General features: G+C 46.1%; 4 protein-coding genes and 1 long non-coding RNA gene across 11 annotated transcripts; 2 read left to right on the top strand and 3 right to left on the bottom strand.

Moving 5' to 3' along the window:
- Positions 1–13490: 13490 nt before the first annotated feature.
- Positions 13491–44623, bottom strand: LOC135237508 (uncharacterized). The gene is made up of 4 exons (XR_010324845.1): positions 44504–44623; positions 43054–43139; positions 37713–37792; positions 13491–18160 (listed from the first exon to the last, which is right to left on the bottom strand). It is a non-coding gene; the product is annotated as an uncharacterized LOC135237508 (long non-coding RNA).
- c13h1orf159 (chromosome 13 C1orf159 homolog) lies at positions 44541–54689 on the top strand. Of its 2 annotated transcripts, none has more exons than XM_064304684.1 (9): positions 44541–44675; positions 45606–45694; positions 47368–47455; positions 47597–47692; positions 48173–48223; positions 49259–49393; positions 50051–50076; positions 50246–50276; positions 52451–54689. In XM_064304684.1, exons 2-9 carry the CDS (start codon positions 45623–45625, stop codon positions 52552–52554), a joined length of 603 nt encoding a protein of 200 aa, XP_064160754.1. In that variant the 5' UTR covers positions 44541–44675; positions 45606–45622; the 3' UTR covers positions 52555–54689. The 2 variants fall into 2 exon arrangements, with proteins under 2 accessions (XP_064160754.1, XP_064160755.1); XM_064304685.1 differs by lacking the exon at positions 44541–44675 and adding an exon at positions 44783–44988.
- An 8785-nt stretch (positions 54690–63474) lies between these two features.
- LOC135237981 (RING finger protein 223-like) lies at positions 63475–71921 on the top strand. 2 transcript variants are annotated; one of them, XR_010324974.1, is made up of 3 exons: positions 63475–63939; positions 68185–70550; positions 70624–71921. XR_010324974.1 is itself a non-coding variant. In XM_064305584.1 (2 exons), the coding sequence occupies exon 2, from the start codon at positions 68269–68271 to the stop codon at positions 68917–68919; it is 651 nt and encodes a 216-aa protein (XP_064161654.1). In that variant the 5' UTR covers positions 63475–63939; positions 68185–68268; the 3' UTR covers positions 68920–70566. The 2 variants fall into 2 exon arrangements, 1 of the variants encoding a protein (XP_064161654.1); XM_064305584.1 differs by lacking the exon at positions 70624–71921 and having other exon boundaries at positions 68185–70566.
- Positions 71922–73062: 1141 nt separating this feature from the next.
- LOC135238376 (tyrosine-protein phosphatase non-receptor type 11-like) lies at positions 73063–118815 on the bottom strand. 5 transcript variants are annotated; one of them, XM_064306184.1, is made up of 16 exons: positions 118660–118815; positions 100185–100307; positions 85106–85300; positions 83683–83875; positions 82978–83097; positions 82586–82699; positions 81389–81485; positions 80547–80626; positions 80285–80440; positions 79950–80081; positions 79645–79799; positions 79385–79452; positions 78964–79115; positions 78637–78734; positions 78137–78253; positions 73063–77641 (listed from the first exon to the last, which is right to left on the bottom strand). In XM_064306184.1, the coding sequence occupies exons 1-15, from the start codon at positions 118671–118673 to the stop codon at positions 78169–78171; spliced, it is 1782 nt and encodes a 593-aa protein (XP_064162254.1). In that variant the 5' UTR covers positions 118674–118815; the 3' UTR covers positions 73063–77641; positions 78137–78168. The 5 variants fall into 5 exon arrangements, with proteins under 5 accessions (XP_064162254.1, XP_064162253.1, XP_064162255.1 ...); XM_064306183.1 differs by having other exon boundaries at positions 73063–77644; positions 78141–78253; XM_064306185.1 differs by having other exon boundaries at positions 78141–78253.
- Positions 118816–122411: 3596 nt separating this feature from the next.
- On the bottom strand, positions 122412–248028 carry LOC135237168 (agrin-like). Its single transcript, XM_064303988.1, has 36 exons — positions 247561–248028; positions 243955–243990; positions 211405–211620; positions 199331–199555; positions 196410–196634; positions 194322–194528; positions 185423–185644; positions 178517–178611; positions 169431–169536; positions 167049–167153; positions 166345–166509; positions 164138–164281; positions 162860–162984; positions 162071–162176; positions 157803–158156; positions 155028–155153; positions 152500–152627; positions 151170–151284; positions 149763–149882; positions 148813–149184; positions 147739–147931; positions 146554–146772; positions 144557–144786; positions 142403–142537; positions 140269–140365; positions 139813–139977; positions 139330–139441; positions 137356–137367; positions 135072–135188; positions 133945–134128; positions 133318–133405; positions 132580–132603; positions 130949–130981; positions 127941–128165; positions 127265–127368; positions 122412–125202 (listed from the first exon to the last, which is right to left on the bottom strand). Exons 1-36 carry the CDS (start codon positions 247721–247723, stop codon positions 125045–125047), a joined length of 5451 nt encoding a protein of 1816 aa, XP_064160058.1. The 5' UTR covers positions 247724–248028; the 3' UTR covers positions 122412–125044.
- Between the last annotated feature and the right edge of the window lie 11690 nt (positions 248029–259718).

The following is a 259718-nucleotide window of genomic DNA, read 5'->3' as shown; positions in this document are numbered from 1 at the left end:
ATGGGGGGGATGGGGGGATTTGGGACATTGTGGCCAGTGTTACTGTTGATAAAATAAAAGGTATATGAATGGTTAAAAAAAAAATGTCTGGAGATTTATAATGTGTTACAGCCATTGTTTTAATGTGGCACACAATGCTACAGTAACACTGACACATTTTGGCCAAAAGCCTCAATCAGACTGTGTCAATCAGACTGTGTGTCAAAAGGACATCAAACTGGGACATGATGGAAAGAAAGAAAGAAAAAAAGAAAGAGCGAGAGAAAGAAAAAAGAAAGAAAAAAGAAGATACTGGAAATGACAATGGCTGTTAAAATTCAAAGAATAGCATTCAAATAGTTAGTCTTGTTTTGCAATCTGTAGTAATGCATTTATGCTTTCAAGCGCACATGATGCTCATTCGCAAGTTAGGTGGTTTGTCTGTCAGACTTCTTGCCGCAACCTGACTGCCAGACACGTACTGAGCTATGTCGCCCCATATCGCCCCAATAACATGCTGCAGAACCAAGAGCAGTTCTCTGCCCCAGAAGAAAGATTATAAACCAGAATTATTAAACTGCTATAACTGAAAATGTCTAGAAAAACTTTTCTGACAAAAAACATATTTTATGGGAAAAACTGAAAATATATGCATCTTTAAATATATATCTAAAAAGTGAAAAAAGTTCATGTTTGGTCACTGCATTAAGAATTTATTCAACTACAGAGTGGAAATGAACAAATGAAAAAATATCTCACTGGGAAAAAGGCAGACACTATGATCTTACATGCAAGAAGTAAAAAAACTAAAAGGAAAGAAAGGAGTGAAAATGTTATAAAAATTATTTTATGATGAATAATGCCTTACTGGAAATACAAAAAAATATAAGTCTATAGTCTTGTGTCCAAACGGGGTAAAAATGCAATGATTTAAATTGTATAGTTTTTGTATTCAGATAGATTAGAAATTACATTTATTTAACTACCATGAAGAAATAAATAATGGAAAAACATTTTACATAATTTTCTGATGAAAAAAATATCTCACTGGAAAAACTGAAAACACATAAGACTATAGTCCTACGTCCAAAAAGTGAAAAAAGACATCTGTAAATCATAGTTTTTGCATGAAAATGGATTAGAAATTTGATTTATTCACATACCATGATGAAATAAATGACTTAAATTTTCAACTAAAAATATATTTCACAAGAAAATAAAAATAAAAAAGACATAAGACTATAGTCTTATGTCAAAAAAGTGAAAAAAGGAAGAAATATCAATTCATGTTTTTTTGCATTCAACTGAGTTAGAAATACGATTTATTGAACTACAGGATTTATTTTACTATGACAAGCAACTAAACAATTTAATTTGTCCACAACAACATTTCCAACTAAAAATATATCTCATTTGAGAGAAACACTTAAATCTTACTAAATAAAAAATAAATAAAACAATGACTGATTATAGTTTTTGCATTCAGATGGATTAGAAATAATTATTTAACTACCATAAGGAAATTAATGATTCAAATAGTCTACAATGCCTTTTCCAACTAAAAATATATTTCACTGGAAAAAAAATAAACAAACAAACAAACAAACAAAAGACTATAGTAAAAAAAAGTAACAATTTTTTTTTATGCGCTTGGATGGATTAGAAATCAGATTTATTTAGATTATTATAATATTATTATAAGAATGGCCAAAAACAGGCTGAGCATTTTAAAATAGGCTATAATACATCAGAAACTTACAGTAGGTCTACGAAATAAAACACATCTTATTTGAAAACTTGAACGAGGGGCAAGGAACTGCTCATGCACTGAGATTAGAGCTGTCCATGGAAATAAAAAGCGCAGTTGAGTCATTTTCTGAAATAAAATAGTGAGGGGATATATGTTGCCGTGAAAACTTTGTTTTGTGGCTAGAGATTGGATTAGGCAGGTGTCAGTCAACTTTCTTAACCCAAGCCCCACCTATTTCTTTTCAGGTAGCCTGATCACTTGCCTGACCGATTAGTGAGCTTCAAATTGGACTCATCCGCAACACAAACTAGCCTACTCACCTCTGGGAAGTGGGCAAGCTTTATTTCTCCTGGGTGTTTGGGGTCCATTTCATTTCTAACTGTTGAAACTGCCACAACATGCCTATGTATAGGCCTACTTCATACTTTAAAATGTTAACACCCTGCATTGTACACAACACAAGCTTTCAGGTGGTGTCTGGCTTTTATTTGATCTCAGTCAAACTTAATGTCAGTGAATCTGCAAATGAAATTAGAAGTTTGTCCTAGTGAGTCTAACTTGCATCCTGCTGGGAAGCAGTTTTCAAGAATGTTTGGAATGAGTTGTTGGTAATTGTGGTAGCTGTATTTAAAAGAAAAAAAAAGTGTTTTCTTTTTTTTACTGTCAAAGTGTGCTCCAGCATAATCTCACAAAACAGGTTTTCTCCGAAGTAATGGATAATGCATCCCAGTAAACGTGCTTGTTATTGAGATGTCCTTGTTTCTTTGGCAAACGGAACCAATGGCGATAGAGAAACAGAGATACCACAAGAGGGTGCTAACATTACAGTGACCCATTCCAAAATGTGAGAAAAGTGCGAAGGGGTCTGGTTTCAAATGTAGGTCTTATTTCAAAAGTTGGGGCTAGGGAGCAGGTTACTTGATGTTGATTTATGATTACAGGTCTGATATCTAAACAGCTTCATTGCTAAATTCAAAGTACAGGTGATGAATGGAGGTGCTCTTCCAAAAAGCTGAAATGGAACAGATTTCTCCTCTTCACCCTATACCTATTATACCTGTGGTGTGAAAGTATTGCTGTGGGGGCAGGCAATGAGGGGACATACTACACAAGGATGGGGAAAACGCATTAGGATCGTGACAATTCAATATTTGAAGTGTGTCACAAAACCCAGTGAAAATGCATTTCCCCAAACTTCACCTTGTATTCTGATATTTAGTTCATTATGCTGTAGCTTTGAAAGTCAAAAAGATGTGTTTTTTTTCATATAGGAAATGTGCAATTTAAACAGCATGTAAGAATGTTTTATGAACACAAGCACCACTCTGATTTCATACAAATTGACAGGTCTTTCGTTGGCAGTGGATGTGTTAATGTTTGACCAGGGTGTTTAGTTTGCATACTTCAATGGCATGAAAATTTCAGTTTTTTCCTTTAAATTTTTTTTTTTTTGTGGTTTTTATTGCATAAGGAACTCTAATCTTTTTGAACAAACAGCCTTAATTATCTCCAATTTTGGTGGAATCAGGAACCTACAGCACATTGCGCGTCCTGTGTTCCAGCACTTGCTGAAATAAAAGGAAACCATGGCTTTTTATTTGCTCAGCTGAAGGGAACATGGAGATGGACATTAACAGCTTCTTAAAGAGACAGGGTTGCTGATGTTGCTGTTTGACTTACATTCTCCCAACAATAACCAGCCAGACTGAGCATGTCTCATGTTGGTGCAGATTTTATCGCTGAGGCTAATGGGAGTTGAAGTCAGTGCACTGGTAAGTGACGTAGAGAGCCAAAGTGCTGACCGAAGTTGAAGTTCAATGTTACCATAATAAATAATCCACAGCATGTTTTTTTTAATCATTATTGTTGGTGTACACAAGAAATTAACAATAACAATTAGAGGGACATCAACAGAAAAAAGACATCAAGCAGAGCCCCAGTGATGCGGGTTCCAGGCTTGTGTGGAATACTGCTGAGCCTCCATAAACAGGATCATTATTTATGGATAATCTCTAAATCTATGCTAAGTCACCATGCAAAGCTATACCCACTGAAGGAATAAATAATGTGAGCTCACACAAGGTCATGTGTGTGCACTCCTGACTTGAACCTTCAGACTTTAATCTGCCTGTTAGACTATTTTGTTTTGAGCATTTTTCATTGCTAATAGAACCATAAAAAAAGTTATCTGATTGCCTAGTTCAATGAAGGCCATTGTTTTCACTGGCTCATGACAGCTCGTGCAGCTTAACTGGGAAGAACTGCAACTAGGACAGTGTAAACAACTGCTGGTTATCTGTTACCTGGCAAATTTACTCATTCATACAAGATTAATTCAATGAAATCATTGCATGGTGCGTCCCCATCAATTCCTCAACACATATCTAATTGTTCATTTTCACTTGTTAAAGAGTTGTAAATGTGAATTGCAACAAAAAACTATGGTTTGTGCAAAACAGTGTAATGACAAAGTGACTAATTAAGTACACAGTAGTTGTTTTATGAGGGCAGTATTGCATACAACAAAGCTATAAATATTTTCAGAGATGGGTGGATATATTCTTGTATTCATTTACTTATTAACAGAAAGGAGCTAGCATCTGTGCAGTGTACACATTTGTGTTTTACCAGGCTTAGCATATTCAGAAACTGATCATCATTACTGAACTTCATACATAAATGCTGCCAATACTGTTCTTTTTCCAGAAGATGACATAAAAATGTAATCTTATTCAACAGACAGAATCCAACTGAATAACAATGTTGTTTTGACACTAACATTGGGGAAACAACTGCTGCCATGTTTAGGATGTGCCAGGGATTCAAGGAGATCACATTTTTATTCAGCAAATAATTACACATTACATAGTTTCACTGTTCAAAACTAAACCCTGAAAAAAATGTATAAAATACACCACACGGCCAAAAGTATATGGTCACCAGACATCCAACATCTCATTCAAAATTATTGGTATTAATATGGAGTTGGCCCATCCTTTGCTGCTATAATAAGCTCCACTTTCCTGGGAAGGCTTTATACTAGATTTTGGAGCGTTGCTGTTGGGATTTGCTTCCATTCAGCCAGAAGAGCATTACTGAGGTCAGGCACTGATTGGACGATCAGGCCTGGCTCGCGGATTGCTTTCCAAAGGATCCCAAAGGTGTTGTATGGCATTGAGGTCAGGGCTCTGTGCAGGCCAGCCAAGTTCCCCCACACCATTCTAGACAAAACCAATTATTTTATTATTTTTTAAATATAGTAATGATAATAATAATAATAATAATAATAATAATAATAATAATAATAATAATAATAATAATAATAATAATAATAATATATAATAATAATAATAATAAATAATTGTTCATGCAGGAAAAACTAAAGAGTTTCACAGTGGAATCAAATGAAAACATTACAAATTAAGGCAAAATGCATACAAAAGCATATAAGAATATAAGTAATAAAAAAGGTAAAAATAAACAATTGCCTAAAAACCACATTAAATGAGTGCATACTTCGCTGAGACCAAAAGTAAGAAATCTTCCCTTATTTTTTATGGCAAACTATTCCATAATTTTGGTGCATAAACAGAAAAAGACATTCATAACTTTGTACATTATTCACCTTGGGGACACACAAGAGCTTTCCTTAAGCAGATAGTTCTTATTGGCTGATAATTAATTTTAAAAGGAGTCCATGTGCTGATCCATTTTGGGCTTCCAATACAAGCGAAATAACTCTAAAATCTATTCTTAAACTCAGTTACATCCCATGCAGTCACTTAAGTACTTGAGCTACTGCATTTTTACCAATTTTGGTACAGGTAAAAATTCAGTACCAGCTGTCAACAGCAATGTTTCATTGGACAGCTGCCAAAACACTGTAGCCCACACCAATTAATCTTAAGAAGAAGCTAATATAAGAGGAAATAAGTGTTTTAATTTTGCTAATAGACCTCACAGGATAAAAGGCATTAAAGGCTATTTCAAAAACTCATTCCTCTTTTAAAATAATGCCCAGTTATCCTATGATTTGTGGATATAAATTTCCCGGAAAGCCTTATTTGCCTATAATACAAAGCTCTCAGAAATTTTTTTATTTGAGGACAGTTTGCCTCAGCCAAAATGCTGTGTACTCAGAGAAACAGCCAAAATAAATAAGCTGCTATGTATCTGCACGCATGTAGGACAAAAAAAAGTGTTCAAAAAAAACTCTGTTGTGACATTAGTTTACGTTACTATGGTAACTGAAGTTCCATCTAATAAAATCAGTAATGTTGTTGCTCATGGACAAAAACTAGCAGTGTTGATCATCAGTCTTGACACGTGGCTCCAGCCCTGTCAAAAGGCAAGCAAGCCAAGCAAATTTCAGCTCTGCAATGTCTTCAACATGGCATTCCTTAAATCTCAGTCATTTTTGTGTTCAGGAGAGGGTGATATCTTGATGATTAGCAGGTGCAGTTACGCCACCTGTTTCTCCACTCCAGGGTTTCCCAAACTTGAAGAGATTAAAGTATATATTTGCATCAGTACAGTATAAGACAAATGCAATTTAATGTTGCTTTATTCAACCCTCTCGGGACAATTTACTTTCGTAGTTTGCTTTCTGAACTATTGTATTTCCCACAAAGAAGGTGTCTAGTTTTGGCACACAGGTGCTGACACTTTCAGCATTTTGGGTTCCAGTGTGTTTGCACTTCTCTGTCTTTGAAATCGGGTTGGATTTTCCCCAATAGATCTCCATTATATAAGAACATACAAAGTTGTTAATCAACCAATAAAGTGAGGTGTGACCAAAAAGATTTTTTTTTAAAAGCATAGCATATTCCTCTACACAAGAGTGTTTGCCGTATTACAACAATGGCAATAATCCCAATACTCCTTGTTGATTCCTTATTCATATCTACAAAATAGACACATAGATACTTTAGATTTAGACATCATCTCTCTCTCTCTCTTTCTCTCTCTCTCTGTCTCTCTCCCTCTGCTGAACAAACAAGTCTGTCTTGTCTCTCAGCCTTGGGCGTCTCTTGCTCCCATCGTGAAATCCAGTAATTACCCCCTCTCTCATTGATCAGAGTGGACCCACCCCAGTGCAGCTGATGATTATCTCTCTCACCTGCCCAGCCCCCTGGGCGAGCGGGAGGAGGATGTCTTATTTATCATCAAACACTTACCAACTGTAATTTTTTCCCCCTTGCAGGTTCAATATGAGTTTGTATTTCTGAGTTTTCCTTTGGAGCAAACCGAGCGAAGGATTTCGCGAGACGTTCCCCGTCGGACCGGCCGGCTGTGATGCGAGCCCGTAGCTCCGCCCTCCCAGACGACGCAAAGCTCGACAAGCACCACTTCTGAGGGAGAGAGACAGCAGAAACACCAATTACGCCATAATTACGAGCAAAAAATCTGCTGTTGTGTCTGGAACAGCTTCCCAGTGATATCAGACTGCAGCCGCCGTGCTGCGTGTCTTCCTGCTTTAAAATGGTAATCAACTGAACAGGAGCTGATACACACGCACACACACACACACACACACACACAAACACGCACGCACACACACACACACACACACACACACACACACACACATACACTCAAAGTCGACCATAATTTCTAAACATTTTTTCAAAATAAAACAGAGAACATTTATAATATTGTTTAAAATATTTACTGAAATTGCACTTTAATTGTTTTTTAAAAATTAGCTGAGTGGGGACCTGAACCATGTCTACCTAACAAAGTGGGGACCTTATCAGCACATTATACAATTTGTACACATATATTTAAATAGTAGTGCATCCATTAAGTACTGTGCAGTTATTAGGCCTACCATTTTACTGTGCATTTTAATGCGCTCAGTTTACTTTCAATCATTTGGCACGTATCACATGAACGGCAACCAGGCAATGCCTGACCTGGGAAGCTTAGAAAACACAGTATTTTCCCCCTCAGCACAATCCACCTGCATTCCTGCAGAAAGCCGACCTGCATTCTGTGTTGAGCCGATGCATGCAGTGTGAAAAACAAGCCGGTTTCCCTCTGTAAAATCTGACAAAGGGAAGAGAGCTTCTTTTACAGCCCCTGTAGCTTCGCCGGCGTCCCATCTGGCTCCGAGGTCATATCCGTGTCCAGGGGGATTGTGGGAAGGGTGTGGGTCCGCATGCGCCCTTTCGCAGGCTCTCCCGCGTATTTTTGACACCTCTTACCCGTTCCCATGGCAGCTCTGGGCGTCCCCAGGCCTGAGGGGGGGCTCCCACAAAGCCAACTGTAGTCACGGGGTACCCCTTCTCCAAGTGTCATGGCCTTTTTTTGGGAGTGTGGGGGTTAAGTTACCCGGGAATGAAAGGCAGTTTCAGTGGTCTCATTACAGCTCTCATTATGAACAGAGTCATGGGGGGGGGGGGGGGGGTAATTTCTGAATAACAATGTTCTCATGCACAGGTGAAAAAAGGAAGTGTCACATTCACGGCTGTCTTTTTTTCAAGGGGTGACACCTGAGAAGGGAATAGCCTGCAGCATCAATCCTGACACCTCCGACCCCCCCCCCCCCACAATCCTTAAACCTTAGAGATCCATTCATGAGATTTCGGAAACCGGAACACAAGAGCAAACCATAGCTGCAGGTCGAACCTTCCATTCTACATCCATCTCTTCATTCACTTTTTTTTTTTTTTTTTTTTAAATCTAAAGATGAATCATTGTACAGCAGCTGAATGAGGAATGGGAGGGATGAGAAGCCAAAGGAAAAAGGATCTGTGTGAGACCAACGTGCCCATTGTGTGAGAAATGTCTGCTGGAGTAAATAAATTGTACTGGTGTGTAAAGCAGAAAGGTGAGAAATTACTCTCCATAGTTCACAGAAGGGCAGTGTGTCTCATTCCGTGCGCTCTTTAGGCAAGGTGTTTGCGTACCACTTGTGTGAGCTGTGCGCAGTAATATGTGTGGTCAACTAGAATAATACACCCCTGAGTAAAGGGATAATGTGACCTTTGACCTGTATCTTTGATTGCATTAAGATGGTTATTAGAAAGCACAGGCGCTCAAATATGCACGAACACATCCACAGACAATTAGGAATCCTATCTTTGTCTGTATGAATTTAATCACACAATCAAGTTTGATCAAAAAACCCCCCCAAAAAACATATGATGTAAAAACAATACTATATTCTCCTGCTTCAGCAATATGGTAGCCTTGTTAAAACAAAAAAACAAAGAACACACATTTTGTGTGTGAAACAGTATAACTTTAATTCTAGTAAGGAGTACTACAAAATTATTATAAATCAAAATTCACTATTCACTAGGTATCTATTTTTCAAAGGGTCAGGACAGTTATCAAGAGTGAGTGCACCTATATTAAATTCAACATATTTTATTTTTTGAAAATATATTTCAATATTTTATAATATATTTATATTTATATTATATATTTTTTATATTATAAAATGAAGTTCAGATTGGATGGATCAGACAAACCCCATGTGCTACACGGTAGATGACCTTAGCAGAGCTGATACATGACATACATTACATACTTAAAATGCCCTGCTGATTTTAAACCTTTTTTTTTTATAGTGAAGAAGCCTATATTCTCTTTAAACAATCCAGTAAAAAATATTTATTTTGGCACCGGCAGGGATGTACCACACGCACACTCCAGCATTAGTCTTACTGCTTTAGGCTTCCTCGTGAAACCCCTCCCCCCGGTGTGTGACAGGTTTTTTACGTAACCCAACTGCCGACCGGTCACGGTGGCCCGCGAAGGGGTCCACGCCTCAGCTTTATCGCCCGCTTCCGCCCCCCGCGCCGAACCCGGTCTTACCTCACGGACGGGGCGGCGGGAATCCGGTCGGGCCGCCGCCGGGCGTGAGCAGGCACGCGCTCGCTCCCCTCGCTCTTCCCGCCGGACCCCTCCGGAATTCCTCTGTGATGTCACTGGCCTCCTGAAGACGTCAGGACCAGAGGCCTGCTTTTAGGTGCTGCGCCTCGCGCGTGGCACGCCATTTTGTCATTTTCCTATGTGACTCACAAACCGGTTCTGGCATTAAAAAGACCAACCTCTTCACACAGCATACAATATACTGGAGGATGTGGCTAGGTCCTCCTTATAATTATAATTATAATTATTATTATTATAATACCACCTTTCCCTGCTTTAATTATTTTTAATCAATTGTTTCATTTTATATGCATTTTACCATTTTTCTGTATTAATTGTCTTCATCAATAATAATAATAATATAGATCCACAGTTCACAAAAAGTACAGTCCTGAATATGGTATGTTTTAAAATCCTTGGTTGGGCTTGACAGTTGTGGCAGTTTCCATAATAAACATTATATTTATGTCTGCTAAATGCCTGTAATGTAATGCCCATTATGTTTACACAGTGCCTTGTGGCTGTGTCTGTATAGAAGCAGGGGTTTTAACTTTTATCATGAATTAACCACCAGCATTAGAGCTTAGTAAATAAGCTCAACATTACAAAAGCATTAGTACATTCTGCAAATAAATATTAATTAAATTTATCTAACATGAAGAGGATTACAAAAACTTTCATGTTCCTTTTTATTTTATTGTTTAACAATTATTGCACAAATTACCACTGTTTCTGATGTTCATGTACAACATATCTTCATGTTCTAGCATTAATGGAGCATCGCGTAGTTCTGGCAGGTCACGAGAGTCAAGCGCTCCGGCCGAATCAGCTGATGGCTCAGCTGAGTGATGTTCGCCTATCACAGTACATTCACTAACAGGGCGGTCTACTTAAACAGCCTCCCTCTACTCATTCGGCTGCTCCTCCTGCATGCAAGCGCTGCACGTTGCTTCGTAAATCCCCTCCACCACCCCAGCTCCATCCCCATACGTCAAGAATTTGCATTCTCCATTCCTATGTGTTAAGAAGTTGTATTGCTCCATCCTTATGTGTTAAGAAATTGCATTTGCTCCATTCATATGTGTTAAAAACTGCTTTGCTGCTGGATCTGTTCTGTGTGTACCCCTCTAGGGGGGGTTTGGCTGCTGGCCTCCCGGCCTTATCCACGCGGGCTGCGTGGTTGGCGGGAGAGCTCCAGAACAGAGCCATACCGCCAAACATAACTGTATTGCCTTTATTGTCAATAAAGTTCTACTTGATGACAGTGGTCCTGACAGAATAAGGTATATGTCACTGTTAATTTGTAATTTTCCCACTCTGGTAAAGCATCCCTGCTAAACTAGCTACTCATGCTAAAAATGAAAAAAACCATGATAGCTAACAAAATTGCAAAAGAGCCCTCCGGCCTCCTCAAATAGCGAAATAAGGGAGACGACAGACCCTGCCAAAAGAGAGGGGAACGGAACAGGGCCGACTTGGAGCCGCATTGTGGACGGACACAATGAGGTCTTGGCTGCAGAGGAGGACCTCGGGGGTAAATGGAGGTATTTAAAAAAAAAAAAAAGGGAGCACTGTTCCCGTGTAACCCGATCTCCGCCTGGAACAGCCCGGGCATTCTGGGCTACCCGCTGCCAGGGTCACATGACCACTGGAAACAGGTGAACGGCAGAGCGGGTTCAAGGGGAGGCAGCCATTGGCTCAGCACTACAGATGTTTTTTTTTTTTTGTTGTTTTTAATGGTGAGCAGGTTTACAGCCCATGACATACATACATTTTACTTGTTTCCTGTCAATCCTTAATCTTGGCATGGTTATAAAATCAGAGTTAAGACGGACCATGGGTTACCCACTTATCTGAGTCAAACGAGAAGGGGTTGAGCTATGCAAACAAGCTATGTGTTTGGCTCCAGTAAATCAATATGTTACAATCTGTCTTTACCCTATTTTAAGCACCCTGATTGTGGTAGGTTCCTACCAGCAACAGGAGGCTTTGTCTTCTTTAGATATGTTAGGTAGCCACAAATGTTGACTATAATTATGGCCTCCATGAATACGTATAATAGGCAAGGAAACTTGAACACTTTCAATATTGACTTTCAAATGTCTAGACGGTATCCAGTCAACGATTTTGGAACTTGCTGTGCACAATATTGCATTCAAAGACATTTTGAGAACAGGGGAAGCACTTCAGGGCAATCCCCTCCATTGCCTTTCTGATAAAGTTAACCCTTGAAGGTGTTAGGTGTAAGATCACAAATACGTGATTAGAATATTCTAAACTGAACATTCTAATGCTGATGTAACAATCACTGCTGGCAATTGAAGACAATGAAGTTCTAGAACACTGAAAAAAAATCTATTCCACAAAACCTACTCTTTACAAGCACAATTTACTTTCACACTTTTTATGTTTTATGTGTATTTTAAATCATCTATTTAAAAATGAAAATGGCCACCAAGAGAAAATCAGAGTGAATGGCAGCAATGATCTTTGGTGTATTTAACTTTTTTTATTTTAATGGCATATTGTATTGTGCTCGAACATTTTATTGTTCTCCGCAACATCATATTTCCATTTTCAGTTTAGCATGTTGTACATTTAAAATGTTTTACCACCCACTTAAAAGTAAACATTTATCATCAAATAGAAACCCAGTTGATTCTTTTTTTGGAAACAGGATTTATTTCATGTGGACATTTCCTCTTTTGAGTCACATATTATACGTCCAGGTTTCACCCCACCCTGAAGTACCTGTGCGGCTTGGGTACACATTAATCTCACTCCATTTAAGTCGTGATAATAGTGGCGGGCTTTGACTGGGGTCTTGGAGGCTGGCCAGCCTCTCCAAGCTCCTCCATTGTGGCTCCAGGAGTGCTGAGCAGTCTGGGCCAGCTTCCAGTGTGGAGCTCAGGAACCATGACACTGGCAAGGGGCTCGTTATCAGGCTTCTGTGTGTGCGTGTGTGTGTGTGTGTGTGTGTGCAGGCTTCTGTGTGTGTGTGTGTGTGTGTGTGTGTGCAGGCTTCTGTGTGTGTGTGTGTGTGTGTGTGTGTGTGCAGGCTTCTGTGTGTGTGTGTGTGTGTGTGTGTGTGTGTGTGCAGGCTTCTGTGTGTGTGCGTGTGTGCAGGCTTTTGTGTGTGTGTGTGTGTGTGTGTGCAGGCTTCTGTGTGTGTGTGTGTGTGTGTGTGTGTGCTTGCGTGCACATGTACATACGTACATTAAAAAGAAGGCTGAAAAATACATGATTTGAGAGCAATTCCAAGCAAATGTTTGTATTCTTCAAACAATGAATCTATTTATTTCCCAATTTATAATTAATTTATTTAATTTTTATTTTATCACACACAATTCAGAGAACTGGAATATCAAACGTGGCATTAAGATAATATTAATAATTAATACTGTCCAATAATTTTAATTGTAAGGAAAATAGCAAGGAAGCATCAGTGAGGAAGAAAAGACTTAAACCATTTCTTCCCACATATATACAGACATGTACACACTTAAATTAAGAGGCTTCCATGCACCTGCTGCTCAGTACTTCACTGTTATTTGAGTTTCTTTCTTCTTGGGACCGTTCATGCTTGTATGTTTGGCATGTTTGGCAGTTTATCACCATGGCAACGCTACTGGCTTAACATACAAATGTAGCCCATTCTCAATTCTTAGTGACTTTGACCATGTTTCCTATGGTTATGGGCTTTTTGTCAGAGGCTGCAGACATTTTAATGCAGGCCTGTAGCACGTGAGCATGTTTTCACAACTGAAAAAGTGTGAAAAGTCGGATCTAGTCAGAGTCACACTATTTATAAAGACACTTAAAGAGGTTGGTAAGTAATTGTTTTAAGATCACAGCACCAAGCAAGTCACATACACATGAATATTGGCCATGTTTGTTTTATTTGTCCATATCCACACAGTTCATGTCCACACAAAAAAACTAAATAAGCACAACTAAAAATACAAAATTGTGGTGGGAGGAGGGCACAGAAAAAAGGAAATGTACAGAGAGCTGACAGGATGGTGGACCATTAACACTGGTTAAAAAGAAACTAAAAACATATTTAAAGCACAATAAATGCAGAGAGAAAGAGAGAGAGAGAGAGAGAGAGAGAGAGAGAGAGAGAGAGAGAGAGAGAAAGAGAGACAGAGAGAGAGAGAGAGAGAAAGAGAGAGAGAGAGAGATCTAAAAATGTAACCTTGAGTGAAGTGGGGAAAAAGCCAACAAGCACAAAGAGGGAAACTTCAGTACCTCGTTAAAATGAAACATTCTGCATTGGCACCATAAGAACGTGGAGTTACTCTGCAGCCCAGTCCAATCCTCCTTGTGAGACAGGTGATCTTTTTGGAAGGCTTCGAATGCTGAATCTTTTGTAGTTTCAGGGGTTAACTCTGACAGTGCACATGGAAGAGCTTCATGAATTCGGTACATCTTCCAGTGCAAGGTTCACAGTTAATTTAAAGGCCATTGAAGGCCAGTCACAGTTCATGGCTGACTGACAATGTTGCTCAATGACTGGGATTTGTGCTTTGTGGCATCAAATGAAATCCGTGTGGATTTAATTTTTTTTATTTTTAACTCACACTCAAAAGGACTGCCGCTTGCCTGTATTTTAGACCACATCTCAATAAACGTTCATGAACATGATAAATCCTCGCTAAGTTCTACACAAGACAAGTTCGCCTGTCCACTGTTTACCTGTCGAACGCAAGGCGCAGGCTAAGCAACAGGAGCACAGAGAGACACAGAATCCGGAGGTCATGCCTTGAAATGGACGGCATTACCAGACAGTATTAGACAGGAATATCTAGATCTAACCTTGTCTGGTAAGACGCCAATCAAAAGGCTCGGTCACACTCAAGGGGCGTTGGGCATGGGGATGCTCTGTGACCTTTGACCTACACCTTACTGTGACGGTACAAGGCTGGGAGAAAGAAAGAGCAGAAGAAGGCAGGACATTCTGAAATACGGTTAAGCCATTGAACAACACACAGGTAAAACAGACCCTCAGCTGGGACATTCTTAAAAAAAAAAAGCAAAAGAAAAAGAAAAAGAAAAAAAACCCAGCACACAAATTATTGCAGTGGGTACCCCAGAGTTGGACAGTTAGAGAGAAAACAACAGCAATAAGAGCGATGGAGTATAAGACATGAGGGACGGCAGGAGAGCGCCCTCTGTGGCCAGGCAGGGCACGGGCTCTCCTTTACACAAAGTCCGATGACATCACCTTTAATTAGCAAACCTGTCCATGAAAGAGCAGGGCTGGCATGTGAGCTCAAAACCTCTGCGTCATATTTACCGACTCGCTGCAGCACTCGAGCAAATAAAGGTGCGATTCAATATTTGAGAGGGTAGTCTAATATTCAACAGATCCGTTTAAGGAACTCCTGCCTTTGACAAACACCAGACTGTACATCCTGCACACACTCGCAGTACTGGAGTCTCTGCTGTTAATTAGTTCAAGTTTCCTCAGGACAAACAGACAGGCACAAAATATGCATAAAATTATCAAGCCTAAATGCTGCGTTGCCAAGAAACACAAACACGCAAAGCATTAATCTCAGCACACTTGGCTAAGATTGAAAAATGATTAGATATAAAAAGTCACTTTTGGTCTGAAAAGCCAACATGGTTTTTAAGTATAGAATATAATCGGAAGCCCAAGTATGATCACAAAATGCAAATGGAAACAACTTACTGTACAGACCCCAATTTAAACTGAAAATAGAATTAAACTATTATGAATTCAGGAAAAAGACAACAGTTCTAGTTAAAATAAAGCTGAATCAGGCTAACCCTCATATAAATGAACATTTTATATAGTCAGAGCTGTTAAGCACTGTCGTCTATCGTGTTGCACTTAGCTGTGGGAAGCAGAGCTGGCTTCTCTCTGCACAAGAGAGGTAGGTGGAGCCAAGGATGACACTGTGTCTATTTTTATCACCGAGAGCTCAGGTGTCGGTTGCAGGAAGTGCCACGCAGGTGAGGCAGGCTAGACCAATCACGTGCATACAGGCTCAGGTGGGGGAGGGTAAGAGGAAGTTGCCTCTGTAACACCACCCCCCCTCCCCCCCACTCCCCACTCGCTTCCCGGACTGTCTGTCAGCAGTTCTGCTGTAACAGTTAACGGACGGGTATTCCTGGGGTGGGGTGGGGTGGAATGCCAACACAAAGGGCAGGGAGGAACATCTACCCTCGGAACAAAGGAGGGGCCCCCTCCCACGCACTCGTTCTCCCTCCTTCTTTCCCTCTCTTTCTCTTTTCACCTTCAGCCTCGCTTTTCCTTCCACGCAGATCGCTAACACAAAAACCGATCGGCAAATTAGTCTACTAATGAAAGTGAACTGTTTAAAGTGCTTTAAATAGGATGCGGATTTGTTTATTTTTATTTTCCAGCCTACTTTATTAATGCAAAAAATTTTAAAACGTTTTCTAGCACAAATGACATCTTTGGTACTAAATATGAAACCACAGAGCTTAAACTTTGGAATGATAAAACTGAATGATAAGGTTTATTAAGGGATTGAGGAAACAATAGCTCAACTGCCACAAAGAGCAAGTGGATGCAAGACGCCGACTCTAGTTTCTAACACACAAAAAAGCAGACGACAGGAGCCAAACTATGGTCTTTCAGGTTGTGACAATATAGTAAAGGTTATTTTGTAGTTGACGAAACAATTTGAAAGAAAAGCATTCAAGAATCTGCCACTATTACACAAAGCTGCTCTAACAGTGTGGGTGGAAAAATAAATTAAAATACAGTATAATGGTATCCTTGGCTGTGGACATATATGCTTTATATCATATTAAAATCATCTCCATCTAGGGCTGAGCATTTGCGAATGTTTCCCTGTTCAGATTATGGTCTGTTTCAAATCTTCACTTCCCAAGTGTTTATGACCTAAAAGGACTGAAAGTAACAAGTCCCATACTAGTAGCCTACCCCAGAAAAGAATATTTTTTAATCATAGTTATGAACCTTCCATAAAACCATAAATATTCAAGATATTGAAGTTGAATTGTCAGTAGTTCCGATAGATTTAACAAGGGATAGGGCAAATTAACTCCCCTGCAATGTCCGAAGTGGTTGTTTCCTCAGTAAAAGGGTTTGTGGCAGCATTACAGTTTGAGTTGGGGGGAGGCGGGGGGGATTGTTGGGGGTATTATTTGTTGTGAAGGTCTTTCAATTACCAGTTGACTGACATCTCTATAATTGTGTCATTTGACCCTTTTCACAAACAGGCAGGGCAATTACGCAATTAAGACCTGAGGAGAAATGAGTAACAAACACCCCAGAGGCCGAACCAACTGCTGACTGGTCAGTGCACTGCGCAGTCGGCTAGAACTGGAGAAGCACACTGCATACTGTCATCTCACCCTCTTCCTGTTTCCTAGGAGACCAGACTTGGCTGAGCCTCCCTGGCCGGTCGTGTTTGCAAAACAGACAGAATAACACACACCCTGCTATTTACATGAAAGCAGTCAGTAATAAGACAAAGTTAGTCAATTATAACAATAAAAAAAAAACTATTATTGATAAGCGAAATAAACATGTAAGCCTTGGTTATAGTGCAGGCCTAGAAAAAAAAAAGAGGAAAAAAGGTTTTAGCAAGTAGTTAAATAGTTGAGCAATAAAATCTGCAAATAACCTGACGTGAAAGCACGCTGCTTTATGGGTGAACTATAAATCCTTTGTCCTCAGAGTTTCAGAATGAAATATAAACCTCTCAGAGCAATTAAGAAGACCGTAGGCGGGTGGATGGTTATCAGGTGATGTCCTTGAGCAGATCATGTGACCGTGCCCCGCCCGTGGCGGGCAGGCGTCGTCTGTTGGCCGCGCGGTGAACATCGTTACCAGACAGTGTTAGAACACGCTGTGTACAGTCCAGCACTGTCGGGTAAGATGAGCACTGGGGGTCATTATGTGGTCAGAATGCTATTGCAGGGTAACTGTTGGCCTCATTCAGCTAACATGTCTAGGTTTAGCATTTTAGCGTTTAGCGTGTCTAAAAATGAAGATGGATGAGTATAACTGAGCTTTCCCGACTTCACTCCGAGGCGGCCTGTGAACGTGCTCACTGCTACAACGGCTGCATTAACTCCCATTGAGTTGCGCTGCGCGGATACGACTTTGTTCATCGACGCCAGTGGAAGGCCATCATCATCATTACCAGGCAGTATTAGAAAGAGTCATGACATCCAAAACTGCCTCGTAAGATGGAGATGGCCATCCAAAATTCAGGTTCACCAAAAAAAAATTACAATAAAATATTAAGCTTTAAGTGTTAAAAATATTTTTCCTGAAACACACATTATAGTGTGAACGCATACATAAACAGGTACAAACATTACACAAGCACAAGGTCGTAAAGCTGGGGAAATATTTTAGTGTCGGATGCTGCGTTAATATATTAATGATCAATTATTAAGCCAGTTTTCTAGTAAAAAAAAAATCCCTTCTTGACGCTTGCTGTCTTGTCCAGTAGTCCCTGATGAAAATGATTCAGTGCTGAAAAGTCCCTTTGCTGGGCTCGCACTGAGTGCAAACGGCTAAAAACAAGGAGGCATGCAGGCATGATTAAATTACAGGCTAAATGTCTGCAGGTGTGACCGCGTGTTTCGAGAGACTTTCAGAGTAGGCGTGGCTTCCATTTCCGTTTCACGTGTTTTCAACAAATCTAATGAGCGCCCACTGCTCAACTGCAGATAATGTGGCAGATTCATAAAAGAATATCATCTGTTGATTTAAAGACAAGCCCACTTTGAACCACAGTACTACACTGCCACTGGAGCACTGAAACACAGCTGCCATTTTGTTTCTCCGATGGCTCCTCCTTTCCCTTAACTCTCCCAAACTGCACGCTCCCTTGACAACGCGAGAAGGAGAACCCCTGCCATCTGAATGAAGAGCAAACAATTACACACAATACTGTTTTCATGTCTACAAAAGAAAAAAAACAAATAAACGTGAACCCCCCCCCCCCCCCCCAAAAAAAAAACCGAATGCCCTGGTTGGAGGGCCCCTCGGGGCGGGCCCGGTGCCCGCCGGTTCCCCTGCTCCGGCTTTGTGCTGTTTGTGAGGTGGGCTTTGCTTTGGCGTGGCTGTGCCGTCACCAGGGAGCGGGATACTCGCTCTGTTTGTTAATAATTGCCCAAACCTGTTCTGACTGGTCTGTTTTTTTTTTTTTTTATGACACAGGCCGCTAAGCCAGGGTGGTGGCTAGTCTTACAACAGACGGCAGTCGCGGCAAAAAAAGGAGGCAGGTTCTCAGACGACACGCTATTCGCCTCAGTCCTTCCCGGGCCGACGTCATCCCGTGTCTCAACAGCCCCACTGCGCGCTTCAGGGGGAGAGAAAGCCGCCGCGCTTTTGTGAATGACAAACACAGAAATTCACAGCCTTTTTTTCTTTCAATTTGCCATGCATTTTAACGTTTAATGAAATAAATTTAAATTAAATCTTGCGACAGGTCATTTTTAAAATGGTCACTGTAGGTAACAGAGTCACAGCTTTCTGTGTGCTTTCCGTTGATAAACGCTGGACTGGGCTGACCTGTGGCACACCGTTCTGTGGACAGAAGGTCGCATGGGCCCCCCCAGTTTACTGAATAACTGCTGTTCTTCACGGTTGTACAGTGCTAAACTTCACACACTGTTTTTCACGGTTCCTGGCACAGCTACAATACAATACACATTTAAAAAAATTCTAAACAAGAATCGTACAGTCTTTTTTTTGGTCTTTCAAATTATTTACATTGTACATTGTAGATTACTAATTAGTTTACTAATTACCAAAACTAAAAGGATGCATTTTAGAGTGCAATTACATTTAGGTTATTATTATCTTTAATTAGAGTTCCAGCCCCATGCTAGCTCTGGTTCCTGCTATTCCCAAAGGTAAAAGCTTGATGTGTTATAACTGTTTTAGCCAGCAATCAAGAATTAAAAATCAAGCCATTCAGCATAGTTAACTACCAGCCGAAACCTGTTTACACCAGGACTTAAAATATCAGACCAGGCCACAAAGCAATGTAGTAAAAAAGAAAAAAAAAAAAATAATAATTATTATTATTTTTTGCTCATTCATGTTAGAAAACAACCATGCCTGTAAGTGTGGGACAGGCATGTACAAAATTGGAAAGTAATTTTACAGCAAGAACTGGGAAAATACTGGGAAGAGTGAATGGGGAGGGGGGGGGGGTGGTGGTGTGCGTGAGAGAGAGACTGAGAGAGAGAGAGGCTATGAAAGAGGGAAGAAGAACAACAGCAACGAGGAAGAGAATGAGGCAGAGTGAGCACCTGTAACCTTACCATACTGAAAAGGACCCAAATGGAGAATGGTAAAAAAAAGAAGAAAAAAAAAAGTGGTGAGTGAGGAGGTGAAAGAGTAAAAAAATATATATTTTCCAGAAATTTTCAGAAGCTCCTGAACATGTTCACTTATTCCCAGCCAGTCAGGAATCACGAAAGGCTAAACCTAAGCAGACCAGCTCTCCCAGACCACAGCCTCTTTTTGGTTAATCATCAGCATTATAAACCAGTAGTGCAGGCCTTCCGCGGCAGACAGGGGAAGAGGGGGAGCGGGGGAGCGGGGGAGAGGGGGAGAGGGGGAAAGAGGGAAAGGAAGAGACCGAATGAATAAAAAAAAAGAAGACAGAACGAAAGGGAAGCCACAAAAGGGAAAGGAGGGGGAAAAAAAAACGAGGAACCGAACCCCAGGCCCCTCCCTTATAGTCGAGTGCAGTTTGGCTGCAGTTCTATTTCACCTCTCCAAAGACTCAGTCTTCCCTCCTGTCCTCCCTGCCTCACCTGGCTGTTGAAGCTAGGTCCCCCCCAAACTCATACCCACACCCAGGTGAAGGTTTAATCCCACCTGTCGCCAGTGTTCTCCCCCTGTGGTGTTAGCGGGGGGGGGGGGGGGCGATTCCGTAACCCTGCCCCCCCCTCCTCCCCCCCCCCCGGAAGGAATGCGACTCCTCCACAAAACGAGTGACCTGTTGGTTAAACTGGGCTGTGCCTTAATCAATAAGTGACTGTGTCACAGACAATACAGGGGAAACCCAAAACCTCACCTAAAGCGGGATCTTATCTCAGTGCCCCTAATCACCGCCACCAGGCGAAAGAACCACTTCTCTCTTTCTTCCCCTCCTTCAAATTACCGTTCGGCAGTTATTTTATATCTAATTGAACTACTGCATCTTTAAAAAAAATTTTTGTTTTTACTAACTTTTATTTCATTTGTATCTCACAGGCTGTCTCTCTTTTCATTGCTTCCTTTCCCTTTCTTGTTTGCATATATCCTCTAAACAAATGTCATTTGCATGGGAGAAATTTGTATATTTAAAAAAGTTTGACTCTCCCCATTTTGCTCTCAGCTGAAACATACTGTAAATCCATACTGCTCCAACACAGCTTCTCTCAGATGTCATTTATAAAACAAACTCACCTCATCACATTACATTGCAGTCCTTTTCAAAAATATTTCATTTAGTTTGGCTACATAACATCGAACATGTGCTTTCGATTTAAAATACTTGCTTCAAAGTATATACAAGTTTATTCATTTTTTAACTTTTTAATAATGATTTATGCATCTCATTTTATTAATCTAAGCTTTTTAGTTTTACCTGCTGGTGTCTGATATAATCACAAGATCTATTTTTACCGAAATGTGCAAATTTTAACATTGCTAAACATTAATGAATAATCTTTTAGAAAATATTTGTTAAGTATAAATAAAAATGCAACCTGGCCTATGATCAATGTGCCTAATTCCTTTGTTTGAAAGAACAAAAAACAAAAAAACAAAGAATTGAACAGGTTGCTTAGTCATACTGACAAAATGGCTGTCTCCAACGACACAAACCCAGTCCATGCACTTCCTTGACCTCTCACCTGCTAGCAAATTTGGTTCCCTGTCGTATACCTGTACAATTATGACAATCGAGAGCTTTTCAAAAGTCACACTTTACACTTCTGTACCCGTCGTAGAAATCGCCATGTCACATAAGAAAGACTATCGCCAGATGCCTTAGCAGGAAGTGCAAAAAACTGACCAATCTGAGTGGTAAACGGATAAAGAGGGAAACCTACCAAGTGTGATATTTTATTACAGTAGGTTATATAACGATGAGTAATGACCCAGCCATATGAAATGGGGGGGGGGGGTATTCATATTTTTCATTCCTGCCAATGAAGAAGCTCCACCTCACATTTCATATTGTACCTTTTGTATCGCATCGTTCAGTTATACCTCTGCCTAAAACAAACACTCAGCGAACAGCAAAGAAACAGCCCGTTCTAGACAAACCATCTTCCCCATCTTTAGTCATCCTGCTACAAATTCACAACCTAGAAAAGCAATCCGCAGAAACCCAACGGGTACAGAAGATGAACAGACGCCAACAAGCACACGGGGAGAGGAGACATTTTAGATCGGACATAAAAACAACTGCTTTACGCTGCCTTCTCTCTCTGTCTCTCTCTCTCTCACCTTCTGTAAAACACAGGAAAAGGAAGCTTATTTAGTCTAACTCCGTTCTAATCATACCAGAAGAAACAAGTAAGGACAGGCCTAGCACAAGCAGTATGTCAGACTATTTACAAAGTAGTGCAAAACATCGCTGAACTGCCAGGAGAGAAGACACGCTCACTCAACAGGTTACTGAAATACAGTGCAGTGCTTTAAAGTTTGAAAATGTTACCATGGGAAATAAAATAATAAACTCATATTTTTTAAATAACACCATGAGCTATGCTTTTTCCCAATACATTGCGGAAGAGGATCACTTCTGGCACAACTTCAAATGCAACCAAAGAGCCGGGTTTTCTGAAACGCTGGGAAACGTGGAAACCGAAGTCGATATCGAATACGTTTAAAGCGCAGAACTATTACAAAAAGACCCTTGAGATAAACGCCAACCACAGAGCTGAGAACTCAATCAAATTTCAGTTTCGGTTACCCATTAACCACCGGCGGCATGTCTCTCAATCAGCTGCATCTTAATGGTTAAAACTGTCGAAAAAAAAGGTTCCCCTTTTTAACCTCATTCACGAGCCTGACTTTCTGCCTCTACAGTACCTGCCCTAACTGGTCTATCCAGTCAAAGAATGAATGTTTGCGTCTATTGTCCACCTCGCTTTCTTCTTTTCTCCCCCCCCCCCCCCTTGTGTAAATGGATTGGAATCTGATATACCAATGAAGATAGGCTTTTCATAGAAACTCCAAACTTAGCTGAAACCCAACAGAAACATGACAAATCCAGGAAACGTTTTTTTCTTTTTTTTTTTGTGAGCGTCCGTTCACGACGCACATCGCCAGTCCAAACCTTATTTTATCGCTCGGAACGGCAGCGCTTGCGTACGGACACCGCGCATCGGCAACAAAATATCGAAAAACACACAGAGAGAAGGCGAAAGTTTTAAAGCTGGGAGCGCGGAGCGCTGCGGCAGGCAGTTACCCCCCTGTCCCGTCCCGTGGCGGCGGGTCGGCCTGGAGCCCCGGACAACGGACGGCATTGTCCGCAGATCATGCCGGCGTGGAGAAACTCCTCTTCCTCTTTCCTCCTCCTGACGAAGGACGGGCGACCTCTTGAATGCCCGAGTCGGTTTCAGAGGGCAACGGCCATCAAGTTTCTTCGCGAGGGGTGGGGGTGTGGGGGGGCGGGGGCTCGGAACCAAACCGGCGGGCGGGCGGACACCCCTCTCAAGAACGGACCGACCAGCTGGAGGCAGGAGAGCGGAGACGCTACCTGGTTAAGCTCTTAACGCAGAGAGACGGAATTTGTAATGGGCTTGGTTTACATGTAGCCTCCGAAGCCCTCCCCACACAGGTGTAATTTCCCTGCCCCAGCCAATCCCCTTCGCCTCGACTGCTGGCAGGTGTGTCCCACGAGCTGTGATTGGCCAGGACAGGCTGAAAGGTTTTTTTTTTCTTCCCCCCTCAGGTTGTGTGTCTGCGTGTGTATGTCTGAGTGAATAATGTCAGTCTTACCTTCCATGAGACCCCCCTCCCCCCTCCTCCCTCCCCCCCTTCCCCCTCCCCCCTGCAGACCCCACCTCAACTCCCCTACCTCTCTGAAGCACACCTGCCCTTTTTTAAAAACTTCGGAATTTAAGCTTTGACAAAAAAAAAAAAAAAAAAAATCTATCACGTTTATGGCGGGGAAAAAATGTGCGCAGTAAGCTTGGGGCCCTCTTTCTTGCGGGGCGGCGAGTGTAGTATTAGCCAGGAGCGCTCTCAATGACCCTTATCTCTGTCTCAGACACTTTGCCCCGTCTCCTCAGGTCTGCGCGCCTGCGCTCACGCACCCCCGCGTGTGCGGCCGGGCCTCCTTCAGACCCGGATTTTAGTGACGCGGTCAGGCACACCCAGCGCCCCGCTTCAAGGTCCCGCGCGTCTGTGCGTCCCGCCCGCGGGGCTCTCCGGCCCGAACGCAGCGGGGCGGCGACAGGAGTCGCGGTAAAAGTTACGCAGTGCGCGGCACAGCCAGTTCAAATCGAAACTAATTAACCTTTCAAGGACACGGTTAGATATGAGTCAGGCCTGTTCTGACAAACGGCATTATTTATTCACCCAGGCTGAGTCTCTCCCTCCTTTTATTATTCAAGGCTTTCCTTCTTTAGATCTCTTTCTTTTAGGGCTTCAGATCTCAGATGTAGGTGCACATAGAGATTAAGAGCGAAGCTCTGGTGGACATGCCTGAAAAGGCCAGGCCAGGGAGCAACATGGATCATCATGGACAATACCTGACCCAGATGCTGTTTTAGGGAGGGGCGTGGCCTTGGGGGTGGGAGTGGACGGCTAGCAGTAGGTGGATGATGTAGACTTGGAGGAGGGAGGGAGGTAGGGGAGGGAGAGAGGTTGGGGGAGGGGGGCAGGGGGCCAGGGTGCGGTCGTAGGCAGGGGGCTGGGGCACTGGGAAGCTTAGCGTAGCCGCCAGCTCGCAGGGCAGCCATTTTCTCTCGGGCAAGGTCACCCCCATCCCCAAGAAGAGCTCAGAAATGAAGGTGCCGTTCGGCTTCCTCTTTGTGCTCAGCCTCTGCCTCCACGGCTTCCTCACGCTGACACAGGGCGCAGCCGGAAACAGCGCCGGTGCCCTGGCACAGCCCAGGCACTGCCGGGGGGGGGGGGGCCTCGCAAACATCCAAATGGGCGCATTTCACTGGGACGCAAATCGCCGCTTTACCTATTCCTCAGAGGCAGAGCGCAAAGGCAAACAGCAAATGAGCCGAGACGATTCAGACACCGGGCTGCAGGGCGACAAACAAATGAGAAAATCTGTACTACTGAAAGTGCACCTACAGATAATTCAGGGGCAGTATAAACTACCCAAATGCACACTTTTGAGACGCTTAAGAATTGCACCTGTCCATTTAATTGAGTATTTAACCTGAATTTACAGCCCACACACATAAACGCAAAAAAAAAAAAAAAATGAACGAGACAATCTTAATTCTTTACTGGAAAATGGAAGTGTAATATACCGTATACGTAGTAGAAAGTCTGCACTAGCTTATTGTGTTTCCACATAAGCAAAAAAAACAAAAAAACGGAATCATTGTTTTATCGGTTCATGTTATGAATATCACATTCACATCACTCTGGTTTCATGCTGGATTGTAATGCGTACATTGTACTATGTGTTTGTCCCCCCCACAAGCCTGCATTGTGTCGTGCCTACTATGTGAAAAAGAGCCTTTGGTACATAATCCAGGGTGTGACACTAAATTTACCGTCACTCCCACGGTAGTGAATTAAGCTGGAACAAAATTTTAACTGTGCCCCACCTGCTTAACAAAAAAAAAATCTCTGCCACAATACAGTACTTCCATATGCTTTTTCAACCTCAGTTCAAAATAGGTTTTTGAAAACCAGACCTGATATTGTTATCTTGATCAGATAGTATATAATAATTATTTGCTTTCTGGTTTACTAAATGATCTCTACAAGGCTCAGGTACACCATTTACAAAATGTGTTGGTTCACACCAAAATGTAGTCTGTAAAACTTATCTAAAAAACAGTTGTTTTAGTAAGTTCCTATGTAATTAAAAGCACTTGATTGGCAACAGGTAGAAATAAAGGTTTTTCTTCCATCAAGCAGCGAGGGCCATGCCACCAAGAATATTTAAATAAGATAAAATCTGAGTCATGATTTCATTAGTAAGAAAACTGCTTGGTGATAAAACAGCCTCGGGGTCACCAAGTTTAAGACAACCTGCTCTAACACAATCTGCTCTAGCGCTAATCTTGCTATTAATGGACAATCCTTGTGTACAGAAAGAATGTCTCTGATTCGGAGAATAAGGTGAAGGTATAATTCATGGTGTTAAAAGCATACCCAAAAAAGACACGAAGCAACAAATGATTGTTGCCAGTGACAAGCAATGAGCTCCGTAGCGTGACTGTAGGCCAGTCCTTCGCTCCCCAGGCAAACAGACACCAGCCCCGTGCCAAATTATGACCCGATCCAGGACAGAGTGACACATCGGCGTGTGACCCGCAGGGGCTTTTTTTTTGGGGGGGGGGGGGGGAGGTGACGAGGTCCCCTCCAAAGGGACCCCCCAGTGCTGATGTAGCACCTGTGGGCTCGGAGGCCTGGCTCTCAGGCCCTGCAGGGAAACGCGACGCCCAGCTGAAAGACAGGCTTTGTGTTCTGAGCGGCCATTTGCATTACAAATGAGGGCCAGGTCTGAGCGGCAGGCCGGGGCACGAGATCATTTGGGTATCGATGAGCATCTCGCACGCCGGTCACGCTAAGAGTCAGCCAGGCCGGGGCGGGGGGTGGGGGGGAGATTAGGTCACCGTTTGGTTCTTTAGTTTACCCCCCCCGTGTTTTAGAAACACCAGATTGTGATGGGGCTGTGATGGAACCAAGGTACGAAGTCAGACATAGCCAGTTGTCAGAAGAGAAAGCTTGTTCAGACAAAAAGCATAAATTTAAACTTGTTGTGGGCATACTGTAGGTACTGTCAGCCATATTGTAGTACGGTCCCATTCCGGTTTTGGCACAGACTGAAGTTGTGATGCTGGGATCAGGCTCTCATGATAGGCGATAAGACACAGACAGCTTGTCACAGATTGATGTCATGATTATCATATTTTTACATGTCATTTACGGTCGGTTAAACGTAGTAGGACAAAGTCGTAAAAGACACACAAAAAATTATTTCCCCTTTTCTCTGTCCACTTTGATATCGCCAACTGCGCCTTTTCAGTCACAAATGAGCCATTAATGAACTTTAACGACAATCAAAAAGGAACTTTAACCTGCCGCTTAGGTCAGCCTTTCTGGTGAATAGGTGCTCCAAAATAACAACTATGTAAGAAAAAGTAGACAAAGACCTGCACTCTTAAATGACTGGAACAGACTGGAACAGTAATTCCAGTAATTAACTTAATCATGAGGCAGGAATTACTCCAAACTACAGGATGCACAGTATTGTAGATGAGATGACAATTGATGACAATTGGTAGCCTGTAGATACCTGGAGCTTTGCTGGAAGGGTTTAAAGGCAGTTGTCACCCGAGCAACCGTGGCGGAAAAAAAACCCAGCTTCCCTTGGTGGGACAAAGTCAAACTCTGGCTTGGTTAATGACAGAGCCCAGGTTGAAGATAACAAGGCTTTCAGGCTCAGCTTGCATTCGAATGCCTTTAATGGCTTCTGTAGGATCCTTCCACAGCTCTGACATTTTATATGAACTGAGACAGATTTACATGACAAGACCCCTGGAGGCTTCTGGGAGGAGCTTCTGCCCCTCCGTCACCCTCAGTTTATGGACCGCTCCAGCCCTGTCCCCCACCCTGAGTTTATGGACCGCTCCAGTCCTGTCCCCCACCCTGAGTTTATGGACCGCTCCAGTCCTGTCCTTAATCCTGAGTTTATGGACCACTCCAGCCCTGTCCCCCACCCTGAGTTTATGGACCGCTCCAGCGTCCCCCACCCTGAGTTTACAGACCACTCAAGCCCTGTCCCCCACCCTGAGTTTATGGACCGCTCCAGCCCTGTCCCCCACCCTGAGTTTATGGACCGCTCCAGCCCTGTCCCCCACCCTGAGTTTATGGACCGCTCCAGCCCTGTCCCCCACCCTGAGTTTATGGACCGCTCCAGCCCTGTCCCCCACCCTGAGTTTATGGACCACTCCAGCCCTGTCCCTCATCCTGAGTTTATGGACCGCTCAAGCACTGTCCCCCACCCTGAGTTTATGGACCGCTCCAGTCCTGTCCCCCACCCTGAGTTTATGGACCGCTCCAGCCCTGTCCCCCACCCTGAGTTTATGGACCACTCCAGCCCTGTCCTTCACCCTGAGTTTATGGACTGCTCCAGCCCAGTCCCCCACCCTGAGTTTATGGACCGCTCCAGCCCTGTCCCCCACCCTGAGTTTATGGACCGCTCCAGCCCTGTCCCCCACCCTGAGTTTATGGACTGCTCCAGCCCTGTCCCCCACCCTGAGTTTATGGACCGCTCCAGCCCTGTCCCCACCCTGAGTTTATGGACCGCTCCAGCCCTGTCCCCCACCCTGAGTTTATGGACCGCTCCAGCCCTGTCCCCCACCCTGAGTTTATGGACCGCTCCAGCCCTGTCCCCCACCCTGAGTTTATGGACCGCTCCAGCCCTTCCCCACCTGAGTTTATGGACCGCTCCAGCCCTGTCCCTCACCTGAGTTTATGGACCGCTCCAGCCCTGTCCCCCACCCTGAGTTTATGGACTGCTCCAGCGTCCCCCACCCTGAGTTTATGGACCACTCCAGCCCTGTCCCTCATCCTGAATTTACAGAGCACTCCAGCTAGTTTCATTCCTCGTGTTTTTCTCCCCTCAGGGGAGTTTTTACATGGCTTAAATTTTGGGGGTTCAGGCCTGATTTCTGTACAATTTTCCTTGTGTTCTCTGCAAAGTATCTTTGTTCTCTGAAAAAACGTGATATACAAAAATAAATTGATTAATTAATTTACAACAAAACTTATGAAAACATAACTTATGACCATGCACTACAGTAAATTCAAAGTTTATTGCTGTAAGATACAAATTACAGATTTATATTAGTACAGATTTTAATACATTAATAGTCCTGCAGTGATCTCTGGTACATTGGCAGAAACCCAGGCATTAGTGATGTCTGAAGACAAGCACATTTGCACATTATTTAAATATAAAATTTAAACAGCATAGACAGTGAAACCACGTCAAGGAGACAGGAAGACCCAGATGAAAGATATACATACAGTATTTGCAAAAGCTAATTGATCCAGTTGCCTCCTTTTACACACCATACATTGGTGACCTGGCTTTATATTTAAGAATGCTATATTAAGTATACTTCTATACATCTATAGAAAGATGTTTGGCCCTTGACTTTTACAACCACATGTTCTAACTGCTTGATGCCAATTTACTGGCATTCTTGCCATTTTATCATCATTGCTGCTATACTTCGCATTAAATTTTTTTTATGCCATACTAACTGTATAAGTCATTCTAGATAAGAACAGCAAAGTAAAAAAATAATAATTGCAATAATAATAGTTGTAATTATTATTATTACTATCATTATTATTATTATTATTATTATTATTATTATTATTATTAATAATAATCAGAAAAACAAGAATATTTTCAGTTATCCTGTTGTATCGCACAGGAAGGGTGAGAGACAGCAAGTTCTGTTTCCACTTGCAGGGTGTTCCCATAGGAACCCAAAGGAATCAGGGAGTTTGGGCATCCTAGCAACCAAGGCCCTGCTCCGACTTGCACCCAAAAGTAATTGGCCCCCAAGGTGCGTGAGGAGGTACAGGGTCCCAGGAGGGAAGGACATACTGACAGGTGGGGGCAGGTGCATCACCTTACCCACCACTGCACCCGTAGTGCTTACCCGCCTCACGCGATTAAAAAGAATTACTCCACACTACAGGGAGAATTTTATGCCTTCAATGAGAAATGACCTGACTTCAGTCATTTTCACAGTCATTTCCATAGATACTGAAAGAGACATATAGAGCATGGATAAAGAGTAAGGTTAGAGGTCTGGTTAGAATGAATAAGTAAAGCATGCATTTTCTGTGGTATCTGGCACATCAATGCACAAGATATGCCAAGACGCAGAGGGAAACAATTTTGCACAATTTTCAGACTTTCCAAGTTGCTGCTATGATAATAAATATCAATGAAGCAAAAAACAAATGACAAGAATTCATAAGTTCTATTTTTCCAATTCAATATTATGTAAATATTATTGTGAATGCTTAAAATAAAAGACAACACCACTGCCACTAAGTGATTAAACAGACTATTTCTATACAGCATGTAGGAAAAAAAGTAATTTTTTTGCGGCATACGACTTGCATGAATAAACTATATGGATACTAATATGCATTATTGTATGACTTTATACACAATCAAATACCAGTCACTTGGGCAAGTAACTAACCAGAACACTATTGTTTTGGCAGCATGAGTAACCTAACAGCCTACTGATGAGGCCATGACTGTCACAGATTGATCTTCAGAGAAATATAGTCATCAAAAATATAATTCTGGAAGCGATTAAAATTATGTACACGATTTAGCTGGACACTGGTGAAAACCACACAAAAATTTTATGGACCTCCTGTACATTTTCAAATGCTACTTCTGTTCCAGACTCCTGAATGAAAAATTGCCTGTTTGTGATTCACAGTGTTGGAATAGTTATGAGAGATGAGGTCTCGGTTTCTCAAGTTAATATGCATTTGAAATACTACTCACTGAACTCCACAACCCCGTTGCTTAACTGGAAGAACCCCCAACACAGCCTAACCACGCTTTTCAGATATATTCTCCGAGTGATATCACAGTAACAAGGTATCCTCCCAGAAAGGCTTCCTCCCTGGGACCTCCCAGCCAGAAAGAGGCCTCGAGGAGAGACTGGAAAACACCTTTTTTCCAACTTTAAAAAAAAATGAGGCCGGAAAATAAAATGTACATTTTTGTATAAAAACGGAAAATTCTACAAGACTTCAGAAATTCTTCCTTTATTGAATGAAATTTCTGTGATTGCTGACTGCACCTGTTTTTCCTCTCTAGTAATGTAAATTATTATTGCAAAATACAAAAAAGAAAAAGAAAGGACAATTACTAATGTCAAATAGGCTCTCAAATATGTATAATTAAATACAGTTCATGGGCCATATATTGCCACCTTAAGCGATATCAACAGTGGTGAACAGCAGTTTCAGGTGGCACATATGATTGTGTGTATATGTCTGACATAGGTCTCAACTGATCCAAAGTCCTACAGTTTAAATCTGTTAGAGAGCTATATTTTATCATGGACGCCCAATTTGTCAGATGCGCACGCAGGTTCTGTGCTGCGAGAGGGAGCCATCGGCCGTTTTTATTCCACAAAGGCCAGATTTGCATCCGCCAGACAGCGGGGGTCTTCAGTAGTCAGGTTCCTTTCCTGTAGTTTCGGGAACCTGCCGTTCCCCCACTCATTGTCCTGGCAGATGCAGCGCACGCTTCCCGTGACTGACGCGCCGCCCCGCCTTCGCCCGCCCCCACCGCCCCCACCCCCACCCCCACCCCCACCCCCAACGGGCAATCAAACACACCTGGGCCAGTATTGTGCGGATTTAAAGTAATGGTGGTGGGGGGGGAACAAAACCACCTGAGTTTGTTTGGGAGAGACGCGGATGAAAGTTGACCTCCAGGTCTCTTCCGTCATTGTTTCCTGCTAAATGCCGTGCCAGTGCCGAGGCCTGCTTTTTCAGTTGGGGATATGTAAAATGTTTGCCTCTGCGCTCGCATTGTTTATTTTCACGGCATGTGCGGTTTTTGTTTTCAGTTGACTACATTGTGCTCGTTGCTATGCTCCCATTGCAGCTGTCCTTTGCTGGTGCTGCTCACTTAAAAAGCATATATATATATATATATATACAGAAGGATGACCATCATAAAAAAGCTTATCCTCATACAATAATACTATCATTTCAAAAGGATGACTGCCCATGAAAGGATTTCCTGTTTTACATGCTATAAATGCTGGGCCTTCTTCAAACTAAATGACCCATCATCTCAGTTCACAGAGTTAAAGGTACAGTAAATTATACAAATAACAACAAGAAGAAGAAACAAGTTTAATTGAAAATAGACAAGGGGTCCATCTCACATTAGAAATATGTTAATAACTAATGTCTGCTCAGTTTCCAGTTTTCACTGAGCAGTTTAACATTTTAGGTCCAAATATCTTCCCTAATAAAAAAATAATGTAAGATAACAGGTTAAAAGACTGAACAGGTTATGGTATTTTGTAGGTGTTTGGAGAGAAAAATCTGGTTGCTTTGGATTTGCTTTGATATTCTCATTTGTATGTGAATTGATTGACAGTATACATCCCCGCCCATGCTGGATAGGTTCTAAGCTAAAACCCAGCCTTTTTTTTATAGAGGCACTGTACAGCCCTAATTTCATAGAATAATATGCCTATGCTAATAATTCCCTGCTCTTGACTATGTCTCACATCCCAATTTACGACAGTAAAGAGAATTTTAGAAAGGTAGACTGGATCATCTCTCACGCTGTAGACAAGGCTTGACATCAGAGAGGCTAAGAGCTAACAGCAGGTCTTCGTGATGATGCAAGCTGTGTGTGTTTGTGCGCGTGTGTGTTTGCGTGCGCTTGTGTGTGTGTGTGTTTGTGAGCGCGTATGTGTGTATGTGTGTGTGTGTGTGTGTGCGTGTGTAACTGCAGCTGCATCCGTGTGGAGAGAGTCAGGTAGGGCCTCTCTCTCTCCGGAATCAGGTTGCCAGGGAAGGGAAGGTCACGCAAACACCCCCCTCCTGCACGCCCCTAATGAGCTTTCAACACTTACACCATTCGGGTGAACAAAAACAGGCGGAAAGCTCACTTCAGTTACCGCGACGATCAATTTACAGAATCACTGTTTATGCGGTTAATACGACAAATTACGTAACAGGACAATCACATTAGCATTAAATATTAAGGCTGTACAAATGTACTTAAAATCAGCCGCATGGGGAAACAGGGAAAGGCAACTGCTGATTTAAAATGTGATGCTCTGCATTCTCAGTCCGTCACCTGCACTGTCCTGCTCTCTCCAATGTCTGACTCACAGAGAAAATCAATGCTAATGCTTACAGCTCTGACAACCTTTAGCAAGTTCTTCTGGGGAAAAAATACTCTCCTGTTAATGAGGAAACCTCACAGTGCTTCTGCTGACCTGGATAAAATATGCTCTGAAGCACAAAGTACCTACATTTATTTTGTGCAATTAGTAAACTGCTCATGCTGCCCCCTCCTCTGCTAGACAACTTTTCATTGTTTGTAGACTTTACTTTACAAGCTAAAAGATACAAGACAAGATGAGGGCCAGTGAAAAAAAGAAAAAAAAAATTAGAGCTATTGCAGAATGTTTGTGTATTCCAACAGTCAATCGTATAGAAAGTCCTTAAGAAGAAACTACTGGAGGACTCAGGAATCACCAGCAATCAGGTCGTCTGCAGAAGCATTTCAGAACAATGTGCGCAGAAGATAGAGAGGAAAATAACAGAGGCTAAACTTCCCGATGTGAACCTCTCATCAACACCAAGAACCTGGCAAGATTGGAATTTGCAACAAAAAAAATAAATAAATAAATAAAAAGACGAGCCTGATGAGTTTTGGAAACAACTCTAATGGACGCATTAGACAATGGTATCAGAGTAACGGAAAGGTGGAAGTGTGGAAAAGAGAAGGACTGCTCTGCACCCTCAGCATACTACTTCATCCGTCAAGCATGGTGGAGGCTTGGGCCTGTAAGGCTGCAACCGGAACTGGTGCAATCGTCTTCATTGATGACATAAACACTTGATGGCAGCCACAGAACGACAGCTGACGTGGACAGAAACACACAGTCCACCAATATTCTGAGAAGTGTCACCACTTCCTTCCTCATTGGCCAAGGGGCTTATCAGGAAGAAAACGTGAAATGTTTGATGTGGCCCAGTCAGTCACCAGATTTAAACTCCGCTGAACATGCTTTTCGCTAGCACAAGCACACACACAGTAACTGAAAGAGGCAGTGGTAAAAGCTTGGCAGAGCACCTAGTGAGTTACAGGAAAGGAACCTGTCTATTGAAGACCCTCACTGTCTGGCAGATGCAAATCTGGCCTTTGTGAAAAAAATGGCCAATGGCTGCCTCCCGCAGCACAGAACTATCAGTTATGAAATTAAGCAAATTTAACACTATTTTCCATTACATTTATATAGCAGACGCTTTTATCCAAAGCGACGTACAAAAGTTCATGTCATGATCATTGGACAACTACAAACACAGGTTCAATAAGGTACATTTTCCTAATCTTACACATCACACGCATGGCAGTCACAAAATTAAGGAACAATATAGTATACACATGATAACTTCAGTCCTTAGCCTGTGGCAAGGCCGTAGCAAGTTTGAAGTCAGAATGAATAGCCCATTAAATTTCAAAAACCCATTATATTTTGGCTTTTAAGGAATGAGAAGGTAATGGAGTTTTCCTTAGTTACAGTCAAGGTTCTGACACAATGACCTTGTTCTAAAATTATTAGTTATCAGTAAACTATTTAACTGAGCACTGCTTTCAATGCCAGCGAATGAGGTATGACACACGAAGCTGTGAGTTTTCAGGTGGTTTTTTTTGAAGCTGAGATGGAGCTGGGCAACTCCCAAAATTTCACAACTGAAATATGTTCTGGAAAGGGCTGATTGGCCGGCTGTCGGGTCCTCCCTACCCTCTCACATGACTCATGTTAAGCGCAGATATTTAGGTTCCAATTAAAAATGATTTACGGGGAAACTAACCCTCCCATTTAAGAGTGTGTAGATACCGTGTGGACGATAGTTCCGTAGTCACCTACAATACAGACAGTTCTGAGGAATTTTCTCCCAAAGTCCATGGAAATGTTCCTATCTGCTGCACTGTATCTTTTCACCCAACAAAAACACAGTGCGCATGGATGACTCAAATGATAGAATTTCTTACATTCTAGAAGCAAAACAATGGAATGGTCTCCCAGATTCCATGGAAATGTTCCTATGCGCTGTACTGCATTCTTTCAGCCAGCACAACCACACTACACATGGATGACTCAAATAATACAATCTCTTACATTCTAGAAGCACAATAATGGAATATGTATAAACCACAAATAAAACTGATCTGCCTTTTCTACACTCAGAACCCATTTTCTGCAGGGACACCCCACAAACCCACCCACTCGTGCGCCGTACATTTTAAAATCATTTCTCCCATGTCAGTGTCACTCGGATGTATTCCAAACATGCCCGGCAATCTACAGGGATTTTCTCTTTTTTTTTCTCCCAGAATATTTGGGGAATGACATCATCAAGGGCGCTGGTGTCTGAGCCTGGAGCAGCAGTGGAAGTGGAAGTTTTCTTCCACGTGTCACTGCAGCGAAAACTGGCTTTTCTGGTTTAACTGCCAGAGGAGGTTCAGAGGAGGGGGCACAGGGGGAAGGGACTCACCTCGTTTACCCTCTCCTCCTTGCAAACCAGTTGCAACAACGTGGTGCCGATGACAGTTCAGACTGGCTTAAAACTAGTTTCTCTGAAAAATGTTTGCTTTAGATTCAGTGGCCTTAACTTTCAAAGCTTTTTTAAAAAAAAATCATAACCCGTTAAGATTTGTATTTCCCTGAAGCCTTACGAACAAAAACTAAAGAGAACAACCAAAAAAAAAAAATCTGTGGCTGCACAAAAATGTTAAGCATTTTCCCCTTTGAATTTCTGCGTAAGTCAAAAGGTCAGGACAACGGTTGACCTAATTCAGGATGCGCAAACACACACCTACGTCTATAAATAGGAGGCGGCAGTGTCCCTCCCTCCGACGGCAGCTCGTGTGGAAGGGCGCATCACCGTGACGCACAAGGGTGCCAAGCGAAGGCCGAAGCCTTGGTGTAGGTTCAACACCAGAGCCCACGAAACGGCCCGTCCAAGGGGCCACACAAGCCCTCTACTCCCCCCCCCCCCCACCCGAGTCCTCCACACGTCCAACGGTAGCCTCCCCGCGTAATTCCGCCTCGCTTTATCACAGGAAAGCGGCTTCTGTGTGTGTGTGAGCTCTGTTGACATTTTTAAACTAACGGGCGAGATACACAAGGGAGCGGAAGGAGGAAGAGGGCAAGACCAGAGTGGTGTGAATGAGCGAGCGGAGGAGGAAGTGGGCGAGGGGTCAGAGGTCGGGATGAGGGAGCAGCCATATCTTCCCGCTGGGTAAACAATGAGAAGCCTCACTGGAGATGGAGAAGGGCTGAGTCTGTCAGCTCTCGAGTTTCTCCCTTAATAATGTGTTACGATATCGAGTTCAAAATGCCACTTCCACCCATCCGTTAAAAGAGCTGAATAAATTAAAATGGTGACCAGTGGTGTTAAAGAATAACGTTCATACACTGGATTTAATTATGTTTTTCTCTCTTGTATCTCGTGATACATTTCCTCCTAATGGTCTATATATAGCACACCACCCACAAGTCCAGCTCGATTATCACTTTGCTCAGATTATCCAGAGTAAATTTCAGCGAAAGATGACTCAGACTCCGGCCAGTTGACCATTACACCAACAGCTGCAGGAAATATGGGATTAGATCGGATTTCTCTGGGGGGGGGGGAATGCATGCAAGCTTCCTCTCTCCAGGTGACCCCCGTCGATCGCAAGGTGCCAGATGGCAATGAAATCCCTTAATTTGAATCAGTTTGTATAATCCCATGTGTCACCGGGGGACGCTGGTGCGCCGGGTGCAAACCGACAGGTCTGTGGCGGACCGTTTAAGGGTACGCCGTGAACCCGGGGGGGCCTTGCGCTGACGACCGCGACCAGAACGAGGTCACGCTCTGACATTCGCGGATGTGTGTGACGCGGGAGAGAATGCCCCGCTCGGCATTTTACTGCTTCGCACACACATCGCCGGGCGTCGCCGTGTCAACAAGGGCGTCTTTCCGTTCAGGCAGGGCAGGATTACGTGAACCCGTTCACCCCCACCCGCCACCCGCCACCCGCCTACCCCCCCACCCCCCCACCCCCCCCCACCCCTCACCCCCCTCGCCACATCTAGTCATAGCGCATCTGGCAGCTGAGCACAATAGACACCACCAAAAGGAGCTTCAGGGAAGACATCAGCTCAAAACGGCTACTGCGTCCAGTTCTGTTCTGCATGTACAGCAACAATCTTTTTTTATAAAACAAACACTCTTCCCTTGCGCTTCTAATCTGTGTATTTCCGTGATTAAATTTTAGCGCTGTGTTATGATCTCTGCCCGTTGTCTGCTGTAAGTTGAGGAACACATGCTTTTTAAATGCCTACTATCTGAAGGATATGCCAGGGTTCGAGGGTTAGAGCTTTACCCTATATCTGCCTTTGACCTGAAAAACCTGTATCAAGTCTGCAATCAGCTCGCCCAGTACGCCCACACAACAGACTGGCAAAAACACAAAAACCGCCTGACGCAGTGTGGCACCGGTAGTTACGCTGCCATAGCAACAACAAGACAAAAAAATGATTTCAATGCAGAAATAATTCTGGAGAATTTCACCAGTTCCCAGTGCCCATGTAATCATACCAATGCAGAGCCAGACCCAAAACCTCCCATAAGCCTTTTCCCGCCCAATTATCAACCATTAAGATCCATATGCGAAAGTACAAAAGGCAAGAGGAAGCAGTGGGGTAGTAAAAAAAAAAAAAAAAATACAAAAGGAAACGTCATAGCAGATGTTATCTGCCTTTGTGCAACAACCTGTTCTGCCTTATGACACGGTAGGCAGTTAGCAGGGTGATAGTGGCACAAGATGTCAGAAGTCAGGGTGTGTAAATCATCCCCACAACAGTTCTGAGAAATGATTAGTGGCATGGTGTATTATTACTGAAAATAATTCAGGGTACAACACAGCCCAAGGGCTAATAGTTACTAATATTTCATAATTGCTATGATCTCAAAATCATTCATCAAGCTTAGCACAATTATCACAGGGAAAACAAGTGTGAACACTGCAGTAACACGCAGAGAGCTTTGCATGTGGTTGCCTCACAGACAAAAGCCCTTTTCCTTTAACCTGACGTGACCTACCTTGTGTACACGCTCCTTCACAAGACCGCCCGGGGGAACGTGACCGGCGCCACGGGCACAGGAACTGACCGACACTCTTTCTACAGAAATAAAGAGATGAAAACAAAATACAAACAAAACACATTCTTGATGCTCTTCTAAAACCTCCTCGACTTCTGAACTTGTACGAAGCACTAAGCAAACAATGGGTCGGCGGTGCCTTTCTTTATAAAATAGCGGTTTCCTGTCAGAAGGTGATCTTAATCCAGAGTTGCAGAGGGAGTGAAGGCATGTCGGAGGGATGTCGGGAGGCTGTGATGCCTGGGCAGAGGAATGTGCTGCCGTTATCACTGGGAGTTACGCAAGAACGGCCTGGTGGAAACCTTCGCCTGGTACAGAGCGGGAATCCTGCCCCGAAGAATTCGCAACTGGAGGAAGTCGGACGCCCCGAACGTCCAATCGCACTTCATCCCTGAGAGCGTTTCACACACTTCCCTCCCTCCCTCCCCCAAAATACTATTTTTAGGTTCTAATTTACTGATTAGATTTTTTTTTTTTTTAAGGGGTCAATGATAATGAATTACAGGTGAGACAGGGAGGCCCTGCACTTAAAGACCTTAACATGAATTCACAGCAGTTGGGTAAAGCTTCTTGACTTCCTTTTTTAAAAGCAGCATCGTGTATTAGTGAGGGCAAGAGATCGGGCAGTAGTACTCTAATAAGAATATGTATATTCACCACATATACAATCGGTTACTTGAAAGTATTCTAGCATGTAGTGGACACTTGCATCTTCGTTTGAAATGGAGTACAGACAACAGCGCTGCCAAACATCCAGGCGTGCTCTGGTCAGCAACAGCTGAACAGTATTTCAGTTTTAATTCACTCGAGAACCTGCAGCTGGACAGTTCTCACAACATAACTCCATACATAACGGGCTTCTTCTTCCTCTTCGGGTCATATTCAGAATTCAAACAGCTGTCCTGTCTCTTACTTCAGCTGAATGATAAATTATTACACTGCATGATAAAATGCAGTATTTTTCCAGTGCTGTCCAGAATATTTCATCCTTAATCCATTTTGTTTTCAAAGCACTGGCTGGATTTTCAGCAATTCAAGCTCAGTCTTGTCTATTTTCTCCAATTTCTTCTTTCAATAACAGTGTCTCTGTAAACCGCACTATACAAATAAAATTTAATTTTAGGTAGTTTGTGCATATTTTTAATGCTCAGATTCATTTTCATTGCCCTTTTGCAGTAATTATTAGATTATGAGATCATGTGAAGAACAGAATTTAGCTCATTTTAAGGTGGCGGACACAAGCGCAGAATATTCCTTTCCGAGCGGGGGACACGGGTTTAATTTTAACAGCGGACCGTCCACAGACCTGTCTGATAGTGGCTGGGGTCTCGTAACGTGTGAGACGCGGGTATCGAATACACAGATGAAAGGAGGCCTATAAATTTGGGCCTTTGTCTGCCTGTTCAAAGGCTGCAGCTGCCGACTGTGTGAGGTTTTAGCTCCATTCATCTGGGGGGCCGGGCCTCGGGGGGGTCGGGGGGGTTCGGGGGGGGGGGGGGTGTCCCGGGGCAAAGACAGAGCGTGCGCCGAGGAGCGAACATCAAAGGCGAGAGAGGCGCTCCCCCCGGTGGGCCCGGCACCAGCCAGCCAGGTATCAGGAGCAGGGGCTCAACGCCGGGACCCGCTCTCTGTCATTAACATCACAGGGTCGCCGCGTTGCCACGATTTCGTTTAAATTTTTTTAAAAAAAACTCTGTCCAGAGACGTCTTATCAAACTCAACTCAAGGACTAAAAGTCCTTACAAGAAGACCACCGGCACAATACCTGGGCTTGAGAATGAGGACGGGGATAATAGGTAGCTATAGCGACTGTCTGTTTTGTATTTCGGTCTGCACCATTCGTAACATTTATAAAAGTTAATTTAACAGTTAACAGACAATCATTTTTTTCATCATTGCAAGTACATGGAAATAGAATACTTTGAAACAACACCCCCCCCACCCCTTTCTCCACAGTTTGAAATCACCAATCAAAAGGCTCAAGTAACCACAGTGTGCCACCCGTAAAGTGCGAGAAGCACAGAAGCCCTCGCACCCTTGCAATGCCCCGACTCAGAAAATACTTTATTCCTTTCCCCCACTGCACAAATTGCAAATACCCCCCCGCCCCTAACCCATATTTTGCTGTGCCCCACTTTCTACTGCCCTCTACAACAAATTCGGTTAACATTTGCATCCCATGTAAATCACAGTGAGGCACAGGATGAGAGAATGCCTGTGTGTGCACGCATTTGAGTTCCTTTGCATGTAAATGCGTGAAGTCTTAACAAGCACTGGACTGTGAGAGCACTGCAGGCTCTCTGTGTGCGTTCTGCTGTGAACGTCTGCCATGCGTGTGCGACAGGATTCATCTTTACACAGTCATACACACTGATGAGGTGTGTAAGCTGCTTGGCAACCAGCATGTGTCTCCAGTGTAACGGGAGTGGGGGGCGAAACGAAGGATTCGCGGGGCTCAGTGGTACCTGCAGAACCAGCCACACCTGGATAGGCAGACGGCATGTGCATCCTTACACCATTAACACACCTGGGAGATGGGAGACCCCACCTGTCCCACATCAAACAGCCACAACAGGACAATTACACCACCCTCCAGCTGACTTCCTGCTTTTTCTTATGAAGCCAGATAAATACACATAGCCGTATACACCCCAATGAAGGCGCTTTGAGACTCAAACCATAAGCAAGCTGGTTCAATGCGTTTCTTTTTTTTCCCCATAGGTCCGTCAAACCAGAAAAAGCTTTGTAATCTAATCGCTTGAATACAAAAAGAGTGCCTTTTCAGCCCCACAATATTTTCATTTTCATGTTTTTTCATACCCCCACCCCCCAAGATTTTAATTGCAAGCTGTGTGATGCATTAAAGCACAGAGGCAAGCATGGTCTGCTGTTATTCAGACTTGAATGTGGAGCATGGATGATACCACTAGCCTATAATCCAAGGAGTACTGGAAAAGAAAATTACTGCACTGTGGCTACATTTTTGCCCACATTTTACAGATAAAGTTGTTGCCTTTTAAAAAAACGTTCTGAATATTTCAGAGAGAAAAAAACACACACACACACACGCACGCACACACAGATGCACGCACACACACGCACACACACACACACACACACACACACGCACACACACACATAACATTTAGTTTTTCGCCGTGCTCTGGGTGAGAGCGCAGACGTTCTGCTCTCATGGTTTCAGCACTGAGGGCAGAGCTGCAGCCAGCATCACCCCTCGTAAAAAACACAACCCCCCGGATTATCCCTGCCCCTCAAAGGGTTAATTAACCAGGTGATTATTAGGGGGGACCCCGTTAATTAGGGCCATCTGTAGATGAACAGGTTAACAGATGGTTCGGGGAACAAAGGGGTCACGACTACATTTCAGCACTGCAGTGGAGGAGAGCCGGCGATGTAAAAATCTGTTCATCGGCTTTCAGGAGCCAAACCAAAATCCCTCCTTTTCTTTTAACATCATCTCTCAGCAGGCAGACCGGTGAAGCAGGGAGTGGCTATTCAAAATGGCCGTCTGTTGTGCGTTTACATTGCTCGGGTGATTTCGGCATCATTCTTAATGGGACGTGCAATGGCAGCTTACGTAATAAATGATGTTACGAATACCTTGGGGGACTTTCAGATTTGGTCCAACCAGTACTGTATTTTGCGCATTATTTCTGTCATTGCACATGTAGTTATCATTTGTATCAGAGGCATACACCATATTATCAAAAAGACCAAAAGACCAGAACTAAAATGCATTACCCAATGTAAGGACAAACCACAATGCAGTCAGACTAAATATGGGTCATAGTTGTTTGTATGCATCTCAAAACCTTCATTTGTATTCCAAATTATACTTCAAATAAAGCTCAAAGGATGAAAATGGGTGACAAAGAAATGTAAAGGCTTTTTGAATGCAGAGCTTCAACTTGCTTCTATAGTGTTGAAACAAAAGAACATTTACTCAAACATTTACTTGTTAAACAGATTTGGCCTGTTCATCTTTTGAGCTACGGTCCTTCAAGTCTTCTTACAAATGGCATTTATTTTTTGAACTTCAGAGACTGTTAATATCTTACAATGCATTCCAGGTATTAAAACCACTAGACTAGACAAAGTAGACTTTTAGGCCCTATGATTGGTTGTTTGGTAAAACAGACTGTACCACTGTCAGGAAAAACAGGTATGAAAAAGTGCCTATAAATGGTACAAACGCTTGTCACTGGGGTGGTGCCCTATAGGTATATAATACTGCACACCTAGCCAGCAATACATAATTCATTTGTACATTTTTTGCGAGTAAATGGTACTTACGAGTACCCAGATAGAACATTATTGAACTTTCAGAGTACATTTGGGTAAATTTGTTCCTTAAAGAACACAAACGTACCTCCACTGCACCTTTATTTCTGACAGCGATGGATGTGTAGGGTAATTAAACCTTTGATTAAACCTTTTTCACCTTGAAACTGAGGGGGCCGATGGCGGGAGAGCCTTGTGACCACGCCTCTCTGCGGGTATGAAACGGATTGGGCGCGGGAGGGGGGAGGGGGGGTGTTGGGGGTTGGGGGGTGACTGGAGCTGGGAAACATTGCATCAGAGAGGCCCCCGCCCTGGCAACGGAGCATCTCTACTAGGCTCGGGGGAGACGGGGGAGAAAAACAGGAGCTGTTCCTTCACGGGCCATTCCGAGCACCAGGGCCAATAAACCAACAATAACAACGTTCGCCCAACACCGCTTTCAGTACAAGGATGTTTTGCATCCTTGTTATTAATACAATATTTTTATGCATTCTGTACAGCTGCATTTTTGATGCATAGCCCATGTGCGTGCACGCACATTTCAATTCTTTATTTAGGTCCATGTTTATAAAATACATAGTAAGGGCCCAAATATATTTCAGTTGCTGTCTGATGTCCTTCACTTGAGTAGCAGAATGCATACCGGTAGGGATAGAGCAAACAAAATGCAGGTTAGACATTTGTTTTTTGTTAAAATTTGAACCACTTTCAGCATTTCATGGCCACCAGAAAGAAGCTGCTGCTCTAAGGACAACCCTAAGTGTGCAGATGAAGGTACAGCTATTTTCATCATTTTCAGTGATGCTATTGATTTTCTGAAACAGATTCTAATTATACAACCAGTTCAGACTCAGTCCAAAAACTAGACATATTGTTAGTAGGTGGGAAAGACAAAAAGTGCTTAATGAGCCTAAAATAGGCCCGGACAAACATAAATACACATGAAAATGAAAGGAGGAGAAGATTTTCAAGGTTGTACCTGTCTTCACAGTGCCTCTCTGCGGGTATGAAACAGTTCAAACAGCGACAGCTCCCCCTAGGGGCCAGACTTCAATCATTGCAATCCTGAGTTGCAAAGGAAACAGGAGCACAGAATATAAAACGCATTACTTGTTAACATTTTGCCATTTCACTATATTGTGAAGTCTTAAAATAAACCTAATGTCTTTATTTGATAGTGTTTTAGACAGTAGTCAACAATGGACTGGAATAGGCCAGCCGTTTTTAATGGGGGAAAAAAACCACAGTTGATTGCAAACGTGTGAACACCAAATGATTATCTAACAGAAGTACTGTTCTGTATCCCTATTAGAATCTTACACTAAAAAAAATAAAAGACGACATAAAATCGACATTATGCTATTCATGCCCTTCACACCTAATTATAACTGCTATACCATGTTACACATTTTGTCTTGTGCTTCTACATAAGCTGAAATAGAAAATAAATATGTTCAGATTGAATTGCAGGACCACAACCTTGGGAGGGCTAGTTTTATATTTTTGGGCCTGTGCTGGCCAAACAATATAAGTTGCTTATATAGTGGATGTCCTCTGGTCCCTCAAAAACCCAGGGTAGATCCTCTTAGACATGGGGTTTATGGTGGGTAGATGAAAAACATACTGATTTTTACCCATTTATATTTGGTCTTCAGAAATATTATGTCGTTAGAAAAATAAAAGCAAATTATTACATAATTATTGCTCTTCCCTACACTGCATTGACAATAATATTATAATTATAATATTATAACGCAGTATTATATTATTCACTTATTGGTGGTGGTGGTGATTACAGGCCATTGTCGCACAGTAAAGGTCTAACACCTGGAAGAACATTTGAAATTGAATTCAAAAGCGCTTTCTCTCAGTTTTGATTGGATTTCTGTGTTTACATGAAGGGCCTTTACTTTGTAATACACCCTGTGTGAAAAAATAAATCTAATGATGGTCCCCAAATCATCCTTAGATTAAAGTCTTAGGTTAAATAAAGTACAATTACATATTGAGTCATTAAGATCATACAAATACATACAGATCATACAAATACAGTCAGATATAATTTACTGGACCAAAGCAAAAGAAGTCTGCTCGTATTTTTGCAATAAATGGCACAACAACGCCAAATTAGGTCCAAGTAGGCAACAGTTCAACAAGTACTTTACTAATAACACTAAACCATTAGAGACACAGAAGAACAGTGTAGCAGTTTGCTTACTGACGATTCCAAGTACAAGGCCATCGCAAACTAGTTAGCACACCAAGCCCATCTAGTTTGTTTGCAAACAATTTTGATCAAAAAACACATTTAATCTGTCTATGTTGCGGTCAAAGTTTTGTTAAATGAATATTGTTATTACGTTCATTTTTCACGATGCGAGGTTAAACGTTGACAAATAAACCATGTAATTTTATATGAAAATACGTACTTTGGCCGTAAACACACGGGTAGGAATAGCTGTGCTTTGCTTCTTGAACACACCCCCTTTACAGTGGGGCTCAATGTATCCTAGCAACCGCGTAGGCCTGGCGTTTTTGTTGCAAATGTGCTGGCAGTCAACTGTTTGATGCCTGGAGTTCACTTCCTTATGGTGTTCTAAGGTAGGGCGGGTGTGTCTTTGATTTGCTAAACTTGATAACAATACACCAATCTATTGTTCCCTTCCGAAATGTCGTTATACAGTGGTATTGTTCAGAAATTAAAACCACCGTATTTAGTTTTCGACTTGCCTACGATTCGCACGTTGGTCAAAGCTGTTGTGGTAACGCTGGCTAGCTACCGCTAGATAGCCAGTGTACCGGCAGCTAGCTGAGCTAGGTTTTCACTCGTTTTTAGCTAGCTAGTCAGTTAGCTTTTGATAGATGTTTACATGGTTGCCGAGTTTTACTCGTAGTTATATATGGCGTTAATAAGGTATCGTGAGACATTTTATCAAACAAGCTAATTATTAAGTTTATGTCTACCTGCAAATATGCATACCCTAGGCATCGGATACGTTTTTCAAACAAAGCTCAGTTAAGCTTTGTTTTACTGTACTATCTACTAATGTTCGTTATCAAAGAACAAATCAATGCGGCTCGTTAGTTAGGCTATAGCTTGCTAGCCAGATATTTCGCAATTTGTACCCACACCGTAGCCAGTCTCTGCCTTTGGACTGATCTAACGTATATTGTCTGTACACTAACTTGATATATGTAACTTATGGAAGGGCATCAAGCAAACGTTTGTGAGCACATGCTGCCAAACACTGGGGTAACGTTGAGCGTTGTCTTCATTATGTGCGTATAAATGGGCTCACCACCTATTGTACAGGGAGGCCATATCTATTCTGCCTGAAATAATGTTTCCTTGCTACCCTTCTAGATGAAATATAGAATAGTCTATAAGGCAGGCTAACTTGCCAGTGTTACCCATGTTGGACACATTTCCTCAAGTTAAAAAACAAAACAAAAATGTCTACATACCGGATTGTAAAGTGTTCTAAGTAATGTATGATTCTGACGTTGTCACTAAATGTTCATTACTCGTAGGGCTGGTTGGGGTGGTTATGGCTCTGTCAGTCTTCATCCTCTTCGCAGCAACAGCGCTTCAAGTTTTTTGTGAAACTTCAGTAATCAAGGTAACTAGCTTATACTGTTACTTCCTCAACAATACAAATCTTTTCATATCACACACTGATTTTAAGTATTTCTTGTTGCGTGTTCATATTAATTAGCCAGTTTCTTGACGTTATTAATATTTTTTTATTTTAATTTTGGTTCTGGTTTCAGTTCAAAGGAATAAGAGTTTTTGTTATGACGGGACGGCGCCAGCAGAGGGTGCGCTCCTTCGGTTTTGCACTAGATTGTTATGATATTTTAGTAAGGCAAGGCGTTGGCTTTGTTTATAATGAAATGCCTTTATACATTGTAAATACAGTATAGCTGTCACATACCCAGGTTTTTGCCCTTTATTTATAATTTCCTTCAAAGTAGTGCACCCGACTGAAGTTTGGAGTATGGCTTTGTTGCTTTTAAATGGTTGCTGATTATTTAGAGACCATTCATTTGAAGGCCACCTCTGTTCTTTTGCTACAAGAACACTTTTTTTGCAGCACATTTGCTAAGGGTTGCAAATTCCAACTTCTGCCTTTGGAAAGGGGCACGATTCCAGGACTTGTTATTGGTGACCTTTTGCTGAAGTATCTCCTGTTATAAGGCGAAGGTCAGGGTAGTCTCCACACTGACGGTTCGCCACCTTAAATTGCATTAATGTTCTCTCATGTGACGGATATCCCAGGACTGATTTGAGCTCACGCCAAGCACTTTATGAGGCTCTCCGTCTTTCCTGAGACGCCTCCAGTTCAAAGCAGGGGAATTCCTGAAGAATGCGGCCCCGTGCGTTTTTTTTTTCACAGAAAAGAGTTGAGCAACAAAGGCCTTTATTTAGTGTCCCGCTGATGGAGCAGTCTTAAGGGAGGGTTTCAGTCATGAGCTCTGCGCAGTCAGACACTCGTGCGTTCCACATGAAGTCGACTGCGCAGCTGAGCTGCTGGAGGGCGGAGTCAAGAGAGTCAGTGGCTGGAATCATAGGCTTTGCATCCTTCAACTTGTAGTGATGAGAGAGGCCTGTGGATCCAGGAAATGTCTAGTTTGGATAAGAATGGTTTTTTTTTTTAAAAAAAAGAGGGCTGCTTTGTTCAAGCAGGAGTGACAACATTCCTGTTTTCACCTCTTTTTTTCCCTCTTGTGGTGGGGAATTGTGACACAGATGCAAAGAACAATAATTCCTGTTTCTGTAACGGCCGCAAAGGAGCCGGATAATCAGGTTTCGGCCTCCCCCCCGCCCCCCACTCCCCCCCAGCATTGGGTCTCCATGACAGTGCCATTCTTGTAGAAACTATGAAATTATATTCATACTTCATCTATTACCATTACACTCCGTCTATAAAATTTGTTGGCTCTTTTAATTCGAGGTGTGATCAGATGTAGTAGCAAATAGTGATTGCACTCTCAGACATGATGAGGTTAAGAAAGCGGTCTTGTCTGCAGATCGATGCATCTTGTCTGCAGTTAAATTATAAATACCAGAAAGTCCATTGTGTACTTCAGATAGTCATTTAATCTTATTGTCCATCTATGACTGTGTGTGTATGTGTATGCGTGTGTGGATGTGTGTGTGTATGTGCATGTGTTTGTGTGTGTGTGTGGATGTGTGCGTGTATGTGCATGTGTGTGTGTGTGTGTGTGTGTGTGTGTGTGTGTGCGTGTATGTGCATGTGTGTGTGTGTGTGTGTGTGTGTGTACGTGGCAGGCGCTGCTCCCAGGCCCCAGTGACTGCTGTGCAGAGAATGGCATGGTGGTGAATGGAACCTGCGCGAACAGCACCCAGTGTGAGCCAGGTACCCACAGTGATTTACCCTGTAAACGTGCACACCTGCTCCTGCCTCCGCCCTGTTGAACGTGCACACCTGCTCTGCTCACCCGCGAGCCCGCTCTCCCCCCGCCGCTGACTCCCCGCTCCGCTGCGCGTGTTTCCGCAGGCTGCTTCCTGCGCGTCCTGGGCAACGACACGGCTCTCTGCGTGCTCTGCGACACGCTCCCCCTGGAGTCGGACAACTTCTCCAGCTGCAGCTACGGTCGGTGTGTCCCGAGTGCAGCCCAGGCCCACTGCTTCAGTACAGCACATTACAGGCTACATGGCATTTACATCCATTTATACAGCTGGATATATACTGAAGCAATGCAGGTTAAGTACCTTGCTCAAGGGTACAACGAACCTGTGACCTTCAGGTTACAAGAACAGTTCCTTACCCATTATACTACACTACGCAATAGCATGATATAGGGACTGTAACATAGACATGGAATGGAAAGGACGTTGGCGAACTGTTCGTTTTTTAGATGTCCTAATTCTCTTACATTGCTCATATAGGAATGTATGGGTTTGTCATTGTTGTGCAAGGGCCATTGTCTGATGGAAAGGTAGAAGCAGGTCTGTATTGTTAGCAGGAAATGTACACAGCGTGTCTTCCTTTAGATGAACGGTTACATTGGTATGTGATTCTTCAGTTAGAGATGTTTATCTCTCATTTTCTTGTGTTCTTTGTTTCCTGCAGTTCCTGTGAGGACAAATGTAACCCTGTTCACTACTGTGATGCCCAAAATCGGTAAGAAATTGCAGCCACATCCTGTTGTTTTGGTATTGAAAGTTCATCTACAATGCCAGTAAGCATTCAGTTTCCACCAATGCAATGTCAGCCGGCTGAACAAGCTACCTGAGTATTGAGCAAGCTCTCCACTTTCGGGCGTAGTGATGTCTTGAGCGGGTGTTGAGTTGCTTTTATGTGTGAAAAGTGATGCTGACAATGCATTGTCAGTGTCGGGAATGTGTGGTAATAGTAAAAACTGATACAATCTGTTTGTCTTATGAATTACACAGTAGGTGGAGCATGTGTGTGGTCTGTGTACATGTGCGTGTTGCAGTAGGTCATGATCTGCTTTGGTGGTTTGTGAGTGTGAGTGTGAGTGTGTGCGTGTGGTGCGTGCGTGTGGTACGTGTGTGATGCTTGCATACGTGTGCGTGTGTGTGATGCCTGCATGCATACGTGTGTGTGTGTGTGTGTGTGTGTGTGTGTGTGTGTGTGTGTGTGTGTGTGTGTGGCGTGTACGTACGCGCACGTGTCACAGTAGGTCACGTTCTGCTTTGTGTGGTTTGTGAGTGTGTGTGTGGTGCGTGTGCTACGCGTGTGTGGTGCGCGTACGCATGTGTGTGTGTGTGTGTGTGTGTGTGGTGTGTGCTTACGCATCACAGTAGGTCACGCTCTGCTTTGTGTGGTTTGTGAGTGTGTGTGTGGTGCGCTTATGCATGTGTGTGAGTGGTGTGTGTGTGTGTGTGTGTGGTGTGTGCGTGTGTGTGTGTGGTGTGTGCGTACGCGTCAGAGTAGGTCACGTTCTGCTTTGTGTGGTTTGTGAGTGTGTGTGTGGTGCGCGTGCTACGTGTGTGCGTGTGTGCATACGCGTACGCTTCACAGTAGGTCACGTTCTGCTTTGTGTGGTTTGTGAGTGTGTGTGGTGCGCGTACGCATGTGTGTGCGTGGTGTGTGCGTGCGTGTGTGCATACGCGTACTCTTCACAGTAGGTCTGCTTTGTGTGGTTTGAGCGCGTGCGTGTCGCGGTAGCTCATTCTGGTGGCTCGTGAGCAGGTGGTCCGGGCGTGGTCGCCTCCCTCCTGCTGGGAACGCTGCTGGCGAGCCTCTTCCTCATCCTGTCCGTCGCCTCCTTCTTCTACCTCAAGCGCTCCAACCGCCTCCCCGGACTTTTCTACAGGCGCAACAAAGGTACGGCAGCTCCTTCAGTCAGCCAATCAGACCGTTAGTGTGATTTAACTGTGTCTGCCAGACGCCCTTATCCAGGGTATGCCTTTTCACAGGTCACTCAGTTCAGTATCGTATCAAGCAGGCTGTATTTAATGCAGTCCTTGACAAAGGCGTTGGCACGTAGCAACTCACAGGAGAATTAAAGTAAAGAAAAGCAACGTTATTCTGGTCATACTGTGAAAGAGCAGAACTGTGCAGTGAAGTTCACACAGACCTGATTTAAAAATCAGCTTTTGGTCTGTTTGGTTTAGTTTTTTAGGCTGGTAAGATGCAGGTATATATTTTGGTAATCCAGATTGAGGCAGAGTAGTTTAAAACGGGCTGTCCAATCCGGTGCAGGTGGAAAAGGTGTCCTTTTGACCTCGTCAAAGGTATTCCCACTGAGCAGGCCAGGGGTGGCAGTGATGAGGACAGTGCATGAGGTAGACTATCAGGCAGGGAGGGCCGGCTTCACTGGGCGTCCCCGCCCCTTCTCATTATGTACTCACATATGATTGGCTTGTTTAGTTGTGGATTTCTTTCATGAATTGCCTTTTTGACAAGATGGGGAGATTTGTCTGAAATGTATACACAGGTAAATAATTATAGTGTGTGTGTGTGTGTGTGTGTCTTTTACAGCCTTCATTTTCCAACCCAGTGAGACGGTAAGTTGGTTTAAGTGCTTAATTGCCTTCATTGTATTGTCCCAGTTCTAATAATAATGTAACAGTGTAAATATTGTAATGTCTTCAGTTCTGATAGATGTTGAATTTGCTGTCCATTCTGTCGTGCATGTAGGATTAATGCATTGTTTTTTATTCATGCTCTCTGAAGGCTGTGATGATACCTACACCTACGTCCTCAGGTAAAGCTGGGTACTCAACTTTATGGGGGGGGGGGGTGCACTTGATACTTTTAATGATAACTATGTATATTAATAATGACGGCTGAGGCTCCTTCCTCTGCATCTAAACGGGTTATTTGGGAAGAAAAGAGCCCAGCAGTTGAGCAGTTTTGACTCTGGCTCTCCGCGTTCTCAGATCAGGTGGACAAAATGGTGAATCATGACTGTAGCAGGTTTCAGCAGAGACTGGAGGGAGGCGGCTTTTGTGTCACCGTGGGGACAGGGCTAGCATTGTTTCCCCCAGCAGCGAGCAGCGAAATGCAATACGCCTGAGAATGAAGCAGGCGGGAGCTGCACCACTCACCACTCAGGGGGGGCGGAGTCTCTGATCCAGCACAGTACCACTTAGGGGGGCGGAGTCTCTGATCCAGCACAGTACCACTTAGGGGGGCGGAGTCTCTGATCCAGCACAGTACCACTTAGGGGGGCGGAGTCTCTGATCCAGCACAGTACCACTTAGGGGGGCGGAGTCTCTGATCCAGAACAGCACCGCTTAGGGGGGCGGAGTCTCTGATCCAGCACAGTACCACTTAGGGGGGCGGAGTCTCTGATCCAGAACAGCACCACTTAGGGGGGCGGAGTCTCTGATCCACACAGCCGCTTCTCCCTCACTGCAGATAGGGGCCACAACACTAGCCCTCCAATACTTGCGATTTCCATGAAGAGGCGTGAATTTAGAATTTTAGAATTACCAACAGTTATTGGACATCCTGTACCGAACCCATGCTGAACAAACCACCCCTTAACTCAGCTTTAAATGCTGCGATTCAGACGTTTCCAGGGATTCATTGCTTGATGGAACCACACCAAGTGCCCTTCGAGCAGTTTATTAACTACATTTTTTCTCCGTCTTAATTACCTGGGCCGGTGTCTTTTATATATAACAAATTGCATTTATAATGCCTTACTTGTTATTGTTATTAGTTTCACCTCTTATTTGACCTTAAGGCCGGTCAGTTTTAACATCGGGCAAATATGAGCTGCAGGCATGTTCTGTACACTAATGCACGTTGTTTAAATGGGTTGTGTTTGAGAACAGACTTGGCGGCCTCGTTAAGGTGGCTAGTGAAATAGTGGGGGTGAGTCAGGTCTGGCTCCAGGACATTTACTGCGAGCAGGTCCTTAGGAAGGCCAAGGCTATTTAACACTGCCCTGACCAGCCCCTGCAGAAGGAGTCTGAGCTATTGCCCTCAGGCCGCCATTTTAGGGTGCCTGTCAGGAGGACTAAGAGATCCAAGGTCTTCGTTGTCTCTATGGCAATCGGCAGGCTCAGTATGAAATAGCTCATGCACATCATGGCCACTCTCTCTGCCCTCTCTGCACTGATACTGCTCTTAGCACTGTGTATTAATGCACTGCTTTTACCTCATTTCTGACCATAGCTGATTTTGTTGATTTATTATTTAGTTATTGTTTGATTGTTTTTATTTAATTTAACATTTTATTATTGTCTTATTGTTTTATGGTTGCCCTGGTCAATTTTAAAGTAGTAGTTGGTAAATGTGTTGAACACTGGCTGCAAACCAAACCAAACCGAAATGGGACAATAAAGATTGACTGATTGATTTAATGCAAAATTGCTGCTTTACACGAACACAATTTAATCCAAATGCATCTTTTCTGGAGTGGATATGGGAAGGTTGCATGTGTGGCTACACATATTGGGTGAGATACACTAGAAGTGCTGGCAACAAACAGCAGTCTGTGGATACGTTAGTCGTTCATTTTTCCCTTCTTTAGCAATGACAGGGCCCCATCCATCACACAGGGACTGTTTACTTTGTGGGAGTCCGTGTCAACGTGCCGTAAGGTGTATGCTGAGGGAAGCACAGAAGCTGTTTCAAATGGGAACGGCAGACTGAGTGTGACTGCAGTGCATGAGGAGTTTCAGTGTGGCTGTCCTGTCTGCTCCCTGGTCCCCATCTAACCGGAGAGGGTGTGAATGTCAGAGCATTTAAGGGGTTAAATCCAACTGCTTTGGTCTCATCTGGCCTCCTGCTTTCTGTCTGTCTGTCCGTTCGTCTGTCCGTTTGTCTGTCTTTTGTCTGTTTGTCTGTCTGTCTGTCTGTCTGTCTGTCCGTTCGTCTGTCCGTTCGTCTGTCCGTTTGTCTTTCTGTCTGTCTGTCTGTCCATAGTGAGAAAGCCCCGGTACGTCAGAAGGGAGCGTCCCTCGGCAACGGCGGCGTCCAGCGCCGCCACCATCTCCACCGCCGCCGTCACCAAGGTCAGCAACGTGTGAGCGCGTGCAGACAGGCCTGCCCGGGACCCGCGCCATCCCGCTCACTGGGGGGGGTCCCTGGGGGGGCCGTCCTCCCGTTTCGGACACTGTTAGCGTAGCGTACGTATTTCTCCTGCAGGCTGCCCTGTAGCGTCTGCCTGGGAACAGGCTAGCGTTCCCCGTCCCACCCGAAACTTCAGCCTGGACCTGGACCGGGTCCCCTTTCTCTTTTGATATAAACACATACTCATGTACAGCTGATTATTTGATAATTGGGGGCAGAGGGCTTTTGGCTTTTGGGGGTGAAGTGTTGTTTTCTTAAAGCAATCTTGGGATGCCACTACTGAATTTGAATACCTTCTTATGAGATTAATTTATTTTCCCTGTATTTATGTTATTTCGTCTTGGTACTTTTGCGTTATTGTATGGAGTATTATGCCAAAAAAACTGAGCTGTCGGTAGATTGTAAACACACCAATTGGTCAACCTAAGACTGGGAAAAAAATGCCAAATGTCACGGTGGCCTTTTATGTATGCAGTGATTGCTTTAGACTGGGTACAAGCGTGCGGTCATGTTCCAGACTTTGACACTGCAAGAGAGCTGGTTGGCACCTATTATTAAATTAAAGAGCACAGAAGAGCATCGAGAGGAAAATAAATCACGAAGTTTTAATGAGAACATGTGCTAACAGTTAGAAACTTCATGCGCAGTCACAGCTTTTAAATGAGGCCACAGTTTGCAGTAGTCCTTCACTTGGTGAACTCTTGTGAGAAGTGGCATATTGCAACAGATGTTCGTACAGATGTTAACATTTGCTTTAACCCAGCATTTCTCAGATCAGTTAGCAGCAATCCTCAACTGACCTTGCAAGAGACCAACTTGGATATTGAGAAAAATGAAGAATACCCAATGACATTGCATTCTTTGTATGTAGTATGGAGTGTAATATGTTCTCAGGGAAACTAGTGAAGGATGCTATTCACAAACATGAGAAGAGTTACCAGGACACCTAAGAACTGGTGAAATTCAACCACTATGCCTGACAGTTCAGTCTTGTAGTTCCAGTTCCCCATAATGCATTTGGGAAAATTCCATTCCGTCAGAACATACGCATGTAGACATCCACCGGCTCATTTAGCTGTCGTGTGTTTAAATGTTCACACATGAATGTGTCAAAATATCCCAAAGTGAACTTGAAAGTGAGTGGGAATAGTCTTACTGTTAACAAGCAACAAAACCAGTGGGAAATCAGCTATCCTTGACTGTAGATATGTTAATGAAGTTTAGAAATTGTGACTCATGGTGAATGTAAACAATACTGTAGATTTCCTCTACTTTTTACATTGAGTTTTATGAAATGTGTAACAGTCTTTGAGAAGCACCTTTTTGATTTCAGCATTCACTCGTAGCTGTAAGTAGTCTTTAAAATCGGAAAGCTCAAGTGAAAGCTCAAAGCATCACACTTCATCTTTGTAGACAAGACTGGCAAGTGTCTACTGTAGTTGCCAAATGAACATTTGCCTGAGGTGAAAGTGCACATATATTGACTGCTTTTGTGGTGCCAAGTGTCCTGATGAATGGATCCTTCATACCTTTTTCCTGGAAATTGTATACTTGAGTTGTAGCTGCACAGGGAGGATGGGTTTTTTTCTCTCTCTCTGCCATTGTCCTTGGACATTTTGAAAATGTTCAGCAGTTATTTTGGTTTAATGCTGTATTGTTTTTGATGTAGGAGTGAAGTTAGTGGGTGTGGTAAGAATTGACAACTCGACAACCACTCTGAACTGTGTAGAATTGTGTGCCAATGGGCAAGAGCCAGAATATTTTTTGAACTGCATGATCCAGAAAGAGTTGAAAAGCAAGGCGTAGTTTCTGAGGCTGTGCACATCTTGTATGCCAGTTGCACCATGAAATGTTACTACTGGCTGGCAAAATGGTCTTGTGCCCACGTGCAGTATTTATTCAAAGCCCATGATATAATGGCTGTTGTACAGCAATTTAAACCTGTACATATTGTACATACTGTTTTATACAGACAGTGTATGTATTTTCTGTTTTGTACCGACTGTATTTTCTATGTAACGATTCCGAATTTAAGTTCGTATGGCTTAATGTGAATATGAGGAGAAAAGACAATAAAGCTTTGTGACTCCAACTGCCTGTTTCTTTTTGTGTGTCAGTGCTGCATGTAATCATACTGTAGAAGTGTCTTTCCCACTTTGTTTAATGCTAGCTAATTACGCATGAAGGCTCCCGTTCTCTCATACACGGGAGAGAAATAAATGTGACAATTCCTAACAAATGGCACCAACGCAAAGGATTGTGGGGGAATGAAAAAGCCCCCCCTACTTCACACAAAAAGCTGCTTGAGCAGGTTTCCCAGGTAAGAGCAGTCCACTCCATCAGCATTCCAGGGCAGTGATTTAATCTGGCTTCAACTGAACAACCGAATCCACGCAAGGTTCTCCGATACCACTGCTGATACCACCTTTTCTGAGAAACCAGTTGTGAAAGCCAGTTGTGATAAAATGGTGCAGTTGGGCAATGGCTAGTAAGAAGAGCTTGCCTTGGGACCTATGAGGCAATAGCAGGAGAATGTGGAGACTACAAGGGCTTCGTGGCAGTCCTTTGTTGTAGTGTAGAAACTGTTCTGGTTGATGCTGACAGAACAAAGGGGTCATCAGTATCCATGACGTTTTTTTTTTTTTTCAGTTATGACGTATGTCTAGATAAGGTGTGACAGACCGTTAAACTGACTACATCTAGATCCTGGTTTCCATACTTGTGGCTTTAGATTAAAACAGCCAGAAAGCAAGAACAAATATTTCTCTGAATCACTAAGCAAGATAATAAGGAAGGAAACATTCTTCCTTATTCCTTGGCTGTAACACATTTAGCATACCTTCTTGCTTAGCGCTAGTGATTTCATCATACTCAAATATAAGCTAAAACCAAAGACCTTTCATCTATCAGAATAGAGACATTAGTTGCTACCTTTCGAACTACAGGGAAAGTGAATGTTATACCAAGGGTCTCTAGTATGAGAATTTGGTTGGTATAATTAAATGAATTGTTTCTGTTGAAGCCAAACACCAAAAGGACAGAGTGCCAAGTGTTCCACCTTCATAAGCATTTAGTACTTCTGCACAGCGTAGTGACGCTTCATTCTTAGGTCATAAAAAAACAGGCGCAGTTGCAAGCCAGCTCAATCTGAGCTTGACCATCACGTTTCTGCTGTTTGGCAGAAAGGTTTGTGCAGCTCATTCAACAGTGCACCTCCTTAAACTAGAGCTGAGTCAGAACCCAGTACACACTTGAGGAGAAAACAGGTTTAAAATCTCCCTTAGTCATTGTGAAAATGTTTTTTTTAACTTCAGGTATTAGTGTTGAAATCCACCAATATAAAATATACAGCTTATAAATAAAGGCCTTGTTCAGTGAGGACATGAGAACATGCTAAAGCTGTGTAATGTGAGGAGTGATGGCAAATCCTATATTAATTTATGGATTTCTAAAATTGCAATTTTATTTTAACAGTAATTATTTAAAGACACTCCTCTATGCCATGCCTTTCCCCCCCACTAACTTCACAAGCTCACAGCAGTCATACAGAGAAATAAGTTAAATGGTAGTTACTCTTGAAAACCAATTCTTTATAAAAAAAATATAAAAAAAGATTGTGGAGAGTCATGACCACTTTGATGGCCCAAGTGTTTCCCAAACTTTTCCAAAATTAAAAAAAAATATTTCACACACATCTCAGGTGAAATTTCGATTAAAGGGTAGGTCACAGAAATTGCTTTAAATGTACTCCCTGGAATGAGTCATGGGCTTCGAATGGTCACTGCTGGCGCATAGTGTCCTTAGGAACTAAAGAGTTACTCCTCAGTCTTGCAGACTTACATCTAGACTGGTGAGCTGACATCCTGAGGGAACAAAAGAGCCTAGCATTGGGAACTGGAGTCAAATCTGGTTTAGGATGAACTGCCAGGCTAATGTCTGTCCTATTTGGGGAAAAAAAAAAAAAAAAAAAAAAAAGAACAATCATTGCTCACTGAACATGTATTTGAAGTTTAAATTCTCTTTTCTCTGTCTTTCTGCATGATGTTACCTTCCCTTGCTTAGTTGGGGTAGAGCAAAACAGCAATTTTTGCAGTTTGAGTTGCCCCATGGGGAACTAACCAAAAGGCTGGGGTGATTCTGACAGGAGTGATTCTATAAGACACTGAGGTACCCACTGATATAGGGATATCAGGAGGAAATGAAAACTAAAAATCAATAAAATAAAACTCAGCTTCCACAAAAAAAACCTGTACACCGCATCTCTAACTTTTAAACCTTCTGTTTAACTGAAATCTGTCAGGTGTGAAGTCTCTCATCTACTTGATTTTTTTAACAGCGCATCTTCCTCTATGTTGTAAGCTTGAACTTCAGGTTTTCCTCCTTACACTTAATCTCATTCTCTAAAACCTCTTACAACTTATCAAATTACCAGGCAGATAGTAACAGGAGCCACTGACAACACCCCCACAAGCAATGCCACTCTCTGCCAAGTGAGCAAATCAAAAGTCAGGCTTTTAAGGCCTGTGCCTGATCAACCACAGGTGAGCCAAATTAAACTAACTCCACCCAATCAGCTCCTCTAACAAGGAGGTGGCTCCTCCCACCAGCCTTGGACTTCCGGAAAATCACTGGCTTCAGGATAAACTGCCAACAATTTTGAGAGGTTTGAGAATATCCTTGTTGCAGTCTGGGTTTATCCACCAGTAGTCTGAAAAGGGTTGTTCACAGAAAGAATGTCATAGAGTACTGGACAATGAGTACCTCTTCTCTGTGTATGTATGACAGCACTGTCTTTTTAGGGATGCAGATATTTGTGTTGATCTATTCTGTATAAAGCCTACCTGGTCTGTACTGAGTTGTTATGACAGTAGGCCCTTATATATTCTTGCCATGACTGACGCATGTTGGTTGTGGTTGCAATGGACTTTAAGAACAAATTCTGTGTTATCTTTAAAATGAAAATTGTGATGTGCAAATTAGCACGTCATGTTCTGTGGGCCTAACGACTGAATCAGATACAGAATGGCAGGCAGACAGACTAGTTAAACCACCTCCTTCAAAGTGTCAACTGCCAAAAGCTGCTTTATTGAAATACAATCTGCCCCATTTATATGGCAATGAAGAAAATATATAACACGTTTAAAAATAAACACTTGTTTCCCAGAATCTCCGTCTCCTCCAAGTGAAAATAAAAATTAAAAAAGTAAAACTTCCAAATCAGTTGCACTATGGCATAGTGCTTCGAGAACCATACTGTCTAAAATGACTGTCTAAATATAGGACTACCCAACACAATACACAAGCACCTGTCAATTTCATTGAACAAGTGCACAGCCAGGTATAACATCTCTCACACCTGCACCTTTTCAGACTTCTTTCCAATGTGCCTCATGCTCATGTTTTAGCCAATCATCAACCAAGTCAGCACATCCTAGAACAGCTGGGAGTCACAGACAAGCCACCAGTTAGCCTTTCTGTGCACCTGTTGCTCCTATCAATCAAAATCAGTCAATCAATCAATCAACCAATCAATCAAAATGTATTTCTATAGCACACTTCATACACAGAGGTAACCCAGTGTGCTTTACATAAATAAAAGCAAAAGGAACAAAGAAAGTACAAAGTACATAAAATAAAATAATTTAAATATTTAAAAAATCGGGAATGACTAGAGGTCTACTTCCACAATTAAAGTGCAGTAAGCATGGAGTGCAAGTTTTAGAGTTCAATCATAGGCACATGAAAAAAATTTTTTTTACCTGGATTTAAAAATTGCTACATTTAGGGCACATCTAAGTTCTTCTGGCAATTTGTTCCAATTGCCTGCAGCATAACAGCTAAATGTTGCTTCACCATGTTTAGTTTGGACTCTGGGCTCTACTAGCTGACCTGAGTCCAAGGATCTAAGAGCTGTGCTTGGTTTATACTCTTTAAACATAGCAGATATGTATTCTGGGCCTAAACTATTCAGTGATTTAGACTAGTAGCAGGACTTTAAAATCTATTCTGTAACTAACTGGAAGCCATTGTAAAGATTTTAGAACTGGAGTAATGTGCTCTGTTCTTTTTGTCCTGGATAAAGCTCTAGCAGCCGCATTCTGAATGAGCTGTAGCTGTTCAATGGTCTTTTTGGGAAGTCCAGTGAAGCGACCATTACAGCAGTCCGCCCTACTGGAAATAAAAGCATGAATGAGCTTCTCTTGGTTTTTTTGGGACACCTAGTTCCTGGTGAAACTACAGCATATCACATTTCTAGTCTAGTAAAACACCATTATCCATTATATCTTTTGTGTGCGTTAATATGGACTGTAGCGGAATACTCACATAAATGTACATATTCACAGCATGCAGCTATGGGCTCACAATGGACAAACTGAAATCTGGTTCAAACCAATATTTTTGGTTATGCACTTATAGAACATGCAATACGAAGACATAGTTCAAAATAATGACACAGCATAGGATTTGACACAAAATGTAACAAAATGACTTTTTGCAAAAGGGATCACTTAATTCTAACCTGCCATTGCCCACAATTTACAAATGTTAATACAGTATGTATAAAAATAAAACTATTATACATTATATTAAACAATCCTCATTTTTAGTTTCTCCTGAATTAGTTTAATATATTTTGTTAATATGTGTGACTGACAACCTATAGTATAAAAAACATAGTTGTATAACTGAAAAAGCATAATTTTTCTCTTTCATTACTCATTACAAAGGTAATACCAAACTCTAAACTGTGAGGAATTAATAGTCCCCTCAATCACAGTATCTAGTAATATTATGCAATATTATAAATACTACTACTACTACTACTACTAATAATAATAATAATAATAATAATAATAATTCAAATATGACATGGCACACGTGAGAATATGTTCTGACTGATAAACAGGGCTGACTGACGTATAACTTCAACAAATCTTATCTTAGATAATATGTAATTCCACCAATATACATTTTAACTTCCTTGTTCCACTTTTACACTTACATATAGGTCTGTTTTTGACATTTGCATGCGGGGGATTGGACAAGGTAAATTGTTGACCTGTTGGACTGAAGCTGGTCAGCCAATCAGAGAACTTCTGGACAATCTCCTGAATGTTGTCAATATCAGATAAAGGTTTGATCAGGACAACATAAAAAAGAAAGGGGGGGGTACAGGGTTCAATGTCAATTATTGTGTCATTGCAGTCAGTAGTGAATATTCTGCACCGTTCTGCACTTACCAGCTTAGTTGTGACATCCATCACGTTGCCTTTGATTTCTAACCCAGTGGGGTTAAAATCCATCTGTAGCCTTGCCTTTGCAGACCAACTCATGAATCTTTCCCAAAATAAATCACATATGCAACTTGTATGCAAACATAAAGTGACAATATGTGACTTGATCTGAGAGAAGGCATTGAGATCTGAGTACTTACTGCTATTCAGGGAACACTGCTATACTTCACCTGGAAAGCGTGTGACCAACATACTTACTACCAACAGACTAGCAGATAACAGCAACAGCCAATGTGTACATTATCTTGACACTGTAATATGTGTTGCTGTTATTTATAATTGTATACATACATCTATTTATAACCATACTTCCCAAATGCAATTATCTGGGGCACTATACGATGCTAATAGTCTCCCTTACTATGTAACACAGGCCTACTTAAAAATGTACCCGTATTTATCTGGGCAAGGTTCACGTTTTGTTCAATTCACCTGGAACACCAAATACCATGAGTCTCTCTGGTCCTTCTGTATCAGACGAAAAGAGTGTTCTGTGACCGCACCCGGGAAAATGGCACAAACGAAAAGCAGGGGGCAGTTGCAAACGTGACTGCCCTTCGACTGATAACGTGCGAAAACTTAACTTTGACCCGTCTTACCACGGACAATAATAGCAGGCCCTCATAAAAGTCCCAGTATCTCCACCACCAGCCCTTTGTTTAACCCACACCGGAGGGTCTGTGACCCAGATATATTTTTCAATACCATGCCTCTACTGTTAGACATCCCAACTTCTCTGAATGTTTAATGCTCAATCAACTTCAGAGCCTTTCGTAACAAATTCATTTAACCCGTTAAGTTAGAATAGGACTGTATCATAGCACTGTGTCATTTTATCTCAGTGTTGAAAAATGAAATTTTCACTTTAGCAGGTAACTCGCTCATTTAGGTATCTGTGTTCCACCTATGTTCACTTTGTTGTTCATGCAACTACTGTAGAACTCAAGGAAATGGAGTATCAAACCAGGATTAGCAATTAATTATGCAATTAAGCCTGATTTGGCTCCTGTTATCGCTTATGCATTTCAATGCATTGTATTTCAATAGAGCTGATTTTGGCAGTTGACACTTTAAAGGAGGTGGTTTAACTAGTCTGTCTGCCTGCCATTCTGTATCTGATTCAGTCGTTAGGCCTACAGAACACGGAAAACCTTTTGATGTGCTAATTTGCACATCACAATTTTAATTTCAAAGATAACACAGAATTTGTTCTTAAAGTCCATTGCAACCACAAAAAACATGCGTCAGTCGTGGCAAGAATGGAAGGGCAGAAGGGCCTACTGTCATAACAACAGTACAGACCAGGCAGGCTTTATACAGAATAGATCAGCACAAATATCCGCATCCCTAATAGGCCAGTGTTAAATGGGAATGAGTCACGTTGTGGGAAAGTCCACAGTGTTTGATATAAATAGAATAAACAAACAGTTTGCAAAAGAAACCAAAATACATAAATACAGTTTGCTGAATAACCCTGGCCGGGCCTTTCTGAGTTTGCATGTTCTACTCGTGTCTGTGTGGGTTTCCTCCGGGTACTCCGATTTTCTCCCACAGTCCAAAGGTTAGGTTAACTGGAGTGTCTAAATTGCCCCTAGGTATAAGCGTGTCAGTGAATGGTCTGTGTGCCCTGCAATGGAGTGGCGAACTCTCCAGGGTGTATTCCTGCCTCTCACCCAATGCATGCTGGGATTGGCTCCAGCACGTCCAGCACTAACCATACGCAGGTATAAATCATGGATGGATGGATGGTTCACTCTAATGACATCATTATTGTTTTAAGCAATGCACTTATTCATTCGTTATGTCACTCCTATAAGGCTTTTGAACCTGTCAATGTTACCTGCACAAGTGACACAAGGAATCCCTGAGAGCCTCAACATGTATGATCCAAGTTCTGTCAGAATCCACTGTAATAACCATCTGAATTACATTACATGTACGCTTATGAACACTTATATAGCTCTGAGTCACAGATGTTTTTAACATGTTGGTGCTGCATAAAAGGGGGGGGCAGAGAAACTTCATTATTCTCATTACTGCAAGATATCTCAACTTGGCAACCTGAGGCTAGGCTAAGAGTCACACAGTACTCATTGGGGGACACTCAGAGTGGCGTTGGACAATTATTTTCATGTGTAACGATTCCTAATTTCAGATCTACCATTCTTCCACTACATTCAGTAGCACCTGGCATACTCTCCGTCAATGACAGGGGAGTCTTATTCCCAGTGAGCCACTTCATTTGTACTCTGCACTATGCAGTTCCAGGAACACTTCTGAACAAGTGAACTTTGGCTATACTGAAAGCTAATAAGGATGTCATTGATGTCACATTATATGAACTTTATATGTGCATCGCTACGCTTTCATCCTGTGCAGTCAAAGTACTGGATATATTGTGGAAAGTGTCTTTTTCCCTGTCACCTATTGCTTTATCACTTCCAGCTGTGGCAAGTGGGCAGGTAAATAAAGATTGCTGTTTTTTTGTCCTTAATTACACAGAGATATGGATGCATAGGTGTAGTCTTGGATCACGTGCTGGCTTTGCCATAGTCACCTCTTAGTTATCTACCACTTTACTCCTCCTCTCTTCAAAAAAAAAAAAAAATGTGAACCCATTTATGGCCGGAACCCAGGTATTCCTGTAACAACTCATCAAGGAAGTTTGGTTCTGTTCAAATCTTCCCCCTCAAACTCCTGATGAATATCTTTGTTGATATGGAAGTGCAACAGTGGTTATTCAGTAACTAGTAGCAGCCGCAATCAGTAGGTCAGAGCATGGCAAGTAATTGGTTCAAAACTCAACAGAAAGCCACTAACAACGGACCAGTTGGAGTCAGCTCCAACAGAAACTGGAGAATGTAAACAACTCATTATTGCACCTAAAGCAGATGGGATGCTCCAACCTTTCCGATCCTTCCTCACAATAAAAGGTGGTTCAGCTGAACAAATGTGTCACAGCAGGATGTGTTGGTCTAATAGAATGAAAGCCAGGAGAGTTATTGGACAAAGGGTGTGGAAATGATCAATATATTGACTATGCAGGTATTGCCTTCCAACACCACCCCCCCAAAGAGAAAAATTTTTACATTTGTGTTGATTGTTACAAGTCTGGGAAATACAAAAAGACACCTGAGCAGAAAAAAATAACACTTCCTGTTGAATTTTACTCCTTTCTTCGTTTTTTTGGTTTGTTGCTTTGTTTCGGTACCATTCGTTTGACAATGCAAAACAAAGCAACCGAACCAATCATACAAACCTTATGGACCTGCATGTGGTACGCAACTGAATAAATGTTCAGTTGCTAAGTTTTCAGCTTGCATCTACTAAACAATTTGTAGCTATAGCAACACAGTAATTTCACTTCTCATAATATGTATACCTAGATTATACCACCATATTAAAACACATCCACATAAACATGCATACACACAAAAGAATGTTTGGAAAGTGCTTACTGTAGGTGACTGCCTCACAGCCACTCCCACTCTCATTCGGGAAAAACCACTTTGTGTTTGATATCAGTATCACCATACGCCAAGTCAGTGCTGTCAAACACAATACGTTGCCGAGCCTAAACGTGAGTGGGCAGACACCTGTGTGCGTGTGTGTGTCCGTGTGTGTGTGTGTCTGTTTGTGTGTGCAGCAAGCCATGCGTTCTCCTTCTCCCTCTTCCTTCTCCTGTCCCCTCCCTCCCTTTCCCCCCTTTTTCCCTACACGCCAGCATTCCCTGCCTGCGAGGGGTCATTTGCATACAGAGGGCTGAAAAGCCTGCGCGTTGTCAACAGGCAGGTGAAAAGGCGACTTCGGGTTTTTGAGCGAGCGGGACGGTTGGCGGTGGCACCACACCCAGACCCCAAGTGCTCTCCAAACAAAACACAGCCTCGGGGGCTGAAACAAAGGAGAGGAGAAGCAGCAGCAGCAGCAGCACCTGTGTGGCGGACTTTTCCAGCGGCGCACAACACCGGGAGAGACGGCCACAGAGAGGTTTTCATCTCCGCGCGAGAGGGAGCGGGACCGAGGACTTACTGAAGAACTCCTCAAAAGGTAGGATTCTCAGCTGTCACAGTTCTGTTAGACCAGAGATTAGGATCCGCAGCTATCGGCTTGTCTACCTGAGTTCGGTCCAGTCTCGTTCAACTCCTGAACATATTTGCATAATGGAACACAGTAAGGCTGAATCAGAGTTGATTATGTATAGGCAAACAATTCACAGACAGACAGACAGATGCACGTATACAGTACACACATATTTGTGTGTGTGTGTGTGGTTGTATAAAATGTATGTATATACATAAATCAAAATGTTGAAGAAAGGTCATTCCATTTAATCAGCTTAATTATATCTCTTAGATTCCTAAATGTTAACAATTAAAACTTGTAAAATAAATTATTTTTTACATCTGCCAATAAAATTGGGACATTGCAAGAAGGAACAATACTTGTGCAAAAATGGGCTGAGGAAATGGCACTGCAAACCATAAAAAGGCGCCAATAAATAATATAGATAGCAGCAGGTCAAACTTCTGTGTGTTATTAGGAGTATTAGTTAGAAAAATAGGTCAATTCTGATAAAGAATGAGCTCCTGAAAAAGGGGACAGCCGGCTGCAGCCGCTCTTATTGGGACGGCCAGAAAACAATAAATGTGAAATGGGGCTAATAATCTACCTGTGCTCCTGGTGCTTTATATATCCCTCCACCGGACTCTGACCGAAGCTGAAAGAGTGTAATGAGACTGAGCCCGGGAATGCACAGGCAGGCAGGGGTGCTCTACAGTCGCAGCAACTACCTGCTGGCAGCCACCAGCTTCGCGAAATATCAAAATACGAGCGCCTGCTTTTACAACTACAACTTCATTGTCCTCAGTCACACTGCCACAAAACAAACATTTCAAATCCCCCACCACCCCCTCGCAACCCCCCCCCCCACCCCCACCCCCTCCACCCTCTCCAGAGTGACTGCCGCTGCCTTCAGAGACCGAGCAGGATCACGATTCGCTGAGCTGGAGTGAGGCAGCAGCGTTGGTGGTGTCACATGGCTCTTTGTTCTCCCGCTGACAACAGCTACTTCCTGTTTGCCTGGCCGGTCCCACTTGTTTTTAGCGCCGCTAGAGAAAATTACGCCGCTAGCGATCTCAGCCCCCTCCCCCTCCACCCGGCCCGCGGCTCCTGCCTCAGCTCAGCTTCAGGTGTGCGGTTGTATGTCCTAGCACTGTTCGCACACTGCCAGAGGTCCCAGAAACACAGAGGGGGGCTGCATTTGCATTTGCATTTGGATTTGCACGCTGCATTTGCTGGGCATGGGAGACCATGGCAAGCACCCATCTGATTCAGCAGAGGGTGGTCAGATCATCAGATCATCAGACCATCATCTGATGATGACGGCCATGGTACCAAGTGCCATTGCATTTTTGTCTACTTCGAGTGTTTTTATGACCTCACACTAAATTCCAGTACACGGTATTACAGCGGTAAACTCAAACTTCCTAGTATAGTTCAACAGCCCCAGGCTCTAGTACTTCTGACTGTTGTTCTGCAGCCTCATCGGCCACCAAAAACATCCCAATAGAGCACAAAGCTTCATTAACGTTAGCAACTTCTTTTTGCACTAGCGCTATATTAAAAGCCCTGAGGCCGTGGCATTGTAAAAAACACCCCCTTGGACCCACTACAGACATGACGCACTTGTGACTGTAGGAAATACAGCAGCACCCGTGCTTCAGGGCTCCCTGGCCTGGCTCCCCAGGGTAAATGGACTGGTAAATAGACTGCATTTATCCAAAGCGCTTTACAATTGATGCCTCTCATTCACCAGAGCAACTAGGGGTTAGGTTTCTTGCTCAGGGACACTTCGACACGCCCAGGGCGGGGGGGATCGAACCCGGCAACCCTCCGACTGCCAGACAACCGCTCTTACCTCCTGAGCTACGTCGCCCCCATGGCAGGGCCTCTGGTCTCCCGGGCATGGACACTGGCACTCCAGGAATGCCAAGCAAACAGCGCTAGAAGTGAGAACAACCAGCCACACTGTGCAGCAGAGCAGAGCAGAGCAGAGAGAGGCTCTGCATGCATTTAGAGAGATACTTCTCCCAAAATCTATGTAAATATTTTTCAGTACAGTGCACAACACAACCAAAGCAGATTTGGTTCATGGGTTGAGTCATCTAATGGTGAGCATTGTTAGCATGATTAGAAATTGGGGTGGGGGGTGGGGGGGTGATTGGCACGCTATTTCAGGCATTTGTGTGTAGGCTCCCATTGTTTCCGGACAAAGATGCTGACAATGCTAGACATCACATTTTCATTAAGACTCTTCTTTGGATGAGTATCACCTTATGTTGGAAGAAAATGACAAATTTGAATTCAATTATTAATTGCATCAATTTTTGGTGAACTGTCACTTTGAAACTTGTGCCACGTTAACAGACTGTTCTTACCAAGCGTCCATGTTGGTACCTCACACGCGTGCGTTCTTCACAGTATTGAACGAGCTGCATGTCTTCAGTAACCCTCGGCTTTTCCCTGTACTGGCGAGGGGCAGAAAATGGCTCCTGTATTCCAATCAGCCGTTGAAGGAAGCCCAAAAGACAAGCAAAAGCAATAGTCCTCTGATGCAAATCATCTGGGGCAGTGCAGTTAGTGCTCATGACCCAGCATGCAAAACCAACCTCACGCAGGAAGATAAGTGTGCAGGTACCAAAGGATGGCAGTTAATTTACAAACCTACCTGACTGGCCAGGCTCGCACAGAGATAGATGTTGGACAGATGCGATTCAGGCAAGAGCGTCATCGTCAGTTGAGTGCTTCACAAAGTTCAATGCAGAAAAGTGGTTCTAATAGCATGATTACAAGAAGTAATTGATACAAGTGAGCATATACTGATCATTATCTCTATATCACAACATAACTGATGTTATTATACTGACAGAAAACACTTTGTTCAGTAGCATAATAATTTGTTAATCTAAGTGCTTTTGCAATATTTGTTTATGAATGCACTAGCAAATGAACAGTAATGTGAGTATACTAAATTTGAACACAATGTGTTTCTTAGATTGAACTGGTCATGCAGTTTCTGCTGCTACGATACATGGTTGGCACCCCTATGCCATCCCTCATTTTTTAATAAAATATTAACAACAATTACAACAACTCCATTGCAAGACTGATTGTAAAAGATGCACAATTGTGTTATGACATGGTAATGAAGGTGTTATACGTTATATGTTCCCGGAGGAAGTGAAGAAATAGTCCGATCCTCTTATTATGCAATCTCATTTTTATTTACTCTGCAATTTACGCAGTGTTCTCTTTGGCATGGAAAAAAAAAAAAAAAACATTTCAAAAAAGGGTGTGCAATTCCCGTGGTTAGGCCTGATTTGGGAAGTATAAACTTCAGCTGAACTGCTACCAGCCTGGATATGTGTGGATAACAGCTACAACTTAGCGATACTATTGGCTCTTCTGATTTGAAGAGGAAAAGAACAGAAAGAGACTTGACAGCAAATATGATAAGACATCATATTCCTTTGCATAAACTTCAAGTGCAGCGACAGTCGCATCGGATATAACTGTGGTTGTATGGACTGCGACAATAGCTTAGCAACCTTAGCCCAAGCCTTGATTTCTCTCTGAAGGACACTGTGCAAGTAAAAGAGGACGAATGACAAAGCCGACTGTGTCTGGCAAGTGGGCCTGAAACGAGACACACAGCCTGCTCTGTCTGAAGTCCCCCCCCCCAAAAAAAACAAAAGCAGTCCTGCAGCTGGTCACTAGGAGGTTAAAGGAGGGCAGGAGAATGACGTGGGACTCAAACGCTGAGTCACGCGCATGTAATAACCCAAAAACTAGGATAGTGATGAAATAAGATAGTGATGATGATGCGTCACTGGACAGCGCATGCTGAATTGTGTTACATAAAGAGAGAGAGAGGGGAGGCTGCTTGACTGGATTTATCAGATCAGCTGTTTGGGATCTGTTAGCCAATGGCGGGACCCAAAAATTCATTATGATTAGAATTTTGGGGATTTAAGAGATGAGAGTAGGGATACGTGATAGACAGCACACAGCACACAAGGCTCAGACTCAGTTTTGCCTCACAGTTTGGAGAGAAAAATAAAGGTTTGCTTTCTTTCCATCTCTCAGAGAACATCACGAGTTTGCTGGTTGCTGAGAGGAACAATGTTCCATTGGCAGTGCATGAAGAGCCAAATTAGCTTAACTAAGAACAGAGCAGTTAGATTGACAACATTTGTATGCAGTGACTCAAGCATCTGTAAAATTGGGTTTCAGGCTACACATCAACAAAAAGGGAGGAAAGAGGAGGAAAGAAGAAAGGAGGAGAAAAAAGAAGAAGAGAAGGAGGTGGAGGAGACAATGCAGGCGACGCAGGTGTGGCACACGAAGGTGGTGCCGTCGGAGGACGACGCGGACAGGGGCCGGGACAGGCCGGAGTGCTCCATCTGCTACAACACCTACGACAACGTCTTCAAGACGCCCAAGATGCTGGAGTGCGCGCACACCTTCTGCCTGGAGTGCCTGTCCCGCGTGATGGCGCTCTCCGCGGAGGACGAGACGGGGGAGATCCCGTGCCCCCTGTGCCGGCACCCGACCTCGGTCCCGCAGAGCGGCACGCCGGCCCTGGCCACCAGCCGGGAGGTGCTGAGCCAGCTGCCGGCCCACCAGCGGCGCGAGGAGCGCGTGTGGCTGGAGGGCAAGAAGCTGTGCTACTCCAGCCCGCCGCACGCCGGCAGCTCCACCACCTGCATCTGCATCGACATCGGCGGCAGCGGCAAGCAGGAGCGGGCCGCCGCGCTGGCCCCGCCCCACCGCGCGGGGCCCCTGGGCCGCCTGGCGGACTGGAAGCGGCTGCTGCTGATGGCGGTGCTGGCGGCCATGCTGATCGGCATCGTGCTCTGGCCGCTGTACTGCATCACCGACGGCAACGCCACGTGCTGGGACGGCCGGCCCTCCCCGGGGCTGCACTCCACCACGGCCCCGCCCACGCCCATGAAGCTGCCGGTGTGAAAGCCGAGGGAAGGACGCGACGAAACCCTCACGAGCGCTCACAGCGCTCCCCCCCCCATCTCTCCCCACTGCCACAGCCAAACCTGGGCTCTCCACAAGAGGCGTGAGAACATGAGAAAGAGGAGGGGGGGGGGGAGAGAGACAGAGAAAGACAGAAACAAAGAAAGAGAGAGGTTTGGGAAAGCCTGACTACTGCAGAAAGGGAGAGTCAGGATTCCAGAAGACCAACGGACTCTGATATTGCTCTGGTCTCACGGTATTGGCCACAGACTTTCAAGCACATGGTAATCACACACCCCTGAAAACACTGTTTGTAAAGCAGTTGGTATCACTTGACTTGAAAGAAGGAGCTTTGCTGAGAGAAGTGGCGATGTAATCCTATCGAGACTCAACAGGTGCCATGAAAGCACTTCACCAGAACCAGACCTCACACAGTGAACAAATGCTACCACAGAATTACAAAGAAAACAAATCCATATATGATATGATATTGCATGAACTACAAGGGGAGGGCTAAATCATATTGTATATTGCATAATGTGCTGATGTAAAGTGAAATCTGGAATTGTAAGTTGTTAAATTTCAGGTCTTAAATTTCCAGAGCAACTATGCAAGAAACGAACAGTGCTTTACAATTCACTGCATGAATGTGGGTGAAATGCAATATGCAGAAGGAAAAAAAAAAAAATAGAAAGACCAGCAAAAAATAAGTACTTCAGCGTGTAAAGCCGAATCCAGCCGGCTCAAGCTTGGTCCTGTTAAATCGAAATGTCTGCAGAGTTTTTTTTCTTGTCCCAGTTAGGGGGATTTCAGTACCTGATTAGACTGTTCAGTCTTCACAAATCGGTTCTAGCTTTCCGCCACAGTGTTATGCCTGACGGTCGGTCTGCCGCTTAGCTGCATATCGCACCGCTACAAGGCCAGAGGGGAGGGAAAAAAACCACATTTATTACCAACAGCGCAACTGTGATGAACAAGAGAAGCGGTGCTAAGTTTCCATTCGTACTTCCTTATCAGTGTTACTCCGCTGGTATAGAGCCGTGTGCTAGAAAGAGACATTCCGTTTCTAATTTTATCTTCTCAACGTTGCCAGGAACAAACACCTGTGCCAGGGTGCACAACAAGGGCTGATCCGTTTCAGGATTTTGTGCCAACTTCTGCTCTTTATGATTTAATTGGCACAATATTTATCTTGATTTGTACAAGCACCAGCCACAGCCACGGCCACAGACTGCAAGTGTATACTAAAGAGTTTACTGGGCTCAGGCACTGGAGTGAACCAGCATAGTTTACAGAGCCGTCATATAACTAAACCAAGGTAACTGGTTGGAACAAGCACCAGCACACAGACCAGGGCCAGAGCTGTGCACCCACGCTCTATGGAGGCAAACACTCCTCAGATTGCCAGACAGACCTCCTCCAGCACCTTCTGAATCAGTGTGAGCTCACTGTTGATGCCAACTTCTTTGTATGGTGAGCACCACCGTACCTTTGGAGGGCCACTGGCACTCACACATGCTGAAAAAAACCTAAACCCTTGGACAAATACTATGCACATTTCACTGATATTGTATTCCAAGAAACATCTGCCATACAATATGGGAAAATAAATGTAAAAAAAATAAATATTTGTGTTTTTTTTCAATATTCAATTTCAGTGTATTATTTTACTTGGGGGGGGGGGGGGGTATGTGAAATCATCAGTGCATTGTTGCATTGGGCAAAGCCCAGTGAGCTTTTCTTCAGAGCCAGTGCTGTGACGGTCTTATAATAACACTCATGGCATTACAATACATTTACGAATACCGCAAATCCGTTATGATAATTATAATATAAACCACACTCAGAACATTTGCCACTGACTATCGGACAGAAAATAAGCTAAATAAACACACACTGTGTATAGGCACATTATTATCACCAGTAGTAATACGAATAGCATGTTGCACAAAACTCGGAGGCCAACTTACAGCTTACCTTACAAGTGTATTCCCCTACTCAGGTACAGGTACTAGGGACCTGGTCTCTACCGACCTTCCAAGAGCAGAAAGACTGCCGTGGAATAAAAGCAAGTTTGGGACCAAAAATGTTCTGTATCACCCCTTGTGTCAGCATATACATTGCATATGAACTGTGGCAGTGTAGTATAATGGGTAAGGCGTGGGTCTTTGATTCCCAGGTAGGACACTGCTGTTGTGTCCTTGAGCAAGATACTTAACATGCATTGCTTCAGTGTATATCCAACTGTATAAATGGATTGCAGTGTAAATGCAGTGCAAAATCTGTGCAAGTCGCTCGGCATAAGAGTGTCTGCTAAAATGCCGGTAATGTAATAATAAACTAGAGTTAAATTAGAAAATTTACCAGGGGGTAACCAGCGTAAGCCTGCTGGGGAAATGTTTACTTTGCGGCAGGACACACCTGGTGACATTTTATTCCCAGCCTGGGAAGGTTTTATAGCTGGAGATAAAGAGCTGATGTTGACAGTGCTCTGATGGCTGGCCTCCAGGCAGTGCTGCTGACAGGTGCACAAAGTCTACAGCACACGTTTCTCAGGTAAACGTGGACGGGGAAACAAAAAGAGAGCGAAAGTCTGACCTTAACCGCGTTCTAATTTTAGACCGCGCTGTTCAGATGTTGGCCTACTTTCTGGTCTTTAAACCAGAGTGCTGTTTATCGCAATTATTTTCTGTTCTTTCCCCGTGTCTTCCCGCAATCTGCGCTTTACGATAACGAAGAAGCTGTTAAATAATTAGCCCCTGAGGTGAAGTCCCAGAGGACAATATCACTTTTGGGAAATGGAAACTCTCACAGGAAGCTGGGTAGAAAGACAGACATTTTGCAACAGGTGAAATTTCATACCCTGATTCTGTGATGAAAGTTCTGGTCCACAACAAAGTTTTGAGCTGCCACCATTCCAGATAGAGACTATGCTGCGATTTTGAAACATATGGTATATTTCAATGAAACAAAAAAAATATACCATAATATTCCATGTTAAATCTTTCACTGTTTTTATTTCTGAGAGAAATATATTGTATCTCTACAATGGCTCCCAAGAATTGTCTTCATCAATGATGAGTTGATATTTTTTCCATCTTCTTTTAGAACCGATCATCTTGCAAGCTGCCATTTTGATCATAAATCAAAAAACTCTAATTGTAGAACGATTCTGAGGTGATCTTTAACAAGCTTTCTAGCTGTCGACACCCACTCAGTTTCAGGCACAGCTCTTTTTCTGGCTGGGAGGCGTCCTCCTACAGCACCCCAGAGAGCAACATAACGCTTCTGAACAGAATCAGAGGACACGATTACGATGAAATACGGGTGGGCATTCAATCAAAATTCGTCCTTCTAATTTTAAGTTGCATGTAAATTGGAGTTCTACATTTATTTTCTCCTTCACAAACACAGTACGTTGCATCCAGCAATCACCACAAGTGAAGATACTGATTGGGTTGGCACTGATGAAGTAACATCTATTCATTTGTAATTCAAATGCAGGATGGATCTTGTCTGAATCTAGGACCAGAAGGAGTTCACGCCAAGGAGATACCCATGTGCATTCAGTTTAGCCTTTTCTCATCCAATGACCCACCCATGTTTGCGTGTGCATTTACTGGTTGTGAATAAAAATGTAACTTTCCTCTTATGGCCCGCTATCAGAAATCCATTGAAAACAAGTTACCTGCACATTTGTCACACAAAGCGGATGTGTATTTTTACAAGTGCTTGCTCATCTTAATATGATGAGGCAGGCTAGTCTATTTAAATATTTAGTATTGATTTTTCATCACTGTTACTATTGAAAATATAAAAATCTTAACAATGATTTCTTAAAGTTTAGAGTCAAGGCAAATAACACAAACCAGAGTATTTGCACCTCCTCTGTAAACTTGGGTTTTAGCATTTAGCTGGACAGCTGCACCTGGTTTTAGCATTTTATGGATATTGATCTGCCAAACTAATTTGTGGCGGATTGAATTATATTTTATACCAGCAATACATAATGGGGAGACAGTCATACGATCATAAATAAAAATACTTGAAGTGTGTGTGAAGCGCTCCTTAAAATAAAACAAATAAATAAAAAGCATATCAAGTCAACTTCGTGTGGAATGAGACAAACATTTATGTTTACGATTATTTGTGTAATACGTTTTTGTTTTCATTTATTGATTCATTTAACATTTTTTCAACAAGTCATTGCATCAGCAGTATTGGCTGAGACAGAAGGCATTAGGCTTAGCCAGTGCAAGAAGGAAATCGTCTTCATCCAAGATGAAGACTCGGTCAGCACACCACAATGCAAATACAGGCATATTGCAACCCATAGAGGAGAACCATTAAAAAAAAACATCATCACATATTTCATATTCAAGTAAATTCAAGGAGACAACAGGAAACAGAAAAAAAATGAAAAAAGACAGTCTTCAAAACACTTGGTTTGGTTACTGTTTCTACACACACGTAATTAATTGACAAAAATATTTTTTTAAAAGGTGTGGCAAAAGCATTCATTCAGAATACAGAATTGATAATTTACTGAATAAATTTAAAATGCTGCGCAAACACCTAAAGAGGAAGAAACTACAAATTAAATGTACAACACTGACAGGCATATAGCTCGCAGACCAATCAAATGAATCTTTTACAGCAGATATGAACATTCTGGTAGCCATAGATAACCGCATTGCAGCTATGGTTCAACAGTTCCAACACAGACAAAATTTCAAGTATTGAAGTCATAATGTATTCCAACATTATAATAACCTGACCTTCCCATTCACACAAAGGTAAAATCTCAATAGAATAATAACATTCAAGCATTAAGTAGTAATTAGTACAGAAATGACATAGCACTGCGATTCTCTGACACAGGCCTGGAGGAAGATGGCTGCTCGGTCAGGTTTCCATTACTCAATGCTGTCACAGTGCTCATAATGGGCCATTTAAACTAAGATTCGCACAAACCATCCAGCCCCGAAACGTACTTTCCTTTAAAATATTTTATGGTTAGCATTTTAAGATTCTTATTTTGAATTTAAGATGTATCTTTAATAAAGAATGTTTAAGTTCATCTTTTAAAATCTCCCACTGCCATACACTTTCTGAAAAAAAAAACTGAAAAATATTTTGTTGGAGAGATTTTTTTTTTTTTGCTTAAAAAGCAGTGCTAATCACAGAAATCACATTTCATATAAAATTTCAATTAAAAAATTGGGAAGATACAAAATCAGCCCAGACCAACGTCAATTGCCTCATCCAGGCAAAAATGAACAGGCGATAGCCCTCAAAATCCCAAGTACCCATGAAATGGCTACACACACTCAGTGAGTCATGACACACATTCACAAATGCAATAAGCAATAACCACGGGCAGAACAATACCACAAGCAATACCACCTGACCTGCTCAGCTCAACCCAGACATGGGCCAGGGCAATAGCATTCCTGTGAGTCTTGTACCCCTCACCCCCACATACATGCACACGCACACAAGCGCACACACGCATGCACACACACACACACACACACACAAATGCACATACACACGCACACAAATTCACACACACACACACACACACGCACACACACACGCAGCCTTGGGTGGAGGGGGCATAAGGGCAGATTCCCTCCATCCTGTCTAGTTTACTGGTGCACTACTTCACCAGCTGAACCCTCCAGAGGACAGGCCTGGCCAGGCTTTAGCCATGGTTCGAGTTTTACGGTTCACATGAGCCCAAGGGAAGGCCAGCTTGCATCTAACACTGGAATGGCTTTGGATAGGCAAAGGGGACATTCAGTTTTACAGGCAAACACAAATCAAGTTACTTAGATATAATATATGAAATAGTCACCACTGTATATCATTCTTTTAAAAGTCATATGGCTGTAAGAAGGTTCCTTCCACATTCAATAGTGTCCACAGTACTGAACGCTGAAATTTCAAAGAACAAACAAACAAAAAAAAAACCTTAACCAGTCCTTTATCGTAAATATACCCTACCACCAGTACACCATACGAGTGCAGTGTACACAGCCACCTTATGAAACGGACGAACAATACATTTCAAAGACTGATTGCAATGAAGGACGTTTTTGTGGCCTGGATAAATATGTTCAGCTCTCAGGTACATTTCAGTTCCAAGCACCGCCTGTTTCAAATGAGAGGAAAATCTTCCTGCGAAGGAGCAGTATTCCTGCCAGGCAAGTTTTTTTTTTTTTTTTTTTCCCATAGCACAGATTAACACAGATACTCTGAAAAATCACATGACTGCAGTCATTTTATGGGAGTTCAGAGTCCTTTGACATTCATAAGTTACCTTCAAGTGGAAAAACAAATTCACACCTGAAACACCTTATGAAATGGCCTCCAACGCAAATAAGAATGTATATGTAAGAAACCTGATCAGTGTCCCGAGACAGAGTCACCTGGGGCTGCACACAACTCAGCTGACCCTGCGGCAGTGGGCCCTTCTCCCCCATTCCCCCTCTCAGCTGCTACATAATGTCTATAAGCATAATGTACGCAATGTGTCTCCTACGCTTTGTGACTTGTATGTAAAAAGCTGGGACGGCAGACTGTCAACACGTGTAGCCATGACAACCCATTCTAACGTGACAAGACACTCGACCGACTTGACCTGAGCCAACAGAGACGCAGGGATCTCTGAAACCTCACAGGACCTTGCACGGCCTCCTCCGTTTCTCTGACACCTTCAGCAGTGCTTGCTCGCCTATTTGCACACCAATCTTGGATTAAAGGCCTTCTTGTAACTGATCAATTAAAAAAAAAAGAATCTAAAAAAAAATCCTGCTCCTTGATTTTGGGCCGTCCAGGGCCATCTGTCCATATGAATGGGTTTAAAGGCTTCTCTTGGCTTCTCAGGAAACTGAGACCATGCAACAGATGTACCACCAAGGGCGTTTTACAGAGTCATCTTACATTATTCACACAGGGCATACCCGTGAAGGGATTACCTTTTCGGTTTACTTTTTCTTTAGATATCTGCCTTAGAGGGCACGTCTAGGTTTTCCTCCTTAGGGAGTACACAGATGAATATACACACAGTTATATAACCTTACATTGTATAAGTCCCCTGCAATAATCAGACTGACAATTAAGAGGAGAAAAGAAATGGATTTAAACAAGGGCAGTGAAGGTATAAAAATGACTGAACAAAAGTACTAAGGAGAGACTGTTTAGGGCTGAACTACCCAGCTTCTATCATCCGCGATGTCGGAGACCTGCAGTAAGGCAGATATTATCTTTCCGGGACCGTATGCTCTCTATGTAACACTGTAATAGCTGAAGCAGTGTACGGTCAGATTTGGAACAGAAAAGAAAATTTCCTCACCTCAATTCTACTATGTCAGGATACTACAGAGAAAATATAACTGGGTCTATTTGCTCCAAGACTCATACTTCACATACTTTGATTTGACCATCTCTACCCAGCCAAGTTCCATTTTGTTTGTGCTGCACTTTGGGCACTGAGCTGGCACATGCAGGTGGTACTGGGGACATATCGTGGGACAGTGAAAGCGAGAGGTGGGGGTGTTTGGGGCATCAAGCAACTCTAAAAAGAATTCCCTAGAAGCTGCAGCTAGGCACTGCCACAGTACTGCAAAACATACACACACAGACACACACACACAGTCACACAGACACACACGCATACGCACAAACAGACACAGACACACGCACACACACACAGACACACAGGCACACACACGCGCACACACAGACACACACAAATACACACACACACACACACACACACACACACACAGACACACAGAGTCATCCAGTCACAGACACACGCACACACACACACACATACACACAAACACTCAACTGGCACACAAGGATTATTGGGCATATTAATTACTACATGTTACAACTGTTACATTTTCTTTCTTTTTTTTTTCTTTGCAAAAAAAAGTGCAAATTGCTGTGCTTCTGCTCCAAACGTTTCTAAGCAGGATTTGGAGGTTATCAAGCCAGAGGTCTTTGGTTACAGTAGATGTGTCAGTTAGGCAGAGCCGACTCACACAGAAAGAGCCATGCTTCATCCTTTGCTTCCCAAGGATACACTATATCACTATAAACACACACACACACACATGCACACACGCACATACACAGACACTCACACAGGCGCACGCGCCCTCGCACGCACACATATCAAATATACATATATAATTCATATATTTATAATGTACTTATATAATCATATATATTTTTTGCTATTTTTTCCCCACTTACAGAGCATTCAATAGAAATACAACAAAAAAAAAAGAATAAACCAGTAGTTTGGCTATTTTTAAAGATCAGTAAAACACAGACAGCTTATTCTTTACACTGCTTAGCTTTTTGTTGTGTGTATGTTTTTTTGTTGTTGTGATTTTTGCTTTTGGGTCAAGAAGGGTCGGTTTGGGGCAGGGTTAACAAATTGTTCTGCAGTATAGGCACTTCATTTGCGAACGCAAGCCAGTGAGATGGAGACAGATGGACAGACAGGAGGGAGGTGCCCTGTGAAGGGAGGGGGCGGCGGTCACCATGCTGTGTTGCTGGGGCGACTCATTCCTTTCTGTGATTGGCTGCTGGGACCCTACTGTCCTCAGCTCTTGCTGCACTTTACTGGGGTCTGGCAGTCCATAAGTCCAGAAGATCCTCCAAACCAGCGAGATGCCATCTCCATACTGCGAAACTGCCTCTACTGCAATCAAACACAAACACACACACAAGCGCATACGCACACATAACCACACACACACACACACACACACACACACACGCACGCGCACACACGCGTGCACACACACACGTATGTACACACACAACCACACACGCGCACACACACACACATGCACAACCACACACACACACACATTCACACATTAAAGCACAATTGCATCAGTACTAAACAACCAGACACATGCACATGTGTGCGTGTGTGAGCTGGAAAGGGAAAGGAATAACTAAAGTAGTCATTACACCATAAATATGCATTATTGTACGTCGCTTTGGATAAAAGCATCTGCCAAATAAATGTAATGTAATGCAATTATACACTTTAAACTGGTCTCGAAATGGAAAGGACAATTCTCTCTGTCTTATTCTCTCTGCACATTCCCTCACAGCGCTCTACCAGACCACTACCAGAAACCGCCAGACCGCCACCAAAATGGCGCTGGTTCCGAAAGGACACTCACCGAGAGGCTGTGGCCCCGCCCACGTGACTCATCTCCTGGTGTTACTGCTCCCAGCAGGCTTTGGGTTTTTGATGTTCAGGTTCTCGTAGACGGCTGAGGAGTCGTCGTGCACCCTGCGTTTTATAAGGGGGGGTAAGGGGGAAACAGCCGCCACGGTCACAGAGGCATTCAAACTCAGCGGCTGAAGAGGAGTCCTCCATCACGGAAGATTCCGGATTACCCAGCGTCACGGCTTGATTATAGTGTTTACGGAGGCATTTTTGTCTGGAGTTATATGATGCCTAACCGCTTCACAAAGAAGTTCAGAAAACATTTTTGCACTATTGTAGAACTCATTTGAGAGTTTGCGTGCATGACATGCATGTGTGTGTGTGTGCGTGTGTGTGTGCGCTTGTGAGGATGTTTGTGTGTGCGTTTGTGTGTGTGTGCGCGTGTGTGGTTGTGTGTGTGTGTACGCATGTGTTTGTGTGTGTGTGTGTGTGTGTGTTGTACTCACGCAGAGCAGGATCGTGAGCTGGTCATGTTGGCCTTCATCTTGGCGTTAGTCTGTGGGTACTTGATGTTGGAGTACTCCCTCTCCTTCGTTTTATTTCTCTGAAACATAAATAATAATAATAATACATTTGATTTTGTACTTTGTTGAGATACACAGAGAATCATTAAGGGAAGAGACAATGCAAAAACAGTTAAAAGAAAAGAAAGATAAAAGATAATGTATACGTGTTTGCGTGTGTGTATGTTAGATCTCTTGCATGTACACTAGCCCAAATTAAAACAGGTAAATATGAAAGTTAGGAAAAAGTCCTGTGCACAGCTCCCGTACCTGCTCCTCCTCCAGCCTCTTCTGGGCCGTGTCGATGTACTGCTGCACCGCCATGTAGATGAACTTGTACTGGGCCTCCGTCTGCACCATCCCCGAGCGCTGCCGGCGCACCATCTGGATGGTCTTGGGGATGTCGATGTCACAGTCCAGCCCTGGGAGGAGAAAGGCCGAGGGGGGGTCAAAGACCGAAGGACGAAAATGCGAGAGAAGGAGACATCTGCTCTACAGTAGGCTAACAGCAAATTACTCTCACTGCGCTACATGTGAACGGCTTACAAGAACCAGTACAAATTGCTCTGGGAGTTATTTACAAGTCCACTATCTTGTTTGCAGTACACTATCTTTGCCTTCCATCCAAAGCGACAGGTGTCTTGGGAATGGGTAGACTGGAGCGAAGAGATGGGGGGGGGGGGGTCTTTACCTTGCCTGCTAATGATGTCAATGAGGATGTCAATGACAATGATGGTGCCAGTCCTCCCGATGCCTGCACTGGAAGAAACACAGAAAAAAGGGAAATGAAACTGAAATGGATTCTTCATTTTTGTTAGAGGACCATTCTGTTCACAGGAATAATGACAGTAAGTGTGCAGCACGCCTGGGGTGGTAGTCAGAGAACACTAAGCATGATAACTACTGTGCAGAAAGGTAAAAAAGTGGAGCAGAGAAGGTTTTGGGTATTACCTGCAGTGCACCACTATGGGGCCGGTGTCCGGGATGGAGTCCTGCGCTCGGTTCACCTGCTCCAGGAAGCTCAGGACCCCCCCGGGCTCGTTCGGGACCCCGTGGTCCGGCCAGCTCAGGTACTGGTAGTGCCAGATGGCCCGGGGCGGCTCATCCTGCGAGCAAAATCAGGTTAACATCCTCCGGCTCATGTCCACTGTGGAGAGGACAGGACCTCTGAGCTGTGTCTTGTGACCCAATACCGTTTTCTACCCTGGGTCAATGTGCACTGAACACAGAGAGAGAGAGAGAGAGAGCACCCTCACCCTGTCCAGGCACGTGATCTCCAGCTCTCTCTGAATGTAGTCCTGAGCCGGCCTCTCCGCCAAGTTCCTCACAGTCAGCACGCCAAACTCCTTCGTGCCGTCCACATCCGGCCAGTAGCGCACACACTTGTTCTGTGGGTGGGTGGAAGGGGGGCATTTACAGATAAACATCCCATAATAGTCCAACAGCAAGCAGTTCTGACAAGCAGAGGTAGTGAGGTGAAGCAGAACTTCAGTCGTGACGATAACAAATATATTTATCGTGACAGTCACATTGGCCAATTTACTCCTTTTGGACCAGGGTGGAGATAACAAGCCTAGGACCGCGACCCTACCCGCCCCCTCTCCATCTCCTTGGTCGTCATGACGATGACATGCGTGTTCTCCTGGTACACCATCTTCCAGAAGTCGTTGACGGTGTTCTGCAGGCAGCCCTGGGTGGCGATGAAGACCTTGCACTCGTCCGCGAGGTGGCCCTCCTCCTGCTTGCTCTGCGGAAGGGGAGGGGAAAGGGCGGCGGTCAGCTTCCTGCCGCTCACGCGCGAAGGCGCACGGTCAGACGCGCTGGCGAGGGCGGTCACGGTCACGGTCACGCACCCTGATGTAGTTGGCGTTGATGTAGTCGGAGCCGGGCACGTCCAGGTCCACCCCCCTGAGCTCCACGCGCGTGGTGTCGACTAGAACACGGAGAGAGAGGGGCGTTAGCACGCTGTGCTGCTCACTGTGAATGCCCTCTCCACGATTAGCGACACAACATTCACTTTATTTACGTACATATAAAGCGACGTGTAAATTATACAGTAAATTCCTCATTTGAACTCACTATTAAATCCTTTAATATTTAATAGTGTTATCAATAGCAGTATCCAATAGTATTAATTGGAAAAATGCAATCACTTGCAAACACGTTGTTCTCTTGATGTACTTAAAACTTTTTTCGACATTTTATTTGTCACTACGTTACTATTTCACGTCCAGTAGACTAAATGAACTGATAATCAGGACGGAGTGTGGCACAGTGGGTAAGGAACTGCGCTTGTAACCGAAAGGTCGCAGGTTCGATTCCCGGGTAAGGACACTGCCGTTGTACCCTTGAGCAAGGTACTTAACCTGCATTGCTTCAGTATATATCCAGCTGTATAAAGGGATACAATGTAAAGTGCTAAGTAAAAGTTGTGTAAGTCGCTCTGGATAAGAGCGTCTGCTAAATGCCTGTAATGTAATGTAATAATCACATATGTCACAATCATTCCACTAGTAACAGTGACATCGGTGGCCATGAGGACGGAGTCAACATCATCACAAAATGTTGACGACATCACCACCTACGGACATACATTTAACCGCATGCACGTCTGTGTGCTGTGCGGCTCTCAGCCTTCAGTGTAAGCCTACTGTACATCACAGCGGGGCCTGCGGGGGGCGCCCTCCTGACTCACACGGCAGGATGTTCTTGTATCTGTTCTTGCTCTTGTTTTCCGCCTTCTGGCCCTCCTTCCTGGGGTAGAGCAGCTTACACTCCTGCTGCTGAAGCATCTGGAGACAGGGAAAGACGGAGGGAGGAAGTGAATGAGAGGAGGACAAAACTGAATGAGAGAGGAGAAAGAAATCACTGGTTTTGACAGCATGCCATTTTCGATTTTACCAGCTAGTTTGATAATTCAATTGAAAACTGCTGATTCATTATGATTCTTTGCTCTGATAAATTCCCCATTATCTCCCTAATACCTTTTAGCCTGGGTAGGGGGCAACAGCAGTCTATGAGCAGGGGGCAACAGCAGTCTATGAAATGCCTTCTACAGAGGACGTACATCTACAGTCACTAATGCACGCCCAGTACTCAGAAATATACACACTTGGCTAATAAGTAAGCTTGGCTAATGTTTCATGTAACAAAAGCAGCCAAGGATTCATTCATTTGTGAAATCCACATTGCATCAAAGCATTAAGTCACCTTTAATTCCAATGTGGTTCACTCAATCTGTGTGGAAATGATGCTCTGGGACTAATCTCACTGATAGTTTCCATAGTACCATAATCATGATTCCTCTGGGTGAACAGTGGAATGGAATGGGGGGTCTCTTTTGCAAGGAAAATATCTGGAGACCACTATGCAGATGATTCATTTCACCCTTCATTAATTGTGTTGCTGAATGTTCACAAGAGAAAAATAATCAAGAGGGCTCCCATCCAGTGCAGCGCCCCCTGGAGGATATATGATGACTGTAAATTTTCCTATGTAATGCCCATTATGATGACTGTGAATAAGCACATAATATTCAGAGCACAAAGTAACAGACCCTACATTTACAGTAACAGAACATTGCAATTGCAGGTAACCTAAATTTTACTCGGCTTTAAAAAAAAATTCAAATTCACATTGAAATTGAAAACCTCAAAAACAGGTATGTCTCTGCCTCCTCAAACCTGTGTAGTTAAATGAAGTGGGAGGGGTCCCCGCTATACTTAATTTGCCCATGTGAAGTGACAGACACATCTTAATAAAATATAGACTGCACCGTGACCTGGTTTACCATTTAGCCTTATATGCTCTATCAAAGAACTAATTTACAGAGAACAGGGATAACCACGTAGAGTCTTTCCCGGGCATAGCATTGCCCCCATCGCACACACACCTCAAACTCCTCCCAGAATCCTTGCTTTGGTTTCTCCGAGTTGTCGGCCACCTTGTTCAGCTCCCGCACCCTGTTCTCGATGTTCGCCGCATTTATCCTGGTGGCATTGAAGGGCTTCCGTAAGGAAAGAACAAAAAGACATTAGACTGGCGCAAGTGTACTGGAGTTCCGTTTAGTTCGACAAACTAAAAATTTTGTAAAAGAATTGCAAATGTAACATTTTACTGTATGCAGTTAGGGTTCCATTTTAATTTTCATATAAGACCTTTTGTTAAGCAGCGCGTTACACAGAAAAGCTCTACACATTCAGTGCATTGTATGAATGTGTGGTAGTCATGGTGACGGGGAGCGAGAGGCAGCAACCAATCACAGCACTGAGCCTCAGACCGCACCTGTTTGAGGTGCACGACTATCCCGCTCTTCTCCACCATGGGGTTCTTCTTGTAGTGCTCCACCAGGTCTGCCAGGGTGTCGAACCTCTCCCCCCCGCCCACGTCGTATTTTCCGTCCTGCTTGAAACATCCTAAAATCAGGGCGTGAACAGTCCAGCAGCCCGGGGCCAAGCAAAGCGCCGCCCGCGTGCAAGCATGCCTCTCTCAGCCAGTAAAACCACGATAAAAATCACACTCACCGTTATCATTCTACTTCAAAGGAAACGTTAGCTGATTATAATACGCATAAAACATTTACAGACGGGAAATGATTTGGTATCAGGTATTGGTTGACCTGATACCAAATCATTTATCTTCCTGATAGAGGATCACTGGTCTACCTGACAGTGGATCATTGGTCTAACAGACAGTAGATCATTGGTCTAACCTGACAGTGGATCACTGGTCTACCTGACAGTCGATCATTGGTCTAACAGACAGTAGATCATTGGTCTAACCTGACAGTGGATCACTGGTCTACCTGACAGTCGATCATTGGTCTAACAGACAGTAGATCATTGGTCTAACCTGACAGTGGATCACTGGTCTACCTGACAGTGGATCACTGGTCTACCTGACAGCGGATCATTGGTCTACCTGACAGCGGATCATTGGTCTAACAGACAGTGGATCACTGGTCTACCTGACAGTGGATCACTGGTGTACCTGATAGCGGATCATGACGTGGGTGACCTTGGTCCTGCGCTCCACGTTCTCCTGCTTCTCCTCGTTGGTGAGGACAGACAGGACAAAGTCTCCCGGCTTGCTCTGGCTCTCCCGCACCAGGAAGCTGCCGGACTTCCCCTTGTCCATCAGCAGCTTCTCCGCGTCCCGCCCAGAAAGGTGACCGTGGTACCACCTGGGGGGGAGGGAGGGCACAACCCGTCACCACGGTGACAAGCATTCAAAGAATTATCAGTTCTAGAAACAGTTTTGCTATGAATGAGAAAGTTCTTGAGAATTTGAGAAAGTTTATTTATAATGTAATAAGTAAAATGCATGCACGTGTATAATACAACTAATGCATTGTGTTAATGTGATAATTGATTTATGTTCGGATAATAATATCATCCTTCCTCAGTCATAAATTCCTTTCAGGTCATTCTATTCTCCTGGTGGCAGAGGCAATCTGCCTGTAGGTGTTGCAGAGAAAACACCAGATGGTTGAAATTCCACATTGATTTCCACATTTAATCATAGTTTAACTTTTTCCCGCTTTCGCCAGGTGTGGAATTTCAATTCAATTTAGGACAGAGTGTGGCACAGTGGGTAAGGAACTGGGCTGGTAACCGAAAGGTCGCCGGTTCGATTCCCGGGTAAGGACACTGCTGTTGTACCCTTGAGCAAGGTACTTAACCTGCATTGCTTCAGTATACATCCAGCTGTATAAATGGATACAATGTAAAATGCTATGTAAAAAGTTGTGTAAGTCGCTCTGGATAAGAGCGTCTGCTAAATGCCTGTAATGTAATGTAATGTAATGGTGTTATGGGTGTGAAAAAACTGATGAAAGTAAAAAAAAAAAGTATCATAATATCTGAAACGTTCATTGCAAAAGTGCAGCATCAGAACTTTTTAACACTAATTCGTTATATGCAAAAATAGCAATAATTGGAGGATTTTTGCATATTGGATACATTCTGAAAATTCAGTATTGCGAAACATTTCTTGATTTCAGTCATTAAATAAGCCTCTGCCAAATATCGTCCTATAGGTTTTCACTCCAACCCAACCAAAGCACATCTCATTCATTCATATGCAGCTAGAGATCTCACTGAGCTGCTAATTAGTAGAATCAGGCGTGCCAAATCAGGGCTGAATGAAAACCTGCAGGACACTCCAGGCAACCACAGGTTCCGAGGGTGTAAAAGGATCTGGCCACCAGGTGGCAGCATTTCTCAGAAGAAAAAAAACCCTCAGAAGAGCCCCATCCACAGTGAAGTTCCGAGACAGAAGGAGTCTGGCCTCTGGAAGGTACCTCTCAGACGTGGGGTCCTTGCAGTTGAGGGGGGTTAGGGGGGGGCGACCGTACCCCTCGGAGGTGGGGTCCTTGCAGTTTAGGGGGGTTAGGGGGGGGGGTCGACAGTACCTCTCAGAGGTGGGGTCCTTGCAGTTGAGGGGGTACTTGAGCTCGATGATGTCGCCGTTCTTCTCCCGCAGGAGGTCGTGCTGCTCGGTGTAGTACTGCACCAGCTCCGCCAGCGTGGCGAACTTCTCCCCGCCGTACAGGTCGTAGTAGTCCCCCGTGTTCTGGATCTTGATGTGGGTGACCTCATCGTTCCTCCTGCACCAGGGGAACGAACGCGGGACACATTAACACCACAATGGACCAAAAAAAAAAAACAACTGGAAAGCATTGGAAATGTTTGTAAAAAGCAGTCAAAGTAAGAATAGTCCCATATCCCCAAAACACCCACAAGCACTTTCCTTATGACAAAGGAACTGTAAAAGCACCTGAAAGTAGCCACAGCACCGTCACTCCAAAAACAAAATTATCACGCGAGAGGAAGGCATAGAATCCTCACTTTCATTTGATAGTCACCCTATTAAAATGAGTAAAATGAATGCTCTTTAACACATGGAGTGCCAGTAATAATTGTTGCCCAAAACTGTATAGCCACAAGAACGTGCAACTCTGCACAATAAAGACAATCTAGACTGCTTTTTATTTAATTTATTTTTTATATAACTCACTTATCCTCTGCTGGACTAGGTCATTTTGCAAAAGCAGCTTTTAAAAGTGGGATGATTCAACTTCAGTATCACAAAAGCAGAGGAGCTGAATGAGACTACTGTAGCAGGTGAAAGGTTTGATACTTCTGGGTTTCGCACAGGAACAAGGACATAGCGTTGTGTGGGAATGCTCTTGGGGAACTGCAGCACACAGCGCCAGGGCCGCAGTCAGATGTGGCCTGCCATGGGACCGCACGTCCACAGAAATTGCTAGATCGAGCTTCCCCTCGGATTTAAAAGCCGTGTAATGGATATGTGAAACAGCACTAGCCTGTGCAGACTGCTGTGCTGTTTCCAGGCCCAGTGAATCAGCTCTACCTTTTCTTTAAAAAAAAAAGTAGAGCAGAGAGGCCGCCTTCCTTTCACATTTTCCCCTTTATTCAGCATTCACACAGGCAGACAGCAGAGAGAGAAACAGATAAAGGGCAGCAGGTCAGAAGGTGCCGTAGCGGGGTTCGAACCCGCGCCGGGGCGGGGGGATTCACAGGTGGCGTAAGAGTCGGCCTAGCAGACGCGTGCGACACGTCTCCCCCAGATCGCCTCCGCTAGCCGCCGCCGGGCGCGAGTCAAACGAACGCCCTCGCTGCTCGAAGGCCTACGCGGCACGGCTCGCGAGGCAGAAGGGGGGCGGGGCGGGGCAAAGGCACCGGGGGTGACGGTGGTGCAGGGAGAAGACGAGGCATGAGACTCCGCCCCCACACAGGACCCAAAAGGTCGCTTTTGATCTGATGCCAGTCAGCGCAGGCTCTTCTTCTTCTTCTTCTTCTTCTTCTAGAGAACGCGCTTTCCAGCCGCTTCATTGGAAAGGATGATTTTCACATCAGCGGCAGCAGAGCGTCAGAGCCTCGGTTGCACAAGGCGTGCGGGTGTTACATAACTAACGAAAAGGCCGTCTGAGTGAAAAATGTTGGCTTTTGAGTAACGTTTATTTTTAAGTACTGCCGCGCCAGGGCGTAGAAACCACACCGGCAGCGCAGAGAGATGTCAGGACGCCCACACAGACGGGCGGATTCGCGTACGCTGCAAACCGCGGCCCCGCGTCGCAGGCCCAGATCTTATCGAGCGCGCACGACACGAACGTCAGCGCCAAAATCCCGATCAAACACGTACTTCCAACAGCCTGACGAACAGCAAATACAGAAAACAATACAAAAAATCTCACTCCCCCCCTCCCCCCCGTTTCTCCGTCTCCAAATTCATTTTCTTCCCTAAATGTTTTATCGAAATGAATTACAGATCGAAAGCACAGAAAGTTCTCTCTCTACTGTAATTCTGCACTCATAACTCTCCCTCCCCCCTCTCTCTCTCTCTCTCTCCCTCCTCCCCTCTCTCTCTCTCTCTCTCTCCCCTCTCCCTTCTCCCCCCCCCTCTCTCTCTCCCTCCCTGTAATCCACTTCTCGCTGAGCAAACTGCATTATGGACGCGGCTTTGAGGAGTGAGGAGCGAGGCCTTCCGCCCTTTCTGTGGCGTAACGGCCGACGGCGGGCGAGAGGATGCGCGGGGTGACGCCGCGCGCGGGGCGCCGTGATGTGATTTGCGCGGGTTCGCGGGGGGAGAGGCGGGCTGACGAGTCTGGAGCTCTCCAGCGAAAGGGAGGGCTCCACCCGGCCCGGGCCGATTGGGCCGCGGGCTCGTAGCGGCGGCTTCCTCCTCCTCTTTCTGTTCTGCCTCGCGGGCGGTTGCTACGGCGACGGCAGTTGCAAAGCGGCCTCGGACAGGAGAGCCCCGGGCCGGGTGGAGCTCGGCCCTTTGCGACCGGCCTGCGGCTCGTAGAGTCCACAGGCGAGGGGCCGGGTCAGACCCGCCCGTCTCCCGGGCTCGTCCGGCGACACTCCGGAATCCGATCACATCCCTTTCGCCGGGGAGCTCCAGACTCGTTAGTGCTGAACATTTAAACACTGAACACTTAGAGATCCCAGACTCAACATCCTGCAACATGCACGTCACCAGAAAGAAATGAACACTAAGGCAATCGGTTGAATAACTGTACAGCTGTATCAATGGGAAAATTATTACACCGTTTAACATTCAAACATCATGAAGCTCTGCCCAGTATAACGAGGAGGACGAAGAGGCTTCATTTGTGTCCTCTGTAATGCTCGGGTGAGGCAGGCAAATTCAGAACATTATAAATTAATCACAGCCCCCAAAACCTGCCTCAGAGCACTCCTCCACCCTGCCCCAAATCCCCAGCCTCCCCTCTTCACTGGCGGTCTCTTCCTTTTCTGCTCATCTGACCCCTCGGTCAGTTACTGGGGCCGGGAGCCCACCAATGAAAACACTGTTTTCCCGCGGTTCGCATTTTTTCCCTGTTTCGTCACGCTGGCCTCGTGGCTTCCAGCCTCCGCGCTGAGCTTGGGGGAGGCCTGGAAGACGCAGCTGCGCTGTCGGCCGGAAGCCTTCTCAGCTCGGGGGGGGGGGGGGGAACGCCTCGCTCGCTTTCATCCTGGGAAGCAGCGCGAGAACACCCCCCCCCCCTCGCAGCGTTCCCGGTGAAGTGTCAAACGGACCGCACAATCGCGCCATTGAGCCCCCCCCCCCCGCCTACCCACACCCCTCAGAGTGCTTCCCACCCAGGGCTCAGTTACACTAAGGGGGAGGGGGCGGGGGCATCTGTGGGTCAATGTGCAAAAATATCCAGAATGAGGGAATGTGAAATGCGGCCTGTCAGTGAAAGACTGCATTTGAGGAAAGTTCATTCTCGTCTTCTCTGGTGCTGTCTAACTGATGTCACCCAACAGCTTTCCCACATTCATCACAGAAATCACTGGGAGAGTATCCGGACGCTTACACCACTCTATGAAGAACAAAGACAAAGTATAACTGCCACACCCATCTCACCTCCACCCTCGTGATTTATTTTCCTGCTGAAGGACAGCCATTGGCCCAACAGATAAACAGATAAAAGGCACATTGGAGGTTTCTGGAAATCTTTGTCCATCTTAACCAATTAGATTGGAACATATTTCTCGACCACTCCATAATTGGCGTTAAAATTCTAAGTAGGAGATTAATCAGTACCTGGTTTTTGGGTCCTGACTGACTTAACCAGCCAAACCTCAGTAAAAAAACAAATAAATAAAAGAAGCAAACATGTTTAAACGATTGGTAGGATTTAATGGTTTTGTGTGCAGATTTGACCAGCGAAACTTGGGGAAGAGGCAGAATCGGTTCAACATCCCACAATGAACAGAGCAGCAACATCTCATCAGCTGACCCTGGACTTGACTTGGATCCAGCTGGCACAGTACAAATCTGATACTGTTAAACTCAGTTTGAAACAGAACTTGCTGCTTGGCTTCTAATGGGAATTTAATAGTCATTTTGAAGAGCTGTGGAGGTAGCATATGTGCTGGTGTTATACGGTTGTCTGCAGTAAAGAATCCACAGTGGAGCCGTTATTCAAAAGCCAGTTCAGGCATCACACTTTGCGAAATGAAATATATCCGCACCGCGTACCAGGAAATGGATACCTGTTACCGGCTTACTTCCTGGGGAGCTGGACCATTCGGTAGAGATAAGTGCTATGACCCGGCAGGTTTGAGTAGAAAGGAGGAGGCAAAAAGAAGCACGAATTCGTCTCTTACTCCAGAGCGGAGAGGCGGCTTCGACAGCCACATCGTGCGCTTCCACGGCTGCTTTAAAGCATTAAAATCCAGACTGCGCTCGGTCTGATGCAGAACAAAACAGAACATTATCTGCCGCTTAGCGCTGATCCCCAAAACTGAGCCCTCTCCGCCGGGCTCTCCAGCGCTCCCCCGGGGGCCCGCGAAGCCCGTCACAGAAGCTCATTACACCTGGAAGTGTTCAGTGACTCAGCACATGCCTTCTGCCAAAGATAGAGAAGAGTGTGTGTGTGTGTGTGTGTGTGTGTGTGTGTATGCATGTGTATACCTGTGCGTGTGTGCATGTATAAATGAGTGTGTGTGTGTGTGCTTGCATGTACATGTGTATGCGTGGGCATGTAGTGGTGTAGTGTGTGTGTGCATGTATGTGTAGTGTGTGTGGTGTGTGTGTGTATGTGTGTGTGTGTGTTTGTGTGTGTGTGTGTGTGTGTGTGTGTGTGTGTGTGTGTACGTGCGTGTGTGTGTGTGTGTGTGTGTGTGTGTGTGTGTGTGTGCTCAAAGCTTAGGTCCCCTTGCTGCACAGGGTTCCCGACAGTAAGAAGAGACAGCTGAATGTTTCCTAAAGGCTGCTGCATACATGTGTCTCAGACATACATAAGAACATGTAACAAGGCGAAGCAGTGCTGCGCACTGCACTCCCTGAAGCCCCTGTGTGCGTGGGGGAGGTGAGCTCAGACCCAGCTGCAGGGCTGGCTGGTGCGCTGTGTGCTCAGGGCGTGGGAGTTCAGCATTCGCCCAGCAGCACTCAGAAACGGCAGGCTACCGCGGGTCAGAACGCCCAAACCCCATCGGCGAGCAATCGCAGCGGGCTCCGGCACTTCTGCCCCCAAACCCAAACCCGAAACGACTGTGAAGCAGAACTGAGGGCTCAGAGTGGGTCGCCTGTGATGACCCGGCCCTCTCCGCTACGGCCCGAAACTACACTTCAGCTACCGGATATGGCTCTAATCTCTGTGTTTTAGTACATATGTCCATGATAAAAATGGAAAATTTTATTAATTAAATTTAAATTTAGGGCATAAGTTCGCGAAAACACGCATAAATATAAATATGGGTAAAGTTATAAATATGGTGGTGTACAAGCAAATGTCACAGATGCTCTGACCTGATCCTTCTCCCTTTGACTCCCTGTGATATCGCATTGTGTCAGGGATCCCCAACTATTATGAACAACCTGAAAAGATGTAAAGATTTGAATGCATGAAACTGCCGATAGTGTTTCACCGATTTTTGAAACTATTTTATTAGTTGTTGTATTCTGAGGAATTTACAGAACATAGAAACCAGCCCATACAGCTCTCTCTCACCTGGCTGAAACGCTCAGAGAAAGCAGAAGGGCTGGGCTGTGCTGTGCTGTGCTGTGCTGGGCTGTGCTGAGCTGGGCTGGGCTGGGCTGTGCTGGGCTGTGCTGTGCTGTGCTGTGCTGTGCTGTGCTGTGCTGAGCTGAGCCGAGCTGGGCTGTGCTGCGCTGTGCTGGGCCGGCCGCCGCGCTCAGAGTGCTCCAGACACTGTCGGCGGCCCAGCTGCATGCCTGCGGTCGGTCGGAGCGCGTGGGCTGAGGTCTGGATCGAGTTACGTGCAGCGAAACCTCACCACAAAGCCGCAGGGTGACGAGCCCGGCCCCTCACCCCCCCCCCCCCCCAAACAGAAACACACGGAAGGAGGACAGATGCCCATTTGCTCCTGCTCCTGTTGCCCACTCAGACAGACAGCCTAAAACAGTCACCCAAAAAACTGATTATGATGTCAGGGTGAATACCTGAACACCACCAACCTGACCCTGGCCTGGCCAATTTCAATGCGAATAGCCTGACACACCATACTATGCTAAGCACAACTCACAGAGAGAGCAGCTTCCCCTCAAAATGGACTTCCCTTCCAAAATGTGCACCAGGGAAATTCCAGTTAGAATAAGAGGGGCTGATATGCCCTATATAAAATAATAATGCGGGATTTCTCGAATATCGATTCCTAACTCAAATAATGGCAGAGGGTTCTCCGCTCAGTAGACTTTATAGCACTCTTCAATGGTAAAAAGGGTATTTTTTATTTTTATCTGCAGACAATAATACAAGCCCCAAGAGCATGATACTTGCAGTGACCTTCTCTTTACAACAGTCCTCCTAAAAGTTTAATTAAATTACCCACCATGATGTAGGACAAAATAAATCTGCTCCCGTTTAATATGAAAAGTACAATACCCTCCAAAAGTATGTTAATGGTAGAGTGAAATATGCTATTCTGACATATACTCAGAGCATTTGGTTTTGAGATCAAAAGATTAATATGAGACAAAAGTACAGGTAATCAGATTTTATTTCATGGTATTTACATGCGTACATGTATTACCATTTTACAGAAACAGATTAATTTAAAAATGAATCAAAGTAAGGAAGTCTAACATTTGCTAGTAAAGTCCTTAAATGCAATAACTGCATCAAGTCTACAACCCACTGACATCACCAAACATTTGGTATCTTCTTTAAAATGCCTTTACAAGCCTTCACGGCTGCCACTTTCGGCTGAATTTTTGTTTCGGGCGGTTTCTGTCTTCTGTCTCTTCTTCAGCAAGTTAAATGCATGGATTTAAATCAGGTGACTGACTTGGCAAGTCAAATCTTTCCACTTTTTCCCCATGGATGAATGCTTTGGTTGCCTAGGCAGGGTGTTCGGCATCATTGTCTTACAGCAGGATGAAGCGCAGGCCAATGAGGTTGAAGGAACTTCTTTGTACATAGCCAGGAAAAAAAATCTGTCTGTACACCTCCAAATTCTCCTACTCTTTCCATCCTCTGTTACATCATCAATAAAGATGTGTGAGCCTGTTCCAGAAGCATCCATACATTCCCAAGCCGTGACACTATCTCCTCTGTATTTCACAGATGAGGTGGTCTGCTTTGGATCATGGGCCGTTCCTTCCTTTGCCCACATTTGTGGCTCTCCACGGCTTTGGTAAAGGTTTTCTTTGATCTCATTCAGCCGCAAAACTTTGTTGCAGAACTCTTCTGGCTCGACTCTGCATTGTTCAATGAATTCTGATCTGGACCTTTTCGATTCTTGCTGGTGATGAGAGGTTTGCAGAATATGGAAGTACGGTAGCCCGATTGCGCAAGTTGAAAATGAATCATTTTTACTTTTACTTTCCCCATTTGTTTTCCCCTCCAAATAAGAGGTTTAGAGGAACTGCACTTGTCTGAGGTAAACAGAATCTGTATCTCGAAGTGACTGACATGGAGAGAAAAAAAAACACAAAAAAAAATCTTGACAACGAAGCAGGTGCTTAAAATACTTCCAGAACAAATAGAAATGACGGAAAATAGGTGCAGGTTGAATTGTGCTTACACAGCAAAAATAGCACATTTCACTCTACCGTGAACACACTTTTGAAGAGCGCTGTATATTTACCTTGGCATTCACGCACTCGGTTACGATATCGTGATCATTTCAGGCCCTCAGCCCTGCATGTGTAGGTGCTTGTTCCTTGTCCGTCAGCAATTTTGAATGTCACTGCGTTTTTCCAGTCTTTGAACTTTATCTTAAAACTGAGAGCACATAGCCATTTGTTTCCCTTGCTTACCATGCTTCACTGTGGTCTTTGCCTCTTAAGGTCCGTGAGATTCGAAGCCAATATTTCCAATCGCAACAAGGGTGTCTTTAAGGGGTATATTTACTTGAATCAATTGAATCATTCTAAATTGTATTGGACTCCTACCACAATAGGTATAAGCAACAATGTGTATTCACCCACATTTGGCTAATTGTCTCTTTAAATGAATAATTCAAACCAAATGAATGTGTTTGAATTGACCTGTTGTATTTTCTAAGCAAAATTGAGCTGCATTCAATGCATCTTTTTAACGTAACCTCCATCACTTGGTTGGAAGTGAATAGCAGTTATTTGACTGAAGAGGCTCTGGCCAAGACAGTAGTTGCAGTAACCCGACTGCTAGCAAAGAGCGCAGTGCGTTCGTCATTACACCCCAGCAGCGCTCTCCGTTCGGCGAAGGAGGAAAAAGCGCCCCCTACTGGTTCGCCAGACCAGACTCACCAGCGCTTTATGTGGGTTAAACGGGGAGCCGCCGCGGCACGTGTTGGGCGCGAAGCCGCGCGGACGTGTTCCGCGGGCGTGTTCCGCAGCCTGGGGGGGGGGGGCGGGGGGGCGGCGGGCGTGAGGGCCCTGCCTCGGCATGCCGCTTCCCGGGACATTCTGTGCCGGGGAGGCGCTCGAGCTGGCCCCCGAGGGAACTGCGCACACGCCAAGGTCAGGTCGGCCTATCACACGCCAGGCATTCCCCAGCCGCACCCCCCCACCCTCCCACAGCAATGCCTCTGCTAATTACGGCCAGGCTTCAGTGTCAGGCCCACAGGGTGTGTAATCTGGACTCAAATACACCGATCGCATAAATCCACTCATATCATCCGGTAATCGTCCGACTGTTCCGTTCCTCTTTTTCGCGTTCCCAGTTCTGCACTGGGCAGTTTACATTCTGCTGAACACAGTAAGACTTTTTCTAATAAAAATCTAAGATTTATGAAGCACGTAGGACTTGGGCTGTGTAAATGTGATGTGTTCAGCTGGAAGACCACCGGTCACCTTCCAGAACGTTCTCTTGAAAAAGGGCGAGAGACGGTGGCGTCCGTCCCGGTATCGGCGGTGCACCTGGGGGGTGGGGGGGGGGCAGAAGGAGCAGAGACAGATGGGCTGGGAGAGGCGGTAAGCTTGCCAGGGCTCGCAGAAGTGTTGCGCTGGGGCTGTCAGTGTGATTTAATGTGGAGTCTGGGGGGGGGGGGGGGGTGGGGGGGGGGGCGGCGATGGCGGTGGCGGTGGGTGCTGGAGTAGCGGCCTTCAGGGCCGTGTTCTTGGAAGCACTCCTCCTGAAAAACTACACCATCTTTTAAAAATACAGATATCCCTTTGCTGTCATCGCTGCAGTATCTGGGGTGTAATTTCCTGGGTCTGGAGGCCCCTCTTCATGGAAAGCGCGGAGGCTTATCCCCGACTGCCCTGCCACGCGGCGGTTAAACTTAGAAAGAAAAAAAAAACGGGGGGGCAAGATATACCTGCTGAACCTATAAAAAGACTCACTTCCATCTCAAGAAAGATAAACTGACCAATTTAAACTCATGACAAAATTAAATTGGAAGATGAGAGAGAAGGTGACCTCTTAATGCACTCACCCTCACTGTTTCTGCCCACAGGGCATTGATTTAATCATAGTCTGCAGTCCTTGTGATCTCATTTGGCAAAAAAAAAATACCAATGAGAATTTATTTTTTATTTATTTTTCTTTTTACCAAAAACTGACAAACAGGCAGTGACTGGTAATTCTTGATTGTGTTAAGACTAGGGTAAAGATTAGGGAGCTGACATCAAAGGATCATTTCCTGATCTGCAGCCAGAACCCTCTCATTAGATCACTGGTATGTTCTATAAGGAAAGATTAAAAAGTTAGAGAAATCCAAATGACAGACTGCAAACGACTCTATCCAGCAACAGCAACCACGGCAGATACAGCAGGCAGCCGCTCGCAAGGCAAGTCTTCAAAAAGATCAAAATAAAAGTAATCTTTGCAACTACAGTCAATGTTCACCATAGAGGTGGCTCCTTTTGGTGAGTGGCTACTGAGAACTGAGAGTTTCTCGCTCTATGGTACAATGTGGAGCAGTGGCACAGCCATGTACAGTGTCCCAAAGCAGCCAGCAGCACCGCAGATGGCACTCGGGCAAAGTGGGACGTGTGTGCCCCTTGCAGACAGGGAGAACCTGGGGCGTTAGGGGTATTGGAAGGCACTGGGTGTGTGGTTTCAGTGTCGCCTAGCGACTGTATCTACCCTGACTGGCCCGTCGTGAAGGCAGAGTATGATAAGCTACTAAATCTGACTTTGCCATTCCAGTCATTCTCAGACACCCCATGCTCGACTCACATTAACTCCACGCCCCCCCGTTACCCTCTCACCACACCTCAGCCCACCCACACCGACCCCCCCCCCCCCCACCGCAACCCAACCACCCCTTGTATGGAACATGCTTTGCATTCCAACAATATGCACAGCACGTCTACACACTCAAGCCTTTTCCCCAATTTATTATACTCATCTATGTAATCTATCAATGTAATGTAATATTTTCCAAGATTAATGAGAGCAATAACTCAATAATCCTCAGCTCCTAAAGCCCATCTCCTCTTCACAAACTTTTTCCATTTTGATCTACGTTCACGTAATAATTTACATCCATGGTTCGCGTGTGTACTTGTGTATTAGTCTAATAATCCAAAGCACACATGTTGAGCTGCTGCTAAGCGTGTCAGGATTTCTTATTCATATTTTGACACATGGAAGTTGAAAAAGCTGGCAAACACTGGAAGGTGTCAAGGTTTTCTGTGAATCTGCCCCTGTTGAACTCTCAGTTATCATCCTGAAATAAATCATTATATGATATATACTGTATGTAACCGTTGGCCTCATGACCTTGTTGTTGACTTGCAATTTCTAATATAAGAAAGATGTTCACACATCAAGCCTCCTTCATTAGCTTTCTCATCTCTTGGATGTATTGACATTAGTTTTAAAAATACACCTGTTTACATTGGCTTTGTAGTTGTCTGCTAACAGAACGGCTCTTTAAAACTGTGGGAAATCGTCTGGTTAAAAGTTTCCAGTTGTAGTCCTAGCATGTTGACCCAATAAGGTGAAGGAAGGAGAAAGCATGACCCAATAAGGTGAAAGAAGGAGAAAGCACGACCCAATAAGATGAAAGAAGGAGAAAGCACAACCCAATAAGATGAAAGAAGGAGAAAGCACAACCCAACAAGATGAAGGGAGGAGAAAGCACGACCCAATAATATGAAGGGAGGAGAAAGCACGACCCAATACGATTACAGAAGGAGAAAGCATGACCCAATAAGATTGCAGAAGGAGAAAGAATGACCCAATAAGATTGCAGAAGGAGAAAGCATGACCCAGTAAGATTGCAGAAGGAGAAAGCATGACCCAATAATATTGCAGAAGGAGAAAGCATGACCCAATAAGATTAAAGAAGGAGAAAGCACGCACGGTGAAACGCAAGCCGGGATCAACGAGCCGCTCCACCGGTCAGCACGTCTGTTTCTGGCACCGACGAAACCTCTGACCTTCTCAGCGGACCCGCTCAAAGTCCCCAAAAGCCCTCCAAATGGAGTTTCATTTCTATTTCAGTAGAGAAACCAAGACAGACCAACACCGGCCGCTGTCTCTGTTTCATTGCCTTTTACACAGTATTATATGAAGAGATACATGTGGCGTACTGTAGATATCACAGCAAAAAAAAAAAAAGAAAGTAAGCATACGCCACTTGGGCATGGTAAATGGATAACCAGAGTAAATCATACTGGGGGTTCATTCGGTGTGCAGGGTATATTATTATTATTATTATTATTATTACTATTTCACTGAAGAGGTCTAGAACGGCATTAATGGAGCTTCTGCTTCTGATGACAGTAAAGCAGAAGAGCGTTCGAGCGGTGAGTCTGTTTCTCACTACTGTAACTGCGCATCCCTCCACTGAATGACGTGTGGAAAATCTGGTCCCAGGTCAGCTGAATTTCCCTTTTTTAAAAATGTGCAGGCAGGCGCTGTGGAAAAAAAAAAAAAAAAACCAAAAATAAAACCCAACCTTGGTTGTAGTAGTATAGAAACTTTTTCCATTGCTGCTCAGAAGGTTATTTTAGGTCTAACTTAATTTTCACTTCCTGTGTGTCTGTTTTCGAGTGGTTTGTGTCGAGTGAATATTTTGACTGACTTGAGCATAACTTTCAAATGAATGCTCAAAGACCAACTGTCAAACCAGATTCCTGGAGGGAATTTTTTTTTTTTTTACCTTGACCTATGGTCTTGATTGTTTAATGAGTCCCAATCATGTGTTCATCTTGATGAAAATGATAAATTACAACTGAAGACTACACGTTTCAGGTACCCTAGAAATAGCTTACTGTGATGCACATAAATAATATAAGAATCTGTCATCCTAAAGGAATTCAGCATTCTTCCGGTCTACAGTGGCCATGAAGCTACTGTATGTTTTAACAAAATCCATCCCCAACTTTATCCACTGTCCTGTCAGACAAACACACATCCAACTTGCACTCCACCTGACAGTGGAAGCAATATAAACCAGTCATTGGACAGCAACGAAGGTATGCCCAGTGCAGTAACTACACAGTTTGATCAGCATGGCGCACAGAAGCAGAGTTCACAGGACTTCTGAACTGACTGAGGACAGAGTTGACACCTAATTATACTTGATAAACCAGAATCTAAAAAATCAATCTGGGGATCGTTAGCCCCCCGACCCCACACAAAATCTACTGAATTGGTGGAGCATTACATAGATTTTGTGAGTTAACAATAATTCCTTACATTTGCATAAAGCTTTTCTCAAAATGCAAAAAGCGATGAGGGGGAAGCTCACTCACTACCAACGTGCAGCACCCACCTGGGTGATGCACGGCAGCCATTTTGCACCAGACATCAGCTAAGGTGAAGAGGGGAAGAGTTTTTTGTTTTTTTTAACGGGATGATTACGTGACAGGTTGTAAAAGTCAGGTTTGGAATTTGGCCAGGACACCAGGGAACCCCCTACTTTTTGTGACAAGCATCATGGGATCTTCGATGGCCACAGTGAGTCAGAATGTTGGTCTAATGACTAATCTGTAAGACAAATTCACAAATTCACAAAAACATGAAAGTCACAGAAACTTCTGACCGTCACGCACAAGTGTCTGACTCATATATGCACTTCAGTTATCCAACAGTAGCAACAACCTATACAATATTGATGCCATAGAGTGGTGATGATATAACATTGACAAAACATTCCAGTAACACTGTGAGAACATTTTGTGAATATGGATATCTTAGAAGGATTTATTCCTAAATTGGTTATCATCTATTTCAGACCTAATTTCGCTTCAATATGCCTCCATGAAGCATGCATTATGCACATAAAAACAGCAGTTATGATTTTCCATTAATTTATATAAAAGTATAACACTGAGGCAAAATTTTACTCTGCTTTCCTGGCTCAAAAACACTGAGACTACAGTCAAGTATGGTAAAAAAAAAAAAAAAAAACACTGTACACTGTGGCATTAAAGTTACATTTTTATCTTAAATTAGGAACCAAAAGGGCCATCTTATAGAATTTTCCTGGAGGGACTACAAATCGTTGAAGGACTTCTATTATAAAAAGATCATGCTTTCTTTCTGTATTGTTTTGTTCTTTTTCCAAAGGATGGAAACTTTTCAAACCAGAAAACGCCTACGTACACTTACAAAGGCTCACAGAAACGTACAACAGTAAAATACACAGGCATAAGCCCACACACACTCAAAACCACACACACACACATGCACACACAGACACACTAAAACCACACAAACACACACACACGCACACACAGGCGCAGATACAGACAGACACTCTTGATCTGATAAGATAAACCCAAGCTTCCATTTTGCTAAAGAAGCATTTGGTGTTTAGGTTAACCTAAAGAGGAGGTGGAAGATTCATCTTTGATCATAAACAAATCAACCACTAGCACTAAGCAAAATTATTTCCACAACTGCAGACGCTCAAGATGTTATCATTTTGTATGTTCCAGCATTTATTTTTCGTCTTACTAAATCAAGTGGAAAAAATGTTCACTCACTCACCACCTATGTGGATATTTAGAGTAGCTGACTAGAGTAGCTAGTCAACCAATGCAATTATTTCTACTTTACATTACCTTCAAACGCAGACTAAAGACTCATCTCTTCAGGCTGCACCTCTCCCCACCCCTCCCTAGCCTATAGTTTAGCTCAATGTACCTAGTTAGGCTAATATGATTACGTTAGTTTTTATTTGGCAGGATTGTTTTTGTTTTGTCTGATTCTGATTAGGCAAATGTGATTTCAGTGCTAGTTTGTACTTGGCAGGATTGTTGTTTGCTGAACAGGTTACTATACAGGGTTGGAGTCCTGAGGTCCTGTGGTCACTTCTGGCACTTCTGGCACTACGATCTTTACTTCACTCTAGTGTGTTTCTTTTGCACCTCTGCACCTTGAACTAATGCACTTATTGTACGTCGCTCTGGATAAGAGTGTCTGCTAAATGCCTGTAATGTAATGTAATATATATATATAATTATTTTTTCAAATTAGGCAATTTACTCTTTGATGATTGTTGCAGCTACATTGCAGTATCATTGCTGGAGAGATATCGGCAATGCCACGTGTGACCCCTTTATTTGTACATATACAGGAGTGTTATTATTCTTTGTCCATTGTTCTACATACAGCACTATATTTGTGCTGAAAATATAGTGCAATACACGCAATATTAAGGTCAAAACCACATAAGCATTTATTACAGTAGACATGTTCATCCATTACAAATGACGTGAGCGACGGCCCTGCAGAATAAGGCAATTCTGTAATGCTTTGATTGACGCATGGAGGATATTCATATGTCATTTTCCAGAAGCGAGGTGCTTGGATGTTAATTATTAATGTCGGTAATGTTAAAAAAAGTAAGCCATTTTGTTCATGATAAATTAACAGGACCTCAATATAAGTGTTACCAAAATTGGAAGATCTGGACCTTAGTTACACAACTTTCCCTTTCAACTGGGATGTAAATGAAGAGAAAATGAGCTCATATGGGTTGGCAGGTCGGTCGATTTTTGGGCTGTCGGCACGACTCTGGCACAAACAGCCCGGCCCATTCCAGCGCCAGACAGAGAGGTTGTCTGAAATTTCACCAGGGCGGCGCTAAAGAGAGCCACTGTACCTGACTGAGAGAGTGAAGTCCCCCGGGTTGCTCTTGCTCGGCCGGGCCAGAAAGTTTCCGTGGACGCCCCGCGTGAGGAGCAGCTGCTCCGCCTCGATCCCGGTGATGTTGGGGTGGAACCACCTGCGAGGGGCGGGGGGGGGGGAGGGGGGAAAGGAAAATCATCTCAGACATGGGGAGGTAGCGTTTTGAAAATTTTATTGTGGGATTCTCAAACCAATCAAGTCGAGCTGGGTAAGAAAAAAAGAAAAAGGAAACGACAAATTCCCTGGTATAGAACTTTCATCTGCATTCATTTAGCACGTTGCGCACCTCAGAATAAAAACAGGTGGAAGTAGAAAAAGAATAAATGAATAAATAAACACAAAGGCAAGCAGTATGCTTCCAACAGCACAGAGATGATCCATGCCAATATTGTACAAACAAAACTACTCTCATACATAACATCATTTTAATTTTGATACACAGCCACGACCCACAAACCAGACCGTTGTAAAATCTATGGGCTTTCACAGCTCCCTCCACATACAGCATAATACTCGGTTCAGATTTTGCCATCACAAGATTAACAAGGTGATTTTGTGAAGCAGAAATGAATAAGACGGTGTGTGAAGCGGACTGGACCCGCGGTTTTCAGCGTCCTGCGCACAACGCACGACCAGCAAATCCGGCTTAACCCAGTGACCCGGCCACGATCCCCCACAACGGGTATTCCCCCGAGATTAGCGTTTCATCACTGCGGCTGAGCCATAATCTACTGCCTAAATAACCTGGATATGGCTGCCAGGGGCAGCCTCTCGCGCTTGTATCAGGCCTAATGGGCCAAAGCAACCAATTGCGAGCTGATCCTCAAACTCAAAATAGACTGAGAGGAGAAAAGAAAAAACTAATAAAAACAGGAAAGATAGGAAACCTAAACTTAGGAGAACACAGAGGTATAAAGTGCTGTACTTGCTACGATTTGTCAGGCTGTAGCCCTGTGGATGTGCTTTTCTACAAACGGGACCAGTTGTGCTGCTTTTGTGGAAGTTCCACCCTGTCACCTTACACCTGTGAACGTTTCCACAGAGTCAGTCCCATGGCCTCATTTGGCAACAACACAATCCCGCCAGCTTGCACTGATAACTAGCTTCACACAGTGGCCTTTTGAAGCGCACAGCAGAACGTCAGCAGTTACGGACTGACCAATCAACCGAGCAGGATATGAATCTACGCGTCACATAACACAAATAGGTCCTCATCAAGCCCCTTATTTCAGAACACGGATCGTCTTTGTTATTATCACCCCTGCAAAAAAGGTGAGAATTAAACAGACGTTAATCAAAATTTCCACTGATAAAACCTGTCACAGTTTCCACTGACAAAATCCGGTCTTCTAAGGCACATCAAGAAAAACCCCAAGTTCAGCTCATCTTGGATTTGGCTCATTTTTTCTTGGTCAACTTTACCTGTCATTTCCTCAAATATAGACAAGCATACATTCTTTCTCTATGGCTTCTCAACGTATTTACAGTTTATGATATGTTCTTTTTCAGAGTTTAGGATAAATGGGATACATTTTTTCTTTTTTCTCACCAACAGTTGTCTCCTACAGACAGGTTATTCTTATGCTGCATGCATATGCTTATTACACTACACCCACACCTCCATATGGAACATCACAGTAAATGAGGAGTCAATTCCACAAGCAACTGATTCAAACCTGTGAGTTACTGGGGGCAAGTTATTGAGGGGTGGGGGTGTATGGTCAAAATTAGACAAGAGACAGCTTTTAGCAGTATGGCTAAAGCATAAACAGCGTTTTATATAAAGAAGGGACAGAGCAAAACCAAACAGCTGATAAGACAAGCAGTACCTTGAGCATTTTTATATGGACGTTACACCGATAAATATGGATAACTAATATGCTTCAAAAGAGTACCTAGCGTTTTAATCCTATCAAGAGCTTATAGGTGACAGAGATAAAACCACATAACTTGAGCTGGAAAGGACCAGCCTATCATGTACCCTTGGTTCATTATTCATAGACGGCTGGTAAGTCAACTCCAGCATGAGTTATATTGAACAAATGCAATGAGAGTGGGCACACGGGTGCCACTTGCAGCGGACATCTTACTGGTGGCTTGGTACCTGGTCTGCAATATCCTCAATACCCAAGGCATATCATGCTGCACTCTGCAATATGAAATGCCAGGTTCTTTCTCTATAAGGCTTGCTGAAGTAGGGGCACCATAAATTCCTACAGATTTATTTATTTTTCCAAACCCCTGGAGCAATCAGCTGTATATATATAAAAAAAAAAAATAGGCTAGCCAGGGAGTGAGCAGCACGGGTGGTGCACACGTTTCCCACAGAATTTACGGCCTTTACTGTAAAACGGCTCCAGAATCTCAAACAGACCAGAGGAACATTTGCTCCCTTTCTGAAATCGCAGCAGTGTTCTTTCCCAACAGGTTAAAGGTGTTTTTAGATAAGTAATACGGCGCAGTCCACCATCTTGAGCAGAATGAATGGTCAAATTCCATAATCTCCGATTAAGTGCGAATTTGAGTAAAAACTGGCTCAGTTTTGCTGGAAAAGCTATACGAAGCCTGTTAAGTGTAGGGCAAACAGGCCGTATGCTGGCTGTGGCAGAGCAAACAGCATGAGAAATCATTCAGAACTTTCAGAGTCAGACACAAATTCCATTAATCAATGAGTACTGCACTAGAGAGTGCATGGATATGTAAGTATTGCGGACATGATGGATCAAACTCAATCATGGTCTCTGTGAAATACTTTCCCTCAGCAAATACACATACAAATCAAATCAACCCCATAAGAGATATTTCTGGGTTTACCTCAAATAGGCCTTTATTGATCAGAATTTTCTATAAAGATTAAAAAATTAAAAATAAAAATAAAATAAAATAAAATAACTTGACTGTGCGTGAAAAGACCCACACAGGAAGTGGAAGTACAATCTCAATCTGATAAGCTAACTCAGAAACAAAACGTGTGGCTTTACAGTCTTCATGCTTCCTACACTCAACGCTGCAGTATCTCACCATCTTCTTCTCTACGACTTCCAGTGGTCCTCCACTGCCACAAGAATCTACAATACACATTTTCATTCTTCCATAATACAAACTCGAACCGCTTCTTGAAATGTTACGAGGTAACCTTACTGTGGATATCCGGCCATAAAAAAAAGGCTTAAACTGTTCCGTTATCCGCCAGAAAAAAAAGCAACGGGCTCATGTGTTTGTGTGACCTCGTAGGCTAGCCGTTCGTAACGAGTCTCGCGTGAGAACGTTGCCAGTGGACACTGTTCGCCGGCCTCTTCGAGGAACATCTGGACCTGGCCACGGCTCCTGGAACGGACGGCATCCGATCGCTGGTGCCCTTTCATCGCGAGCGGCAGACTTCTTCACCCCCCCCCCCCGCCCCCACCCCCCCCCACCCTTCTTCCCCTCGAGAGATTACGGGATATTGTTTCAAACGCAGTAAATCGAAGCCGATTACAACTGTCGGGATTAACCGGGGGAAGCATGCAAGCGGTGAAAGGATCAACGATCACAGAGCTGGTGTTAGGCTATATCACAGAGACAGGCCATGGATGAAAAACTGCACACTAGACAGCTACAATGTGTGGTTACACTTTGCACGCGGTCTATTTAACCCTCCTGTTGCCTTCATATTTACGCGTGTACCCAGTGTCCACCGGGTCAAATATGACCCACCTTTGCTAGACCCCCCTGTGATAAAGCCTCTTTAAACTTTAAACCCTAAATCAATATTTGTCATGTAGAAACAACTTGTCACTCATAAATGAATAGGTGAATAGCCATATTCCTACTGCACAGTCCAGAGAGACTGTAATATCTGAGAGTCTACACCACTAATTTCTACTAAAAAGCACATATAACAGATTTTTGCTGCAATGCACATGTGGTGCTTAACATTGATTATGACTGACTTATGGTTTGATAACTGCAGGGATAAAAAGACTCGTAAGACAACCTTTGTATCCTGATGGTGTACCGCTTTAAAAAAAAAATAACTCCAGAGCAGTCATCAAATTAAAATAAAATACAATTTTGGGTTTTCACTGCTGGTAAACTCAGAACAGGGTTATTTTTGCTCCTGAGAACAACAGGAGGGTTAAGCCATGGGTTTTATGGATAGGGCAGTTAGCGATAAATGCCATTTACACTAGTTGAAACCACTCTGCATGGCACCTTCTATTTCTGAGCAATAGTGTGGCAATTTAAATAATTTAGAAAACGCATTATAAAGCCTTTAAAATGATTAGCGAACCTAGTTCCCATTCTTTCAATACGAACATGGGAAATGTTTGGAACGGTAATGATCTCATGGGCTCAATAACAGGAAGATATCAAATATTTTGAAATACTTCAAGCTGTGAACATCAAACAAGTAAAAAAAAAAGAGTACATAAAGGAAACTTAAAGATTATTAAATATAAACAGAACTGAGAAAACCAGCCCCCCTGACAACTAGCTTTAAATTTAATTGTGTTCTGTAATGTTCGCAGTCATTTAAAAATGAAGTTTCATGAATAAATCTTTTAACTCATGCCAAATGTCTCCCTGCTGGCTGCATCTTTTGTTAGCAGACAGATGAAAGACTCATCCTAACCACCCATATCATTAAAAGACAAAATATCAAGGAGAATGAGCAACAAAAAGCCTTATCATTGTGTAATCATACCCATAGGATCTTAAATAATATATAGGTTCCTGTTTCGCTGCCATTTTTGAAGTCAACTTCAAAGTTTTTTTTTTCTGGAAACAGTTGCTTGGCAGTTGACGTTTCAATGGTCCTTATGAAGCCATGACCATAAAAAACAGGTTTTCAGCTCTAGGAACGACTGTCACAAAAGGCCCTCTGACAGCTCACCAACGGCCTTAAGAATAGCACTGTTGTTGTTAAGTCCGCTCTATAGTCAACTGAATTATTCCGGGCCTTCTGTACAATGCAGTGGCGCTGGTTTTTAAATCCACTGGCTTCTTCTGTATTCATAAATCAACTGATAATAAATGTAAAAAAAAAAAAAAAAAAGTTATAAAATCACACCATGTAAAACCAAAAACACAGATGTAAAAACAGCACAGAAACCAAACAATAATATTGCTCATGATGAAATTCACTGCTCAATTTGCTGGACTAATGGCTGCATCAGCCATGTCTTTAACTTCCTCAGTTCCTCAATGTGCTCCATTCAACTTATTTACAAGGCAAAACTTTGCGTAGGGAAATCACGCGCTTGTTAACAAAAACACAACACACTGATCCCTGAGAGTACCGTTCTCATATTAATAATAAATTACTCAAATATATCATCAGTTTTTTTCTTTTAGTTACAGCAAAAGCTGTGCACGCATACATGCGTGTGAACCACGGAGACAAACAACAAAATATGTGAGTGGGCCTAGAAATATTGCATACAAATACCTGCTGCGTTCATTTTTAATGGCTATTACCAGCAATATAACACAAGGCCATCAAATAAAGCTACGACACAGGGAACAGCTCTTGATTATTAGAATTTGCTATCAGCTATTGTCTATGCGAGTCATACTGCACATATGCGACGAACTTCACATCATTTCCAGCAATTCAGGAAAAGGGAGGAATAATACCGCGTCATTCTTGTGTGGTTTCCAAGATGTGTCAGAGCTTGAGTAACCTGCCACGAGCACGGGGGTAACACGCAAGGAAGCAGGAGACCTGAGGGGTGGGGTGGGCAGGAAGGGGGTGGGGAGGGCTGGGAGGGGCTGGGAGGGGGGGGGGCGTTGCCGGTGGGCAGTGGTTAATCTTGGATTCAGATGAGCGTGAGCCACACTGATAAGAGCGCCAGTGAGGGCAATCAGCCCCCTCGAGCGAGAGGGCGTCCATCTTAGAACGCGGCGCTACGTCACCCGCCAGTGTCTGTCACCCTTTCCCTTTCTGTCTTCTGTCCTCTTCCTTCACTTCAAAGGAGTAAAACAGCCGCTGGCCTGCATATTCACACACACACACACACACACCAACGCTAATATCCATTTTCTGGTACATACATTCCTCCGTTGGCGTGAAGACACGCAGTAAGTTTAAACAAAAGAGACAAAAACACCACACATCGTCGAGGAAGCACAGACCAACAAACATCAGAAGTGGCGAAGAAACGAGCGGCAGTCTCAGACGGCTCCGTAGGCAGATGAGAAGGACTGAATCACCGCTTCTAGGAAGGACTGTTGATATTTTCACAGGATGGAAATAATACGTCTACGCCTTGTCCCACCGTTTGATTCATCTGTTAGAGTAACTGCTATTAAACTATTTCCAGCACCAGAGTTTCATTTCCAGAGATGCAACAGATGCTCCATAGGGTGTTGCCTATTGAACACAGCAAATCAGACCATGGGGAGTGCATTTGAGGAATACAATGCATTGCCCATGGTCTGGTCTAGGGCAGAAGAGCTAGGGCAGTTCACTGCCTAAACTGTTCCTATTGCGCCTGTAGAAGACAACAAACTGATACAAAGACGACTCAGCTTGTACATTAGAACCTCAACAAGTGCACATTCGTGTCCACTGATGATGATGATGATGGTATACTTCATCCAGTTACCGCAGCATCTCCGTCACTGTGAAGATGCTAATAGAGAATAGCTTTGTTCACCTTTACGGACCCAGCTAGCGAGCTGCCTAATTAACATAAGGACATTCCGTTTGCTGGATGGCCATTCTGACCCCAGAGTCTATTTTTATGCATACAAGCAGTGTACATGCTTCCATAATTTAGCATGATATGGCCTAATGCATACTGATTCAGAGAAGGACTTGGGTGCTTTGGCTCATGTGGTTTAACCATAAAATGATGCATTTCAATGTTTACCCCTCAAGGTAAAAAGATAAAATGTATACATATATTTCATTATTTCCACTCTTGAGAAAGATAAGCAAAAAGAGTAAACAACACAGGTAATAATCTATATTGTATGTTCAAATAATAAAAGTGTATTATTTTATGCCAACAAAAATTGGTCAGAGAAAAAAAAAAGTAAATTACAGGCCATTATACTTCGCATAAACAATACATTATTGGCACCCCTGTTCTCAGTACTTGGGCATAATCCTGAATTATCTTCTATAGCACTTCATGAGAGAGGTGAATAAATCATTGGTGGGGGTTGAGGCTTTGACCATTCTTCCATACAGGAGCTTTCAGGATTCCTGTAGACCCTTCCAGTCTGCTCTGGACCACCTTCTTCAGTTCAAAGGTTGTTGGCCAAAACGTCCTGGTCCTTGTTGGAGATCATGATTCCATTGGCCTTATCATGAGCCCCAGGACCAATAGATGAAAACAGTCCGTAGCATCAAAGATCCACCACCATGTTTCATTGTAGGTGTCATTTTCAATGTAAGCATCCTTCATAACACAAACCCCCCCCCCCTCCCCCACTAGTGTGATTGTCCAAAAAAAGCTCCATTTTAGTCTCATCTGACCATTACACCCAGCTCCAATCAAATTTCTAATGTTGAGCATTTTGGAAGGCATCTGCACTCTACTAAAATGGCAGATTTCATTTTATCGCACTACTCTTATTGTATTCATTCGTACCGAGAAACTAAAGATGCAATCACACTGTATTATTCCCCCGCCAAAGCAGTTATACTTCAATTGCTTCGATAACATGCAAGCCGTAATAATGGATTATAGACTGCATCAGATATGAAATTGTGAGCACCAAAGTAAATAACGTGCGAAACGGGAAAGCACAATGAGACAAAGGTCTAGAGTGTACCTTTCATTTCATTTCCAGCGTTTATAATCCTCCATGTTCATCAACGCAACCCAACGCACCCAATGAAAGCACTGCAGAGAATCATTTGCTCTGTCTTTCCATTTTAAGATGATTCACTTTAGTTTCTTGACTGCATTCTTATTCTGTCATACTTTACCTATTCCGCCTTCCCTTCTCAATCATATTTTAAGGTGTAAATGTTTTGAAATGTACGGACATAAACGCACTACTACGGAGGAGAGAAATGCGAACCAAGAGCTATGTGTTTAAAAAGGACACGGACGACAAAAGAGATTTTCAGAGGAATAATGGACCGGACATAAAGGCATTTATATAGCACATTTTCCAGCAACTACTGCATAAAGTGCTTTACCATGAATGCCTCTCATTCACGCATGCACACACTCACACACACTCACACACACTCACACACACTCACACACACACACACACACACACACACACACACACACACACACACACACACACACACACACACACACACACACACACACACACACACACACACACACACACACACAGCCAAAGGCAGCCATGCAAGGCACGTAACAGCTCGGCGGGAGCAATCGGGGATAGGCGTCTTGCTCAAGGACACCTCGACACACCCAGAAGGCCGGGGTTCAAACCAACAACTCCCCGGTTGCCGGATGACTGCTCTACCTCCCCAATACCGATGCACAGAGAAATGTGAGTGCACTCTTTTCCCACAGCATGCTAATCCTGCTATGGTAAATAAGTGGGTGCTTCCAGGGCACAGAGAACAGGGGCACAGAGGATGGCCATGGCGTACCCTCTCCAGCCCTGAGGGAAAGCACAGAGTCCCCGCACACGCACCCAGCCCCCCTGCCCTGCTCTCTTATGTAATGCCTGGGGTTCAATGGCAGTGGCTATTAAAAGCCGTGGGCTGGGTGACAAAGAGGCGGTATTCTTAGTACCTGCTGCTCTGCTCTGAAGCCGCGCCAGGGCTATATCGGTCGCGGACAAGCCGCGGCGTGTGGGATTTGGCGATGCCGCTGATATTTTTAGGGTGACGAGAATAACACCCAGCCATCCACCCCCGAACCACCCCCCCCCACCCTGCCCCCCTCCCCCCCCCCCCGTTCCCCCAATCTAAAATCTGATCCAGACCCCTACCCTTCAAAAGCGGCAGGATCCCTACTCCCCATCTTCCCCGCCGATAGCCTTGCTCTGGTTTTTGCTAGCGGTACATAATTATAATCGAGCGGCTCAAAGTGAGCTGTCTGAGGAAACCCGGTTCAGGTTCCAATCGTGCATGCTCAGAGCACACAGCTGACAGGAGGATCCTTTAAAAGGGCTTTAAAAACACCACTGACTACACAAATACCAAACCAAATCCCAAAGACCTGCAGACTGTTAAGTACAGGACCTCCAAACACATTCAACCACCACTGAATGCAGGCAAAATTCCAAGGTACTACCAGTCATACAACAATCAAATATTTTTTCACCATCACAATTATATCCCAGATGTAGCATACGTGCACCTGAGTTCCTAAAAGAGTCTGTATTTAAGTCACTGCTGAAAATACATAATCATGCTCCCAATAGGCTGGAAAACGTTTTGACCCATGTTATTAGTCCCTTTTTATCAAAAAGAAATATAGAAAAAGCTTTGAAATTTTCAGTCAAAATTTCTATGTAATTCAAATCCAGACTGAAACCAAACTCATTACAGTTGCTATCAATCTCCTCTTGTCATCAAACGGAGACCCCACGTCTATTCTTGTCCAAGGCTGTACTGGTCTTTGTGGACAGACGCTCTCCTGGTTCAGCTCACACTTATAATGGTAGTAACCGGTTTGTTCAATTAGCCTAAATAAAGAACCTTTGGGTTGATTACAGTGAAATGTGATGTTATGCAAATGTCAGTGCTAAGATCACTACTTTTCTCACTATAGCTATATGCTGTTTCTGAGGAAAACGGACAATATATACACTATACATTTCAGTGAAAGCACCTGAAGCATTGCAGCTTTCCCCGATAGAAGCATGTATTGTAGATATTAAGGGTTGGATGACCCTTTCTGCTTCCAAATTCACATAAACCTGAAATGCTGGTTTTGGGTCCAGAAAACCTAAGGGATAATTTTTTAAACTCTACCTTACAATATACTGGTTGCCTGGTTGTGCAAATATGGTCGCTAAAGAACTTGCCATCAACGCAAATCATACTTTTTATGTCCATTTAAACATGTGTAGAATGTCCTCCTTTCACTTAGCTAGAATGAGGCTCCTCCCATCATTAGGGGATGCAGAGAAATTGACAGATTTCTGATTCTGCCACACCCAGTCTAATCTACTGCAAGGCCCTGCTGCTCGAGCACTCCACCAAAGTGCCTCCCGCTTGTTCAGAATGCCGCTGCTTATATCTTGACTAGAACAAACAAAATTTACCCAAGTGCTAGTGTCACTTCACTGGCTACCCATTAAGGACCTGCACAAGTTTATTTGTCAAACATGCTTCTACAAAAAAAGCCCAACATTTTTCTTCATTCTTAAGATGCAGGTTATCTACCCATGTGGAAAAAAAATAGTATGCTGAAGTATACCTAAAGTAGCCTATACCATTTCATAATTCAGAATACTTGTATAGTATATTTGAAGTTTATATCAAGCATGGTCAGTATGCTATTTTTTCACGAGTATTTGTCCCAAGAATATAAAGTCATTTAACAGTTAAAAAGAAACTAAAATTACCCACAGGTGGACAAATCTTCAACCCGTTTTAGAGCATAGACTTTTCACATATCTTCAGCTTCCATTCTCTCAGAACTGGGAAGCATTTACGATTTCTGCGCTACGCAAGAAGAACAACAAGAAACACGTCGGTCAGCACTAATAAAATGAAAGCAGGTGCGTTTTATAAAAATATGAATCACTGAAATCGGCTTAAACATTAATGTAGCATTCAGTAGCTCCAAATGTTTTCATTATTTGGTTCTTTCTGTTAGTGTACACGGTGACTTATAAGTTCCTACGGCGGCCGCACTCCTCCCGGGGAAAGGTGAAAGCTCGTATGTCACGGATGCAGCCTTTCGTGGGCAGTTTGTGAAATGATTTATCCGTTGGTGTCCGTGCTGTTCATTTAAACGGTGACTAACACTGACCCAGCAACGCGGCGCAGGCGGGGGGGGGGGGGGTTCTTGGTAACCGGTTTGTTTTTGTTACTGGGTAACTGAGTTTGCGGCCGAAAAATAGACGGCCGATTATGAGGCACTGGAGCGCGGAACAAAGTCCGTAGAAACAAAAACACGCACCGACTCTGCCGTGAAACACCTTTGGAACCAACAACAAATCTTTCTGTGAAACATGAAGTTTCGCAGCAGAGCTGCACCTATCAGTACCAAAGTACCAAAACAACTGAAACCATTTTTTACCCCCCCATCGCTAGACCAAACATTTATTTTTTAAGAATACGTTCCTGTCACAGAGAATCACAAGAAATTCATTTTCATTTCTACCATCAAGGCCGGTAGAAATTCATTAGTGCCTCCCAATGACACCTGCCACCCATGCGTTTTCACATTTTGATTACAGGTAATCAACATAATTATCCCATTTTTGTCGTCCGGTAGTTCAAGCAATGAGCGTAATTTTGGCTTCAATTTATGCAAACACAGTAAATAAAAACTTCTACTACATATAGAAATGTCAAATAATGCTTACTAATGTGTCATTGAATAATTGAATTAAATCAATCATTAATTTCAACAGAATAAATACTACACCACTTCAAGTTATCACATACTTGATAGAGAGCAGAATAAATTAGAATAGGGGGCTGTCAAAATGTAATTTTGGTACTTTCACAGAAGAGGTAGACCCACTGCAAAAGGACATGTTTTGACAGATTGCATTATCAAGAAGTGTGACAAAGTTTTAACTGCTTAATGACAAATGAGAAAGTTCCCCTTAAAAAAAACTGTTTCAACTGCTAATTTCAGCAAGATGTGATCAGAACCCCTCTACCAGGAAGGGACGAACATTCTGAGAAGTCCACGAAAGACCTGTTTCCTAGAAGTCTGAGAAGATGATTTTAATATTGCATGTACAGCTGGTGTGTCAACTGCCAAATTTGGTGGTAGAGTGAAATATCAGTTGGCCAGACAAAATTACCAGTAACTTTTCATTTGGGTTTATGGTGCTTTGGGTCATTGATGAAACAAGGACCCACAGTAAGTATTTTTCCCCTTATAAACAGTGCTATACAGGCATGTTGCTGTTGATACTGAAACATTTCTTTCCACTGATACAGACAGCAGTCCATTCTACCATAAGCATAAAGACTAAGGGGATGTTCAGACACACCCAACCACTTCCCCAGAATGAAACAAGCAGTAACTTTCACTGAGTCATAAGATTAGATGCTTGGGTATTTACGCTTGTTAAAATAAATTGTGAAAACCCAGGCATTGTAGCTTATTTTACACAACTGAGAAAAAAAACAGGGCTGGGTTCAATCTAACTGCACTGGGGCCCATCTTTAAATTGAATCAGTTTTTGTGGCCTATCTTGTTTTGTTCTACACAATGCTATTATAATGAATAGCTTGAGTGCATCCCTTTAGCCTTTACCACACACGGACACTTTTCAGACGCAACTGGCCACAATTTTGCCGACTGACAGATAAGTGTGAAGGGGTAGGCCTATTTGTAAAAGAACAGAGCATATGAAGGTGACTGGAGGGAGACTGAACCACAGGGAAGGAGTTGTCATAACGATACATATTTCATAATGAAAGCAAAGAAGCTAGCTTGCTATACTTACTGATATTGTATTCTAACATTACCTTACCAGGGGCACAAGTACCAACACTTAGCATTACAATGCCAATAAGCTTCCAAGACCTATGTAATGTATTTAGGCTAAGAAAATGTTGTTAACATTAACTAATTACGGTTTGCATTTTAATTTATTTTAATTCTGTGGGACTAATAAAGCTGGGACTAACGGTTCAGGACAAGTTCATGTTGAAGTGTTCACTATAAATCAAAGGTAGCAATAGTCATAAATAATATAAAAGTATTGAAAATAGCTCATAATTTTCATGACAGATGGCCATACAATTCATGCGGAGATGATTTTTAACCATTTTGAGCAAAACCCAAATTCACACTAGTCAAATCCAACATGACCAACTGTAATTTATTTTGATTTGACCAAAAGGTCAAGGAGTTCTTTAAAAAGCCAACGGCATTTTCCCTATTGGACGGCTAAAAACGCAACGTCAGATGTATGCAGAAATAGAAGTGACACAGTGCTTTTCTAATCACACCGACCTCCAATATTAACATGTAATAGAGCAGCTAACTTCAGGTGAGGTCAGAGGATGGGTATCTATCCTGATTTAAGTGGGCCAGCTTGCAGCTATGTGTGTCTGCGAGCCTTCGTCCGTCGAGTGCCAGCACATAGCTTAATGTCTGTGGGGTCGTGCTGTGTTTAGACTACACTATATCTGGCTTGCTGATGAGTCATCTAATAGATGAAGGGGAAAGGAACCTGACAGGAAAGGAGAAGCAGAAACCCTCCGCGCTGTATGCTTGCGCTGGTGTGTACTATAACGCGTGTACACGTACACTGTTTAAACATTTCCAAACACGCATAGCTTTGTTCACATCTGAATAATCGGCTAAATAACGTTCTCTCCCTCTCCACCTTAGCTAATGGGTGGTGAGATTTCTGGCACAAAATGGCTGCCATGCATCACCCAGGTGGGTGCTACACATTGGTGGAGGGTGAGGTGAGTTCCCACACATCACTGTAAAGCACTTCGAGCGTTCGGAAAAGTTTGATATAAATGCAACGATTCACTCATCTGAATAATTGCACTTTGTACAGCAGACACAATCATTACTGAAGGGTGCCACCACCCAGACTAATAAGTAACAGAGATAAGGGTGGTAAATCCTTTTTCCAAACTGCCATCTTTTGATTGCACCCCTCCCTTCCCATTTCCCCATACATTTCTGCTGCTACCTGACTCACACAGCTGGAACTGTTGTTTAAATATTAGAAAAAAAAGTTCTTTTTAAATTAAAAAATAGTTAATATTTAATAGTTAACAACAGGACTTAAGTGACGCAAACGAAATGTAGGCAACGTTTTTCCATTTTCTAATAAAATTAGACTTTCATGACTAAATACAATTGATTAAACAGTGTTTAAGGGCATCAATGACAAGTGCTTAGAGCACTGGATTCGAACCCTCAGGGCTGTGGGTTTGAATATTAAATTATATGTTAATGGTATGCTAATAGCATGGCAAATACTACATTCCTTTGGCACCCATAGCAAAGCGCTATCCACAGTCACTCCAATCGCAGGCACCTTCAAAGCAAGCAGATAACGAAGAGTGCATGTGTCCTCATGTTTTCATTCGCCACTGATGATTTTAATCTCTGCACTTGGGAACAATACAATTATTTCCTCTTGCTCGGTTGCATTGTTAGCTTGGAAACAGCCAGAATCCATTGTGGTCATTATCTTGTCTCATCAAGACAGGAAGTACAGCTGATAAAGGAACTAAGGAGCACGTAAAAAGGAATGACTGCATATCATCATATGCAGGGGGGGGGGGGCAGTCTCCACCCTCCATTCAAGTCCTGTATAACACAACTGTCCGAGGTAGGACACTGCTGTTGAACCCTTGAGCGAGGTAGTTAACCTGCATTGCTTCAGTATATATCCAGCTGTTTAAATGGATGCGATGTAAATGTCACGTAAAAAGTTGCGTAAGCCGCTCTGGATAAGAGCGTCTGCTAAATACCCGTAATGTAATGTGATGTAATGCAACAACTTCCTCAACACATTCAGAGTTTGGGGGCTGCTGGGCGGTCCATCCCGTTAAGTCACCGCGCCAGTGCTGACTGCCGCCTACAGCCCTGTAGGGCCACCTCTGTAGGGCTCCAGCACTGGCAGGCAGGCGTCAGTCGGCAGGGAGGATAAGAGCCTCACCGCGCCCCACCGCTGCTCGATCAGGGGCCCGCGAGCTCGTCTGCTAGGACACACCACGAGAAGCGTTCACCCACAGACTCGCGTCCGCGCGAGCAGCGCTTCCGAGCCGCGGCAATGACGAGAGGCGGGCGGCCGACGCGACGCTGTAGAGGCGAGCGACACGCTCATCTGCGCTCACCCAAAACTCACAGCGGAGGATGCGTTGAGCTCTGTAGCACCAGCGTGAGCGGGCGCTCCAAATCAGAGAGTAGAAAAGCGTAGATTTTTTGTATTTTGCGACATTTGGAGGCCAGAATAGAGCACTGATCTAAACATACTACTTCACAACCACTGAGGAAAAAAAAGCTAAATCTGAGTCATTCATTTACTAAATAAAACGAAGCATGTTGTATCCCCGCAGGAAAGGACCCATTTTTCTTCCCCAAACATACAAAACCTGAGGCCTGAATGTAAATATTTGAGCATGCAATGCTGCAAACCGATGATGTAAATACACACTGGTGAGTTTACGAAAACACTCCAAACCGCATCCATGTAGTCACATGGAGGATAAGACATATCACCGTGTTTTACATGCTTATGTGGAACACTCTGTAGTGTGGTAGTGTCCTGTTTTTAGATCCGAGATTCCCCCCCCCCCCCAGGCTATTACAAATTTGGTCCAGTGAATTCCTGGAAATTTGGGAAACGCTATCTCATTTCTCCACCTTAGCGGCTGATTTCCTGTCTACTTATCAGCCCAGTGTTTTCGACAGTGAGTCACAACTCCCCGGTCCCCAAAGCACAGAACTATTTGGCAAGAAATACTCCGAAACCAAAAATTCAGTTTTTCTGCGGGATTCACCCTCGTTTCCCCTCTGACTCTGCCTCTCTCTTTCCCTCACTCTTAGACACACTTTCTCAGTCTTCTTTCTCTCCATCTCTCTCAGTCCCTCAGGCTCACACGCACTTTCACACACACTCTCTCTCTCTCTCTCTGCAGAAACTAAAGAACGAGAGCCAGCCTTGTAAAATTAGTCGCAGGAGGCAAGAGGGTCCATTAAAAACATGTAGGTCAGTACTTGATTTATCACTGTGAGGGGCAGTACAATCATCAGCACTTTTCTGTTGCCGAGTTCCATACCAGAAATAGCAGCAATATTTTGTATGAGTGTGCACGTGTACGTCTGTGTGTGAGTGTGTGCGTGCAAGTGTGCACACGCTTGACTGTGCGAGGTGGTCAGCTTGTCACAGCCAGATGGATACTAAGTAACCACTCTTTGTGAAAAAAAACACATAAACAAACAGGCTTACCTCTGCTTTTGGTATCGCAACATTAATAACAATAATTATACCACAATAATTATTCTTATCAGATATTAAGCTGTGTTTGATTTCAAACACAGTCACACAAAACCCATTAATGTGAACATTAAGGGTGAAAGGAGGTAAATTTTTCAAAATTAAAATTTTTTTTTTTTTTTTTTTTTACCAGTTACCAATACTTATTTGTATTTACACACTAAAAGAACCAGCATTATTATTTTTGTCATTAAGACAACTTCGGTAATCAATCAAGGTTAACATTTCAGCTGCAGTTCTCTATAACTATACACATGCACTATATCATTAAATATATAATACAATTCGTGAAGACACTTATGAAGAAGGGCTGGGGTAGGGGGTAAGGATTGTGTTTATGGAATAACCCAGACAATCCCAAAGACAGCTGTCAGATGCAATTACATTTAAGTTCATTGGCGAAGATCTATAGCTATTGAATGACTGGAGGGTGCGCTGATCTAAACTGACTATGTACCAGAAATAGAGGCTGTGTAAAACAATGACAAGTGTCTCTGTTATGTTCTGAACAAGTTTCCATCATCCCCACTTTCAACCCTTGTATAAAGCTGATGAATTTCTATACAGGTATGTTGCACGCTCAGATATAGATGTTATTCAACGGCAGCATATCCAACTATAAAACTGGACATTTTGAATTAACCATTTAAATGCCATTTTTGTACGCTCCCACCCTCCCCTCTGCCCCAAATTACAAATTGACGTCGTTATTTGGTGTGTCAGTATCAGTAGAACATCGCACAGAACTAAACCAAACTAAGACTAAACATTTTCAATTGAAGGTAAAGCCTAATCCTTTTAATCATTCTAGCACATTCGCTTCATATTCACTTAATTAATGTAGCATTGCAAGGTCATGGCCTGCACAGCAGGCTACATGCGGTGTAGGCTACAAAGCATATCGCAATGTGGGTCAGAGCTATAGTCAAACATCTCTAATCACACTACTTTGAATATAGCCCGCTGACGGAAAATATGAAACGCCCCTGAATCACAGCGTTTAATTTGACAGAGAAAGAGAAAGAGAAAACAGCGCACTTTGCATCTGAAGCCAATATAGCCTACTTCAATTCCCGCGAGATAAAAAACAGCTACACATAAGTATTAATCAATCATAATACTTAAACGGAGTTACATCATATAGTAAAAGCTATATTATTCACATAGAAAATAATATGCCCGTTACACTTTAAAGTCTGAAATATGAATGGCGTCTTTCGCAGATTCTGATCAGGTAGCCTATGCTACTTTATCAGAGAAAAAAAGTATTTTGCCACTGCGTCCTAAAAAAATTGACATAGCAACAGTTGAGTAAGACACCAAGTTATAATGTTAACTCAGTTTTGCAAGGCGGTGCAGCATTGAAAGACACACTGGAGAGTGAAGTAAATATATACTAGATAAGTACAATCCGTACACAACTGCGCAGAATTAACTATATTTCACTTGTCGAGACTATTCATAGCCTACATCCTACGAGATAATGTTCAGAAAGTTAATTGTTCTTTAAAAATGTCAGTACAATGTCATTCACAGGCTGACAACAAGGTAAAGGGAAAGTAAGCTAAATTAGATTTGAAATAGTTCAAACAATTAGACCTACCCTTTCACAACACAAGGGATCCGGCAGATGACATGATGAACTTTCTTTGACAAAAAATATTTTCAGCAAGCATGGACACTTTATTGCCACATAAGCTGTCAATTAAGTTTACAAATAACTCACCTTGTTGCTAACATGTTTTAATAACTATAAATGCCTAATTACGGTAGCATAGTTACAATAGCCGAGAACTCAAACTGACCACTAACAAACGCAAGATTAGACCGCTACTGTCGCTTATTATTGAAAGTCAACGGACACCATGCAGGACTACAGATCTGGCATATGAAATGCAGCGGCAGCGTCACTTATAATTTCACAATTTCTTATAATGAGGGCATATGCAAATACGTGCAAGTTTCTCAACGGAGATCTTTGCCAGTGAGCTATTGTAGTGGCAGCTAGCTAGCTAATGAGTATGTCGCTAGCGAAATCTAGCCACTATATTTAAGTATTCTTGCGTGTTTCAGCTAGAAAATATACGCACAAATAAAAAACTAAATAGGTGTAATTATTCTGGTGGCAATTATGACTGAAATGTCTTTTTGATCGCTAGGGCCAGATGGAAAACAGGCGTCTAGCGTAGCATAGGAACCCGAGTTCAGGCAGCCGCAAGTCGGATATGAAATCTAGTTCGACCCTTGTGTAGCTACTGGCAATCTGCAGTTGGCGCTCCTATAGATCAGAGTCCAGAAAAGACCTCCAAGTTCACAATAACGTTTGTTATCCGTATTTTGCTTACCTGCGAGACGTCATTCCAAATGCTGTCAGGCTTCCTAAAATACTAAAGGGGAGGATGAGGGGAAATAAAATAAGTCCTTCCCCGTTACTGTGCCGCGTCCTTCTCTCTCTCTCTCTGTTAAATAATGTTCAACTCCAATAACCTATCGCTCGCAGACCCCGCCTCTTACATCAACTGAACCTCTCAATTCTTCGACGAACACAAACCGTGTTTCGCAAACCATTTCGTAGAATAAATGCGGCGAGTTTTTTTTTTTTTTGCCCATTCTAAATTGACAAATGTGGTTTAATGTACTTCTGTTGTAACAGTCGGGTATTGTGATTTCAAAATGTAAGATTGGCAAACACAATGCCATTTCATTCACCCAAGACGGTTAATTCGTAACTGTTACCAAATGTATCACGTGGTACATTTTAATAATTGTAGAAGTCGCACTTCTGAACCACAGACTCAGTTGGAACTGTTTCAAATAGCTTATTGATAACACAGACTACAACTCTTTTGTAGGTATTTCATTTATTACCGTCAGTTATGTTATTCTAGGCTTTCTCTTTGGACAAAATGTCCTGGGAAAAACGTTTTGGAGAGCCTTTCAAGTTAATCATGGTGCCCAGTATGGAAAGACCGCTTAAACAATGTAATACAATGTTTACCCGGTTACATTTAATGGTAAGGAAGTTTTTCACTGAGGCTGCTTTGGTTTTATCTAAACGTTATTTCCTTATTTCTCTTTGTTCAACAGTAGTTGGCAGCAAGTGCAAAGCTAATGTTGTTTAAGGGTTTGTCTAGCAATAGTTAGCTGTGAAAATGCGGATATGGACAAATCCTCTGTGTTCTCTGGCGTGGATAACCTTGTGTGACGAAGGCAAAAGATTTACCCTGAATGCAATACGTTTATAGATTACTTCTCAATATGTCATTAACCTGTGAGACTATCGTTCACTGAATTGCAGAATGATAACACTGACATACAAATTTCGTTTTTGGAGTTCTTAATCCTTGTAGAAATTACTGGGGAATGCGTATTACTGTTTGTTTCTATTTTGATTTATTTGGAGTACTGAGCCGGACAAATCAATTTTCCAATGGCAGCTGCTAGACTGATGCGCGCGAGGCAAACAGGGCTCGCCTCAGTCAAGAGCGGTAACGCTACAATTTCATACAGTAGGCACATTGACGTCATTGGGCACTGGGTAATCATTGGTTAATCTGTGTGGTCACGGGGCTCTGGGCGACAAGGTTCTGCAGTTGTCTTAAAGGATGGGTTTTCATTTGTGGATTTTATGTGCACCGCTGACATCTGCCACGTTTGACCTGACCTCTGCTCGTGCTGGGAGTTCACCCGGTCCGATTCAGTCTCCAGTTTTAATAAAAGTCACTGCCTGGCTGCTGCGTTAATCGTTAACGCCGAGCTTCATATTTTAAACCTGGACACCTGCTTGCCAAGGGCCTTCTATGGATTCCCCACAAAGGCCTTCCTTCGGGTGCCAACTTTCATGTAAGGTATTGTGCAGGACTTTTATGGGGGTTGGCTTTTTATGGTTGTGTGCTCACTAGCTGCTAATATTGCATGTGCATCCCCATGGCAAGAAGACAACCGCCAAGAGTTCTTCCAAATTCGGCAGGGGCTAGGATGGTCCAATGACCTCACCATCCCAGGCCTGTATGTAGAAGTTCCAAAGTTCAAAAGCTGAACCCTTGCAGAACAAAGACCAGCGTGTGGCCTGGGACAGCAGTGGCCTTGTTTTAATTAATAAAGACTTCCTTTATTGAACTGTTGGGGGAGTACGAGGCAAGTGACTCGATTGGAGAGAGAGAGGAGGACAGCGATGCCCGGGAGAGGGTGGGTTTAAATATAGCCGCTTGGATAATGGCATTCTCATTTTCTGTCCAGGAAATTTTCTGTATTGAGGGGTTATGAAGAAAAGCACTTAACTGAAATTTTTGATGTCTTCTGTACATGCCCTCCTTCCCCAAACCCTCCCTCGCCCGCCCCAACCCCCTCTCCCAAACCTCAGGCATCACACGGTCTGAGGTCACTGCTGGCATTTGATTTTTACATACAATGAAACCGTTATGTAATCAAACCCTCTGCTTTGACCCTTTTTTGGGTAAAAAGAATAATTAGCAGACCTGGGTCAAATACGTATTTGTTTTGGATCCAAATACTTTTCTGCGCTCTATTGATCTTGCCTGGTGTAGTTGAGCCTGCCAATATGACCAGAAGGTGGGGATTGCACTTTTTGAGAGTTTTTCATTGGTTCCAATACACCACACAAAATCAGTAAAGCTTAGAAATGTATTTAAATCCAAAACAAATACATATTTGACCCACGGGTCTGATAATTAGTGGGATTAATAAAGGGAAAAAAATCTTTTAAAAATTAAGATTTATAAATATAATTAATCTGACAACCATCTATGTGATGAACTGATGAAACCTACCTAGAGCAAGGGGAAGCTTTGTAAGAAGTGTATAATTATTCTGCCAGACAAAAACACCCTTAAAATGCCAACCCATACTCAACAGATTTGTCCACTGGTCACCTCATCTTCATCCAAAGCTATGAACCCAAGGGACTCTTACATAGATGTATTGTAAGTGATTTTTCACCCCTCAACCCCCCACCCCAAAAAAAAAAAATAAACAAATAATTTTTTTTTCAAATGCAACAAAGCTATTTTGTCGAAAAAATGTTAATCATCGTATTATCGTTCATCCATACACCAGGAAACTCTGAAAACAATTTCTAAAATTCTCAGAAGCAGTTTAATTTTACAAATTAAAATTCTAGAAAAGAATTCTAGAAAACAAGAGTTTGTATCTGTCAGAACCACCAAGTGGTGTTTGGTGGAGATGTATCAAGCACATGCAAAAGAAGGAGAACATTCTTCAATGGCCAATTCGTTCATGGTTCCTGGATAATCCAACCAGCTAAATTCCCTATGTTTTGTACTTTAAGATAAGGACCACAGGTTCCCATGTAGGCTTGTAATTTGTGTGCATCATCTACCATATAAGGAACAGCACAACCAGTACCTCAGGCTTTAAACACATTTACTCCTGTGTTTTATTTTGTCTCCCAATTCAGAATGCTAAATTGCATTTTTTTTTAAGGCTACCTCATCAGTGCAGCGTCCTCCATCAGTTCAGCAGTGTGCCAACAAGCCATGCATGTCTTCTGAAATACCTGCTTCAGCTGGCACTGGATTTCACTCTGCTGTCCAATAGCTAAGCTGCTAGAGGCCTGGCCTGCTTGTACAGCTGGCTGAGGCTGACTGCAGACACTCGACTGAGGAGAGGAGTCGGTATTGCCCCTCCAAGCTGGGGTATGCCGCATTGATTAAAATCCTCCCTTCCTCCCTTTCCTGCTGCTGTCAATCATGCACTCCCCTCATGGGACACCCGGTCACAGGCAGTGCACGGTCAGGATTCAATTCTGTATGGTGGGGATCATCGCCGAATGGAGAGCCAGTTCTTTAGTTGGATGCACCACCGGACAGCCCAGGGCAAGGTAGCTTTACAGCATAGACATACAGACTGGCACATCTAAATAAAATACCTTAAGTTGCTTTAGCTTTCTTGTCCATAATGTCAACATTTCAAAGCATTTAATTAAAACCAACAACTAGGGAACCTAATGTATTACAGCTTGTCATCAAGCTGTATCTATATTGTGTATACAAAAAGGCCAACATTGAAAGGTGACTGGTGCCATTGTGTAGATTAAACAATGCAGTCTGCAAACAGCTTGTTTTTTGACACTTTATTTCATGGTGGTAGGAACACAAGACACAAGTAATAAAGTTAGTAATTGTATCATCATGCCGTTCTTATTCTGTGCAGGTATTCCTTCAGGTATATTTCAGTATTTTAAACAGTAGTTTACAAAGGCCAAACTGGAACTCCACACAAAGACATGAAATAAGGAACCTGGAAAAAAAAAGTTATTCATTTTCAGTCCCTTATAGATAATCGTTCATAAAAATATTGACCATGATTAGCTACCAATAGAAGACTAATATACTGGTAAGCGTACAGAAAAGTAGACACTGACTTGAGTCACTGTGTCAGGGTGATCTGTTGATTTTAAGGCATTTCTGAGACAGTTTTAATCCCATCACCTGTCCTATTTCTGTAATGACACTTACCCATATTCCTTGAGCTCCAGTGATTTATTTTTTTTCTCTCTCTCCAAATAATACTCCTAGTACACAGGAATTTCATAATATCCACAGCTATAGAAGGTACATTAAAAAAGGACAACAATGAGAATATATTTATATTTTAAAAAATCATTAAATTAAGTTGCTGCTTTTGCTTGCTTGCAATACTAATTTCAACAGCATACTATGTATAGAGCACAGTGCTGGAATAATTGCCCCTCATAGCCAATATAAAATGAAAATTTCCCCTGTAGTTTTAGTCTTGCAAACCGGAATCCCACTCAATGACCCTAAAATATAGATACATAAATATGTTTTTTGAAACCCCTGCCCAATCCCTTCCCTCACACTGATACAGGAACACTGAAGTACTGTAAGTTTAGTGAATTCTAGCATGTTCAACATGGTTCCAGTGTATAACACTAAAAAAAGGATCTCCACAGTTATACATTGTTCATTTACATCTCAAATTGCAGAGCTGTACAAAAGGCTTTCTTTTACATCTCTAAAGGGGAAAATATATTTAAAAAAAAAAAAACTTAAAATATGCATTGGAAGATGAAAAATAAGAGTTGTTCATCAGGCTGTCGATTGGGATTAAGTGTTCGATCCACTTACTGGCAGGACTCTTCTCTGTATTTTCCTTAAAACAGACCTGGACATAGGTTTAGTCAGGACATGCATTCTGAGGTGGCTGAACACACACTCACACACTGCACCTCTCCTCACAATGGTTATCAAACATACCTGCACAGCATGTGCATTACTGTGCTTATTCATTGTCACTGCTATTAAAAAAACAAAACGAAACAAAATAATCACTGGTTATGGGGATGCTGTTTTACCAATCTAGGGTGATCTTTCGTTAAAAAAGGTGTTTTTGAAACGCGGTCATCTCCTCGATGAGTATGTCGACTCATCCCTCATAAAAACGGACAACTTTTCTGCACCGCTGAACGGCTCTCTTCCTTTCCACTAGTTGTGCTCTGTTTAGCGTGTACGACAGTGCCCCCTGGTGGCATAAATCACATTTCACTTATTATGGCACAATTCGAAGTCGTAATTTTACTGAAAAAAAGAAGTTGTTATATCCCCAGGCTCTGCTGCCACTTCGAACATGCAGATAATATACGGAGAAAAAAAAGTCCATAACAATGTTTTTTGATATGTATACTGCCAGAACATTTAAGGAGCTTTTTCTACAAGAAGTCATAAAAATGTTTTGGAATTTAAAAAAAAGCAAAACATGAAATTGGAAGAAAAGAGCAGCATGCAGATGAATGGTTCAGTTGGCTGAGTTACGTTTTCCCCTCATGGACACTTCAACACCTGCATGTCAAGGTGAACCCGAGAATAAGCATAACATATTCACTGTGGCAGGTGTGCGTCTATCATCTGCGGCTAATCTGTAGCAAAACGCAGATGATGTGCCATGTCAGTTGGCCGTTTTGCCGCACGTGCTCAGATCAAGCTGAGGATCCAAAGCATAAATGAAGACAGTGATGAGGATTGTTGAGGAGCAGAGGGCGCTAAGTGCCTCAGCGGTCAGATGCACTGAAACTAGAACTACAAAAAAAAAAAAAAAAACTAAGTTAAAAAACATACACGCATTTTCCTTGCTCTGACTTTTTAAACAGAGGTGGTTTATCTAGAGTACGTAAAAGTAAAAGTGGCACAAGCAAAGTGTGGAGACACTGTTTCCCTCATGCAATACTCTTGGCTGTGATATGTGTAGACTGCATAACCGATATACTGTAGCGGCTGTTCACACAGGGAATGTATTTACGCCACATTTACAAAAGCAAAGAGGAACCCACAGCACCAAAAGGCAACAGAAAAAAAACACCAGCACCAGCGTCGTGCAACCACAGTTCAAGTAAAGAGCAATGTTTCTCTTTTTGTCTTTAAAAGCAATAAAAACTATGCCAGACTTTTGTTTCGACACCATGTGCAGCCGTGACACTCATTCAAAAAAAAGAAAAGAAAAGAAAAAACGATCGTGTTGGCAAAGAGGAGCGTTTAAAAACAAACAAAAAAACCAAACAAAAACATATTGACAAAACAAGAGCAATATAAAATGAAAACAAAAAAAAAAATTAAGACAAACTTAAAGACAATGTATTTTTTTTCAATATATAAAAAGCAATGAAAAGTATACAAAAATAGAAAATAATTACAGCAGTTGTTGACGTGGCGTGCGTGGGGAGGTGGCGGCAGGCTATTTGGCGGAACAGTGTAGTATTCTGGGGCTGTTCAGGGCGTCCTCCACCAGGTGGAGCTCCACGCCGTCCACAGTGACGTCCCTCACGCAGCCAGTGAAGCCCGTGCTGTACGCCTTCGGCAAACGGCGGACCACTGAGGACCTCTGCAGGCCACCTGGGGGTCGTGCAACACACAGAGCGTCAGCGCATCTGCATCCAGAGCAGACCTGGGCACACATATGTATCTGTTTCAGATTCAAATACTTTTCTACGCTTTACTGGTCTCGTGTGGTGTATTGGAACCAATAAAATACTCTCAAAAAGTGAAAGCCCCCGCTTTCTGGTCATATTGGCAAGCTCAGTTACACCAGGCAAGATCAATAGAGCACAGAAAATTGTTTGAATCCAAAACAAATACGTATTTGACCCCAGTCTGGCATATATCGTGAGAAGAACCCAGCCCTGTTTCACAAAACAGGATTACGGAGTCCACTGGATAACTGCGCCAAGTAAAACCCGGAAACAGCTCTTTTTACTTCAGTCCATGTTCCAGATTTGGAAGTGTTCCGGGTTTTATGCAGTGCAGTTATCCGGCTAACTCAGAAATCCTGCTTTGTGAAACAGGTCTCTGAGTGACAATGTTGTGCTATTTACGTCAGGGCCACCCAACCCTGTCCCTGGAGATCTGCCTTTCTGTAGGTTCTCATTTCAGCTGTAATTTGCCACACCTGATTCTGCTAATTAGCGGAACAAGATCTCTAGGTCCGCGTCTGAAACAGCTTACTTCCCTACTATCGAGTATACAAGTTCCATACAACTTGTGTACTCAATAGTAGGCAAGTAAGCTGTTTCGGACACAGCCTGGCTACTGAATGAGTTGTACTTTGGAGTGAAAACCTGCAGGTCGGTAGATCTCCAGAACAGGGTTGAGCAGCCCTGATTTACTTCATTCAAATGAACAGGGCTACCCAACCCTGGAGATCTACTGCCCTGTAGGTTTTCACTCCGACCATAACCACACCTCAGTGAACAGCTAGAGATCTTGTTGAGCTGCTAATTAATAGAATCAGGTGTTGCAAATTAGAATTAATATGAAAACCAACAGGACGGTAAATCTCCAGGAACAAGGGTTGGGCAGCCCAGGTAATGGGCTTATTACATAGAGCAGGGCTACTCAACTCCGGGCCCAGTGGGATGCAGTGTCTGCAGGTATTTGCTCCAACCATGCACTAAACCACCTGATTTCTCTAATGAGCTTACTTCCTGAACCAAAGAGGTTAGATGAGAGAAGGCAGAGCAGCAGGTGGCCGCAGTGAGAAACCGTGGCACGGCGACAGCTCATAGTTACAGAACTCATGCTTCTCTGATTGCGAATTATGTTTTTCTTTTCACACATAAAACATTTTTTTTCTTTATACACGTGTAAAAATACTTAAAAATACAGAGGTGTATAAAGTGTGTCGCTTTATTTTTCTCTTGTGAAGTGAGAACTATCAACATCTCAGCCTGATTAATTTCCTGCTTTTGGCCTTTTCGGTGGTTGGAGTATTAAGCTTGCAAAAATGTGCAAAAATTTTATGAACAATAATTCAGCTGGCGGCGCCTGTGGTTAAAGGGATCCATTTCTTCACCCCCCTTCCCCTTAATCCAGCTGTGTGCCAGGAGACGCAGGGATGGCAGAGCTAATTTCACTAGAGCTGACAGGGGACACAACAGTTTTGGGGGGGTCACGCGGAGGGGCGTGATGACCCCCAAAACCACCAACCAGCCCAGCGCAGCGCAGCCCGGTCCAACAGACCCTTTCTGCGACCACGCAGATTAAAAAAAGGCTATAAAAATGAAAATTCAGCGATGGGCACAGAATTCAGCCGCAGCTCAATCTGGCTGGACTTTTTTTTTTTTTTTTGGAATGATAAGCAGGAGGTGAGGTGATGGTCCAAATCCTGGGCCCAGAGTGCTGTGAGATTCCCAAGCTGCTGGCACCTGCTGATGCCTAATACCCGCTTGTGACAGTTCACAAATGTTCTCTTAAGCGAAGGAACAGTAAAAAAAGAAAAAAAGAAAAAAGAAGCAGTTTCGCTTTGTGTCTTTATTAAAGAGAGGTCTTTAAAGGGGGGAAGAGAGAAATTGTTGAGGGCAGGGGTCATGTGACCTGCCAAAGCAGGAGAGGACGCAGGTGTGGTGCCTGTGCAGGGTTTTTTGGGGGGGGGGGGGTATGGGAGAGGTGTGGAACGTACCCAGCCAGAGAGCCCCATCTGTGTCCAGCTGTGTGGCCCCCAGGGGGGATGACCCTGTGACTGCAGCCTCATTACCAACCTGCAGGAAGCCATCTCTCAGCGTCCTGAGGGAGGAGGAGGGGGGAGAGAGAGGGAGAGAGAAGGAGGGAGGGAGAGAGAAAGAGAGGGAGGAATGGAGGGGGAGAGAAAGAGAGAGGGAGGGGAGAGAGAGTAGAGGGAGGGAGAAGAGAGAGGAGGGAGGGAGAGGGAGGAATGAGAGGAGGAGGGGGGAAGGGAGGGAGAGGAGAAGAGAGGGAGGGAGGGGGAAAGTGAGAGCGAGAGAGAGAGAGGGAGAGGGAGAGAGAAAGAGAGGGGGGATGGGGAGGGAGGAGATATTTAGACAGATGAGTACAGATCACAGTAGGTTACTAATTTATTTATTCACATCCGCAGAGGTGCAACCCAAAATGAGCAGTGACGGTAATGACAAGCATAACATGCTAGTACAGACTTACAGTACAATAATGGGTACATTCCTGGTTTTATTTGAACAAATGTTACTTCTTTAGACTACCTGCTGTATAATAGATGGGACTGGGGGGGGCAGTGGGACAAAGCCTAAAAAATCCTGCCCATCCCTCCATCTCCCCCACCCTGCCCACCCATAAGCCAGCCCCCCTCCTCGCCCCCCCCGTACCGGCTGGCCTTGATGCGTGTCCAGCGGTTGGTGTCGACGCGCACGGACGAGCGCAGCACCGCGGGCTTGGAGCCCAGGTCGAAGGTCATCTGCACGCGCCCGTCCACAACGGCGAGGGCGATGTAGTCGGAGCGCTCCGCGCCCTTCCCGCTCCACAGCAGCAGGCCGTGCGTGGCCTCCGTCTTGATGCTCAGCTCAAACGCGTTGGTCAGCATCGCCTTCTCGCTGTCGTTTCGGGGGGAAGGAGAGGAGAGAGGAAGAAGAAAAGCAGCTCAGAAACTGTTGATGTCAAACTGGGCGGCTGTTCCTGGTCTGCTGGCAAGAGGTGACCCTGCATCAGCACTCACATCTGACCTAAACCAACTGGAGCTACGGTGGAGTACGGGGGGAAAATTATTCAGGAATTTTGCTTCTGGGCAGAAAGTGCAAACATCAAATTGTGGATGTCTTTGAACACAAGCTACTTTTTATCGCTTATTTTTATCCCAATTCTGAATGGTAAATTGCACACCGTATGAACTGCAGCTCCACTGTCCTCTGTAAATTCAAGAAACTGTAGAAACTGCGTGAGAGTCCTCTGAAGTCGTCATTTGCTTTAAGGCCGCAGTCCTCCAGCAGAGCTGCGCAGCCACTGCATTTGGGGCCTGCCTTCAGGCCGCAGGGCTCCAGCAGAGCTGCGCAGCCACTGCGTTTGGGGCCTGCCTTCAGGCCGCAGGGCTCCAGCAGAGCTGCGCAGCCACTGCGTTTGGGGCCTGCCTTCAGGCCGCAGTCCTCCAGCAGAGCTGCGCAGCCACTGCGTTTGGGGCCTGCCTTCAGGCCGCAGGGCTCCGGCAGAGCTGCGCAGTCACTGGGGACTGCACTGCCTGCAGGCACACTGCACGCATTCACACTCGATGTTTTACGCGTCACTCATGTGCTCAGTTCCAATAGTGCCCTCGCTCACATCCGCACCCTCTTTACAATCCCGAAACCACCAGTTAGTTTTTTTTTTTTTGTGGTTAGTGTTTTCTTGCGGCAGCAACATTTCGGTACTCTCTTGTTCACGTCCCTCAACTTGCTTGTGTACTTGTGGTCATTTTCTGAGCGAAAATATTTGGCAAAGTCGATCTTAGAAATGGCTACGTATGTGTGTTTACAGAGAGAGAGAGAGAGACAGACAGAGAGAGGGAGTGAGAGACGGTCATCCTCTCTGGACTCTATAAAAAAACACCTCTCATTTCACCACTCCACTCACACACTCTGCTTGCGTAATGAGGTGGGGGGGAACCCATCCAACCGAAACCCTCCCTCCCTGGTCAAGCCTTTTCTAGAGCAATTTTCCTTTGTGTACCACTGTACTCCTTTTCTTACGTGTAATGTGTGATTCATGCGGCATCTGTGGGCATGCATGAGACAGCCTCTTTGTGTTGTTGTGAAAGGAAATGTGACGGCCTGTTTGCGTTCTTTGTGAGAAAAGAGAGAACACTGAAATACACAGGTGCACAGGACCCAGCGATGGGAGACTGGGAAACGGACACAGACACTGAACACAGACAGAGGAAGCGCCACGAACACAGCACAGCAGAGACAGCACAGCAAACACACAGCGAGAGCACATAGACGCACACGCAGGACGTGGGAAACAGACACAGGAACAGGTCGCCAGCACAAGGGACTGCTTTCAGCAAAAGTGACAGTTAAGAGCCGCGTTGGACTCGACCCGCCCTCCTGTCACCTTTCATCGATTGGATGATTGCCAGTTTGAGTGACAGCTTAGTGACAAAGAAGCTTTTCAGCACAAATGGCCCGCTAAGGAATATTTTTATTTCTGTTAATTGCGACTTTTAAAACCTAACAAACCTGCCAAAGGAAAACAAAATGCTGAAGGCCAGCGGTAATAGTTTGTGCTGATAGCATTTCACTGGACAGCGATGAAAGAGCGAAAGCCAAACACTACCTGACAGTGACAAGTCTATCTGCAGCACAGACGCCATTAAAATACCCTGTAGCAAGGAACAAAGGGCAGGCTGTCTCCCCGGACGTGACTGCATTTCCCTGTCCTGAGACGAACAGTTAGCCAATCGGAGGAGACAGCCACACGAGGTGCTGGAAGTAGCCTCAGGCTATCTATAGCTGACTACTGTTGGTTTGGGGGCAGGACTTAAAACCCAGATAAGGTTTGAATCTTAATGTATTTTTGCTGTGCCAATAATTGTTTCCACAGGATAAAAACAATTATGAACCTTATCTACATTTCAACACTTAAGCAGAAGTTATAATTAATATAGGTTAATAAGATGAAAATGCATTATATTTATTTGGATAAGTTTAGGCTGACATTAAAAAACACTATAGAGTTTTCTCATCACTTTCAGCCTAGCCTTCTTGTCAAGTAACACATTTTCTAATTTTCATTGTCAACTAACATATGCGAGCAGTATATTACACAGTTATGAACAGTGTTACAGACAATTGCTACAAAAGATCTTTGGGTCTAATTCTTTAGAGTTCCCTTTATTATTATTCAAGGAGAAGCATGTTGACCAGTCATTTCTTTTGTGGGGCTTCCCACCAGCACCACGAATAGTCGGAGCTCTTTTTGGAGCAGATGGTCTTTACTTCTCTGCAAGTCTGCTTAAGACGCGCTCATGCTCGAAGAAAATGGCCCCACATGCTGGGGCAGGGGAGGCTGTAATTTCCCTGGAAAAGCACCTTTTCAGACTGGAGAAGTGGAGCTGTGGGCAGCACTGTGGCGTAGCGGACTAGCCTCTAAACGCTAACGTAAGGCATGCTTGGATGCTATTATTGCCTTCCTTTGCGGAGAGCATCAGCAAGGCCAATAAAAATTGGCCCAGACAACGCAGGCAAAAATACATCCCGAAAGATCAAGTCAACTAGGCCAGTGTTTTCTTTGGCATTATAGATAACGGACAATGGCCCACAAGCCCCGCCCAGTCCATTACACTGTGGAGGGAGGCAGGCAGGTGGGGGGGGGGGGGGGTAGCATACCACGGAAGCACAGGACTCACCTTTTGTCTGGTAGCCTCTGAGGTGACTCAGGACTTAAGGGGGTTGGGGGGGGGGGGGGGGGGGAGAGAATGAAGGGCATGCAATAAGCACAAGGAGGAAGACGGAACCAGGAGCCCCCCACCCCACCCCACAAAACCACCCCCCACCCCCCCAAGTCCAATCGCCAAACCCCAAGGAATGACATCACAGGATGAAAGGACTGTCTTGTTCCCCCCACCCTGACCTACACTGGTCTATTGTTTCTGGCACCGATGGTGGTTCGCGATTAGTTTTCAAGGATGGCTGTGAACATAAAGATGCACCTTTTGGGATGAGATGACATATCAGATGACATATTAGCAGTGGATGTGCTAATAGGGTTTAGTCAGTCTAGAATAGATAAAAATGAAAGACAAACAAAAAGATAAATCCTCAATACCAGTTTTCCCCCATGAGCCACCACTAGGGAAGCTATATCTTTTTGAGGGAATTTTATATATGAGAGCTGATTGTCTGATAGACAATAGTGTTCCTTGAAAATCTTTGATTAAATTAAAAGTTGATTAAATCAAACGGGGTTCAATAGCCAGTAATGAGAAAAACTAATACAAAATAAATTGCAGTGACTCACATGACGAGATAAACAAAGATTACATTGATCTTGACTTAGAGGAAAATGAAGATAGATCTGACCAGCAGTAAATGGTATGAAAAACACTGTGAGGGGGGGACCAGACACTTTGCATGTGGTGTTAATGTCTTCTCTGACAATTAACTGACTTTTGCAATCCCTATTCAAAGCCATGTAATGTTTAAATACAGCGGCGTCACCTCGCTTTCCTAGATGAGATTCATTTGAACCCTGAGCACCATTACAGTAGAGAATGACACCAATTAAAATCTTGGGTAGTGTAGAATGCCTTCAAAGCACCCTGCACACCACCACTGATGTCTGTGAGTGATGACTATATTTATTAATTGATCAGAGACCTGGAAAATATAATGATATGGCTTAAATATGGGCTAATGAAGAGTAAACTGCATGTGGTGGATTTGTAGGATGGGCCACAGTTACGAAATGAAATGCTGGATCAATTATTCAACGAAGGCCATTCCACGTCCTGTATTTCCCTAGTCTAATAATAACAACACAACTCCAGAACTGTAAACTGATGGATTTAAACGCCGGGAAGGGGAAATTCACGGTCAAAAGGACACACATTAACACAGCCATTTATGCAGTGGCACTGACACCCATTCATTATTTTTGGAATGGTTCATTTGGAATCCAAGCATGAAGAATACGATGCCTTGATGCTATCAGCATTTTAAATGTTACAGAAGCTAAAACAAAATGCTCTGCTGGCATGCACTCATGCATCAGATGTAATCGGTTCATGATGCAGTTCCGATGAAGTCAAACTGACAGTGACATCCACGTTAGTAAATGGACTATCATCCAGTGCCTTAAATAATCAAAGATCACCTGATCTTTTCAGCTGGATGTACACAATGGGAGGCATGAATAAGAGAGTAAACATGTAAAACCCAATATATGCTAGCAAAAACTAAATATATACAAAAATCCTCTCTGGTTAGTTTCAATTATATCCTTATAAAAATACTCAGAATGCTTCAGATATCTACTTACTTTGGGATCTCATTGGTCACTTGGCTTGTGAGCAGTAAAGGAATGACAGGAACACTCATATCAGACAGAAGGGAGACAGACAGACAAACAGACAGGCAGCAAGGTACTACTTCTGGACAGGGCAAATCCACAGAAGGAGAGCAGCGCAGAGACACAGAGACAAATACAGGAATCAGAGGATTTGGGTTTTAAGATTTTGTCGAGTTCTCAAACTGAGCTGGGTGCCTAGCTGGGTGTTTTTCAGCCAGCAGCTTATAATTTCAAATCCTATATGAGACTGCTGTCCCCCACTGATTTCTAGCTGGCAAGGACACAGAAGTACAGGATTTGCTTGGGTGCACTGAGCAATTCCGAAAGAGGAGGAATGCATTGTGTAGGAAGCCTGCAGGAGGGAAATGGGGCTGTAATTTAATAGAGGCTGTGGATGAGAATTAAGGCTTAAGATGAGAGAGAAGCAAAGGACTGTGCTATAGCTGAAGTGGACGTGCTAATTAGAGAGACTGCGTCAGGGGCCAGAAAGGAAACTCACAGGAACCTGGACAAGTTAACAGTTGGAGGAGAGAAGCTAATTGGAGTGAAAATTGGAATCAGGCAATCAACATCAGCATCTCTAGACCGCTGAGAATGAACCAAGTTCTGTACATACAGCTAATACCCACCCAAGTATCCCATCACAGAAAGGTGCACAGGGCCCAACAGCTAAGGCATTGCTGTCATGCCAGTATTACCCAGCATTACCTCTTGGAAACCGCGTTATGGTATTCGATGAATGTCCGGCCATCAAAGGCAATGGAATCCGCCTGTCCCGCTGACTTCTCAACAATTCCTGTGGGGATTAAGGGGAGGGGGGGGCACAACATCACGATGAGCATCAGCAACAAATTCCTTAAATTCCTTGAGAACAGTCCAGAGCATACCTCACGATACGCTTTCGAATGATCCCCCCTTTCCCCTCTTTTGATGTTATCATTCATTTCTTTCAAGTGAAGCCGTATTATGGGTGGTTTACAGTAGTTTTTTTGTGCTCCAGTGAGGAGCAGACATGGTGCAAAGCATTCAGAAATAGCAGCTATGCACGGTGATGTACTGTGTGATAGGCAGGGGAGTTCTGGTCCCAGAGGGTCTTGGTCTAAGAGGCCTCCTTTCAACAACTCATTTAGGCCAATTACATCCTTAATTGGGAAAAAATTGTCAATTTTGCTAGTGTGTTTTTTTTTTTTCCCCAAGAGGATTAGACAACTGACAGGACTACATGTCTACAGGTCTGGGTTCCCCAGATGCCAGGGAGGTTATGATTAAATTTTAATCGACAGAAGAAAGGGTGTCAGGGATGAGGTTTGAAGGAAAGAAGGGATGGATGCTCACCGTTTTTGCAGTCCGTCCCAGAGAAACCATGCTTGCACACGCACTCGTAGCCCTCCAACTGGGGTAGGCAATGGCCCCCGTTCTTGCAGACACCTTGAGCACAGGGGTGGTGGGGGAACGTGGACACATCACTGGAGCTCAGCGCGTTCTCTCGCTTCAGGATTGGGATGCCCATAAGTATGATCTGTACAGAACACGCATACGCAAACACACACACAAACACACGCACGCGCGCGCACACACACACACAATGTTATATCACCGGACTGCTCTGTGTTTACTCATTTTCAACACTCCAATGCAATTAAAAACTGTTCAGAAATTAAAATGCAGCCTTCTATGTAATTTGCAATCGGATGAATCGCTTGGTCCACACATTATTGCCGTGCGGTTTCCTCGAAGCCAACGCGGCACAAGACTATTTCAGCACCGATTCCTCTCGGATTCTGCAGGATGACTTTGCGAATGTGGCCGTCCGGACGGAAAACCCGGAGCAGCATGCTGGGATTTATGGCATGTATAAAGCACAGGACAGGATCATAAATGAATGTGTGATAAGGGGGGGACAGTGGGAATCTGAGATAAAAGTCTGCAGGCAGGGGAGTTCTATTGTAGAGTGTGCCATAAAATAACCAATGATCACCTGACATCCTTAGTGGCCGCAGCGCCTGGCGATAAGAGGCCAATGAAAGAACACCACCAGTAACAGTGTTCACCAGTCCTCCAGGCCCCTGAATGCCTTTTTTATGTCCATCATTAAAGAGCAGATGATACGGTACTTTGAAATCTTCCGTGAATAAGGCCACCCATGGGAGGAGCGCAGTAGCAATGACTCACTGACTGGCTCTTCAACACACTTAAATGTGACAGAATTTTATTTAGGGCTTGCATTTATTTATTTATTCATTTATTTATTTGGCCCCAAGAGCTCTGTGAACTCTATGACTCTCATTAATCATTATCAAGTGTTATTACCAAATTACATAGATTTTTGACTGCCCACCAAATTTTGATTTATAATCAGCATTTAGCCTGGTTTAGCATGTACTGTCCATCAATGCTAAGCGTCCTGTGCTGCAAAGCTAATCTACAGTGGAGAAGAGAGACCTGCCCCCCCCCCAACTCACCTTCTGCACAGCCCCTTTGAAGCCACTGCTAAGAGAGGCCGCTCTGGCCAGCTTGCTGAAATCTGGAGCCCCGCCCACATACAGAGACTCCTTCAGGTTGAGAGCGTTGTTGTGGTTCTGGACCGTGGGGACATAGATCACAAACTTACTGTAAGCAACACACTAAACTGCAAATCCATGGGATGCTCATGACTGCTATTCGCTTGTCTGTTTACGAAAGAGAGACTGCCAAAAACGTGCCTTTATTGTCTGAATCAACAGGCATCAAGCAAATTCAATAAATTCATTCTCAACTGAATTTATCATCGTAAAAATATAACCTCATATACCAAATACATAGAGTAAAAGACAGGATGTAGAGAGTGTTATGCAGGTTGTAGAACAGTTTGAAACAAAATTGTCTTTGTATACAGTTGCATGAAAAAAGTGTTGGTTATTTATATTTACCTTTTTTTTTTTTTTAAACTTGTGGCACAGACTTGTTAATTGCATTTTAATTTTCATATTAGACTGAGATGCATTTTAATAAGGATAATGAGAATGGGTAACTAAAGGCTCTCCGCGCTGGAAATGGTTGAAATGGCTAATGACCACTGGCGCCCTATTTTCACGGGGGATTATAATGAACGCGTGATTGGTCCCCAGGCCCTTCACACGAGCGGCAGAGAAAACCTTAATTGGTGGATCATTCAAGCTCCAGATGACCGTGGAAATCAACGCTCTCCAACCCCGCATGGGGGGGGGGGGGAGAAAAAAAATATTAAAGGCTTTCAGAGAGAGGGCTTTCATGGAAGGCTCTGCTTATTAAGCCTTTAAGATCACTCTTGTATATAGGGCAGAGACTGCCTGGAGGAAAACTCTCAGCTTTAATTGCTGTAAAAGTCACAGGGGCACCACTGCTTTACTGCAACGTGTTGCGCGTTGCTGCCGTCGTGTGTTATTTTTTCCCCCTCCTCTTTTCAACTGCGGCAACGTGGAAATGTAGCAAACCTTTTCTCAAAATGAATTCCTGTCTTCCTAGTTTATTTATTTTTTTCGCTCTCACAATTAGGATTTTTGATGGTACCGTTTCTGAAAACATTTCTTAAAATGATTTCTGATAACTGTTTCGTCGCTGCACCGTCCACCATCGATTCAGAAAAGCACTGGATGTACCGACAGTCCTCCAACGGGAATGAAGCCAGCCACCATTTTGTTTTGCTCCACAGTCTCCCACAGTTGAGCTGTGTGCTCACCGCATCGGAAGAGGGCACCACATGCACGGCCGTCGCAGGCAGGACTGCAGGCGCCCGATATTCAAAGGACCGGTTTCTCGAAGTGATAAGGGAGGGATAATCTCATTAATCCGTCCCTTTCCCTCGGCAAAGCCTTTGGCAGTCGTGCGTCCCTGAGGAGCTGCCGGTCACAGTAAAAAAAAGTTGAACAGCCATGGCTGTACGACCGCTGATAGGAGCCTTCGTGAACCCCGCAAATGGGGGTGGAGCCAACACGAGCCATCCACAAACCACCTATTACAACCAGCTGTAATGTTTTATGGTGGATAGCTACAAGTTTTTATTGGTTGATGGCTGATAGTAGATGGTACTGTAGCTCTTTGTACTCCTGTGGAGTTTATGAGTCCTCACTCGGCCATTGCCATGCTGTAGCTGGACTAAGCGGGGGGGTTTGTGATGAAGGGGGTGCTGCTGCCCCCCAGTCATGTGGAGCCTCAAATAGACCCAGCCAGGTAAGCCCGTTGTGCCTCTAAACGAAGGCACTTATCCTGCAATACAAATATCCAGCTGTCAGGTTTGAAGCATGCAAAATGTATGCTATGTCAGTCACCCAGCAACATGTTCTCTACTGCGCTAATACACAATGCAATGGTTTGAGGGCAGGTGAGCGATCGTGGCTACAGTGGTTGGGGACTTTAGCTTAGCATGTGGGGTAAAACAATGAACATGAACAGCGTTGGGCTTTGACCAGCTCGCTTCCTCTCCGTGCTGCTGTACGTCAAATAAAAAATCTGGTCCTTGTCTCAGGACTAGGAACACAACAGTGTTACAAAGAGGATTCTCTTCATGACACCCCCCGACCCCTATCAGCCGGTCTGAGGTGAAAGCCAAACGCAGTTCGTAATCAAACGCTTCAGCTTTGGGCGTGAGGCGACGGGAGTCTGGAAACCCATCGATGGAGCTTCGGTCTTATTCTCAAATGTGTAAATGGATCGGAGATGAGAAGCACAGCGCTACTGGAAGAAGATAAAAATGGAATGGCTATTGTGGAGCTGAACTTCAGTGTTTACCTTTCGCGATTTCTTAAATCCAGAAGACAGCATGAAAAAAAAACAAGGGAGGGAAAACAGTTGCAAGAGAGAGAGAGAGAGAGAGGAGAGAGAGAAAATAATGTGTAGTTTAGATGGGGTACAGGGCGCAGAACAAAACAGAGATCACCACACACGACCCAGAAATAAAAAACGTAGAGTCGTCCACCCCCACCCCGCAGCGAAAAAAAGTCAAAAAAGCAAACAAGACAGATCCTGGACAATCAACATATATCTAGTCAAGACAGATTTCCGGAGTTCAAAGGGAAACAAGACTGAAAGTACAGACAGTTCCCTATAATTATTATGTTTTTATTGAATTATTCCCTATAATTAAATAAAAACATACTCTATTTATACTCCCGCAGAGCTAGCCCTCATATAACCACACTAAAGGCACTTTCTCTTCTGCTGAGCATAATGTAGACTACAAGAACACCGAGCATAGGTAACAAGTGCATGTCTCACATACATAGCATTCAGGCTACAGCCATCAAACTGGCGATGTCGTACTATTAGGCTTCCTGTGGCTAGGCTAGTTTCCATTTGACTTTTCAATACCGATTTGTCAAATGCATAGCGGGGGTGGGGGGGGGGGGGGCGGCGGTAGGGCGGAGGGCTGGCAGAAGGCTTTACTGTTGATGCTGGCTGCTCTGATTGGCTAACCGAGAAGAAACTAAGCAGAAAGAAGGAACAGTGCTTTCCTGGATGGGCTACCCTGGAGGTCTGTTGCTAAGATTTTATTTTATTTTTTTTAAAATGGAGAACAGCCCTGCAGAAATCCCTATATGAAATTTGATGGTTGTCATTTATATCAGGAGTATCATGAAATATCAGGGGTCTTCCTGTTCTCACTGAGAAAATTTCATTTTAAAAGGGGAAAAGGCTTTAATCTGAAAGAAGATCATAGGTTTTCCTTTTACCGTATGCATCTCATGACATCTTGCAATATATTTGAAGCGTCCTGGAAAGAGTCAGTTGAGTATCTGAAGCTGAGCCCCAGTATCTGTGTTCTGTTGGATGTGCACAGCTAACGAGGAACCCCCCAGTACAGCACAACCATGCGCTCTTGTGCTAACGGCTATCAGACACTGGGGCCCTGTTCGGGAGCTCTTCTCCGCAGCATAAAGTACCTCACTTTGCTCTCTCTCTCTCCCTCCTCCAACTCTTCTCTCTCTCTAACAGTTCCTGCATCATTTATCTGCTGGAGTCAGGCTCTACCGTGAGATGCAGGAGCGGACTGTTTCACCCTGTCTTCAGTGCTTCTAATGAAGAAAAAAACGCCTCCCCTTAGAATACAGAATTATAATGCTGTAATTGGAAGGGCTTTCTGCCACTGAGTGCTTTGATTCAGATAGTTTAGGTTGTTTTATTCCACTGAGTGCCTAGCAGAAGCGCCATTCACTTTGTGTATTGCACATTATCTCCTATTCAATTTAATCTATTGTGAGACCTTTTTGTGTTTTCTCTGCATGGCCACTGTGAGTGCAAGTGAGGATGAGGTGCAGGGAATTATGCTCAATGGGTGCAATTAGAAGCAGAGAAAAGAAGCATATCTTCCGTGTAGGGCTTCGAGCTTTCGCACTGCGAACACGGAGAGAAGCCGGACAAAAGCCGGATGCACCTGAGGTGAAGAGACGGACGGGTTTCTAAGAACCGACGGCGACGTACACGGTTTTCGTGATAGTTCTGTTGCCGTGGAGCCCAGCTCGCCCAATGGCCGCTCTGCTCTGCCACAGCAGAACGTTTTCGCCGCTTGGGCGCAAATTTACGGCACCCGCCCCACGCTCACGAAACCGCGCCTGCGTTCTGGGCCCGGCGGATCTTCCCCCAAAGCCAGACGCGCGGGAGGCCGCGTACCCCGCGTACCCCGACTGACAGCGTGCGCAGCCTGTCACGTCGTACGCTCGGCTCCGACCGGTGGCGGCGAAGAGAGGCCACGCCCCCCCCCCTTACCGGCGACTCCCCCCGGACGCGCTCCCCGCCGTCGACGCTGATCTCCCCCTTGCGGCTGACGCGCTCCAGCTTGACCGTGTTCCACGCGCTCAGCTTGACTTTCTCCCGGCTCCTGGAAAGGAGGGATGGAGGGGGAGAGAGAGAGAGAGAACGTGAGAGGGAGAGAGAGAGAGAAGGAGAGAGGGAGAGAAAGTGTGAGGGAGAGAGAGAGGAGAGAGAGAAAGAGAGAGAGAGGGAGAGATAGAGTGAGGGAGAGAGAGAGACAGAGAGGTAGAGAGGGAGAGAGAGAGACAGAGGGATGGAGAGAGACAGAGAGAGGGGGAGGGAGAGAGAGGGAGAGAGAGAATGAGAGAGCGAGAGAATGAGAGACAGAGAGAGAGAGAAGAGACAGAAACATGAGTGACACATGCACACAAGTGAACATGAACAAAGGTCCTGCCAGTTATAATGTGTTTTTATAAGTGGGGGGGGGGGGGGGCGTACCTGATGACTGCAGGGCCCTTGCCCAGGTCATATCGGAACTCCAGAATGCCGTCGTTGAGCCCCAGGGAGATGAAGTCTCCCTTTCCGTCGTCCTTCTGCCCGTTGTAGAAGATGAGGCCGTTGGAATCATTGGCTAAGAAAACCACCGTCATGTTCACTTTTTCTCTGAGGAAGAGGTTAAAGTGCACTGGATTAAAACCACACACAAACAACACTCAGCCTTCCTGATCTGGAAATTTGTGGCCATTTTGGAACAGCAAGTAAACTGTGCGCAGCTGAGAATTTCAACCCCCAACTGCGGGCCTTCTTGGCCGTGCGACGAGGTCAGTGCCCTGAGAAAAATGGGTGGTGTGACTTTCTGGACGAAAGTAGGAGGGCTCCCAGCTAACTAGCGGGTTAGCGACTGCTACATGATCTCCCTCGGTTACGTAGCAAAAAATGAGCGTTGTGACTTACTGCAGATCATGGCCAAAGGTGTGCAGGCCTTTCATCTCCAGGTAGGAGTCCCCATTGAAGGACGGCATGTAGGCCTCATTCTTGTCTGTCTTGGATACTGATGGAGATATGGAGGACACAAATGAAGGAGTGCACCATCTCATTGTCTACAGCCAGGCCACTTCAAGCTTTGACAAGGGTGCAGCCTGGGTTTCTTGCTTTCTTTAAAGCAAATAGGCAAACATAGGCCCTAGCCCCTGAAGCCCCTGAAATTACATACGCTGGATTACCGAAACGTTAAATTAGGCTGGGGGGATGGTAAACTGAGCTTAAATGTTAATAAGACAATGCAAACAAACAAACAAACAAACAAAAAAAACCACAATAAACAAAAATGTAAAGAGGCAGACAGACACGGAGCGCGAGCAAACGCTGCAGACACAACAGCGAAGCTCCCTGTCAGTCACACGCGGCTGAGCAGGAGCCGGGATGGCTGCCAACTGCCTCCAGCGAAGGGGAGAGGGACTGTGAATCACGGCAACTACATCCATACAGCACGGGGGGAAAAAAAAAACAAACAAAAAAAAAACCCTCTTCCTCTCCGACACAGTGAGTGTTTTCTCTGCGCTCTGGACACAAATAAAATCCCACGAGGGAGCTACCATTAGCAGGCAGCTTGCTGGCTCAAACCACAAACTCATTTCCCTTCGTTTTTTAAGCCCACAAGACCGTGTCCAGTGCCGGACACCACACGAAATGGAGATTAATAATGCAGACTAGGGTGACAAGACTTACTGAGGTGCATTCTCTAAAAGGGACTCGTCGAGGTCTGAGATTAGAGCAAGCAACAGGGTACAAGTGGAGATTAATGAGGTTGGTTTTGCAGAAAGGCGAGAAAGCATTTTTTTTTTGTTCAACAGAAAGAGCTATTAATGCATGGAATAGCTTATCAGGGTGTTTAACAGGGTGTTCAAACCAACGGGATGTTGAAAATCAAGGCTGTGCAGCATTGCTTGACTCCGTAGGCAAGATGCTGAACCGACTGGTGTTCGTCACCAAACGCTCTCGTGTTCCTTCATTACCGACTGCGTCGGTTGAGCAGGGAGAGTGAGGACAGAGAGCCCGAGCGTGGAGCCGAGAGATTTACCCAACGCTCTGCCTGAGCGAGATCTCATTTTTCACCCTGTCCAGCTCGCCGCTGCCATTAGTCATCCCATTGATTCTTAAAACACTCGCCCATGAATGAATACTTTGCTCTCATTGATTTTCTCTCACGACTCAGTAGATCTTAACCGGCTGATAACACAGCCTCCCTGGGATAAGGGGCTCCTCTCCCGAATTAGTGTTATGTCGTTGGGAACCGGGTCACTAAGGTTTTTTTTGTTTTGATTTAAAGTTTTTTTTTTGGTGTTTATTATTATTTTGCAAATAGAACTAATTTTAACACTGTCTGTATGAATTTCCATCAAGACAAAAAAATAAAATAAAAGTAAGTTCCAGAGGGCTGATGAGAACTTCAATATGTGGCCCCCAGAGCACCACCCCAAACACTTGCCCGTTCAGCCCCCCCCCCCCTCGACTCCCCTGTTGGGTCTGTACTGCTTTTTGAACACTTTACATTGTGGGAGTGAAAGAGAGGCCCACTGGCTTATGGCTAAATTTGGCACAAAGTAAATTCTGGATGGGCAAAGTAAGTCCTTGCTTCAGCCTCTCTACCTCAGGGTTCCTGCCCTGTTTAATCTCCTAATTCAGGACGGAAATGTACTCTCGTGGCTAGGAGCTAAGGAGTAACAAATGATATGCAGCTGTTTGATCTGTGTGTGTGTGTGGGTGTATGTGTGGGTGTGTTTCAAATTCCTAGTCTCTCCAGAGACATGCATGCAACAGTACAGAATGAATGAATGAATGAACACAAAGCAATGCTCACAAGGGACAAATACAAGAAATGGAAATGCTTAAAAAAAGGCTATGACATGATATGTATTCAGTATTTATAAAGTGATTCATACAATGTTCTGCCTTTCTCCACCGGCCCACTATTGAATTGCAAATAGCTGACTTTCACTGTCAATATTAACAGTTCATTGGAAATCAGGAGAAAGAGTGACTATGCGTCTGCCTGTCATTTAAAAACCGCCCGCCGATTGGTCCTTACCTCTTTCACAGTGCTTTCCCTCACGCTCCATTGGACATTCGCATTTGTACCCGCCCTCTGGCAGGACCTTGCACTGAGAGGAGGGATGGCAGTGATTTGGGTCACATGGGTTGTGGGTGTCCGCACACGTGGGACCTGCAATCAGTGATCGCGCAAAAAGAAACATCATTTTCTGAAAAACCTAAATCAAGCAAATAAAAGCCAACGAGAGGTAGCCAGAAGGATCGTCTTTCCACAGTATAAAGGGAGTCCCAGGATTTACTCCATAATGGAGGTCATTTTTTAATAGGATTTTGAATTAAGCTGACTCCGGATTGAGGAGTCCGATCCGAACGCTCAGCCACGCTTCAAGGGTCACTCACGGAAACACACTCAGAGGACGGCGGTCTTAGCCCGTGCCAGAATTAATCAGAACGTTCGCTGAGAAAATGTTATTATTTTTTTTCCCGCCAGAAGCTCTGAGGTAAAATGAATTCCGTAATGAAGCCCCCTGTGGTGTTCTCAAGACTCTCTCCTCTCCTCTCCTCTCTCTCTCCTCTCCTCCTCTCTCTCTCTCTCTCTCTCCTCTCTTCTCTCTCCTCTCCTCTCCTCTCTCTAAAGCCGCTGATTGCACATCTCCAGATCATCCCCCCATTCATCCATCTCCCCGGCAGCACGAAAGCTGAGGGTGTCAGTTCAGTTACGCCTGAAGATTAGCTCCGTTTAACACTGTCACAGCACTGCCTAAACAGGCACTGACCAGGTGAGGAAATGAAACGAAGGATGAATGAAGGATCATAAGTAGGGAGGAATCAATTACATGTAACCTTTTTCTTTTCTTTTTTTGAAGTGTGGGTGGTGCAGTTGTTGTGGGGAGGGGGAGGGGGGGTGTTATAATCACTATTGCTGCATCTATACTGTCAACATTATCAGCCAGAACAATGAACCACTGATCCGGTCACTTGCTATTGCCTTGTGAAAAAAGTCAAGCTACTCGAACCTCATCCGTCTCTCTTGCACCCGCGGTTTTGCAAGGCTGCTGCTGCAGGGGCAAATGTTGGATGAAAAAGGCGGGAACTTGTCTTCCCTGGAACAGCTGTAGCGCCGCCATGTTCTCCTCTTTCCATAACACCCTTCTCTTTGAAGCCCCTCATTAGAGGGGAGGCAAGCTTAGCGTGACCGACCGGAGGGGTCTGGCGGGTCGGTGCGAAGGGAACACGAGGGAGGTTTTCCAGAAGGCTTCAAAGGCCTGCCGCGCCTCGCCACGCCGCGCCGAAGCTCCGCGCGGCTCGTCCCGCCGGCGGCGCTGGGCCGGGCTGCGCGGCAGACCGCGTGCGTCCGCTCTCCGCGGCGAGATCTCACTTCCTTCTCCATCTTTCTCGCTCCTTCTTTCACGGGGATGCTTCTTCGCATCTTTCGACTTGTTTTAAAAGTTATTTTGAAAGTACGCTCGTTCCTTTGGCAGCTTGTTTTCTTTTGTTCCTTTTTTTCAAATTTTTTTTTTGCTGGCTCTCCTTTTAGTAACTGTTACATGAATAACTTTCTCGCCCACTCTCACTTTATCTCTCTGTTAATTACACGTTTCTTAGCAGTTGGATTTCACCCGTTGCCAGTCGGACCTGGCCCAGTTTCAGACTTCATGTTGGAAAATGCACAAGAGCATCCACCACCAGACTCCGACTCAGTCTCTATACTAAACAAACCATAAAACCAAATTTGTACGGATTTAGACAGACTGGAAAAGCTTAAAGGACACCTAAATTTGGCTAATATCTAAATTTAAAATAATACTTTTAAACAAATCAACCTAGAGAGGCTTGGAAAAGAAACTCAAGCAAAATGCTTCATTTGATGTAGTACTCACACACTAAGTGGATGACCCAGGTGGGCAGGCTGACTGACAAACACTTCAGATCAAAACCGATCAGCGTTCCTTTTCTTCCCAGTACATATGACAGACATTACATTTCATACATACATGGCAGACGCTTTTATCCAAAGCGACGTACAATAAGTGCATACCGAATGTCATTGGAACAACTACACACAGCCAGCACTTCTTTTTCCCAGTATATATAACACACACACACACACACACACACACACACACACACACAGTCTCCAAAGAGTAAGCAATAGAAGATCAAAGGTCAAAGGTCAAAGGGGCGGGCCCACCTGAGAAGCCGCTGGCGCACTTGCAGTGGAACATCTCGGCCTCCTTGACCTGGCAGGACGCCCCGTTCTTGCAGGGGTTGGGCAGGCAGGGGTCGTTGCCGCACTCGCCCACCGCCGAGCCGTACAGCACCTGGCCGCCCTTCTCCTGCAGGTTGTACACCATGTTGTTCACGTCCAGCATGCGCACGCAGCCCACCAGGCCCGTGGAGACGGCGGTCCGCTCCTTCACGCTGCGAAGAGAGCAGAGGCCGCGCGCGCGGTCAGTCAGTCCATTCACAAAAGGGCATCTCGTAACCATGACGACTGCGCTCACAGGTTACTCTGCACTACAGGCATTTAGCAGGCTCATCTTATACAGTGAAACTCACATAATTTACAGTCTATTTACATGCGATCCTTTGACACAGCTGCACCTTAAAGCAATTCAAAGTAAGTACCTCACTCAAGGGCAGAACGGCACCGTTCCACCTGGGATTCAAACCTGCAACCTTCGAGCTGCTTGCCCAAATCCCAAAGCGTTACGCTACTCTGCGCCTGCACGGTATAACACCGTGCTTGGGAGTAAACTGCATTCTTGCTTCTCTTTAACTTAATTTACGTTTGACTGAGAAATTAATTAATTTAGGGTTTGACATCACTTTTTAGGTAGAGCCTTATAAAAGGAACGTACTGCGCATTTATTGTGTTTATGAAAGACATATTGTAAGTAATATAATATTTTTTTTTCCCTGTAGCAACGCCAAAATCTAGTATAAGCTAGAATTTAGCTTAATCTAGCTTAATTAATTATTCATTAATTAAGATAAACTAGCTTAATTAGCAGTTTGGTTGCTTAGGACAAGAAAATGAACAATCATTTAAACCTAATAAAGAGAGCTGCCCCAGCTTTACGTAAAGGCCAAAACTGCTTTAATACGCTCATTAATTCTAATCAGGAAAATCAGAAAGCGTTGACTTCCAAACTGGGCTTCCAGAAACTTCTCTGGGGACAATTCTGAATAAATTTAGCAAAAGCTGGATTTTATTAAATACCCTCTAATAATTAGTTTTTTGCTATCTGTCCATCTCCTTGTGCTCACATGAGAAATCCTGAAATTTACAAACGAGGGAACACATCTGTACCAACATTTCAATCAAAATATAATTAGAAAGCAAAGCGATTCAATATTACACTAAAGTACACAGGATCAGTGAATTCACAGTGTTGGCAGAATGGGATAGAGTTTAAAAAAAAAAATATATATATATATATATATATTTATGTTTATAACAAATCTTACGATGCAGTATTCATGAACACCGCACACAACACAGTTTTGTTTTGCATACCAGACACTAAAAAGTCAGGCATGTACACCAATTAGGCGTGCCCACTCGATATTTTAAACGGGGCAATTTTGGTACAGCGAGGATACGGGGTGCACGGAGCAGAACACTCTCCATTAAAGTCCACGCTGTAGTTTTATTCAGCGGTGCTGAGCGCCAGCGTGAGTCACTGTGTCTGCATTGTCAGCTCTCATGCGCTGCTGGATACGCAGTTTAAGCTCTGCGCCCTTTTTAAAGAGTACCGGTCATTAATTCACCCCCCCCCCTCTGTGGAGCAATACTCCAGCACTAGCTCAACGCCTCTGAGTCATCATTTGCTTGTCTGATGTCGGTTGGACTTCAGTTTTAAAAAAATCAGAGTCCCCTGGAGGCATAACCCTGGGTGTACAAGCTGCTTTAGAGCTATTTTAAAGTGCATTTTCCAAAAAAAAACCTGAATGCTCCTATACCACCCCCCTTGTAAAGCCGACAGGGTTGTCAAAATCTTCCGTCATTCTGCCAATATCCCACATCCTCCGTCGCACACGAAAAACTCCGGTCCGAGCCAATCAGAAGCATACACTTAGTGAACAACTAAAACAACGCATCCCGATTGGACGGAGAGGTCCTCCGTCCCCGCGAAATGGAGACGCTAATTGGATGGAGAGAGAGAGAGAGAGAGAGGCCCTTACTCCTGAGCCATGTCCTCCGGCACGCCCCCGATGAAGAGGTCGGTGTCCAGGTTGAGGCCGTCGGTGCCCGGCGGGCTCTTCCCCTCCACGGGCGGGTCCTCGCCATCCACCCGCAGCGCGGCGCTGCGCCGGTTCCGGGTCACCTCCAGGTGGTGCCAGCGGCCCGGCCGCACCGCCACCGAGCTCTGCAGCGTGCCCGTCCCCGAGCCCGTGTTGAACCTGCCGGCAGGAAATGACATCACGTTTATTTAACACACGCTTTTATCCAAAGCGACGTAACAAAAAAAAAAAAAAAGTGCATATCAAGGTCGCTGGAACAACTACAAAACCCAGGTTCGGTAAGGTACGGTTGTCATTTTGTACAGTTATTCATAGCCAAGAACACATTAAGACCAGTTCACACAGTGAACATTATTCTGACCAAACCTATGCCAAGTCAAACTAGGAAACGAGACGAGGAGAGACAAACGTGCCGCGTGAGCGTGCGATTAAATCAACCGGCTGTGTACTTCAGCAGGACGGGCTAAACGGTGCCTGTCTATCCCCTTTATATACACATTCAAAATCCCCGAGCCCGTGTTGAACCTGTCGACAGGAAGTGAGAAGAGGAGAGACAAACAGGCCGCGTGAGCGTGCGATTAAATCAACCGGCTGTGTACTTCAGCAGATGGGCTAAACGGTGCCTGTCTATCCCCTTTGTATAGACATTCAAAATACTAAAGAAAATCAATTCCATCAAATGGCTCACCAAAAAGGGGAACTTACACCTTCTAATGTAGCAACCAATAAATCTTTCATTGCAATGCAAAATGTGACTGGAATTGTGACTAGTGTTAACCTGAGCATTATATAATTGTGTTTTGCTAATCTACACCGGAATTCCTTAGCATGCCTTACACTGCTCCTTTGGATGCAGGCACATACAATGTGTCCTTCAGTACTCTGAGCCACAAGCCTGACCCAAGATTAGGTTGCCTACTACTATCTATACTAGGCTATGATTGCCAAGATTCACTCTTGGTTTTCCCACAGTTCCCTCAGTCTCAAACCCAGCTAACCAAGATGTAGTGAAGGTGGTCACAGATGGATAGTTTATAGTTAATGGGCAGTTTATAGGGAGGCTGGTCATGGGACAGATGCAGCACCATTTCACCCAATCGTGCTTCTAACCCTCTCCGTACTGACCTGAGCTGCACGTAGCCGGACACCAGCGCCAGAGACAGGAAGTCTTTTTTGCCGTTCTGCCCGTTGAAGAGCAGCAGACCGGTCGTTTCCGAGGCGCGGAACTCCATGGCGATGCGGACGGTGTGGTAGGCCTTCATGGTCGTGAAGGCCAGGTAGGACTTCCCCCCAAAGGACGGGATGAAGTATTTAATGACTGTGGGGTGGATGAGGGTAGAAGGGACGTGAGAACCAAGACAAGCTTTGGACCAGCAGTCACATGGATATTTTAGCACTAAATTTCCCTGTCATGAATAAGTGTGTGTGCGTGTGTGTGTGTGTGTGTGGGTGTGGATGTGTCTGCGTGTGTGTTTGTGGGTGTGTGTGTACACGCACATGCAGGCATGAGCGCTTTTCTGAGTAAGTGGATGAGAATGTGGCGGCAGATTCCTAGTCAGTCATTACCACAATTCTTGCTAACGAGCTAAGCTAGAAGCTAGTTTCTCCACACACACACACACGCACGCACACAGATTCCCGCTTCCTTTGCCGCAAAGTCGTTTTCAGGAATTTCTCAGAAATGCCCCTAATAGCAGCTCTCTGATGAGGCCACTTCAGATCGTCTCCTCCTAATCATGCATCTGATCAGACGCTCCGGCTCAGCCTTCACTTAGCCCCGCCCGCCACGGTTTGATTGGCACTTGATGGTTCCTGATTACTGCTGATGAGCATTTTAACGGAGCTACTGGGGGTAGCAGCTTCTTCAGAGAACTAGAAAGCAGAGCACTCAGGGACCTCACTTGCACACACACACACACACACACACACATGAATACACAAACATGCATTCATTTATGCATTTATACATGTATACACACACTCACACGCGCACATGCACACACACACACTCACACACACATACAAATACATCTAACATATTGGTGTAATATGATACATATTTTATCACTATCTTAATTATGAAGTGCTATGGTTATTATTGCTGTCTGTGTCTAAATCCTCCCAGCAGATCCAGGTGAAATGATTCACTACGCCGTGTCAGAATCGGGGACCCCCTGTCGCAGAGTTCCCGAGGCTCACCTTTCTCGCACACGGCCCCGCCCCTCCCCGCGGGACAGATGCAGGCGAAGTCGGGCCCGTCGTCCTCGCACGTGCCCCCGTGCTGGCAGGGGTGCGAGTCGCACGGCTGCGAGGGCTTCCTGCGCGCGGGCACCAGCCTGGTCCTCGGGGGAGGGGTGGTGAGCGGCGGCGAGGTGGTGGCGTGCGGCGTGGTCATCTGGGCGGCCGCGGTGGTCCTGCGGCCGGGGGGCGGGGGGCGACGGGTGGTGCCCAGCCAGCTGGTGGTGCCCGGGCGGCGCGTGGTCAGGGCTGCGGTGGGGGCCGCGGGGGTGGCCGGCACTGTTGCGGTTGACGTTGCCATGGTGATTGTGGTGGTGGTGAAGAAGGGAAGAGCTGAGAGGCGAAACGGAGAAAGAGAGAAAGTTCACAGTGTTGTTGTGGAAAACACATTAGCCAGGGCTGTGAAAAGCTGAGGGGCTGTTAAAATGCTTCTCAACACTCAACATTCTTCGGTTGAAGGTTCAGTAAATATTAATCTCACTAAAAATTCATTCAGCAATAAATATTCAATTAATATTCCAGCATAGACTCATTCTTGCTGGAGTTGCCACTCAACCAGCAGTTGATTTGAAACTTGGAATAAACTGGTTCTTGAAAATTTCAACCAATCAGTGACAAACTGACTCACTGATTGAATTTATTGGATAATCATCAGAAAAATACAAGAGGAAGTTCAAGCAGGAACACCATCAAGTACCAATCTTAAAAACCATCAAGGATAACACAAGAAAGCTAAAATACTTCCATTATGGTCCTTAAAGTGGGGGAGATAATTAATTCATCAAGACCTGAATGGAGATGAAAATAATATGGCTCTCAGGAGACCACCATTGCTGCGAAGGACAAGAGCAATAAAAAATTTGATAAAACAGAAGTGGGGAGCTCTAAGTGAGGCTTGCTGGGCTACTGACCATTGTTACTGAAATGGATATTTTCCGCCACTGGCTTCTTCACAACTATGGCCGCCTCCTTGGCAGACTTCAGCTGTTTGAGCAGAGCCCCCTCGATTTCCTCCACAGCGTACCTGGTGTCTGGGGGAGAAGGGGAACATGAAGCACAAAGGTTAACAGAGAGCGGTCCTTTCATCCACAGCTACGGTTCGCCCTATGTTCCTGATTGGTTCCAGCCCTGTGGGGCTAAGACAACTATCTTGGCAAAAGTTGAAGGGTCTTTGTTGCCTTCAGTTATGGGGGCAAAGGCTTAAGTCAGGATCTCAAGAGCTTGCCATCTTCAATAATCCATACAATTCTCAAAGAATAAGCAAATTAACATGTTGCCCCTATTTGTCACTATTGTTTTGTTTCTCTTGTTAACTTTAGTCTATACACACTACTTTCATCTTTAACTTAAAAAAATGTATTACACTTTGCACTTGTCTATGTGAATTCTTGAATTTTTCTTGAAAAAATCAGTTTACTTGAATTACGAGCTGGTGTCAAGCTCAAAAACAATGCTGACCCAGTTCTGTATATTTTCATTTGTTATTCCCAAAATGATAGTTAAGTGATTAAGGACAATTTTTGGTTTTAAAACCAGCTTTGCCGCGAGTAGCAAGAACTTTCTATAACAAAGCCCACCAAAATATAATAATTTATTACCAATGCAGCTACAACAGAGCAGTGAATCTGAATGGCTTCGGCGACACTCATAAACCCAGCCCCTCTGTCCAGAACAGTAATGCGCAGCAGATAAGTGGGTCAGGATGAAGCTTCGGTTATCTGACCGTCATATCAGTTCCCGGAGGCAGGAAGTACAGACAGAGTCGCCCTCAGACCGAGTCGCCGGATCGAAAGGGAGGGCGCGACTCTCACAATGTCACCGCAGATGGCCATCGTGACCGCCGGCGTGAGCGGCCTCAACGCCACTACAGTAAAAGACTCCGGACAGAGCCGGCTATGCTGAGCATGATGGGAGAGTTTGACGCAAGAGAGACCATTTAAAGAATGAAAAGTGCTGTGCTCACAGACGACAGACAGATAACAAACCAAAAATAGACCAAATACATAAACTGCAAGCTTTTCCCGGGTGACTTTCAGGATGTCATAAACGGTACACCTGAATGAGCTGATCATTTAACACTAAAGTTTTTTTTATTTATTGAAAGAAGCACAGACTGAATTGCATGTTTTGAGCCCTGAACTGAAACTGAACTGAAGGCACTCAAGCTTGAAAAAGTTTTGTTCCTTACAACGTCCAAATAGTTCAAAGCAGGCTTCGCTGCTGAAAATGAGAGACACAATTAAACGCATACTGTAGTTAATGGCAAAAGAACTGAAATTAATTGTTGGGGCTGGTATGTGCCCATGCAGTCATCTTACCTGGGTCAAAGTGGGCCTCCACAAACGCCAGGATGGAATTGCTGGGGGCCAAACTCCTGACCCGGACACTCTTGAAATCCTTCTGAACATGTGATTTTCGGAACAGCTCATTCAGCTGAGAGAGAGAGAGAGAGAGAAAAAAAGAGAGGTGAGTAATGGAAAAATGTACAAATGTGCAAAAAAATTCAATCAGAAGGATATAAACATGCACACAATATTGTGTTCACAATTCGATCCAGGGTCACATGTTCATGTTGGCACAAGGGAAGGAATTACTAATCACTGTACCGAAAGCTTGTTGGGTCTCGCCACACAAACTGACATTTAACAGTGGCACAGAAGTAATTACACTGCCACTGGCTGCTGGCTTAAATGTCAAGTTACTTAATACAGTACACACCCACCGACTAGTTTCCATCCCAGATTCAGTGAAACTCCACGCTATTTCGTGTTGGCTAACGTTTGACGGTCCTGCTTAGCCGAGTCTCTGCCTTCTAGCACAGGGGTGGATCTCTTTAGGGTACTAATGGCCTGACACCGGGACCCTGCCAAAAACATGGCCCCGCCTCCTCTGCTCCCCAGTCCCACCTCCTTTTCTCTGTGGAGAAATGGGCCTGGCTGCTCTTCCCCTGGATCAGAGGGAATTCAGCGGACTTCTTTGGTTCTCTTTTGGGGGCAAGTGGAGCGGATGGGGTGGGGGGACTGGGGGGACTGGGGGGAGGGGGTGGTGTCATGTTGTATTATACCCATACCCACCCCACTTCATTTCAAGTGCACTCACTTGTGAGGAAGATCTTTTGTAAGCAAGTCAGATATACACCGTGGGAGGCCTCTCCACTCAATTGCTATAAATGGGGGGGTGACACACACAAAAGCCTGGCACTGATGCGCTCTCTTCATCTTCTTCCTTTGTTCTCCTAGCTTCTTCTCCCTTAAAAATGAGTTTCAGCTACACAGCTTTGCCAATGGCTGCCCCTGGTCTGGCAGTAGAACTACATTTAATTTATCCCCTCCCACAACTGGGGTGGTGGGGCCCAAGGAGTCGGGCTTCATATGAAGGCTCAGAGGCAGGCCCCCAGTTACATACAGTTAGCCCCCAATGAACCTACTGACCTCACACAGCACCCTCTCCAACGGAGCTGCCAACCTGTTTTCATGATCGAAGTATTGATACTGACACACTCTCTAACTTAGCAGCCCATAAGGATCAAAAATAAGCAAGAAGCAGCTATATTTGATGGTGTCCTCTTCTCTGAACCTGTACACATGTACACTGTAATCGAGGAAGGCATTACAACACGGCATTGTGTCGGAAACTGAAGACACTCACAGCACTCTCAATGCTACGGGCAGTCTCCCCAAAAAGCTCAGATTTGGGGTCCTCCATCTCCGGGGTGTAGAAGACTTCCTGGCCCTCCACCTGGTCCAGGTGCAGGAAGCCGCCGAACTTCACGGTGGCTGTAATGCAGGTAACACAATGGTGGTTATAGTTTGGGCCAGGAGGGGGCGCCAGAGACACAGCTCCCACAAAGCCCAGACAGTCACTGGGCAGGAAGAGGCAGTCAGGAGGGGTTAGCTGGATGGAGGAGTGGTGATGTTAACTCTGTAAGTTTGCCGTTGGTGTGTGTTTGAGTGGCGGGTGGGGGTCACTGAGGCGGGGGGCAGACTATGAAGGAGGGTGAGTGGAGGGGCGCGTGGATGGAGGAAATGAGCTGGAGTTTACCGGGCCACAACTCCCCACCCTCCAAAATTCCAGTGGAGACATGGAGAGCTGGGCGGACAGACTCCAGTCAGAGAAAAGAAATCGCCACAAACAGATAAGATGCAAAGGAACAGCAGCGTGATTAACCAAGAGAGAAATCCCAGACATTATTACCAACAAATAGCCCCTTTCAGACAGTCTATTTTTAATGGGCGTCCAGGCAACAGGCTGCAATAAGTGACTGCCACAAACCTCACACCTTGCTCTGGGGGTAGTGATGAGGTGGGGAAGGGTGAGGGTGGGTACTTATTTATTAAAACCTGGTGTGAAAATTGAAGCAATAAAGAAAAAAGTTTCTAAAAAAATAAAATAAAATGAAATGAAATAAGAAGAGGTGAGGACCGGGCCTGATGCCGGGCGTGGTGCAGGCCGCAATCAGCGGAACAAATTGCCCAAATCAATCACGGGCCTGCGCGCCTCGGCTCGACCGGCCCGGGAAGAGCGCTCGCGTGATTACCGCCAAAGATAGCGATAATTGTCTCCTAATCCCTGGGAAGAGTGACTGGCAGGAGGCCGGTTAAAAAATTGCGTGATAAGGGGGTATTTTTTCCCCCTCTCTCTCTCTCTTCTCTCAGACATCAACGTCAACTCGAATCTGAGATCGCTTAAAAAAGAAGGTAAGAAAACAGGTGCGATTTCGCGGTAAAAAAAGAAGAAGAAGAAGAAGAAGGAGCGGGAGAAAGAAAGGATGAGACTGGAAAGGCACGAAGAGACGCCAAGGGCGCCGAATTGCTATCTTGGGAATTTTGGCTCTGAGAACAAAGAGGATGACGACACCGGACTCAACAGGCAGAGAAGACAGAGCCCTCCTTCACTGACCACCGATGCTTCGGGTGGGGGTGGGGGTGCAGGGGGAGGGGAGGGGGTGTGGGGTTTGATACGGGATATAATGAGAACATCAGACCTCGCGTGCAGATAAAAAAAGCCTTCCTAACACTTCTGCACTTCACACAGCACAAGCTGGGAGACCACACAGAGCCCACACCTCTCTGTCATGGGCCAATTTTTGTCAGTAGCATCTAGTGGAATGGAGGAGGAAAAAACCATCAGCTTCACACTATCTTAAAAAAAAAAAAAAAAATCACACATCGACATTTTTTTCTTCCTACGTATCTAACGATCGCGAAACGACGCGTTTGCCAAGATGGAGCGTGTCTGTCTGCAAGCGTGCTTCGCTGCCAGGCCAGCTCACGCCAGCTGCAGGCGTCAAACACAGACCGGCTCTCTCTCTCTCTCTCTTTCCCCACAGCGCGGAACTTTCCGCTTTGTTCTTCGCCCCCCGAGAGACGGGCGAACGATAATTCGGGTTTGCACGGTGCGACCCCTGAAGTCGCGATCCATCTCCTCTCCTTCACAGAGCGGGGGAAAGAGGGAAATGCAGGGCGGGGGGTCACTGCATGTATACGCATCACGATCACAGACATTACATTACATTACATTATAGATTCTTAGCAGACGCTCTTATCCAGGCGACTACAACAAGTGCATTACAAAACTCAGAGACAAAGCGCCTTACAACATTCCTGCGAAGAGCTACAATAGGAAACTTGCAAAGTTGTGAATGGTACCCTTTTTTTTTTATTTAAATATATATGAAATTCCCACCCCACCCACCTAGTTGTAGAGAACCTAGTTAATGAAAATAACATGACTCGACGTGTTACTTCATTGAGGTTTAATGGATGTAGAGGGCAGTGGGGTGTATGCAGGTGAGATGTAGCTGAAGGGTGAGTCCTCGGTCCAGCTGCACGTTTGAAACGCCAGGTCTCTGCTTTCTGACTTGCACAGGAACGCTCTTCCCCCACCGTGGGGCAGAACAGACGGAGGCGTGACCGGGTGCTGGTGCGAGCCGTGAAGGGACCAGTGCGACATGTGGCACAGAACGGAGAGGTCTAGCTGGGGTGTAGGGTCTGATGAGTTGACGTAGATAGGGAGGGGCAGACGGCTGTAAACAATGAGTGTGGGGGGGGGTGGGGGATGAGTCTGGAACCTTAAAGAGAAAGGATGCAACGGAATGCAGGCTCCCCACCTACAGTCAGATTGCTGAGGGAGGGGTGGGGTGGGGGTGGGTTTTGGTGGAGAAAGGGGACACTTACGGGGACAGTTGCTTCCCTCCGAGTCGCTGGTGGGCGTGATGCCGTCGGGACAGCAGCCGAAGGGGCTGTTGTCGCAGGACGAGCGGACCTTGGGGTCAGGGGGCGTGGTCTCCTCTCCGGTTTGGTCTGGAGAAAGGGGAGAAGACGAACAATGGGATTCCACATCAGTAACAACGTCGTGATCAACCCAGGTCTCTCATTGCAGTCATCCAGACTGCAGTCTGACAAACTTACTGTTTTATCACTGTGATATCTGAATAAGTTATTTCGCTGGGTGTTAGGATTGGACACCGTATCGAGGCAGCGGCGTAGGACAATCGTTAGGAAACTGGGCTTGTAAATCCGATGCAAGCGCAAGTTTGATTCCCAGGCGCGAGACTGCCATCGTAGCTTTGAGCAAAAACACTTAACCTGAACTGCTTAGGAACTCAGACAGCTGTATAAATGGGTAGCATTTGTGTTGCGTGGGTTGAGAACATAAACTGTATAAGTCCCTCTGGGAGACAGAGTCTGCTGAACTCCCAAAAAAAACATGATAAATATTTTAAAGAAAGTGAGGGGGGGATGGGGGGTGGAAATGAAGAGACACATTTCTGAACATGCCTCTTTTTCCAGCCTGTTCACCGCTGGTGGATATGGGTGGGGGGGGATGTTTTCAGTCCCTATTGCATTACACTGAGATGCAGGGCAGAAAGTGGACTCCTTTATTCAGGGTAAGTTAACGAAGGAACAGGCAAAGAAACCGAACCCATCACCGAGCCTGAGCCTGTGCCTGAGCCTGTGCCTGAGCCTGTGCCTGAGCCTGTGCCTGTGCCTGTGCCTGTGCCTGTGCCTGTAGCTGAGGCTGAGGCTGCTGGCCGTGACGGGGCTGACTGCTGGGAGAGCCTGTCAGCCTGTGTACACGGCGCTGTATGTGTCGGGCATGCTCAATGCAGCCCAAAGGGCCCCGGGGCCTCCACTCTCACCCATATCAAATATCAGCCGGGCCTGACATTTCTGTAAAAAATAAAAAATAAAAAAAGGGGGTAGGAGGAGGGGGGAAGGGAAGGGGCTGAAGCAGACCAAAATGAAATAAAAGAACACAGAACAAAGAGTCCTCAAAGTTTGAAAAAAAATCAATTTGGATTTTTTTCTCTTTTGCTCAGTCCAAGAATGTACATCACAGATGTTCTCTGGCATGCTATATGTCTGCAAATTTCAGAGACGATACACGATAAGGGCTAAAGTGCTCAAATTTAAATAGTTCAAGTTGAACAGCCTGCAATTTAAGACCCTTGAATTGCTCTCAATGTCATGCATATTTGTTTATATAGACATTACAAAGAATATTTTTTTGTAATTAGCTGACATCTCGTGAAACTTTTAAAAAATCATATTTTGCATATTACTGTTCACAGCAAGATGCTTCAGTGAAGCACATCAGGTTACTTTGCTCAAGAGGACATGAGCAGAGTCTCGTCTATGAACTGAACCTACACACTGCCAAACAGTAAAGTATTTATTTACTGATTTATTATTTGACGTATCACCTGCTGGCACAACAGAATTCACCGAATTTGTCCTTTGTTCAAGGTTGATCCACCTGGAACCAGAACTCGGCACACTAATCACCGCTGCCCGACCCCAGTGGCTGTAAATCTTCAGCGCTAAGCACTGATTGGCTGGCGCTTACGGAACAGTTTTATCTCCCCCTGCTACCGTCTGGGCTTCGTGTAGTCTTTCCCAGAGGGGACCGCAGATTGCACTCCATCAAAGATTAAAGGACAGCCCTAAAAAACAACAACAACGACAATGGCGGCGGCGGCGTTGGCGGAAGAGCGAATGAGCCGTAAACACCGGAGGGAGCCGCGAGGCGCGGAAAACGACTTTGGCGACGGAGCGGGACGGCGTGTCCCTGGGCGCCGCGTTTCCACCCAGCTGTGGATTTACGGGCCGGCGGCTCAGAGGGGGCGGGGCGCGGTGCGGCGGGGCGGGGCGGGGCTGGTTTAACGGCAGGACGAGCCGCCGCTACCTCGTCAAAGACCCGCGGGCGACGGCGGTCTCTTCCGCGGTCGGCCTTCGCTTCCCGCCGCGAGAACACGCCCGAGTCGGCCGCCGACCGGCGAACTCGTTTGCGGAAACAGACGCGGCGAGCCGCGGCGCGTCAAACAGCGATCTCAGGCCGCCGCGGGATTGGCCGACCTCGGGGGGATCGCCACATCGGGGAAAAGCAGTCGAGGAGGAAACAGGAGTGTTTTGATTTGCTCCGTATTTACAGTGACTTTCATAATTACGCTGATTAGAATTGCCATTCAATCAAATTCTGATGCACTTCCTCCTTAACTTTGCTAATTACACCGATTAGAGCTGCCATTCAATCAAACTTGCATTTCAACCTTGACTTTGAGAAATGAATGTAGACGTGTTCCAGTTCATTTCAGATATAAAGCTGGTGAAAAAAGGTACTCACAGGACAAAGCATGCTGTGGTTAGAACACAACTTCTGTTTATAGGGAGTCAAGGATGTGAATGCTTAGATCTACAGTCCAAAATAATTTCTTTTTAGATCACAACCAATGAAAATATCAGATAGCCGCCCACTTTAGATTCAGAGATAAGGCACTGTGTTGATGAGCAAACTTTAAATTTAGTGCACTGGTATAAAAATAGTAATACATACTTAATGGATAAAATGTGTATTGCACAGTAAGTCTATGTTCACTTTCTTTCGTCACAAGCCACCTTGCCAAATGGACCTGCTGGCACTCTGGGAAATGTAGTGAAGAACACATTTACCGGCTGGCTCCTCCCCGCTAGCCTCCTTTTCGCCGCTACCCTCTGCATCGTCGTCACCACTGGGATCCCCGCTGCCAGACCCATCGAAGGGGGTGGGGGAGGCGCTGGGGCTGGGGCCAGGGGTGGTCTCTGGAGGAGAGGTCGTGGTCTGGGACAGCGTGGGCTGGGTGGCGGGCTCTGAGGTGGTGATGGCTATAGGCTTGTCCATCCTCCTCGGTACAAGGGGCTTCGTAGACAAGGGTTTCCCGGTGACCTCCGTAACCATATCCTTGGCATGGGTGACGGAGGGTGTGGTGAGGAGGGTGGTTGGGGACGGTGTGGGGCTGGCTGTTGGCCCAGGGGGCAGACCGGTCTCTGGAGGAAAGTAGGAAAGAAGGATGGATGAGAACACACGGATCTGTCTACCATGCTCCGCCTCCCATTTACTTTCACTCATTTTCGCCAAAGGAGTCGACTCAAATAGCTCAAGAAATATGCACACCTAAGCTGGGAGTATACACCCCTGCCCTAAAAAAAAAAAAACTATCTGAACCCAGACTGTACAAGGACACGGTAAAATCATTACCAGTTCCTCCGGGAAAGAAACATTAAAAAGAAAAGAAACCTAAAGTAGTCAATCACGCCAGCTGGAGCTCATTAGCACCAGACACCTGGGCATCCTCAGCAATTACATGTACCTGTGATTGCGTAAGTGACATAATCAGCCTGGCTTTAGGCCGACCGCACATCCGTCTGACCTAACGACAGGGCAAGAGGGCAAGAGGGCAGGAGGAGGGAACGGACGCACAGGCTGCAGCGTTCCGAGCCAGCTCGCGCGCCTTCTGTTAGCGTACGCAGCAGCTCGCGCGCTCGTAGCGAGCAGCAGCTCGAGAGCAGCGCCGCGCGCGCGCACCATCCGCGAAAGATGAAGGAAGGAGGAGCCTAGCGAGCTCCGGAATCTCTGGCTGCAAATCCCAGGGTGCAGCAGGAAATGAGCATCCTGCCACTGCCGCCGTCTCCGCCGCCACCGCACCCCGGGCGAACGCGCGTGCATAATTCATACGCATTTTAATTTTTCACTCCCGCCAGCGGGCTCTAATCAGGAGCAGCCCGCGTCTCCGGAGATGACTGGCTGATAAAAAAAAAATGAGGACGGGGGGGGAGAGTGTGGGGGGTTTAAATCTGGCTTCAAAGGACACCAAACTCAGCACCTCTCCCCCCCCCTCCCGTGTGGCGGCATTTATCACCGCTGGCGCAGCCGGCCCGACCCGGATGCCCCCTGCCCCCCCCCCCTCCCCCCAATCGCCTGGGGGGAGCGAGCCCAAGGGAGCCGCCAGCCTGCCATCCAAAGAGAAGGAGCACAACAGGCAGGGGTAGATCAAAAGAAGCGTAACCGGGGCAACCCGCGGGGGAGCTGGAGGGGATTGCCTGAGCGGCTCGGTCAGAGAGATCAGCCGGAATGGATAAGCCACGGCGACAGCGACTGAGGCGTCTTCAGCGCCGGCGCTCGCTCGGTCACATGACCCCAGAGGGATCTCTTGGTTCCTTTTCACGGGCAGTTTGACTGTGCTCTACTTCTTCAGGGGATTTGCCAGAATGACACATTCAGCTACGCTTTGATACCGGCACCAGTGGGCACGGGGGCGACGAAGCAGAGTGCGAAATTTCCCAACCTTACAAAAAAAAAAGGGAAAAAAAAACAATAATATAATGAGCTCTCAGTGTGGTGGAAAGCAGACAGGAGCTGGAGGGTGGCAGCATCAGGCTGGGGGAGGGGGAGAGGGGGGACAGGGGGGGGAGGCAGAATCAGAACGCGTGCAGTGGATTTGTTTTGATTCACTAGCTACGTTTTCCTCTTGGTTACACCTGTCAGTCAGGAGCGGCGTCTCGCGTCCGACCCCCGCCGCAGAGACGACGCGGCGAGCGCGGGTATCTCAGCGCCCGTCTCCGTGACAGCCGTGAACCGTGCGATTAAAAAAAAACAAAAAAAAAACCAGACAGTGCCAAAAAATAAAACTGGCAGGAGGTTCAGTGTGGCAGAAGCATTCCTTAATCGGGTTTAATGCTGCATTTGATTTTCTCTAAGAGGCAAGCAGCCATATTACGGGGTGGGGGGGACGGGGAGGAATAATGGCACTTGCTAATGTGGAGCAAGCTATCTTTGGAAGCCAGCTATTTACACCAAGTGATATAGAGAGATGAGGAAAGAGTGAGAGACCAACAGAAGGACAGAGAGAGAGAAGGAAGCAGAGAGGGCAAGATGGAGAACAAGAAGAGGAGAGAAAGAGAGGCACGTGACTAAAAGAGATGGAAGCAGAGATGTGGAAAGAGGAAGACAAACGCTTCCATAGCTCACTCGTACCATATGTTCGCATGTGTTCTGCCAACTGGTGCGAACGCAAAGGTGAAGCCCCCCATATGGGAGACAGAAAAGGCGGCCAACGGCTGTAAAATGTTTCCTCCAGTCATCTTATTCAAAGCAGCCTCTCCATGAGGCAGACATGGTCACCGTTTCCCATGTACGCATATTACGGATAAGGTCGGGAGAGGCCTTCCTCGCCTGGAATGGATCCCACCCACTTAAATCAGTGAACCCGAGCCACTAAGACACAGAGAAACCGGGACCCACACCTAAAGATAGACAACGCTTGGTTCACGTCGACGGATAATAGTTATGAATCAGATGCTAGCCCACTTATGACTATTAATTCCCTGGTCGTGTATAAACACATTTAGCTACATTAGCAGGTAACAGAAATGAGTAGCACAAACCACAACCCATCGTGTGTTGATTGCTGTTTCTTATTGCAATTCAATTCTATTTTATTTGTATAATGCTTTTTACAAAGCCACTGTCACAAAGGCCCTTCACAAAGAAACAATGGCAAAAGGGTTACTCCAAGGAGTCCTTCCCCAGAAACTCTGTGGCCTGGTCTACGTGGCGGGTCCCAAACCGTTTATGCGCGGCTGGGATCATTTCTGTCTCGCGCTGTTTTAGCTCATCTGACCTGACCGCGCTCGGAGACGGGCTAAGTGCGCGCGCGGCGGAGACGCTCGACACCTGGCGCTGGCCCCGGGCCCAATGAACACGCAGCTGGCACCGCCCGCGCCAGGGACGCGATTCTCCACGCCACTCTCGCCGACGGAGAGCTGACACTGCCCCGGAACCCGCGGCCCAATCCCCCACCAACCCCCACTCCCCCAACCCCCACCCTCAGTCCCGCCCCCACACCCTCCCCCCCCCCACCCCCTGGCATTCCCGGCAGAGCTCATCATGGGATGGAATCGAAGCCTCTGTCCTCTTGACGGCTAATTGTCCTCGAGCTGAAGACAACTCTGAGGCGTGGCAGGGAAGTGGGGGAAAAAAAAAACACAAATAGATTGAAGGATTCTCTGTGCAGACTCGCCGTCTAAAGCCCTAATCTGCAGCAAGGTCCTGAGAGCGGAGGAGAGGAGCACGGATGTGCTCAGGAGGATTCCGAGACGGAGCCTTCTGCCAAAAAAAAAAAACCTTTCTGTCACAGTGTTGCCAGATGCTTATGATTCACTCCACAAATACATTCCCTCAAAAATCCCTTTGGAGCCCCACACGAAATCTCAAGCGCCTCATTTTTAAAATCCCCCTATCAAAGTCCGGGACGTTTTTCCACTGAAAGTTGGACCTTGAAAATAAGCAATGCTCCACCCCTCCCCAACATTCGATCATGTTTACCATTTACTTCTTAATCCTCCCCCCCCCCCAATGGCAACCATGTTTATTGCACTCATAGTGACACTGCTGGTTGGAACAGAGCCTGATTGGACAAGACGTCCCTGTGGATGTTTAATGCCTTTCATGCTTGTTAATTGCCAAATTCACTCAAAATGAAACCTGTGTGGAACAGAAGAGCCAGTTCTCTGTTCAATGTCAAATAACGCTTTGGTGCTCTTCACCACTCTGGCCTCGTCAGAGACTAAGAGGCTTTTAGGGACTCGCACGAAAATCGCCTGTCCTGCAAAGGGCCGGGACCAGAGGGGCGATCGTCTGTTTGATCGATCCCTTTGAGAACTGAGAGGAGGAGTACCGGAACACTGCTCAGAAACTACAGTTCTGTGAGAGATCTGTCCTGCCTTATTCATCAATAACAGCCACGGGTTCCTGCTCCACAAAAGGTGCACTGGTACCATTTAACACAACCTGAACAATCAGTTCCAGTTTAGCACAGAAAGGTGAATACATATGCGATTTAATCCGGTTTGTCTTAATCCTTGTTTTAGTACAGCCGGTCCAGGAGAGGGCGCGTTCTCACCTGAGCACTGGCCGGGGTGCTTGACGGTGACGTCCTGATCCTGGCGACAGGCGATGGTCCTCAGCTGGCACTGGTCGGCGTAGGTCACCCCGTCCGAGCCGCACACCTGCCGCGGAACACCCACACCCGGAAACGTTCACACGGAGTGCCCTCACCTGACCCTCCACCACTACCGCGCGGTCACATCGCAGCACGGCCCCAACGCAGCTGTGACATCACCCCACGGGCGCATGCACGTGACTAGCCCTAAACCCGCACGCCGTCTTCTGTGAGGCCGAAGAGCCGTTGTAACATAAACACAGGAAAACAGCGCAGCCTCGATTTAAAGTAACGCGGCTTTTATTGATAACTGTTCGGCTCCAAGTTCACTTTATGATGATGCATGCTGCAGTTAAGGGCGGTGGCCTGCCACCGTGTTATTACTGTTATAATTTAAGCTGTGCCGTTTCTCAGCTCCATATCGTGTCACAATCATTCTGGCTGGTTTGTATCTTATCATTTTTTTAGTTTCTCTGATATTTATATTTATTACATGTATTCCCTTTATATCCCCCATCACTCTGAATGAGAATGCTTGCCAAATCAATAAAGCAGGGTACAAATAATTACTGCACGTGTTCTCATGTTCTTTAGATGATTTGATTATTTTACGTCCTTGTGTGAGATCAATAAATTATGTTCTCTCACAGGGCTGAATCAGTTGGCCTCCAGGAATATGAATAACTCCTGGATAAGAAGTGCTTAAAGTCTGCTGATGCGGGTGGAGGAGTTATGTCTGGCGGACCCCACCTTGGTCTTCTTTTCCTTGTCGCAGTCTGGGGAGGGGCACTCGCAGTGGGCCTGGCCGTTGACCTTCACACAGGACGCGCCAAACTTGCACTCCATCTCGTCGCAGGAGGCGGGAGCGTCGGGACCTGGGGGGGGGGGAGGGAGCGACAGACCCAACTTCACTCCTGACTGGCTCCCATTCCTGCCACTCAACCCCTTTGTCATGGGCCATGAGGAGCAGGAAACATTCCCCCCCCCCCACTTTGAAACTTTTTGTTTTACCCCCACGCTCCATTTTCTTCTGTCACGTCTCACAGATTCGGCTAAATGATCGCCATTATATCACCGCATGTCTGTAGGCACTTGAAAAGGTTCTTGAAGGGGAGAGGAGTAAAACGATAATGTTTTCAGCCATTTAGTATGCACGCGGTTAGTCTCTCTCTTGACTAGACTAATGGATTTTTGCAAAGAGTACAAACTATTGAAAGTAGAATGAGAATGTTGAAAGAATGTGAGAATGCTGAAGTGCATGTGTACGTCATAAACAGCACTGCATACAAATTGTAATCCCTACACCTCTCGCTAGTCACTGTAACTCTTCGATATCCAGGCAACCATCAGTACAATCAAACTTCACACTTCATCCTTGTCATAAATAGGTCCATTTACAAGATTTAAAGAGCAGGCCTTTTTCCTTTTTTCCCCCATCTACGAGACACTCAGGACTTCAGCGCTATTTGTTCCATTAAATTACAGCATTTAACAGACACTCTTATGCAGAGCGACGAACACAGCTTTTCGCATTTTTTTTAACCTAACATCCATTTGCACAGCTGGATATGTACTGAAGCAATGCAGGCTGCGCACATGCGTAGAAATCTCTTACATGGCCTCTTCAGAACTTTCCATATTAAAAAAGGAACGCTAAATGGAATCACAACACTAAAAAAAAAGTTTTAAAAAAGTAAGACCGTCTTTTAAGGTAAATACATTGGTACACTGGTATCACCTAAGAAAAAGATTCCTCAAAGAAAAAAAAATGCAAAATGGCGTAATACAATGCAGTTAATAAATTTAATTTGGCATGGCCATAATGGAATGCTATCCTCTGTCCTCATCTGGAAAGCAATGTCCACAGTGGCAAGTCAGTCACTGCTGTTGCCACGGCGCATAGCATTGTCAGGTCGGCAGGCATGTTGAAAGGATGTGCGCTGGGCAGTGTCAGTCAGGTTGATGTGGTCTGTCATTGGTCTGCAGAGGAGAAGGGGGCGGGGTTTCCCCCCAAGGCCACGCCCTTACCTTTATCGCAGCCGCTGGCGCTCATCTGGCTGCCGTCCGGACACACGCTGCACTTGACGCCCTTCACGCCCGCCTTGCAGGAGCACAGGCCCGACATCTGCTCGCAGTCGTCCCTCACAGAGCCCAGGGCGTCGCAGTTACACGCTGCAGAGAGAGAGAGCGTCACAGTTACACACTGCAGAGAGCACAGAGCGTCACAGTCACACACTGCAGAGCGTCACAGTTACACGCTGCAGAGAGCGCAGAGCGTTACAGTTACACACTGCAGAGCGTTGCAGTTACACGCTGCAGAGAGAGAGAGCAGAGAGAGGGTCACAGTTACACACTGCAGAGAGAGAGAGAGAGAGAGGGTCACAGTTACACACTGCAGAGAGAGAGAGCGGGAGAGGGTCACAGTTACACACTGCAGAGAGAGAGAGAGCAGGAGAGGGTCACAGTTACACGCAGCAGAGAGAGAGAGAGCAGGAGAGGGTCACAGTTACACACTGCAGAGAGCGCAGAGCGTCGCAGTTACACACTGCAGAGAGAGAGAGAGTGGGAGAGGGTCACAGTTACACACTGCGGAATTAGAGACAGTGAAGATAGTCCGAAAACAAACCTCTGCATTCTGCAGTAACGATTCAGGGAGAGGTAATGTTATGTTCACACAGTATGTCTGCTTTAACGTCATTTAACGTATTGCCAGTATACTGCGTTAATATACATCTTACTATTGGCAGATCGTATTTACCATGTTCATATACATCTTATTATTGACAGATCTTATTGATAAAATGCCTTGGCAGCAGTGGATAACTCCTGCCAAGTCAATAAAGTCTGAATCCTTAAATTCTAATGAGGAGAAAGGACAGGAGGGGAGGGCGGGCAGACAGAGAAATAGAAAAAGGAAGTGGGGAGAGAAAGGGGGGGATGGATTGGATGAGTTCATGCTCGATTTACTTGATTCTTGATTCACCCTTGTCTTAACAGAGAAGACTCAGTAAGGGGGGGTGCATTGATTATGAATTAAGAGTCAGTGTAATGCCTGGTGACAAACTTGTGAATGGTGACCTCACTGCACCTCCTACACAACTCATTTCTGTGTTTCTCACGCTTGCCGCCCCCCTCAAATGTGTGAAGAGACAAGCAAACCTAAGGGCAGTAACTTCAAAGATAGCAGAAGCACCAGCGCATCCATGTCACAAACCTGGGACACGCATTCAAAGGTCAAACACAGGTCAACCGCCTGCAGGTTCTTATACAGTTCTGCGGCAGGCCAGGTGCCTTTGGTGAAACCCACAGGACTGTGACAACATCCCCTCCAGGGAACAGAGACTTGGCCTCTAGTTTCTGGGGTCACTGTTTGTTTTCATGTTGTGCTCTGTTGTGTCTGCATGGTGAGGGCATAAGGCCACAGAGGCTGGTCCCCTGCCTGCGCTCAAACCTTGTTAGTCTTCCCTGACGGTGAATGTACTGTTTGTTTCAAATTGAATTGCTGGAGCTCTCTGAGGTGTCGGAGACAAGGCTTGGTTCCTTCTCAGCACCTGCGCTAGAAGAACAGTACGTCCAGCTGTGCATCATTGCCTTTGTTGTGCTTTTTGCTAGCTGTACCCTTTCATTGAATTTCTGAACCTTGAAGAAAGCTCTACGAATATGGCTCTACGAAAATAGTTCTGTCAGTACCGATGCACACTTCAGGAGAGATGGTTTAGCTTGGCACCACTGGTTTCAGGTTTCAGCCTGGGCTGTGTGACGTGCAGTATGAAAAAAGAATCACTGGCTCGTGGACGTATTATGGCCAGTTCAGATCAATGATTCGCAACGAGACCGGGTGCAACTTGCAAAATTCCAAGAGGCCTGATTGTAAACGTTCTAAAACTGCACTTGGCGGTTTGACAAGGTGGGTCTTTTGAGACCCCAGGCAACGGCTTCTGACGCTCTGCAACTAACCAGTTCACACCGCTGCAATTTTCTCTGCAACATTCTAAAACCGTTTCGTCTCATTGCTAATCATTGATCTGAACTGGCCTTAAGAGAAGCTTACCTGGTTGCGGCAGACAAACAGTGACGAGAGCACATAACACTAAGGCAATAGAGGGGACTTTTAATACAGGCTTAATTGTGTTAATAGGCATTTGGAAGATGTGTTTTCGCAATCCTAATAAAATAAGTTAATAAAAACAGAAGAGGGCAGAAGAGGAGAAGCGGGGATGGGGGGAGCCTCTTACGGGTGCAGCCGCTGGTGCTCTCCGTGACGATGCCGCGGAAGTTCCAGAACCCCGGCTCGCAGCGGTCGCACTTCTGCCCGCCGACGCCGGGTTTGCAGGAGCACTGCCCGCTCGTGGGGTCGCACGCGCCCCCGTACGAGCCGTACGGGTTACACTTACAGGTACCTGGGGAACACCGGGGGGGGGGACAAACGCTTCTGAGACGGTCGCTACGGGCTACGGCCATTAGCGCCGTCCATTACATTACAACACAGGCGTTTAGCAGACGCTCTTACCCAGAACGACTTACACAGCTTTTTACATAGTGATTTACATTGCATTCATATATACAGCTGGATATATACTGAAGCAATGCAGGTTAGGTACCTTGCTCAAGGGTACAACGGCAGTGTCCTAGCGGGGATTCGAACCTGCGACATTTAGGTTACGAGACCAACTACTTACCCATTAGACTACACTACCACCATCCACTGACAGAGGCAGTGTACCAAAACATTTTCATCACTTAGCCACATTTGGTACGCTGGAATGAAAAAATGCTGAGAATGCTTTTTATGAACCAAGGCCTCATAATAATTACGTTTGCAGACCCACTCAGAGTCACCGGCCACAATACGGACGAGTCCTCTGTCCATTAGCACCCGAACTGAAAATGCTAGTCGCTGTATCGCAGGTCCAAAGACAGTCAGGGCGAGAGCACTTACTGGGGCAGCCAGCCAGTCCCACGCCAAGAGCAGCCGTTGTGTTGTCAAGACAACAGCCATACACGGTCTGACTACAATGCTGAGTCAAGCCAGGTGGGGGCGTAGCTGTGGGGAGAGGGTGGGGGGGGGGGAAGAGAATGACGAAAAAGAGGCAAAATGAGGAGTATTATATAAAGAAAACGCATTTGCAAAGATTCAATTGATTCCATTTTATGGAACGCTGTTCCATAACTGCTGTTCCACAAACAAAATGCAATTACGCGAAATCTAACAGCCTACACAGAGGTGGTCAGTTAGCGCTTGGCTTTCTGGATGATGCATTGAATTCCTGAAAGCAATTCAGCAGAACTGGGTGGGGGTGGGTGTTAGTGAAAACCATGCCATTACCCGCTCTGAAAACACACAATTGCATTCAATATTCTACACACAGCCTAACATTTCTGCACATCCTGAAAAGCACTATTCTTCTCATTATTCCCCATCGGAACCATCCCAACAGTTTTTAAAAAGTCTGCTTAATTATATGTGTGCATGTGCATGTGCACGTGTGTATGTGAGTGTGTGTGTGTGTGAGGGTGTGAGCGTGTATATACACACATATTCTTACTGCATGCGTGAGCTTTGCACCAGTCTTTTGACTGGTGCAAGCTCACTCGAGAGTGCAGAAACGAGTCAGACTGTCTTCCTGGACTCGTCCGCGCGGTGCAGTGCTGGGGGAGGTTGTTAAGGCTGAGGAGTCCTCCCCTGCCATGGCTCCCTGTTACGGTGCAGAGACTAGCTCTGGCCGCGGTTCATTACACCAGCTCCGTGGCCTGGCTCGTCTCAGCGATGGTGCCCGTGAGACGAAGGCAGAGCCCTTCCCCCTCCGCGCAACACGCTAAACCTCATCTCCACTCTCAGCGTTTCCCCCTCTCCCTCTCCTGTCCTGTCCAGTCCCCTTCAGAAAGCTATTAGGCAACACCTGGCAGCTCCTCCGGCTCTGACACCGCAGTGAAGTCTCCATGTGCCTCCGGTTATCGGTAAAGCTCCTCAACGTCACAGAGCTGACAGGCCATATCCTTTTCAAAAAAAAAAAGTTCTTATTTGGAGAGAGGCTCCGTTCACTCGCGTGGGAACAAAAACCCAGGCAAAGTATCTTTTCTCGAGGGTTCCAAGCCTCGTAATTGCAGCTGATTTCGTATTGTGCCGTTGGCATTGAAGTGATTTTCTTAATTGCTTTTGGTTTGTGGCACATTTGGTGACATCATATTCTCCAGTTTGTCATTTCAGGATGTTTGGTTTCAGACTGAGTGAGCCGGTGGCTCAGAAGCAAAATCTTAATGCCAGTGGCTTTACTGCTATGAATGAACAGTAAATAAAGTTGAGATGAACAACCACCACCTGCTCCATTACACATTTAAACGCTTGACGTGTCCAGAAAAACAATTTGTCTGCGCTTCACATTTGACAACGTGGCAACTCTCTCCAGTAAAAACCTGTCTCAAACTGTTTTGTTGAAATGATTAAAAAAAATATACGAGTAATAATTGTTCAGAAATGGGTCTAAAGTGTCTTTTACCTTTAGCTAAGCACATAATGCCTTTAAAAGGACAGACATCTGAAGACCCTGAACCTGCAAAGCAGTGCTGTGGAGGACATTAAGCCCTTACAGAGTAAAGCTGGACTGATAGTTTGTTGCAGGTGGGAAGACATACGCAGCGACACCAGATGGTCATAAACACGATTTTTTTTTTTAAAGAGAAGAGAAAAAAAGCCACTCCCTCCATCATGCCGTGGTGGCAAGAGGAGCAATAACAGCAGCGCACTTCCTCTCTTCTCAGCTGCTCCTGAAGTATAAATGTCCACTTAATCACAGAGCTGGATGGCAGAGGTATAACAGCTCAGGTAAATGAGGCGGCCCCCTTCTCAAAAACTATCCGCCTCTGCTGCCATGCTCTCGGATCGCGCTGGTTCCAGCCCATTTGTCTACCTCCGACGTTTCGCCCGCACACATTCCCAAACCCATATAAAACATCCACTGTGTCGAATGAACACAATCCATTTCCAGCAACCCGGCGTACGGTGATTGATTGTGAAGGGTCTAAATTATGCAGCAAAATCCGAACTCTCTCATTAGAAAAATATCTTTGTGTGAGCATGAGTAGCTGAACAGCTTATTTAAAAAAATTTCTTTTTAAAAGAATTCCAAGTGCCATCCTTTAGGCATGTCAAGTACCCTTAGAGACATTTATATCCGCGTTTGGAGAACCGGGTCGCAGCAGGGGTGCTGCAGATGTCAACCGTTGTGTGAGCAGAACCTCTTGGGCCTCTTAGGCCTGAGCACGTGGGTCAGGGGCTGAGGAGGAGATGAGCGTATTCAGGGGCCTCTCAGAGGATGCTCACCTGGGCACGGCCCCTGGCCCTGGATCTCCAGCTGCTCCTGCTTCTCGCACCTGGCCTTCTTCAGCTCGCACTCGCTGTCGTAGGTGTGTCCGTCCGAGCCGCACACCTGCGCGGGGGAAAGGAGTGCGGTCAGTGGCCGTGCGCAGGCCGGACCGCGAGCCACCACGTTACGGAAGCCGTCGGATCACCCCCACTTGGACGTGAGCCCGAACAGGTGCTGCGGGCGTCGCTATGGAGACGGAGACGGCGTGGGGTTTACCTGGACGCGCGGCACGCTGTGGCAGCTGAAGTCGCACACGCAGCGGTCGTCCTCGGCGTCCTCGTCCCAGGAGCCCCCCACCCTCCGGCACCGGTCCTGCTCGCAGGTGCTGTCCCCCCCGGAGCCGGAGCCCCCCGACCCGCACTCTGCAGAGGCAGAGCGACACAGCAGTCACAACACAGAGAGAGACTTTACACAGGTCACACCATCCCCCCAACCCACCCTAACCCTAATCCAACCCGCACTCTCACAGAGGACAGAGTCGACACAGCCAGGTCACAACACAACCAGACGCCTTCAGAGGCACACCATCAACCACACCATCCCCCCAACCTTAACCCAACCCGCACTCTGCAGAGACAGAGCGACACAGCAGTCACAACACAGAGAGAGCCTTTACACAGGTCACACCATCCCCCCAACCCTAACCCTAACCCTAATCCAACCCGCACTCTACAGAGACAGAGCGACACAGCAGTCACAACACAGAGAGCCTTCAGAGGGCACACCATCAACCACACCCCCCCCCCCACCCTAACCCAACCTGCACTCTGCAGAGACAGAGTAACACAGCAGTCGCAACAGAGAGAGCCTTCAGAGTGCACACCATCAACCACACCACCCCAAGAAAAACTATACAACAATGTATAGTAGACCAGACATGTTCCACAATAGTAATATCCCAAATATACACCCATAGAGCTAAAAAAACTATATATAGTATATCTATTCATAGCTTATATGTGCTAATATACCCCAGATTAATTTCATAATTACAATTTACAATCATTAGTTTACACACAGTTATATGCAACCTATACATCCCTAATACACCAAACCACTCACATAACTTAAAAATAGGTTCTCCTAAGTTCACAGAACCCAGAAAAACACACTTACAGACCCATTACATTACTAAAACTTCACGTATCCCCGCAAATTTGCTCTACCCCAGTTTAGAGAACGGAGACATACACTCACAGCCCTGATTCAAGGGAGCCAAACATTTGACTAACATTTGTCGGACCGCTGAGGTTTTATCAGTTAAGTACCACTTAAGCAGCAGGATATCAAAATCTTCACATTTGAGCAGAAATCGACCAGGACATAATAACAAGCCAGAGAGAGGGAGGAAAAGTGGGCCCATTGATTAACAAAAATAAATTAAGTGCAGCATCGTCGGGCCGTGGGCGAGAACTTCTTTACAATTCGAACCGAAGAAGAAGAACAAAAAAAAAAAAAACCTCGGAGAATCACAATTTGCCTGTCCACAGGCTGAAATCAATGTGACAAGCTTAATGAACACCGCTTTTCATTGTGAGCAACGTGGCTAATTGCAGACGTGCGGAAATATGCAGACGTTACCGCCGGCTCGGAAGAAATGACACAAACCGCTACTTTCGCTGAAAGAGAGGGAAATCAAGCAAAGGGGGGAACGACGGAAAAATGCACCAATTTATCAATCATTTCAGAAAGAGACCACGGCACGTCTGACTACTTTAAAACAGTACACATATAAATCTGAAATTTTTGTGACACAGTGTGCGTTTAGCCAGGGATGCAAGGACTAGGAGAGCATCTGAAGCGTAGTTAGACCAAAAAAGCAGAACTGCAAAGATGAATATAATCAGCCTAATAATGAAGAGTAGAGCAAGACCGTCTGGATTTAACCAGACTGTACTACTAGCTTCTGGGTATTTACTGAATTGATTTCCCAATTGTAATTGCACTATGCTGTGCCTTCAACATCTAATTTGTCATTTATTAGTTTCATCTACAATACACATAAAAGTAATGTTATTTTCAAGTTCTTTTCAAGACTTTGTCAGTGTCTCAAGTCATAATAAACACCTTCTACTAACAATGTTAGTCCGATTAGAATGTTTAGTGATCATTCAATCAGTTAGCATCTCAAACAACTGCAGGATCAAAGTAATTTTAAAAAGCCAGTCATCCACCTTCATCCTAATTCTTTACAATATTATTTTAAATCAGCTGGAAGGAAACATGGCTAGAGGAGCCATTTTGGCTCTGTTGTAGGAAAGAGCCAATATGGACTGCGCTCTTCTGCAATCTGTGGAAACTGTTCCCTGGCAGGACACCCTGATGGGGCAGTAGCTCAAACTACCTAACTACTTCAATGCGTCTTTCTACACAGCTGCTCACTGAAGCCTACCGGAACGGGAAACAACGGAGAGCCATTTAATGTTATGGGATGCCTGAAGGCGTAGTGATTTAAAGCTACTCCACAAGAAAAGTTAAATTGAGAAAAAATTTTAAGGAATGAGAATTTGCACGCACGGGCGGCAAAGTATTTTAAACAACAAGCAGGCAGCGCGAGGCACACTCTGCTGTATCTGTGGAACACTCACATTGTCAGGCACTTTTTTCACCTGGAACACTTGAAATGAAATGGAGCTAAGAGAGAGGGGGCTCATAGGTAAGAAGCACGAGTGTGTTCCTTTGCATGCGTGCGTGTGTGTGCGTGTGTGTGTGTGTGTGTGTGGTGCGTGCGTGCGTGTGTACACAGGTATGTGTCCAAGTGTGTGCCCTGCCCTGCGACTTCTCATTTCTATTGTGGCCTTTTTCTAATTCACCTTATCGATTCACCACTTACAGTCAAGATCAAAAAGTGATCAAAGATATACAAATGCGTCATGATTGAGCACGGCGCATCAGGGATGAAGGAGTGGGAGAGGATGAGATGAAAATGGGGAATGTGTCTGAAATGACTATCTCAAACACGAGCGCTCTGGTGGGCCCTCCCTGAAACACAGCGGGATGACACTGCTCTCTGATGAAGAGACGCTATGAAGAGTAACCGCAGGGCCACCTCTTCTCTCCACCAATCAATATGCAAATAACGGTGCGAATATTATAAAAAAAAAACTAAAAAAAATCCATCAAACCAGAGCCCAACCACCGAAAAGCAATTATCACTAATGAAAATAAGACCTGCATCTGGGAAAATGTGAATAAATGTGTCATCAGTGGATTGCATTTAGTCTTTCTTTGGTTTTTGTGCTCTTAAATAAATGTGATATTCCAAGTCTATGGAAGATCCATATGTTCTGACAGGGAATGAACTTGTACTGGTATTCATACGTATGCATAGATTTTGTCCAGGTGAATATGTATACATTATGCTTGTGACATTATGCCTGTGCTTATTGCCTGGGTCACAGTGCAGAACACAGCCTCCAATGTTCCATGGTGACAGAGTGCTGGAAATGCATTGGTCCATTCGGGTACTGAGGGAAGAGCATGGAATTCCGACACAAAGGCACGAACACACCCAGCGCCCGCACCCAATGCACCATAGAGCCCCTCTTGTGAAGTCACACGCTTAATCAAACGTGCCACATTTGCCGTTCTTTTCATACATGCAGAGGTCACCCACAATGCAACACCCAACCCCCCCCCCCCCCCGCCCCAACCAAAGTGACATTCCGTTTGAACGGAGCTTGATTTCACTAAATCCGACGCACGTTAATTATGCCCGGGCTCCTGACAGAAGCAGTAATTATTTCTCTCTGCTTAGCATTGCCTATCACCAAAAGCTTGTTTGTGGGAGCCAGGAGAAGTGCTGAATGCAAGGGAAAATAGGGAGAATGATACATATAGGCCAAACAAAACACAACATTAAAAAAAACCTTAATAAATACGAACAAAGACGGATGCGGGTGGGGCTGGGGGGGGGGGCTGGGGGGGGGATTTTTAATTAGCCCGCGCACTTTGATGGCATTACCACCCCATGCTACAGTCAAGCCTTTCAATTAGCAGACCCTGCAAAGACATCCGCATCAGCGATTCCCTCTATGCCTGCTTAATCACGTCAGAGCACACACAGAATCACCGCGGGCACAAACGGCATTAAAACCAGAGAGGGAATGAGCCGGAAAGAGAGCGAAGCTCACGCAGCTCAGTCACAAACACAGCCGAACGGGGGGGGAAGAGGAAACAAAGTTAGGTCAGTGAGAGTCACTCTCGGTGACACGCCGTGTCCTGAGTGTCCAAGGCACGTCCATTTTATTTTATTTTTTTATAGGTACAACAAAAAAAAATTGTATGTTCCACCCCGGTCAATGATCGCAATCTCTCTCTCCACCCCTGGTCTGCTATTGCAATCTCCCGTTCCGGTCCACCTGCAAATTTCTCTGGTACACCCACGCTGCTGCTGGGGAGAGTGCAGTTAAAACGATGAGAAGACGATGCAGGAAACTCAGTAAAGTACACTGGGTAAAACAGCTGGGGGCTAGGAAGAGGCTCAGCTAGTGAAGGTGCTCACCTCAGCTGCTGGCTGAGCCCTGATGTACAGCCTAGCTACAGCTAATCGAGTCCAGGCCATGTCTGTAGCCAGGAGTCCACAGCAAAAGGCTGTAGGGATGGGCTCAATTTAGCCATCGCATGGATTTACTGGGGTTTTTACCACAATGCCACTTTGATTTGGAGCTGCCGGTTTGCTAATCAGCTGTAATCAGGCAAAGAGGCCCCGCCCTCCCTGACCTCACCCCCATGCCCCAGGATGCTCTGCTGCTCGAACCCGGCTCTTTGCCGGTGTCTCCGAAGAGGCTGAGCTTCAGCCTACTGGAGTGTGAAATTAAACAGGTGATAAATTCCCACACACGGCCCCCCCCCCGGGTAGGGCGATGTCATTTTTCATTAGCGCTAAATAAAAGAGTGCAGCAACAGTTTCATTTCTCCTTGTGACTAATGAACTCCTCTGATGAATGAGAGCCCATGAATAAATCACCTGTTGCCGTTTTCCTGGCTGTTGAAACCTTGGGCTCCGGGCGCCTCACCAAAGCGCATTCACAGACATTTTATGATACTTGTGCAGGATCCTATGAGAGATGAGCCTTAATCCCAGTTCAGGACCCTATTGGCTCTGAGAGTCCAGCCTTCACCCCAGCACAGGATCCTACTGGCTCTGAGAGATGAGCCTTTATACCAGCACAGAATCCTATTGGCTCTAAGAACTCTCACAAAGCAGGATTTTATTGGCTCAGAGAGTCCAGCCTCATCCCGGCACAGGATCCGATTGGCTCTGAGGGTAGCATAGTGGATGCTCCCTAAGGAACAAAGGGAGCTAGTTCCTGGGGACAAGTACTGTATGTCAGTTGATACCCATCCCCTCTCGAGCTTGCTCTGTGCTCTGTCTTAAGACCATCAATATCATTTTGGTATAGAAAAATGAGCCTGGTTGGGGGGGGGGGGGGGGGCGGGTTCCCCTGGGTCAGGGACAAGGCAGGGGTGGGGGACTGCTTAAAATGGTGATCCACAGCCTGAAGAGATTGGGGCAGGAGCAAGTGCTCACAGTCTGACTGTTGCCCTGAGGGCAGACCCAAGTCCTCTGCCCTGCGTTGGGTCTTTCATTATCCACGGCAAAGGCCAGTGAGCGCGCTCAGATGACTGAGGCTTAACCAAGCGTGAGGCTCTGTATCAATGACTCCAGCGTCAGGAAAGAAAAAAAAAACTGTCAAAAAGGGCCCTTGCTCTAAATCCGCTGGCATTGGCAGCCATCTATCTGACTATTCTTCATGCATGATGGCACTGACCTCTAGACTGATGGGAAATACTGTATGACACAGACAGAGTTTTAATATGCTTTTTCTTTTTCATTTATTTTTTGGCATTTAGCATCTCCAATCCCACCCGAATATGGAATGTCCAATTTGCAAACTAAGTACAAGCATGCTCATATGAGCCCTGCTGACGGTTTTGGGGGAGTGACGACTACTTGCGGTTCTCCACACACAGAGCGAGGGAGAGGGAGACACCCAATCACATGCGCCTGCAGAGAGCAAGCCACGGGCGCCTGGATGCACTACAAGAGTCGCTCCAGCAACAAACACTGCTATCTGAGTCGACCGAATCCATCCCGCGTATCCCTTCAGCGATGCAGAGCCAACTGTCCATAGCCCCTGCTGGGCTGCCGGCCACAGTCCACCCCGGCATGAGTCAGATTCGATCCGAGACCGCGGTGCTCGCTCACGCACCGCAAAGCAGCGCTTTTACAGAGTGAGCCACCCAGCAGCCCGCTTTGTCGTTTTAAAAAATTTTGAGGCGCTAATTTGTTAAATACCCTGAAAACACTGGAAGCCATTTCATTAATACATAAAGTACTGAAAATCAATGAAAGCCAATTCGCGAACCAGGAAAAAAAAAACAGCGACAGATTTGATTGAGTATTACACGGCGTAAACAAATGAGATCACTTCGCACCCCGCAGTTAAAGCGACGGGGTGAAGTCAGAGGGAGCCGGAGGAAGACGGCGCTCTTCCTCCTCACTTCAGCTGCGGTCCGCCCGGGCGGCCGAGCGCACTGCTGCTCTTTTCGCTCCCGCCCCGTCCGTCCAGACGCCCCGTCCATCTGTCCCCGTGGAGCGCGGCCAGTTTTCGGACCGAGCGTTGGGCTCGCTCCGCTGCTACGTGACTAAGTGGCGCGTGCGTGGACCTCCTCTGCCCAGCGAGTGACACCTCAAACGGGCGGCGCTCCCAAAATCCCACAGCGAGGCGCTGGGGACGATCCGGAGGTGCGGGGGCAGGACGCCAGAGCGGGACAGCAGACGGCACGCAGGCGAAGCCCTGTGATTTGCTAGCCACGCCTCTGATAAAGCAGACGGCACACAGGTGAAGCTCTGTGATTGGATAGCCACGCCTCTGATGAAGCAGATGGCACACAGGTGAAGCTCTGTGATTGGATAGCCACGCCTCTAATGAAGCAGATGGCACACAGACAAAGCCCTGTGATTGGATAGCCACGCCTCTGATAAAGCAGATGGCACACAGGCGAAGCCCTGTGATTGGATAGCCACGCCTCTAATGAAGCAGATGGCACACAGGTGAAGCTCTGTGATTGGATAGCCACGCCTCTGATGAAGCAGATGGCACACAGGTGAAGCTCTGTGATTGGATAGCCACGCCTCTAATGAAGCAGATGGCACACAGGTGAAGCTCTGTGATTGGATAGCCACGCCTCTAATGAAGCAGATGGCACACAGGTGAAGCTCTGTGATTGGATAACCACGCCTCTAATGAAAGGGCCGCTATTGCGAGCACACCGAACCAGTGTCAGTGTTAGCATTTGAACACGATCATAAGTAGCCGTACGATATTTCAGAGTTAGCTATTTAAATTCGTAGAGAAGGGTTCAGTCCCTTGTCTGTCAAAGGGCCTTTTGCTTTCTGAGTTGCATGAGGCACTATGGCACAGAATTCAGGCCTGTGAGTGTGCTGTATGCACCAGATCCCTGTTCTCAACACAGGGGACTAGCATTTAAACAACTAAATCAACTCTGCCCCCTCCCCCCTCAAAAAGGAGCAGAGAAACTAACAGAATAAAAGCAAAACAACTGCACAGGATAAGAAAAGAAATCAAACCCGTGCAAAATTACTTCCCAAAGTCATTCTAACCTACTTTGCTCAGAAATAAAATGTATAAGATTACATTTCTCGTGCATTTTCTGATTAACAAAAAAAGCTCACATTTCTTTCACACAAGACAATTATGTGTAAAATAAGAACTTTTATCGTAATGAGAAAAAAATGAAAGCATCCATTCTAGCATCCATTCGTACATTAAGATTTAAAAAAAAATGTCACGCTAATTATTTTCTCATTATTTTCATAAGTTTTTGTGTGGAGGAAAATGAGAGGCAGGAGCAAAGAAAGGAGAGAGAGGAAAAGTAGCTGCTGGTAGCAGCTAATGGAATAACCGCCTTAGCTGTTGTGTCACTGCATCGGTAACACATCCAGCTGCGTAAAGGGACTGTGTGTAAAACCGTAATCCGCGCGAGAGCGTCCGCTGCATTCTGAGACGCGACGCGGCGACGCACCTTCGTCGCAGTTCCCGCTCCGCGCGACGGCGATCTTCTTCCTCAGCTTGCAGGCGGCGGCGTTCAGCTGGCAGGTGTTGTCGTAGGTGTTGCCGTCGCTGCCGCACACGGGGGCGATGGGCAGCGCGGGGCAGGGCGGGCACTCGCACCTGTTCTGGACGCAGCGGGCGCCCCACGCGCACACCTCGCCGCCACAGCTTCCTGCGGGCGCACGCACGCACACGCACACACACACACACACGGGAACACAGCGTGCGTGACATCATCGCACCGCAACAAACGCTCTATTTTTAGGGCCTACTGACATCATCAAAATGAATTTATATATGAATGCATCACAGGTCAGTAATGAACCCTTTGAAGAGTAAGATTCTTTCTTTCAACGTTCGCAGGCAGTGTTCCAGAACTCCAATGGCTTCAATTACCGGCAGCGATGGTTACATCAGCTTTAGAATGTTCAGGTAAGAACACTGTAATCACATACATCAGACCTTACACCTTAAATATCAAACGATTTAAAATAAGCGCATGTACATCCATTACTTCTCAGGCGCATGGAAAAGTAATAATACAGAGCCACAGACGGGAAGGAACACTCACACCCTGATCTAAATCTCTGATTCATAACAGTGATCTGTTTCTGTGTTTTGCAAGTGACTGATAATGTTTCAGTCATTGTCTGGCCTTCATCTGGTCTTCAAGCAAAGGCCAGATTATTGGTCGAAATGCTGCGCGAACAACATCCAGTAGACATTTTCTTCTTATCTGTCCGTAAATGACGACATTTTGAGAAGCCTCGAAACAGACGACAGACAGGCGGGAAACGGGCGGGGCGAAGCAGGTTTGAGACGAGGCACGACGCGGTGCCTCGGGACGGGGGGACAGCACGGCGGACACGGACGCGGATCACGCACTTGCCGGGCAAGGCAGGCCAGCCGCGCAGGCACACGTTCGCGGCACTGTGTGTGGTGTGGCCGTCGCTGCCGCACACGGGCTGCTGGGAGTCCACGCACTCGGTCGGGCACACGCACCGCCCCGTCTGCCCGTCACAGATCGCCCCGAACGAGCAGTTCCGGCAGGTCTCCGCTGGAGGAGGGGGGAGGAGGGCGCGCGGAGAGTCAGGGCTCAGGAGTTAGGAGTCACAGCCCTGTTCATGCACACACACTCAACTGCTAGTAATGCCTTACCCAACAATGCTTTCAACCATTCAGAGAACATTTATTTTCATTCTTACTTACTTATCTTGGTTTGGTTGACTCTTACTCTTCCCTGTAGCACTCCTGTGTTTCATCTCACTGCTGTTGCTGCTAAAACACCTGAATTTCCCTCCGGGGATCAATAAAGGTCTGTTTGTCTGTCTGTCTGTCTGTCTGTCTGTCTGTCTATGAAGTGGCATTCACATAGCAATAAAAAAATTGCTCTTTTATATACCTACAAAAAATAGGACAGTGTGGCACAGCCACTGGAATCTGAACATGAGATGGACCGTGAGGGGGTTGGTTTGAATCCCTAATGGGGTACTACAGTTGCAGTGCTTAAGTGCATGAGTACATATCCTGCTATATAAATGACCAGTATGAAAAATGTATGCCGTGCAAGTCCTTTCTGATAAGGGCAAGTGCCAAGTGGATAAAGATTTCTTCCCCGCAATAAAAACAATTCAATAACGCACAGCAGCCTGATCTGTAAATAATCTGGTTTCACAAAACAATCGATTCTTAAGTCAAGGGCTGGCGATGGAAGACCGCGCAGCATATTTATTTGGGTGAAATTCTGTATTTTTTGTTATTCAGTTTTTTTTATGTCAGTAGACGCTGTATCCTGCCGCGTTTATGGACCCTTCGGCCGTCTGGTGCACGGAGGTTGATTTCTGTTGAACAGCCTCCCTTATTAAACAATACAATTTACCCAGCATGCACTGTGAAAAACACTCCACTCAGTGTGGCTTGCCCTTTCGTGCAGGGTAATCACAAAGCTGACTGTCTGCGCGCTGTTGACTGTGTAGTACATTAGTTCAAACTTAGTTCAGAGAGAGATTAATGGGGGGGGGGGGGACAACAAACTTTAGTGCTGGACGTCTACTGAAAGTGCTGAGCGATTTCCTCTGCCCTTACTCCCAAATCTTCCACCTTCCGTCTACACTGAATGACATTTTCAGGGCCTTCACTCATCGAGCGGATGACGAGCCGAGACATAAAAGGCTCTGATAAACATGTAGCCATCGCTCAAGATGACTCACGAGGCAAATTAAATTCCCTTCTGAGAGAGGCCCGATCGCTACGGCGACGACAGCACCTTGAGCGCCGCAGCCATCGTATTCAATTAGAATGCGGGGCAATAACAACCATGGATTTACTGCTAATGGAAAGCATCCATCTCCCCCCCCCACCCACCCACCCACCCCCCCTTGGTATTATTAGCCTGTTTATTATGCATTAATAAACTGCCAGTGTCTCCAGGCCTCGACTTACAGCCGTTTGCGCCAGGAAGGTGACACCCGCGCGCTTAAATCCAGCAGGAGCCAATAGGAGGCCACCGGTGACAGCCCCCACGTTGGGGCGGGGTTATAAATAAAGAGAGAGTCCTGGCTCATCTGCCCCGGGTCTGATTAAAGCCCTAGTTTTCCCCCTCCTGACACCTGTTCAGAAAGCTTTTTCAGGCAAGTCGAGCATCTGGAGAAATATGGCTGTGTACAAGCGGTGAGCAGCCCCGGCATGGAAACTGCACCGGGGGGGGGGGGAGTTAAACAAGGTCTCCAGGGAACATTTGAGCGGGAACCATGGAAGACCAGCTCACAGATGTAGGAGACACGGGACTGTATGGTTTGCGGATTGCGAATGCGCCAAACTCACACCAAAAAATCGCAGCAAAAAGGGTGACGTATCTCCCTTGCTTTTCCACTAGAGAAGGCTTTTGCACTGATACGTGTTCAATAAATGGCACATGGACAAAAATAATTCAATGATAGAGCACATAATAACATGTACTGGGCCACCGTTTGAGGGCTGGTCACAACGAATGTAGCTACCAATTAAGCAGGCTGTAGGCGAGAAACCAAAAATACACTCCAGCCCCCTCCCCGGAACCACAATTCCTAATTTCTCCTTATCAGTCCAGAGAGATCACCCTAAAGTCGCCCTAAGTCCATAAATGAAACACAAACCAATGACTCACCATAAACACTAACTTTAGGACAAGTGTAGGATATTAATTTTTAATTAAATAAATAAATTTGCTAATATTTAGCAAAGCAGCTAAATGATAGCTTAGCCACAGCTTCCTGTTTTTTTTTTTTTAGTGGAGTACAGGTTATGCTCCAATGTGAGGTACCAGACCACAAAAACACAGACTAACCATATGCACATCATTAACTGAAAATAAATAATGGAAAAAAAAGAAAGATAAAATGAAATGATTTATTTTTAATGTGATCATCGCTGTATTATTCATATATGCACTCGACCCTCTTCCCTTTCCTTTCGCCCTTGTCCGTGCCCCTTATTCCACCTCCCCCCTCTCTTGCTGTTGTGAGAGACTGTTTCCCTACTAAGTACAATTTCCACCACCTGTGAGAGCCCTCCCCCCCAAATGACTTATCGCTTCCACTCGCTAGCCCGCGCATAAAGCTAGCATGGATTTGCCTTTCAAAGCGAGCGATATCCTCTCTCCGCGGCTGCATTCGTAATTCCGACAAGCCAGACAAGGTCAGCTGCCATTCAAACGCGGCGGGGAAATAAGAATAACGACAAACGTATCTCTCCCATCTCGGCCGCGCGGCGAAGATAACCGCCCCCTTTTTCTATTGCCTCTCTGACGTCGCGGGAGTGAACGGGAGAGGCGCACGATCGCACGCGCGGGAGCGTTGGTGAGCACACGCGCACGTGCGCTCAAACACGAACGAGAGCGCACACGCGGGCAGGGGCTCGGACGGGACGCCCCGGTTCTCTTTCATTCGCCGCGGCGGCTCTGGAAACGGACGCAGGAGCGAGGCGCAGGCCGTGAAAGGGGATCGCACCACGGCAGAGTCTGGACTCACGGGCGCATGGAACCACAGACGGCTGCGGGCTCTCACGGGTTCGACATGCTGGGGACAGGGCTTTATTTCCATGGGCCCACGATGCTCGCTTCCACAGCATACCGCCGGGGGCCATTTTGTATTTTTTATTTTGAATAACGAGGATTTATCATCCTCCAGCAGGACACCCGGGGGTCTAGCCTCCCCAGGGATGTTTTTTTTGCTCAAACTGCTTACCGAACTGAAATTCACCTGCCGCCTCCCCTCACATTTATGATTTAAAAATATGTAAATCTGTACATCACAAGGGTGGGGGAGGCATCACGATGGGAGAAGAACAACAGGAAATGTAATCCCACCGCACTCACCGCCAGCCCCCACACCCTTTTAAATTGGGCAAAGCGTTGCTTGATTATGATTGCACTGAGCTGATATTAAGCCTTTCTGCAAAATTCCCCGGAGTCATTTAGATAAAAGGCCTGTGGGGAGCAAGGCTATCTGTGATAATGGCCCCTGGGCCCTTAAAGGTGAACAAACACACACACACACACACACACACACGCACACACACAAACAACCATTCACCTACACGCACACACACCATCCCCTGCTCAAATATTCAGCAGGCTGTTCAACAACCCCCAACATCTACATACAGAACACAAAGCTGCTCTCTCTCTGGTCTCACAAAGCCGCCCCATGCAGGAGGAGACGCAGGAGAGCGCCCGTCTAAGTGGCTGTCTGGGCGGAAATTGAGTTTGAAGTGGAGAGACACGGCAGAGAAAGAAGAAAATCGATGTTATCTCATGTACACCTACAGGAATCACCTTGAGCCCTGGACATACACCTTAACCTATTCTAACATCAACAACAACAACTAAAAAAAGAAAAGCGCCCTGATTTTGATAGAGAGGTACAGACGGATCGCGTCCCTGGCAGCTAGCATGAGCAGCATCTGCAGTACATCAGGCCTGACAGCGCTGACTGACGGGAGCCATGATTCACAGCCCTCTGCAGTCAATCATCTCGCATCGCGTTTTAAAGCCAAGGAGAAAAATCGCATTTGACTTTTATCCCTGACGGGAACGCGAGGCTTCATGATACGCGTAATGGGCGGAGCCACACAGTCTGCTTCCTGTCACTTCCTGTCACGATCAAGTCGATGTGTCCTGATAAGCAACGGTGTGCTCACTGGCTATGGTCAACGACTGAGTGCAGCTTCGTTGCGCTAGCTCCAACCAACATAACACACGGTCGTGTCTAGCTGTACGCAATGCACACATGTATACACACATACATTACAAACACATTAACAATTATTTATTTGAGGTCACAGTTAAACAACAACGAGCCCCAAATGTGCATGTATGTATTAGACCTTGGAAGTACCCAGTGTCAATGTCGGACCCACAAATCATCACCATTCAAAGGGCTAGGCCAGTGTGGCTGAGAGATAAAACACAGAGAGGAGGAACTAGGGTAGCCATTTGAGGTATAAATCTGTGTGTTTGTGTGTGTGTGTGTGTGTGCGCGTGCGTGTGCGTGTGTGTGTGTGCGCGTGTGTGTGTCTGTATGCATGTCAATAGGGGTGTCCAGGGAAACCCTGGCATTCCTCATACTCATCGGATTCCATACCTTAAAAACGGCTTAATACACCTACAGGCACTATGCAGAGCATTCTGGGAAAGCAATAATAGAATAAAGTGGAAGTTAGAGTGTCTCAGCTGGCTTTGTAACTTGGTTTCATTTTTGCCTGATCTACATTCTCCGCAAAGTGCCACACAAACATTTCCATAATACCCAAATCATTCATTTATTTTGTGCCTAACTCATGAACCTTTGTCCTCAGATTAGATGTTGAGTACTTGTAATTTAATACATCTCTTCATTTTAATTTGTACGTATTCAGTGATTTAATTTATAATTGATATCTTTGCTAATAACTAGCAGATTAAATCAAACAAATTTGTATAAGTGAGGTGCTTTAACTGTTGAGTGCTCAGTTTGTGTTCAGTTTTCAGAGTGCCAAACATTAAACAAGGGTGTTATTGTAGCTGTTAAAACTGCTGGATTCAGAAACTAAACATATTTTACTTAATCCTCACTTTCTCCAACAACACAAATCATTGTTTTCACACGGACTGAATGACTTCATAATCACTCAATTTACACAAGTACCTCAAAGCTGTTATTCATGGCTATGAGATTGGCTCTAGATTGAGAGGCTGCCCATGATTGCTCAGACAGAACTGTACCCTCAACTGTGCCAAGGGGTGCAGAAAACATTAGTCCGAACGCCTGGCACTACCACTTTCATCTCCTGGACTACCAGACGGTGATACACAAAGCCTGGGGTTCTATCAGTAAATTCTATTGGCCCTGGGTGAACACAGCTTACAAAACAAAACCTGATTGGCTGAGATTACTAGTCATTTCTGTTGGGTGAGCTTCATTTGGCCCTCAACTGATTAGATAATTAGATGGGAGTTTGGTACAGTACAAAGGATCTTTACATTTTTTTTTTTACAAAGGACACTGATTAGGATTTTGACAGGATAGCCAAGCTGGATTTTCTGAAATTTCCATTCTTAACAAATGTAGTCTTACTGGAACGCATGGCAGCAGTAGTCCATGTGCGTGACTATCTTTCTTGGTGTAGCCTACAAATTCATTATCACATTATCATCATTATTAGCATTAAGGCAAAGGTGAGAGGAACCACAGACACCTCACCACATGAATATGTATAATGTGCTATTTTCCCAGACTAATAGGAATTATTTTAGTTAATGCTATCTAGATATACAGTATAGGCCTTGCAAATGGCTGGTGAAATTGCTAGTCTGATAACATCTTAGTGAGCTGCCTTATATGTTAATTTTAGCAGATGGTAGTTTCTGCTAAGAAAATCGTGATCCAAGTGACTGGTTATTCCTCCAATCATGCATTACCTGGCCAGAACAGAAAGTCAGCCAATCATTAAAACCGTTTTTTAGTTTTTAATAGTACTGTCAAAAACAATAAAATATAGGAGAATAAAGATTTTGCTCGCAAACTGACAAGTGGGACATACGTTTGTGAGTCCTACAATACTCAGAAAATGAAAGATATTTTGCAGTGAGTATGTAGTGAGTTTGTGACCTCATTTTCTGTAGAAATGGTACAGACATACACATGAATAGTGAAGGATATCAGTACGCACCTTACCTACAAAAAATATATTTAGTCCAGAAGACTATTACATGGATTCATAAGCTATTTCGTTTTATTTCCGTCTATTCTGTTTGCCAAAGATTGATATTTGAAAAGTTTTGAAAGATATTCTTCACTCAGTGATAAATCAAATTCACAGTCCATTTCCATTTCAAACATCCACATTGTTTTCATCAACAGCAACAAGATTAGGTGCATTAGCAGCGATGTTGGGAAATACACTGATATTATTGTAACGGTTGAACACATGAATGCCCACACGCCCACACCCACACACACATAACCACACACACCTACACAAACACACACACACATCCACACAACCACAAACACCCACACACCAGCAACCACACACACCCACAAACACACACACCCACACAACCACAAACACACACCCACACACACACACACACTCACCCGCCCACACCAACACAAACACACACCCACCCGCCCACACCAACACAAACACACACCCACACACTAAAATACACACACCCACCCACCTACCCCACCCACGCACACACACACAGACCCACCCACCTACCCCCCCCCATGCACACGCACACGCGCGCACACACACACACACACACACACACACACACACACACACACACACCCACACACACACACACACACACACACACACACACACACAGCGCCTGAGCTCACCGCACGGGCCTCTGTGCTGGATGTGGATCTCCTTCTGCAGGGCGCAGCCCATGGCCTTCATCTCGCACTGGCTGCCGTAGGTCTGGCCGTCGCTGCCGCACACAGGGTCCCCCGTCTGGGCACAGGCGCCCGGGCACTCGCACACCGGCTCCCCGTCCTGCACCACGCACACCGCCCCAAACTCACAGCTCTTGTCCCGGCACGGACTGGGCACGTGCAGATCTGTGTGGGGAAAGGGGGGGGGGAGACAGAGTTTTAGGATGAGGAAACAAAGCCACTGTTGGGGTGGAGGGAGGAGGGCAGAGCTTCAAACATGGGGGGTGGGGGGGTTGTTAGTGTCAGCTTGGTTTAGGGTTGTTAAATGGAACAAAGCTCATAGGGTACCTCAAGTTCAGGCAAGCTTACAGTCCCTGCAATGACGTGCACAGCTGGTCTGTCTGTGTTGCTTTCTTTCTTTACCTGAACATCACTGGCCACTGCTTTAGGCCTATCTCTGCTGTTACATTACACATAAATATACACACATACTTACATATATTTGCTGTACATTAGCATACATGCTATACTATACATACTGTATGTAATATACACAGTGAGTAGATCAGAAGAACATATGTAAAGTTACATGAAACAAACACAAAAATATGCATTATGTGCAGGCACACACACACATAGACACACACACATATGCACACAGAGTGCAGTCCGTAAATATACGGACAGTTTTGGCTCTGTACTTCAGCACATTGGATTTTTACATGTTCCATAAAAAGGGCTGTAACTCCTACACGGATCACCTGATATGGCAGTAAATACCCTCAAATCAAAGATGGCCGTCTGCACTTTAGCCTCAAATTCATGTGCTGCAGTACAGAGCCATAACAACAAAAAAATGTGTCACAGTCCCAGTACCTATGCATTTTTAACTATATATATATATAGCCAGAAATATGCATCTACATCAGGTGAAGGAGGCTTGAAAATTCTTCCCGCTTCCCGGCTTCTGGGTGATTAAATGACACGTGCCCCGCCCACCCTCCAAATTAAACACAGAGATTTGCATCTCGTTGTGAGAAACGGCACACAACCCCCACACTCCCCTGCCCCCCCCCCCCCAAAGGCTTCTCCTGGCAGAAGAAGAGAGAAAAAGGCATCAGAAAGGAGAGCAGAAAGAAGAGAGAGATCTGCTTAATAATTCAGCAAGCAGAGCCGCTGCGTGGAGGCAGATGTAAAATATGAAATATGAACTTCAGAAGACTGTCGTTTTTTTCCGCCCCTTTTTTCTTTTTTTTTTTTCCAGTCGCGCCAGAGTATCTTCATTAAGTGGGGCCGTCCCTGAGCCGGGGGTATCTGGGTCACCCGGCAACGCCAGGCGAGGGAGAGCCGCGCGGATGAAGAGAGGGTGAAAATGTGAGGATCTTTCCTTTTGCGAGCAGCTCTCCTGAGACAAGTATACTTGGCTGTGATTAACCATGCGTTTCTTCAGCTGGGGGCGGGGGGCGGGGGCTCACAAGCTAAAATGGAAGGCCTTGAAGAGGGGGAGGGAGAGGGGGAGGGAGGGAGAGAGAGAGAGAGAAAGTGAGAGACAGAGAAAGAGACAGAGAGAGAGAGAGACGGAGACAGAGAGAGAGGAGAAAAAAATACTAACAACCAAAAAATATTGAGAGAGGGGGGAAAAAATGTTCAAAAGCTCAGCATTGTGTGAACTGTCAAAAATGCAGCATGTCAGCAGTTTCAAAGTTAGACTTGAGGGTAGATGATGATGAGGTCATTAGAAGCACTCCCTCTTTCTGGGAAAGAATGTGGAGGGGTGCAAGTGAGGGAAGAAGATCCCCACCTTGGCGCGGGGTGATATTTGGAGTTCTAGGTCCCATGGCTTTCTGGGTCTGCCGCTTATTTTGGGTCCTGGTTCCAGAAACCCAGCTGCTCCATGACAATTTTATAAGCCGTGCCAAGCCGCATTTCACACAGCTTTACAGAATCGGGTGAATAATGCTTCCCAAAAGATTATCCTCTCTCTCTCTCTCGCCTTTCCTCTGTCTCCCTCTCCCTCCCTCCCTCCCTCCCCACTCTCTCCTCTTTCTCTTTCTCCTTTACGCCCCTATTCGTTCTCCCGCCTCTCTGCCGCGATGGCGAAGGCGAACGACCCGAAGTGAGAGGGTCTGCCCCAAAAAGCAGACTCACAAAGGTCTACAGTACAGGAACAAAGATAACAGGGTTCCCTTGAACAAAAGCACATCAAACAAGCTTTTTACACAGACCATTAAGTACGCACATATGTGCGAAGGGGCCCAGACCGTCATAGGAAGACACTGGCAGTGCAGAGAAGAATGCACGTCAACACTACATAACATTACATTACGGGCATTAGCTGTTATCCAGAGCGACTTACGCAACCGTTTACATAGCATTCACATTGCATCCATTTACACAGCTGCACCTATACTGAAGCAATGCCTTGCTCGAGGGTACAACAGCAATGTCCTACCCGGGAATCGATCCTGTGACCTTTAGGTTACAAGACCAGCTCCTTACCCATTGTACTACACCTCCGCCCCTTACATAAGTGAGCCGTCTGCAGGTCAATACTGTGCAGCGAGAGCCACGCAGAATCCTGCCAATCACACTTCTATCACACCCCTCACAGGAGATCTTAAGGAGCCAGAGGCAGGGTTACTGCTGAAGAAAGCACTCAGCAGAAAGCTCACAGTAAAGACCTGACAACCGGTACTTTCTAATGTGTACCGATTTAACCACCCGGGGTGAGGGACACAGGCAGGGGGTGGTCACTGAATTTCAAAACCACCCCCCCCCCCCCCTCCTCCCTCCCTCCCTCCCATGTAACCGCTCAGCACTGCGAACGAACGCAACCTAAATCAGCCCCTGCTACCCTGTGTGTGTTCGGCGGTGCCCTCGACAGGCGCAAACACGCGCCCACGCACGTCCAGCGAGCGAACGCGGGCGAGCTCACCGGGAGCGCTCTGACGAGAGGCGAGAACTAAATAACAATAATTACAGCCGGAGCAGCGCTCAGCGGAGGCCGCGCCCCCGTCGCCCTCGGCGATTTGCGGCTTCGAGCCCCCCGAATCTGAGTCCTTTCCTCTTCCTCGTCCTCCGGGCAATCAGGGCAACCCGAATCACATCCCGCGCCCCTCCATCAGGCCGTACCCGGGACGCGTACAAGCCGTGTTATTCAAGAGGTCCCGTGCGGGGCACAAAGTATCCCATCTCGGTAATGGGAGCGTTTCTACTCGAGCGATTGATTTTTTTTATTTTTTTTTAGTTGAGGGGGGATAAAGGCAGAAACGATTGGCCTCGGTTTGGCTGGCAGATACGAGTAAGCGGTGGAACTGTGCCCAATTTGAACCAGCTTCAAAGAGAGCACCCCAAGCCCCCCCCATCCCTCCGTCCCTCTCCCCCCAATCTTTTCCCCATGCTGGTATGTTCGGCAGAGTAAACTTATCTGGACAAGCCTGTCAGGGAACACATGCGTATGCACAGACAGGCTGGGGGGGCGGGGGGAGGGGGGGGGTGCTCGATTACCCCACATCCCAGAGTCTGCTTCCCAAAACATCAAAACATAACCGCTGCCCCCCCCCCCCCCCCCTGCCATCTGGACCCCTTTCCCCTTCAGCTTCATGAAAAGACTTCTTTTTTAAAAACAACTTATTAGTCCGATTCCCCCACCCCAACCAAAAACACATAAATAAATAAATAATGACAGCCGAGCACAAGAGAGGCAATCTCCCGAGCAGCCATGATTAGACTCCTTAAAGTTCCGCGAGGGCTCGGGCGCCTCGCTAAATGAGACTATTCATGCCGTCTCCCAGAAGAAGAGGAGAAGCACGCGCGCGCTTTTTTAAAACGCCGCAGGAAATATTCTGAAAGGGGATAAAAGCAGCCGGAGAGCCCCGATCTGCCCGAAGCGCTGGCGCTGGAAGAACACAGGGCCGTCAGGCAGCTGCGCAGCGCTGCAAGGCAGGGCCTGGGAGTGATGTCACAGAAAATACACTCCAAGAAAACAATCAAGGTTTTGTTCTCTAAAAGAACCTTTAAATAAATACATCTCAAGAGAACCGTTTTCGGTTAATTCTTTGGAAGATTTCTAATAGGAAAAGGATCATAAAAACCCCCAAAAGCGCTTAAATAAAAATGACGGAATGGGGGGGGGGATTGGGGTGGGGAGAGGGGTGTCGCCCAAGCAGGATGTTAGCAGCTGAGCTAATTCCGTGATTGGCTGAGAGATTACAGAGGCTGCCAGTCTGACAGGAACGCTCGGCGGGGGGGGGGGGGGGGGGGGGGGGGGACGCAGACGGCTCCCCCGGTGTGGCACAGATGGGCCCCCCCGTCGCCCCTCTGTCAGCAGCAGCGCCTGGCGCGCGCAGCGTCCCAGCCCAGCGGCGGCGGCGCCGCGGATCAGCATCGCCACGGTGAACCGCCGCGCGCTCCACCCTCCCCGCCGTTTAATTAGAGCTGAACCGCTGCGGATCGCAGCCCCTGTCGGTTCCCCTTGAGTGCTTTTTTCTTTTCTTTTTTTTTTTGTTTCTTTCTGTTGGCGGTGCAACGTATCAGGAGCCCGCAGACGCCGGTATCGCTGAGCTGGGGAGGGGGGCGGAGTGGGGGGCTGGGGGGTGTTCTTGAGGACAGCCCGCACCCCTCTCACTTTGGGAGATCCCTCCATGGCCCAGTGCCCTGGGAGGGGGATTTCTGATTGAACCAGGCTCTTCATTTTTCCCTGTATATTGCCTGTGCAGGTAGGACTGGATGGACCTCTGAATAGGGATGCACCGCTGCCCCTTTCAGACCCAGTGTGCCCCAAAATTCAGTGGTGAAATCCTCTGCCCTGTGATACCCTGAGAAGCAAAACTCACAACTTCTGCATTTATTTCATATGATTTTTAAAGCAGAAATAGAACAATATTAGAAAAATGTCATTCAATGAGTCAAGTCCCCCTATTCTAATTACAAATGACCATCAGTTGTTTAAAATTTCACAGGGTTACCATATTACTCTAATTATTTATGAGTGGAAAGTAGCGCGTGTCAGGACATTGGTTATATCCTTTGGAAACATTTGTAGAGTCTACATTATGAGCTAAAAATACAAGACAAGAAAACGGGAGATGAGCACCTGAGACAACCGAGTATGACAGCCAAGAACGCCACAGTATTGTGAGGACAAAAGAAAAGGAAAAAAATCAATTAGAGCTATTGCAGAAAGTTTCTCCTTCAGAAACAAACTACTGAATGACTTAGGGATCGCCAGCAATCGGGCGGCCTGTGGAAGAGACATCATAAAGAGATGACGGGATGATAATAAGTTGTGAAAGGAAATGATCATTTGTCAGCTGGAGTAATTGGCAAATATCACAGGACACTGTGCAGAGAAGACAGAGAGAGACAGGCAAATTACAGAGGGCACTCTGCCAGGTGTAAAAACAGAAAGGTGAGACTGGAATTTGCTAATAAAAAGATGAGACAAAGATAAACCTTTCACCAGAGTGATGGAATAGATGAACATGTAGAGGCAGTGTGATGTGTGGCTGCATCTGGGACCAGTGCAATGGTCTTCACCAGTGATGGCAGCAACAAAATGACAGCTGAGGTCGAGCACAGATTGGGCGACTAGGCCTGGCTCGCGGTTGGCTTTCCAACTGATCCCAAAGGTGTTGGATGGGGTTGAGGTCAGGGCTCTGTGACCTCGCTGTGTGCCTGGGGGATATGTCATGCTGAAAAAGGACCTTCCCCAAACTCTTTCCACAAAGTTGGAAGGACAGAATAGTCTAGAATGTCACTGCATTAAGATTTTCCTTCATTGGAACTACGGGGCCTAGCCCAAACCATGAAAAATGGCCCCAGACCAAGGAGTAGTGTATTTTACTGTTATATTTCTGTTTGGGGCTTAAACTAAACAGTGGAAACTGCCATGAATTCAATCAGACTGACTTTAGGACCCCTGTATGGCTACTTCTACTCCCAATACTACAATTACCACTACTAATAATAACATTTACAGTAACGAACTAGAAGAAGACAACCATTAAACCCGTAGCATAAAGGATAGCACAGTCCAGGGTTGTGGTGCCATTTGCAGAATGGTGAGAAGATTCAGTAACATTTCATAAAGATAGCGCCTCAGGCACTAAACACCAAACACACTATTGCAACAGTCTTGCTACACCTATCCCCCCCCCCCCCCCACCCCCAAAACAACCACCAACCCCCACTCTGCAACTCACTTCTGTGCACGGCAGGGATGCCAGCATCAGTCTTCATTAATGACCTGAACACACTGCCGAGAAATCACACAAACCGGCACATCAATTCTTCGGTTATTTTGGGGTGACTGCCGGGATCCGAAAACCAGTGAAGAGAGAGAGGCCCTCACATATAGTTCCTGTACTGTCAGCTGGGAGCATGCCATCTTTGATTCTGGGGGATTGTTTTGCTTTTTATTTTTAGTACCTTAAATGCATCTGGTTGCCGCGTTTGGGTCACGAGTGGCTAATGCTGTCACACAAAAGTAAAGACTCTCTGAAAGGTTATTCCACATTTGCAGGCCATTATTCTGTCCACCTGTTCCTTCAAATTCTCCGAATTGCCAGTGCTGTTAGATTAGGTCACAGCACGATCGTTTCATACACTGTATATATTTATAATGAGCAGGAATTTAATTTTTATCTAACGTGGCTGTCTGGATGTTCCTGCCCGCTCCCCACCCCCACCCCCCCCCTTCACACCTCTCAGCTGGCTGTTCCAATTATAACTGTTACATTCTTACAAGCTGTTAATTATTCTTAATCAGACACATTTAATATCTAATTACGGAAGATTTACTCTCTTAAGGCCATATTATGTCAAAAAATAGCTAGAAACGTCATAATGAATGAATGTCCCATATTCACAGTCTAGGACTTTAATCAGTCAAATCAGTCTTCAGACAAGTGCTTCCATTTTCCAGAATGTTCTTGAGGCAAATCATTTTTTTCGAAAGGAATTAGACTTCTTAAACGCTTAAATTATTGACTGGCTGGTTGATATTTATGGGGCTGTAAAATTTTAACGATGCTCCCAACAACCTAATTGATTGAGAGATTGGCTGGAAAACAAAAACAAAAACGAAAATATAAAGGAAAAGAACAGAGGTATTTACTGCACACCTTCAGCTGAAGCAGGCCATCTAGTGCATGCACATCTGTGGTGTTCATAGCAAACGTAAGACCTGCGCTTATCTGTTTCTACCAATAATGTGGGGGACTGTTGCAATTTTCATTTGTGCTACAATGTAAATGAGGCCGGTTTCCCCATTGGTGTTAGTATTGGCCAATATGACCAGGCAAACATACATTCCTGATATCGGTCCAGAATTTCCATACCATGAATTCCTCACTGGAATTCAGTAACGAGGGACAAGAACGCAACATTGAACACACAAGCATGCTTGTGCTAACTAGAGCAGAATGAGACTATTCTAAAAGGTGTTTGGTGCCTGTAATGCCTGTAATGGTGGGGGTAGGGAGGGGGGGAGGGGGGCATGCCCTGTAATCCAAAACGCGCATGCAGATATCCAGAGCCTGGATCTTCTTCACAGAACACTGAGAGTCCCTTTCTCCACCTCCGCTAAGCAAACAGCGCTGATAAGGCTAGACGCACAGCATTTGATGTTTAATTAAAACCAAGCAGTGCTATCAGAGCCGTTTGCAGAGTCGTATAAATGCGAGTAGTTATTTAGTTATTTTTTAAATAACAGTGAGGAGCTTGCCAAGGGCTGAATTCTGAAGGAACCTAAACAGTCACTGAGTCAAAAATAATGATTTATTTTTCGGGGAAATTTATGCACCTGCGCTAGGACTAGGAAGCCATGCTAATGAGGCATATGGCAGTACAGTGATAAACTAGAGAATGCAAACTCCACCCTGATGTGGCTTTGCAAACTTCCACACAGTATCCTCAACTACTAACTGCTGACAGAGGCAGAGAGAGAGACAATGCACTTGCAGTTTGCCAGTATACTGGCAAATTCTTAAATTAAATTGTTTCTAAATTTCATTTCGCTAACAAAATAGAAGTCAGTCTTAGAAGTCTTAAGGGTGCATTTGCTGTCTGGCAGGGCTTCAGGTAGAAGCAGAGGGAGCAGGTGAGGGTGCACCCTCCCAAGCTGTTATCGGAGGCTTCCAAACGCACTGATGGCTTTTCCACCTTAATCCTCAATCACACCTTCTCTGACCTCTCTGCTTCCCCCCCCACACACTTTTCTCCCTCCCTTGGAGGTCAAGGAGACTGAGTTGATCACAGGACCTCCGGTGACCCTTGACCCTTAGGTATGAAGGTCAGAGTTTGACCTCTCCCCGCTCAGCTCGAATGCCGGGTCCGGTACCGGACCTGAGCAGACGCCGTGCAGACAAAGACTGACTGAATGATGCACTGGAACAGGAAGAGCACCTTTAGAGACAGGAAAGACAGAGAGAAAGATAGAGAGCGCAGAGCTATGCGTAGCAGCACTTAGGGGGCGGACTGGTGACGTGGGAGCAGGGAGCGCGAATGAAACAACTCATCGGTGCGTCACGTGTCCCAGGTTATGGAAGAGGATGTAGACGTGTTTCTATGACTGGCACAGCGTGAAATGTCAGCCCATCGGTGACATTTAACCATCCAGACACGCAAACGCAGCACCTGTCACATATAGACAGAAAGACACACACACACACGCGTGGAGAAGCAAACACACACAGACACATAAACGCTCCATCACTGGACACAAGACAGAAGCCAGAAACAGGAAGCAAGCCAGAAAGAACGAAGATCTGCACCCTTCACAAGCCACGCCCCTCCCAGCCTCCCCAACTCACCGCACGGCCCCTCCCACCCCCCACCCCCCCCCCCCCCCCCCCCAACTCACCGCACGGGCCCTTGTGTTTGACGGGGATGTGGGTCTTGGTCTGGCACTCCGCCAGGCGCCGCTCGCAGTCGTTGTCGTAGGTGCGCCCGTCCTTGCCGCACAGGGGCTTGTAGGTCCCGTCGCAATGGATCGGCTCGCAGGAGCAGCGCTGGGCCCTGACCTCGACCACGCAAACGGCGTTGAACTGGCAATCCTCCTTGCACTCCTCTGGACAGGGAAAGGACAAATGAGTCTGCCGGTGCCCCCCCACACACTGCACACTGGAATCAACACCCCACCGTCCACGGGCTGCACCGTTTCCACGGGAACAGAGATCACTTTTGACTACGCTGCGACTCTGGCGAATGTGGATGGACACGGTTCATCGAGATTCACTGCACTTATGTGGCCCTCTAAATCCGTCTTTCAATAACAGGGATGACTTGAATTAATTAAAAGGCTAATTATTTAATCAATTGGGTAATTAAGGATGAGATAACTATCTGCCCAGACACTCTGGTGAGCACCCTTGGTTTTCAAGCAAACAGAAATGTAATTCAGCTAATGAATTAAGACCTGCAAATATGGAGTGATGACAGAGTTCATTCAGGGTTGCATCTGTTCTGTGATTATCATGTGACCTTATATCCAGTTTAATTATAATTAAGTCATTCACATAAAGGCCAGTGTAAATTAATTAGTGAAGTACAGCAGAATTCTAGAGATGGTGACTGTAATCATTACTTACAGTACTGTAGCCTATTAAGAAGGCTACTCTAATTTTATAGCCACACATAAACATGCAGCTTAAGCAATAACCAGACCAACAGTAACCATATCTCATCAGATATGTTTTTTTCCCTTTGTAGAATCCATTGCATCCTCTTTTCAGTGGCTCATTATCTTTGCTCTCTTCTGCAGACGATCTGCTTTTGTTCTGGCCCTTCATTCTATAAAGCTCTGTTGATTATGCCAAGCCATGCCCTTCTGTCTAATTTTCGATCGATGGAAGGTGTGAATCGTTTCCATTAAACACTCTCCCTTTTTGCATCACTGAAAACAGAGGGATCTGCTCAGCTCATTTGCATGTAGCCGATCGCATATCATTATTTCACACACACACACGCACACGCACGCACGCACGCACGCACGCACGCACGCACGCACGCACGCACGCACGCACGCACGCACGCATGCACACACGCACGCACAGACACACACATACAAATGCACCAGGACCGCAGATTAACACCTCGATCTGAGGTCCTGGGAGGATTACTAAAGAGAGTGGGATTGCATCCAAGACTGCGTAGCAACCTTGGAAAGAGCTCGGGAACTGCCTTCTTACAGTGTCGCCGCTACTAAAGGCCGCTGATAAGAACACAATAAAACCAGCGCCCTACCGAAGGAAAATTGGATTTCTCCAGATTGGGATCATGCAAGCATAAGACCGCGCACGGGCTTATTTTAGTTTACTTATTCTCGTACTGCCGCTCCAGTAGCAGAAAAAAAGCAATCAGTCATTTTTTTATAACACGTGGAAAGTCCTGCATTCGGGATAGCGAGGTGCAGGCGCTAGCAATTTTACCCCAGCATCATAGCCAAGAGAACAGAAGCAACGCTTCAGTTAGCGATTACACCGCGGTCGCGTTAGTCACACCTTCACTTTCAATTCCGGCAGTGGCTGTAGAGTACAGAAAAAAGTTCACAGGTGGCCACTTTGTTTTTAAAGTGTCTTTACCTAAATTGCATACATGGTAGTTCTCTGGGAAAAGGAAAAAGGTAAGTGGTTTGGTTGGACGCAGGCATTATGAATAAATCAAACAAACCTTAAAGAGTTTCTATCTTTGTATCCTGAGTACGGACAACCAAAAAAAAACCCATCATATCAGGTAGCAGTGAGATGTCAACATTCATTTATAGTTTCATTTTTGACCCCCGAAACCACCCCAGGCACCCCTTTCAGCTGTGGAACGCGATACTGCAAGCTGAGCTCAAACGCGAGCTCTCGTGCCCTGGTGACATCACAGCAGGTGTGGATGACATCGGAGCGGCCCGCCCCCTGCTTGCTGCGAGCAGGAGGAGGAGGAGGAGCCACCGGGGTCTCACCTTCCTTCTTGCACCTGCCCGGGTGGATCTGCCGGAGCTCCACCCCTTTCAGCATGGCGGTCCGCTGCATCCGGCACTCGCCGTCGTACGTCTGCCCGTCGCTGGCGCAGAGCGGCTCGCCGCCCGGCGGGCAGGACGCCGGGAGGTCGAAGGTCAGGGCGCGGCGGCTGTGGGCCTCCACCCGACACGCGATGTTCAGGTTGTTCTCCGTGTCCTTACAAGGGTCTGACAGATAGACGGGGTGGAGGGGGTGGGAGAGAGACAGCTTATTATTGATAAAGAAGGGTACAGCATGTTCAAATAATGCTCAGTAACGTTTTTAATTTAAATATTTGTATTGTTCACACAGCATGACAGAGAGAGAGAGAGAGGGAGAGAGAGAGAGGGGGAGGGGGAGAGAGAGAGAGAGAGAGAGAGAGAGAGAGGGAGAGAGAGAGTGAGAAATGGAGACCTAAAGGCAGCTATTCAACAATTAACAGAGGTGGTGCAATATGTGGACAGAATTAATAGGAGAGTAATTTTGATGAATTTCTATTGAACTCTGCAAAGGTTTCCATGTCGACTGAACAGATAAACCAATTAAATTAAACAAAACTGCGAAATGAGAATTGCGTAAAGGACTGAGGTGAAGAGGCCCTCTGGGCAAGCTTTGGGAATTGAAGATGGTGCCCGGGGTCAGGGTGTGGGAAGGATCAGTCCTCCAACGGTGATGTAATTACAGACAGGCATAAGAGCCGCTTATGGAAATTGAAGAGGACGCCATTCCGTGCACGAGGAGACAAAAGATTTATCCGTGCCTTGGTACAGAAAGACAATAGCAGTCTGAGAGGGGGGGGGGGGGAGAGAGAGAGAGAGAGAGAGAGAGAGAGAGAGCACGACAGAGAGTAAGAGAGAAACTGCTTCCAAATCCGCAGATTTAAAAACAAGGGTGATAACAACTCTCATAAAAGAGGATACAGATTAGCCTCCACGCTTTTGCGGTGAAGGCAGGATGGCGGAAACGGACTGGGTTTGATCAGGGACGCTGTGCACTTGTGAACAAGTCATTCAGCCAGCGGGGTGGATTCACAGACCAAAGCCAGCTGCTTAATCTGAACGCCAGCAACAACTCCGAATCATGAGGTTTCCCTGCATACAAAGTGATATCTATCAACACTGATACCTCCTTTCTCAATTCGTGTCATAACACCAAAGGTCAGGCTGTCTCCATAGAGGACTGACATGATGTCACCAGGTCAAAATGGCAGTTGCGTTAGAACTGCAGGTTTTCCAGCTTCCCAATTAAAACATTACCACAGTTCTGAAAGTGAAGTGGAGGGGCATTTTCTATTAATTCCAAGGCCTATTAAAAAGCTCAGAGGCTACAATTTAAGTTCAGAGGCTGCCACATACGAGACAAAATGTCTGCCACGTATTTCACTTGACGATGCATAAAGAATTACTTCAGCGTTCACTCTAAAGAGAGTTGTGCTTAAATGGCTTTTCTTGGTTAAAAACCAGGAAAAGTTAGGACAGAATAAGCACGCAGTCCTGCACTGACTGGCACCAAAGATGGTTTGGAGTTAACTTTAAGCAGTGATTTCAAATGACTGGCTTGGCATTTAGATGAATACGAAGAGGAAGGAACAGGTTTGGAGCTGAAATACTTTGTCTCCCCGTAGACACAAACATTGAGGCCATATAATACAGATGGTGCAGTTCCCGAGCCAGCCATGAAATTCTGGTACCGTCTCCTCCTTGGAAGGGTGCGCGCGACCAAAGAAGCCGGCCGGTGGTGCTCCTAAAGGTACGGGCGTTCTCCGCCATGTTCTCGAGGGTCCTCGTTTCTGAGCGTCTGGCACAGCTTTCTGCAACGGGCCCTGCATGCCCCAATCAGCCACGGAGCTGCGTTTCCGCATCACATCCGTTTCCAGAGAGATTACCGCTCTCCCAACGCCCGCGCGCAAATTGGCGGAACTTAACGGAGAGCGATTGTGAGAAATTAGACAATTCTAATTGCAGGGTGCGCTCGCATTATCACACAAGAAAACAGAAGGATGCAATCAGGACAAGAGGGAGAGAGAGAGAGAGAGAGAGAGAGAGAGAGAGGAAGAAGGTTGTGGAAAACAAAGGGAGGAGATGAACAGACTGAAAAGAGTGAAAAGAGAGGGGAAGAGGTTTTTTTTTTCTACTTCCAAGAATGAAAGTACAAAGTGTACAGTTTACATACACAATGTGCTTATGTAATTCCTGTCTCCCGCATTGTACTGAACTGATGTTTGGTAGCAACCGGAGAGAGAAGAATGAAGGGAGAGAGAGAGAGATGAATGGAGGGAGAGGGATGAAGAGAGAAGAAAGGAGGGAGAGAGAAAGACAGAGAGAGAGAAAGAAAGAGGGAGGGAGAGATAGGAGACCAGAGAGAGAGAAAGAGATAAAAAAGACATATAGAGAGAGAAAGAGAGGAGGAGAGGGAGAGAGAGATGGAGGGAGGGAGGGGGAGAGAGAGGAGAATGGAAAGAGAGAGAGAGGAGAATGGAGGGGGAGATGGAGAGAGAGAGGAGAGGAGGAGAAGAGAGACGAGGAGAGAGGGATGAGGAGAGGAGAGAGAGAGAGGAGGAGAGAGGAGAGAGAGAGAGAGAGGAGAGGAGAGAGAGGAGAGGAAGAGGGGAGAGAGAGGGACGAGAGTGAGAGAATGAGAGAGTGAGGAGAATGGAGAGAGAGGAGGAGAGGGAGGGAGATAGAGAGAGACAGAGAGAGAGAGATGAGAGAGGAGGAGAGGAGAGAGAGGAGAGAGGGAGAGAAGAGAGAGAGAGAGAGGAGAGAGAGGAGGAGGAGAGGAGGAGAGAGATGAGAGAGAGAGGAGAGAGGAGAGGAGAGAGAGGATGAGAGGAGGAGAGGGAGGAAGAAGGATAGAGAGAGAGGAGAGGGAGAGGGGGGCTCACCGCAGGGTCCCTGGTGCTGCTTGCGGATGTTCTTCTGCTCGGCGCAGGCCTGCTTGTGGAGCTCGCACTCGCTGGGGTAGTCCCTGCCGTCGCTGCCGCACACGGGCTGGTCCCCGGGCGCGCCGCAGCTCAGCGGGCACATGCACTTGGCCGAGAGGCCGTCGGACGACTGCGCGCAGGTGCTGCCGTAGCTGCAGGTCACCTCGCTGCAGGGGTCCTTCAGGGCTGCGGAGACACAGGAGAAAGCTCCAATCAGTCACCTGGGGTTCAGCTCCGGGGTCAGCTGTATCCCTTCTGCATGTAGCTTAATACAACAGAAGCTGAAGCACATTTCTCTGTGTGTGTGTGGAGGGAAATACTAGCTAATTATTTAATTTACATTTAATATTAATGATTTCTCTGTCTGTCTCTCTCTCTATATACATACATATATATACAATTCATTCATTCATTCATTAATTCATATTGTGCATATAGAAATGCATCTGAGAGTTTGTCTGAGTTTACCAAAAGGTCTACGAGCCACATTCCCTCACAAGTTTTAAAAACAACACGTTCGCAAGTTTCTCGCCGCGCAGCTGCACTTTTTTTTTCCCACCGAGACCCAGGTGACCCGGTCAGGCCTTTCCACCCACCGAGCTCCGGTGCCCGACAGCAACATCCATCTGCCGTCTGCGCAAGCGTTCGTCTCTGACAAGCTGCTCAGCCCTCAGACCTGCCAGTTGCTTTAACTCTGATAAACGAGTGGGTGGGATGGAGATCCGCATGAGACGATTCCACGCACACAATTAAAACAAAAAAACAACGAAACAAAAAACTAAATTCACACCCCGCCTGGCCGTCCCGCGGGGACTCAGTGAGATCAGAGCCGTTATTTTCTCGTTTATTATCGTTTTTGTGACTTTAAGCCACTCAGGCTTTAAACACGCGAGGCGGATGTGAATTTTCCGGAGAAGACTGCGCGGCTCTCGCTGCTGAAATGGTGAGCTGCAGGGCTGGAGGCAGCTCACCCAATCCGCTCAGTAAACAGCGGGAGCAGGTCCAAGGGCAGGAAGTCCCCAGAGGCGGCTGATGTGGGGGCGGCGTCGGTGATGGTGCTAGGTGGGGGGGGTGTGTGGGGGGTTGGGGGCGCGGGGGTGGGGGGAAGGGGGGGTTGAGTCTCTGCCTCTTTCTCAGCCCAACCGGCACAGAGTGCCCCCCGGGAGGCCCGTCTGTTTGCACTCCAACAGTAAACAGCATTAGCCTTGAGCTCCTCCAACCCATTAAATCGCGGTGTGAGGCCGCCTCCACCGCCGCCGCCGCCGCCTCCACCGCCGCCGCGGAGAGGTGACCGGGGGTGAGCTCGACACGGGGCTTCGATCGGAATGCTAAGAGGCCGGGCCGCCCCTCTTTCTCACGCGGGCCTTCTCTCGAACCGTGGGCCGAGAGGCAAGCCGGGCGCCAGTCAGAGTGCGACCCGCTCCGCGCACACCCAGCGCCCCGACTCCAAGGGGCCCGGCTAATTTTCCACTTTATTCACTTACGCTCGTTTTCTTTAGATGAAGGAGGCTCCCCGCTTTCGAGGACCCTCCTCAGAGCCAAACGAGTGGAGCTCAGCCAGGTAGAAAAGCTGCGTAAGGAGGAAGCAAGCGGCACGGAGAGCTGTGCAATGGGGTGGGGGGGGAAGAGGCGGGGGCGGATTCAGGCATCCTCTTCCCAAAAAAAATAATGGTAAGATGGTGTGAAAAGAAAAAAAAGAGATGGAGAGAATGCGGGGGAGGGAGACAAGAGAGAGCTCCTCTCCCAGCTTACTCCCACCAAACAAAAAACCACCTCTGTCTTCAACTACATTTATTGGCGCTCGATTCTGGCGGCCCGGATGGCGGGCCCGGCCGCGACGGCTGGTGGAGAGGCGTAACGAGGAGAGGGCGGGCGAACATTTGAGGTAGGTAGAAAGTTAAAGAAGGGGGTGTGGCTGAATGATGAGACGGCTGGGATAATGATGAGAGGGTGGGGCTGAATGATGAGGTGGGTGGGATAATGATGAGGGGGTGGGGCTGAATGATGAGGTGGGTGGGATAATGATGAGGGGGTGGGCTGAATATGAGGCGGGTGGGATGACGATTAAGAGACTTAAGATTTTAAGATGTACTTTATTGAACCCCGTGGGGTAATTTGTCCTCTGGAATTTGACCCATCCTTAGTTACCTAGGAGCCACAGTGCAGCGCCTGGGGACCAACTCCAGTTCTGAGGCCAGTGCCTTGGTCAAGGGCACCTGCAGGAGCGCACCTAACATGCAAGTCTTTGATGAGGGGGTGGGGCTGAATAATGAGGAGGGTGGGATAATGAGGAGGGGGTGGGGCAGGATAATGAGGAAGGAACAGGGAGGTGCAGGCTCCATAACCAAGTAACTAAAGAGATGCCTCCACCTGTGTGCCAAGCCAAAATTCACTGCATGGGGCAGGTGCGGTGGGCAGGTCAGAGCCACACTGGGTGCTGCTCTCGTCTCCTTTTCACAAGACCAGGCTCCCAGAAGGCTGTGCGGCTGTCAGAACGCAGTCGCCCTTTATTCAGTCCTTGATATAGTTTTCAAGAGACCACTTCCCACTCACTCCCTATGTATTACAAAGAATGATCAGACGGCTGTATAATAAAGAGTGATCAGGCTGTGGTATAATAAAAGACTGAACAGCCTATTGTATAACAGTGAACAGGCTACTATGAATAGTGATCACTCTATAATAAAACTGCTCCTAGCAGTAGGTTGGACGGGTTAAATTCAGGAGACTAATTACCCCATGGGGTTCATGAAAGAATCTAATCTCATCTCATCTTCTCTTCTTTAAATAATAAAGACTGAACAAGATAATTCATAATAAAGACTGAACAGGCTACTGTATAATAAATAATGATCTCGTTGCTGTATAATAAACAGTTATCTGTTTGCTGTATAATAAACAGTGATCTGGTTGCTGTATAATAAACAATGATCCATTTGCTGTGTAATAAATAGCGATCTCTTTGCTGTATAATAAATAGCGATCTCTTTGCTGTTTAATAAACAGTGATCTGGTTGCTGTACAATAAACAGCGATCTCTTTGCTGTATAATAAATAGCGATCGCTTTGCTGTATAATAAACAGTGATCTGGTTGCTGTATAATAAACAGTGATCTGTTTGCTGTATAATAAACAGTGATCTGGTTGCTGTACAATAAATAGTGATCTGGTTGCTGTATAATAAATAGTGATCTGGTTGCTGTATAATAAATAGTGATCTGGTTGCTGTATAATAAATAGTGATCTGGTTGCTGTATAATAAAAAGACTGAACAGGTTACTGTACAATAAATTGAGATCTGGCTGCTATGGAGACGGACTGAAATCTACTACGTGCCTCTATTATCACTTTAGCTGAAAACATAACGAGGTAATTAACTGTGATTAGGCAGTGATTAATCTGACAAAGACCAATCATAATGTGCTCGGTGAAATTATCTTGTCAACTGAATGAACAAGGCGACAGGCTTCTGACAGCGGACAGAAAGAACGCAGTCTAAAATCCTTTTCGCTAACAAACGCACGCAACAACGTGCACAGCGCAAACGTGCACACTGTGCAGCGCAATGTTTCCCAACAAGTTAGTTTCACAACTCAAGGCCACCTCCCCCAATACCCCCACCCCTGTTGTAGGCAGGATAATTTAAATAATGCACAGAAAAAATCTAACCGTAGTAGGATGGTACCACTTTGACCATAGCAGAATCTTATAAGGTTTTAAATGAAAGCCTATAAATGCTAAAAGGAACTGAGGAAGGTTGAGTAAACTGGCTCCAGAGGGGATAATCTTTGCAAGAGTTTAGAGAGCAGGAAGAAATGTTGGAGACTATATTGAAAAGACAGCTCTGAGACTAACGCCAGAGCTTTTGCGCAAGTGATCTCGCAGGCTTTAAAAACAAAGAGCTACCAAAAATATACTTTTAAATGTACCGATACTACTGCTGTTAATAATATATTTTATTTGCACAACGCTTTTCCCAAGCTCATCCATTTGGCCCAGGATGCAAGAAAAATATTAGCAATTTTTTTGTATCCAATATTGCCATTAAAAAGGGAAAATTAGAGAATGACTTTAGTGCATAAATTAGGGAGGAGGAGGTTCTACTAATACCACACGTGGCTTGAACAGAGCGGGGGACTCAAAATGAATCCCACGGGCGCTGCGCGGTGTTCGCGGGTTTTAGTGTTTTCCTTTCAATCGGCCGCCAATCAAGGCCTTGAGAACAAGGTGCGCGTGTTCCCAAACCCAAAACGGGAAAACCTGTGCCGAGAACGTGCCGAAAAAGCACCCAACACTGCGCCCCCCCCAGAACTGGAGTTTGACTCCCGTGCTGTGGAGACACACGCTCTACCCGGGAAAGGGACACGCAGATACATCAACAGTAAGAATGAGACACTCAGGAAGCATCAGATAACAAACGAGGCAGACACAGGTATCTGAAAAATGACCAAAAACGCGCGGCAAATAAGTCAACGGACCCAGACGGAACACATCCAAGCCAAACCAAAGATCTGAATCCATAATCCATTCACATAATATTTAGCTGAAGGAATAAATGGTAAATAGTTCAACGAGCACTGCTTAAATGCAGGCAAATGCACATTGCAGCTCGTTTGCAGTTACAATATAAAAAAAGAATATATATAAATATTTTATTCTTCAGGGCAAAAAGAAATTAATTTCTGCACAATATAGAAAAGTGTACTATTGGAGGTGCTGTTATGGGCTCGCCCCAAGAAAACAGAGCGGGCCACAAGGTGCTTCCCGCAGTGAACAATTTAGTTCCGACAGTGCACGCACACAACATAAAGAGTAACTCGGCATAAAGTAAGCAAATCGCACAACAAACAATATAAACAAAAAAAAACTTATCTAGACTCGTTAAACTGGAGCCGTTTAACCGAGAGGAGTCTCAAAGACACCAACCAGAAAATAAACGGCAGCGGCAGCGTCGCAGAACAGAAAGGGAGGGAGAACAAATGAGCCAGAAGGTCGTGAGTGCCACCTCCGGGCGCTCCCCCGGGCGAGGTGTTTAGCCAGAATGGCCTCAGCGAAATATCAAGCTGCAGATGAATAATAGAAAGAGCAGACTGTGCGTTGCCCTTGATAAAGGCCCCAATCCAGGCAAATAAATAATGCATAAATCAAGCCCAGAGGAAGCGGGCTGCTGCTCACACAGGAGCCTCGACGGAGAGCCGTTTTGCTTTCGTCTGAAACGTCAGGGCGATGTCAGCGCAGGTGTGCTGGGAGACGTAAGAGACTCAGCAGCCCGGGAAAGTGGAGAGTAAGCTCGATGGTGTAAGGAAAGCGGAGAGTAAGCTCGATGGTGTAAGGAAAGCGGAGAGTAAGCTCGATGGTGTAAGGAAAGCGGAGAGTAAGCTCGATGGTGTAAGGAAAGCGGAGAGTAAGCTCGATGGTGTAAGGAAAGCGGAGAGTAAGCTCGATGGTGTAAGGAAAGCGGAGAGTAAGCTCGACGGTGTAAGGAAAGCGGAGAGTAAGCTCGATGGTGTAAGGAAAGCGGAGAGTAAGCTCGATGGTGTAAGGAAAGCGGAGAGTAAGCTCGATGGTGTAAGGAAAGCGGAGAGTAAGCTCGATGGTGTAAGGAAAGCGGAGAGTAAGCTCGATGGTGTAAGGAAACGAGGTAAGCTCGAGTGTAAGGAAAGCGGAGAGTAAGCTCGATGTGTAAGGAAGCGGAGAGTAAGCTCGATGGTGTAAGGAAAGCGGAGAGTAAGCTCGATGGTGTAAGAAGCGAGAGTAAGCTCGACGGTGTAGGAAAGCGGAGTAAGCTCGATGGTGTAAGGAAAGCGGAGAGTAAGCTCGATGGTGTAAGGAAAGCGGAGAGTAAGCTCGAGGTGTAGGAGCGGAGAGTAAGCTCGATGGTGTAAGGAAAGCGGAGAGTAAGCTCGATGGTGTAAGGAAAGCGGAGAGTAAGCTCGACGGTGTAAGGAAAGCGGAGAGTAAGCTCGATGGCGATCTTTGAGCGTCAGAGCAACAGAGCAGCGATCTTGGCAGCGGGTTTATCCGGCGTGTCGATTAGTCAGCGATTCACAGGACGGAGAGTAAACCGTCAGGCCCTCTGGATCTGAAGTCCAAAGCCAGATCCATATCATCGTTGTGTATAAGTTAGATTGATAAGGTCAGTCCTCCATTGGCATTACTGACTCTCTTTTCATTCACACACACACACATACGCACACACACACACCCTCACGAACGCACACACATACGCATGCACACACACACACCCTCACGAACACACACACATACGCATGCACAAACATATGCACACACATGTACAAACACACACACACGTGCACACACACACGCATGAACATATGCACGCATTTTCAGACGTTTATATGCACACATTTACACGTAAGCAGACACATTCTCACTATACTACACCGTCTTCAGTGGAGCAGTGGACTGAATATTTCGGTACGTTTTGATAAGCCACTTCATTCCAAAAGCACTTTGAGAGACGGAGGGGCAGAAAGCAATAAAGAGAGACAATAAATGACCTAACAAATAATTTCATAAGCTTGAAAAGAAAACAAGACCATATCCCCGGGAAGGGCCCCATATATAATGGCTTACAAATATCACGTATAAATATGGAAGATAAGCATCTCTGGCTGTCTCTCTCCCCATTATTTCTGTTATTGCTTAAAGTTGGAGATGGTCAGGGTCAACACAAAGGGCACATTCACAGGAACCATCTCCTGTCAGCCTCAACTCCCCCCTTCATCATCACGCTCATATTCAGACTGGTACAGTACGGTGCCTCTGGGGAGCGTCAGAGTGATTTGCACACTGTTCGCTGACAAATATATCTGCCCCCCCCCCCAACCCACCTAACAAACTTCCACCTGAGGAATTCTGGGAAAACTGGCACTGTGCTCTAACCCGGTCCAGACAGGAGGCAGAACGATGCTGGAAGAATGCTCTCTCTTCATTGAAGCAAAAAAAGAGGAAAAGAAAAGAAAGGAAGCTCGAGAGGCTCGGAGAAAGAGAGAGAGAGAGAAACTGTATGAGAGAGAAGGGGAGACAATAAGAGAGAAATGGACTGTGGACAGAGAGAAAGAGGGAAGGCGCCATCTTGGTTCAGTTTACGAATCTTTTGAAGTTCATTTTTGAAGCTTAAGGACAATAAATGCTCGGAACCAGGAGTGAGCCACGTGTGTACCAAGGGGAGCTCGATGGAGTGACAGACAGAAAATGAGGGGAAAAAAAGAGAAAATGAAAAGGGAGAAACAGATGGAGAGGGAGACGGAGGCAGTGCAGCGAGGGGGCGGAGAGCAAACGAGAGAGAGTTGCTACGTGGAAATTAAAAACATGCAAACGCACACAAATCCAGTAAACAATAAACACCATCACCGTCACTAGACTCTCTATGTGCTCAAGCACACACACACACACACACACACAAATAAACTAACGTTGATGCCTCTGCTTATCCAGAATATGAAAATGGACCATTGTTCCCAGCTTGTACTCCCCGTATTTACTATTTTGTTTTTGCATGTTGTGCCCAAAATGCGTGAGAAAAGGGGAGTATGCATTATTCAAAGGCAATAAAATACATGAACGCATAAGTCAAAAGAAGTATAGTAAGACGGATGTGGGGGGGTGGGGTGGGGTTGTAGGCTTTTTTTTTAAAACAGCGCAAGGCCGCGTTCTAATCTGTGACATCTCTCACGGGGAGCTGGCAGGTACACGGGAGCTCTGGATGAAGCGGGAGAGACGGGATCTGTTTAACAAGCACCGCACCCCCCGACGGGGAGGGGAGGGGGGGGGGCGGGGGGGGTGCGGGGGATCGCATTCAGAAACTCCATTATCGTTTGGAGGTGAGAGCCCCCTTCGCAGACAGCGGGCGTAGGGGTGGGGGTGGGGACGGGGACGGGGGTGGGGACGGGGGGTTGGGGGAGGGATATTTTCAGGTGTAGGAACGCGGAGCCGCCAGGTGAATAACAAACACCGGCGAATCGCGCGCGGCGAGCGCCGCGGATCGACGGTTTATTTATTTATGGACACCTCTGGCCCTCGCCGCCGCCGCCGCCGCCGCCGCCGCCCGCGCTCGTGAGAGAATGAAGACATCGCGCGATAGCGCTCGGACGGGAAAATGAATTCTGCAGGAGCAGCCGTCCGAGTTAATTAGAGGTGTGGGGGGAAGGACAGGGAGGGATTGCGTAGAGCCGTACTGTCGAGGAAGAGAAAGAAACACGTAAAAAAAGAAAGAGAATTAGAGGGAGGAGAAGCAGCAAATCAAACGAAGAATGAGAGGAAGAGAAGGGGGGGAAGGCAAAACACTGAAAAACAAAAGAAAACAAAATGTGTCTGTCTGAGGAGGAGGAAGAGGAGGAGGAGGAGGAGGAAGATGCACAAAACAGGTCCGCTGTTCTATGGCTGAACTACAATCTGGCAGCAAAAAGCCCAGACAATGAATAACATCTCACCATGGCAACACCATCACTGCATCCAATCAAATCAATATTGGAAGGAAAAACTTGCTGCTTTCGGTGTAAAGTTTTCTGGGGCTCCAAGTCACACAAAGCTGTCTGTCCAGGAAGAGAATGTTCATGCAGGGACCGGGTAATCACACTTCTGTCACCACAGACTTCGGGAGGCCCCAAGGGGAAACAGATCGGAGGGGAGAATCACTCAAGGAAGAGAAACTATTCAGTTTAAAATTCCATCTACCAATGACTGATGAGCCTGACCAAGTCCAGAGTAAAGAATCGCACGTGACCTTAAATGGTCTTTAAAGGGTACTGGGATTGCACTTGGAGGAATCCAGCTTCCCGATCTGATCTGACTGGATGTAAAAAGCATGAATCAGCCTCTGACCTGGTATGTGCTCAGTACTTCAGACCAAACACTTTTACTTGAGGTTGCTTGAAAATACCCACTGAACTTTTCAAGAAAGCCTTAAAAATACTTCACATTCCAGTTACTTATAACTAAGTGCCAAGTGACAAGTGTGAAAACCCCTCTATTTTACAGAGAACAGCCTCAGGCTTCAAACGCTCCAGGACTGGAGCTTGCTGCGGTGCTTTATATGCAAACAGCCGTGGAGCTGGACCCGGTTGACATGCGAAGTATTAGCAACCTGTTGGCTCTGGCTCAACTGCCACCCCTCACGCCCCCAGGGAGACTGAACAAACACGGGGAATGGAATAATCTCCTTCGGTAATCAGAGTCCTGCCTCAGCGCAGAACAGGGCTGTGTGGGGAAACTGACACCTGCCTCCACCCACTACAGGCATGGGGAAGAAAGGACTCCACAACAGTCAAGAAATGATGGGGCCAATGGGGAGTTTTCTTTTAACCACTCTCTTATATATTAATTTATTTTTCTTTTTTTGGGGGGGATGGGGGGATGGGGGGATGGGGTGGGTAGGGGGGGTATCTTCCATGAAATGGAATCAGTAGGATAGTTCCTATTTGAGCTTCTTCCTGAAGTTTCAGAGCTTTATAGCAATGAACTGGAAGTTTTTTTTCCCTCACAGTTCAACCAGTGGCCAGCAATTAAAGGGGAAGTAAAAACACAAACAGAACAGAATGCAGTCCCTTCATAACGCAGCAGCTACAGTAAATTACTTTGCTTTAATCATCCTCTAGCAAAGCAAGATTGAAAGTTACAAAAAAGAAAATTTCAAAAGTTGCAGCTTACTGCAGCCCAGAGATGTCACAAGGAAAAGGGTTTCAACTGGGCGAGGTGTGCCGCCAACAGGTAAATAAATCAGCGAGGGATCGATGCTTTCCTGTGATTGGGTCGCCAAGGCGTCTCAGAGCGCCGGGCGGGCCCGCGTGATCAATCCTGACTGCTGTCCGCATCACTTCCTGCTGAGCAGTGCAGCCCCTGCCGCTGCAACCACGGCGACACCCCGCTGCTCCACACTGCTCTCTGCCGATCCTGCAGGGCCAGGCCGAGAAATGAGTTCTGAAGCCCCCTCTGGGCAGCTTTGGGCTCCCCTGCTCCAAACTCACACATTATCCAGCAGAGTGCCCTCCTCTGCTCTGATTAAAACGGGCTGAATTTTTCTCAACCAGGCCGCTCAGCTGAAGCACTCGTGAAAGTGCCACCTCTGCTCCCCCCGCCCCCCTCTTTTGAAACCCTCAGAGTGGTACCTGCGAACAGCCGGAAGGGGCCACTATCTGGCTATCTGTTCTTAGCGACGTCTGAACAGCTAACAAAGATAAATGCGATCCATAATTCTCCAACTCGGAGTGTAATTATGCAAAAATGTTCCAGAACGGTTTGGGCTTGGCCCTGTTGTCACCCAAACTCATGGCAACAGGTATGCAGAGATCACTAAAAGGAGGCACTGGCACTACACTCTGTGCTTCTAGGCAAGTAGGGGCTGCATGTTCCACCTGATTTCAAAACGCGCCCCCCCCACCATCTCCACCAATGGTAATTACAGTCTCTTTGACAGCCTGGTACACCAGGATCCACCTGCACTCATAATTACAGGCCATAGCAATCAAGTGCCCCAGCTTAAATACACCAAACCAAGCCTTGATTTTTAAAAATTGTGTACTTTGCATGCAATTTGTTGTTTCTTAATTTCACACTGTTCCCAACTGCGCAGTGACCCTGATAGGAGTGTGTCGCAAAGCGCATTTAATGATTACTACACACACATTATTATTATTGTTATTATTATTATTATTGCATTTTGTAATATTTGTTATACAACTTGAAAGCAAAATATAAATGGTTCTGATAAATAAATTACTGATTTTGCCTAATAAAAGCATAACCAGCAGGAAGCTTTAAAATGTAATGGAATTTGACACCGGGAATACATGGCTGGGTCAGTTCTGTTGTTTCAGAGACGTACCAGAATCAGGCTCAGAGTCCTGACCCTCGCCTACACTGCAGCCTACAGGACGGCCCCCGCCTACTCACAGGACATGACTCAATCCCACACGCCAGCTCGATCGCTCCGCTCTGCCTTATCGGACCTGTTCCAATGACCTTCGGTATGCACTTACTGTACTTACTGTCGCTTCGGATAAAAGCGTCTGCCAAAAAAACGTAATGTAATGTGTCTGTCTGACTGACTGACTTTTTTAATCGTCCTTTTTCAGCACTTGTCATCAGACACGCTTTTAGAAAATCAGATGGCCACGTACAGCTTGAAACTAAGCCTGGAGATTTGCAGTGTCTGTCTCAGACAGGAGGAGCTTTGAGCACTATATACCACAACTACAGCTACTAACGCTGAGGCCACACCCACTGAAGGCTCGTGCTGTGCCTGATCTCATTCATCATTCTGCTGATGAACATAGTATCTAGGATATAAGATATGATATCCTAGGTACTATGATATGATATGAAGACAAAGAGCTTTGTTCACAGAACACAACAGTGTTTTCACAACCTGGATTTGAACCTGCAGTCAGCTATGCCACACACTGCCCTCCTCTTGTCTGACAGTGGAGCGTGCTTCAGAGCTGGGAGGGGGTATAAGACCGGGGAAGGGGGTGGGGTATAAGACTGGGGAGGGGGTATAACACTGGGAAAGGGGGGTATAAGCCTGGGGAGGGGGGTATAAGACTGGGGTGAGGGTATAACACTGGGGAAGGGGGTATAAGCTGGGGGGGGGGGGGAGGGATATAAGATTGAGGAGGGGGGTATAAGCCTGGGGAGGGGGTATAACACTGGAGGAAGGGGGGTTTTATGGTACTCACGCAGGGCTGCCACAACTGTCAGGCGAGCGGTGGCACTGCTAGCAGACTGGGGAGGGGGTATAACACGGGGAAGGGGGGTTGACGGGGAGGGGGGTATAAGACTGGGGAGGGGTATACATTGGGGAAGGGGGTATAAGACCTGGGGAGGGGGGTATAAGACTGGGGAGGGGGTAAAAATGTGAGGGGTATAAGACTGGAGAGGGGGTATAAGACTGGGGGGGGGATAACTGGGGGGGGGTAAGTGGGGAGGGTATAAGATGAGAGGGGGTATAAGCCTGGGGAGGGGGGGTATAAGACTGGAGAGGAAGGGGGCGGGGTTTGTTTGTTGGTACTCACCGCAGGGCCCCTTGCGCACCACCTTCAGGCGCCGCTGCGTGCTGCACTGCGCCTTCTCCAGCTCGCACTCGTTGGAGTAGGTGGAGGAGTCGGAGCCGCACACGGGCGCCACCACCGACGGGCACGCCGTCTTCTTGCACACGCACTCGCCCTTGGAGGGGTCTGCCGGGGTCTTCTCGCACACCGCCCCGAAACCACACAGCACCCCGCGGCAGCCTGTCGGGTAGACACGGGAGACAGAACACGGGAGGGGGGAGTAGGAACGTTAGCCGCCATTTCCTTCTATGGATGATAGGGGCTCCCTGACCTCCCTGCTTAATTAGGGCAGAGAGGGGAGGAGCTATGCAAATTTCACCAGAGCTCAGAACGTGTGGCACAGTGGCTGTTCCGCTCACAGTAGTGCGCATTTTGCGTGCGAGGAAAGCAAACCTGACATTATTCACTATAAGAGCATCCAAGTGCTCATAGCCCAAATCTGACACTATTCACTGGCAATGCATTCGAGTCCTTAGGGTGACGATGAATAAATCTCCTGTATTTCCCCACTTCATTCAAAGCCATTTATATGTGTGCCCTGCAGTGGATTCACACAGTAATGTAGTTTCTGTGTTTATCAGGAGGGCTTTAGGGATTAAACTGGTGAAGCTGGTGCCGGTGCGACAGATTTCGGGGTGTTTTCTCTTCTTTCGTTTGCTTTGAGTGCAATTTCTTAAGGTGCATACAAACTACTGTGCTCGGCGACACTCTCTGCATGACTGAAGAAGTCACGCGATTTCAAATAAAAACATTCAGCAAACAGCCACTCTGTCTTTGTGTCTCTGTGTCTCCAATCCGGGGCTGTGTCTTTGCACACCACACTCTCACCTCATCTCAAAAAGATAAAAGACTTTCGATTAAAGGTGCACTCTTGAATTGTTTAGCCGTTCAGATTTTCTAGACACACTGTGCTAGAAATCCTTTCGCTGTCAAAAGGGACGAAAAGCAGGCAAACATTTGGTTATAACCGTGCCTGAAAATAGGCCTGGTCTATGTGCTCTGGTGCACAAAAGCAGGGCTCTGATCACCAGGAGGGCAGCATTCACCTCAGACACCCCGTGCCTGGAACAGCTCTAGGGACCGGGCGGCTAGTACTGAGAGAATCTCCCCGCCTTTGATGAAAGGCAACCAGCAGAAAGCTCACGGGCCGGGCCACGGGCCAACGGAAATCAAGCTGCATCCCGATTTCGAGATTTGCCCTAAGGGCTAGCGAGGAGCTCTCGGCCCCGTCGTCAGACCCTGCCCCCGGCCCCTGGCCCCCGGCCCCCGGCCCCCGGCTCAAGACCCGACTCGACCCGGCCGGTGCTGCTTTTCGCAAACGCGATTCTGGCAAAGTTGGCCGTGACCACACCCATGAGACGCCGGAGGGGGTTGGCGAGGGTGGCGGGGGGGGGTTACCAGGCAACAACAACAGCGAGGTTAAAGACAGCGTCGTGCAAGCAGGTGTGACCGTTTCCCCTGCTGCTTAACTCTGCTGCTATATAAGACCCGAGCAGCTCTCGAGGGCTCCTCCACTAGTGTACCTGCCACAGGAGTCTTAATTATCCAAACACTGAACACGGAAAGTTGCACTGCTCAGCTCACAAACAAAACCACCTGAACGGGTTACAATCAATCAAACCCCCGCTGGTCTTACGTTTGGAAGGTGACGCTAAATCAAACAAGGGTCAGAAATGACACATGTGAATTCAGAGTACACACGGATTGTGACAACAGAGATAAAGATAGCCTAGGGGTGGTGGTGGTGGTGGGGGGGGGGAGGGGGTGAGGTGTTGGTGGACAGCAGGGAGAATATGAGAGAGTGCTTTTATTATAGCATCTGTTCTCAAAGGAGCTTCACCAATAGAGAAGATAAAAGACAGCGGGCCAGGGGAAACAGCACAGGCAGAGCACGGAAACGAGGCCTGTATAAAGATGCTTCAGCCATATTACCGCCCAGGAAATTAATTCTGAGCATAACGCGCGATAAATAAAAAATTGCACAAAGAAAGTCCACGCGTCACGCTGGAGTCTAGCGACAAAGCTGGAGAGGTGGATCTAAAGGGGACACCATGGAAACGATCATGCCGCCTGATGCCTCCAGAATAGGTTTGCGCACCAAATTAAGCTGAGAACTTAAGGAGAAAAGGTAGCCACAGTTATCACGGTCACATCGTTTTCACTTTGTGCCATAAATACTGAAACCCGACTGGTTTGTGTCATACTCTGTGACTGTGACTCCATTTTCTTCTAATAAGGTGATATCATAACTGTCTTATCCATTCAACACTACGCCTGCTTTGTGCCATCAGGGAAATGACAAAAAAAAAAAAAAACAGTGCAACATAAGTGCACCATATGAATCCTCAGGGTTTAAATGTAAAAGTTTTTTGAGATTAGTCTTAAACCAGACGCAGCTTCTGTTCTAAGCCAGACGACGTTACGTTGGCGGATGAGGGAGCGACAGGACTCGCGCCTCTCACTGCGATGTGATTACACAGGCCGCCCGGGGCCATGTTTTTTTTTTCTCACCGCACTTCTCACCCGCACCGAAAATGGCTTTCAAATGAAAAGTGTGCTATTTAATTGTTTTGGCATTCAGATTCCCCCCCCCGATACCCCGTGGTCGAAATCCTGCCGCAGCCAAAAGGAGGGGGAAAAAAAAGCAGACAAACATCTGGTGATAAATGAGACCGGCGCCCATCAGAGTCCAGCACGGCTCGCGCCGTTTCAAGATTTTAACAGCCTCTCTCTGATTACTTCCTCCACAGCCGTGAACCCATTAAAAAAAAGCTCGGGATTGAAGGAACCTTGGGTGCTTCCCCTGTGGCACTGGGCAGAGCCCGCAGACAAAACAGATTGATTCAGTGTCAGGGATAAGCTTTTTCGAGTTTGCAGAGCGGTCAATAACAATACACAAATATGTACAAACTGTTTCACCAAATATAATTTGTATTTTATGTCGGAAACATTGCAATGGGGATCAGCGGTGTTTTGCTTCAAACGTGTAGTTCATCCATCCAGAGTGCTGCCCCATTCCTTGACATTAATCATGCACACAATCTGAAATGGTTTTCGATTGCTCCTGAAAAATAGCAGGATGAGGTGAGAGTTTATGGGCAGGAAGAAACATTTCAATAAATACAAGGACAGAATATTAACCCTTTAATGTGTGAGATCACAAATACGTGACTAGAACGTTCTTAACTGAACATTCTCATGCTGACATAACAGTCACTACTGGTAACTGAAGTCAACAAAGTTCTAAAACGCTGACTTAGAATTTTGAAGGAAAAAAAAACATTCTAAAAAAACCTACTCTTCAAAGAGTTAATAGCATATGCAGCATGGTTTTGCCTATAACCAGTGTTTCTGAGCAGTGAGAGGGGCCTGTGAGCAAAGAACACGCAATTCTGCCAACAACGCCGAGCTTCCTCCCACGGCAGATGCACAGGAACCGTCCGGAGGCCCCAACAACTGCTGAACGCAGGAAATCATTCGCGGCTCACGCGATTCTGACAGTTTGAAATGTATCGCTCGGCCAAAGCAGAAACAAAACAAAACAAATATGCACCGGCTTTTTTCAATTGTGTGCTTAACACAGAATGAGTAATTGCGGGACCCTGGTGCTCTGTCGATTTTCTAACCAAAACAAGAGTCCAGTGTGGCTCCTGTGTGGAAGAGCCAACGATGGATAAAGGTTTCAGATTCAGCGTTCCAGGAGCAAGCACTAATCAGACTCCAGGGGTTCACTGTTCATAAACAATAAATACAGTGCAGAGACCCTTAGAACACCCACCCTACTGCCTGAGCGTCCAGTGCAACAAAGAGCACTGCCTTGGCTTAGGGATCGAGCATGGGAGAGGATGATTGGCTATGAACATGAGTGAGTGCGCATGTCTGATCATATATCATTTAAGTTTCAATCATACATCACATAAGGAATTGTCATTCATGGCAACGCAGCTATGCTGCATTTGACGGGAAAATGGGGAAAAATACAGTACTGTTGTAATAATAATAGACACGCCAAACCATGTAGAAATCTGTCATAGCAACACAACCTGTTCTGTTCGCCCACCTTCAACCTGACAACTGGCTGAGATAGTTCATACATTCACATTACGATGTTAATACATGAAAATGTATACAAAACATCTAAATATAACAGATACATATGAAAATAGTTATCCTACTGTAAAATACTGGCTTCCAGCTTATTTATTAATGGTTAAGGGAAGATCAACATGAATAGATGAACTATCAATTATCAATGTTTGACTGGTTGGATTTGAATAAGGAGATTTGTTTAACTGAGGCCAGAGAAACTGCAGTTTGAAACTGCAGTGCGAAAAGAACATAATTGTGATACAATTTCCATATGCAGGTACCACTCTGTTCTTCACCACCACAGCATGCAATCCAAGCTATTTTGTTCAATGATTGTTTAATAAAAAAAGTATAAACACCTTAATAACCTACATAAATCTTCCTTCCTTGCTTTAAAATAGTTCTCCAAATACCAGGAATTTTGAGTATCAATATTACAATCAGCTTGTAACTCATATATTTATATATGTGAAATACGGTTTGCCGCTAGGGTCATAATGCTTATGATTACGTGCTTTATAAACTCGTGTCAGTTGTTATAATGTGGTCACAGTGTTTGTTTTCTTATGACAGGCTTTATGGCCGTTGTTTAGAGTAGATATACGCATGATGAATACTGCATGAAATCCACTTTAACTAAAGCCTCACCTCATCACCATTTTTCATTCAACTGAGACTTTTCATCCGACACCTCTCGAAACGAACATGATTTGATGAATGATCTTAGCTCTTCATACAACGCTTTTATGTTCTGTTTTTAGGTTTGGACATAATGAGTCTTTACACCTGGCAGCAGTACAGAAGGTTATGTATGCGACACCTGTGGCTGTCAAATTCATCTACTAATCGACAACTAGTACAATTACTAATGACAATTTACTTGGACAGTCTTACTTATGCAAACATGAAAGTAATGTTAGAGAGTAGCACCAGTTATTGTGATGTGTTTTCAATGAGAGATCCCCAAACCTGTGTCAGAACTGTGTCACACCTGCTGCCAGGTGATTGGTAGGTTGGGGACCATTTCCTATTGTTTTCTTCTTTTTTTTTTTGTTTGTTTAATTATGCATTAAATTCTAAAACGTCTGAACTTCAAAGTAGTGTTGAAATTGGATTTAAACAATTATCATAAATTATTTCACAGAAAATGTTGTTTAGGCCTTCTGGTTATGAGACACAGAGATAAATAGAAAGAAGGAACGGAGGAGCACCTGGCTTGCAGAATGAAAGCAGGCCCTCGTTCTGTGGAAAGCACGGAGAGAAAATTGAGTTCTGAAAGGACCCTCACTCTTCCCATTTCCACACACACACAAAAAATACCCACAATTCCCTCTACTTCCCTCTGAGCTCTCTGAGCCGACTGAAGCCCCCCATGCCAGATAAGCCCGAGCCAAAGTATTCACTTGCACAAAATCACGACAAGAGCACTCCTTACACATGCTCACACACGCAAAAAAAAAGGCCAATTTGTCCACTGTACAGACGGGGCAGAAGCACTCGCCCAATTTCTTTGGGTGGGTGAATTTTCTGAGGCTCACAAATCAGATAGGGGTTCACGGGCGGACATGTTGGAGGAGCGCTGGCACCCGGATCTGCTTCACCACACTTTCGCTGCCAGAAAACTGCGTTGTTATCATCATGGCTACAAATCCTCCATTGACAACACAGTTATGTTAGTTCACAGATTATATTGAATTACACCGCATTACTACATAGGGGATATCAGTTGCGGCTATGCTGAGCTACCACGGATGCAGAATCTGACAAGGAATTAAAAAGCTGCAACGCCACAACATGGCAGAATATCAAAATATAATAGGGTGGGGTGGGGTGGTGGTGGGGGGGGTTGCATGTGAGAGTATCTGGTGTCTTTCTGGACATTAAAATTAAAAGCCTGTTTCACCCGGGCGCACAATATTAAGACCTAATGGAGCCTTCATGGCAAGCCCGATTCTGTCACCCTTCATCCGCGCCACAGTGGAAAGCGGGCCGAGCTGTGGAAAAGATTACAACTTCCTGCAATACGCATGAATAAATCACCAGCGCCTGGCAGCCACGCTACGCGAGATTCAATTATTCAAAAGCGTCCAGAGAGGCTCTGTTGTAAGGGAAGTGCTCCTTTTTTAATCTCGACGCGCTTTCGCACGAGCTCCTTACCTCCCCGCCTCCCTCCCAGACTCGGCGACGTTTCGCTCTCTGGCTCCCCTCTCATCTTTAATTTCTCAACCGGAGGGCTCCGCACGCTAGCCCCAGCGCACGCTAGCCCCGGCACACGCTAGCCCCCGCCCCCGCCGCCGGCCTCCCCTCCGCCGGAGTCCCTGTCTCCTTTCATGCTTTCTCTCCCCACGTCTTCCTCCCTCCCCATCTGTCATACCCTCCAGTTCCATTTCCTCCATTTCCTCCCTCCTCCCTCTCCCTTCCTCTCTCTTCCTCTGCTTCAGTTTTTGCGCGTGTCCCCCTCCATCTTTCTCTCCTGCTCTCTTCATTTCTTACCTCCCCCGTCTCTTTCTTTCCTTTTCTTCCATTTCCATCTGCCTACCCCCATCACGTCCATTTGTCTCTTGTATTCCTCCCCCCCCCCACCGCCCCACGCTCTCTCACTCTTGATTCCCATAGGTTAACTGCCCCTCTTTTTCCGTCTTCCGCATCGCAAAACAAAAAAAACAAGTGAGCGAAGCGGGAGAACTTGAGAAGGGAAAAGTGAGGCTCAATCACCACGGCTGAATGGAAGCTGATTTCAGCCCAGGCTTGTTTCCAGATAAGAAAGGCCTGCTGATGGGGAGGAAGAGGGCATGTTTGTGGGGGGAAGGGTGTAGGGGTGGGGGTGGGGGGGGGGGTGGTCAGGGTTACAGAGCTCTCCAGCAGTGCCTGTCTCAGATCTGAGCGTCGTCCTTTAACAGGGACTGAACCACACAAAAACGGCATCCTTCCCACCCTTATGAGTGCCACTTATTCCCATTGACTGCACATGTCACGGTGGTGAGTTCCTTGAAACAGTAATAAATAAACAAATCCTGGTCATTCGGTATCAGCCATTCGTGGTCATACTTGAAGACGTGTTCAGCTTTATACAAAATTTTTACAAACGCGTAATGCACAGCTCACAGCCAAAAATATGGAAAGTGCTATGGAAGCAACGTTGGAGATACAGATGTTTTACTCTTACGACAGTAATCGGTGCATGAAATTGCCTTGGCACGCAAAGTTAACACACTCTGATAAATTATGACTCATATAAGGGAGCAGGTATCAATAATAGCTCACAAACCGCAGTCAGTCAGTTATGATGACCTGAGAAAGTAGAAATTGTTACACAGAAAACACACAAATCTATAACCATGTAGTGTTAGGTTTGTCTGTATTAAGTTAAACCCTGCATCACAGCAAGATTTTTCCCAGCACAATTTTTCTCAGGGCATTAATAAAGATGCTATGCACCTTCCGTCTACTGTAACTCAACTGGGGACTTCATGAGTGAATCACCTGCTGTATTTAATTGTATTAGTCTAATAGCGCTTTTCTATGGTATTATTATTTTTAAGGCACATTGAAAGTCTGAACCTTCCAGCACAGTGCACAGACGCGCTTATCTGTCAGTGACACGTGCACCCCCCTCCCCCCCCTCCCGCCCAAGGAGAGCTTCTCAGCCTGCACTCAGCCAACAGTGCAAAGACACCAGGGGGCTGTTCATTTTCAAACGCCATTTGGTTGATTATCAAGGAGAGAGAAAATCTGCCGCACTCACCCTGCGTTTGAGTGTTTATTTTTTTTTCCAAGGTACCAGAAAGCCAGATTTAACTGCTGATAGATGACTGTTCATTAAACGGTACCTCTGGTGAGATTTTTCTGAAAAATATCAGCTGTTCATTTAGCAAAGGACTCAAAACTAATGGTAAGAATTTCTGGAAGGGGTTTAAATGTAAAAGTGAACCCCAGGGCATGCTGGGGCTCACTGCTCAAGGCCTGATCCGTCAGCTTTCCAACTGTCACAACAGCACCGGAGGGGAGCTCAGCTTAACTCCCGCAGGCTGGTCCTCATAGCGAAGGTGAGCCCAGCTTAACTCCCGCAGACTGGTCCTCATAGCGGAGGTGAGCCTGGATTAACCCCCACAGACTGGTCCTCATAGTGGAGGTGAGCCTGGATTAACCCCCACAGACTGGTCCTCATAGCGGAGGTGAGCCTGGATTAACCCCCACAGACTGGTCCTCATAGCGGAGGTGAACCTGGATGAACCCCCACAGACTGGTCCTCATAGCGGAGGTGAGCCTGGATTAACCCCCACAGACTGGTCCTCGTAGCGGAGGTGAGCCTGGATTAACCCCCACAGGCTGGTCCTCATAGCGGAGGTGAGCCTGGATTAACCCCCACAGACTGGTCCTCATAGCCGAGGTGAGCCTGGATTAACCCCCACAGACTGGTCCTCATAGTGGAGGTGAGTCTGGATTAACCCCCACAGACTGGTCCTCATAGCGGAGGTGAGCCTGGATTAACCCCCACAGGCTGGTCCTCATAGCGGAGGTGAGCCTGGATTAACCCCCACAGACTGGTCCTCATAGCGGAGGTGAGCCTGGATTAACCCCCATAGACTGGTCCTCATAGAGGAGGTGAGCCTGGATTAACCCCCACAGACTGGTCCTCATAGCGGAGGTGAGTCTGGTTTAACCCCCACAGACTGGTCCTCATAGCGGAGGTGAGTCTGGATTAACCCCCGCAAACTGGTCCTCGTAGTGGAGGTGAGCCTGGATTAACCCCCACAGACTGGTCCTCATAGCGGAGGTGAGTCTGGTTTAACCCCCACAGACTGGTCCTCACAGCGGAGGTGAGTCTGGATTAACCCCCACAGACTGGTCCTCATAGCGGAGGTGAGTCTGGATGAACCCCCACAGACTGGTCCTCATAGCGGAGGTGAGTCTGGATTAACCCCCACAGGCCGTTCCTCGTAGTGGTGGCCGGGGCCCCGTTCGCCGCCAGACACAGAGTCCGCCACGGCCTACCTTTTCCCATCTCTCACACCGCTCTGATCGATAGCCCGCGTAGCTCGATCAATACCGCCGCAAATCACTTCATTTTCTCTCTCTCTCTCTCTCTCTCTCTCTCTCTCTCTCTCCTCCTGCAGCCAGGAGGAAAAAGAAGCAACTTCAAAAAAAAAGAAAAGAAAAAAGGCTTTCCGCCATTCTCCCTGAACGTGAAATAAAGCCCATTAAAAGCCACTGAGCAGCCAGGCGTCAGAGAGCTCATCCTGGCAGATGTCGTACGGTGCGTCCCTTCCCTCCTTTCGAGCAGCCCTCTGAAGCGAATGCAGCGTATTGCTGCGTTTATTTAAACTGAGGCAGACCCTCAGCCGTCTACGAAACAAAACTTCTCTCTGCCGAGAAAATGAAGGACGTGTCCATCGGTTCGGCGAGTATGAAGGTTGATATACTGCACTGCGTGTACTGTGGGTGCGTTTGTACAGCCTCTGTACATTTTCACAATGAGCGTACATGCTTACATACATAAATATATGTATGCTACATCGTACAGTATATTGAGTGTGTTTGCATATTCGCACACGGCATTCATATTTCCATGACTACTGAATTGCGTAGCGCCATATGAAAGTGTGCGTTTGCTTCTTTAAAGACAATATGCAAATTGTAACCCAAACACCAATGACCTAGAGGCAGCTTCACTTCAAAGAATGTTTGCTTGAGCTGAGATTAGAAAATGAAATAATTACCCGCTACATTTAACTCTATAGGTGGAGTATTTCGTTTTTTAATACTTCCTGGGAGTGTACGTGTGTGTGTGTGTGTGTGTGTGTGTGTGTGCATTCGTGTGTGTGTGCACAACAGTATAAGGGTGTGTGAATCTGAATGTGACCTAGTAAATGTATGTGTTTGTATTAACTAAATTATCTCTACCCCTGTCCTGTTTTTAACCAAAAATACAGTTAAGCAGATAGTCAGGTCTATGTGCTGTAGTTTTCATTGCTGTCAGTGGCTGAGGCTACACTGGATAAATGACTAGATTACAGAGCTAACAAAAAAAAGTTTACTTTTTTTTTTTTGCTTTTCTTTGGCCATTTTACATCACGTGACGTTCTCTCCTTTGCCCATCTCCTGACTGCACCTTTACCAGCTCTGTACCACACCTGCACGAGCACAAGAACCAAAGGAGCAGCTTCTGAGCAGCACAGCAACCATCAGAAAAGCACACGCGTACACATCACTCATACAGTACGAGTACGCGCGCACACACCCACCCACGCACACAGCGCACGTTCACTCCTCCTCTTCCACGGTTTCAGCATCGCGCCAATGCGCCCATTAGAACGCTCCATCTTTCAATTGAATTTGCGGATAATTGCATGCACAGGGAGGCCACAAGATGCCCGCGCTCTGCAATTTGCAGCCGAGGAGGGGGGAAAAACAGACAGCTCAATGAAAAATGAAGTGTAATTTGCTTGTTTTTTTTTAGTTTTTTTTTTTTAAATAATGGTTTTCACGCCGACCTTTTTAAAGATAAACCCTGGCTGTTTCAAATCCAACTGGGAGCTGGAAGATAGAGAGAGGGGAGGCGGGGGGGTTGGGGGGGGGGGTTCCAATCCGTGGCCCAAAGTGAGAGCGAATGGCTTGAGTGACACTCCTTCCCATGCTGTCCAGCACTGCATCAACGTGACTGGATCAAGAGATTAATGCCATCGCTCTGGGCCTTTCAAATATTTGGCTCCCCATATTGTCCGCTGTTGTTAACAGTCGGCAGGAAGTGCCGGTGAATTGGGATTTTGGAGAGCAGGGTAAGTGCAAATGATGTCATTAAGAGCATGCCAGAATGAATTATCAGAAGTGGATGGGGGATTTAGTGCATTGTGACCTCATGAGTGTGTGTGTGTGTGTGCGCGCATCTATGGAAAAAGGTTGGCCAAATCAGTAGCAGAAAAAGTTGACAGTCAATATTTTATGCCATAACAAAACCACAATTGGATGCAAGTCCCAAAACCGCACCGCGTTAGTGTCACACGGACTGCGCACTGCGCAGCCCCAAAGGAACTTCACTTCTTTTCTCACAAAGGCCAAAAAGGGGCATACCCAATAAATGAGCTCCTGTGCTCCCCTCCTCTCACTCCATCACCCTTCACAGGCTCCATTACATCACAAGGAACAGATCCCCTTTAATTAAACTACACTCTCAATCTATTCAGAGACGGACAGGAGAGAAATCCCCTTTTTTTATTTAAGTGAAACTTAAATCCAGAACAAAAGGGATTAAATCGAGTGAAATGTGAGCTAAAATGGAACATTAAAATTCTGGGATTTCTTTTGAAAGCAGAATTTCTGATGTCGTCCACCGACATTAAACCTGATGGCCAATATCAGCACTTCACCACGTCATATCATTATATACTGCATAGGCCACTCTGTCAGTTTTATAATACTAGACAAGGAAAGAACATTTCTGGCATGAAATATTGCATGTACTGTATTACGATACTGTATAACATTCACAATATATACTTTACAGAACATTTGAGGCATTTGGCAGACACTCTTATCAAGAGCAACTGGGACAGCTTTCAGTTTAACATAATATCCATTTATACTGCTAGACATACACTGAAGAAATGTAAGTGAAGTACTTTGCTCAAGGGTAAAACCACAGTGCCCTACCTAAGAATTGAAACTGGAACTTTTGGATTAGAAGCCAAGTACCATAATGGTTATACATATACTGCAAAACATATGCAAGTCCACACATGCGGAAAAAAAAATAGTTGAAATGGTCTATAAGGTTCTTGAACATCAAATTAAATGTTGCTCATATGTCAGATTTCACATTGAGGTATAAATGTACCTGTAAACTGTGGATTAGCTGATATAGCAGGCCAGCTCTGGTCCCCAGTAGGTCTGCCACTGTGTAGAACAATGGTTCCCAACCCTGTTCCTGGGGAGTTACTGTCCTGTAGGTTTCCATTTTTACCCTAATTTGGCATGCCTGATTCCACTAATTACCAGCTCAGCGAGATCTCCAGCTCTTGAATGAGGTGTGCTTTGTTACGGCATGGAGTGAAAACCTTCGTGACGGCAGACCTCTAGGAGCAGTGTTGGGAACCCCTGGTGTGGAGAGCAGACGGGGAGACGCCTTGCCCAACGCAGTAATGAAAAGCTTTCCCTTTCGCTCTCTCCGAAGAACGCGTGACTCCAGGCTGAGGACCAGCGCCACTCAGCCGACGGGCAACGCTCCCCCTTCCCAGGGTGCCCACTCTCGTTGTTCCGTCATTTAAAGCCAGGGTATAAACGGCGACACGCTCCCCCCTGCAGGGGCCGTACGCCCACTCTTTATAATCGGCGGGCCGTGCTTCCGCTCGCTCGCTCGCCGGGGCCCTGGGGGGTGCCAGCCGAAACGCGCAGGAAGCGCTTCGTTTTTCCCCCTCTGCCGCCTCCGGGTAATGGCGCGCTGTAAATAGGGGGCCGAGCAGTGGGCGATGCGGGAGGGGATGCCTCTCTCGCCAGCAGATGTGCACGTAAGCGCGTAGATGCGCTGCTTTTCCGTATACGTTTCAGCCTGGGGTTGTGTTGCTGCAGATACAGCTTTTTTTGTTTGAGTTTTTTATTTATTTATTTTTACATATTTTTACTGTTTTATTTATTTTTATTTTTACGTTTTATTGTTAGTTTACATGCACAGTAGATTTCTTTGTTTACCAATAATGAATCGTAATGAATCGTTTCAATAATGAAACGTATATCTTTATAGAATTGTTGGTTGGTTATTGTAACACGGTACCCACAAATAAAGGAAAGGTTCAGGACGGTAGCGGTGATCTCCTTGTGGAAAAGACAAAACTTGTAAACAATAAAAAATTTACGTTTTGGGGCACAATCTGGAGAAATGCGGCACAGAAGAGCTTCAAAGACTGCTTCGTACGGAGCAGGGCAGCGGACGCAAGGCTAGACGTTGCTCTGGTATGAAGGGTATAGTAATTCACCTCCTGTACACCAGCTCCCGGAGCCCACAATGGTGCCCTCTTTTTTGAGTGGACCCCTCACTGAAGTAGAGGGGGTAAACGGTGAACCTCACATGCTCCACCTTCCATCCCCCATTTCCTGTAGAGGCATTTTTACTGTGCGACCCATCGCTCCTCAAACAGGACCCGGAGGGTTTTTAAGGGTTTCTCTGGGACTGTTTTTTTTCCCCTTTCCTCATCCTTTCTCAGTAAAAGCACAGCCCAGTGCAATCATTCGAGGCACTGCAATGATGCCAACGAGGGCTGTGCAAAGGACACTTCATTCATGCTCCTAACTGAAGCTGTCTGTATTCAGTGAGGGTCTGTAATATTTCTACAAGCTCTTCAACTCAGAAAACTGCAGATACAGTGGCACACACAGAGCACATTCTTCCATGGATTAGCGACCAGAAAATTGTAATATTGACATGCTGAGATATGAAGACTACTTTAAAACGTATTCATACCGGATTCATTGTGATGTGATAAAAAAAAAGATCATTCTTCGGTTAAGTGGACTTAAAGAATCAAAGAAAAATTTAAATGAGCGATTTAGTATTGCAAGCAGGCATTTTTTTTATGGTCTTTTAATCTTTTAGTCACAGTTTATTATTACTGAAAATAAGTTCTGTATTTGTATTAGCATTGTGCACTGAACAGAAATGATCACTGTACCTTCACCGTGAAGATATTAACCTAGATTATCCATTTTTCAATGACAAACTGACACGCAAATATTAATCTTTTTCAAAAGCATTAAGATTCTGGCTTGTGCCTCCCACGAGTTTTTGTTCGAACGCAGATATTTTGAAGAAATAAAGAACGATGCTTCGGTTCTTTCTTCTCTTCAGCATTCCAGACCAATCCAGGCCCCAGCTGCGCATCCTCATATACCTGATTTAGCCTGCATTTATTTACACTCCTTCTGCCATCCACACTTTCTGCAGGTTTTTGATTTGACAGGCGAGATTTGCGCAAAAGACAAGTTGGAAGAACCGCTTTTAAATTTTAATTACGTTTCCGGAGTACGGACGACAGACCCAATTATTCACTGAGCTTGGGCATGAAAACAGACAGAGAAAAGGGAAGTTTTTTAGCAGTTTATTCAGCAAAGCAACCCCCCCCCCCCCAATATAAACAACTTTATGAGCACGACGCACAGCTGGGGCCTGTTGGAGCTCAGTGGGAGAGTACAGCAGCTTTATAGGGAGAAGCTACTGTCCTCCAGCTGAGGACAGCACCGAGAAGCAGGACAAGGCTTTGGGATTCAGCGCGCGCATACACTCACACTCACACACACACACACACACACACACACAAACACAAACACAAACACAAACACAAACACAAACACAAACACAAACACAAACACAAACACAAACACACAAACACAAAGACAAACACAAAGACACACACACACACACACACATGGTGAGTGTCCCAACCTAAAGAGAGGGCTAGTACATCCATTCTCTTTACAGACTGAGCACTGCCTTCGTATCAACAGGACGAGGGACAGCTTGTGGAAAACAGGCACTCAGACACACATCACCTCATAGCTGTACAAGACACCACCATGCGTTGCACACTACAATAATTATGAATAACAAAAAACACACTGAGTGCTGGCAGCTCAATGCCAAGCAGAAATAATTTCAGAAAATGACTCAATGGTATAGTCACAAGGTTTGCTTTTGTTCAAGACCGCTGAGCTCTAATGTGCAAAACTATACCGGAAAGGTGTTTCATTTAGAACATGCTTCATACGTTCTAAAAATCGGTTCAACTAAAATGTTTGTGCATTTAAACGCAAACTCCCTTCAGCAGTTATTTCCAGAAATAATTACTGACGTTGAACTTGTTTATAATCTCAGCCATTGTCAACCTGAAGCCACTATACCGGAGTTGGTGGTTAAGAAAGATGTAAAAGTAAGGGAGGCCTGAAGGCATGTGCATCACCCCTTTCAAACAGAAAGAGCAAAAAAAAGCACAGGAAGCTCACCACGAGGGCAAAAGCAAACGCGAACACTATTGCCACAACGAGTCTGACAAGACAGCAGGTTCCTTTGCGCAGTACACAGCGAGCTAAGCCATTGTTATAGCGAGCAGCTATTTCACAACACTGTCTAGCTACCGTGCGAGGCCCTGCTTGAGCTACCTCCTCAAAGGAAAAATATGTCACGCCATAAAAAAAAAAGCAGACATTTCTCAGAAATGTATTTATCCGCCTTTGCGGAACTCGCAGACCGCGCCGTAAAAGCCAGTGATAGCCCGGTGTAAATTTCACGCCCGCTAATTCCGCAGTCGTCGGCGGGCGGCGTCGACGTCGCCGAGCGCTGAAATACTTGCGCCCTGGCGCTAGCTCCGCGGCACGCCGCGCGGTCGGACGCATTCCAGCAGTTCTGCGCTTTTATGATAACGCACGGGGAGCAGGGTCACTGAGGGGCAGTAGAAGCGGGGCATTAGCGATTGAGGTCCGTGCTGTATGTACTGTACGGTAACAGATCGGGAGAGCGCTCTTCAGAGAGAGTTCCCACAGCGGACGGTTGGCGAGCGGTAAAGCAGGCGGGGGGCGGAGCTAAGGAGGACTGTGGCTGTGCAGCCAATCCAGCTTCCGCGCGTGTTACCGGTACCCACGGAGACGGTACCCACGGTTAAAGAGAGCGGGAGCGCCGGTTCATTCACCACACAGCAAGGCATCCGAAATGACAGATCGCCGTGTCGGACCCAATTACCTCCCCCCTCTCTGCCTCTCTCTCTCTCTCTTACTCTCAGAAAAGGGGTCACGGTTATTAGACTCACTGCCCTCCCATTCTGTGACATCCCCCCTTTCCCGAAACAGCGGTAATGGAAACATTAACGCTTGTTAATATTTCATTGTCTGCCTTTTGGCAGTCGGTAGCTGGGGGGGGGGGGGGGCGGAGGGGCAGGAGGCGGAGAGGGAGGAGCAGGCCGGTGGGCCCGCGGGCTCCTTTGGCGAGGCCCGGGTTTGCCCCTTGCCATCGAAAGGGGCGCGGCAGAGAGAGAGAGAGAGGCGAAAGGTCGTGCATGAATTGTGCATGAGGTTTGGGGGCACGGGTTGCCATGGCGACGGGGCCCAGGTTTCTCCTCCTCGCCGGCTCCAGCTGGGACTCATCTGCGCGCTCGGGCTCCACAGATTGGAGAGGGGGCGGGCGCAGCACGCATGCATATTCAACAGGAAGCACGCACGCACTGAGTTTTTTTTTTATCTATTTTTTTTTTTACCAATTTCGCCACAATCGTTTCTCGAGTGTCTTGCTGGCAAGCGATTGTTTCTCGCGCGGCTCTCGCTGGCAAGACACGGGCCACTTGAAACCTGAAAATGGAGGCTGGCGACGGCAGGCGTGAAGGACTACAGAGGCCCTCCGGGCTGGAGACGTAGGGAAGAATGAGGAAAAAGCAGGGTGTGGAAGAAAGTGCGTTCAGGTTTCATTTTGAGAAGAAAAAAATCTGCGTGGATCCTTGCGAAAGGTACTGCAGCACTGGAGAGAGAACACTCATCGAGCACAGAGCTCACATGTTGGTCTGCTTAATCTAAAATCGCCATTTCCAAATCAGTATCCACACATACTATAACCCAAATCCAGATTATCTTCCACTACCTTCGTACAGTGGCAGAGCATGCCACACCCCCCACATTCCCTGGAGGAATCCAAAACGTTCCTTACTTTTGAGAACCTTTTATACATCTCACCCGACAGACTGCGTTGCAACTGTAACACCTGGCCCCTGCCCCACCCGCTAGCCTGCATTTCCAGGTCCAGCAGCCAGTGCCATCCCCACCCCTTTCACACAGCATCCACAGACCTATTGACTCCCACTCATTTATGCAGTTAGATGTCTTAATGTAGTAGCATTTCGGCTAACAGTTTCTCATAAGCATTCCAGTTCTCTAAGAAATGGACACAATGCAGGGAATGTTCATTTTGTAGTGATCTGAGGGGCTGCATTCTTTTCTTCCGCCCGAACAGGCGACACTGGAGCTCTCAAGAAAACACCACAATGCAGCTGGCATTTGGTTTTAATTACTGGTTACAACTCTTGATTTTCTAATTGGCCATGATTAATTTGTCTGTCTGTCAAAATCACAGATTATTTATTGCATCAAAGCATATAAATGTGGTAAATGACCCGCAAATTGTTGGTGAATGAGAAACAGTATGGGGAGGCGACAGGTAGGCTCTTTTGTTCCGGGGTTGTTGCTCCATGGCTGTCAGACACCACGTTGTATGTATAAATAAAGCAGTTTTGCATGAGAAGCTTTCTGTGAACAGCGGTCACATGCTGATCATTGCACGAATCCCAGAGCCGAATGGTTTCTGGAGGGTGGGGGAAGGCCAACTGCTCTACAAAACAACCACCACTTTGCTGACCTGCAGTGACCTCCAGCTCAATGAAACAGCTGCAGGAGAAAGCCAGCCATTGGCTTGGCCAGCCATTAACCGCCGGCAGCGACCGACGCCGGGGGCCAATGACAACCATGGTCTGCGTGACACATGACCCCGGGGACCAATGACAACCATGGTCTGCGTGACACGTGACAACCGGGGACCAATGCGACGAAAGCAGCCATTAGCGCAGCATTCCGTCCCGCCTTACGCTTCGCTAAAACTGGACAATGAGATGAGCACACCGGGCATGCGAGAGAGAGAGAGAGAGAGAGAGAGAGACGGCGGAAAAAGGTAATCATCTCCTTTCACAAAAAAAAAATGAGTGGGCAAAATGAGAGGGGGGGAAACGGCTGGATCTCAGGGCCCCTCTGCTTCTCGAAAACGAGCTCATGAGTCTCAAGTCCTCTGTCCAATAAGGCCAGACAATGGAGGGGGAGACTACCGCTCGTACGCCAGCCCTCTGGAGGACGCGTCGGACGACCCTGTCGGCGGAATCGAAGGCGGCGCCTCCAACGCTACGCGCCTTTACGCTCTCCCGCCGCCACCTCGCTTCGTTATTTATTCATCCGTCACCCGGGCAACCTGTGATAAAACGAAGGCTCCGAGCAGCAGCTGTTTAAATCGTTAATTTCTTCTTAAGATAGTTCTCCTTCCACACTAAACTTGAGAACACGCTACAGGGGGCAACAGCGTCTACGATGTGCACGCCTGGTGCCAGACTGGCAGAGGGTGCATGTGGCGTTCGCCCCCAATACTAGAAGAGCACGGAGCTCCATCCACTACCGAACCAAATGATGTCCACAGTCTCACAGCTGAAAACTCGGCTTCACAGACAGAAAAAGGACCGACTTGCATACATGCCCGCATCATTCCACACGAAACATAAATCCCCCACACCTTCCTTCACCTACAGATTAGGCAGATAAAGAGCTATTCAATGGGTTATATTGGAATCATTCAATTCTCACCTAAAAGCATCAAGTAACATCATGAAATGAAGTGCGCTTTCTTTCAAACAGAACAGGGAGTTTCTCGTCCATTTCGCCGGACACTTCATGCACGTAGCGCCCGCATGCGTTAACACGGCCAAGAAGGAGAAATTTAAACGATGACATACTGCAACTGTTATTCATTAGATGCCACTTCCTGTTTTGCAACAGCCACCTGGGGCTGGGGAACATATGGTGATACCAGCGCATAATCCTGTTTTCTGGAAAGAATTGGCACCCCTCTCTCCGTCTTACGTGTCCCTCCCCACCAGGGGAAAATATCACACTTTACTCAAAATAGCCCAGGCCCTACATTACGACAGCCACATCACTGTGAAAGCTCTCATTTCTAATGGAAGGGAAATGACAAGAAGGTTAAGGAATAGGGGTTTCTCATTTTAAATGGGGCACGCAGCATCCATCCCCCACAGGCATAAGAGATGAATTCCCTTTTTTCCCACTGAGGAATCTTAATGGCAGAATAGAGGAAGGTTGGTAGAGCCCCACGGAACAGCCCTGCAAGGATAGCAAGCACTTGAGCGGTTGGTTTACGTCCTATACTCCACATATTGTATGTACGTAGACATGTTTGCCATTGTCTGGAGGAAGGAGCCTATTGAACTGACCTTACCGTGTTTGGAAAAGGGGGGAAAAGGACGCTCATGTTTTCTCGTGTTTGATCATCAATATTTCTATTTCTGTAAAATTGAATATGACACAAATACCCTTTACCCTGAAACCAGGAAGCCTTGGAGAGACGTGTGGAGTGGCCTGTAGCACAGCCAACCCTCAGCCATATGCGTCAGCTGTGGTCCGTTCTCGAACCCTAACCCTCTCTGCTTTCCACCCGTCTGAATAAAACAGAAAAACACTGAAGAAGAGCAGACGGCTGAGCTCTCCAAAACATTTGAAATAGAAACCAGACAGCCTTGCTTGGTTTTTAATTGCACATATTTTTGATTTTGTTTTTTTTTCCGTTTTGGACAGACTGATCTGTGCCATGTCGAGAAGTGAGAGACAGCTTCCATAACTGATTACAGCAATTAACCAGAGATACATAAAAGCTTTTTGGAATCAATTTTTTTTACTTTAATACCTTAAATATGGCAGTCCATGAAGCCATCTCCTTGTTGCCAAACTGCATAATGCAGTGTGAACTATGGCTATGGTTGGGGTAATGCAATGGAAAGCCACTGGATGGTACTGGGTCATCTGGATGTTTCTCATGCTAATGCTATCCTGGTCCAAGCATTACCATGGATACAGGGTACCGGATAGTTTAGGATTGCTGAAAATCAAAATGCACCACACCTTAAGTAAAACCTGGTAGACATGGGAAAACAAATCCTCTTCAACAAACCATTTACTTCTTATTAAAATTAAACAGAAAAAAAAGTCCTACCCAGTTTTATTTTCATAGTAGTATAAGCAAGCACTTCTAAACTATGATGTGAGCAAACTATTTTTCCCTGCTAAACAACAAGGTAGGTGTTACCCTGGCCAATTAAAATATGGGCAACAGTGTAGTATAATGGGTAAGGAACTGGGAGGTTGCAGGTTCGATTCCCAGGTAGGACACTGCTGTTGTACCCTTGAGCAAGGTACTCAACCTGCATTGCTTCAGTATACATTCAGCTGTATAAATGAATGCAATGTAAATGCTATGCAAGTCGCTCTGGATAAGAGCGTCTGCTAAAAATGTCTGTAATGTAATCCGCCCTAAGCGAAGCTATGGCCAATTATCAATCTCCCCCGCAGGACTCCCCTGCCACAGGCGCCGCACGGGCACGGTCCGCTGGAGCTCCAGACATCGCGCCGCGCCGCCGCGCTGCACAGGGCCCAACGCTGTTTAAGATGCGAAAGGGGAAACTTCGCTTCCGCAGATACGTTAGGCGGGAGGAACGCGGTCGGTGATTTCGGGAGGCGGGGTGGGGGGGGTGGTGTAACGCGGTGGCGTGGCGCACCGCCGCGCCCTCGGGAGCGTGCCGGATGCCCGTCGGCCCCGTCCCGCAGCGCCCGCCACAGCGCCACTGACAGCGCCAGGGCAGCTGTGTGTGACAGAGTGAGAAGCGATTTCAGGCAGGTGTCTGAGGAGCGATTCCAGGCAGGTGTCTGACCCCCCCCCCCCCCCACCCCCCCACCCCCCCACCCCCCCAACCTCAGCCCGTCAGCGTTCTCTCCTCCCGCAGCAGAGGCCCGGGTGCCGGCGGCACTAAAAAACGGCGGGGGTTTCTGAAGCGGCGAGCGCCCCTAAACGCCTCTTTGATAGACCGGTGGCCGCTGCGCCGAGCTCCCGGCAGGCGGAAGGGCTTCGCCCGTTTATACACCGCGCGGCGAGGACACAAAAAATTCCCTTTTTTATTTTTCCCACTGACTGAGGGAAAGCTGCTGTATTAACTCTAAAGGCTGCCTCAGCTCATGACGTGTGTGTATACTGTATACAGCACACATGCTGTATTTAATGGCTACTATAAATGCTAAAATCCTCCTCATGATAATACGTATTATGATGAAAGAAACAACTCCACTTGACAGCGATGTTCAACAGCCATCTGAGCTGAAGAGCAGACGCCTAGCGATTTTCACTCACTTTTTTTTACATGAACGGAGACTGAGGAGCGTTGAGCAGCTGGCACAGCTACGAATGCACAAACCAAGCTGAGAGAACTGTCCTTTATTCACATGGCTTTTCACATGTATATGTCTGAGCCTTGATCTTACACATTCACTAATGGACATCCATCCATTCATTTTTCAAACAGCTTATTCCTGGTCATGGTCAGGTCAGGGAAGGGGGGGGTGCCTATCCCAGCATGCAGTGGGCGAGAGACAGAAATACAACCCGGACAGGTCGCCAGTCCACCGCAGGGCACACACACACACCATTTACTCACACACTCATATCTAGCGGAAAATTAGACTCTCCCATTAACCTACCCTGCATGTCTCTGGACTGTGGGAGGAAACAGGAGTACACAGTGAGAACCCACACGGACACGGGGAGAACGCGCAAACACCACCCAAGGGTCCTCGGTCAGAATCTGAACTCTATGCCTCCCTGCCGTGAGGCAGCAGCGCTGTTCGCTGAACGACCCGTGCCGCCCCCTCGCCAAACGTTCGTTTGCGATTTTCGCAACTCTTATCACAAGCGCTCTTCCTGGTTATGTGCCATCACGATGGAGACAAAAAGCAGAAAATACACACAAAGATGTCAAGTGAACAAAAAGTGACAAGTCACTTCTCTCTAAATTGATCGCGGTGACATGTTCCGCTTAGCGAGACCTGCGTAACGCACGGACGAGGGCTGAAGTGCCTCTGTGTGCTAATGACAGGAGTCCCGTGTGTCCCGCTGCAGACCCACTGCACACGCAGCGTGGAGAGAATCCCGACGACAAACTGCCGACGGTTTCCCCGTGCCTGATCCTCTCTCTGTCATATCAGTGAGTGTGCGCAGTACGACAGGCCACATTACAGCTAATAAGGATGTAGACCCACGCAAAGGTAATGTAGTGACAGATCGGCTGGGCCCTGGGAGACAGCAGAGACTCAAACCGGTGATTTTGCGAGCGAAGTGTCCACCAAAGGCAAGATGCCATTGGCAGCTCAAAGACAGGGAGAAGGGAGGCTGGGGTGTGAGTTTGCAGCCAGGAGTAACAGAGCACCAAGGGGATGAGGGAATGTTGAGAGGAGTGTGCTTCTGGATGGGGGGGGGGGGGGTGAGGCACCCTCTCTTCAAATGCTCTACGCCCCAGGACAGCCCAGGCAGGGGAGCCTTGGTCTGCTGCGCTTGCGCCAGCCTGCAGGTGCATCAGAGCAGCTCGGCCTGGTGCCTCAGAGCAGCTCGGCCTGGTGCATCAGAGCAGCTCGGCCTGGTGCATCAGAGCAGCTCGGCCAGGTGCATCAGAGCAGCTCGGCCTGGTGCATCAGAGCAGCTCGGCCTGGTGCATCAGAGCAGCTCGGCCTGGTGCCTCGAGAAACCGAGACACGAAAGGAGAGGGGGGAGAGGGAGATCAAGAGGGAGACCAAGAGAAAACAGAGGCAGAGCAAGACAAAAAAAGGAGAGAGAGAGAGAGGGGAGCAGACAGGAGAGTGAGAGACAGATAGTGAGCACAGCAAAGCAGAATGAAGGGATTGTGAGACAGTGACGAGTCAAGGAAAAACAGCAAGAGAACAACTAAGAGATAAAGGGAGACTCAGGCAAAGGGGGGGAGGGAAAAATAACAAGAGAAAAGCCACAAGATACAGTGAGAAAATGCATCAGAGAGAGAGAAGAAAACAGAGCAGCTAGAACTCATGAAACGGAGAGAAATAAACCAAACAAGAGATAAAGGAGAGAAATGAAATAAGGGGAGAGCGGAGAGAGAAAGGGAGAAATGGGGACCGGAGAATAATAAGGACAGAAAGGGAAACAGATGGGACGGGCCTTAGCCCTGGAGAGCGCTCGTCCTATTTGACTATTTAAAATGGATTAGTGTGGAACATCGCAGAGGGAGGTTATGAATTCTCCACATGAAGAATCGCGGCAGATTGCAGTGAGACGGAGCCGCGTTCTGACGGAGCCGCCGCTAAGTCTGCAGCACAGCCAGCCTCTTACCACAGGCGCGGGAAACAGGGCCCCACGCGGCGTACCGGTGGGTATCAGGAAGTGCCGTCGGCACGGCAGCCGTTCCTTACAGTACGTACGAAAAACCCCATCGTGTCCTATTAGCCCGTATTTCCAAAAAAGCTTTTCAGCTAATCTGCTCCGACTCCCTATCGGCACCCCCCCCCCCCCCCCCCCCCATGGCGCCGGTTCCTGGCCCAGTGCTTTTTTTTTTTTTGGAGGGGGGGGGGGCGGGTAGGATGGGGGCTCCGCCTGCACCTGCCAACCCTTGAAGCAGATCATTATTTCTGTGTCTGGAGACACGCCGCTCGGCACCCCTGCGCTCCACTGGAGGGAGAGGGAAGCTCACGCAGCTAATTAATTACAGAGCGCCAGGTCAGGCCTTCCAATGAACAGAGCGCCGATCGGCCGACTGGGCAGAGGGAGGAGAGAGAAGAAAGAGAGCGGAGGAGGAGAGAAGAGAGAGAGAGAGAAGGAGAGAGAGGGGAGAGAGTGAAGAGAGAGAAAGAGAGGAAGAGAGAGTTGAGAGAGGAGAGAGAGAAAGAGAGAGAGGGAGAGAGAGAGATAGAGAGAGAGAGGGAGAAAGAGAGAGAGAGAGAGAGAGAGAGGAGAGAGAGAGGAGGAGAGGGAGAGGGAGAGAGAGAGGAGAGAGAGAGAGAGAGAGAGAGAGAGAGAGAGAGGGAGAGAGAGAGAGAGAGAGAGAGAGAGCCAGCCTCGGCATGAAGTGCGCTGGGCCAGGTGTGCGGGGGCGGAGTCTCCTTCACCGAGGATGTGCCATGGGGGGTGGGGGGGGGGGGGGGGGAGAGGAGCCATCCAACTTTGGCTCTCTTTGTTTCACGCTACGAATTAAGCTGTCAGTGGCTTTTCTTCCCCCCTAATTATTGCTTTGACACAAACATCCGGCCATCTGGCCTGGCCCGCATACATAAAAAATTTAAGTAAAACATTAAAGCGCACGGCTGGCTGCCAGTACTCTGGGAGGGGAGGGGGGGCGGGGGAAGGGGGGTCAGGATTCTGAAACTGGGGTTCGCAGTTCGATTTGCTCTCGCAAGCACACCTAATGATCTCTGAAATCCCTTTCAAAACACCGGCCTGCTCTGACATTTATTACTGATGCCAGCACGCTGTGGAAGATGGATTTTTTTCCCCCCTCCAGGAACAGAGACATAAATTCGATGGAGGGTGCAGAAATAGGTTTCCAGCCGCCTTTCTTCTCTGCGTCTGGCGGCGCCTGTAACGTGCTTTGGGTATGCAAATCAGGCACATACCTGGCGCTGTGAAGCGGCCACGTAAAAAAAATAAATAAACAAAACATGGCCGCCGTTTCTCTTCTTCTTCAGACATGAGGTCCCACAGAACATCAACAAACGGTTTTGGTATAGCCCAGTAAGTACAGAACAGAGAACCAGTGGAGGAGTGGAGTCAATAGCAAAAGTCAATAGTCCTTAACTTCCCTCACTTTCACCATGATACCCCTGGATGCGCGTTCCACCTAGGAGCCCTCAAGCTACAAACTCTGAGTCCAGCCAAAGGAAACAGACGGGACTGTTGGGCAGTATATCCTTTCCACTGAATCCTGACCGTAGCTCAGCCCAGGGAGTGAGGGCTTCAGCCAGCAGGATATTCCTCGACTCTCCACACAATAGCAGCTCCTCTGGTGTTACGGAAAAGTAATTCGGGGCTGGAATTGTGTTTGGGCAGGAACGAGGGAAGAAAAAAATTGGGAAGAAAAAGCTTTCGAAAAAAATATATAAATGAATAATGGAACAGACAGCTGATGTAGTATGCCCTGATGCATTAGACAGGGCCAAGAAGTTACCAAAGTGACAAACGCACACGCTTGTCAGCTCACAGACATGCAACACCCGTCTGCGAAAACCACCGGCCTCCAGCAACGTTGCCTTCTCTCGACCGGCCTCGTGGTGAAAAGCTGTCAATGGGCTGGTTGGCTGCGAGCCCCTTTCAAGAGCCTTAGCACCTTGTCATAATTGTGAGCAGCGGCGTGGAGCGCGCACGTCAAACAAGCCATTAAGGGAGAGCCACGGAAACAATACAGATTCGATTAGGAGGGGCAGGGATCCCCAGAGGGAGGGGGGGCGGGGGGGGCGGGGACACCCTTTCTTCTGGTTTCTGCCTGCACAGGCTCTCCGGCCGTTGCCCGAGATTTAGGTTACCGCACCAGCCAGAGAAGTACCCTCATCTGTTACAAATTGCATCATTCTCCTCCTCCTTTTGTGTGAACACTGGGGATAAGAGAGAGAGAGAGAGAGAGAGAGAGAGCGGTAGAGCACGTGCTGGGAAGCTCTGGCTGTGCCGGGGCAGATTAGCGTACCGACAAGGGAAACTGCGGAACGTCGGAATTTCGCGGAACTGTGCCCCCCGGATCACTGGCAGGGGACAGCCAACCGTTTGGCGCTATGGCGCGTAGCAACTGGCTGCGAAAACACTGCAGGGGGGGGCTCAAAAACAAGACAGGAGTTCTGGAAATGAGAGCTGGCCTAATGGCGTCCAATGACCGCATTGATCTGTGTAAGTTATACCTCATCAGATACAGCGCTAACAACAACAATGGAGGGCTTTGCTCCTGGTCCAGGGAAAATTGGAGTAGTAACCCTTGCTAATCCCTGACAAACAGCAATTTTCTTAAAAAGTATCAGCACTCTGTTTCTCATTTGTCACTGAACACCGATACAAAGCTGTGAAAAAAGCATTTGCCCCCGACCTGATTGCCTCTATTACCGCATAGCTGTGTAAGTCGCTGTGGACAAGAGTGTCTGCTAAATGCCTGTAATGTAATGCAATGCATATTTGTCACACTGATTGGTTTCAGATCTTTTGACAAAATGGAGTATTAGACAAAGGGAAACTGAGTAAACACAAGACACATCAAAAGTTTTGAAAAACCCATATCACCCTTGTGAGAAAGTCATTTTAATCAGCGAGACAAATATGCAATAATACAGGAAATGAGGAAACACTTTTTCATGGCACTGTATCCAATTAGAGCTTGAAATTCATGTTTACCAGAAAATGTGAATTAGCACTGAAAATGCATCCCAGCGAAAGTGCTTCACTGGCAGCAGAAACAACATGGATAGTTTACAGGCCCCGTGGGGTCTAAATGCAAATGTTTGGTACGTACAACTTAATACTTATCCTCAGGTTTACAGCATCGAAGAACAGCGCTTGGTACCCGTTAAAAAATACTGTGAGATATTCTACTGTCCATGACAGGACGTGGACCCTTGTGTGAAGGCCGGCCTGTCTCAGGATGTCAAGCCCACAACGTCACGGTCGGACGGCTACGCTGACGTAGGTCCAAGTCCGAGGCTCCGGGAACGGCCGTGATGTCACTGCACAAAATCTCCCAGGTAACGCAGCTTGGGCGGCCGCCGTAGACCGTGACGGACGGAAGAGTCAACCGGCGCCTCTACCCACCCCCGCCTTCAACCGCCATTTTTGAGAAACGAGCCTTCGCGGTCTTCGTCGACCTTCTGCGTTTTCTTTCTTTTTGACTCGCGACGTCCAAAATGTATTTTTCCCCTCACGGATCAATATCCCGCGCCCCGGTTTTCTCTGCTGTTCCGCTGCAGGCTCACGCAGCGGCGGCTCAGACAGGAAAATGTCAAAACAAGTCAGATTTGTGTCTCCTTTTATGAGGCTATCAGGAGAGCTAACTATATCCCGGTGCTTACGCAGGCAGCATACAGGAGGCTAATGAGGCCTGGGAAACTGCATCCAGCGGCTTTTCTGGAGAAATCCGGGAATTTGTTTGCGAGTATAACACATAACATAAATACACTGTGTGTGTGTGAGTGTGTGTGTGTGTGGGTGTGTGTGAGCGTGCATGTGTCTGTGTGTGTATGCGTGCGTGAGCATGTGTGTGTGCGTGGGTGAGCGCGTGAGCTTGCGTGTGAGTGTGTGTGAGTGTGTGTGTGTGTGAGTGTGTGTTTGTGTGTGTGAGCGTGTGTGTGAGCGCGTGCGTGTGTGTGAGTGTGTGTCTATTCACAGTAGACAGCCTCAAACACACAGTGTCCCAATAATGTCACATCTTGTAGAGAATGCGGGGCTAATATAGCTCTCTTTGAAGGCTCATTGCTCAGGTAATCTCACCGTATGCTAAGCAGATGCTAATCCACGAGAGCATCTGAACTCAGGCTACCTTTAATGTGGGGCTACCATCCTCAGCGCCCCGAAAGATGAGGGAGATTTCAGGCCTCATTGTGCAGAATCAGCGCCGTGAAGAGATTTAATTAAGATAACGGAGGCGCAGTAATTAAATCCACCGCTCTCCGGGTGAGAGTCTCACTGTCAAGAACACAGCGAGGATCAAATTAATTACTGACAGATTTTTTTTCCCCCATTCTTTCTTTTTCTATGCATTATAAGTTATGTAGGACTCACTCTCCACACTCCAAGAGGCAGCCTAAAATTGTTGCCCCTGGAAAACGTCCACCATCAGCATCACACTGTATTGAGCTACCATACACCGTAATCCATTACTTATTTTATTTACTTATTTTATTATCATACACGTCCCTATATTTCTCTCTCCCACAAGCAGTCCCATTCCCACATACATTTTGCATATACCTATAATTAGTGTTTTTTTTTTTTTACACTGAATGTTTGTTTTTTTTTTATTGTGAGAATGGTATGCTACTTTAATGCACAACTGGGGATCAATAAATGCCAACACTGTAACTGTACAGTTTTGTAATGTTACTTGCATGCTCACTGAATTCAATATAATATTGACAGAATGTGTCTTTCCACATTTACATCTGGAAACAACACAGAAAAGCCTCTAATTCTCTAATTCTGCCTTGGAACAAATTTTAACTACACTTAAAAGAATTATACAGCAGCAAGGGAAAGAAAGCACTATTTCATGTCTATGATATTCAGAATTAATGTAACACTGTTCCAATTAAAAATTGGGGCACATAGTTATTTATCTGCAAAAACACTTTGAAGAGCCGTCCTTTGAAATTCTTCCAAGGACTCAATAGGAAATGGCATTAATGTGTCGACAGTACAACAGCATCCTCAACCAAAACAGTCACGACACAGAAGCGTAACAGGCGATTTGAAGCCATAATTCCTCCAGTTAGAGGAGGAACAGAATAATTCTATTCGCGAAGTACCCTCAGTAAGTGAGAGAAAACATTATGGAGGTGGGTTGGACATCCAAGACATTTTCCTAAACCGCTGGAACAACTCAAAAAGCAGATTCCTTTTGTTCACCCGGTGGGTTCCAACAATACTCTAACAGATATCCGTCGTTATTATCACTGTGAACAACTGATGATTGATGAGAAAGCCCAAAATTTCCACTGATCTTTGCCACTGTGTTAGGGACATAACTGGCTCCTTCCTGCTTTTTTTTTTTTGGTTCAAATTGAGAAGTTATAAAGTGGAAAAGAAGTGGAAGTCAGCCTATGGCACTTTAAATGGTTGCCCAACTGGGTTGATGCTGATGGGCAAAATCCTGTACTGTTATCAGACACCATCTGGGCTGGGATCACAAATCCCTACCAGCTAAGGAATCGTCCAATTTTTATTTAAAGCCCAGCTTTACTGCTGGCATGCCAAAAGCGAGAAGAACGCGCACACAAAAAAAAAAAAAAAAAAAACTTGCGAGGCCTTTCAATTTTTTTATGTACCAGAGTGAGCTCACACACCCATCGACTGACAAACAGACAAGCATGACTTTAATTCTTGCCAAGCCTTTACCCTGGATGAGCTCACTCAAGATTCCACAGAACTGGCTTTCCCCCACGGGATAGAAATCTATCTTTCATTTCTGTCTGAAGACAACAGCCTAATTTGGAGCAACTGCTACAATACCTCAAAACGACAGGCAATAATTATCTTGGTATCCGACTTCAGATGCAAGTGAGGCACTAATTAAAGGGAGCTTTGTCACTTTGCCGCTTTTGAAAGCCGAAAATCAGGCTTTTATTAGTAAGGATTTATCCAATAATCACTGAGCACAGACAAAAGCATTCTGTATGATAAATCTGGTAACTATCACCAATCCATCCTCTGCAGTTAGTTGTTTTCCAATAACATGTTTTACAGCACCTTTGATTTCATACAACAGCCTTCTAAAATCCCATAACTACACTATATGACCAAAGGTATCTGGACACCCCTTGGTCGGAGGCTGTTTTTCATGGTTTGGGCTAGGCCCCTTAGTTCCAGTGATGGAAAATCTTCATGCAATGACATTCTAGACGATTCTGTGCTTCCAACTTTGTGGCAACTGTTTGGGGAAGGTCCTTTCCTGTTTCAGCATGACAGTGCCCCCGGGCACACAGCGAAGGTCCATATAGAAATGGAATTGTTGAGATTGGTGTGGATTGACCAACTCCATATTAATACCCATAATTTTGGATGGAACGTTAGATGTCAGGTGTCCACATACTTTTGGCCATGTAGTGCACATCAGGTGCAAAAATAAATCGCTCAATAAATAAAACCTGAACATTTCTGTCAATCGATGGCCCTTAATTTAATCTACTATTGATCTTAGACTTGGAAAACCACTTTCTTCTTTTTTTGGCTTTCTATTTGGAATGCTCATTCATATTTGTGAGACCGTCTCAGTCTTACAGTACAAAGCCCTCCGTCAAATTTCAGAGATGGCAGGCTGGCACGTGCTCGTCCCTCAAAGCCTCCTCTGAAGGCATCTGCAGCCGCCCGATCAATCTTTTAGTTTTTTTTTATAGTTTTCTTTTTTTAATGACAGCCCTTGACAGGACTATCTGTGGCGTTTCACTCTGAAAACGCAGAAACAGCCGCAGTTTGAGAGCGCAGCCTTTCTCCATCGGCAAATGAGCCCGGCGATCGATAGCCCAGCGTTTGGAAGACTTCGGGGGAGGTTTAGGCGGCGCCTCACACATATTGCATTTCTCACCCGCATTGGCACACTCTTTTTTTCTTTTTCTTTTCTTTTCTTTTTAACCTGTCAAATTGGAGCCTCTTGTATTTAGCAGTGCAAACCAATCTTGTCTGCCATTAAACAGATTACAAAAAAAGAACACACAAGAGGACACACAGGAGGAGTGAGTTGTGTGTTGCAATGTTTGGTACAGAAGGAGACACAAATACCACAGCCCCTCTCTGAATGGGCTTCATTCAGGCACAACTGTCCAGCCAAGTAGCCTGGCCAGCCTCTCACTGAGGTGATGCATATTAATCTGGACTGAGCTTAAGAGTTGTTTTTGGAGGGGGGGTGGGGATATATTCTCAGGCTCGTTATAGGGGGATCTGGGCTGAAGTCACCTCCAAATTTTGGACAAAGAAAGCCAGTTCCAATTGCATACGTGCTGGAAAACAAATTTCATCTATATACAATGTGCTTATATATAAGAACTAATTTTAAAGTTGGCTAACATGAAGGAATATTACTACTAGCAGACATAATTGGCGGTTAGTGTGATGTTTGATGTGGGTAATTAATGACTGTTGGAGGATTAATATGCTGGAGTATTTTTGATTATGTGATCTGCAGGAACATTACTAGAGAAGTGTTTGAAATGATTAACCAGTATAAATTGAAAGATCCAAGAATTTACGAGAATTAAAAAACCATGGTTTAAGAACTGAGGTTCCCCTACTGAGCTCATCACTCACACATCAAGCTAAGAACACAAAATTAGCACAGCTAACCGACTAACACAACTAACAGCACAGAATCCTCTGCCTTGAAATTCACTTTCTTTCGTTTAAATCATTTTGAACCACGCCAAACTATTGTGACACCTGAGCTGGCACTGTCACTGGCAAGGTCAAAAAACAAATTTACAAAATGCGGGAAAAAAAGGTCGTAAAGGTCTTTTAGAATGTGGGACCGTTACCAAGTAAAGATGGCGATTAATGGAACATTCGCTGTGGGTTCTTCTGTGAGAGATGGTCCCTAAAAGCATCAGAGCCATAAAAGCCTTTAGCTGATGGCATGTAGTGATCAGAGCATTTAAAAATCTGCTACGTTGATACGAGGGAAGTGGGGGGGGGGGAATGTTTGTTGAGAAAATGTGAGAAGTGGTTGGAGAAATATGCTTTGACGGAAGATTTTTAACTACAGGAAGGATATATCGGCATAAACTGCAGAATGTATTCACTTACTGTAACAAAATATATATATTTTTTATGACTACATATAAAAACAACATCTGTAGACATAGTCATCCATGGCAGAAACTGGCATCTGTCCCATGTGACTGTATAATAGCTTTATTAACACAGTCTATCTACGTCTATCGAGAGTTAATCTCTCTCTTTATCTCAGTCTCACTTGTTTCCATGTAAAACAAGGGTTGAAATTCCAATTCGCTGACATCTATGTCTTACATCACATCCAATTTATATTCAAACGTCTATTTACTAAAGACTAGCTGGAAATTGTAGCCACGACTTAACGTAAAAGATATGAATCAGGCTAAGTATGGCCACACCAATACAGAAAATATGCACCTTATTTACTCCCCAGCCCAGACATGCAAATACCGTTCATTCATATACAGTGTATGCACAACATGTCACTGCGTATAAATAGGGAGAAAAGGAAAGATAGTAGTTTATTAAACAATTAGTAAACACAGTAAATAGTGAATAAATATAAGGGAATATATATCCTTTTCACAGCAAAAGACATTCATATTTTTAACCAAACCTAAGAAGAATGTGCAAGCTTTGAAGGGACACTCCAGTGAGCCGAGCCCCAACTCGTTCAGTCAAACTGTTGCATGAATGTACCCGACAAAGTTTCAAAAATAGCAAAGACTATCTGTCCTCATTAAGATTTCGCCATTCGCCAGCAGAGTGCCGTTGGTGGTTTTCGTGACTGTGGCAGATCGAGCAGCAGAAACGGGCCGACTCGTAGCCGCGAAAAGGCAGAGGGGGCGAGCGGGTGACCGCCGCGGGGGGGGTGCGAAGGTCCGCCCGACCGGAGCCGCACACGCCCGCCCCACATACCACACAGGGACAGCTGGGGGGGGGGGGCGGGATTTAACGAGGTGGAAGAGATCGCGATTATACCACGCGACGGACACGCCAGGGATGAAACCAGAGTCATCGAGAGGCACCGTCTCCAGGGAGAGATCTGAAGTGCCGTCCCATTCCAAACGGCCATCACTGAAAGAGCTGGCCCTGACCCAAAAAGCAACACAAACGGCTGCTTAGGGCTGTGCGTCCACCAGGGGGCTCCCAAACTAATATACTAATATATACATATATATATATAATTAGGGGGTACAGTAGGTGGGCTGGGTATCCCCCAAATCAAATCCTGCTTAGCGCCCCTCACAGGCCAGGGCTGGCACTGACCGTTGAAGACCAGAGCGCAGACCAACACCCCCCCCCCCACCTGCTCTACCGGCATCAACGCGAGCGATCGGCGTAAAAAAAAAAAACATCAGGAGACTTACCATCCGGGGGCGGCGTTGGGGTGAAGGGAGGTTTGTCTGGAAAGAAAGAGGAGAGAGAGAGAAAAAAAAACAACAAGTTTAGAATGACGGCCGTTACATTGGAGTTACATAAAGGGTTAAAGAACAGGGAACACTTCGCTGCGTGCCACCTCGAGCCACAGCTGTGCGACGAGCGCGAGGACCAGAAGTGAGAGTAACGCTTGCGGGCAGGAAACTGGCTTGCGCTCACAAACGGACAAACTCCCCCCAGCGCCCCTCTCCAGGCGAAGGGGAATTAACCAAAGAAAATAAGCGTGAGTAACCAGAGACTAGCGAACGCGCTGCCGGGCTCCTAATAACCTTGCACCTTAAGAGCGCGGAAATAATGTTTAATATGTAAGAGGTTTTTAAAAAAAAAATCCATTCCTGCCGGGAAAGGAAAGTTTTCATACAAAAAAAAAGTACAAAAGCAAACAATTATGCTTCAGAAGTTTAAACAGTATTAACAGTCCGGGCAATTTGTGTCAGGCGTATTTCACAAACTGCGTACGTTCGATCGCAATACGTGGCGAAAAGCAGACGGAACACAAACGACCTCTGTCAACAGTTTTTTTTTCGTCTGTCGCACATATTTTGTCTGCACGGGGCTGGGCCTGGATCGCAGCCCAACGTGCTGGCCAAACAAAACATAAATATTGACGCATATGTGAACGCGCACCATCTGCAGATGAGGCCAAAGAGGGCCTATTGAAATTGCACCGCTTAAGATTACTAGCACGAAGGGCGCCACATTGGACCACTGCTGAACATGTGACTGCAGCGGCTGGGAACTGGAAAGCAAGCATTCCCCGCCCAGTTCAAAAAATGAATTGAAAATAATTACTAGCATATCCCCATAAACTGGGCAATGGGCAACAGGGCAGGGGGGAGGGAAAGGTGGCGGGCAAACCTACAATCTGCCCGGCAACCAAAGCCCGACTCTGGTGATGTCAGAACTCACATTTGTACTAAAGTGGCATTTTTTCCCTAGCACAGATGGGTCGCGGTGACCTTTCTTCAGGGCAAAGGGTGAAGCGGAGTGAAAACACTGCCAAACCCCCCCATAGACAAAATAAGAACGGTCTGTTCTTCTTCTATTAATTATACGGCAGCGCCTCTTTATCAGGAAACACGGATTAGAACGTTTGTTTATCTCAAACAGCATCCAGGAGCCAGGTTTACCGCTTTAGATTCGGGCTCTCTTCAAACGGCCCGTCGAGCAGCAGTGTGAGGAAGAGGCAGTTGGGTGGGGGGGGGGCACGTGGTGGCTTTGGGAGAGCTGGGGGGGGGAGGCGTTCTTTCACTTTCAAGTGCCTCGGTAATGAAGTGTCTGTTGAGGCAGTCTCCGGGTCAGTTGTGATGGCTGTGGCCTTTCTGCTCATTAACGCAGCCCAGCACAGCAGAGCAGAGGCAGGGCGTGGCCGAAGAAGACCGCGCCCTCAACAGACTGTCACGGCTCCGCGACGTCACGGTGACTCACGTAACTGCGAACTGGCCAACAGGCAAGCGAGTGCATGTGCACGCGTGTCTCGGGTTTGCTGTTCATACTGTATACTGTGCATGTGCCGAATCTGAATACGCATATGTGTGCGTGCGTCTGTGTGTGTGTGTGTTAGTGTTTGTGTGTGTTGGTGTGAATGGCATGTTTGTATGCAGCTATGTGCACACATTTGTGCCTGTGTGAATGCCACCTCTGCCTCTGAGGCTTGCTTTAGCCTATTATGGGCAAATCTAACTGAATTTCTGTTCCAACCCCAGTGACATCCCTCACTATTACACGCGCCCAGCAGCAAGACCAGCGTACCGAAGAACCAGAGTTCCACTGTCCTGATCGGGTTGAAAGCCGCGTCACCCAGCTTCCTGTCAAAATGAAGTACGATGCCACCCAGATCCCAACGGGACAATCTTCTGCCAAACTGACAAAAAGCTTTGTGATGCTAATGACCCGTGGTGTGTCCCCAACCCTTCTTCCTGTCTGTGAGAAGTGAAGGCTGAAATGGGGGTGGGGGTGGGGGTAGAGGAGGGGGATTGGGGGGGTGGAAGGGTTTGTGCTGTTTTAGCACAGAGGTAGAAACACTTCTTAAAAAAGTTGGCTTGGAGAGTTTGGGGTCTTGCACAAATGCTCTCGCAAAGAGCCACCCTGGAACTCTGGAGAGTCGCAGTCTAATTAAATGCACCGACAAACCAAAAATAGGTTTAAAGGGAATTTTTAAAAAAAGCTATTTCCCAACAGCCGCTGCAGTACACTTCAGAGACATCCACATTCAGCGAAATAATCCCTTGTTATTTTGTCTACTGATCTGCCAGTGTGATGGCACAGAGGACAGAGCTGTATCGGCGAGGCGGACACAAACACCACGAATTCGGCGCTGACGCCGATAAGGCCAGAAAGCGAGAGCATAAGAACAGCCAAATGCCACGCGTCTCACGTCCAACGTCCCCCTGCTCTGTGCCCCCCCGGGTCTGGGACGGTCATTAAAACACAGGCCACCGCAGAAACACAGCTCTCTCTACCCGATTCCTCATTCTTTCTGTAGCGTTCTCTTGATGCGCTTTCAAGTAAACTCTTTCATGTTTCGATCACACGCCTATTTGAAAGCCCCGCCGCAAGCAACAGCGGACACCCAGCACGCAAAAAGCACGCCCCAGCGCGAAGCCACGCCGGAGCGCACAGCGCGTACGCACAGACGGACGTACACGGACGCTCACAGACGCGTAACGCGCTCACAGACTACGCTCACGACGCGCAAGCTCCAGACACAACGCGTCGGCTCCAAATTCAAGCCGGGACTCGCGTTCTGAAAAGCGAAAGGCCAGCTCATCGCGGCGCGGCGGCTATCGCCATCGCGTCTGTGAGTCGCGTTCCAACGCTCAACGGAACGCCGTTTGTTTTTTTCGCGCGGGAGAGCAGAGGGTTCAGGCTGGTTTTTTTTTTGCAGCAGAACGACACCGTTCTGATGTCACCTCCCCCCTCTCCCGTAGTTAATACACGCCGCCTGCAATGACGGCAGCATCACAGGTGAAGAGGGCGTGCTGAGCTTTTCCTTTACACCGTCTCTCTGTACCGTTCAGCATTGTGCTACAGTTAAAACTACAGCAGAGTGCAAACGACAACATGAACCCACGTGATCTACGGATAAAACCTGAATGTGCCAGGACTATCATGCTCAGAGCCACACATCCATAAGCACACACACACACACACTCACAAACAGATACACGTGCACGTTAAGGCACACACTCACACACGAGGGCACATAAACATTCGTGCACATGTACACGAGCGGGCACGCACACACACACACACAGTCACACACACAAAAATAGATACACGTGCACGTCAAGGCACGCACTCACACACGAGGGCACACAAAGATTCATGCACATGTACACAAGCGGGCACGGGCACGCACACACATACACACACACACACACCACTAACTGACACAGATACACGAACCCGTCACACACAGACACTGAGACACACGGAGGCTGAACCACAAGCACGTGCGCAGGTGAACACGCTCGCTCAGCTGACAGGAGACAGGAGTGGTCAGGCACACGAGGGTGGGGGGGGAGAAAACCTACAGTTGTTGAGGAAGAGGAGCACGGCGAAGCCCAGGGTGGAGGTGGCGAGGAGGATGAGGCAGATGTTGCAGGGGATCATGAAGTAGCGCACCACCAGGGAGACCTTGTGCTGGTACATCCGCTCCCTCTCAGGGGTGGCGCTGGGGTAGTGACAGCTAGTCATGCTGCACTCCACACCTCCGGGCGGGGGGGGGGGGGGGGGGGGGGGGGGTGGGGTCGCACACACGTGGGATGCGGACGAGAAGAAGAAGGAGCGTGGAGGAGAAAAAAAAAAAGGAAAAGAACGCCCGAACGGGGCTCAAACTCCGCGGTCCGTCCTCCGCAGGCGTCTGGTCGCCGGTGCTCTTGGGAAACGGTGGAGAAAGCGTCGGCTGGTCCTCCAGCGCGGCATGTCAGTTCCCGTTCCCCCGCGCGCCACAGGGAAGGAGAAGGGGACTTCAGCCGTGTCCCCCCCCCACCCCCCCTCTCCGCCCCGCTTCGTTTGTTCAGTCCGTGTGAAAGAAAGCTAGCCTGCCGGTGGCCAGAGGGGGCGGGTGGGGGTGGGGGGTGGGGGGGGGAGGCGCAGGTGCGAGGCTCCGCTCGGCCGGGGGCTCCCGGGGCGCTCCGACGCCGACTCGGGCGGGCGGCAGGTGCACAATCAGAGCTCCGACACTTTCGTAAACTCCGCGCGCTTTAAACCCCCCCTTGCCCCCCCCCCACCCCGGGAGATAAGAACGCGGAGAGAGGAATCCCGCTACCGCACGCGGAAACAAATCAAGCCCAGACCGGGGCTGGCGTCTGCTCGTCCGCCCTGCCAGAGCTCATCTCTCCCTCTCGCTCCGCGATAGAAAACGATAAAAAAAGAGAGCAGTGCACGCTTATACACTGACACCCCCCCCTTCCCCTTTCACTGATCCCTGCACACACACCCCCCACCACCACCACCCCCGACCCCACCGATCCGTCACGGTCCCCCTCCCCTCACGCCCCCACCCCCCCCTCACCCACCCGCCCACGCGGCTGTCAAGATTCTGGGCTGGGGTTAGCGTAGCGCTCGTCAGGAGTTCCTGGCGGGACGGCGGGGCATCCCTGGAGCCGGTCGCTCGGACGGTGAATCAGAGGAGGCGGCCCGGGGCCGGGAGCAGGCTCATCGGTCCCCCTGTCCTCCGTCACACACACGCACAGCCAGGGAACACAGTGCTCTTTGTGTCCGCCGCAGGGCTCCCCGACGAATCGTCTCTCCCCCCCTCAAGTCGTAAAAACAACAGCGCCGGCGGGGGGGGGGAAGGAGCGCTCACCCCGCTACGTAGCCGTATTTCAGAGGCGTAATTAGCTGGCGGAGAGAGAGCAGCTGTCCCGTGCTCGCTAAACCATATGGCTCTCCCGGGCAGCGTGAGTTTCAGGCCCCCAGCCGTCCCCCCAAAAAAAAAGTTTGCCTGGACCGCCTGTCCGACTCGAGGAGGGGCGACGCGGCTGCGACCCCCTGCAGACTCCGGTGAGGCTCCCGTTCAGGCTGCCGTCCCGGGGCGGTGCGTGGGACCCCACAGGTGGCTGGGGAGAGGGGGGGGGGGGTGACACCTCCGCGCTCGGACACAACTTTGATCCCGGGAGAAAAGCGGCTGAAAAAAAAGACGTTGCAAGCCGCTGTGCAGAATAATGAAGAGAAAGCACAAACAGAGTTCCTCTGGTCCCCGTTTCAAGTTCCACTGCCACAGACCGGTCCTCACAAAAAGAGCTGGAGGAAACTCTCTGTCTTCCTTCAGAGGAGTGGTTTATTGTCTTTTTTGGTTTTTTTCCGTTCCAGAGAAAAGAGGCTTCTTCAATCCCTTCCCCTGGTACTGGCCCAGAGGCTCAGAACCGGCCTTCGCGGGCTCTTCTCTCACTCAGCCGGACCCTGAGAGGCGACGTGTGCAGCCAGCCGGAGCTACAACTTCTGCTCCGCGCGCGCTCGTCAAAAAACTCCCCTCTGGCAGCAGGTAGCTCCCCCTCCCACCTCCAGCGCAAGCTGCGCTCAGCCGGCAAGGCACACAGCCCGAGTGTGTGTGTGTGGGGAGGGGGGGGGGAGAGAGAGAGAGAGAGAGAGAGAGAGAGTGTGTGTGTGTGTGTGTGTGGGGAGGGGTGGGGAGAGAGAGAAAGAGAGAGAGTGTGTGTGTGCGTGTGTGTGAGAGAGAGAGAGAGAGAGAGAGCGCGAGTGTGTGTGTGTGTGTGAGTGAGGAAGAGCGAGAGAGTGTGTGTGTGTGAGAGAGAGAGAGCGAGAGAGAGAAGACAGAGAGGCTGCCAGGTCTTGACACTCTGTCTTGCACAGGGAGAGAGAGGAAGAAAAAAAAACAAAAAAACAAGACAGTCCGTACGCTCCAGACCCTTCCTCCACCTCCGACAACAGAGGAAAAACAGGGGAGAGGGGGAGAGAGAGCAAGGAGGAGAGAGGGGAGTGGACGAGGGGCCGTCTCTAACAAAGAGAGAAGGGAGGGGGAGGGAGGGAGAGAGATTGAGAGCGAGAAAAAGAGAGAGAGAGAGAGATACAGAAAGAGGGGAGGGACCAAGGATAAAAAAAAGGGAAAGAATAAAAGCTTTTGGGAATACTTGTGCGAATGCAGTGTGTGTATGGGGGTGGTGGGGGGTCGGGGGGGGGGGGGGGTGAAGACACAGAGACAAAAGACAAGGAGCCGGACGAGGAAATGTCAAGACTCTCAGCAGCCCCGCGCCGCTGGGGAATAAGGCAGGGGCTGCCAGCCGAGCGCCCCGAACTGTCTCAGTTTGCAAACGTCATATTTTGTTTAGGGGGACAGAACAAACACAGCGGGAGTGAAAACAGAAAAGAGTCCGGAGCCTTCTAGTGCGTTCCACCACATGAAGTCACAGTGTCGCCCTGCAAAACACTTCCTTTATTCCGTGTTTACCTCCCAGACTCCACACTCTCCAGCTTTGCTGTTCTGTCCATTCCCTCTCAACAGCGACATTAGAAACCCTATAAAACCCGCTAATTAAATCAAATATCAATCAGCACCCATTTAAAAAATTGGCCCTTCTTTTTTTTGCTTTTCTGCTCTTTTTCTTGATGTGCTACTGCTTGAATCCGTGCCCTCTCGACTGTGTCAGTTAAAAGAAGAGGACTATGAATATTCCACAGGCCAGGGGAGGAAGAACAGGCACCCAAATGATCCCTTTTCCACTGAGCCTGCATTGGGAGCAGTTCCATATATTTAATGAGGTCAACCTCACCAAATGGTTTTAGATTTTCTAATCCATGTCATACACACCCACGCACAGCACACACACACGCACACCCACGCACAGCACACACACACGCACACCCACGCACAGCACACACACACGCACGCCCACGCACAGCGTGCACACACCCACGCACACCCACGCACAGCGTGCACACGCACACACGCATACCCACACACACATACACCCGCTCATTAAATATTCCACTCTCTGTGCACATGCAGATCACATTCACTCTCTCACGCACACACACAACACGCACACAGATTCATTCACACAGATGCATGTATGCCTGCACACACACACGCACACACTCACATACACACGCGCGCACATACGTCCGCTCATTATATATTCCACTCTCCATTCACATGCAGACACTGCATACACAGAGACATGAAGAGGATCACACTCACTCACTCACTCACACACGCACACACACACACACGCACACACTGCCTTACACATACACTGATACACTGTTCTCAATGGTGAATTCTTCTGTGTCCTCTCGTTCCCCATCAGTTCCCCTGAATACTGACTTTCTGTGCTGTGATGTTCTCCTGCCATGATGCAAACCTGACAGTCCTGTCAGTACCCAGACTCCACTGCACCTCCTCCACAGCAGGGAGCAGGGCCAGCTTCACCTCCCCTGAGCACCTCCTCTACAGCAAGGGGCAGGGCAAGCTTCACCTCCCCTGAGCACCTCCTCTACAGCAAGGAGCAGGGCAAGCTTCACCTCCCCTGAGCACCTCCTCTACAGCAGAGAGCAGAGCATGCTGGACCGTGGGCTAAAGGTACCCAAACCCCACAGGCTAGACGTTTCCCTGTGTCTACCACACACATGAGAACAACACCAGCGACTGAGCGATGCTAAATGTAGAGACCGAGGTATCGCAGTGGTCAGCAGGTTTCTCACCACTTCAGATCCCTGACGGAGACACTGCCTGTCGTGCACCCTTGAGTTAGGCACGTAACTACTCTGCTGTATAATTGGATAATATGCAAAAGATTGCATTGTATTAGTCACCGTGCACAGGAGTGCGTGCTCAGCAAATAAGCAGTACTAACATAATACTAACGGCAGACACGGGCACAGCCTAACACAGCCAGAGCCCAACAAAGACACGTTTGTGCGGACCGGGATTCATACGAAAACCCAACGTAACTGTTAAAACACAGTAGAGACGGCCGAGGAGGCTGCAGAACCGTATGGTTTCTGACCAGGAGGGGGCGCAGCTCCGACCAATTATTCACTTAAGATCAAAGCGGTTTCAGATGAATTTTTCATGTTGGCGCGATCAAGACGAGGTCAGCATCGCTCCCATCGCGCTTTGAAGCCGTTCTCCGGGGCCGAGCCACAAATAAAACCACCAACGCCGGCTCATTCTCACCTGCGCGGCGCGCTGCAACCTATCGATTTTCAGCTCAGCTGTTTCGGCGCGACGCGGTGCTTCTGTCGCGGGCGTAAATCGCGGCGCGGTGGTTTTTTTACGGCCGGGGGGGGGGGGGGGGGTGAAAGCCCCCTCTCTCTTCCCCTGTGAGATACGCGAGGCCGCGGCGAGTCAGGAGCGCCGGCCACTCAACACGGCGAAGGCCTGCTTACTGTGACACCGAGAGAAAACGGCTCAACGTCAGACGGCAGACGCGTCCGACGGCGTCGCGCTCGTACGGCCAGCGAAGCCGCTCAGGCGGAACGCCTGGTAGAGCCCGCGGAGGAATTTCTTATCTGGAATGCGGGAGAGAGATTTCTCAGGCGATTAGTTTGATTACCGACCGGAAGGTCACAGACTGCAGCACTTTCGGCTTCTGTGGGAAAACGATAAGGGCTCTGTAGACGGCTGGCTAATAATCTTTCGCTTCTGAGAACGGGGGATGAAACAGGGTTAATGCGAAACGCTCGTGACTCTTTGGGGATCCGCGTTCCCGGGATTTACTGCACGATCCCTAGTGCTGGGACACTGAGACTTCCAAAACCGATTGAGATGCCAGATCATGCGCCACGACTCACTCAAATGAACCAGTTCAAAGGACTTTGCAACTGGATAAAAAAATAAAGACAGAAAAATTGCCACCAAGCAAATTTCAAAACTTGTGGAGGAGAAGCACGCCTCCCCTTTTTGATTGACGGGCCTCAACTATGAAAAGCACAGAGCTCCCCGTGGCGAGCAGGTAGCACACTCCCACCTCCCAATGCAAGCTGTGCTCATCTGGTAAAAATGAGAGAGAGAGAGAGAGAGCGGGAGAGAGAGAGAAAGAGGAACAGAGAGGGAGAGAGAGAGAGAAAGAAGGAAAGAGACAGAGAGAGAAAGAGAGACAGAGAGGGAGGGACAGAGAGAGAAAGAGGGAGGGAGACAGAGAGAGAGAAGAGAGGAAGAGAGGAGAGAGAGAGAGAGGAAAGAGGAGGAGAGGGAAGAGAGAGAGAAGAGAGGAGAGCGAAGAGGAGGAGACGAGAGAAAGAGAGAAAGCAGGAAGGAGAGAGAGAGATAGCGGAGGGGAAAGCTTTGATATTCCACGTTCCAGGTGTTGCCATATACGGCAGTTTTTGTTTGCCCATAATTAAAACTGTGTCTGCAGTATATCTCAATGCAGCAGCTGTGAAGGGTGACATTTTGTTGAGCGCGAGGCTCGGTTTCCAGCGAGAGGAGGAGAAGCAGGAGCTCCAGAGGAGGGGGGGGGGGAAAAGCAGGAGCTATCAGCGAGCTTTAAGGAAAGCCCCACTAAAGGCAGACACAGAAATCATTTTGTTGACGGTCGAGGGTTGCGGGAGAAGGAGAAAAGGCCTCCTGTGCGATTCGGGATGGCCGTCCCGCTGTCCCGTAAGGCGTGCGCACCCCTGCCAGCGCACGCGGGCGGCCGCACTGACGCCGATCGCGCAGCCGCCGCCCGCGATCGTCTCTTCCGCGCACGGCTGCTAATCAAATAAATTAGGCCGTCCTGATTATGAGCAGAGCGCCAGACTATTAGACTCATTAAGTCAGGAGCTCCTGCTGGTGACACGGGGACAGAGGGAGGGAGGGAGGGAGAGAGAGACAGAGATGAGAGACAGAGGGAAGGAGGGAGGGAGACAGAGACAGAGAGAAAGCATGAGAAAAAGGAGAAAGTGTCAGTAACACTGGGGCTTGCGTGGTCTCTGTTGAGCTGAATCTATCTGTAGGGGAATACGTGCCACTCAATAGGCTACACTCGCACTCAAATCATAAATAAAATCAAATAAGCGTTTCTGATAAAGCCAAGTGAAAGCAAACAAGTTGCCTTTCTGAAATTGAAAAGGTCAGCATTTAGTGCAATTAGCAATTACAGTTTGATGCATCATGAGTTAGCTATTCTTCATAAATATATTATTTATTTAAGATACGATCCATATTTTACTTGGCAGATCTGACATATTAAATGTTATCCTTGCAAATGCAGTACCTGGATACTTCCTGGAAGCAGCTCACATTATGCTCAAGGCTACAATGGAAGTGATTCACCAGCGAACAAAATTAACAAGACACAAAAAAACGCTTAAATGCTTCCCACGGCAGTAGTTAATGTAGCCAGAGATGTGTGCAGTTCTTCCATTTGTAGGTTAATTACAGGGACACACGAACAACTGTTCTGACTTATTTTAAATGTTTGCTCTGTGTGAGCAGTGTGGGAAAAAGACGGGTGTGGCTGCAGCGGAGAACTGGAGCTCTCTGGCCCTCACCCCCCCCTCCCCCCCCAGCTGATTTAGATTATGGCATTAGGCATTGAGGCACCAACCCTGAGAACCCAACCTCCACCCACCAGCTGATGGAGGTCACTGGGTAGAGATGGAACCGTCCTAGACACTTAAAGGAGGTGCGTGTGCGTGTGGGGGGGGGGGGTCATGGATTTCTCTCTGTCCAACAGATGACCAAAGAGATGACCTCATCACAACCCACAATGGGCAAGAGACGCCGCGGTGCACAGTGCTCTTTGGGGGGGGGGGGTGACATCACACGTAGCCAATCTGAAACACCTGGAGTCTGCGCAGCTGCCCTGCGACCCCTGCGTCTGCCGGGACCACAGCTGGATCCACACCGGAAACGCCCCCACCGCCCCCCCGGTCCATCTCGCCACCCCGCCCCAGGGAACATACACCCCCTCAAGAACCTGACAAAATGAACACGTGCGAAAACACTTGCGTTCAGTTCTGGATTTCGGCATAGACGGCCCCCTGGAGACGGGTGGCCTCCTGCAGATCCAGACATATGGTACATCCATTCCACATATCAGTTACTCAACAGCACCCTGAAGAGCGAATTAAATACGGGCTGCTTTTCATTCTAAAACGCTTTATGAATTTATTAAGTCCTAAGTATACTCAGTATTTTTTTTTTTTTGTAAGTAGGCTAAAATGGCCTCCACACAGTACACGTAGCATAGTGCTGTTAAAACAACATATTGGAAAGCACAGAGACTCACAAAAACACCTTCATAGATGCCGTATGACAACATATTCAAAAACACCCCTTGAAATCTTGCCCTTACAATACCGTGTAATTTATTCTATTACAATACTACAGACAACTGGGGTGTTGGACTCTATCGCCCCCTGCAGGTCTGGAAGTGCGTGACGCCCGTCTCTCTCTGAGAAGCAGAGAGCTGACTGCAGAGAGAAGCGCTGCCGGGGAACCGGCTCGGACCCGCCCGTAAATCTGCCGTCGCGTTCGTTAGCGAGCAGCTTTCCCTCCACAGCACGCCGACGACAACACTGATCTCCGAATGTACGGCCCTCCGCGCTTCGCAGACGCTCTTTAATCTCGCCCTTCTTTATATTTCCAAAGTATTTAACGTAATGGCCCCGGAGGAAACGACTCTAAACTGCGCCGCCGGGAGATTATGCTGTTAAAGGCCCGTTTTATTTCCCACCCGCTTCCAGTAAACATGCATAACAATCTTGTGTTTTCACGTCACACTTCAGCAGCACGTAAGAGCGGTGGCGGGTGGACTGCCACCACATATATAACATACGATTATAACAGAGAGACATTTTTCCATAAGTATTTTGTAATCAGTGGACTGATGGAAAGGCTGCATTGTACCTACCAATAAATCCCATACAATTCACTTTATTTACGGTTATGGTTTTTATCACATTTTTATTACACTCTGCATGTGGGTTTCTGTGCATGCACTTGCGTAGGAATATCTTTAAATGTTTATATTTCCTTTTTGCACTGGCAAAGGGCAACAGGAATCTTCCAGTGGAAAATAAAACTGTTCTAAGAGCTTCTGCCTCCCCTGCTGGTCCTGATGAACTACTCATGCACTATATAAAATAAATACCCTATTGGTCTGTCCCACACACACAACCACCCCTCCTCCTTAACACATCACCTCCGAAAATGAAGTTTGGACCCTGACGTCCTGGGGATGGAGCAGGATACCTGCGATCAGTACAGGTGGAGGTGGAGGCTAATACAGTATCAAGATGGAGGGTAACAGGGAGATGGCCCACAACCTGTGTGGGGCCACTCACATGCTGATAACAAATAAGCAATACAATAAAACCTAACTATAAAATAAAAACAAATACAAACCTAACTGATACACATCCATCCACATGCAGACAAAAATCTGCTTGCTCTACATTTGAGGATAGTCTTAGAACATGTAGGAATTTTACTCTGACTACACCATCATCTGTGCTTCCAACAGTGTAATTTGAAATCAGTGGAGGACCAAAAGGCTAAAGACTAACAGTCTCCAGCTCTGTCTGCTGAAAATCACCAACCTGGTCTCCATAATCTCCATTTCATCAGAAGTGGGATGATTTAAAAAAAAAAAAAACTGATCTCATAAGAAAATAAATAGCGAAAGCACATGCAAGCACACACAAAAAAAGGGTGTTTTTCATAAAGCCAGTACACTTCATTGTAATTCAATGTAAAACCAATGGTAAAAAAAACCAATGGTTTTACATTGAACCAATTGAAATTGAGAGGAAATTGACCCCTCTCAGATCTACAGATCACCACTTTGTTTCCCGCTGTCCTTAGGAAGCGTGTTAGTTTTACCTGCTAACATGCTTCCTAATTTACCGCTTTCTGATTTCCAAACTTAACTGTTACGGCATCCCAAATAAATCAACCAAATGGCATCAACCAAATTTCATGGAGCACTCTTTATAAAGTAGTTTTCAAACAGCACATTAAACAAGAAACAAAGAGAGGAGAGGATATCAATTATTAATTTTCCATACCCCAGGACTCCTGCAAATATACTTCTAACCAAGCAGCGGTTTTGATTTTTCCTTTTCAAAAAATGTGACGGAAAAACACGGCAAGAGGTGAAATGTTGCCCCTGCACAACATTGCAATGAGCTCCCGTTGAGAGAGGAAAAGAGAAAACAACCACTTCACTGCAGAGGAGAAATAACAGAACAAGAGATCTGTTTACTTCCCCGCTATGAATCAACACTGAACCTCCAGTAACCACTACAGTCGCTCACAGTCGCGCTGGCTGTTTTCATCTCTTAATTTCCCCCCACACATTCCAATTGGCAAATACCAAAATATCCTCTCTAACATTTCCCACAAGGCAAAGGGGACGTCTCTCAAACACAACACCGCGCCTTGGCATTTTCAAAGTGCTCGCTTGCAACTTCACCCCTTCAAACCTCTTCAGAGCTCCAAAAGGTATTCCGCGTCCTAATGCACACCGACAAAAGAAACCTTTCAGAGGTCGCACACCTGAAAGGGACAAATTCGGCTCCTCGAGGCAGAGGTTTTGATCGCACCGAAGCCACTCTTCCTTACGAGGAACAGGCTCCTAGATACACAGAAACCTTTCACCATCTTCACTGAGTTCGCAGCTCACTGATTGATGGCGGCATCACACGTCCTATTGGTTTTGATGAAGAAAAATGCCAGTGATGAACGATGGCTGAGTGCAGTAGCGTGTCCTAGAATCTTCAAATCCGGTGCTATGATTGACTGTGGCCAGGAATACTGGCAGGATGAAGTTTTATTATTCAGTGCAATTCTTTCATGATAACAAATTAACTTATAGACACACAAATGCAACAACACTGCATTACACATATGCAAATATGTACATATAGTGACACACACTGACACAAATGTATGTACAATATAAATGTATCAACAAGATACGTGCCAGATATCTGTCTAGGACTGAAGGTGACTTCTGAATTTATATATACACACGTGTATGCACACACCTTCCTGCAAGAGTCAAGAGCGCAGCCTCCTACTGCTTTTTGATCATTCTTTTAAAAAAAGGGGGAAAAAAAGTGCACGCCAGCAGGCTAGCCTAGCGAGCGCGAGTCATTATTCCTCCGCTCCGGTTCCTTCGCCATCATCGCTTTTTTGCGCGAGTCGACCGCGGCGTCCCCGTAACAAGGCGTGCCCGTCGCGGGAGCGGCGCGTCGTCTGTCGCCTGTCACCCCATCGCGAAAAAAAAAACAACCTGCCTTCAGATAACGCGCGGGGGGGGGAAGACGGCGAGCGCGGCGTTCAGACACGACGGCGACCGCGCCGCTCGTAATTCACCGGGAGCAGACTGATAAATCAGGCCGACGAAGAGGAAGAGCGGAGTCGCGCTCGGAGGCTGAGGGAGAGAGGGCTCTCTGACAGCGGGAGAGAGAGAGAGAGAGAGACAGAGAGAGAGAGAGAGAGGGGCAGGCCGAACAGGCAGAACGCCATCGCGCATATGGACCGCCGTGCATTAGAAAAGGTCATAAAAGCGTGACATAAACAAAAACAAAACATAAATAAAAAATCCATCACGAGTAGTCCAGACGCTGGGGGGGGGTGGGGGTGGGGGGCAGAGAGATGGGGGTTATTGCAGATGGAGGCGATTATGTGTGAGAGCTTGGAGAGGAAGAGCACCCACACACATCACAGACTAGTGTTCCAGGATCAGTCGATCCCTATGCAGACCTTATCTTGCGATTAGTTTTTCTTAGTTGCATGTGCTCAGGAAATGCAGCTGGGGGTGAGTCTATCTACCACAAAGTCGGGTGGGGTGAGTGTGGTGAGTCCCCAGAGCTCCATTCCAGCCTGGACTTGCTCTTTCCAACCTGTCAGCTTATTCAGTAAAGCCTTCAGATTTTTGGCTTCAATGAATCTGCTGCCATCCAGTGAATTCCTCCTTTATTCTCGGTGCTTCACTCAAATCCTTCTCACTCAGTAACAGCACAAATTACAAAAAGTTATGTTATGAATTCTCTCTGCAATGCTGCCAATCTAACACTTTAAAACTTCATTTCAGATTCCCTTTGCTTTTCATATAAGTTAACCCTGTACTTTTTGCTACCCCGGGTGTTGTTTCCAAACCACATCCTGTGGTTCACAGACATCCTTAAAAAAAGGCACTTAGATGTGTCAAACACACTATGACAGAGCCCTCACTGTCAGGTTTACAGTGTCCAGCAATCACATCAGTGCTTTTCTCTTTGGGATTTTCTGGAGAAAAGCCCAAATATTTAAAATAATGTATTGTTCCAAACACCATACAGCATGTGTAAACAGAATTGCTGCACAATTCATTTTGGGAGACTATTATTTTTCCAGAGAATCTATCCCTCTCTCTATCCTCCTCCTCCTCATTCCTCCAGTCTCTACCTCCTCCCAATTCGGTCTTTTTTCTTTCTCTCTCTCTTTCTCTCCCTCCCTCCCCCCCTTTCACCTATATAAATGCACATAAATGTCAATCAAATCCAGATTTTGTCATATGATCCCAGCCCTTCTCTCTCCTGAAACTCCTGAGGGGGAGAACACGCCATGTGATCCCTGTTTCTTAGTGACTAATAGGCCCTGATTTTACCATGTTACCCTGGTAACGGCTGTCAATGAGGTAATGGGACCCTCTGGAATTCCCTGCGTGCTTCCACTGCCATTCTTTGTTCTTTTAGCTGATGATGATACGCAGTGAACAAAATATGGAAATAAAGACACCCGATCCATACT

Source organism: Anguilla rostrata, chromosome 13, assembly GCF_018555375.3.
Source record: "Anguilla rostrata isolate EN2019 chromosome 13, ASM1855537v3, whole genome shotgun sequence".
In the NCBI taxonomy this organism is placed as follows: domain Eukaryota; kingdom Metazoa; phylum Chordata; class Actinopteri; order Anguilliformes; family Anguillidae; genus Anguilla; species Anguilla rostrata.
The sequence above is the reverse complement of the archived record's forward strand: the minus strand, read 5'-3'. Positions and strand labels throughout refer to the sequence as shown.

Bases quoted from the DNA above. Each gene is read 5' to 3' on its own strand.
- LOC135237168 (XM_064303988.1), bottom strand. From the start codon at position 247,723: ATGACTAGCTGTCACTACCCCAGCGCCACCCCTGAGAGGGAGCGGATG. The intron at 164,282-166,344 runs GTAAGAGGCTCC...CTCTCTCTGCAG, and splicing joins GAGCACCAGCGGCTGCACCC to CGTGTAACTGCGACGCCCTG. The intron at 158,157-162,070 runs GTGAGAACGCGC...ACTTTCCTCCAG, and splicing joins GCACCCCGGCCAGTGCTCAG to AGACCGGTCTGCCCCCTGGG.
- c13h1orf159 (XM_064304684.1), top strand. From the start codon at position 45,623: ATGGCTCTGTCAGTCTTCATCCTCTTCGCAGCAACAGCGCTTCAAGTT. The intron at 45,695-47,367 runs GTAACTAGCTTA...TGTACGTGGCAG, and splicing joins GTGAAACTTCAGTAATCAAG to GCGCTGCTCCCAGGCCCCAG. The intron at 47,456-47,596 runs GTACCCACAGTG...GTGTTTCCGCAG, and splicing joins CAGCACCCAGTGTGAGCCAG to GCTGCTTCCTGCGCGTCCTG.
- LOC135238376 (XM_064306184.1), bottom strand. The intron at 83,098-83,682 runs GTACACCAGTGA...GGATGTTTCAAG, and splicing joins ACGTCATGATCCGCTATCAG to CAGGACGGAAAATACGACGT. The intron at 82,700-82,977 runs GTGCGGTCTGAG...TCCTTACGGAAG, and splicing joins TAGTCGTGCACCTCAAACAG to CCCTTCAATGCCACCAGGAT.
- LOC135237981 (XM_064305584.1), top strand. From the start codon at position 68,269: ATGCAGGCGACGCAGGTGTGGCACACGAAGGTGGTGCCGTCGGAGGAC.